Genomic DNA, 274732 nt, shown 5'->3' with positions numbered 1-274732 from the left:
GCATAATGGGGAGACCACATATGCAGTGGTAGCGAAATGTCTTTATATGTTCCTGCATGTCCGTAGGATTCATAGTAGACTTCCATGCAAAATTACATCAATGTTTGCCTCCTCTGTTGATTGCAAATGTAAGCAGATTCAAGATAAAGACAGTGCAAATGCAAAGCCAGTGCAAAAGTTAGTGTCCTGAAATGATTATGAGGTTTCCACACTTAAAAGTTCCCATGCAGTTTGTCTTCTCCATGGCAACCTCAGGCAAAATAATCTGTAAAGCAAATCTACTACAAATCTTCGGGGATAGGGCGGTATACTAAATTTTATTATTATTATTATTATTATTATTATTATTATTATTATTATTATTAATAATAATAATAATAATACCACTAGCCATTGTTTGTATTCTTTCTTTCAGTACTTTACAAAAGAAAAAGATGCTGGAGTTAATTAATGTACATTGATACCTAGCAATCAGTAAGCTAAACCAAAGATTTGCTATACGGGAGTGTTTGGGTTACGTATTGGGAGGCACTCAGATGCACATCCAGGATTTAGTATTTAAAACTGGCAGCCACAGATGCAGAGACTGTATGTGAAAATGGCCTCTGGCACTGCATTAGAGTGTATATTAAGTTGTAAAGACAGTGGAGCAGAGCAGTGGTGTTTCCTCTTTACACACTTGAATGAGCCTGAGTCTGAGGCAGTGTGGTTTCCTCTTCACACACTAGAACCAGTCTGATTTTGGGGGAGGGTGACATCTTAGTGCTGGGAACAAATGTAAGTCTGAAAATGGGAGAAATCACATGCAGTTAGCAATCCTTGGCAGCTGCAAACAACACAGTTGCAGAATGCTAGCTGAATTTACAGTATTTGATCATGATTGTGTGTGTTGTATGTATGTAGCACATATATGCATTAAGAGTTAGACATTTTGGAATTCAAAAATCAATTTTAACGCCACATAGCTTATTATAACAGGAAAGGTACAACTGTAATCACCATTCTCTTAATACTATAAGCATTAATTACTTTTGTATGTCTGTTATGTTTTTCTTTAAACTGTAAGTTTAAGAAGTTTTAATTCAAGAAAATAAATATACATATATCATTTAAGAATATAACCTACAAGAAATATATAACCTTGATTGATAACCTTGTCCAAGAACTAGACAGAGAGAATGGGACCTTGCTAGTTCTGTGGGATCTCTCAGAGGTCTTTGATAATATTGATCATAATATCCCACCTCTTAGCACTGCAATGGCGGGGGAGGGGGAGGGGGGAGAGAGCTAGGACTGTGCTACAGTGGTTTGAACCCTGTCCAGGAATTTTGGTCTCAGAAGATGGTGCTGGGATATTCCTGTCTGCCTTATAGCTGTATCCCAGTAGGTTCTCACAGGGTTCAATCTTATACCCATGCTATCTATATATATAAAAAGCTAACAGTGACTTTGTTAGTCATGCCCTAACACCGAAACGGCTGGACGGATCACCCCCAAATTTTCACATGACATCCCTCCCTGTTGTGGGCAGGTAATCCAGTTATTCAAATCGCTGAAAGTCAGCACCTGAGCCAGGTAAAATGTATCTTTCACAAGCACCACGCCATCTGAGAAGCATTAGCTATGTTCTTTACTGCAACCCATGAGAGATGTGCTTGAGAGGATGGCCAGGAATGTAGCCAGGCAGAAACAGTTGATGTCGCAGGTAATGCACAATTGCGATGTCAGGAGTGGAGAGTGGTGACGTCAGGTAGAGGGACACTCATACACAGGTAAATGCTTGCTCTCTGTGCCTCACCCACTGCTGCCACACAGCACACATGCTCTCATACGCATCCAGCTCATCCTCACACACCCTCACTCACCACCCTCCCTCACATCCACTAGCCACTGCTTACCCCTTGCTTCCCTCCCACCCATATTAGCCCACGGCTCTCTTTGCCTAAAAGCGAGCTGGAGGTTGCCTTCTCCTTCTAAGAGGAATCCGCAGGGTGGGGAAGAACCAACACTGCTGGATCCTCTGCTTCTTTTGCACATGGCCCTTTAAGAACCCAGGGGAAGCTAGCTACGATCTGAAGGCCTCAGCCTCCTGCACTTATACCTGCTGCCTGACTAGGGATGGCCTCCTTGCCACAATTCTGCCTTACCCCAAACCAGGACTGTGTGTTGTCAGCCAGCCTCATGGACAATGGGATTTGCACTCTGGACAGTTCCGGTGTAGGATGGCAAAGATTTACCTTATACCTAAAAGAGCAAGGCTTTTCATCATATAACAGTAGCAGATTTAGAAAGGGAAGGAGGGATTCCATTTGAAAGGCACCCCAAAAGGATATATAGGGATCATTGGGTCTGCATGGACATCTGTGTATGGAGTTGTGGACTATGATGATAGGAAGGACAGATTTACCACAGCAATGCTTAGCAAGACCCAGCTAGTTTAATATACTTATGAAAGAGCTGCTGGGAGGCAATAATCAGGAAGTCCTGGGCTGTAATTGTCACCAACATGCAGATGATACCCAACTGGATCTTTCTTTTCCAACCAATTTCAAGGATGCTGTTGTTGTTCTGAACTTGTTCCTGGAGTCATTAATGGGCTGGATGAGGATGAACAAGCTGGAAACTTGAATTGTATCAGGAGGCAGAGGAGTTCTCCTGGAGTTATGGGCCAAAGGGCAAGAGATTAATTCTGTTTTGGATGCGGTTATACACCCCTTGAAAAGCCAGATTTGCAGTTTGGGAGCGCTACTCAGAACAGTGGCCATCTCAGGCAACCAGCGGCTGCAGTATTTTGGAATACTTTTATTGGGTTGCCAGGTCCACTTGGCTACTGGTGGGGAATTGAGTGGGGGGAAGGTAGGTTTGCCAGATCTAGGTTGGAAACTCCTGGGGATTTGGAGGTGGAGCTTGGGGAGGACAAGGACCTCAGTAAGGTACAATGCCAGGGTCCACTTTCCATTTTCTCCAGGGGAGAAAATGTATCCATTTTCTCCAGGGGAACTGATCTGAGTAGTCTGTAGATGAGCTGTAATTCTGGAAGATTCCCAGGTTGCAAAAATATATATAATGAGCCAGAGACAGTATCTAATTTACAGAAGGGAAAAGAACCTCTCTGTGACAACTTCAAAGTGCAGAACTTTAAAACTCTAATACTAATGAAAATGTGTTTAGTGTTTATATAACAATTTTACAAGCCTTCATCAACCACAAAGCATACATATCATAAGAAATAGCAGCAAAAAATTGGAATAATAAATACACAGAGGATCCGATACAATAATATCAAGTCCTCTCTGCTAATACAAAATTATCACTTTCAAAGAGATCTGCTAGTAGTTATAGATCTTAGAAAGGATACCCAATGTCTGATGCCTGTAAATACTCAACTTCCGTGGATGAGCTTCATGTACTTATAGATGAATGTACAAAACATCAGGATGTTGATGGAGAATTCCTTGGCTGGTGGTCAATAGAAGGTAGGAGTATTGACCCGGGGGAAAAAACAATGTCCATTAAGCTGCTTGAGCTGTATCTATTCCTGATTCCTAGTGCATGAGCTGCATCTATTCCTGATTCAGTCAGATTGTGCCACAGTGATCTGTGCCTTTTTTAACATCTAGACTCGATTATTGCAATGCATTCAACTTGGAGCTACACTTGAAGAGTGTTTAAAATCTGCAACTAGTACTGAATGCTGCAGCTAGACTGATGGTTGGGGGCAGCTATCACATGACCCCAATATTTCAGCAATTACACTGGCTACTGATTTGCTTGCAAGCCCAGTTTAAGGTGTTAGTTTCGACAGCACACGCTCCTGCACATGGCTTGTTGCCAGAGAATCACAGAAGGACTGGTTTAAGCTATCATATTGATTTCTACTTGGGAATTAAGATTACAAGGAGAAGTTTTCATGATTGTCCCATCTGTCAAAGAAGGTTATTTGGTGGGTCCATGAAAAGGAGACTTTTCAGTGGCACCTTCACAGTTTTGGAACAAGTTTCCCAGAGAGATGTACCAGCCCCCTAACTTATCTTTAAGAGGCAGTTGAATATGGTTTTATTTAGGACAGCATTTGAAATCCAAATTAACTGGAAGCAGTTTTCCAAAGGCTTGCAACTGCCTTTCCATCACAAGCTTAGAGTTCTCCCATCTGTTTTTGAAAAACCTTTTTAAGTTATCCTTTCTTCCTCCTTGTACTAGATGTTGATCTTGCAGAAGAGTTCCAGAAAATATGGAAGCGTGTTCACAATTATGTGAAATTATGGTTGGTTCTGAAAAATGGTATTATACTACTTTTGGATTTTTTGTAATGGGCCAACACAAATTCCTGCAGTGTTTTTCTTGTCACTATTTGCTACATTTGTGGGCACTGTTGCATAATAAATTAGCACAAAGCTATATGCCATTAAAGGTTAAAATGAAATGAAATGAAATTAGCACAAAGAATATGTAGCATTTATGGCTTGAACGGAAGTAATCAGAAACTGACAGCAACATTTCTGTTGCAAAATCATTTTTGAGAAGTTAGGTGTCCAGCTCATGTCTCCAGTTTTGGAGATAAATTCACTCTACATATCTGCAACTGAATACTTTGCATCATTCTTGAAGTTAAAAAATTATGAATTATTATCACTCTCAGGCACATTTTTAACTACTGGTTCATTTATTCATACGTGGAAATGTCAAGTGGGGTAAATCTTGAGATTGTGTTTCAAAAATACAACTAGTAGAAACATATTTTTTTAACAGAATCCTGGCCAAGCTTGTTTAAAATTTTAAATTAATAAAGCCTGAATGCATTACAAATAATAAATAATAATGAATTCCATTAAAACTAAATACTTAGGGCAAAAATAACTTTTTTGACCAAAGCTTTGAAATACACATATATTTTGCTGCTTTAGATACACACTGCAGAGCTGTAATTCATTCTGTCCTTATTTACAGAGATATTTGGACCATAAATAACAATAATTTGAAAAAAAGATTTCTGATGGTCCTAATTTATTTCATTATTGAAGTAGGACATCCATTTTATGAACTGGCCCTACTTCTTGTGTGTGTTTTAAAGTTTTTAGAAACATTGTATTTTGAAATTTCACTTCATAGTGTGTATTTTAATCATTTGTACCACTGAGAAAGGCCTTGTGGTCAAAACGCATTTGGTTTAATGGAATGTATTATTTATTATTTGTAATGCATTAAAGTTTTGTTAATCTGACACTTTGTAACACATTACTGTGCATCCTGTGTTAGGCATTTTGTCAACCTTCTTGGTTACCATGGTTATTCTGAGTTGAAGTCCCCCCCTTTTTTTTCAAACTTGTTTAGAACCAGTCCCGTAGTGACTTTAAAATCATTCTCTGTAAGCAGAGATTTGTATTTTTAACATGAGTGTTTTGATAGGAAATATACTGAAGTTACGCAGAATGGGATAATGGAGTCAGAATACTGATGCTGCTGAAGAGCCAGAAAATTAGAATTCCTGTCTCAAGCGGAGGGCAGGTATTAAAAGGAAGGATGTAAATAGAGTTGCCAACCACCAGTGGGACCTGGGGTGGGACCTGGAGATCTAGATTTCCAACTAATTTCCAGATGACAGAGATTAGTTTCCCTGGAGAAAATGGCTGCTTTGGAGGGTGGACTCTATGGCATTACACCCTCCTCTTGAGATGCTCCCCTCTCCAGGTCCCACCCCAAAATCTCCAGGAATTTCCCAACCTGGAGCTGACAACCCTAAATGCGAGTGATTCTAAACACTATAAGAAATTCCTAAAATCAAGTGCCATCTCCTGATTGAAATAGGTGCATGTCAGAACTGTAGCATTTTGCTCACTACGACAGCGAATCACATTCCCTCTTGCGCCCTGACATTTTCAGCTCTAGGTTCATTCACACAAGGCATTCTGTTTCATTTGGGAACTGCAAAATGATCTTCAGCAACCTGAAACCAGGGCTTGCGGAAACATTTGTAATGCTGTGTACTGTGCTCTTTTCTTCCATCTTCGTTGACGTGCTGCAGTCCTCTTTTCCATTTGCTATGGTTGCTATTTTTAATTTTATGAAACCTAAAAGTAGCTGTGAAACATTTTATTTGGCACTTGGGCATGTGGTCATGGATTAAAGAAAAGCACACTACAGTCGGCTTTTTTTTTAAGTGCTAAAAAGATAAAGTTTATCTTTCTCATGCCCTAGGCATATTTATTTGGAAGTAGGCATCATGCGTTTCAATTAAGCTTGCTATCAAATAAAAGTCATGTGTCTTGGACAAATGGTATATTTGTTGCATGATTTTGCATGCTGGGGATCAGTGCTTTTATAGCACAGAGCTAAATTAGTGTATTTGGTAGCAATTGCTCCCCCTTTCTATATCTTTCTTTGGTAAACATTGGAACAGGTAAAATGCCTTTGAAACTATATAGGAGGCCTAAACTCTCTCCTACAGACAGACTACAGATGTACTAATGTTGTGTTACCTACGAGTTTTCCACAATAGGTCAAATGAGTCAAGTAATTGCATCCTCCCAGGATGATTTCCATGCTCAGAAGTTATTTCTTAGGTGCAAAGAGGCCAGTTCAGATCAGACCCATGGCCCAGGAACATATTATTATTTTTATTTTATAAGATGAGAATGACTAATCATAATCGACTCTAGACTGACCAGCTAAAGGCTAATGTGGTTAAATTGAAATTTACCATAACATAACTTACCACTGTAACTCTGAAGCTTAAGAACACAAGCCTTCAACAATACACTTAAGAACACATGTTTTAAGAAGAACTCAGGATTTAAAAGATTATGATCATCTCATAGGAAAGACCACTTTTTATGCCTTTGGATTTTCATTTGTGTTCTTTAAGAAATAATGTTCTTTAATATTACCAGCAATAAAGAGAACTTTTCTAGTTCTGGAGTCTTCAAATAGATCTTCTGCTGAAACCATCATATATAATGTGACCTCTTGAAGGAACCAAGAGACCACATGTCATGAGCCAATCCATGGGTGATTATAACTCAGAAGTACAGCTTGAAGACACCATGAGGCCAGAACTGGTGCCTCATGAGAAGATGCAAGCAGCAGACTAACTCTAAGGCAGAGCTTGGTCGATTCCGTACTTGAAAATTGACTTAGGTTTGACCTGGGTCCCTGAAAAGTACTGACCTAGGTTGAGTCTGTTATTACTCCCCACAGCAGCCAAGGTCGTTCCGCCAGAGCTGAGCTCAGAGGGCGGGATCACCTTGCCGCCTCTTCGCTGCTCGTTTCTGATTGGCTGCTGTTCTACAGCGGGAAACGTGAACGTGTGTCCCTTTTTTGTTTTTGTTTTTTTACATAACGGCAACATAGCCACAAAGCAGTGCTCTACGTAGCTAAAAGCAGCATGTAAACGTGCGTTGTTTATTTGTATGGTTGCTGCCCTCTCCGTGATCCCCAAGGAGTGGAAAAATGTTTTTTTTTAAAAGGTGTGGCTTTTCTCGTGCTGCTTTGAGTTCTCCCATTTCCCAAGCGCATGCCCAAAACACTGAACTGAGATTGGCTGAATGGGAGAGTCGCGGCGAGGAAGATTCCCCACTTTACCAGCTTCGACCTGAGTTCGACCTAGGTTGGCAGAAAAAGTTGTACCTCCCTGGTAGAGTCGGAAATTTGACAGTTAGGAGGGGCAAAGATGGGATAGACCCACGTCAGAACCCTCACAGTGGCTGGGCTGTGGGGAGCCACCAAGGTCGCAACCTAGGTCTGTAAACCCCAGGTTGTGGTCCAATTCAGCAAGTGGGGGAATTGGACCCTTGAAGTAGGGATCTGCCCTGCTGTCTTAATAGGGCCAGGCTCCATATGTGGGAGACTCCTTAGTGCCTCTTCAGAGGGGCCCCTGATGAGTCTATAGCTTGAAGAGCCTTTTTGCCATGCACTGGGAGGCAAACCCAATGCCCAGTTAAGCCCTTCTCCTTTTAGACTGAAGCTGCAACCTCTGCCTTTGTCTGTTTCATATAGCTGGCTCCTTCTTGGCTCTCTAAAGTTCCCAGTGACTCTTCCAGCTGTACAGTATTAGACTCTGTTTCAGGTGTCAAGGAAGAGCTTGGACCTGGCTCTGTTGCCTGAATCTCCTCACGAGGAGCCAGTTCTGGCCTCATGAGGTCTTCAGGCTCTACTTCTGAGTTCCGGTCACCTGGGGACTGGCTCATGACACCACACTGTTTTACCTAATAGATCTCATCTGCACCATCTAAACACCAAATAAGACAACTGAGATTCTGATTGCTTTACAGCAACTAATAGAATGCAACACAGATTTCAGAATTTGGGACTGGGTTTTGCATTGTGGAAATAAATCCTCCTGAAGCCCTTTGATCGAAGGGTTATGTTCCCTTGTGATCACTCTGGGGTGCCCATAGTGAGACATGGAGATGGGGGGTGGGGGTGGGTTGTTACCTTATTTATCAGTCAGCCTCCTGTTCCCAGACTCTAGGAAAAGCAGGAGCAAAGTGGGGGTGGAATCAGCATAACATACACCTTGTGAGGTAGGTGGAGCTGAGAGAGTTCTGAGAGAACCATGACTAGCCCAAGGTCACCCAACAGGCTCCTTGTGGAGGAAGGGGGAAAACAAACCTGATAAGAGTCCACCTGATAAAAATTCACTGCTCAGGTGGAGGAGTGGGGAATCAAGCCCAGTTCTCTGAATTAGAGTTCACCTCCTCTTAACCACTATATCACGCTGGCTCCCTGAGCTCATGTCTCCATTCTCCTTTCACAAGAAACTGCCATTGAATGAATAGTGACACTTCTTTCCACTTGTAGAAATGTGATGTGCAAAAAAAATGTAAATAGTATCTACTAAAAGTTTCTATTGTGTTATGAACCAATATCAGGCAGGTCTAGATTCTCTATTTCAAATATGAGCATTGTAGTCCCCTTCCTAGGGCACTATCTATGTCTATTCCTCCTCTGGAATTTAACCAGATACCCTTTTCAAATCTCATTCTGCTACAGATTATTGAAATTTTTCATTTTGAATAATTACATATTACTGCAATTTCTGTGGAATGAAACCTCAAATCAAGCAACACAAGCTAAATCACAGTAGACTCTGGGAACCAGAGAGATTGATAAGGACCAGCTTTGAGCATTTTCTCTGTATCTTCCTGAAAGCTCAGCTGTCCCTTTCTTTCAGAAATGCTTGTTGATTGCTTTGTGCTTTGACGTTTTCTTACAAGCCTTAACCCTTTCCTAAAATTATTTTGGTCACAGTAAACAGACACAGCTCTAGTGAAAGCCCAACAGCTGACTTTCATCACTGACTACAGTGTGTGTTTCTAAGGAACAGCAGAAACAATGATTAAAGCACAAGGACTCCAATTCAGCAGTCCAATTTTTCTCCTTGGCCTCTGCTCTTTCTCCATTCTCTGCATATTATGTTTGATCCACATCTTTCCATACAATTAACTGCAAGTTATGAAAAAAGGGACAATAGAAAGCAGCTGTGAAATAGGCCAGAGATTTCCTTTGGGGTACCATTATTGTAATAGCACCTACTTTCATTACTGCACTTCAGGATGTGAGTAGCTCTGAGTGCATCATGAATCCATTTGCGGCAGTTTACAACTCAACTGCGACTCCAGACCAAAATGTCTAGCGCAACACATTTCATCCCCAGCATATATTATTCATGTACGATGCATCATGATGCAGGGCATCATCTAGAAATCTACACATCGATAAAGGAAGTAGCCTGTCTTCTCACCACCTGGTCCCTTTAGTCTTTAACACAAGAATCTCTTGTGTATGTGTGGAATCATTGTGGAGAAGTCTCTGCTGAAATGTTTTAGTTGTAGGAAAAAAAACGTAACAGGGTAGGGCACTGTGGGATGTTGAAGTTTTCTACTGTTCGCTGCTCCCAAATTTGATTTTTGTGGTGTTTTACGTTTATAAACCTGACTTGAAAAATAATTCACATTTGAAGCATTTTATGTGCATAAGCAAAATTCTGTAGAGGATGGGCAGGAGACTGAAGTGGGTATGGATGGAAGATGCACAGCCAGTTCGTCTGCTTAGCATAGTCTGAAAGGGCAGGATTGTGCACTATTTGTTTTTGAAGGCTGGCCAAGAAAAACCACCTTCTGGTCAACTGACCAAACAGTTTTTTCTTACAACAATGATGTGGTGGTTGATTTGAGCTCTTATTGTTATTGTGAGAGCTACTGCTTAATTGCAGTGTTCTATGGTTTTGTTGTACAGAAGAAGTCATCAATGTAAATGTGATTATTTAACCTTTTTGATTAAAGAGTTTAGCAGCCCAATCCACATGGCATGGCAGCCAGGAATGGCTCCACTTCTGTACCACCCCGCTGGCTGCAAAAAGATTTTAGGCAGCATGGGAAGGCATAAAAAAAAAGGTCGCCTGAAAAGCTCCCACAGGGCAAAATGGTTTTACACTACACTTTTATGTGGTATAAGTGTTGGAATAAGCGACTTCTGCATGCCTGGACACTGGGGGGTGCTGTGTATCTCACTCTAACTGTGATGTTGCCTCTCTTGTTTGCCCTCCTTGTCTGGGCCAGGAGACCGCCCACTAACTTCCTTTCTTCCCCATGCTAGTCTCACTTCTGCTCTAGCCTTTGAACCGAGCGCATGGTCAATGGCAGCCTGCTCAGTGGGGCCTTTCCCACTGCAGCATCCTCTCACTTCCACACACGTGATGGCGCGTTAGTTGTGCCCACTTGTCATAGGGAAAGTAGTCTCTTTAGACTAGGGTTCTTTCTATCTACCTTTTCTTGGAACAAAGTTGTGAACTGAAGATGATTGAATAAATGTAAGTTTTACCTTTTACATTTATGTCTCTGGAGAAGTTTCTATAAACTGCAGTCACACACACTACTGGGCATATCCATGACTCTAAACGAAATCTAACAATAAGTCTGTGGCCAGGGAGGGGGGACTGAAAGGCTAGTGGAAGCCAAAGTCAACTGCACCAGGAACAACCAGGAACAGCCTTCCAGGTTTGCTGCCTCAGAGCTGTGCTGCACCCACTGGCTGCCCTGTTCAATGTAGGTGTCACTTATGCTAGTGGGGTGGAAAAGTGGGTCAGCATGGGTCTGCATCACTTCCAAGATGAGCTTCACCAAGCTGTAACTTTCACATAATTTCAATAATTTGAATCCAAGAGACATGAACATGACCGGAAGAGATCCGAAGTGAAAAATGAGTAAGCACAGCATGTGATTGTGATGGCTGGCTCACCCTGCCCACAATCTCCACGAGGAGATTGGCTGTGGAGATGGCCCCGTACCCGAATTCCATGTGGAGATGGGAGCAGCAAGGGCCAATTGAGCAGATCTTAAGCCTGGCCCCAGCTGGGCTCAGACTAAAGCCAGCTGTTCTCGTCTCTCTAGCATTATACTGTTGGCTCTGCCCCAAAGCTCTATTGTGGTTTTTGTTTTACACAGGGATTCTCCCCTTCCGAAGTGTCCCCAGTCAAGTTGATCTGCCATTTTGTCCACCTGCTATTTCCTTGTTGTTTCCATGCAACCTCCATTTGGGGAGGTTGCCTGCCATTTTTTTTGTTTTGTTTGTGCCATCTTTAGCCTAGCATTACTTTGCTAGACCATGTAAGTTTCATGTCAATTTCAATGGTTTATCACTCCAACAATAGACCTTCGCTGTTAATTTTTTAAAAAGAAAGCCTTTTTGATTGTTTTGAAAGGGTGGCTCAAAGAGTGGGAAAAACAGCTGTTGTGAGGGTGGGTGAAGACAGGGAGGAGTGAGCAAAGCTGGAGAAAGCTTAACACACAGTGATCTCCTTTGCTTCCCCTGAGAAGGAAGAGAAAAACACGCACTTTAATCGATTTCAGAAACTGTGGGGATTTTCTGATCTGAGAGTGTGGTGTGTTCCGAAGAAGGAAAATGTGTGAGTAACCAAGAATCAAATGCAAAGGGAATGTACGCTTTATGCGAAGGAGACCACAACTGTGTAAATGGCTAGTGATTTGGGGGCTATGCCTTTAAATGCATCCTTGTGATCCAAAAAAAGCACAATATTTTTCAAATAAATTTTGGACCAGGATAAAAGAGGCTATCAATGGCCTACAGTTATCAAGAAAATGTAAGTTCCAGACTATGAATCAACATGCACATTTTGAGCACATTTTTCCCATTCACTCAAAGACTACGTAATACAAAATACAAAACACGCTTTGAACTGGATGGTTTCAGTTTTCATATCATCTGCTGGGATGGCACAAGTCTTCACGCTCACAATATTGCTATTGTGTGTGTGACATTTATCGCTGAAAATAAATGCAATTGGCAGCTACTGGGACTGTTGTGCATAAGACATTACAAACCACACAGAGATTTTGTAAGACTTTCATTTAAAGCAGGGGTCTTCAAACTATGGCCCTCCAGATGTTCAGGAACTACAGTTCCCATCAGCCCTGCCACTTGGCCATGCAGGTAGAGGCTGATGGGAATTGTAGTCCATGAACATCTGGAGGGCCACAGTTTGAAGACCTTTGATTTAAGTTTAACATATAGAAATACAGACTGGCAAAATCATGCTTGGTGAATTTCATAGAATAAAGTTGGAAGAGACCACAAGGGCCATCAAGTCCAACCCCCTGTCTTGCAGGAACACACAATCAAAGCACTCCTGACATATGATCATCCAGCCTCTGTTAAAAATTCTGTGTCGAATTCCGCTGTTGAACAGCCCCGACAGTCAGAAAGTTCTTCCTAATGTTTAGGTGGAATCTCTTTTCTGGACCTTGAATCTATTACTCCATGTCCTAGTCTCTGAGGCAGCAGAAAACAAGCTTACTCCCTCTTCGACATGACATCCCTTCACATATTTAAACATAGCTATCATGTCACCCCTTAACCTTTGCTTCTCCAGACTAAACATCCCCAGTTCCCGAAGTCTCTCTTCATAGGGCATGGATTCCAGACATTTTACCATTTTGACTGCCCTCCTCTGGACACATTCCAGCTTGTCAATATCTTTCTTAAATTGTGGTGCCCAGAACTGAACACAGTACTCTAGGTGAGGTCTGACCAACGCAGAGTAGAGTGGTACAATGGCTTCCCTCAATCTATACACTATAATCTTATTGATGCATCCTGGAATTGCATTGGCTTTCTTGGCTGCCATATCACACGGCTGACTCAAGTTCAGTTTCTATTCTTCTAAGACTCCCTTTCGCATGTAGTGTTGTCAAGCCACATGTCACCCATCCTATATGTGTACATTTCATTTTTTTCTGCCTAAGTGTAGAATCTTACATTTATCTCTGTTGAAATTCATTTTGTTAGTTTTGGCCCAGATCTCTAATCTTCCAGGTCATTTTGAATCCAGCCCCTGTCCTCCAGGGTATTGGCTACCCCTCCTAATTTGGCATTATCTACACATTTGATTAACATGCCCTCTATTTTATTCTCCAAGTCATTGATAAAAATATTGAATAGCACTGGGTCCAGGACAGAACCCTGTGGCACTCCACTGCTCACTTCGCTCCAGGATGAAAATGAGCCATTGATAAGCACTCTTTGTGTTCGGCCAGTCAACCAATTACAAATCCATCTGACACTTGCATTGCCTAGTCCAGATCTTTTCAGCTTACTTGCAAGAATACAATGGATCACCTTGTCAAAGGCCTTACTAAAATCAAGGTATGCTACCTCTACAGCATTTCCTTCATCTGTCAAGTTTGTCACTATCCAAAAAAGAGAGATAAGATTAGTCTGGCACTACTTGTTTTTGAAAAACCCATGCTGATTTTCAGTGATCACATTATTCCCTTCCAAGTGCTTACAGACTGTCTCCTTAATGATCTGCTCTAGAATCCTTCCTGGTATTGATGTCAGGTTAACTGGGCTGTAGTTGTTTTGTCCCCCTTTCTGAAGATTGGGACAACATTAGCTCTCCTCTAGTCTGCTGGGACTTCTCCTTTTCTCCAGGAGTTCTCAAAGATTGTATCAAGCAGTTCTGAGATTACTACTGCCAGTTCTTTTAATATCCTGGGATGTGGTCCGTCAGGCCCTGGAAATTTGAATTCATTTAAAGTATTCAGGTATTCCTGTACTAGCTCTTTATTTATTCTGTGCTGAATTTCCCCTACTGTATCTTCTGATCCCTTTCCCCCCAATTGAGCACTGTTTTTCTTTTGGGAAAAAATCGAGGCAAAGAAGGTGTTGAGTAATTTTGCCTTTTCTCTGTCCCCTGTTAGAATGTCACCATCATCTCTACTCAGTGACACTATCATATCCTTTTTCTTCCTTTTGCTATGGACACAACCAAAAAAGCCCTTTTTATTGTTTTTAACATCTCTCGCAAGTCTGAGCTCATAGTGAGCTTTAGTTTTTCTTTCTACCTACATGTCTTGGTTATTTGTTTGAATTCCTCTTTAGTAATTTCCCCCCTTTTCCATTTCTTGTACATGTGCCTTTTATATCTTAGTTCACTTGAGAGTTCTTTAGACATGCATCCTGGTTTCTTTAGACACCTCCCATTTTTTCTTCTCACTGGAATTGTTTGAAATTGTGCCTTCAAGATCTCACTTTTAAGAAACTCCTATCCATCTTGTACTTCCTTCTCTTTTAGTATTCTTAATTATGGGATCACACTCAGTAGTTTCTTAAGTTTACTGAAATCAGCTTTCTTCAAGTCTAGAACGCATGTCCAACTAGACTTGGCATCCCTTTCCCAGGAGAACATGGTTTCTCACACCTAAGGACCCTACCACTTCCACACCATTAATCAGGTTATCATTGTAGGTTATCATTGTAGGTTAGGAGAAGATCTAAAATAGCCAATCCCCTTGTTGCCATGTTCACCTTCTGGACCATGAAATTGTCTGCAAGGCAAGTGAGGAAATTGTTGGGCCTGGTAGTCTTGGCAGAGTTTGACTCCCAGCAAATATCTGGATAATTGAAATCTCCCATTACTTCTATTTCTCTTTGTGAAAGTTTGGTCATCTGCTCCAGGAAGGCATCATCCAACTCTTCAGTCTGGCTTGGAGGTCTGTAATAGATCCCCACAATGAGATCACTGTTGTTTTTCTCTCCCTAAACTTTTACCCAGATACTCTCAACCTCAGGATTTAAGTCATGGACCTGCTCACAGGTGTATTCTTCCCTGACATATAGTGCTATTCCTACACCTTTCCGAGTTGATCTATTTCTCTGGAATAGGTTGTAGCCCTCAATTATTACATTCCAGTCATGAGATTCATCCCTCCGGGTTTCAGTGATGCCTATTTTATCATATTTATTATACCATGTTAAGAGTTCCAGTTCATCCTGTTTATTACCCATGCTTTTTGCATTAGTGTGGAGACATCTATGGCTTTGGTTCATGCTCTGTGTGTGCTTATTTAAGGTTTTATCCCCCTCACTGCTGGGTTTTTGAACTATTCGTTCAATTCTCTCTGTAACCTTCAGCCTATTGTCTCTAGTACTAGATAAACTCCTTTCACTTGAATATTGTCTCCCTCCCACATTTCACTCAGTTTAAAGCCCTCCCGATAAGGTTTGTCAAACTCCAAGCAAAAATGCTCTTCCCTACAGCTGTGAGGTGTAACCAGTGGTGAGATTCCAATGATTTAACAACTGGTTCTGGTGGTGGGATTCAAATAATTTAACAACTGGTTGTTTACAAGCACCATTTTAACAACCAGTTCTCCCGAAGTAGTGTGAACCTGCTGAATCCCACCACTGGGTGTAACCCATCCCTGGCCAGTAGTCCCTCTTCATGAAACCACACACCATGGTCCAAGAAGCCACAATGTACCTGGCGGCACCACCTGTGAAGCCAGTTATTCACCTCCACTACTCTTCTTTCCCACCTGGGCCCTTGTCCTTCAACTGGAAATAGAGATGAAGTGACAACCTGTGCATCCAGTTCCTTCAGTTTCCTTCTGACAGCCTCAAAATCTTTCTGATGTCCTGAAAGCTATGTCTAGCTGTCTCATTTGTTCCAATGTGGATTGAAAGGAAGGGATAATGGTCAGTGGGCTTGACAAGTCTCCTCAGCCTCTCAGTGACATCATGGATTTTTGCCCCAGGGAGACAGCACACCTCTCGATACATCTTGTTAGGCCTGCAAATTGCTGCTTCTGTCCCACTTAGAAGGGAGTAATTTAAATTACCCCACCTCTGGAATGACCAACAACAAGAACCACAATATACTCAAGCACTAGCCTTAGACAAAAATAGGATCCCCTGCCTAAGGAAGGCTGAATGAAACCTTCTGTACATTAAGTTAAACCATATTCTGCTTCAATTTCTTTGTTTGGTAGAGAAGGGGGGTAGGGAAAGGAAGAGGACCATGCAATATATCAGAGAGCAGTTCACTCTTGGATTCTTGCTCATTTGTTCTGATTCACAGAATCTTTGCCAGCTTGAAAACCTGCAGAATACCCCGTACCTATAATTGGAAAATATTAACACAAGCATAATTAATATCATGGCTGTCAACAGACCTAAAGAAAAATGCCCCCTTCATTTAATAGAGGCTGAATGTGTGGAAATGGAAAGTTGAAGCTTTCATGGCATGGACATGTATCACATTACCTTGTAAATAGCATTCCATTATGGGACAATTCTTCCTGAAGCCTGTTGGCAGACTTACATACATACCTCCTCATCCTATGCACGATCAGTTGGATTGGCTCACAGACTGTAATCTTGTGTACACTTGGAGTGAACTCCCAAGAAACGTATTTGGATAGAATGGTGTGGATTTTAATTATTTATTATGCCACTTCTAATCAAAGATACCAGGCATATGGTAACCCCTCTCCCTGGGCACTTTCTGACAGCAGTGTTCTCTTCTAATACTGAAGGTCAACTGGGGGAAGGAAGGAGGAAGAGTCCAGCCCATGATCACTGGGGAGATTCAGCGTCCTACCCTTTTGATCTTTAACTTGTCCCCACCACACTCAATTTCTTTCTTTCTTTCTTTCTTTCTTTCTTTCTTTCTTTCTTTCTTTCTTTCTTTCTTTCTTTCTTTCTTTCTTTCTTTCTTTCTTTCTTTCTTTCTTTCTTTCTTTCTTGTTTTGCCATCATGTGACTCCATAGGGTTTTCCAAGGGTGACTCCATAGGGCACAGGTGTCAAACTCGCGGCCCTCCAGGTGTTATGGACTACAGTTCCCATCATCCCAGCAGGGCAAAAGTAACCATTCTCAGTTCTTTATTGTACTGGCAGTCATAGTCGAACACAGGCGATGCATGTTCTGAGAGCCTCAGAACTTTGATAATAGTTTCCACACAGTAGCAACCCTCTTTCCCGCCACAAAAGATTCAACAGCAAATAGTTTCACACAGTCAAGCCAAGATAACATGAAAGCGAAAATCCCCCATCTAGGCAGAGAGCCAGGCTGACAGGCGGGAAAGACTCAAGGACAGAGCACACACCAACATCATCCTGACGGTCAGGGCATAGTAATCTTAAATAGGGTTATAAGTCATTGGGGGAGATCCAGATTTAAATTGAGGGATCTGCTTCTATCATGAGCAGTTTGAGGTCCAGTATTTATGAACTTTTTTTATCTGTCTTGCTATGCTAGTCAAGAACGGAAACTATCCTGTATCCTGTAAAAGGTGGGAGTGGGGGGAGAAAGCAAACATCAGCAAATGTACTGTATACCACAGAGAATGGCTGTCAGATTTTTTAAAGCACTTTTCTTTTTTTCAAGTTATGAGAGGAAGGCTCTGTAGTGCTAAACCTTTTAGTCAAAAATAATGAATAAACTGTCCAAATATACGTAGCAGGGCTACACCCCTTCCCCAATCCCCATCCCACTGGTGGTGAGGCTGACTTATGGTGACCCCACATGAGATTTTCATTGCCTGCCTCTTTATAGTCACACTAGAGTTCTTTTGTGGTCTCCCATCCAAGTATTAACCAGAGCCTAACCTGCTTAGCTTCCAAGACCCAGGTCAGGGTACACTTATATTACTTGTGGGTAACTACTATGTACTTGCTGCTGGTCATGACTACTAAGAGGAAAATCACCCCCCACACCACCCCTCTAAATTGTTTAGATAAGGCAAGTGTTAAAATGTGAGACCTGGTTAAAGCCTCTTTCTGCAGCCTGCACTGAAATGAAGTGTGGAGGAGTCTCACTTTACTTACATCCCAAGATGGATCAGCTACATGAAAATAAGACATTCGGGAGGGGGGAGGGTGTCTGTCTTTGCCCTCTTTCTCTTTTCATGAAGGGAAGCTCAAGTTGCACTCTGTGAAAGGTTGTTGTCACATGTAGCACATTCCACAACATGTGCTCTATATGAGGTGGTGCTCCACATGTTCTCCAATGTCCAAGAAACACAAGGAGGGCCAAGAGATAGTAAACAGCTTTCTAATTATAGTGTATCATTCCTGACAGAAAGAGGTAGTAGTGACTTTCAGAGATGCAGAATCTCCATTAGCTAAGCTGTGTCTCATGTGCCTCATTTGTAACATTATACACAAAACTGAGGAGAATAAATTTATAGTGCAGCCTAGAAACTACCACTCCTTATATGCGAAAAGTGAAGTGTGATGTTTGGAAATCCTAGAGGCCTATATGTGGGTTAGGAGAAGGTCTATATCTTTAGGAAAAAGCAGGATATTAGAAAGATCCCATACATTACCCCCAAACCTGGCCCACATGACAGCTATGTATGGAATATGAAACATCACCCTTAACTGCAAAAAGGCATTTCTGGACACAGTCACAGAGTATTAAGAAACAAGGCTGGGTCTGAAAGAGACTGAGGAGCAAGAAAACCCAAGGAAATGGTAACGCATTGAGATCTCCTTCGCTTTCCTTGCAACAGAAGAAAAAAGAGCTTTTGGAAACCATGGAGATTCTCCCATATGAGAGCAGAGTATCAAAGAAGGGAAAACACATACTTAACTGAGAATAAAAGGAAATAAATGAATAAAACTCAACGCAAAGGAGACCACATTAATGGCCTTTGGCCATTCTGGCAAGAGAACAATAGTTACCCTATATAGTCCCTTAATACCAGGGGAGCTCTCTGAAAGGCTGTTTGTTTTCTGTGTGTCTCTAATGGCCTTTTGGGGAACAGTCACATAATAATGCTAAGATTGTGCTTCTGTTACACTACAGAAATGATATTGCAGCAGTTTATATCTGATCCTATGAGTGTGTCTATGCAATAGACCAGGGGTAGGGAACCTGCGGCTCTCCAGATGTTCAGGAACTACAATTCCCATCAGCCCCTACCAGCATGGCCAATTGGCCATGCTGACAGAGGCTGATGGGAATTGTAGTTCCTGAACATCTGGAGAGCCGCAGGTTCCCTACCCCTGCAATAGACTATAGGATTGAGTTTTACATTTGATTGGAAAAAATACAGCAGCATCAATGCATCATTGAAGGATGCACTATCGCTACACTAACACAATCACCCACAATCTTAGCCACAATCACCCACAGCATTTGGTATGGATAAGATAATATAGATGTTCACATGTTACAGTGAACTCATATACAGACTACATATGTGTCTATATGTGTCTGTTTGTAAGAAAGAGTCAATGTGTGTTCACTTTGCAATTGAAATCAAGGATAAGTACCAGAATAAATGTAGAGTTTTTATCAGATCCCCATCTTTATATGCACTGAATGTAACATCAGGATTACTCAAAACACACATTAAAACTAATCAATTATACACTGTACACAGATTGCACATGAATTCACTGTAAGTTGGGCTTGTAAACAGGGCTTGTAAATATATTTCAGCTGGAGGGTAAGTAGGATGGTATTGGGGTGTTGTGTGGTTTCCAGGCTGTATGGTCATGTTCTAGTAGCATTTTCTCCTGACATTTCGTCTGCATCTGTGGCTGGCATCTTCAGGGGATCATAGGATGGTATTCATTGGCTCTGGCCCATTTACACTGGGCAAACTTCTACAAAAGTCTATGTCTAGAAACTGTGCTTGCACAGGACTTTCATCAAGAACCATGCAGAAATCAGAGCCTCCCTTCCCTTTCCACCCCACCCCCACCCCCTCCACAATTACATGTGCTGAAAATAATGGACAGGCAGAGTGTCTTGCAGAAGCTTTGTATGCAGAGGTGGTGGCAGTGGATATGAATGGGTGTAACTCTTCATCCTCCCTTATGCACAGCCAATGTATACACGTGTTAAGTGCATAGAGTCCTATGTTTACTGTTATTAAAAACACTCTTTTGAGACATCAGTGCAGTTTGGGAAGTTGATTCTGTACAGTTAATTTTCTTGCATTCTTGATTAGAGTTGCATTTTCAGTTCTGTGAAATGCTCAGTATTTCCTCTTGCAATAGATTTAACAACATCCATGTATTATCTAGGGGCTATGTTTTCACTCTTAGCGTTATCTCAGAAATGGAAATGAGTTCTAATTAAGGAAGCATTGGGCTCAAGATTTGGCATATTCAAGTTACTTCAAATTAAGATCAGAGACCTCTTTCAGAGTCTCTGTACTATATCACTACAGAGCCGAGGGTGATATAAGCTAGCATCTTTGGTTTCAGAAGGTCTGGCATTCCTGTATTTTTTCAAAGCTTCTTTATGTTTAATTTGACATAGACCCACTGCCATTTGTGAGGAATGGAAGAGCCATAATATATTCTCAAAATAAGATAAATGTGTAGCTATAGTAACGTCTATCCCTGCAAGAAATTAACCAAGCAGTTGGATTGGTCCCCCCCCCCCCCAATATTAAATAGAAATCTGGCAATAAAACAACATAAACCAAAAAGCAGAATGTCCCCACAAAATATTAGAGATCGTAGTCTGCGTGAAGTAACGTTTAAAAGGCACAATAGATAATTCCCACACATAACAGCCTTTTAACATATGATGGTATCAAGGAATTTTCATGCTCTGACTCCAAATGAGTATTGCGGGAAAAGGGAATCTACCAGTGAGAAACTACAAGCACCAGTTTGTTAATTGGGTTGTCTTATACCTAGCTAGTGTACGCTCCAATAACTGCTTTCTAAAGAAGGAACTGCAATTTATAAGGTGTGCAGACATTGGAAGTTTAGGAGTGCCAAGGAAACTATTAGAGCCCTGTGTTGCTACAAAATCCAGTGAAAACACCCGTCTTCATATTTGGCTCCCCTCCCACGTTGCCAGCGAAACAGCTACACAGCAACCCAAATTTTCTCACAACATTTCCTCACACAGGGTGGTGGGGGGGGGGGGAGGTGTTTTCTTTTTGTTCAGGCTTTTCTGTTGACCAGCTTTTTGTTTTTTAAAATGTAGCTGTAATCTAAGTGCATTGTAAAAAATCGAACAGCAGTGGCTGGAAGATCCGCCTCTAATGGGTTTGTATTGATAGCAGCTCCCCTGAAGGGCACTATAATTCAACGCTTCTGGAACAGGTTATCTGAGCAGGTCAGGCAGTGGCAGGTCTGCTAGCTTTTCCCCTCCACCCCATTTCCTGTTTCAAAGTCAGGAAACCATTCCGATTAAGCCAAAGGTACAAATAATATTCTTCATGATAAATTAGCTGTGTTATGGCTATTATTAGGAAAGGTCTGTGCATTGTACTCCACTAGCAAATAATGGCATAAATAATTCTTGTCACTTTGAAAATATGCTTTTGCCCAACAGGTTTCTTCTTATAAAAACAATAAGGCTCAGGCTACATATGTAATAAAATGAAGAAGACTGCAAGTGAAGGTGCTTTTTTAAATGTTCCTCAAATAAATGACTCCCTGAATGTAAAAAGCTAGCCCATGAGAGAGAATTATACTAGCCCAATGTGTTCCCTATTTAGTGTTCTCTTTCTTTACTTTATTTAAACCTAGTTACTCTCCACAATGAGCCTACATAATTCTCTTCTCCATTTTATCCTCATGACTACCATGTGAGGTAGATCCTAAATAAATCCCAGATCCAAGTACAACTCCCTAATGACTATACCACACTGGCTCTTGAAGGTATTTTTTAAATGCAAAAATATTATTCCCACCTACATTCTTACGGCAATGACATGCCTCAGGACTCTTCTGCCAAGTTCCTATTGCAATCTTTGGCATATGTACGCTAACCCTTAGTCTTGTATACTAAGGGGCTCCATTTGTTTGTCTAATAACTTCTGAACATAATGTTTCATAGCCAATCTTTTAAAAGCTACATTTACAGTTTCAGAATCACTACATTTAAGCATTTCCCTGAACCACATACAACTGCACATTAGGAGCCCCCTCAGAATTGCACTTTAAGTCAGCTTCCTATTCTGCCATAAAACTCCCTGCGGACCTCTCTCTCTCTTTCAAACTAGTAACCTATTTTTTGCACAGAATTGTTGAGAGGATAAAATGCAGGTTGGAGAGGAAGGTCCAGTTTCAAACCAAGATAATATAACCCTCTGATTCAAAGTTTACCCAGTTCTACTGAATTTTAAGAAGCACTTTGACAAAATCACTAGCAGTACAAAGGGGAAGAAAACCTCCATAAAATATGTCAAATCAAGGCAGCACTTTACATGTCTTTCTGTCCTCACAAACATTTTCAGTTGAAAAGCTACTGACAAGAAATTATAGTATTCATGTGTGAGAGATGACCACACGTATCAAAGAGAGCATGCCACTTACAATATGGATCTGTACTCTCTGCTCTGCTTGAACTTTATATGCAAGTCTTAAACGGGCATACTAAAAAGGTACTACTGCAACAGTCTGCCTGTAGCCTGCAGAGATCTCAGTGTTAACTGTTCTGAAGTCTTAGTCACTTTAATTAAGCTCAAGAAGGTTAGTCTATGAAAATCATAATACACAAAGAAGTACTACATTTTAAATGAAATATTGTTTCCCACTTACTCAGTTTTTTAAAAGCCAGATTAGTCACTATGCTTTAATAGGACTGGGTCAACTACAGCCTTTGGAACTTAAGACTTAAATCCACCCATGCTAAGTAGCAAATCGGGCAACAAGTGCTCTTCAGCAGTTCTGATCTTGGGTGAGTGTTTCAACCTTTTCCCATGCCTCTCCAAGTTCTGCCCCTGGCTTCAGTGCTTATAAAAGCAGCTCTCCAAGACTCTCCAAAAGCAGCTCTGCCCCTTACCTACATCCTTGATGGTATGGAGTTTGCACATTCCGCTCCTTCAGAGCACCTCTTCGTTAGTGATGTGGTCATAATATCAGATCTTCAAGATTCAGCATAGGCACTTATGTTGGAAGACGTCGAGCCTGTTGTTGATACTTGTTGATGCCTTCCAGGTCTCTGTAGCACAAATGGTTGTCGGGATCACAATGGAGGTAAATAGGCAAAGCTTGGTCTTTAGGGCAATGGTTGGTGAACACCAGATCATGTCCACTCTCTGAAAAATGGCTGCAGACTTCCTAATGTGGCACTTGACATCTGTCTCTGCATCTCCATTCTGGGAGATCACACTGCCCAAGTAGGTGAACCTCTTCACTTTCTCTAGCTGCTGTGATCCAATGATGATTCCCTGTGTTTGGGCTGTGGAATCTTTGATTTATCAGTGTTTATCCTGAGGCCAATTTTGCCCGCTTCTCTATGCAAGTCAGTCGTTCCATGCTGAAGCTTTGGTTCATCTTCCTCAAGCAGAGTGATGTCATTAGCAAAATCCAAGTCGCCAAGGCGGTCTTGGTCAGGCCAGTGTATGCCATTGCGATAGCATATTCCAGTTCTCTGCAAGATGTAGTCAAGGGCAACAAGGAAGAAAAGTGGAGACAGAATGCAACCTTGTCTGACCCTCGTGGTGATTTAAAGGAAGCCTGTGCAGCCATTACCTGTCTTGATGCAACAGCTGGATTGTAGGTATTTGAAGATGGTGATGAAGGCTGCTGGTACTCTGTAGAAACGCAGGATCTGCCAGACCGACTCTCGGTGAATGTTGTCAAAAGCTTTCTTGAAGTCGATGAAGTTGATGGCCAGTGGGTGTCAATATTCAATGGATTGCTCCATGATGTTTTGGAGGGTGAAGATTTGTTCACTGCAGGACCTTCTACTGCGAAATCCAGCTTGTTTCCCCCTCAGGTGCTGGTCAAGGGCACTCAGCAACCACAAGAATAGGATAATGCAGAATGCTTTTCCATTGACTGAGAGGAGTGTGATGCCCCGTCAATTGGTGCATTCAGAGATATTGCCCTTCTTGGGAAACTTGACTATGGCACCTCTTTGCCAATCTTCTGGGGCTGCACCCCTTTGCCAACAGTTGTTTTTTTATTTTTATTTTTTTAAAATAATTTTTATTGTATAGAATATTCATACATTTGTTACAATCAATATCTTCATTTCATCTATACATTTTTCCATTTTCTCCCCCTCCCCCCTTTTCTATTGATTATTTTACGCAAGCAGCAGGAGATTCATTCTTCTTATTCTCTTATTCCATAGTTCTTTGTTAAATCCGGCTTCTTCCATCCATTTTTCGTACACTGTCCATAGTTTCATAATATCCTCCATTTTTTTCTTTCCATAATTTATTTTTATCAGTCTCTCAAAGATCTCTAACTGTATTTGTTCCCATATGTATTCCATCCATTTTGAAACTGTCCATTTTTTGTTATCTTTCCAGATAACGCCAACACTGCGTGTGCTGCTCTAATCATTATTTTATACATTGGTTCCAAACTTCTATTCACTCTTATATCATCTATTATCCCCACAATTAATAAATCATTGTTTATATCAATTTTACTTTTACTAACTGTTCTACATATTTCAAAATATTTTCTCCCAAAACTTTTTCTCATCATTTTACATTCTATCCCACATATGAGTATAATATGCTCCTTTTTCTCCACAATGCCAACATTTTGGGCTTAATCCTTTAATCATATAGGCTAGTTGTATTGGGGTTCTCTACCATTTAAGTAAAATCTTTCTTTCTAGTTCCACATATTTTTCAATCTTTAACTTCTTCATACTATCCATAATTCTTTCTATTTTTTCTTCATCTAAAATATTATCTTTCTCCCATTTTTGGTTTAAAGTTCTTATCATAAATTCTTTATCCTCTACCATATACTTATATACTGATCCTATAATTTTCCCTTTTAATATTTCATGGAGTTTTAGCCATTGAGTTATTATGCAATCACCTTTTATTCCAAATTTCCTTAATTTTTCCCATAAAGCCTCTTATCAGCAAATAATTCTCTCTCCCAATTCTATTAGATTTTGTAATGGTATAATTTCTCCTTCAATGAACTAAATCAGACACTTTATGTATTCCTTTTTCTTTCAAATTCTTTATAATTTTCCAGCCTTCTATTCCGGTCACGCTTGCCACACTGGGGCTCTCTCCAGAATGCCCGGCATCCATTTACTTCTCCATTTTTCCCATATATCCATATTCACTTTTCTTGGGCCTATTACTCTATGTTTTATGTTTTTATAATCATTTGTATGAATTCCATAGTTACCTATTCCTTCATTTGCTTCGTTTTCAAATTTCAACCATTTTGAGGTATTATCTTCATTAATATCCAATAAACTTTTTATCTGGAATGCCTCAAAATATTCCTGGGTTTTCGGTATTCCCCATCCTAGAAGACCATTTGGCATATATACTATTTTATTCATCACTCTAGCATTTTTTTAATTAAATATCCATGCTTTGCCAACAGTTGTTGAACAGTGACATCAGCAAATATGATGACAAAAATGAGCACAGTCCAAGTCTAAAGAAAATTTCTAGAAAAGATCACTGACTAGAAAGAGAGGGGCAAAACATTGTGAATTCAATAACAAAAAAATTGAAAGAAAGAAAGAAAGAAAGAAAGAAAGAAAGAAAGAAAGAAAGAAAGAAAGAAAGAAAGAAAGAAAGAAAGAAAGAAAGAAAGAAAGAAAGAAAGAAAGAAAGAAAGAAAGAAAGAAAGAAAGAAAGAAAGAAAGAAAGGCTAATACAGGCTGTTTCAGCCAACATTTCCAGTGTGCTTGTTTTTGTCTACAGTATATGCCCTTTTAAATGGTTCCTCTGCCTTGTGTAATTATGGCGTTCCCCCTCCTCACCCAGGCCCTTTGGGTGGCGTATCCTTCCCTCTTACCCTAACCTGGGAGTTGGTCTCCCCAAACGGTGACTCTCCCAATTGGCTCGAGGGACCAAGAAACAGCCGTGCCCACAAGGCGCCTGGTGTTCGTGGCAGCCCTTGCCCACGCCACCCTCCTCCTAGCAGGTCTCTCTGCCTTCAGCCCTTTCCCCACTTACCCTTGTCGGAGGGTTGCTGCGTGCAATTCACAGCGCGCACAATTCCTGGCGCACGCCCTGGCTTCCCCTCGCTGACGTGCACATTTGAAAAGGCGCTTAGGAATTCCCATGCCAGCGCTGAGGGGGGGGGCTTAAGAGAGAAGGCATGGCTCGCGTTCAGCGCCCTGAAAGGGAGTGCAGCTGGACCCCGCGCTACTTTAGGAGAGTAGCGCGGGGCTTAAGGTAAGGGGAAAGGGCCTTCCTTCCCCTGGCTGACTTGAGAGTTCGCACCCTCCCCCTCTCTCTCCCTTGTTGCTTCACAGGGAGAGGAGTTTCCAGGGGTTTGTCTCTCCCCTGTGGCCTCACAGGGAGAGGTGTTTCCAGCCTGTGTGAAAGACTCCCACCCTGTTACTGCACAGGGTTGGGACCAGCCTAAACCGTGCCCTAGGTTCTGGAAGGGGGTCTGGGCTCCAGGGTCCTCTTCCCTCCTTCCCACTTCCCACCATTGAGCTGTCCCTTCCCCTTGTCTGTTCACACCACCACCCACATGTCCTGCTGCTGCGGCAGCTCCTGACTCTCCCTTTCCCACTTCCTTATATCCCTTCTGCCCTCTCATTTCTCTCCCTCATCCTAGCTCAGGGGTAGGGAACCTGCGGCTCTCCAGATGTTCAGGAACTACAATTCCCATCAGCCCCTACCAGCATGGCCAATTGGCCATGCTGACAGAGGCTGATGGGAATTGTAGTTCCTGAACATCTGGAGAGCCGCAGGTTCCCTACCCCTGTCCTAGCTGCTTCCCCAGCCCATCTCCCACATCCGCCTCAGCTGTGGGCAGGTGGGCCCTGCCTGGTCTAAGCTGCTTCTTCAGCCCATCTCCCACATCCGCCTCAACTGTGGGCGGGCGGGTCCTGCTGGGCCTAAAACTCCTCTCTTCCTTGCTTTCCTCTTTGAACAAGGCCTCTAAGGCCTCCACCGTCCCTGCAAGAGGCTCCTCTGCAGCCTTCCCATCTCCCGCGGTTCCAGCTTGTGCATGACCCAGGGTAAGTCCGGGCGCTACGGCCGAGCCCGGACAGTAATAATCACTTCTTTCCTTCATGAGCTATCATTTTATGTCAGCCTTAGCTCTCTTTCCTTACATTCCAATTGTTCCAAATTCAAGGACACCTCCAAATTCACAGAACATAAACACTGTTTAACAAATGCAAAATGCCCAACATTTATATAATTTAGGCAATTCTCCAAGTGCAGAAATTAGGATTCCTTGCTGCAAAAGTACATTACACAAATGGACTTCTGTAAAATCTTGCATACAATATACAAGCACACCGACATCCAATGTTAAGTAGGTGAATAGGTTCTAAGAGGCAGAATCATATAATAACAATATGCCATTGCCAGAGATTACTCAGAATAGTATTCACCAATCTTTTTCATCTCCTCTATGAATATCTGGTCCTGAAAAGTACTTAACTTCACTGTCATTAGTGACAAAGCTCTCTCTATCCAATCATGCCTTTTTAGTAGTATCACTAGTGCACAGGGAGAGAGAATAGAGTAGAGAGACATGAATCTGTCTGCAGATTAGATTTTTTGCTGGTTTATTTTTTTTTCAATTGCAGCCTATTGATCAAGGAGGAAGGAATGCCAATAAACGGCTGGTAAGCAATTGTTTAAAGTGGAATGCCTAATTTTCTCTTTATGACGAGTATTCAAGCTGCCCATCAAAAATAAAAATCAATCTCTGAGCAGTGAAGCATGTGGGCAGGAGAAAAGTGACTTAAAGTGGAGTGGGGGTGTTAAGCAGACGGAACAATGTTTAAAAGATATGAGAGATGTTGCTGAGTGGGTCTTTCTTACAAATAACAGCTTAGTCCTGAGCCCCCCTGACTCGATGCTATTATAGCCAATCTATGTGCTATGCTTTCCGAGAGAAAAAAATGCTGACAATGATCCAGCTCCAGGGACATGAAAGCACCCCAATTGCACTAAAGTTCAAAGTGACACCAGTCAGCCCTACTAGGCGTGGAACATCTCTGAGGGGTCTTAGGATTCTGATGAATCTTGCTTCTTCCTCAAGGGTGATACTTCCTCAAGGATGGAAATAGGAAAATCCTATTTCCAGCCAATGCTTACATTGATCTAGACACAGTGGCATATTTGGAGATATTTTGGCATCTCCCTATACACAGTGGCGTATTGACACAAAATGGAACCCAAGGCAAGAAATTCTGCCCCCCCGTGCCCCCCCTGCCCAGTGGAAAACTCATTTCTTGCCCTGGGCTCCATTTTACGTTGATACGCCACTGCCATTGCCATTAGGTGACTGAAACTTGAAGGCATTTTGCACTTGAAGACACACACACAGAGGCGCAGAGTCAGGAATTGGAAGCTTACATAAAACATCATCTGCATAATGGAAGGCCAGTGGGGTGTATGACTAGCATCTAAGAGACCCAGGTTCAAAACCCCACCTATGCTAACAGGTGGGTCAGGTTGCACTCCATAGCTATTTGTATAAAATAATGATCAAAGCAGCACATGCAACAATAGCTTTAGGCTGGAAAGGAAAGAAAAAATGGACAATCCAGAAATGGTTGGAGTATATCTGGGAACAAGTGACACTGGACATTTTCGATATAATAACAAAAAATAAACTGTAGCAAGATAAACATAGTGAAATTTTGAAGATATGGACAATATATGTGGACTAGATGAAAGAAGTTGGAGTCAATGAAGAGATATGGGAGAAGAGATTACAAAGTATGAATTTACTGCTGTTTGATAAAATTATGAAGAAATACAGGAAGGGAGGGGGGAAAGGGGAAAATGTATTGTTTGAAAACGAATGAAGAAGAGTATTAATATAAAATGGAATATTCAAATGATACAATAATTTTTTTTAAAAAAAAGGTTGCACTCCAGAGTTGTGCTGTGAATCCCCACTTTTCATTTTCTTAAAAACTAAATCTCTAGCCTTTTCATTGAAGAGATATGCCTTTCCCTTTATATCTTCATGGCAACAGGTGCTAGACGCTTACTTTAATAAACAAAAGTGGGGATTCAGAGAATCTGTAACACTATTGTTGTAATATTATATGACAATATAACAATATTCAGTTGATGATTAAAAAACAAAAAGCCCCCTGGTGGCAGGAGGCGGAAAATGGCTGTCATATGCTCAGGACCAGGAAAATCTGACTTTTCCTGGCCATACGACAGCCATCAGACTTTCTTATCATTTCTCCAAGGATGCCAGCCCCCAGGTGGGATCTAAGGTTCCCCCCAGAATTACAGCTGGTCCCCAAACTGCAGAGATCAGTTCCCCTGGAAAAACTGGCAGCTTTGGAGGGTGGATTCTCTGGCTCTGTATCCCACTGATGTACCTATTCTCCCCAGGCTTTGTCCCCAAATCTCTAGGAATTTCCCAACCTGGATGTAGCACCCTTACTCCTCCATCCCTTGTTGGTGGCTAGGGGGACCCTGGAAACCACACATCTCTCCCAAAAGTTCAACGCAAAGCAGCTTTGGAAAAGACTGGGGGGAAACCAGGTAAATCCCAGGTAGTTAACATATTAACCACAAACAGTATGGAGAAGCAGGAAAAAAGACTTCCCGACTGCATTAAAAAATAGATAACCTGTGTGGAAAGGGCCTATGGTTGCTGCCCTGGATTAAAAAAAACCCTAGTTTCTTACCTTTTCATTAATTTATTTGGTATTGTCGAAAGCTTTCACGGCTGGAATCACTGGGGTGTTGTGTGCTTTCAAGGCTGTATGGCCGTGTTCTAGTAGAATTTTCTCCTCATGTTTTGCCTGTATCTGTGGCTGGCATCTTCAGAGGATCTGATGGTAGTAAAGCAAGTGGAGTATATATACCTGTGGAATGTCCAGGGGGGAGAAAGAACCATTTACCTGCTATTAAGTGTAAAGGGGTGCAATTAGCAATCTTGATTTGCATGCGTATGTTGGGTGGGATCCACCCATTTAGCATGTGAGTAACCATGAAGATAGCATAATCAATTAGTGAGGGTATCTGCATTGTAGTAGCCTGGCCTTTTGATCCCTTTGATTGCTTACTGCCTAGAGTGGTGGGTGGTGTTCTGGGTAGTGTTCACTAGCTGTTTGACTGCTTACTGCTTGCTAATTGCACCCTTTACACCCCGAAAACCACACAACACCCCATTAGTTTATTCTATTTTTCATTGCAAATATAGTTGTTGCATTATCCTGCTGTTAATGAAGTTTCTTGTTTTTGTATTTTATCTTACCGCCAGAGGCGTACTGGGGGTAAATGGCGCCTAGAGACAAATTGTCTCTGGGATGCCCCCCAGGCTCCATCCCCCACTGCTGGTGCCCTCAACCCCACCCATGTCACCAGTTGGGGGAGAAGGAAGGGAGGGAGGGGGTAGTCCAGGGTGGGGTTGAGGGCGTTTGGAGGCAGCAGGAAGTCCTGCTGCCTCGTCTTTTTTGCATGCCTCAACTGACACGAACGGGTTGAGGCACGTGAAAACGACAAGGCAGCAGGACTTCCTGGTCATGTGGGGGGCCGATTTTGTGCCCCCCCATGTGACCAGAAGAGTGGTGCCTGGGGACAAGGGGTACCCCCTATCCCTAGGTAGATACACCACTGCTTACCGCAGAACTATTTTTATATTGCATGAAACTTTTTGATACAATTCTCAAATTATATATATCAAATGATAATAAGTTTGATGATGGGGACAAATCTAATAATGAAAGATAGCTCCTACTGTTGTGAATTTAGCAGTGACCCTGTTCAAAATCTGAATTTTGATGTACTTACCAGCAATGTGGACAGTAGTTCATCCATCAGTCTTGTATCCTTCTCAACATGCTTCATGTAGGCTTCTCTCCTTTTAAAATATCAAGGCATATTTATCAGGCAACTCTTTTTTAGAAGTTTGAAACTGGCATTGGAAAGGGGCATTTTGGGAACATCACAGCTGCCAGCCAAAACCATACGGTGCATAATAAACTTCTTGTACAACATACAGTTGCAAAAGTAGATTTTTCAGAGCTGGTGAGTGCAGTAATTCTGAACTGAATGCAATGATTCCTTCCATTTCAGCCCCTGCATGTTAGAACAGTTTTTCCTCAGAATAACCCCTTATCATGTTTTATACATCCTTGTGGCATAGATGCAGCAGCACAGGGAGAAGTTGGAGCACATAAGTTAATTTAGTTGATGAGAAGAAAGGTCTCCCCAACTTTCTTAAGAAACTGGAAGATCACTGGGAAGGCTTGTGCATTTATTCTACACATTTTAACAAAAATATTTTCAAAGCAAAATATGGTATATTTGAAATAACAGAATGCAAACCAATAGGCAAATCTTAAAACCAAATCACTTCAGAAAAAAATTCTTACACTTCTTCACATCTGGAATGCTGATATAAACCCTTTAATTGCTTAGAAAATATATTCACTTTTAAAATGGCACGTCTCCAGGTTCTATTCTGCATTAACCACATTCACATGTGTACAATATTGCATAAGAGACTTAAAGTTGCATTTGAGTATCATGTGTAAAATGTTCAGGGGGCAGCTATGGCCTAATAACTTTGAAGTGCAACTCTGTGTGGGGTTGCATCCTTGTAAACAGACTTCAATGGCTATAGAAGGGTGCAAACCTGTTTAGGATTGCACTATTAGACTGCTAGTTGTGTGGAAGCCCAGTATTACAGGAAGTATTCAATTCCCTCTGAAGCTCCAGTTATAGAAGCGGGGGAAATGGATCAGTGGGTTTATAGGCTAATCCAGTTTGACAATTCGTGCGAAATTTTACATCCTAGAGAAAAAGTGAGATGTAGCTTTTAAAATCCATACATTCTACTGAACACTGAGGAGATAATTACCGATTTAATAGAGATGTTCATGCAGTTAAAATGCACAGACTTCAGAACGCTTTGCAAAACCATTTAACCAAACTCTTATCACAAAAGAATAAGTAACAAGGCCAAAAATGGAAATGGAACTGCTATATCTGAAGGTGATTGGGGTGGAGGGAATCTTCAATAAGACACCACCACAACAAACAATAAATCCTTAAAGATGCATACTATCTAGAAATGTATAATACTTTCCATTCCAAAGACTGTCCTTGAGCCCTGTTCCCCTTGGGAGACATGCATGCTTTTGAAGATGAATAAAAATGAATGGGAAAGAGGTTTCATTTGAATATCTATAAAACTATTTTGAAGTAAGTGTATTGACATTCACATAAAAACTATCTGTCATGTGGCAACTCAATCTGGGTAAGAAATCTGTTCAATTAAAAAGGAAAGATTACTCCAGATGGAATTGGCTAGAGTGAAGGATAAACAGCTATTCAGATATATGATTTCTCTCTTAAAATGGATAAGAACTGAGGCAAAAAAATAATAAAAGACATTGTGAATGCCAGTGCCAACATTTTCTGGCTTATTTTGTTTGGGGCTTGCATGAAGTCATGACAGGTTTCTGAGCCACCTGAGCCCCATTTCCCTCAGGGGAAGGAATAGCCCTTGACACGCCAGCGTCTACAAAAATAAGGCTGGCTGGCTAATTTGATTTTTCTCATCCATTAATATTAATCTTTTCCCTCAAGTGACAGCAAATGCGACCTGTCAGATTTGCCTCCCCTGCTGCTTTTTGATTTGGTTTGAGAAGGCAGCCTTGAAATGGCAGCTTCTGCAGCCGCTGCTCCCGAATCCTCGTTATTCTGCCATGAAGGGCCTTTGAGTAACCTTAACTAATGAGATTGTTAACCCAGAGTATTTTGCCTCACTGTCTGCCCAGTGTTGACTTCTTTAAAAACATGTGTACATTGGCATCGGCCTTGCAAAAGCCCCCCTTACCAGTCAACTTCAGGTGCACAAAAAACGAGCAAAGTATGTTGCAAATGTTTCTTTCCCAGGAAGTCAGCATGTACTCTGATGTCATTTTTAGTAGGTATTTTTAATCAAACCTGAATTCATCAGATAGATCTCTGGAAAACTGCAGAGAAGCCAAGAACAATTAGAAACCTTATGCAGCATATAGTCAAGATCACCTCCATTTAATGGGGCTGTTATTTTTGTGATGTTTTCTGTCAGTCTATCTGGTCCAACTATCACTGTGACTCTTCCTCAGATACTCTGTTAGTAATCAACAAACTTGGGGTGGGGGGGGGAGGGAAAAGAGCTTTTCTATTGGCCTACCTAGCCTTATTCCTTCCTGGGCAGGAAAGAGCGCCCCAAGGACACTAAAACCAGCGTCCCTGGGGAGGAGTTCGCACGGCAGCAGCACCGGCCTTGCAACCCCCGACCAGCGTGAAGATGCTGCTTCCGAACCTCACTCCCTGAGTGAGGTTTTTCGGGAGCAGCGTCTTCCAACCGCTGTCGTGCAAACTGGAAGGCGCCGTATGCATAAAGCTTACCTCTTCAGGGTTGTTTTGGATACAGGACGCTGCAGGTATCTCAAAGACATTTTATAACTTATTTATGTATTGGATTTATATCACACTCTTTCTGCCAGAGCAGGCTCATGGCAGCTTCCAGCAATTATATCAATAAAAACCATATATAATTAACAGGAGTATCAGAGAATGTCTCCATTTTACTGAGTAAAGCTATAATTGTACAAATACTTAATTGGAACAAAGAGGGGCTGACTTCCAGCAAACATCTATAGAAATAGTAGTACAACCATTTCTGCCACTGCACAAAATACATGCCCACTGATGCCAGAAGGGTCTCGGGAGAAATGACCACCCTCATCTTGTTAATAGCCCTGCTGAGGATTGATACAGTGAAGAGCTGAAAGTGTTACTTTCTTTGGAACTTACTGAGACCACCTGCAAGAGTGGGGGAGATGTGTGGAAGAGATAGATGTAGATAGTCTGCACAGCTCTTACAATTTTTAATGAACATTTAATAAACCATTGTTCAGTTTTAAAAATTACCTGAACTATATGGAGAGAAAGTGCATATGAATGTGAAAAGAAACTTTCTAGGACAGCGAAAGAATAAAACTGAAATGCAATTAAATGGAACAAGAGGGCTGGGCTGGAAGCAGGAATAGAAGAGCAGGACTAGGAAAAGATTGTGTGTTTACAGCAGCAAATGAAAATCAGTCCTTTTTTCTATGGTAAAACTAAATTCTGCAGCACATCTTTTTGAAGGCTGAGTCAGTCAGCTTTTGAAGTGGTTGAGTCATAGGTAAGTACACTCAATAGGTTTGAGTGGGTTGGAAATGGGGCATTAACTTTTGCTTTGTATGTTCTGTGAAGAGCTAGCCGAGCACCAGTTCCAGTCGAGCAATTTGCAATGGAGTAGCAAGTTCAGCATTGTGGCTGAGACTTTCAGGTCAGCTACTTTGGAAAAGATGAAAGCAAGGCTTTTTTTGCTCTATTTAAAAACCATAATAACGTTTGGGAGGATTTTTTAAAAAAATCTAAGCATAAAAAGAATCTACAATGGTCTTATGATAAAATATAAAAGACTTGTCAAGATAAAAGCATAGATGTTTATTCATTTACACTTAATAAACTGCCAGGAGAGTAAAGGCATGCAACAACATTGTAAATAAAATATCCCAGCAACATGGTACTATAAAACACTGAAATATTGTGTTATTCTGGCCCTTGACCGCTTGACTTATTACAAAACTACAGACTACTGGTATGTTTTGTTCCATGTTCTTCTAAAATACACTTCCCCTCTCTTCCAAATTAAGCTACCAGGGCTTGTTGGGGGAGGGGAATCACATGAGAGGGGTCATTTAACTCTGGTCCTTTCTGCACAGCACAAATAAAACATATTGAGGATATGAAAAGAAGCAGAGCTCCCCCCCCCAGCCCCAACCATGTCCTCAAGCGTTTTTGAAAAACCCAAAGCTTTTCGAAAACGCCAAACCAGCTGAAAGTCATCTCCTGCTTGCTGTGTGGGGCTCAGGAGACAATTTATTTCTCCTACCCAGTCACTCAGCTCCCACTTTTGTTTTCTCTTTTCCTCACGCCAGCCGTTTTCTGCCGGTTAAATCCTCTGTGCTGCTGGCCATTTGCTAAGCCCCAGAACACTTGATCTGCAGTCATCACTGCTGCCCCCCCTTTAACTTATAAAGTACATGATTCAAGAAAGCGTTTTTTGCCAATTCTGGAAATATATCGTTTTTCAGGGGCTTAAACTTTTTTTTGATGAGGCATCTTCGAAAACATGAACACTCGATATGAGAATCATATCCAATTCTCATATCATGTGTTTTTGTCTTTGAAGACACCTCATCGAAATTTTGTTTTTTAAAAAGTGGAAAATTATATATTGCCAGAATCGGTAGGAAATGCTGAGATGAATCATGTACTAAGCTAAAAAGGTGGCCAGCAGAGATGCCTGCAGAACAAATGTCTTGGGGCAAATTTAGTGAATGACGAGAAGAATGGAGGAGTCAAGAGGCAGAAAATGGTGGGCATGAGGAAGAGAGAAACTGAAAGTTAATGGTGGGAAAAAAACCCACTGTCTCCTCTGAAACTTTTTTTTTTTGGTCTGTGCTGTCTGGATAAAAAATGAGATGAGTTTTTTTAAAAGACATATCCAGGATGTCTTATTTGGTTGTGCAGAAAATACCTCTTTCCCCGGATGCTTTTCCATTTAAAAATTCCACATCCTCTGGGGAAAACTTATTTTCCCCTCCAGGAAGTGTAAAAGTGACTCCTGGCAGATTTTTAAATGGAAAAATAAGAGGCAAGCAAAGGTTAAAGAGATCATCTTCCTCTGCACCATTCCTTTGCTCAGCAAAACAGTCCTAGTGGCTACATTTGTTAGAGAAATAGTGTCTTTCAAAATGAAACCTGGAACTAAATTTGACATCTAGTTCTGTCATTAACTATTCAATCAGGAATCAGAATAACCAAATTGTTATCTATGTGTTGGGTTATATTATTGGAATGTTTGGGTCCCTGGCCCTGACTTCTTTCTGAGTCAAAGCTTGATGCTTAATGCTGTAGCCTGCTGTGATTCAAAAAGCAGAGAACCAATGTTTGCTCCTAGTCTAGAGAGGTGAGATCCTAGCTTTTGACTCTGGTCTTCTTTTGCTGTAAGCAAATGAAATACAAGTGAATTCTGGCAAATATTAGATCTAGCAGAACAGTTTAACAAATGTTAGTCGCTGCACAGGTTTGTTAAACAACAACAACCACACATTTTATTAGTCATTGACCAGCAATATACATTTTGTTACACAAAGTGGGGATACTCCCAATACATCAATAGAAAAATACAAAAAAGTTGGTTTGAAACATATATATAATTTTAAAATGGTAAAACTGCCTACTGCCAACTTTTGGGGTACTATGAAATTACTCGTATTTAAATATATGTTGTTCCTTCAAGTGATTTATTTCTAATTTAAAAAACTTTCCAGGTGAACCAAGCTACCTTTACAGTAATATCATAATTCTTGACTGAAAGTAAAGTAGATATTGGAGTCTTACTGTCTCTGCCTGGATATCTATCTATAATGGGCTCAATTAATGTATTCCTAATGCAATCATATTTTTCACATTCATATAGGATATGATCCTGTGTCTCTAAGGCTCCTTTCTTGTATGGACAAATGCAAGTTGTTATTGAAGAGCCATTATATTTACTCTGAAGAGTTTTTGTAGGCAAGGCATTGTATCTTAGAAGAGTAAACCATCTCCAGTATTCAGGATTATCTATTTGCCAAATATATGATGCAGGACCTGTTTTGGATAATGACTCTAAATTGAACATGCCCCGTTTGTGCCATTCTGTCTTTCAATATTGTGTATTCATTGGATAATTATTTGTTTAGCCTGACAGTCTCGAATTAACAGGGTCTGGGAGGACAGGCCATACTGGCTGATTTTAATTTCTACTTTTTCCCCCACTGAGATTCAAATGAATCATTTGCCAATAAGTGAATCAAGGCATTGCTTGAGTTGAACATTCTTCTCCAATAAAGAATGCTCTCCGTCCAAATTTTTGCCTCTATGACAAGCATTCCTGTCTCTAATAGAGGCATTTGAAACTATTGATGGCACTCTCATAATTGATTTTAAGAATTTGGATTGAACCCTTTCAACCTTCTATAAGTTAGTGTCGATACAAAGCATAGCTCCATATAAAATTTGTGCTAGGAGTTTGGCTAAGAACATATTAAGAGCAGCTTCAATATTTTGGCCACCCTTAGACCAGAAGAACTTTTGAATGGCACCAGCGCTTTTAAGGGCCTTAGCTGGAAATGTGACACATGATCTTTCTTATGACCTTTAGCACTGAACATTACTTTAAATATTTATACATTTTAACTTGCTCTACCTGCTTAGAATTGATAAACCAAGAGTGGATCTTGTTGTTTTTAGAGCATGCCATTATTTTTCATAATTAATTGATAGATGATTTGCTTGGCAGTAGCTTTTAATAGCGGTGAGCGCTCTTCTCAGTCCAACCGGGGTTCTAGATAGGATTGCTGTATCCTGCATATAACAGAAGTGATAGATTTTAGTCAGCAAGTTTAGGTGGATGGTGTGTCAACTTGTTCATGGCTTCTACTAAATCATTGAGGTAATAGTTGAATAGTAAGGGGGTAATTTGTTAAAGATATTCATACTCTCATATTCTTTTACATGAATAAAGACTATGTATCTTCAGTATATTTTTCAGTCTTTCTTCTTTTTCTGCTTGCTGGTTAAAAATGCCAGTGACAAGAACCGTTTCAGGAAAATCCTATCGGGAAAAAATGCCAAGAAAGTGACAAATGTGGAAATAGAAAGTTGGAACTGTGCTGACTTCTTCTAAAACCCATCTGTGAGATATTGGCAAGAAGAGATCCTCCAGAGAAAGGATTCTCCTCAGAGTCCTTGTTTCAGAATGAATGACTAGTGCCTTGATCAGAAAGCCAAGCATGTTTTTACTTTAGTGGAACTTACTTGCAAGTAAATAAACTTAGCATGGCAATCACAAAATGCCAAAGCAGCTCTGTAGCAGAGAGTAAAGATATAATGAAAACCTAGCATGGTACAGGGATGTGATAAATGAGGTTGCTTGCATGGAATTAGAACATAAGAACATAAGAACTAGCCAGCTGGATCAGACCAGAGTCCATCTAGTCCAGCATTCTGCTACTCACAGTGGCCCACCAGGTGCCTTTGGGAGCTCACATGCAGGATGTGAGAGCAATGGCCTTCTGCTGCTGCTCCTGCAGGCACCCTGAAGGTCTGTTAAGGAGGCATTTGCAAATCTGAGATCAAAGGAGGGATCAAGATTGGTAGCCATGTAGATTGACTTCTCCTCCATAAAATCCTATCCAGCAGCCCTTTTTAAAGCTATCCCAGGTTAGTGGGCCATCACCACCTCCTGTGGCATGCATATTCCAAACACAAAATCCTGCGTTAGCGTGAAGAAGTAGTTTCCTTTTATTAGTCCTAATTCTTCCCCAGCATTTCTACAATGGAATGCCCCTGGTTCTAGTATTGTGAGAAAGAGAGAAAAATTTCTCTCTGTCAACATTTTCTACCCCATGCATAATTTTATAGACTTCTCAAATCACTTATCCCCCCTCAGTCCGCCTCCTCATCCCAAACTAAAGAGTCCCAAACGCTGCAGCCTCTCCCCTCTCATAAGGAAGGTGCTCCAATTCCCTTCAATCATCCTTGTTGCCCTTCTCTGCACTTTTTTCTATCTCTTCGAGTATCCCTTTTTTGAGATGTGGCAACCAGAACTGAACACAAGTACTCCAAGTCGCGGAATGTCGCACTACTGCTTTATATAAGGGCATGACCAATCCTTGCAGTTTTATTATCAACTCCTTTTCCTAAATTATCCCCAGCATAGAGTTTGCCCCTTTTTTCACAGCTTTGCCCCATGCATTGGAGTTGACATTCCCATGGCACTATCAACTAAGACGGCCAAATTCCTTTCCTGGTCTGTGACTGATAGCACTGAACCCTGTAGCGATGTATATGTGAAGTTTGGATTTTTTGCCCCTATGTGCATCACTTTACATTTTGCTACATTGGAACTGTGCATTTGCCGATTTCTTAGCCCACTCACCTAATTTATCAAAGGTCCGGGCTTGGAGGCTCTTCGCATATCCTTTGTGGTTCTTGCCACCCTACATAATTCTGGTATCATCTGCAAACTTGTCCACCACACCTACCCACCCTCTTTCACTTCCAAGGTCATTTTATGAATAAGTTAAAGAGCACTGGTCCCAAAACGGATCCTTGGGGGACACCACTCCCTACATCTCTCCATTGTGAGAACTTCCCATTTATACCCACCCTTTGTTTCCTGTTCCTCAACCAGTTTTTAATCCATAGGAGGACTTCCCCTCTTATTCCTTCATTGCTGAGTTTTCTCAACAGTCTCTGGTGAGGAACTTTGTCAAAAGAAGTCTTTGGAAATCCAAGTAGACAACAATGTCCACTGGTTCCCCCTTATCCACATGTCTGTTTACACCCTCAAAGAACTCTAGTAAGTTTGTAAGACAGGACTTGCCTCTACAAAAGCCATGCTGACTCTTCCTCAGCAGGTCTTGCTTTTCTACATGTTTAATAATTTTATCTTTAATGATAGAGTCTACTAATTTACCAGGAACAGATGTCAAACTAACTGGCCTGTAATTTCCTGGGTCCCCCCTAGACCCTTTCTTAAAGATTGGTGTGACATTGGCCATCTTCCAGTCTTCAGGGAAGGAGCCTGATTTCAGGGATAATTAGAGTTTTACATATGAGATTGGCTATGTTATATTCTAAAGATTTAAGTAAATAATATACAATATGTTTTATACAACATTTAGGTAAATGTGCAATCTGTCCTGCAACATGTTTAAATTAACTGACCAACTACAGCTGCACACATTAACAAGTTTAGTTATTAATATACTATAACTACTTGAATTAACTTAATTGTAAACATGCAGTTCAGTCTAAACAGAGCTATACCCTTCTAAGTCAATTGAAATCAAAAGGTTTAGAAGGCAACAATTGTGTTGGAACTGTATTGCAATACCCCCAATAAATTGCTTGGTAGAACAAAGAAAACTCATAACGTCTGAAGGTTTTGCACCCTTTTCTAGTGTTTTGACACTGTCCCAGATTTGATTAATTGCTCCCCTTTCTTATTTCTTAGGGGGACTCATAATGAGAGTTTTCTTTGTAATTATAAGGAGACAGGCAATAGACACAGACAAGACTCATTTTTGGCTAAATTTGAAACACTCTGTGAACCCCCATTTTCTACACTGTGAATGAACTTTGAACAAATGTGTGTATGTATTTAAGGGATATTAGCCTGTACTCCAAAAGTAGACAAAATATTAGATGTGGTATAAAATGGATGGCAAACTTGAATTTAGTAAACTGTAAACTGATGTTTAGGATTGATTCACAAAGATACATCAATTGATTTCTGATTGGTAGATGACACCCATTCCATATGTCCACTGATAAGCTGAATGTTTATTCTGTAGCATTTCATCTTGTCTGTGTTGTCTCATTTATGTATGGAAGCCACTACTTACTGCATTTAGTCATCATGAATGAATGAACCAGCTCTCACACATGGGAGAAACTGTCCACTTCTGTCAGAAAAAAGTCATATTTCATTAATTTGAATTGAACTGTCTAATCTAATCATGTGTAGGGAACCTTAAAGTTCCCAGGAGGTTTACTAGATTTTCCTCAATGAGAAGATCAATCAGTCAGACGAGCTGCCTGAAAAATAGCTTGCTTTCACTTGCGCTCTCATGTAGAGAACTGCAGATATAGGAGACCGCTTAGAAGATCAGGGGGCATATTCTGCACTCATGTAACACCATGGTAATGTCCCACAGGCCCTAGGACGAGCCACTCCTCTGTAACATGAAGACATCTGTGGCAAAGTCTATGGGATTCCTTGGCCACTGAGTCAATGTGAAGAGTGTCCTCCAAATGTGGACAGTTTGAAAACAACTGCATTAAAACCAGATTAATAAAAAAATTAGAATGTCTGATTTGCTGGCCACTTATCAGCTTCAATGCAAGTCTTGGGCATCCATGTTTCCTTGGACACTGTTGTCGGACTTTGCCCAAAAAACAGCAAAAGTAATTCAAATATGTGGAATAAAATTAGTCTGGCACACTCTGGTCTGGATGTTGCTAGCTGTCACATGAATCAATCCTTTACAAGTAGACAGCTAGGGAATAAACAAAACAAACTTAAATATGCATCAGTAGAATGTTGCTTGCTTTGATTGAGGTTGCATTAAGGGCATGATTTAAGACTACTTCTCACATCATTGCTGTAATGTTTACCATCCTAGAATCTGTCAGGTAACCCTCTCTCCTGGCTTTTGCAACCAGCAAGAAAGCAGGCAAATGAGGCACAATCCTGCCCAGAGGATGGGGGGGGGGGTCTTTTTGTTTTCAGGAAAGCCACCTTTCTTGTGGAGATCCCTCACTTCTCCCTAAGTGCAGGGTTGCCAGCTCTGGATCAAGAAATACCTGGAATTTTTCAGATGGAGCCTAAGGAGGGCAGGATTTAGGGAGGGAAGGGACCTCAGCAGGGTACAATTCCATAGAGTTCAGTCTCCAAAGAAGCTGTTTTCTCCAGGGGAGTTGATCTCTGTAGTGTGAAAATCAATTGTAAAAGCAGATATCCAGGCCCCACCTGGAGGTTGGCAACCCTATCCCCAATGCTCAAAGAAGCTTTGAGGGGAAATAAAGAAGCTTTATTTTCAGTAGCCACCCCCCCCCCTCTCAGAATCCACCCCTTTACGAGTGTGATTCCAGGAGGACCTTCAGTCAGAGGTGCGGGTAATGTGGGACATGGCAACACTCACAAGCAGGAATCACCCAGTCTGTTTTTCTCTTACGTACAAAGCTTTATTCCACTATTAACATGTCTAGGGAGTAAATATGCTACAGCTAGTAAATAATGAGGGTGCAAGTAAGAAAAGGAAAAGATTTCTAACCTAATGTAATTTTTGGTTACCTAGCACTTGTTTCCCCTACCTTTCTGGCAGGAGAAAATGGCTGAATGAGAAATGATGGTCTCCAGCTAACACACACGCACGCTCTGAAACAAAGGGTGAACAGTTCCTTCTCACACATACCCAAGTGTGTAGAAGATCCTGACCAATCTTGGTTCAGGAATTCCCGATGGCAGGAACACAACAGAATGCTGTAGCAAATGTTCAGGTGCTGCTCACTTCAGAGGGATGAAATATTTTCCCCACAGGATGCAAAAATGTACACCTGGGAATAATGAGGTTTTCCCAACCTGGCTGTCTTATCAGCTGTATAAATGCCAAAACTTCCTACAATGAAAAAGTTTATTCTGCTGTTATCTGTGGCAAAGGCCACAGTGTGTAGGCAACTGTAAAAACTTTCCAAGCAGTGGTAGCTGCGTGCAGGAGCCCAATAGATCATAGATGGACCTGATTCTATGAAGCTGCTGGAACCTCACATCCATGGCCATCCCTAATGTTAGAGTTGAAAAGTCTAAAGTGCGGATGGTAGGAAGGGATTGTGCCCCCCCCCATCCCCCCGGCTATGAAAAGTTTGATGTATTGATTACTACAGACCAAGTTGTTACTAGAGCCTTAGTTGTTTTTTCTTGATTAGTTGGTTACCCTATAGAGCATCTTTCAAACACTGTCCATCAATTAATCACATTTTATCCTGCCATTCCTTCAAAGAGCTTAGAGCAGCTTACATGATGCTTCAGCCTTCCCCCCTTTATTCTCACAACAACCCTGAAAACTAGATGAGGCCGAGAAAGAGTGACTGGCCCAAGGTCATCTGGTTTGATTCACGGCAGAGTAGTGATCTGCACCCCCAGCCTCCTCTCCTAATTTCACACGCTAACTCCATTATGGCTTTCATGTAAAGCATCTAGTTGTCCACTAGAAGTGCTCCTCCGTGTTGCTGCTGAATAAAGCAGCATTATGTAAAGCAGCGTTTAAGGACAATGCCAAAATTTAAGGACAATCTTTCTTTTAATTTCACTGATTTCTAGATCAGCCTCTAATAAGATGAACATTTCATCTTGAAAAACCTGTAGACAACGAGGAAGCTGGGCAGCTGCAGACATGGGCCGTCATCAGCACTGAAGCATATTAAGAAACACAATATAATGAATGCCAGATTATACAGATTGCACTTATTACGTCTGCTCAGATCTGATTCTGTCTGTCAGTTGGTATTGAGGAAACAAGATCCAGCTAGAAGTGGGTAATTCTAGTCCCCTGCCAGAGGCACTAAGAAGATATTCCTTTGTGAAAAGGCTCTATGTTGCATTTGCTCCAGTGAACATTAGCCCAATGGATCGTGGGCGGTTAATAGCTTTTAAATTAAAAAGACCTACAGTACTGAGACGTTTTATGTACAGTGCGTTACAGTGCAGTGCGTTTTATGAGCAAATGACTGGCCAGGAAAGAGTGTGTTTTGACACAAAAGCCTTTCTCCACCCACTCCTTCTCACATATGTACAGGTGGATGATAATATACTAAAACTGTTTCTAACTTCCATCACAAGAATGGTGTGGGTGCCAGAGTGTCCATGTCTAGTTTTGTGAGGGGCAACATTTTCTCAGACATAACTCAAGAAAAATCTGGCATTGATGGGGAACAGTGTTTCTGCCACATGAAGGCCAATAATGTTGCCTGTGTTGTCAGTTTGCCCCTTGCACTCTAGGCAAGTAGAGGATGTCTTTCCTAGGAACTGCTTTTTGTTGCCTTTCTGTCAGTTTAGCAGTTTCTGTTTCATTCCCTCCCCACCAATCTCAGGCAGTGGGGGGTTTGTCAGGTTTCTGATGAGACAACTACAAGGAGAGCTGAAAGTGATCTCAAGCAGGACTGGGGCGGGGGAAGCTCTTGTGTCAGCAGTTTCTGCTCTATCACAAGGCAAATCTTTTTATACCAGCACAGGCTGGTATATAAGTCATCAACACTTTCTCCTTGGACAAAGGAATGACACTTTCTCCTTGGACAAAGTGGGGAGAAGGGAGGGGGCAATTCTCTGTATGGTTTTGCTTTGGCAGATCCAAGTTGAGCTCTAGATAGGAGAGGACAAGCATCTATTCTAGAGTTGTCTAAAACCATTTTTTTGTCTTCTTCACAACTTAACTGCCATTCTTGATCTTTGACTTTGTAGCAGTTATTAAATAAACATTCATAAGACAATAACAGTATCATGTTATTTTTTCAGGACCATCTACAAGTCACAGAGCTTACAGAATTCTCAGTTGAGAAGTTAAACAAGTATATCTGCAATGGGAAAGGCAACTACAGACACCCCATCCTCAATATATGGGAACTTCAAGATCGTGTATCATGCAGCACTTTGTGGATTCAAGTTAACTTGTTCTTGATGTGAAATACTTCCAGCTGCAAAAGGCTACTGGGACAAAGATGCCATGACCACTCTCCCTTTGAAAATGCAGTTGTTTAGAGTTGTCTCCAGCATTAATTGGAACAATCAGTTTGCTTTTTAGACAGAAAACAGAAGTAGACATGGCAGGTTTTATATTAGCCAAACTGGGGATTAATTTAGTTGGTGCACAGAGTACAGAACTAATAGTAACTCTCACTTATGCACTAAGTGTAGAGTCATTACCAGTCAATTGGATAGCTGGTTGGTATCTCTCTCTCCTGAGACAAATTCCCATGATTAGACAGAAGATATCTTCTGCCACTGCCAGGATTCCCTTTCTGGAAAACCAAAGAAGATATTTTCTGAGGCAGACAAAAATCCGGGTAGATGTGATGTATCAATTAGAAGAGAAGAAGAAGAGTTTAGATTTATATCCCCCCGTTCTCTCTTGCAGGAGATTCAAAGGGGCTTACAATCTCCTTGCCCTTCCCCCCCTCACAACAAACACCCTGTGAGGTAGGTGGGGCTGAGACAGCTCCGAGAAGCTGTGACTAGCCCAAGGTCACCCAGCTGGCGTGTGTGGGAGTGCGCAGGCTAATCTGAATTCCCCAGATAAGCCTCCACAGCTCAGGCAGCAGAGCTGGGAATCAAACCCGGTTCCTTCAGATTAGGTACGCGAGCTCTTAACCTCCTACGCCACTGCTGCTCCTTCTGCGGCTGTTGCTCCCAAGCACCTGGACTGTTAAGGCATTTGCAATCTCAGATCAAAGAGGATCAAGATTGGTAGCCATAAATTGGCTTCTCCTCCATAAATCTGTCCAAGCCACTTTTAAAGCAGGGGTGCAATTATTAAGATAGCAGCACCAAAATTTCAGAGTATCTTCGTGAGTCCCTACTGATAATATCACCTAGGTTTGGTGACGTTTGGTTCAGGGGGTCCAAAGTTATGGACCCTCAAAGGTGTAGCCCCATCTCTTATTAGCTCCCATTGGAAATAATGGGGGATGGGGCACTCCCTTTGGGAGTCCATAACTTTGGACTCCCTAAACCAAACCTCACCAAACTTGGGTGAAATCATCAGGAGAGTCTCCTGAAAAATCCCTGAAATTTTGGTGCTTCTAGCCCACAATCTGTGCCCCCTGCAGGCCAAAAACAAAAAACCACTGAAAATACCAAAAAACCACAAACGAACCTGCATTTTTGGCGCCCACCACAAGGGGGTGCCCTGGCCCACCGTGCCCATATGCAGGAACACCACTGTGAATGGAGGGTGAGAGGAGAAGCAGCCAAGGAAAATCTTGTCTTGACTGTCACTATTAAAAGGTTCCAGATTGCTATGCCGTGATGTAGTAGACGCATGTGGCATTTATAGTGCAGTCCTATGCAGAGTAATTCTGCATAAGATTACATGTTACACACTTATTCATGTTCTCACATGCACTGAAATCAAGGAGTACAATTACTTTGCTTTCCATAACATTGGGATAAAGCTCTGAACCAGTGTAGATCTGAATTACCAGAAGAATTTCATCTGTATAAAATCAGCCGGGGGAGGGGGGCGGAGTTGTTCACAAACAAATATTTGAACAGGAAATGTTGGAAACAAAGCAATACTCTTAAAGGTTGCAGACCCAGATAATCTTAAAATAGAATCAATTACACATAATTAAAAGATTGATTCACAATCAATCTTTTTGAAAAAATACTTTGAACCGTTTGAGGAAAGGAATGAAATGGAAAAGAGAAACAAACTTTAGATCTCAGTCTTAACATACAAACAACCTTTCAGTGGCGTAGGAGGTTAAGGTTAAGGTTAAGGTTAAGAGCTCATGTATCTAATCTGGAGGAACCGGGTTTGATTCCCAGCTCTGTCGCCTGAGCTGTGGAGGCTTATCTGGGGAATTCAGATTAGCCTGTACACTCCCACACACGCCAGCTGGGTGACCTTGGGCTAGTCACAGCTTCTCGGAGCTGTCTCAGCCCCACCTACCTCACAGGGTGTTTGTTGTGAGGGGGGAAGGGCAAGGAGATTGTGAGCCCCTTTGAGTCTCCTGCAGGAGAGAAAGGGGGGATATAAATCCAAACTCTTCTTCTTCTTCTCTTCTTCACTTCAGGCAAGAGATGAACAAAAGAAATAGGTTGAGGCATTAGTCTATAACAAGATACCAAGTTCTCCAGAATTCTTCATCAGCATGCAGATTAAAAAATGAAAACAGAAGTAACTTTCAAACCATAACCTTCAGTCATTGTCAACATCCTGCATAAAATACTTTATTGACTTCAGCAGGCACCCTTGGCTGCTGAAACAAGCAGCCGAAAACTGGAAACCTCCCTATTAAAAACATAACCAACACTTTAATCAAACATCTCTCTAATGCCATACTGATCCCTTAGAAGATCAAAAGCAGAACGGAATATAGCATTCATTATATTAATAGTGAACCTAAGAGCACTTTCCTGGGTGTCAGCTGTCTAGACCTAAGTGGAATTCTGAGGAAACCTGACCTCTTTTCCCCTTTTACAGAGCTGCCCACCTACATAATACAGATAGGACTACAAACGTTAGAGTGTCCTCTAGTGGCCAGAAAACAACTCTAGTCATTTATATAGCTTTGTTAATTTCCAAAACTGATTATTACTCCTAATAATAGGGCTGCAATACACCCATACCTACCTATTTTTCTACAAAACATTTATATAGCTTTTTCTGAAGACACAAAATAATGAAACCAACACAATGATTCCATTAGCAGCTACAGCTGATCTAGACAGCCTAAAAATACACAGCAGTCCTTTAAAGTCACCTACTGCTTCATTTGTCTCTTCTCCCGCTCCAAAGACTCTCTGAAATAAGATACCTTTACATGCACAATAGAAGAGAGAAAGTGATGGTGCCCTCCACACCACCACAGGTAAACCAATGGTCCTCCTAAAACTGAAAATGCATTTGACAAAACAGAGGAGAGAACCAATCAAAGACAGGGACAACAAGGAGGAAATCATTTAAGGAATGCTATTGACATGCAGGGGTATATTGGAAGATGTAGTCCATTGGGTATGGAGCATCCTGGAGCAGGGAGGGCTTTAAAAGTAAGAACCAATTTTTAAAACTGGGTCTGTAAGCAAAAAAGGAACCATTGCAGAAGTTATATGTTCCAGATTTCTTCTTCTTAAGTAGCTGCTACATTTGTATCTATTGAAGCTTCCAGATCATCTTCAAGGGCAGCCCCAAATACAGTATGTTACAGTAATCCAATCTGGACATTGCATGGATCAACATAGCTAAGTTAATAGAATATAGACTGGAATACAACTTACAAGCAAGTTATAATGGAAGGAATTCCTAACACCAGCACCAGCCAGTTTTCCCCTCAACAAGATATTCCCAGTACACTTAACCATATGATGACCGATGAAAAACAGTATGAAACCAGTCCACACATTGTTATGGCAGTGATTGTATGTACCAAGTAAATGAGAATGTCTAGAGGTTCTGGGGGAAAACATAATCTTAGGAGACTGAAACTATTTATTTGATATTTTAAAATCCTAACCTTTGCCCAAACAGCTCAGTTATCTACATGGAAAGCCTCTCCCTCATTTTATCTTTGAAGAACCTCTTGCTCCTTTATTAGCTGTGTGGAAGTCAGCTGATGTAGTTCAATTTTTTAAAAGAGATGGGGTGTAGGGAAAGCAGCACAGACTGCCCTGAATTTTTTGTTGTTGCCTACACTTACACATGCTTACTCAGAATAATGGCATTTACATCAAAGTTGGATTGTACCATTAAATGGGCAGATGCAAATACAAAACCATGTTTATTGATTTATTTTCTTTATTCCCTGCCTTTCTCTCTGAACCTGATTGTTAAAGCATTCTCCACTCTTCTGTTTTCTTCTCACTACAAACTGATGAGGAAAGTCAGGCTGATTATGCAGTAGTAGCTCAAGGGTGCCCAGTAGGATTCTATGATGATATGGAAATTCCAGTTTGCTTGTCCATGATCCTAGTCCAATATTCTGATACGCCACAATGGTGCTCTGTGTCATAGTGAGGACATGCAAGAAAAGCTAATGGAGCACACCAACATTTCAAGCACAGGGATTTACTTGCACTTGCACTAAGATCAGTTCTTAGAGGACTAGAATTTCTGGCACAGGGAAACAATATCAGATCTAAGGAGAATAGCTTCAGTTCTCATGAACTGTAGAAAAATATCTGTTTTGAAAGTGATTGTGGTACAGGTAACATTAGCATACCCAGGTGCTTTTTTTTTTTAAAGCAATCAGTATATATTATTAATAACATTAATGAATTTATTGCAACCAATGCTGAGCACTTAATGCTCCTTTTCCCATCAATAAACACCCCCCCTATGATACGCAATACTGCTCAGCAGCACTTGAGAGACCAGATTAATATTTTATTAATTGGCTAAGAATTTTAGCTTTTTCTTGAAGCTTGTGATACAATCAGCAATGACCTCCACAAAGTGATCCACGTATCAAGCTGGCACACCTGTAAGAGTTTCATTGATTTCTAAATTAACAGAAAAGACCAGTTTTTGACACAGAATGTCATAAAACAATGAGGAAATTCAGAAGGAAGCCAGGACAATAAGAAGAGGACAAGGCAAATACCACCTAGTCCTATCATAGAATCATAGAGTTGAAAGAGACACAAGGGTCATCAAGTCAAACCCTATGCATGCAGGAATACAGTCAAAAGCACTCCTGAAAGATGGCCATCCAGCCTCTGTTTAAAAACCTTCAAAGAGGAGACTCTCCCCCGCTGCCCAAGGCAGCATCTTTCACTATGGCGTCAAAATGCCTAAAATGTATTTGACTTTTTAAAAGTTATCAGGCCATTTATTTAAAAATGTTGAAGCAGCACTGCATGGCACTGAGTGACCTCCTCAAATCCTAACCTAGGGTGCCTGAGAGGCTGCCTACTGGAAATTTCTAAAAAGCATCCTGAAAATGCTTTTTAATTTTAATCCCAAACTAGGATTCCTGATCCTAACAGCAAAAGTCTTTTGCAGAAAGCAAAGCAATTATAGCATGAAATGGGTTCATTCTGGATTCTGTGTCCAAAAGTAGATCTTGGTACATAGCATGCTTGTGCATACATGAGTTGGAACAGGGGAAGTAGGAGAACCCCTCCCCAAAAGATGTTCAACATGTGACTAGCGCTCACCTTCAAATAGATGTGGAGGGAGTGGAGAAAGATGGGCTCCTGAGAACATGCACAGAGGCACAAGAGGCTTTGTCATTCCCTGCATGCCACTCAGTGTGCTTTTGCAGACAGAAAAGGGCCATTGGGGGAGGCTGTTTATCTTACTGCTGTTTCCACTTGTCTGTCCAGGAGACACATGGAACTGTCAGTAAGAGAAAAAGACTGCCCCCCATGGCCCTTTTCTACCTGCAAAAGCATGCTTCGTGGGAGGGAATGATGAAGCCACTGTGCACGTGCTTGGAAAACCATTCCCTCACACACTGTTTTGGAAGTTAGTGCCTGTCACACATTAAACATAAGTTGGGTTGAGGTTTTCTGAACCTGCTCAACTACTACATTTATCTTCAGAGGCCCTGCTTTGGGTGCAACTTGAGAAAGGGTCTTCTCCAACATGACACCAAAGCTCTGTAACTCTTCTCTCCAGGGATATTTGCCTGTTCCTTTCTGTTGCCATCTTCCACCAGTGGGTGAAGACTGTTTTGTTTGGCATTCCCTCAATGATCCTGCCTTCCTAATGAATGTTTTTAGGTCTTGTATGTATTATAATTCTGTTTTTATTGTTTTACTGATATCCATTTGGGAGAAGGGTTGATGTTAAATGTTTTTAAAATGTCATTTTATTGTGTATGTTTGAAATTATTAGCAAACTTGATGGCTCTTGTAAGGATGGAAAAGTGGGATACAAATTCTGTGCATTAATAATCACAATAAATCAAATCTAATTCAGGAAGTTTATTGCGGGCGAATTTAAAAAATACACACACAACTGCCAACTGGTAAAATTTTCTCCTGGTTTAATGTATCTGCATTGGATTGAAGTCCTTAGCAGTGGCACTACTGGGAACCAAAGAAAACAATCACAGGGCAGGAGGCAAGGACATAGGTAAGTGGGGGGTTCCCAGGTTCAACCCCCTCATTACATGTCCGAAGCTCCGCCCACCATTTGTGTTTTTTTGTATTTTTAGGTTTTTTTTAGTTTTTGGCCTGTAGGGAACACAGCTTTTAGGTGAGCAGCACCAAAATTTCAGGGATTTTTTGGGAGACTCTTCTGATGATACCACCCAGGTTTGGTGAAGTTTGGTTCAGGGGGCAAAGTCTTTTCAGGCGTGGACTGCAGCCTTGTAGTTTCCATCACAGTCCATGCTCGATTGCCACTCTTCCTCCCATACTGGTTATAAACAGGTGACCCTGACCAACGGTTGGGAACTGTATTTATGCAGTAAGTACAACTACCATTGTTGCAATACATACTGTGTGGAAATGGCTTGCTGTCATGAGGCCTAAAAAAGTATACAGAAAGATTCGGGATTAGCTTAATTTTTTGGGGAAAAAATTAGGTTTTATCTGTAGGCGAGGGAAGTGCCATACTTCTATCTCAGAATGTAGTTACAAAAAACTAGTGAGCTTTTAGGTTAGAAAGTCGGATGCAGTTCCAAGATGCCTATCTCTGTCTGGCATACAATCTCTGCTTGTACCTCTCTGGTGCTAGGAAGGGTGAGAGGGCCACCAGGCCAGCTATTATCTAGCTTTGCTCTATGCTGAGGCACTGGACTAGGCAAACATCCATGTCAACATCTCTGCTGCTATCAAGAAACAGATTCTTCAGATGATGTTCAGGAGGAGCCAGGGACCACTCTAAGGGAAGACAAGGAAGCTAAGGAGGCACCTGATACCACTGGACCCCTCCAGACACCAACAGCTTCCAGACACAGAAGGCCTCAGTTGAAGGACCTACTCCTCCAGTTAATGCTACCAACATGCCAGAAGTCAGGGCAGCCATTCCTTGCCTTGTAGGGCCAGGTACTGGACAATTAGTCCCCCAGGATCTATCCCTACCTGGTGAGAGCAACAGAGACTTCAGGCCCGTTAGGAGGCGATTCAGCAATGGAGAAGTGCCAGGCAGGCAGCTGATGTTCCAGCTACTGAGCAAGATCACAGCCTAAGTGCACACAGTGTTTCATATCCCTACTTACATATTATTTGGGCAATGATCATCTATGTATTAACAGACAAGAATAACTTTCTTTCCTTCAAGACATCTGTGGAATACTTAGTTCCCCCCCCTCTCATACACAGAAATATGAAACTATATTAACATTAAATACTTGGATCAAAACCATGAAGGAACATGCTAGTTTTACCAGAGGAAAGAAATGGAGAGTGCTTTTTAAAACTGAAGTACAATAGTAAGACATACTTGCAATAGTTATAAAGCCCAAACAGGAATAAGCCCTCTAATTCCACTGGAAACTGCAAGTACCTTCTTGAATGAATATGTATGAAAACCATCCATTCTCTTTACCTAGTGCAACAGTGAAAGGATTTTATGGGGAGGGGAATATATAACAAAAAGAAATAAAGTTCTGTGGAACTAAGAAGCTTTAGTTTATTCTGCTTTACTAGATTTTACTCTCATATTCTCTGCATGGAAAGCTGCAAAATCAGAAATGAGAAAATGTTTATTAATACAATTTGAACCCCCCCCCCCCCCAGATTTAAAGCAACTTTTTGCAAGGTAATCATATCTGCAACTGGTAATCTGAGGATGACATTTGTAAAAGACAGAGAAACAGCTCAGAGAAGCATTTTTTCAAGCGTGATTTTGTTTAATTTATTTCACAGAAGGACTTAAGTAAGTGGACCTAACCCTTCCAGGTAATGCTACCAACATGAAATCACGCATGTGAACTGCTAGAAGAACAAAATTAGAAAAACTCTGCTGCATCATCACATTATTCTTCAAATGATAGCTGAAGATGGAATTAGGCTTAAAACGGAGTTATTACATAATTCAAATAGTTATGCTCAACTAGACAAAAACTGCAAAAGAGTAGGAATGCTGTGGAGGTTTAAGCTGTGGAGTGTTGTTTTCTGCAAGTCAGCTGCTGTTGTACTGGACTCAATGACTCCATGCTAGGTCTGCTAGATTTAGATGTACACTTTTTAACTCTAGCAGTTAAATTTTTGTGTAGTGAGTTAGATTTTTGTATAGTGCTTAGTCTTTATCCTATTATTTTATGTGAGGTTAGATTTTATCGTATTTATGGCCTCCTGCCAAACACAAAAATTAAATTGATAACAAAATTACTTAAAAAATTAAAGAGGTAGCTGATGTTTTTAAGGTTTGGGAGTTTTCTTAATTTTTTCATCCCAATCAAACTCTAGAGCTGTGTCATCAAAATCTAGTAGTGAAAACAAAGATTTCCCTGTAACTTTGCTGACTTCTCCCACCTCAAAGCATTTCCTCGAGTGACCTGCACTTTCAGTGTGGTTCTTCAATGGAAGCCTCTCCATTTCCATGTCACTGCTGGTGATAGTTAAGGAAGGTGCATTCTCTGGTTTGGATTCATCAGCTGGTTTGAAGGAAAACAGGGCTAATTTTGCCAGTGTACTGGAGCACACTTTCTTTGTGTTGAGTCCTTCCACTGTTTCTTCTCCCAATCCTTTTGCTTTCGTAGAAGGGGGAGATAACGCTTTCCTTTGCTGCTGCTTTTCTCTGTTTTTATTACAGGGGCTTTTCTTCATGCTCATATTGCCATTGAGAATACTGCATTCTTTCTGGTATGTGTTAGAACCTTCCTCCCTGGCCTGTTCTCTCTCTGATACATTTCTAACAATACTTTGAGGGCTGCAAACTGTGCCCAGCAATCTGGCCTCATTCTCATTTTCAGAACAGCTAACAAGCTTTGACTTTGGTCTAAATAAAAACTTGGCTAGTTTAGCAACTTTTTGCCCAGATTTCTCTTGGATTTCAGGCTCACCAAAACCTCCTGTCATGCCTCCTTCATTTAGGTGATCCCTACTTCGTTTCTTGATTGAAGTCACCAAGCTCTGATTTGTCGACATATTGTACAATGGAAAAACACTCATATCCTTCGTAGGTAATTGTGAAACAACTGTTGAATGGGGAGAAAATGGAGCAAGACCACTTCCAGTCTTAGGATCTGGTGTACTTGCACAAAATCCACGAGCCTTTTCAACGTTCAACTGCTGCCACTTCTTAGATGCTGTTTGAGTAATCACCGGATCAGGTAGTGTTGGAAATGCTGCACCAGGGCTTTTGTCGTTTGTTTCTGCAGAGAAACTTAAAGGCTTTTCTTCATTTCCCCCCACCTGGCCAGAAACAATTACCTGTCTGCACGTATCCCCTGGAGCTTTGGTTGTCAGTGATTCTCCTATCTCAGGGTGCTTAGTTTCTATTAAATAATTTTTATCTTTAGAATGGGGTTCAGTCTTCGCTGCTTTCAAAGTCAAACTATCTTGAGAAGTTCTGGCAAATGGAGGCTCACAAATGCTCTTCTCAGTTTCAGCACTGCCACCCACTATACTGTCAAACCAGCGTAAGCCACCATCCCTGGCATTCTCACTAATTTTTTTCTGTTGTGATGATACATAGGATGTTTGGTTACTTAAGAATCCTCCTGGGTGCTCAGCATCTTTAGGGTCTCTTTTGGCTGAGTGAGGGTGGACTTCAGTATCGTCCATTCCATCTGAATATTGCTGCTGAGACGTTTCTTCTGGTTTTTCAAGTGTGTTATTGTTAAAAGATGCCTCAGGACCATTGTTCTTTGCCTCCTGGGACTGATGAAAATGGCATGAATTTTCATGCTGCAATCTACAGAATAAAAACACATTTTATAAATATAATTTTACAAAAAACAAATTACTTAATGTTGTTTTTGTTTTGTGTATTCAAACTTAAGTTCTCTGAATGTCTAGGAATTGAGTTCTAGCCCCAAACTTCCTGAATTTCAGACTCATAACATGGCCATTTTACAATTTAACATATTTGAGAAAGTTAAAATTGAATTTTTATTTTACAGCAAATGAGCAGCATATCTCATGTGCCAATTTAAAATATTCTATGCAAATAATCTTTTAGTTAAATGCAGAGTTTGATTCTGGTGGATATATGTTATTTTTAAACAGTAATTTCAATATTATGGACAATTACATTTTTAATATATAATATTTAGATAGTTAATTTGATACTATTGTAATACAGGCAAAGTATGACATTTTTTAAAAAGTAAAGTAAATCCATAATCACACATTGGTTCAATAGCAAAACCATACATTAATAGCTCAACAGTAACTCAGTTGCTCCTAAAGGGTTTTGAAGTGTATCCTGCCAAATCATATTAGGAATATTAATTTTAAAAATTTGATTCCACTTCAATGGTTGAATTGTCCAGATTATTTCTTTGGATTCTTCATTTTAAATGTCAAGATATGTATCCAGTTTCAATGTACAAAATGATACAGAATCAGAGCCACACACACATGGAATGAATCAGTCAGCTGAGTCTTCTTGCTTACAAATACCCAGCTAGTAATTCTAGGCCGTTTCCGCACGGCCAAAAGCAGCGACGCGATGACGTCGCAAATTGCGACGCATCCCAAAAAAAGCGTTCACACAGACAGGCGGAGCTGCGGGCGTCCGCAGCCCCGCAGAAATGTGACGGTTCGCACGGAAGCGCTGCGGAAGCGGCGTCTCGCGACGTTGCGCCTGCGCACTTGCGAAGCCGTGCAGGCCCGACGCCATTTGTGACGACAGCTCCGTGGCGGCTGTTCGCACGAGTGCGGCGTCGATGCGTCACATGGGGAAAAAGAGTGGTTTTAAGCGTTTTCTGAATACACCGTCTTCGCGCCGGTTTAGCGTTTTCGCGACGGCGCGACTGCGCACCTCCGCCGCTGCGCGTGCGAACGCTCTCGCTCTGACGCTTCTTTTTCCGTTGCGACGACGTCATATTTTGCCCGTGCGGAAACGGCCCTAGTCACCATGTGTGTCCTCCATCACTTTTGAAGCATCTGTTATTTTAGAAGATGTAGAAGAAGAAGAAGAGTTTGGATTTATAGCCCCACTTTCTCTCCTGTAAAGGAGACTCAAAGGGGCTTGCAATCTCCTTTCCCTCCCCAACCAACAAACACCCTGTGAGGTGGGTGGGACCGAGAAAGCTCTGAAGAGCTGTAACTCGCCCAAGGTCAGCCAGCTGGTGTGTGTTGGAGTGCACAGGTTAATCTGAATTCCCCAGATAAGCCTCCACAGTTCAGGCAGCAGAGCGAGGAATCAAACCCGGTTCCCCAGATTAGTGTACCTGCTCTTAACCACTACGGTACTGCAGCTCCCTGTAGCTGCTGGTTTAGATTTGTGAAGCCAGCATGAGAGGAAGTTGAATGTGGTTAGATATTACTTTCATTCCAAAGACAGTGTATGTGTTTCGGTTGTCCAATAATGCACACGAGCATTATTCTTCCTTCTTTTTATAACAGAGTCATAAAAGCACTTTGGGTGGATTCAGATGCTGCACAATTGCTCAGCAGCGAAGCTCCCAGGAGACCCTGGGAAATGTAGTTCCCTCCAAAACAGGAAGGCCTGTTCTCCAGCCTGCTTGATTTTCTAAAGTGAGTGGGAGTGGGGGGGGGGCGCCACCATGAGGGGGGCGCCGCGCGGGGGGGGGGGCTGGCGTGATTTCCCCCCACAGCGGACCCCCTGCGGTGCCCCCCCACACTTACTTAAGGAAACCAAGCAGGCTGCAGAACAGGTCTTCCTGTTCTGGTGGGATCTACATTTCCCAGGAGACCCTGGGAAGTGTAGTTCCCACCAGAACAGGAAGGCCTGTTCTCCAGCCTGCTCGGTTTTCTAAAGTAAGTGGGAGTGGGGGGCGCCACTGCGGGGAGGTGGGGGTGTGGGGGTGAAAAAGCCAGAGTGTGCACCGGGCGCACTCTGGCCCAGCTACGCCTCTGCAATTGCTACTTCTAAATTCTATATGTAAAATATACCTCTAGTTTGGAAGCTGGTCATTTGCAGAGACTGGGCATATAAGGAAGATGGTTTAATATTCCCTTGTTATCCCCACATTTTCACACAGTATCAGGGATAGGACTTCATTATGTATTCTTTAGATTTCCTTGCCATGCAGATACAGACAGTATATAGTAAGATGATGGTCATCATGTAAAACTGTGTAGCCTGTATTAGCACCAGTTTAAACATTTTTCTCTTTCCCTTCCACGTAAATATTTCTCACCTGTCAAGTCTTTGGAGTTCATCGTGCAGAATGTCTTGCAGTTCCAGCTTCTCCAAGATCAGTGCACACTGCATTCGATATTGTTCTACCGGGTTTCCAGGAAATGAAGTGTGCAGTGCATTCACGCCTCCAAGAAGTGCACCCCCCTAAAGGGAGTGAAAAGCCTTGTAATTGGGCACACCAATTTGAATTCAATGAAGTCATCTAAACAGCTGCACAACTTGTATATTTTTTTTAGTAATGAATAAAATTATTCACCCACATAACCCTTTGAGAGATCACATCCTTAGCTATTGAAAAGAAGCATTAATAGTGAAAGGTCTCTGAAGGCTCTGAAGAAATTCTAGCTTCTTTATGAACACATTTGATAATGCTAAAAGGGGTGAAAGGAAGCTTGGCTTACAGTGAGCCAAGTACAATGGAACGGAGGATCTATTCAGGAATGGAACGGAGGATCTATTCAGGTTTTATTCCACTTTTGGTCAATTACTGTGATTCTGCTTTTCTGTCATTAATTTTCTATGCTTGTAAAACAGGGATAACAACATCTGTCTGGTTGTTAAAGGATTAATTAACTTTTGACATCACGGTGTCTGAAAATGGGGATCAACCTGTTAAACACAAGGTGCTGCAAATGAATATATTGTGTCTATAGTACATCTTACTGTCCATATAATTATGATATGTTTTATAATACTGTTTGGATAAGTGTTGTGCATTCCAAATGAAGATTCAAAGGTTAATTAATCTCTTAATAGCCAGGGAGATGCTTTTATACCAGTTTTACCAACAGAGAAAAATGTGAAAACATTCCATTTTGAAGGGATATTATAAAGCAACCGCACCATTTTACAAATACAGTCCCTGTATTCCAGACAACATTATCCCTATAAAATGGACAAGAGACCCTGATTCCAGGGGTGTAAAGAAAGTGTGCTTTTATGAAATTGTAATGTTAACTTAGCATGAGAGTAGCCATTTTGTTATGATTTTAGAAAATAAATGTGGTGTCTGTATGCTCTGTTTCAGTAACTGCAGCTTTGAAGATTATTTTACAGTTCTCCAAGGTCACAGAAGACTGTTGAACGAGATAATTGAAAAGTGCATTCCTGGTAGAGTTTGTAACTGTCTCCACTTGCAAGTACTTGAGATAACATTTGTACTTTAATTAATTAGTAGAAATGATTTCATTGGATACAGAGTGTCACCTGACATATAGCTTTTTTTTACAATACCTTAGAATATTCCAAGGGAGACATCTTTACCTATCGGCTTATGCTATTACGTGTATTTTCCCCCCTTGCTTTTTTTGGCTTTGATCAGTGTTCCTGACTAAGGCTGTTTCTGCATGGGCCATTTAGACCGTGTGGGGCCAGTACAAATGCTGTTGTGGGAGAGAAGATTGTTTCCCCCCACAACAGTGTTTTTGGCTCAATGAGCAAGTCTTATGGAAAACGCTGACTTCCATGTGGCACCGAGTGAATGGCACGGGGTGGAAGGCACTGTTTTTTGGCCCTCTACATTTGCTATTAAAACTTGCCCCCTCTTCCTGAGTCGCTCCATGAGGGTGAAGGGACATGCCTCCTGTCCTCCGCCCCCCAGGGTGTTGCCAGGACCACAGAGCGTGTCCCCTCATCCTGACAAAGTGATGCAGGAGGGCAGGGTAAGTTTTAAAAACAAAAGTGGTACACCTCATGCAGAGGTGCCGCCATGGGGGCGAGGGAGCACCGGGGCTGCAAGCGTACAACTGTGTGAATGGCCCCAGGTTGGTGCTGGTGTCATGTATACTGGTGCTCCGGCGCTCCCGGGGCCCATGCAGAAACTGCCTAAGAATGCTATTTTGCTTGTTTTGGGGAACTAAGGTTGAGCAATCATGAATATTGCTGATTGGACTATTTTGGGATTTTCCCTTCTTATGCTGGCTATTGCTCTATTTCAATTAAGTTTTTGTTCCATCTGTGAATGTCACTGATTGGTCCCGAGTGAACACAGGGACTTTGACATGGCGGTAGCACCGTAATTCTGAACCACACTCACTTGGCACTGAGGCAAGCATATTTTTTTTGCATTTTGGAATATCTTTTCAGGAGCAAGTATGGAGAAGAATTTCTCTAAACTGAGGTTTCAAGACCCTGAGCCAGTGGTGAGACCTCACCAATTGCAGGCACAATTGGTACATACGGGAGAGCTCCAGGTTACCTTAGAGGATTCAAGGAGGAGCATTACTTCCATGCCGACCTTGCAGGGTGTGGAGGCCAGTCTGGGAGCCCAAGGTTTTGGAACCCAGAGGGATTGCCATGAGCAAAAGGTTGACGTTCATTAATGATGATGAAGAGAAGCAGAATGAGAGCCCCAGAAAATCACCTGTACCCAGAGGCCACAGATGTGATACTCCAGTTTTGGATAATTCCATGGTGCAGGGGGACATGAGCAAGTAGATGAAGCTGTTGCAGGCCTTTATGCACAATCAACAGTCCACAATGATTCTCCTGACGAAAGAAAAGGTAAAAGAGCAATCTTCTGCTTTGCAGAAGAAACATTTTCCCTATATATCAATCCAGGGATTCAGTCAACAGTGTTATTGCCATGTTTGAGGCAGCTTTGCAAAGTAATAATGTTCCATGGCAAGACCAGATCCAAGCTCTCTGACCTAATGTATCCAGTAATTTAGCCCAGCTGTTGGGCAAGTTAACTCTAACTAGATAAGATACTTTTGAGAATTTCAGAGCACAGGCTTTAGCCCGCTTTGGAAAGACTGAGATCCAGTTGAAGGATGAACTGAGAAGAGCTTACCCTAAGCCAGGGGTCCCCAAACTTTTTAAACAGGGGCCCAGTTCACTGTCCCTCAGACTGTTGGAGGGCCGGACTAAAAAAAACTATGAACAAATTCCTATGCACAAATGATTGTAAAATGTTTGATTTCACCTTTCAGCCTTTCTGTCATGGTCTATTTTTAGAACAGTGACCAAAGTATGTCAAGTACAGGGTGGGCTCCAAATATTGTTGGGGAGGCTGTGGAATACCTTCCCCTGTAAAAAAAAAAAGCAGAACTTTCCCAATGAAACATTCCATCTAACCCAGGATCAGGTATCTTCCTGGGTTCTTTCCTCCCTAGCAGCCAGCGAGCCATTCGCCAGCCTGGCTGATGCCAATGGGAGTGAGGCGGAACAGAAAGCCTGAGAGCAACACATGGAGTAGCCGAGAGGGAAGGGCGGAGAAGGTGTTGCCACATGTAAGGTTTCCAACTCTGGTTCAGAAAATTCATGGAGATTTGGGGGTGCCATCATGTAACTGCAATCAACAGCCGTTGGGGCCGGTTCCTCCTCTCCCTCGAGCCCCCACTGCACATGAATGGAGCCATCGCTGCCATGCCTGGCGGGCCAGATAAATGCCTTCAGGGGGCCACATTTGGCCCCCGGGCCGTAGTTTGGGGACCCCTGCCCTAAGCCCAAAGAAGCGTTTTCCGCTTTTATGGCCAGGCTGAAGTGGGTTGCTCAGCAGTGGTTTCGTGCTGCTGCCATAGAGCCTGTGGAAGATGCATGTAACCTTATTGTACGTGAACAATTCTATCATGGCTTGCCAGAAGACATCTCTATGGTTCAAGCAAAATAAACTGTTGATCTCTAAGAATTGGCTGCATTTGCTGACCATATGGCAGTCACAAAGATGAAAGAAAGAAAGTCCTTCCGTTTGACTCCTGGAAAGCACAGCAATTTTAAACCACCATCCAGAGAGGCTGAAAAAAATCAGTAAAGAAGTGGTTTAGTCTGCACAGCCAAAGAAAGAGACGCTGTTTAAAGCAGTAAAGCCAGTGGGAGCCTTTACTCCCAAGAAAGTAACGTGCTTTAATTGCAACCAAGTGGGACATTTTAAGAATCAATGCCCCACTCTCCGCAAAGAAACTAAAGTTCAATTGTATGGAGAAGATCAGGTCTTATTCCAAACGGAAGACTGGGAGAAAACAGAAACTTTGCCTGAGGGACCAGCCGTAATGAAGAAAATATTCTGGTGATTGTGAAATCAGTCCAGTGTTCATAGCTTGATTCGGCAATCATGGCACAAAGTGTCCAGTCCAGCAAGGAACCAGCCCAACCTGCCTCTGAAATTGCTTCAGCAGAAGTAACAAGACAGCAGGTGGTAGATATTGCAAAAATTATACCAAAAGAACAAAGACAATAGGTTGATCAACTTAGAAGTAAACCCATAATTTTTTTTGGGGGGGGTGTCATCTTTCTGTGTTAGTAACTATAGATACTGGTGCAGATCTTAGTTCCATTAATAGAAAAATATTAAGTTCTGTTAAACCTAAATTGATGGGGAAAATAAGAATTTCTTCTTTTGAATCCCCGCCTATGTATATGGAACTGGTTGCTGTAAATGTAGAAATGGATTAAAATAATTGTTCATGATAATTCGAATGTTAATGTGCTGCAGGCAGGCAGGGATTGGTCTGGTCCAGTCTTGCAGGACAGAACAAGCAGCAGACAAAAGAGGAATCACAAGACAGTCCAATGGGTCAAGGAAGGCAACAGATGAAGGCGTAGTCATGGGTCAGTTCAACAGATCACAGCACAGGAGATCAGATAAACAGGCTGGGATTCAGCAGTAGACCAGGCATACGGAGGCAATAGGAAACACAGTTGTTGCACCCAGGCAGAAGCAAGTTCACAACAAGGCTTATATAGAGAGCTTTGTCCAAGGGGTTGAGATTCTGCAACGAGTTAATCTTCATCAGATGCCGACACTTCTATTTTCCTATATTGTGCTGCAATACAAGAACTCTTCCTTTGCTTCTGCAGCAGCTGCCTCTGCTTCCGCCTCCTGTGCAAAGCTGACTCATTCCCTAGGAGGATCTGCAGGCTCCTCCACCTGAAGGTCATCAGGCAGGAAAGGGCTGGGAGTTGGCTCTGCTGATTGGTCTTCCTCAGGAACAGCCAACTCTGGCTGCACTGTGTTGTCAGATTCTGCCTCAGAGTCTGTATCCTGATAGGTACCCAGGGGTTGGCTCATGACAGTTAAGTTTATTGTAGGGACTGACCTTATTTACATGACTGAGAAGATTAATTCTATAGTCATCAGGTCTCAGTCTAAGAAAGGAAAGAAAAATCTGTGTGGGAATGACAGAAAGGGTGAGATGCCTAGAGAAAAAAGTAAAAAGTTAGAGGTTTCTCCCTCAGACTCTTAAGAGGTTTCTAGTCATGTAGCCTCCGAACAGTTTAAAATTGCACAGAGATCATGCTTGTCTCTTACTGAAGTGTGGGAAAAAGTTGGGTCATCTCCCTCTGTAGTTTCAAAAGACAATCCTGTCCTATTCTTTTGGGAAAATGGTATATTATATAGGGAATATGTTTATGCTGGTTATACAAAGAAGGGAGAGATTGAGAGACAGCTTGTTGTACCACAAACCCACAGGGAAGGGATTTTAAATCTTGCCTATTGCATTCCTCTATCAGGTCACCTTGGGTTTAAGTTTAGCTAGGATTCAAAGACAATTTTATTGGCTGAATGTAAATAAATTTGTAAAAGATTTCTGCAAGAGCTGCAATTTGTGTCAGAGGATCAGGTATCCCAAAGAAAAGACCAAAAGTGAGCTTAAACCTTTCCCAGTAACTACTGAACCTTTCCAAAGGGTTAGTTTGGATTTGTTGGGACCCCTACCTATGAGTAGTACTGGGCAGAAATACATTTTGGTCATAGTGGATCATGTAACCTGCTAATCTTCAAGGTGCTGATGTTGACCTTTAAGGCCTTACGCGGCCTGGGACCATCGTATCTTCGCGACTGCATCACCCCATATGTCCCTGTGCAGCCTCTTCGATCAGTCGAGGCCAATCTACTGGTGGTCCCCGGCCACTCAGCGATGCGGCTGGCCTCCACACAGGCCAGGGCCTTCATGGCTCTGGCCCCAGCCTGGTGGAACGCTCTCCCTCCAGCTGTCCGGGCCCTGCGGGACCTTGATGAGTTCTGCAGGGCCTGCAAGACGGAGCTGTTCTGCCGGGCCTTTGGAGGAACCAGCCGCTGATGGTGCCCCCCTTATCTGGCCCTTGACATCTGGGCCTACTGTCATCCGATGAGACTCGCCATTCCTCCCTTTTGGAAGGGGAGGGAATTTTAAAGCTAGAATACTGGATGCCACTCCTCCCTTTTGGGGGAGGGGAGGGAAACTTATAAACAGACTGTTGAACGCCATTAGTTTACTGAGATTTATCATATATTTGTTAGAAATAGTTTTTTATGGTTATCACTGTTTTTAAATGTTTTATTCTACACTGTTCTTTTTATGTTGTACGCCGCCCAGAGCCCTTCGGGGATTGGGCGGTATAAAAGCTTAAGAAAATAAATAAATAATGTGTGCATACCCATTATGTAATATAACATATTTAAGCATTGCAAAAGTTCTAATTGAATTCATTGCTACATATGGGTTTATAAAGATTCTGGTCACTGACCAGGGGCCAAATTTAATGTTACAGGTAATGGAGAAATTTTGTGAACTGGCTGAAAGACAAAATACTCCCGTTGTTGCATATAATCCGGCTAATGGTTTGGTGGAAAGGTTTGTGCAGACTATAGGAAAAATGTTGAAGACATATGTTCAAGACCATACAAAGACCTGGGATCAGGCGGTGCCTTTTTTAATTTTTGCTCTGAGAGACATTCCTCAGGACAGTTTAGGGTTTCACCAAATCAGTTATTATTTGGTTGTGATGTGAGGGGCCTTTGAATTTGGCCAGAGTGAATTGGGAAGGGCTGAGTGGTGGCACTTGTCCAAAGAATGTATGCGCTTATTTTCAAAAGCTTCAGAAAACTTTGCAAAGTGTGACGGAGACGGCTGGTGAGAATCTATAACAAGCACAACAGAAGCAGAAAGCTTATTGTGACTCTAAGGCAAGTTTGTTGTTGCAGATAATGTGTTACTGCTGAGTATGAAACCTGTGGTTAAACTTGCTGTGGCTTGGCAGGGGCCTTATGAGGTAGTGAAAGTTCTTTCTCAGGATAATTATGTGATTCAGGAAGTGCAAGGTACAGATGGGGATAAAATGGTCCTTATTTTGAAAGAGCTGCTATAACATTCCCTGTCCAGGCTTGGCTGGAAGGAGAGGAATTGGAAGAATGGTGTTTTGATCCCACAGCTGATGTTAGTAAGATTCAGGTCTCTGATGAATTGACTAGTAAGCAGAAAGGACAATTGATGGATGTTTTGGAATGTTTCAAACCTTTATTTACTGAGAGGCCAGGAAAGACGCATTTGATTTCACATCATATTGACACTGATAGTGTTGCCCCAATTAAGACCACTCCCTACCCGTTGAATGATCATATGAAGCAGGTAGTGGAGAAGGAGATTCAGCAGATGTTGAAGTGGGGAGTGATTGAACGTAGGCATAGTAAATGGGGTGCTCCTATTGTCTTGGTGCAGAAAAAGAAATTGGCTGAGAATGACCCTCCTGAATACAGGTTGTGTGTTGATTTTAGAAAGGTGAATGCAGTGACAGAATTGGATCCCTATCCAACTCCATGATTGGATCAGCTTATTGAGAAGCTGGCTAGTGCTCAATTCATCAGCATGCTAGATTGTTCAAAAGGATATTGGCAAATCCCTTTAACCCTAGAGTCATCAGAAAAAACAGACTAGTCTAGGTCATTTTCATGGTGGGGATTAAATGTTTTGGTGGAGGTGAGTGCAGACAAACATCATGGTAAAGTGCGGGATTGAAAATGTTCTGGAAATGTTCTATGTGACTTGTGCAGAAAGGGTCATAATCAAGAGATTGGAAAAATCACAATGCACCTTCAGCCCCATTGCCACATGTGTTCAAACAAAATTACATTTTTCAAAAGACATTGTTCCTGAAAAGAACAACTTTCTAAAAACATATTTGGCAACAATTAATTTCCAACAACACAAGCCTTCATTGGCATATAAAACGGGACAAAGTTTTAAAACAAAACAAGGTTAAGAAATACAGTTAAAATTGCTAAAATTACTAATTTCCAGTATAAAATTTGCAACAGTTTCACAAAAGAGCACATCAGAGCTGTTCAGGAGATTGGGTATCTTATAACACTCATGCCACTGAGAACATTTCAAGAAAATGGAATTCATGTATTTCATGAGTATCTTATTGTATTTAGGGCATAGAAACAATGAATGGTCAAGTGTTTCAACTGTAGTCCTATCACATGAACAAACTCTTTTAGAACGTTCCATATTCTTAAATCTTCCCTCCAGCAGAGCTGATGGCAGCACATTACATCTTGCAGTAGCCAAGGCTCTCCTCTGGGTGGGATTTATCAGCAGATGAAGACATGCTGCCATAATTCCACGCTCGCATGGGATTAATAATGTAGTCGGAGAACAGGTTGTCTTGGCAGCACGAGTCAAATTATGAAAATCAAGATCCAAGAGCCTATTCTTAACTAGTCTGAAGGCTTCCACCTTTGTGAGCATAAGGAGTGATTCCAAGGGGAAACCAATAGCTTCAACCTTTCTAAAGATCAAAGTATACCATTCTGAAATAAAGTGATCTGATAACAGAGAGGGAATATAGCTATTGGATCCCACTAGAAAATGTATATGCAGCCAATATTTTATGGCCCTTATCCATGCCAAGGTTTCTAGAGTTGTTTGGCCCATCTCAATGCACAACGCAGCATAAGGCACACATCTAGGAGCCCCATTAGTTTCCTAAGGAATTTGAAATGTAATAAATTAAATGATTTATTTATTGCCGAAATCCAAATGGGGAACCGTGCAGTAGCAAGGAGCCAATCCTAGCCTCAAAACCTTCAAAGTCAAGAGAGGAATGTATTGATTGCCTTTACTGTAAGCAATATATTGCTGTCATGTTGGTATGTGCCGAGGTAGTTACTGCTAGTCGCTGTGAGGACCATGACAAATTATACCTATAGTAAATGCCAAGGTATCGGAAATATTTGACCTGCTCAATTTTGTGGCCCTTAATTCGCCAGGACATGGGCTTCCAACTCTTAGCAAAAATGAGAACTTTAGTTTTAGCATAGTTAATTTCCAGTCTGTTCTCTTCGCAATAATTAGCAAAACTGTACATTAGGTGTTTAAGGCCAATACTGGACAAGGACAATAACACTGCATCATCTGCATACAACATTAAAGGAACATGGGTAGGATGTAATTTAGGACTATGCCCATTCACAGACACCAAAGCATGAGGTAAATCATTGAGGAATAAATTGAATAAAGTAGGAGCCAGTATGCAACCTTGTTTAACCCCACGAGGAGTACTTATTCTGCTGGTTAACTGACCTTCCCCAGAGCATCTAACTTGACAAACAGTGTTGGTATACAACTGTTTGATCAGGAATAGAAGTCTGGGGTCAACATTCAATGACTTCATCTTGTCACACAGGAGATTTCTTGTCACAGTATCAAAGGCTCCTTTTAGGTCAATAAAAGCAGCAAATAATTTAGAAGCCTTTGTAGTAGCATACTTATTTACCAGATGGGAGAGTACTAAACAGTGATCCAAGGTTGACTTATTTCTACAAAATCCTGCTTGCTCAGGTCCAATGATTTTAGTTTGATCCAGCCAAGTTTGCAATCTAATCAATAATAATTTTGAATAGAGCTTTCCAATTACAGATAGTAGACTAATTGGCCGGTAATTGGAAGGATCAGTAGGGTCTCCCTTTTTGTAGATTGGTACTAATACCGCTAATCGCCAGCTGTTTGAGATAACACCTGTGTTATTAATGATGGTAAACACTGCCGCCAGGAGAGGGGTCCACCACTCCAGATCTGATTTCAAAATCTCCGGGATAATTGAATCTGGACCAGCCACTTTCCCATTCTTTAGATCGCTTATCAGATCAGCAATTTCCTGTACTGAGACAGGGGGCCAGTCAGGCAATTAATTTCTAGAGTTATCCTAACTTTACCTTGCTCCTCTATGATTATCCCGGCTACTTGGAATCAATCCCTGATCTCTGTCCAAATGCTGAATTCCAATTATTCTATCCAGTGTATCAGGGGCATTTCTTTACAAAACAGCACCCCCAAGCTCAGCTCCCAGCCCAACCCCCCCTGCTGCACCCTCTGCAAATCAATAACAAAACATTAACTTAAATGGCGTACACACTGAGACGGACTTGGAGAGCTCACTCAGCTGCTGCTTCAGAGTTCTACCTGGCTGATATGGAGGCCAGCAAGGACCAGGGCACCGTGGCCTGGGCCGGGCGAGCAGGGTGGGCAAGTGGTGTGGGCTGGGTGAGTGGCGTGAGGTAGGCAAGTGGCATAGGCCAAGTGACCAGGGAGGGTGAGTGGTGGGCAAACAATATGGCAAGAGGTGTGGACTGGGCAAGGATGGCGGGTGAGCGTGGTGAGTTTGGCTGGTGGCTAGGTGCAGGGAGGAGAGGGAATGGGCAGGTGGCCAATATACATCCCTCCCATGTGACCCAGGCAAATGGCGCCTGGGTTGTCTGCCCCGTCTTACCCCCCTAAATATGCCATTGCGGTGTATGGACTGTATTCCCCACTACATTCTGGTATAGATCATGTCATTTTTGGTACAGATCATGTCATTTCTAGGACACTGCTAGCATTGTATAAATCTACTTAATAATGACTCACAAAGTCACTTAAGGAAAACAGACCACTGCTGCATATGAAGAAAAGTCTCCCATGAATGGTCATTAGTGTGACCAGAGCAGGATATAGAGACCTCTTATACATAGGCACAAATATACAAGAGCTGAGCATGTCACTCGAGTTCTCAAATTTGTGGGCATGGCCCTTGTGCTTATGATCTCATGCTCTACATGGATTGTTACAATACTTACTTGCATAGACGACTCCATCACTGAAACCACAGTTACTGCATCTTCCACAGTCACAATATCCCTAAACATCAATCGGGCATGTGCTAATAAAGTGTTCAAAAAGTAAACAACAGATCAGTAAATCTGAAGAGCAAAACCGAATAACGGTGTTACCTACTCAGAAATCTCAAGGTGGCATTATTCCGACAACAATTATTTTAACTTGCAAAAATAAGGTAACTTTCTCCCAAATTTTTAACACAAATTTAGAGTATTAGAATGCAGGTAAAACAGAAAAACAGCAGAGAAACTGGCAATTGTTTCCCATGGATGGAAAGTTGATATGCTGATATTTTCTGTATTCTAATATGTTTTCTCTTATTCCTGATGAAATGGATGCTCCATGCAGACTCCTTTTTTTACTGGATAACTCTGATCTCACAACTTGTGAAATGGTAGCAAATATTTTATTGGGAGTGATGTATAACCAGTAGCCTACATTTACCGCATATACTCATGTATAAGTCGAATTTTTCAGCACATTTTTAATGCCGAAAAAGCTCCCCTCGACTTATATGCGGGTCATTAAATTTTTTTGTGTTTTTACTTTGCCGGCCAACAGGGGCCGCAGTTTTTATGCTAGCGGCACCAAAATTTCAGGGTACCCTCAGAAGACACTCCTGATGATACCAGCCAAGTTTGGTAAAGTTTGGTTCAGGGGGTCCAAAGTTATGGACCCCCAAAGGAGGTGCCCCCATTCCCCATTATTTTCAATGTGAGCTATTAGTAGATGGGGCTACCCTTTTGAGGGTCCATAACTTTGGACCCTCTGAACCAAACTTCTCCAAACCTGGCTGGTCTCATCAGGAAAGTCTCTTTATGATACCAGCCAGGTTTGGGTCAGGGGATCCAAAGTTATTGACCCCCAAAGGGGATGCCCCATCCCCCATTGTTTACAATGGAAGCTAATAGTAGATTTTCCATTTCTGATATCCCTCTTAAAATCTAAGTTGGGTTATATTTGGACATACAGATGATGATGAGGAATCCAGTTTTGGAGGATTTTAACTCTTGTGTTTTAGCTTGGTTGCTGGTTGAGCTAAGGTTTTTGTACTTTTAAAGTTATTGTTGATACCATATTGTTCTTGTTGACCCTTTTTTCCACTTACAGAGCCAGTTTACTGTTTTTCTTTGAAATAAATATTCAAAAACATTTAACCTACTGATGCCTCAATTGATGTAATTTTATTGGCATCTATTTTTATTTTTGAAATTTACCAGCAGCTGCTGCATTTCCCACCCTCGACTTATACGCGAGTCAATCAGTTTTCCCAGTTTTTTGTGGTAAAATTAGGTGTCTTGACTTATATGCGTGTCGACTTATACGCGAGTATATACGGTATGCTATATATTTTGCATTTGAATACTGCTTTTATTATAAATTCTGTATTTTGTAGGATTTTATTCTATTTGTTTTATGCCAAATAAAGGCTAAAGAAAAATAAAAAAATAAAATATTTTCTGTACTGATTCAGTGCACAATTTTGCTGTTCAGAGAACATGGCACAGAATCCCTCATTTGATAAATCATTTAACAACCAGTTCCGATGGTGGGATTCAAATAATTTAACAACTGGTTGTTTACAAGCACCATTTTAACAACCGGTTCTGCCGAAGTGGTGTGAACCTGCTAAATCCCACCACTGAACTTGAGGCTTTCCATTAACCTTCATGGAAGATCTTGGACCTACTTAAAAGCAAAAGTGGCTTGGGTCCCACAGAGTTTTTCCGCTAATGAATTTTACAGGATGTACTAACACAGACATTTTACTTTTAGTAACTTCCTTGCTTTTTCCTTCTTCTTCAACACAAATTGTGCCCCCCCCCCGCCGCTGTTTTTGGGGATAGTGTCCCCCAGAACAGCATTTGGAGGGACATTTGGGGTTGTAATGGGAAAAGAGATCCCAGAAAGTCACACTTCACTGGCTGAAATTGTTCTGTCAGCTCAAATACCACCCAAGATGTGGTGGGGAATAGAACTCTCAAGGACTGTGTTTAGAATGTCTCACTTCTGGGTGTAATTCATTTCCACAGAAAACTACTTGCCCAAATTGGTATTTCATGAGGCAGACATTAAAGATATCTTAGTCTTTGCACCAGCTCATACATATGCAAGACAGTTTAGTCATTGCCTGGAATGTAGAATAATGCTGGCATGGACATATTGTACAAATACACATCAAGAACTTTCTAGATGTTATGCCTAGAATATGGAGTATTATCACACATAAGCATTTTTCTGTAGTCTTCATACAATATTCAAAGAGGGTTTCAGTTGTATCAAACTTGTATTTAAGAGATGGTCTACTCTAAAAAGATGTATGAAGTGTTGGCTCTTCCATAAATCTTCATAATGTATTTTGCATAATACAACTGTTGGAAAGGGAGAAAAAAATCCCAAGGTCTCACCTTCAGCTAATCGTATCAAACTTTCCAATAAGCGGATGGTAGTTCGGGCAGCATTTCTACAATCACTTTGCCGCTGCATTTGGTAATAGCGGACAAGAATTAGGTTGCTTTTGTCAGTCAACACTGGCTGTAAGTTCTTTATAAGACAGAAATACGTTTTCATTTTTTCCATTGTCCACAGCTTTTCAGAAACCCTTGGGCAACCTGTAAAAATAGTTTTAAAAAGACACTATGTTAGGAAATACATACTTAATATGTATTAGTATGCACTTCATATCATACTTAAAATAACTGTCTGAACGCAGGCCACTCCACTAACTATGTTCAGTTGGGATTCATCAAGTCAGAGTAGGAAACCAAAATCACCATGGAACAAACCAAGATTAAGTCAAGATGCCAGATTTTTTACACCTTGAAAAATCACAGTTAAGGATAACTTTGTTTCATAAGCCATTAACTCTTAACTATAAAGTTTCATATGTAGTAATGAAGACATCTTGACTTAATTCTAGCTTGTTTCCCCATAATGCCCTTCCAGGCTACAGGGAAAAGATAACGAAAACACTCGTTGAGGCTAACACATTTGTGTAACAAATGAATCATGGTTTCGCAAACTATCCAAAGATAAAATCGACCTTGGCCTCATGTCATGTTAGAACTGAGTTTAAAAGTATCAATGTATGCTGAGTTAATCCAGTCTAAGAGCCAAACTGCATGTCGTACAGCTCCAAAATGGGCCCAATATCTCCATGGGGACTACTTTGGCTGAACTGAACCAGATCAGACACCTGAAGACTTTTAAAATCCCATTCTCTGCAGCTGCTGGGCAACTGTGGAAAAAGAGTTGGGTCTGGGGAAAATCCACATAATGAACACATTAAATTGTCCTATACCAAATAGACCATTTGTCTATGAAGGTCAGTATTGTCTACCCAGACCAGCCTTTTGGCTCAGGAAAACACCGTGTGTGTAGGGGTGGGTGGAGGGAATTGGCAGTCCTTGCCCTCAGGCCCCATGGTTCCAATTTGAACCAGGCCATGCAGCACTCAGAGAAGTTCTCCACAGCTGCACTAGCTCAGAAAAATCATGATGCAACTCACCAATAAACATATTAGTTTGTATAGATTGGCCCTTTCTGGCATCACTAAGCATATTATGTTTTTTTCATTTCAATAATGAAAAGATTTATGAAAGCAAAAGCTTACACAAACATATATTATTTGACTCCATAATTTATTCCAATTTTATCTGACACCAGACACACTTGCGAAAAACTCTGTAAGGAAACAGACAGGGAAAGCAGATCAAGTCAGGGTCCTAACTCATTAACATACTTATATCCTGTAGTTTAAACCCGAGCCTATACAATCTTGTGCATTCCACCTCCAATGAACATAAGGCTATTAATAATTTTTAACTGAACACCTGTTCAAAGTAGTAATGGCACACATAATATTTAGGAATATGAAAAGGTACATCTCCTTGGTTGGCAATTTCAAAATATATTATTTGTACACTTTGTTATTCAGTTCTTATTTCTGGGGAGGAGGGGGTGTCTATATTTTGGGGACCACAAGAAACAGTCTTTTCAGTGTGCCGACAGTGTACATCAAATTAATGCCCACCTTTACCTTTATTTTCCAGTATGAAAGAAGAAATTATGCGATCCCATTCTTCATTTCTTGTATCCAGCAATACCAAAACGAGGTCAAACCTACTAAGCAGAGGACTGCCAAGCGCGATGTTCACAGAAACAGATTCGTTAGGGTCATACTGGCCTTTTGGATTGGTTGCTGCCAGTATAGTGGTCCTTGTGTTCAATTTGCACACTATGCTGAAGAGAAATGATCTACAATTAATCCCATTTGACCCAACAGCTAAATTTTAGGCATACAAAACTGAACATGTCAGTTTCAAGGCAGAATGTCTTTTACACTGATGATTCTTGAAGTGCTTCACAAATTGCAAGTAGCTGATACATGACATGATGGGTGTTAATTGATTAAAAAGTCATGCAGAAGACCACTAATATATGCAGGGATAGGGAACTATGTTTGTACTTGAGTTTCACGTTAGTGACAACTGAAGAATGGTACACTCCTATCTGGGATAGTCATTCTCTTCCACCAAGCACACAGCTTCGCTAAGGACACACATGGAGCAGAGAGGGAGGTAGGGGACACCTTTCTAACCAGCCAGATCAGTCAAATCAACCCTGGCAATCAATGGGGTGACAGATGTTGTAGCAAGATCACCCTTATATATGAAGATATGTGACTGACATCCATCTGAAATATCTAGACTATAAAAGTACCTCAACAAGGTCTGGAAAAGTGTGTTCAACCTTTACAGTTGGCATTCTGCCACCATGTTGTATTTCTGTGACTTAACATATCCCAAATAAAGGCACACCTTTATGCTGGCATGCCTAAATCTTTTACCATCAGAAGTTTTCTCAGGCAGATATGCTGGAATCTCATACTGAGAGAGAATATGTAATCGTGTTCTTCACTGTATTGAATCCATATATCATGTATATCTAAGTTGTCTTGAATGTTTAAAAGACAGAAGGTGATTCATCCACCTTCCCCTTTAACTGCTGAGACCATTACACTACCGAGAAGTGAAGGCAGGTTACATACAGAGTTGCTTTAGATTTTGGGCTGCTGTTGTAGAAATACGGGAACATTCAAAGGCAAATGCTCAATTTTTTTTTTTGCAATGTAGGCAGCCTTCCATCAATCACTCATGCATAATTTTTTAGTGGCTGTTTGTTACCACTTGGTTGAATGAACAGTAAGAAAAGAAAGGAAGTTAGTGACAATCAGCTACCATTTTACTGACCTGACCAATAAAATTGTTTGTGAAGTGACACAAATTTCCTTTTCATTCCAGCCCACCAGATTCTTTTCCAGAGGTTCAGTAGGGTTTTTTATTTTTTAAATCAAAAGTTGGTAAATTCAACTAGCACAATAATAATATGTATATGGTGGTCCCAGAAAGGGATGGCAGGCTCTCTTTTACCCTGATCACTGACACTTAAAGGTAAAAAGGTAAAGTTTCCTCTTCAGTCGTATCTGACCCTGGGGTACCACTGCGAGCACTGGTTTTATAGGCAAGCCATTTGTGGGGTAGTTTGCCATTGCTTTCTCCGGCTGTTCTTTACCCCCTAGCTAGGTGCTAGGCACTCATTTACCGACCAAGAAATGGTAGATGGTTGAGTTGACCATGAGCCAGCTGCCAAGATATCTGATCCGCAGGTAGATCGAACTCCTGGCCGTGTGAGTGGCAGTGTACGCACTTAACCACTACGCCACGTGGCTCCTGACACTTACGCACATATATATGCCAGCTAACTGCTTATTTGATGAATGGGAATATTATACACTTCCTCTCATGCACTAATTCACAAATATACAGATATGTTCACACATGTAAATACACAACACCCAGCTCTGCTCATAGAAGGTGTGTCTGTGAGACTCAGTACAGCACATTTTTATCTTCGTTAATTCATTTGCCCTTGAATTGAGGTTTGTTTTCAGAGTGCCAAGAAGACAACCCCCAACTTTTTCCATGTAGCTATCTAGACACCTATTCTAAATCTGCCTCATAAATGATCTATTTCCAGATAACTTGGCGCCATCTTAGCTCTTACCTCATGTATTGAGAGGCAACAAGCTCAGCATCAAAAATCTTTCCTGTTGCAGTATGTAATACACGAAAAAGTATTTTGACTCTTAGCCAGTAACAACAGAAATTGAAAAAAAATACATCAACACTAGCTCCCACTCTGTAATGCCTTAAGGATTTCTAAATATGGGAATGAAAGGATGCAGTCTCAGACACACATACTTGGAATGGAAGAAGGGTCTCACATTCCCTCAACAGCACAAAACAACTGTTTCTAGGCTCTCCTGGCTAAAAGCAGTTGGCCATTTCCACTGAGAATAGTTCCAAATTAAGACCAGTTTCAGGCTGTGCTCATGTCTAATCTTATTTCAGTACAAGGAAGATGTAAACATCAAGTCAAGTAATATTATTAGTTCCCATCTATGCAGTGTTCAGTTGCTGGAAATTTTTTAAAAATCTTATTCTTTCACTGTTGATAGGAGTTTCATCAGTATGCTGCTACATGCTGTAAATATGATGAAGCAGAAAGAAGCAAACAGCCAATCAAAAGAAACCACCCCATCTCCTGGTGCAGATCTAAAAATGGATAGTATTTACAACCAAAACATAGTAATACCACTGGTTTTCAAACTTTTTGAAATGGAATCCACTTCTAAATTTGTTTTGCTTTTTAGGACCCACTTACAAAGTCACTGCTCATGCTAATTTCACCTTCCCCAACATGAAACGCATAAACTATAGCCAATTATTCACTGGTGCACTTTTTGCAGAGATGGACTGCTAGCATTCCCTTAAAAACAAAAATAATGATAGCAGCCTGCATAATATCAATATAAGGAATATCGATATTACATTCAAAGGGCTAAAAAAAAAAAGCTGGCAATCTTAAATCTTTCATTGGGTGGGGGAGTGATCCGGAAGTTGGGAAATGCAAGGTGCGTAAACCATGCAGCAGCCAGTGGAATACTTCCTCCCATGTTGTCAAAGAAATGCTAGGAGACCCCACTGGGAAGGCACTATGGGGAATGCATTATGGGCCTACCTCTGTGATATCACTTGTCTAGAAAGTGCTTTGCTGGGTTTGCCGTAAGTTGCATTTTGACAGCATTTTGTGGCTGCATTTTGACAGCACTTTATACACACAACATAAAATGAAAGAATACCACACTGAACAGGTTAATGTTTTTCTTTTCTATTTTAGTATTTATTTATAGACAGTATTTCATGGATATTTCTTACATAGGTACATAGGCAAACCCAAAATTGTAAACAAGCCTCCAAGAGCCTCCTCTCACAGCTCTCTGTTTCACCTTCTCCCTCCTGACAGAGACCCACCTGCAAGGAAGTCATAACAAACTTTTGGGTCCCAATCAACAGCTTCAGAGCCACTGGTTTATGCAATGGCCAAGGTGAGCTCCAGGTTTTGGGGCGCCTTAGCCTGATGGTGTCTGGGTAGTAGGCACTCCCACTCACCTGACTTCCTACCTTTCCCCATTTCCACAGAGGAGGGATGTCAGAAGCACTTGTGGCCACCAAGTACTCGGGACTGGTTGGAATGATGGCAGCTGCTTTTGCTCTACTTGGAGTAAAAGTGTGATGGGCATATGGAGGCAAGCAGCTACTGTTGGTACCTGCACTTTGCTTTGAAACAAATGAAAAAGACATCTGCCATCATCCAGCAAATGAGGGAAGAGGGTCCAGTTCCTTCCTGGATAGAGTTTCTTCTGCTATCACTGGGGCCTGGAAATATAGTCAGTGATCGCTACTTTTCGAAAAATGAAGAGAGCAGCTGCGTGCTAAAGAGAAGCCATGGCTCAGATGCTCACCTGTCCATCTCTGTTTGAGAGCTGGCAGCTGCTCTTGCATCCAAGCTGGTAGAAACACTGTAGGTACACTGATACTTGCCTGTTCATTTGCCTAGCGAGAAAGAGATGCAGTGGCAAGGAAGAGGAGGAGCTGCAGATTCTGCTGTAGCCCAGAGAAGGGGCAGGCACAGCACCATCAGGACTGAGCCTTTTCCCTTCCTCTAATGAACTGCAAGGGGTGGAAGAGGAAAAGCCTCACACAATGAGTGCATCAAGGGAGTCAGGAGGCCCAATCCCTTTGGAGGTCCCAATGGCACAGCTGTTGCTGCTTCCCAGAGATAGAAGGTGGGCAATCATATCTGCCACTGCATGACTAGGTTAGGAATTGCAGCAGGCCTTCCTGCAGCTCTGCAAACTGTGTGGTGATGCCATCCTGATTTCAGCCCTTAAAACATTCAAACAAGTGGTGAGGTTCTTGAATGTGAACAGAACAGGATTTAGCATGGCCCTTTCACTTCCTGGTCTCATGTGCAGGGGAATTTTCCCCCATTGAAGGCAGTCTGAAGGAAGGATCACTCTTTATTTATTGATTGATTGATTAGATGTATAGGCCGCCTCATCCCCGAAGGGTGGTATGCACACACATCATATTTTTCCTCCACTGAACTCTGTCAGGTTTTGTATAATGTTGAACCACTGTTGAACCTGTTTTGACAGAGGCAGCAATGGAACAAAAGAGAGATATTTGAGGGGTTTTTTTTGGTTTTAATTTGTAATTTTAAGATTATCATTTATAAGACACCTTGAGGTAGTAGCTACGAGCAGCAGACTCCAATCTGAAAAGCCAGTATTAATTCCCCACTCCTCCACATTAAGTCTGCTGGGTGACCTTGGGGCGGAATTCTTTCAGCCCACGTGGGAAGCAGAGCCCCCAGGGGATGGGGCGGTTTATAAATCGAAACAATAAATAAATAAATAAATAAATAAATAAATAAATAAATAAATAAATAAATAAATTGCAAATCACCTCCAAACATTTCTTGCCTACAAAACCCTACAGGATTGCCATAACTGAGCTGTGACTTAGTAGAAGTTTATATATAGACACACAAGCCACCTTGAGACAGGAGAAAGGTGCAGTGTAAATATTTTAATAGAATTAAAAAAAGATACACCATAGTAAACATAGTCAAAGAATGTGTAAGTCTCCAGTGTTACAGACACATGCAATTATGTGTTTTAATAAAAAACTTAGCAGGGAGGGGGGCAGCTGTATTACAGCTCTTGCTCTTTTTAATTTTGTAATTTAAGGGCAATGTCCCCATTTTTTTTACTTTATCTGTAGATTTAAAAACAATTAAGTAGAATGTTTATTCCTCCTATCTGTACCTTTCTAAGCAAGTGTGGAACATAGATATTGCTTGTGGGTACAGTCTGACGTGGGTGGGGGTGGTTGTATCATCTATGGCAACAGACCACGTCTGCAAAATTATAGGCCTTCTCTCTTTACTTAGAGATTTCATCAAGTTATCTGACTTGAGCAATCAAGAAAAAAAAGCCCCTGTACAAGGGAATTAAGAGATCAACAATAGACTACTGATATTAATTCATCACTCATACTGAAAACTACTTACCCTGCCTTGGCGACACTGATAGTTTGTTGTTCCATTGCCTCATGAATGCTGGTTCTGTCTTGTTCCTTGATGCTGTTAAATTCATCAATACAACAAAGGCCTCCATCAGCCAGCACCAGTGCCCCTGCTTCCAAATTCCATTCTCCAGAGTCCTTCACAGCAGTTACTGTCAAACCTTCCAAATAAAATGTTACTTTAAAAAGCCAGAATGTAATGAAAGAATTTGTGTAAGAACACACAAGCAAAAAGACGAAACAGGCTGGCTCAGAGTTTCATTTGAGCAAGGGTTACCAAGACTCAGCTTCAGAACACATGAAGATTACAATGCTTGTAAGTGTGAGTGAAGTCCAATACAACATGTTGAACATAGTAGGGATTACTTAAAAGAGCCCTCACTGAGTGCAGTCCTTCCCTTTGTAAGGTTGAACACAAAGCAGAAAAAGTTCTGCAAGTTTGCAGGGAATGTTGCCTGTAGATATTGATAATTGGCTGGTAAAGCTATTAATAAAGTGACCATTCAACTGATATTTAAGCAAATCTTTAAAATGTAACTGGCTTTAGGTGGCTATAGGGTGGATAAAATCAATGATTTTTTTTAAAATAAAAAACTAGAAGTTAAAACATTTAAATTGTATTTTTTTTTTCAATGAAACTTTTTTGAGGAAAAAAAATCTATCTAAAGATTGTTTTAATAGCTTTGTTTTTAGGATATAATCCAAATGTTATTCATAATGAAATAAGGATAATTTTAAAATTATTAGAATGAGACTATATTTATGAGAATGAGATTACCGGTATATTTATTTATTAGAATGAGACTAAATTTAAACACAATGTTTAAATTTTCTTGGTAAATGAATTCAGTTAATCTGTTCACAATGTCATGTTTTTCCAGAGATTTCTGAAATATTATCTGGGGCAGTTTTTCCTTCTAGTTGACAATATCACACACGATTGGTTTTGCAGTTCTCAAAATTGTGAATTTGTGTCTGCAGAAATAATTTGCCTCTTCTTCACAGTAAATATATTATAAAATAAACATGCAGAGTTGCAAAAAAGAGCTTAATCCCATTGTACCTTTGCAAATCTATATACACAGAATCAACTCCTTACCCCTTACTGGCTTCAAGAAGTTCAATTAATGGAAGATTGTTTGGAATGGAATAGAGCTGCATAAGGAGTTAAATGTGAGGAAGGAGGGGCAAGCAGTAACAGTGAAACTCAAACCTTTTGAGCATAATATTCCACAAGTCTTGGGATGTTTGTGTGTATAGCCTGAAGTTTATTACTGGTATATTATTCTTTCCCTGAAGGAGAAAATCTATAACGGCAGCAGACCATAAAAGAGACCAAGTTTGGGAATATTTTAATGAGGTTCCTCTACCTATGGGTAAGACAGGCATTATTCTAAAAATGAAACTTTCATCTAGATATAAATATTAAGATTATACCAGCAAGAATGAGTCTTTATGTAGAAAACCATGATTATAGTTGTCTTGCTGACTAGTGATTTAAATCGTGATGTAAATCAAATCTATCCTGCTGGAAAATAATGGCTTTGCAGTGCCTCCTGCGTATTTCTAGAGAAGTTGCCCCCCACCTCCCCAGGAAACCCATACATAAAGTGAAGGGAACAGTTCTGACTGGTGCCAAGAGGGTTTTCAGGAGGGAAACAGCCAGTAGGTGGTCATCTCAAAAATACTGTTAGCACATAGGGAACCATTGGGAGAGACTATTCTTTAATTACACTTTTCCTAAAATCTCTTTCAATTGAGAATCTGGGAATTAAAACCTAATTTGAGTTGGGAATGGGTGACTATGTGTGCCCCAATCCCCCACACCTGTACGCTGCAGGAAGGCAGGGATAAAAATGCCTCCTGAGAAGGTGGGGCTCTGTGGTTAGAGCATCTTCAGATCTCAGACTCAGTCCCAAGTCCCTCCCCTTAAATGGACAAGCTGGTAAGTAATGTAAAAGACCTCCACAGGTACCTGAAGAGCCACATGCAAGTCTGTGGATACAATACTGATCTTGATGGACCAATAATGTGAGTCAGAATAAAGTAGCATATTGTGTGTGCTCCTTATACTGTTCAAGTTTGGGTTAGATGAGCAGCCTCCTGCAAGGTACTGCCACAGCTTGTTGACAGGTGCTTATAAACTTTCCAACTGAGGGACCCCCACCCCAAGCAGCCCAATGATGGCCAACCATGCTCATTGTCTTCCACAAGACATGGTATGTTGCAAGCAATTGAGAGAGTGAGAGAGGGAAACAAATTTCTCAATCAACTATCCCCCTCAGTTATTTTAATCCAGCGATGGTGAACCTTTTCGAGACCAAGTGCCCAAATTGCAACCCAAAACCCACTAATTTATAACCAAGTGCCAACATGGCAATTTAACCTGAATACTGAGGTGTTAGTTTAGAAAAACCGGTTGGCTCCAAGGTGTGTGTTACTCAGGAGTAAGCTTGGTGGTAATCGGTGGCTTTGCTTTGAAGCAACCGTGCAACTCTTCTAGGAGGGTTTACTCAGAAGCAAGCCCCATTGCCAGCAACCAAGCTTACTCCTAGGTAAAGAATCATGTTTTAGTTCTTTGCATGAAAATCAGTGGGGTTTAACAGCGCTTAACAGAGTTACCTACACTGCTTCCCCAAAACTAGGTTTAATGCTAATAATCGAGCCCAGCGGCCCAGGCCAGCCTAGATGTGAGGGGGGCACTCTGTTTGTGCGTGCCCACAGAGAGGGCTCTGAGTGCCATCTCTGGCACCTGTGCCATAGGTTCACCACCACTGTTTTAATCCATTGTTTGAATTATGGAAGAAATTACAGAGGAATTTAATGAAATCTACAAGCCCTGTAGATTTTTTTAAAATGGCTGCCAAAGGGATCATCTCAAAAATTCAAGGAGGACTCTCTTCCCTCTAGTGCAAAAATTGGTACAATTTTCTCCAAGGGTTACTGTAATAGCTTGAGAGCAACCAAACTGGAGATATGCAATGGCAAACCAGCTTCAAACACCTTTTGCCTTGAAAACCCTACAAGGTTGCTATTTGTCAGCCATGACTTTAAAAATAGCCATTAGGGGCTTGGGGCAGTTGATCACCCCTCTAAGGCCACCCCAAGTCACCCCACACAAGGAAGGCAGGAAGGTTGCACCATGGGGTTGCATGAGCTCTCTTTTCCTCTGGGGATCTGCTGTGGGTAGTAGATCTGCTGCCCAGCCTCTTTGCTTCCCATCTGTGCTTGTATATCTATAAATAAAGCAACTATTATTTAAAAAACACTGCCAGTCTCCAGTGATCTTTCTTACAAAGGTAATCCGACTGGGTAAATCCCTTGGGACGTCTCACTGCTCAGAGAAGTGGGATGTGTTTAACAATAAGTCTTTAAAAAGCACATGCCTTACACAGAAAACTTACACGGGCTGTAATGCTATTTGCACACTTTACCAGATTCCAGACCATGTTCTCATATGCCACAAAAGCACATTTAAACCATCAGAAACCAGAACAAACTTTTCCAAGAATGTCACATGATCAACACTAAGTGTAACCCCCATGCCCAGAATGGGTTGGCCCAGAATGGGTTGACCCAGTAAGGGGTGGAGACTCGGAGCAGCAGAGAGGCTGAAAGAGCTCTTTTGCAGAAGAACAAGGCTACCAGACTCGGACCTTGATTTCTATAAGCCCTTAACACCTTGTTGGCGGTTTAACACTTTTGTGGTTGTAATGGGTGAGAGTTCTCCTGGAGACCTTCATCATGTTGCAACCTGTTCATCAAGCCCTTGGAGTCTTCAGGAGCCAGCCAACTTGCAAAGAAGATTTGGACTTGGCAATATCAGTAGACTGTAAATAGAAGGACTTGAAATGCAACCTGAACAGGACCTTGAATTGTTACGTTAAATGTTGATGTTTTAAAAGTGTTAATTGTAAAGAAAAGTAAACCATTTTGTTTAAATTTGGTTCTTTGCAACTCATTCCAGGTTCTGCCCCACAGAACCCACAGAAGCTGAGGTTACATAAGCACAGCAACTATTTAGGTGACTTATGATACTTTATCCGTAGCATCCCGTGGAGCCTGGTGTGTAGGATTACGCTTAACGATTCAACTTCGGTCAGTACATATGAGATTCTGGCAGCTTCAGCCAACAGGCAACTTTATTGCTTCATACACACAGGAAATTGTACACACAGCACTAGAACCAAGTGAGAACCCTCCTATACAGGCCTTGCTGGGAGAAGCAGAAACTAATTTGTGCGGGTTTACTGGAAGCCGTGCACATGTATTCATCCCATTATTACAAAATTTGATGAAGTGGGCTCAAGTCTTCCCATGGTGGAATAGCATCTCATCTATCTTTAAGGTGCCACAAGACTCCTGTTTATTTTTTTCTGCAACAGACTACTATGTTAACTCTTCTGGTTTGATATTATTGGCAAGGTGGAAAAAAATTAAAATAAAGCTGCTAAATGTTTTTCCCCCCCAAAGTAGGAAATATTAACTAGAAGGAAGCCACCTTTTGAAGTAAGAATCATTATTCTTCCCCACCGCCCCCGCAATCAATAATGTTGAATTAAGGGCAGTTTCCTTGGAGCTGCGCCGAGTTTGCTCCCAACCTTGGCTTTCCTCTGGTCCAGCAGGTGGAGCACCAGCCAATATTTCCCAGTCCAGCCTAGCCGCGGAAGCCCATCTTGCTCTGACAGGGAAGCTTCTGCTCCAGGAGGCGGGTCATAGCTCAGCATGTAGCCAATGAGCGCCGGCGCTGCCAGTTAACAGAGCAGAATGGGCTGTAGTTTAGTGTAGTAGGAAAGCTGCAAAACAGTGTGGTCTTGTAAAAAATTTTTCCGAAAGAGGAGAGCAAAAAATAAGGAAAGAGAAAAAGTTCTTCAACTCACCCCACTGCAAGCTTGCTGTTTTACTGGCACTGGCGCGTGATCTCTGCAGAGAGAGAATCCTTTGGACTTTGTAGGGCTGCGGTAACGCGCCGCTACTATTGTTGGAGATCCTCCCCAAAATATGGCAAAGGTTCAGGTGAACAATGTAGTAGTGCTGGATAATCCTTCTCCCTTCTACAACCCTTTCCAGTTCGAAATCACCTTCGAGTGCATAGAGGACCTGTCGGAAGGTGAGTACGGCTTCACCCGCCGTGGTTTTTAGGCGGCTGGATGAGCCCTTTCCGGGCTTAAACTTTGCAAAGGCCTGCTGCTAGTGCTGCGGCTGTTTGAGCAGTTCTCGCCTTCGCCGAATGAAAGGGACGGGGGCTTGCCACTTGCTTCAAAAGCTTGGGGTCCTGTCCCTGGCAAGAGCGGAGGTGCCCCGGGGTTGCACCGCCGGGGGTGGGGCGGTGGGGTCCTTTGCTGCGTGAGCGAAGGGCAGCCGCCGAGTCCCGGGAAGGAGAAGCCTTAAGTTGCAAGGAACTTGTTTGAGTGGTGAGAGCAGCAGCAGCCATGTTGCCAGCATTGTGATGTTGTTCGTGGGTTATCGGGCGCGTACGCGAGAGGAGAAGGAGGGCTCAGCGAGAACAACTCGCCTGCCCTCGGGAGCGCAAACGAAGCCAGGAAGCCGCCACAAGTTCAGCGGCTCCCCCTTGCCTTGTTAGCCTGTTAGAGCAGAGGGCTGAATGGTGGGATTAGTTTTTTTAAAGCATCCCCGGATGGATGGTAAATTGCTGCACGTGGTGCTGAAAGCGAGCCATCCATCAGCAAGGATGCTGCAGCTGGTTACTTTACAAATAGTAAAATATCCTATTGGTGCTGTTATAGCTCTTGTAAACATACCCATTCTAGAGAAGGTGTTTTTAGAAACTTAAAAAGACTCAGAGTAGTGTATTATCGTCTGCTGTTAGAGTGGTTTCTCCAGAAAAGTGAGATGTGCAGGAACTCACAGAGTGGTCAACCACATTCCCTCTGGAACCAGGGTGAGCTCCCATCTGGCCTCCCAAGGTAGTCCTACCCAGTAAGAATATATCACTAGATACTAAAGTATTACACAAAAACTGACTTGAAGGCTGACTTGCTTGCAGTGATGTTAAAGTGTTGAACTGTGGTGCAAGGGGTTTCTACGTGCAGGTTTATCAAAGTGGAGCATTGTATTTTGGGGGAGCATCCACACACCACCCCTTCATGTTTCCCTCTCTGTCTTGCTGTGATCTTTCCCAACCCAGGTTTTGAATGATCTCTTTAGAAAGAGTGGAACCAAGGCACTTTTGGATGCTGTCTAGATGGCAAAATTAATGGTTTTGCCATTTCTCCTAAACCATCAGAGGGCTTTTTCAGGCTTTTTGTAAAATCAGCAATTGATGTCCCTACAGCACTGTAGTAAATATCTGATAATTTCTCTGAATTCCCATTTTCATTCAAAATAAACAAAAACTGCTAACCTTTTGTTGAGGAGACATGCCTTCCCCTTTTATTGCTACAACAAAAGCTGCTCCAGTCATAACTATTAAAAAAAGAAAGCTGAGAATTTAGAAAAACCAACAGATAAATCATCTTGTACTGATAATCTACTGCTAATGTTCTTAAACCCTGTGATACTACAGGGTAGTGGCAGTGGAGTATTGAGGCAAAGAAAGCACAAAGAAAACTACCTTGTGGGTGCTTTGTTGGCACTACAAATGCCTCTGTATTCAGTGACAATGAAAGCCACATGAAAAAAGATTGCCCTGCAGTGGAATCAAAACCTGTGTGTGTGTACGCATGCGCATAGACACACACACAGAGTTAGAAGCAGAACTGTACAAATAACATGGTAATTGGGAGCCAGACTCCCTCTTCAGTCATCTGGAGTGGAGAAGGTTAGGAAAGAAATGAGTATTACCCTTTTCCCTGAAATTAAATTCTATAAAATCAGGTACGGTTGCAGGTTTTGGGTGGAGAGGCCCTGGGCTAAGAGTGCCTGAGATCTTGCCTGTGGCCATGCACTGTGCTTGTACCCTCTTCCTGCCCACCCACCTGTGCATCCTTCAGCTTGCTTCCATCACTTCTCCTGACAGCACATGCAGCTGGGAGAGTGAGTGGTAAGCAGGCAGATGTGGGGCAGGCACGTGGCACCGGCCATGTGCCTTGCAGTAAACCCTGGGTCTTGGATGTCACCTCAACCTATGCTGACCCTGTTCAAAATGACACTATGCTGTGAATGAGTACCCCAAGACATTGTCTTGTAACTTAATTTAGGATCTGTGGGTTTACTGGATTTGTGGTGTGTTTTCATGCTCATTTACTGACAACAGTGAGACACTGAAAGGAATGTGAAAGGGACATCTGTATTAATTCCAAAACTAGGAAAGGTGGTAAAAGGATTAATTGTTCTATTTTCCTCCACTTCCTTTTCATTGGTTCAGAAGCTAGTCCACAGTCCAGGTGGGCCAAATACTTCATCACTTTAGAGGGATGAAACTGGTCCAGTCATCTTCGCAATTGCAAAACATTTTGGATAGAGTTTGTAACTGGCTATGAAGCTTAGTGGATGATCTTGATTAAGGCACCATCCCTCAGCCTATCTTGCTTCACATGCTGGTGTGAAAATAAAATGAGGATGTCTTGCAGGTCATCCTGTATTCTGCATTACAACATAAAAAAACTCATGCTGGATGAGACCAAGGACTATCAAGCCCAGCAGTCTGTTCCACAGTGGCCAACCAGGTGCCACTAGAAAACCCACAAAGACAACTGCAGCAGCATTATCCTGTCTTGTGTTCCCCAGAACCTAATATAGCAGGCATGGTCCTCTGATACTAGAAAGACATTCTTGAGCCAGGACCTTTCAGTTGTTAGCAGCTATATCACTGTGGCTTGAGAAACAATCAGCACTTCAGTGGTAAAACATTTTCTTGGCAATAAATTCTATTGATTTGCACAATACTTGAGCCTGTGTATGATTATAATATCTGATTTTGAGACCTAAAAACAAGAAATGATTGCAAAGGGAAAGGTGGAAAGTACCACATGCTTTGGAGGTGGTGTGGGGGTTTGAGTAAAACGAAAATACTGACCTCGTGCATATTTACTCTAAACTTTTCTTTTTGTAATGTAGATTTGGAATGGAAAATTATTTATGTGGGCTCAGCAGAAAGTGAGGAGTATGACCAAGTTTTAGATTCTGTTTTGGTGGGCCCTGTTCCTGCAGGAAGACACATGTTTGTATTTCAGGTAAGTCTCTTTGTTTAAACACTGCAAATACTACCAGTGGTGCTTATGTTTGAATACTGCTCTTTAAAAAAAAATCATCCATTGTAAATAGTCACAAATCCTAACATTGTAAATGCCAGTGAAGATCAGTATCATCACTTGCTTAATTTGGCAAGTCAAAGCTTTAGCTCAAAGCTGGATATCCCTTGCCAATTTAGATACTAGTGTACAAATAGCCACTTCTAAGCAGCAGTATGGCATCCGTGTGGAGACAGCTGCCAAAGCAGATAGTAAAAGCAAAGTGAACTGATTACCTGTTTTACTGTGATATTTGTAGGGGTATATGTGGAGTGAAGGAACGTTTTCAGAAAAACAAGGCATACTCATGCCACCTCAGATATGCACTGGTGGTTATTATTATTATTGAGAGTTTGGAGTATGAATCTCTTTCCTCTGAAACAGAAATGACTGACTGTTATAGCCCTGTCCACAAGTTACATCAAATGACTGATTGTTATAGCCCTGTCCACAAGTTACATCAAATGTGCATACAATCTAGCCTTGTTCACCAATTGCAGTACGTCCATGTACATCCATGTGTACTGTACATTTAATTTTTCTTTTTATGTGGGTTGAGTAGTTCTTCTGCAACATTCAGTGCATGTACAGTTGAATGTGATTTAAACCACATGTTTATCCAGGTTCCATTTTTATTTGAAATGTTAATGCATGTGGCTTTTTCTTACAAACAGGTATATGCACATACATACAGGATGTACATTCATTCAATATAACATGTGAACAGAGCTTATTACAATACATCTGTATGGCCTTGTTCTTTCCAGGTATTCCTTATTTAAGTCTTAGTTAACTACTAACCTGTCTCTTTCCAGATATGCATTAGATTCTTCTATATATCAATCCATTCCCCAGAGTCATTCTGATAGTTCCTCTTCATATGACCCTACCTCTTTGGATTAGTCAGCTATGTTGCATGTACATATTGATGGGGAGAATGAATGGCTGTTTAAATGGGTAGAGTGCTTCCAATATGAATGTAGATATAACTGTAAGAGTTTCTGCTATTAAGGAACACAGATCTCTGACCCCCTGACAAAGCATGCAAACCCACTGGTCACAAGTGGGAGAGATTAGTGACATTCCGTCTAATTCAGAAGAAACAAGAGTCACTTTCCACCCCAGGTTGTTTTTTGTAAATACCCTGGATGAGTATGTGTAGAAGCTTCTATTCACACTGTTTGGAATGCTGTTTTTATTTACTTATTTAATCCATACCTCATCTTTCTCTCCAATCGGGGCCTAAAGAAACTTAAATTCATTCCCTTCTCCTCCGCTGTATCCTCACAACAACCCAGTGAGATAGCCTGGCTAACAGAATGTGACTGGCCCAAGTCACTCAGCAAGCTTTCATAGCATATATGGGGACGAACATGGGTCTTCCACATACTAGTCTGATACTCTTAACCATTACACAACACTGGCTCTCACTGGCTTTATTATATGCCACACATGTGAAGGAGCTAGGTGTTAATTGCTTGGTATATTAATCTGACAATAAATCACATGACAAATTCTTACATGTATTGGAATTAGGGTTGCCAGCTTCAGATTGTGGGGAGTGGAGCCTGAGAAAGGCAGGGTTTGGGGAAAGGAAGGACTTCAATGGGTTATAATGTCATACAGCCATTTTCTGCAGATGAACTGATCTCTGTTGCCTGTTGTAAAAGCAGGAGATCTCCAGTTACCACCTGGAGGCTGGCAACCCTAAGATGTGGGAGCAAGTACAGTAGTAGCGTTGCCTACACTGTATAAAGGTACACGTATGAGTTCTGAGGTTATTTTGTAAAAGTGCTGTGCGAGTGAAAACCTTTAGAGCTCATTCATTTAAGACAAACTCCAACTGTTAAATGAATTATTTGATCTGAACCTTATATAATAAAGTGTACAAGTTTTAAGGTTACATGACACTAATTGGCTTATCTTAATTTAACATGAAAAATGATAGATACTGTGTCTTTGAAACTTTGGAATAACTTTAGGTGCTGTATGACTGTCTACATCCAAGTCAGCTGGAAATGTGATTACTCTCCTTGTGTGTCTCTGGTTGTCGTCGGTAACGTGGAAATGAGTAGCAACTGGGAGGGATATGGCTGCGCAGGGGGGACAGTTACCCCCCCCCCCCACACACACAATTATCCATTACTCTGGGCTTGATCCAGATTATACATATGGGTGATTTTCAACATTGAGGATGTATAATTTAAGAACCTGACTAACTGGGTCTTATGTTTGACATTAGGTAGTTTTGTGGCTTGTGATTGAACCTATCCTACATTGAAGAATTAAGGCAGTGTGGTCTAAAAGAGAATGCATGCCAAATATAAACATGTGTGCTCCTGATCTTGTAGCCAAGATATTTTATGGAGGAGTAGGGGGGATGAATTGAAAAACAAATCTTCACAACATTTAAAACTGAACTCAGAGTAAATCTAGGTCCTCCTGCAACAATTTAAGGAAGATGTTAATTTAACCTTAATTGAAATGTTTAATGATTTATATACTATGTCAACAGTGCCACTTAAGCAGAGTTATGCTCTTCTTAGTCCACTGAAGTCAATGGGCTTTGAAAGGTGTAACTCTGCTTATGCTTGCACTGAAAATCTCCGTTGTCTATAATGATTTAATTTTTTTAAGTGGGAGATTCTTAACAAACACTGCTCTGCTTTTCTTTTCTTTTTGCTGCAGGCAGATGCTCCTAATCCAGGACTCATTCCTGATGCAGATGCCGTAGGAGTTACAGTTGTATTAATCACTTGCACCTACAGAGGTCAAGAATTTATTAGAGTTGGCTATTATGTAAACAATGAATATACAGAAACAGAACTGAGAGAAAATCCTCCTGTAAAACCAGACTTTTCTAAGGTAGGAGATGCTCTGTTTTTGTAAACAAGGAAACAGACTGAATATAATCAGCAAGTCATTTTAAAATCAGAAGTTAAATAAAAAGCATAAACAACTTGACCAATCATATATGCAAGAAAAGTAATGACCTGACTGAGAAATCAGAGAGGGACTGTGTCAATCTGAATTCATCTTGAGTTATTAATTAGTGGCACTGCTCAATTTTATATCTAGGATGCATTTATTCCTACATACTAGCTTTTGATGACTTTGCCTTTAAATCCATAGTCATCTTGTCTACCTATTTACTAATTTAGGCTGCAGTCCTAATGATTTTTTTTCCCAGTGGAACATTCCATTGAATAACATGGGCTTTATTTTTAAGTAGACCATCTTAGGAGTGCACCCTTAGCAACTAATCAGTATAATTCTGGTAGATAATCAAGGGCTGAATTTGACTCCATGCTCAGTCTCCATCACTGTATTAATGTTGCGTTCAATCCAGAAATCTGTGCAACTGAGCCTGTATAACAAATTGTACATACGCCTCTAAGAATAAACATGAATATGGAATTATGGGATGGGCAGGGGCTTCTATGCAGGTTAAGGACTGGGTGCTACTTTCTTTTGGCTTGACTTAGATTGCCCAGGCTAGCCTGATCTCATGAGATCTCAGGAGCTAAGCATATTATTTAAGTAGGAGAATACTGAGGAAGTCCAAGGTCACAGAGAAAGGCAACATATAAATTTCTTTTGACTTGAAAACCTTCTGCAATTGCCATAGGTCAGCTGTGAGTACACTATTTTCTTTAGAAGAAGAAGAAGAGTTTGGATTTATATCCCCCCTTTCTCTCCTATAGGAGACTCAAAGGGGTTTACAATCACCTTTCCCTTCCCCTCTCACAACAAACACCCTGTGAGGTGGGTGGGACTGAGAGAGCTCCGAAAAGCTGTGACTAGCCCACGGTCACCCAGCTGGCGTGTGTGGGAGGTCACAGGCTAATCTGAATTCCCCAGACAAGCCTCCACAACTCAAGCGGCAGAGCTGGGAATCAAACCTGGTTCCTCCAGATCAGAGTGCACCTGCTCTTAACCTCCTACACCACTGCTGCTCCCAGTGCTTTAGAAGCATTATCTGATTAATATTTTTTTTATTCTTCAAATGTTAATGTTTCAGCTTGCAAAAATAAAATGTCCAAGTGTGTTAATTCTCCAGTAACATAAAAATCTGACCTAACACTGGACATAATTCCAGTAACTTACAGCTGGATGCCTAACCCATTCTGCTTTTCCATTTGTTCCTAGTAAAAGTACTGCAGTCATATTGCTTGACTGCATTCAAAATTAAGTGGGCTTTTCTTTAAAATCACTACACTAATTGTGAAAATACAGCTGTTTAAGGGAAGTAGTGTGCTGAAAATGTGCAGTTTACATTCTAACAAGCAGACAACCCCTTAAAGAATTTTTAAAAGATAAGTCATTTGGGAAAAATTAAATAGTTGATAGCAGAGCCTGTACAGACAGTAAGCTCTTCCATAATTGGTTTAACAGCTGTGCATAACATGAGTTCACATAGTAGAACATTGCAGCCTGTCGGAGTGTGACAATCTGAGCTAAGGAAAAGAAGCAATCAGGAGAAGACCTAAATCAAAACAGCAAAAACCAGGGGAATAGGCTGACGGGGCTGTGTCTTGTGGAGCGGTGTGCTCTAAGATAGAATCCTTAAATTTTAAGGATTGCCTCAAATTATACATTTTGTAAATAAATAAGAGCAGATAGACTCATTTGCTTCCGGCTTCTGCTGAGTGAAGCAAGCCCTTGGATCTCATTTGCAGTGAGAAGCTCCAGACAGCATCCAGGGAGCAAAGATTTCATCGCAAGAGACACCCACAAATTCAGGTTCACACATGGTGTCATAGGAAGCCTCTTCTTTCTGTTCTAGGTAACCTGTGAACTCTGCAGGTAATTTAAAGTCTGGCTGGACCAGAGGCAAAAACTATGGGACTGTTAGTCCTGAGCTTGTGGTTGACTACCTATTTGAAGTTTGTGTTGGGGGAATGCCTGGTGGCATGTCTAAGCTTTTTTTGTCGGTTGCTTTGAGCCCTCAGTGTGGGAGAAAAGCTGGATACAAATATTCCAGACAACTAAACTAAATAAATATCGAGCATATTCTAAAGCATAGCTGTCAAACTCGTGGCCCTCCAGATGTTATGGACTACAGTTCCCATCATCCCCTGCCAGCATGAGCAATTAGCCATGCTGGCAGGGGATGATGGGAACGGTAGTCCATAACATCTGGAGGGCCACAAGTTTGACAGCTATGCTCTAAAGGTTGATACTCTTGTTATGAGTGCCTTGGATGAAGCTTTTCTGTGACAATAGGCGTAATGTGCAAGAACAGCTTGTCAGAGCATCCCTTTCATGAGGAATCCCACTGTGCTGCTGCTGCTGCCACCAGATGTAAGGGGCTTTGTTAGCTTGAAACTGCTGAGCATCTTGAGTGATGCTGTCACTTGGGGAAACTCTTACACAATTGTTTCCAGTAGTTTTCCATGTGATAGCTGGATTGAGATGATGTCAGATAACTATGTTTTGTGTGGTTAGAAGTGGCAATATTTATTCCATGTTCAAGTCATTTCTATTTTCTACTTTATGTATCACAGAACAAAAAAGGGAAGAATTGTTTTTTCTGTTTGTGCTCCCAGCATTTTCTGTAAAACTGTTCATAAGACTAATTCCTTCAGAGCTCACGCTTAAATGCAGTACTATTTTAAACCTGCAAGAGATTAATTTTCCGTTGCTTGTCTAGAAATTTCTAGGACTGCTTTAAAATTGTGAATGCATGATGTAATTCTGAAATATCAGTTAACCTTGTCTTCCAGCTACAGAGGAACATTTTGGCATCCAACCCCAGGGTCACAAGATTCCACATTAACTGGGAGGACAACACTGAAAAGCTGACAGATGCAGAGAGCAGCAATCCAAACCTCCAGTCACTCCTTTCTACAGATGCATTGCCCTCTGCTTCAAAAGGGTGGTCAACGTCAGAAAATTCGCTAAATGTTATGCTAGAATCTCATATGGACTGCATGTGACCAGCTACCTTTCCTTTCCTTGCTATGTATGTGTTAAATTGTGTTTTGAAAAAGCCCACACCATACACTGTCTGTCTCCAACAGCAGCAGAACTTCTTTCCTGGAGTTACATTTAAGTTACATATTCAAAAAATGTGAAGATTTTGTTTAACCCCCCGCTCCCCCCGCAATATCCTGTAGAAAGTTTATAAGGGAAAAATATTTGATTGGATGTATAAATAAAACTATTTTTAAGTAATTTCCTGATGTTTTGTTGAGTCTATACTAAACTTATGAAAATATGTATGCTCTTCATGTATATATAAATGGCAAGATGAAGTATGTACATTATTAATTTCTGATAGAGTTTTCCCATTTCACATATTCACACAAGATTAGATAAATTGGCATCTATTCTGAAAACAGTAAATACCTACATGTGTCTGCGGTTAAAGCACCCATTTGTATGTTAGGAACCAGATGGCTATCTGCTATCTTCCATATGTGTGCTGGGATAGCAGCATCCCTACCCCATTAATGGTGGTCAGTAAAATATATGGGGCTCAGAGAGGGAACAAAGAGAAGGCTGAGAAACAAGCTCCAAAACATCCTGGGCACACAGATCCAGGTATGTGGCTCTTTAGATCCTAGCCACAGGAAAGACACTGAGCAAAGTTTGAAGCTTTCTTCCAATTTCAGTAGCTTTTCCCCCAACACAAAAGCTACTTAAGCTGGATGAAGGCTTCAAACTTGGATGGAAGATTGGTTGGATTAGCCACATTCATTCTATCAACCCAACTATTGTTCTTACCCAGAAGACTCTTGCATGGTTTTCAGTTTGATCAGGGCAGCACACTTATCAAGCTGAATACAGCCTACAAGCCACATGCTGTGGTCTACCAAGGGAGTGACCACCTCTTTTTTCCAGCCTCCAAACTATTAAGCCGCTGGCAGGCCACTAGGCATTCCTGACCAAGCAAGCATAGTGCTGTGAGTGGCAGTTCTCTAATTTTTTTAAATTGAAAAGGCTACTGGGGGTGAAAACAGACACCTTGTACTTGCGAAGCATTTGTTCTATTGAGCAATGATTTCTCTACATACAAACACATCTATATAGCTTTGAAGCAGTCTCTTCAGCTTCTGCTACCAGCAGTACTTGAACCCATGTTCTGTTTCCCTCTGAGTGACTTGGCAAGTGCTATACTGCTTGGTTAACTAAAACTTGGTTAACTGCCTGGTTAACTAAAACTCAACTAGTTTAAATGGCACATTTAATATAAAAAACTGTGGAACCTCAAATACTCTCTACCTCACTAATTACTGGACCATCTTCAGGACTAGGGAACTCTGCCCCTAGTGCAAACAGGCTGACCAACCAGTGTCTGCTACTACCTTCCTTCAACAGCAACTCCTCCCCAACCCCATTTTATTTAAGATGGAAGCACAGGTGCCAAGAAACCCAGGCAGGATGTAGAGTCCGAAAACTTTCAGCTACAGAGAGGGTGAGAATGAGAAAAGGCAAATATGCACACTAGAAAAATGTGGGGCAGCTGTGTTTCAGTAGCAATTGAGTTCTCAAACTGGGGAAAGAGTTTGAATTGGGGAAAGGGGAAACTGGTACTTGTGCAGGATTTTAGCAGGCCATGAGAAAGTGTAGCACATTTGGGCTAGTTGATGGGAGAAATTTTTAAAATTAAAATACTGATTGCTTCCCTCCATCAGAATGGGTGTGGTTTTGTTGTGGAAAATTAAAGGTGTGTGCTGGGGGGGAGAGGGATTGTTCTTCCCACTCATTTTAGTATGCTCTCTCTGGATTATGACATAATCAGTATTTACCTGCACTTGTGGATCCAATTCCTGCTGTAAGTACAGATCGTGGGGTAATCTTTACTGCATATTTCAGAAACTGAGATTTTCCTGTCCCAGGGTCTCCAACCAATAAAAGATGAGATTCACCTTGTAGAGAAAAAATGTAGACATGTTTGCCAAACTGATTACTTTATAGGAAATCAACAAACAAGACACAATAAACCTGCAGAAATCTGAAGCAATGTTCATCAACATTCTGTTGTACAAAAAACCTCTTTCTATGTGTACTTGTACTTGTATATTTTGTGGCAGAAAAGATCACAGCCATCTGCTCTGTGTATTCCATTCACTGTTCCAGATTTGCCTACATGGCTTGTGTGTAAAGTGCAGTACGCTTTTAAAGTGCATATACACATACACATGCATAGAATTAAATAAGTGTAGGCCTCATAACCTGCAATAGTTAAACTGCAGTTTTGTAAGGTAAGGATTGCTAGTATCAGTTATGTTGCACATGCCTTGATGCTCATTGCTACAGGAATCAAAGTTTGTGTTGACTGTATTTTATAACAAGCTTTACATTGATCTCATATGATATGAAAAAGAAGTAAAAGGAAAACCATTACTTCTACATGCACAAGAGAGGAGGAGGGACATCTATACTGACCTCTAACTCGAGTGCCTGCAGCATCTTTTCTCTGAACACCTCCTGCAAGCACCATGGCTACAGCCAACTTCACAAGATACAACCCAAAAACCTGAGGGCACAAGCTTGCTAAAATTTCATTTCTTCCTGGAAAGAGAAGAAAAACCAGTTAGTACCACTAATACATTTTTAGAGGCTGGGTTAATTTTCTAAATTATAGTATTTAAAAGTTAGTTCCAACTGATGTGTGAGAAAAGATCACAGCTATGGATAGTGGATCTCTGACATATATATTCTACCACCAAGAACTCTATATGATGGATCTCTGACACATATATAGAGTTCTTCCCCCAAGAACTCTTTTTCCTCCATTCATTTAAATAGAAGAAAGTCTGCAGAGATAACATCCCTCCTCTGAAGAAAAAGAGAACTCTTGTATGTTCAAGAGAACCATATGCATATCTGATGACCTATGGAAGTCTAGGCTGCTGCAACAGCATATCATATGCATTATCACATGCAGATATAAGCAAGCAGCCACTGATGGACCTATCCTCCATGAATCAGATATCTCCATAACCTAACTGGTACCTTAAGACATGGCTCACAGACAGCATCCAACAAACAGGAATCATACATGCACATTAGAGTCAACAACTCATAATGGAGAAAAGCCCTAAGAGAATAAATGACCTTTCCTGAGCTTCCTCGTCCAAGTGCCAAATTGGGACAAGTTCTGAGATACTAAGCAGAATCCAATGGATGATGTAAGAAATGAATCCTGACAAATTCATGCTTCCCAGAAATCAGATCTAAAATCACCAGGGAATATGGCTCAAAAGGGAGAGGACAAACACTACTCTATTATTATCCTCTACAAACCTGCTAAGGGATCACTTCTATGTTTCCCCCAAAAGTCTTCAAATTCTTTGCGAATCTCCTCATCAATAATAAGTCCTGTCAGTTGCTCATTGTTCACTTGAATATAATTGGCCTTCAAGACAATTTCTACATCACATCGTGCATCTTGGTGAAAAGGTTTCCACCTCTGCATTACTATTCCATAAACTGTTATGTCATCACCTGAAAATAAAAGCAAGACTGATCACAATAGCATTGGAGGGATCACATAATCAGAACATATACAGATACTTTGTGCTGAGTCAGACCATTGGTCCATCTGACAGGCAAGAGCTCTGCAGAATCCACAACACTACATCTGTCCTATGATTAACTCTGGTTGATGACTGCTAACATCAATTTATCAGCTAAAGGTCTCCGTGGGCGGGCATAAATTAGCCCATCACCTAAGCAGGACTGTGTAGCAACATCTAGTTGGGCCTTCAGGTCAAAGTGGTCTGACCATGGCACTTGTTCAGAAAAAATCAAAGCCACATTTATCCCCATGTCAAAGATCAAATCCAGTATATGTGGGATCTGTCTTAATCTCAGTGCTACCATGAAAGAGACCAGGTCCGCTGCTTGTACAGATGAGGTCGTATATATATGAATGTTGAAATCCCACAAAAGAACAAGCTTGAGGAACCTGACATGACCTCTAGCAGTTTCGGCAGAGTATCTGCTGGTATACTAGGTGGCTGGTACACCAGCAGAATGGTATCCCACATCAAGCCCATGCAATCAATGCCAGATATTGTTGGGACAAGGATTGACCTAAAGGAGAAAGCCTCTGAATGAACATTGCCACTCCACTCCACTCCACCCCGCCCTTTTTCCAGGACTAATGGAGGACTGAGAAACCTGACAAGACAAGTTCTTTCAGGGCAACAGTTTCGCCCTCCCTAGTCCACATCTCGGTCACACACACCAGGTCCAACTTCCATGCTACAAAATAACTTTGTAGTGTCACAGTCTTATTACTAATGGACCTGGCATTATACAACACCAGTGTTGGAGAAGAGTATTTCCTAGACCCCCTACCATTGTGTTTTGGAATGGGACAAAAGTCAGAAGGTGGGTGAGCCTTACTATATCTCAACTGCCTTCTCCCACAGCTATATCTCTCTTGCCCAACAATCACTGGGATCCCCATCCTGGCCCCCTTTGGATGGATTAGTAGCTTCACCCCATCCTATAATGTCTTAACAATTAACCATTCCTAAAAGTAGAATATACACTTAGCAAAACTATACTAATCCCTATTGTCTACTGATTCGTTAATATACTTAGCCCATTAAAATAATAACCCTAAAAGCCCACCGTCAACGTTCCTGAGTGTTCTGGCAATCACTCCATTTCATCCTATATGAGAAACCAAGATTTCTACCATAACACCAGAATGATGATATTTTTCTTAACATGGATCTAATACTTAGGGAACACTTCAGAGTAAATTGTGCAAGATTCCAGAATAGATTATAGGTGCTTGGAAACTTCAGAAAACAAAAGTTGTATTATTTGATGCAATTACATTTTCATGTTGTATGAATACAATTATTTTAACACCAGCAAAGTAACATGATATAAATATTTATGTGGTCAAGACAAGTTCTCAATAGCAACAACAGTATTTAGAAAAAGCAATAGTCTGCTTTCTCCAAATGGGCACAGTCCTAGAAAAAGAAGTCATTTCACATTGGAAATCAAAGAGCTCACCAGATTTACAACTGTCAACTAAGTCATCTTCAAGAACGACCATCATAGAACGAGGGATACTGCCTACTGCTAGCCTTTGAACCTAGATGACAAAAATAATGTTTTAAAAAATGAAATCCTGTTTGCCAGCCATGCAAATAAATCTACAGCAGCTGTCACTCTGCTCATAAATGTATGGGTTAATCATTTGTGGTCATATTATAAAACTGTAATTCCTTGTCATTGGGAACTGATTCTTCTTGCTCACAGAGGTGACCAGGTAAGGGGCTATTTATAAGCCTGCCTACATTTTTTGTTATGGATTTCCTACATCAAAATATCTGCCTGAGAATTCTATATTTTTAATGGAAAGCTATTTGAATATGACCATTTTACTTTCCTGCACAGAGAGAAAAGTTGCATCTTTTTCTAAAAGTATGCAAATGATCCATAACATTTTGGCCACAGTGACAATGAAACTTGCCTTTAATCATAAGCATTTTAGGTGTATTAAATTGAATAATGAAATACACATTCCTCAACATTAGTTGTTATCTAGAAAAAGGCTAATTAAATTGCAACATTGCCCAGTGCTGTTATTCTCAGCTGACTTAAAGCACTCCTAAACATTTGAAGTAGCAGATTATTCCAGGTACTACTGCCTACTTAAAGATTAAAATGCTGCTCTTAAAAGGATGCAAAAATGAGATTTTGCTGAACCATAAGGATTTAATCCAAATGTCACATGAAAAGGAATAAAATGCACACAGCTAGAGAAAATATTTATTGACAAATACAGTGATGATTGTTGTATTGCTCATGCCCTTTAGGATAAATTCAATGACATTTCAGCATAGTATATTTGAGGCCAACCATGCTTTTGAAGGCAGAAAAACAAACAGCATTTGGAATAATTTCTGTGCTTGCTTCTAATTTAGTACATTGGTCAAAGCAGCCATCAATGCATCAGAATTTGTTTAGGCACTTTGCCAGTCTGAGCAAGCCTGATTGTCAGTTCCCAATTCCCATAATCTGCAATTATCTGTTTTTACAATCCAAGAATCATAACTTGACTTCTCAAGGTGGGTAGATGGGCAGCCATATCCCACCTCGGTTGAAAAGGAAGGGTCTGCAACTATGGTTTATCTGTCAAACATGCTCAGATTTTACTGTGTGGAACAACTTGTGGCATAGCTAATGTCAAAAAGGGGAAAGTTGAGTTTCTCCACTAATTCCTGAAGCAAATTAGTACCCAGAAAAAAAAGAGTTAATTTAAATATTTCAGAAACCTGCTCCTGAATCTTGATTTCTTGATAGTCTCTGCAACTGTTGGCAGCGCATGATATTCCTGAGAGAGAAGTGAATTTGGATGAATTGCAGCCTTCTTCACTAGGGCAGGTTGATGGACGGCAGAAAGTATAGTACTGTTCAAAGTCAGCCTTGACTACAAACACATGTTTGCATTTGTTGCACATGTAGTCTCGTTCAAACTCCAGGACCTTCACGAGGCTGGTACGAATAACAGTCCCAGTGATCGATAGGAAGTGTCCCACATCTTTGGTCTTTGGGATGTTTTCTCTTGTTAGCTCTGGGCAAACCGGCAAACCTAGTACAACATACAGGAAATATTTATCTTCTAAATTACAAGAGATTATAGCTTCAATTATCCTTGTTTATTTGGAAGTAAGTCCACTGGGCATGGTTGGAGGTATATGATATAGCAGCTTTGCTGAAGGTAAGATAGTCTAAGGCTGGCCAATATCTGTACAGGACACCTTCTGGGAACAACCCACCTAAATCTCCATGGGGGAAGAAAAGCAGGATATCACTGCAATTGAACAATTGCTGTATTCTGTGGATTTATTCCCAAATGAGTGTAAATAGGACCACAGCCTAAAGTTTTTTTCCCCAAACTATATTTGAAACTGTTGTTACTATTGTTTTCATAACTATGTATCTCTTAACTGAAAAACAGAAACTGGCCATACTAATGACACACATCTGGATCCTACACAGTGCAAGTGGAGATGAGTGGCTTAAGCGATGACTTTCATTATCTCTGAAATTGTGCCCTCGTGGGACAATGGTCCTGCACAGGATCCCATAGGATTGAAGCAAGACGGGGAGAACTGGCAAAAATTGCACTTCCCTTTTTTCTTAAATGTACACTTAGGGTCAAACCCCATATTATCTTTGTATCAAAAGCACGACCATTAAAGCTAGGTCTTAATGAACCAACTAAGTATATTAATGTATTGTTGAAGACTTTCATGCCCGGATTCAACTGGTTTTTGTGGGTTTTCCAGGCTGTGTGGTCATGGTCTGGTAGATCTTGTTCCTAATGTTTTGCCTGCATCTGTGGCTGGCATCTTCAGAGATGTATCACAGAGAGAAGTCTGTTACACACTGTGTCCAGTGAGAAGGGAATGTTTAGTGGGGTATATATTGTCCATGTCCCAGGTTGGGGAACCAATCAGCAAGTATTTGGGTGGAATTTGCTATGCAAAGGTGTGGTTAACATTAGGAACAAGATCTGCCAGACTACGGCCACACAGCCCACAACAAAAAGTATATTAATATTTGAACATTCATTTGCACATGCAATCTTTAACAGTTATTTCATATTGGTATAGAATTCAGTAAGCCAGTAAATTCCTGTGCAAAAAGGAAAACTGTCCCAAAGCCCCAAGAATAATCATGGACAGTTATTTCTGGAATATGCCCAGAATAACTTCCTTACTCAGGTTGATTTCTTCAGTTCTGGGAGAGTTGTGAAGTTATTATTGGGCCAAGAAATTTGCTAAAAAACCCTTAATCTTTATCCATCTATCCATTACTCTGTCATGTTCAAACGTGCATGTTGGAGGTAATATTTTACCTGACTGTCTTGGCAGAAAAATTCAGAACCAATAGAGTATGGCATGAGAAATATCCATGAACTTCTATAATCCTCAGTATCCTTGAGGTACACATCAGGATACATGAGGAAACATTTTACTGAAATGAAAATACTAAACCAAAAACACTTTGTACATTTTTTTGGACAAAAGTTTCAGAGCTCAGAATATCTGTTAAACTAAACATATATCAAACAATTAGGCCAACAGCGTGGGTCATCTTCATATTTCAGAGAGCAGTCAGAGGCTCGAGAGAGCCTGCTCTTAAAGCCTGTGTATACATCCTAATTCAGACAAACCTTCAGCACTTCAGTTAGCTATTGCACATCTTTCTGGCATCACTGTCAGACAAAACATCAGATCAACTTAAGGGACTGGCTCGATTTATTCTTTGTTGAACTGTTTTTCCAGACATGCCCTCATGCCCAGGATAGCATCAAAGATGAAGATAGTCTCCTGAGCAAGCATCAGGTCATTAATGACCCTTGGAGTGACATTACATCATGACATTTACTAGGGGGCAGTTCAGTAAATTACAGTATTATTGCATCTCTCCTAATTACTTTTCACTAAAATGAAAAGAGAAATAAGAAAATAATGGACAATTGCAACATTGCTTTTCGAAATTGAAAGGCCAGGAAAATCTCCTACACAAAATGCGCATGCAACTGCATCTTACCTGAGATTCTGGCATGAAGATTCTGCTTAATGCTGACATCCTGACCTTGAGGAAAAGACTGAAAAACTGACAAAGCTGTCCTCCGCAATGCATTATCAAAGATGGGGAGTACTTCATTAGGAAACGCATTGAAATATTCACCAATTTCCATGTTGGTCTCAAAAAGTGTCAGAGCATCAATAATAATTGAGTAATGAGCATCATCGTCTTTTTCTCTTAAAATCTGCAAGAGGCCATTTTTGTGGTGTTCCAAAATATATGACTCAAAGACTTGTCCAGTTAGATTTACTTGTTCAGTATTCAGAAGCATTATGAGTCTACAATTAGAAGACAGACAAAATTCTACTAGCCAGTTAAAACATACTTCATCATTTAATTTAATTGTTTAAAACATTATACTGTCTGTGATTCACAAACCATACAAACAGTTCCAATTTGAACTGTCGAAGGCTTTCACGGCCGGATTCAACTGGTTCTGGTGGGTTTTCTGGGCAGTGTGGCCGTGGTCTGGTGGATCCTGCTCCCAACGTTTCACCTGAATCTGTGGCCGGCATCTCCAGAGGTGTATCACAGAGGGAAGTCTATAGTGTGTAACAGACTTCCCTCTGTGACACACCTCTGGAGATGCCAGCCACAGCTGCAGGGAAACGTTGGGAGCAGGATCCACCAGACCACGGCCACACCGCCCGGAAAACCCACCAGAACCAATTCCAATTTGACTGCTTTAGTTGAACTTGTTATGTCTTCCTCATAGCACAGTTTTATTAGGTAGTTTACTTCATTTATATGCTACCTTTATCCTCAGTAGCGACCCAAGCAGCTCACTTTCCCCTCTCCTGCATTTTATACTCACAACAACCTGGCAAGGTTGGTTAGACTGAGAGTGTGTGACTATGCCAAAGCCATCCAGCGTGCTTCTACGGCAGAGTGGGGATTCAAACCTGGCTTTCCCTTTTCTGAGTCTAGCATTCTAACAACTATACCACTATGTGGGATCTTGTTCACATTGCCTCCTGTCCTGCACATTCAAATCCTAACATGCTAACAGATCTCTTCTCTGCTCTGTGAATCTACACAACCTTATTTTAACCAGAACAAACAGATCCATAGGCATCTATTAAGAACAACTAAATGTGAACTCCATGTTCAAGGGGAGGACCCTACAATCCTTAGATGTTTGAGGGCTAAAATGACTATGACAGTCTCCTTGCCTGAGAGAGGACATTACTGACCCAAAGTCAAGTCACAGATAAATGTAACAAAGATTATAGATATGCACCGACAAAGTATATACAGAGCCACAATGTGGATCAGAGACAGGCTGGATGGAGAGATGGGGTTTAACTGTTCAACCTGTTATTGATTTTGATAACTGACACTTGGCTGCTAAAGGAAAAAACAGCCCTTTCCAGTGGTTGAGGGAGGGTTCAAATGAGGCTCAGGCTCCAGTTCTAGCCCAACACCTTAGACACAACACCCAGACACAACACTAACTTCAGCCCTGCTTCTAGACGTTTCACCCACTTATCAACAGGGGTCAGAGTGGTTCTTTCTAAAGCAGGGGTAGGGAACCTGCGGCTCGAGAGCCACATGTGGCTCTTCTGCCCTTGCACTGTGCCTCCACAAGCCGAGCCGCCAGCCCCATCCTTGCCCGGGCGCACCAACTGCCCACGGTCAGCTGGGCCGCGCCACGGGCTTCCCCTCTTGCCCGCCCCATTGGAGTGGGGCAGGCGCTTTCCCGGTGGCCGGCAAGGCTGAGCCGCTGGCTTTATCCTTGCCCGCCCTGCAGGCAGCAGGGTGGGCACATCCATGTGCTTCTCAGAATGAGCGGAGTAAAAGGTAAAAAAACCCCTATATATATATAGTGTTATCTTTATTTTAAATGTCAAAAATTATTTGCGGCTCCAAGTGTTTTCTTTTCCCGTAGAAAACGGGTCCAAATGGCTCTTTGAGTGTTAAAGGTTCCCTACCCCTGTTCTAAAGAGAGGCACAAGAGTTCGCCTTCTAACCCGCTAGCAGTGATTTCTGACTCCCAGGTGTGTCCATAGCCTTGCTTCATGGAGCAAGTCACTTGGGCAGGAGCAGCTTGTCCTGTAGGAGCCAGAAAAGCGGAACCTCCTCAAACTCCCTGGTCGGCGCTACTGTTAAGGGCACCAGATAGCTTTTGTGCTATACCTTCCAGGGCAAGGATAATGCACTGTACACCATGCCCAGTGCAAATCTTGTCAGGGAAACGCATTAGTTCCCGGGTGCGTTGGGATAACTAAGACTTATAGTCATTCAAACTGCCGAGAACGGAAACGGTAAAGAGGAAGAGGCGGGCGCTCCAACGCAGGTCTGCAACGCTCGCAGCCGCGGGAAGATCGAGCCCAGCAATCAAATATCCCGGGGAGTTTGGCGCCTGGCGCGCGGAAGGCGGGCCTGTCACGCGCAAGGCGCCAAGCCGTCCAGGATTCCCCTGCAGGGCTCTTCACTGCAGCCGCCAAAGGCGGACCGACCCGACCCGCGCCGCGCCAGCGAGGCCGCCAGCCACCCTTTGCAGTCACAGAAGCCAGCCTCGGAGAGGGCTGCTCTGCCAGGTGACGCGCGAACGAGCTACATACCTGGAGCGGCACCAAACTAAGAGCCAGTCGGGTGGCACAGAGAAGACGGCGGGAGGGACGGATCCTGGAGGAGGAGCCAGCCGCGGCGGACTCCTCCCCTCCTCCCCTCCCCTCCCCTTCTCGACTGGAAGGAGGAAAGCTGGGGGGCTTTGCTTGGCTAGGAGCCGCCTTCTACCTGCAGGAGTTCTGCCCGAGTAACCCGAGGAGGTCTCCGTCTCTGCTTACTTTTTCTCTCTGGCTGGCCCGGCAGAAGGCAGGAAAGGAAGGACGGATCTGTAAAAATAAACCAAGGGAGTCGAGGACGTGGCAGTGTGCTGTCGTCCACGTGTGGCAGAGGTTTTTTTGTGTGGTCACCAGGCTTGAATTTAGTCTAAATGTCGGACACTTGTAGTCTAACTGTCGGACATTTGCAGATGATTATGGAAATGAAATTGTGTTGGACTTGCTGGCTGTGGGAAGTGGAAATAATCCGGCATTGCGGCAGGCTGCTTTTGAAGACCAAGAGTGATTCCACACAGCATATTTAGAACGAGTTGCAATCGTTATGAATGAACTGCAACGAGTGAAATGCACTGATTGTGTTTATAACGATTGCAGCTCGTTATAAATATGTTGTGTGGAATCTGTACTACAGTAGCTTATTGATTTCTCACTATGGATGGGGACGAATCGGATGAGGGATGGCTTTACATGCAGAACACCCACTAGAATTTAAACTGATACAAACATCTTTACCATGCAACTTTTACGTTTTGATTAATTTTTTCGTCCATTTAGTCCATTTTTTAAATGTGCTTGCTACCCCCCAAGAAGCTCAGGAGTGCATATGTGGTTCTCCTGTACACCTCACAGCAACCTCCTCTTGAGGTAGGTTAACTGAGAATGACAAGCTCAAAGTCACCCAGTAAGTTTCATAGGTGGCACTCTTACCTGGGTGAGTAAAATGCCATCAAGTCACAGCTGATTTATGACAACCTTGTAGGGTTTTCAAGGCAAGGGACGTCGAGGTGATTTGCATTGCCTGCCTCTGCATAGTTTCTCTAGAATTCCTTGATGACCTCCCATCCAGATATTAACCAGGGCTGACCCTGCTTAACTTCCAAGATTTGGAAAGATTGGGCTAGCCTGGGCCACTCAGGTCAACACTCTTAACTACTACACCCTAAATGGGTCAACTGGTGAAGTGCATTTTAGCCTATGAAAGTCTGCACTGTGATGGATCAGGTAGTCTTTAAGGTGCCACAAGACTTCCTTTAGTTTTTGCTGCTACAGACTAGCAGAAGGTAAATGCTGGCAGTAATAATTTACATTTAGGGAGGTTTTAAAAATCATATTTTACTGCTAGCCTGCAGTAATGCACTGCTAGCCAGTGCATTAGATAATAAAACCTGTTTGCAGTTCTAAATTATAATCAAGAATGCAGGAGAAAATCTCTTACCTAATAATTCAAGGTTGTTGAGTATTTTTTATGGCAGCCCTGTGAATTAATGATCTATCATTAACAGCCTTGCTCAGTTGTTGCACATTGAGGGCCATTGCTTCCTTGATTGAGGCAATCCATCTCATATTGGGTCTTCTTCTTTTCCTGCCGGCTTTCAGTTTTCGATTAATACTGTCTTCTCATAATGTGACCAAAGTACTATAGCTTCAGTTTAGTTATTTTAACTTCTAGGGAGAATTTGGGCTTGATTTGATTGAGAATCTACTGATGTGTCTTTTTGGCAGTCCACAGCATCTGTAAAACTCTTCTCCAACACCACATTTCAAATGAAACCACTTTCTTCTTGTCAGCTGTTGTCATTGTCCAATTTTTGCACCCATGCAATGCAATGAGAATTACTGTGGTATGAGTTCTCTTGATCTTGGTTGCCAGTGGCAAATCCTTACACTTAAGAATCTTTTCTAGCTCCTGGGCTGCCCTTCTGTTCCTCAATCTCCTTTGGATTTCTTGGTTGCAGTCTCCCTTTTGGTTGATGATGGAGCCAAGAAATAGAAACTCTTCAACACAGATCTAATTTATCACCTTGACAGTGCAATTTAAGTAAAGTTACTTCTAGGTCCACTGATGTCAATTAAAAATATGCATTTTTAAACAAGATATATATTTTAGATAGATATTTATTATTACGGCCTTTTGGCCAGCCAAAAGATATATATTTTGATTTTCCTGAGCATATGAACTCAGTGTTCAAAGGATGAAGCCTGAAATTATTGACAGATTAGGGATCAAGTACATTTTAAAGGTAATCTTTTTTATTATTACGTTGACAGAAATGGGCTCTGATCCATTTTGGATCCAGTTGTTTTTAGATGACATATGGATAGAAAGCTGCATATTCCTGGACTCTTAAAGTAGCAGAATGGCATTAAACTATCATTCTTTATACCTGCAGATAGCACATTATAAAATCATAGGAAGCATTATCTTTCATTTGGTTAGAAGAGAACTGCCACCTCTATGAAAATAATTATGTATCATCTGTTGTCCTAAGGCTATTTTTTTTTAATTTGCATATTTAAAATGTTGCTTCAGGTCTTTGGACATATAGGCCCCTTCCGCACACACAGAATAATGCACTTTCAATCCACTTTCACAATTGTTTGCAAGTGGATTTTGCTATTTTGCACAGTAAAATCCAGCTGCAAAGTGCATTGAAAGTGGATTGAAAGTGCATTATTCTGCTTGTGCGGAAGGGGCCATAGTCTCAAGTCTATGGTGTATTGCAGTGATATACTCTTTTCTCCTTCGTCAATATCAACTTTTATTTTTGACTTTATGTTAAAAATCAACACAAGGCAAGGTGCCATATCATTTATCCTGTTGCTCCCAATTCCAAATCAGAAAGAGGCTTCCAAAAATGGGCTTGGATCCAACCCAAAATGTTCACAAAGGGTAGCATATCTGTCCTTAGAGTCTGACTTTCTCCTTCTGCACCCAAAATATCATACAAACTGCTGCTCCTTGGGGACAGGAGAATCCTGGAAACCAGATGGGGCATTTTGGGCTGTAGCAGGAACAAAAGTCCTGCTGATGACCCTCCTTCCACCCTCTGAAATGGGCCCAAACCATTGTCTCCGGCTTGATGGTGAATCACTCAGCCTGATCCAACCTCAGAGCATGTATGTGAAAAAGGAGGAGGGGGGTTGGTTGGTTCAAATGCTGCAGTTTAAAGATGGAAAAAAGTAGGGCTGTACCAAGCACAGTTTAAAGATAAAGAGTTGAGGGATTTTAGAGAAATGGAAAGGGTTTCAAAAATCGTTTCATGTTGGCTGGAAGAGGTATGGAACTTGCAGGGAGTTGTTATTACCTGGCTTGCCTATGATAGGCTGGGTTGGTGAACTATAAGAATGAAGTTACAAAATTCTGTGACCATTTGGGCAGTTAGGGAAAGTTGCTTTTATTGCATTTAGCAGATAGACCTGGAAAACACACGCACACATAAACCCACACCTAGATCAGCCAAGGAACAAGTTTCTCATTTAGATACAAATGTATCAAATCCAAAGTAATTGAAATAACTCTTCTATACTTCTCAAGGCAGGATATAGTAATCTTGGGGACAGTGGCACAAGAGGGTTGTGTTTTTCTTATATTTTATTTTCCTTGCTAAGTTTCTTTATAATTTTAAATTTGAAAAATTACTTTAAATAACTATCAAAATGTTTCTCAGTTTTCATGCTAAGTGCTAGTAAATTAATATGAAATGAAAAGATTCCAAAATATTCTTATGGGTACTTTGAGTAAAGCCTCATGTATGCCTCATGTTATACACATTTTAAGTGTGAAAAATAGTATATGCTAACTTGAATCTTAACTGATTGTTTGATGCACTTGTGTGCATACAATGTGGTTAAACTCTGTTCCTTGTGTGCATACAATGTGGTTAAACTCTGTTCCTTGTAAGTGGTAGCATCAGATCCCTACTGTCATACCTTGCCGTGTAGATTGTGAGTGGCCAGTTCACAATCATTGCAACTTTCAATTGGACCTGATAAAGGTATTGTGCTTATAGATTTTTTCCTAATTTTCCTATCTGAAAATTTTGCCTGCTTTGGATTCTGCTACTGTTATGGAAATATTGGAAGATGACCTTTACCATGCGGGCGATGGAGGCACGCCTCTGGATAAAAACATGACCTCCGCTACTAGGGACAATGTTACACCTAATATGGGCCATTTCCTCAAGACGTAACGCCATGTTTCCCCACGCCGCACAAGAGCGGGCTGGCGCAGTGCGAGCCCGCTCGCGATGCAAGTACGCGACCCGGCAAAGCCGGAGGACGGCAGATCGCAGGCGGTTCAAGCAACGAGCTTCCCTGCGCCTCGCCAGCCTCATTTGCTGGCCGAGACCTTCGCTGGCCTGCGGAAACTGATGCAATTCGCCCACGCTGCTTCCCTCCTCACCCCTGGAAGGTCGGAGGACAGTGTGGGCGGGCTGCGACGCCCGCAGGCTACGGCAGCAGGGCACCGGTGAGTGGGGCGGATTGATCGGATGACAGCCGTCTTCCCGGTGGCATGCTGGTTCACGTGCGACCGGCCGCCAAGCAGGGAAGACGCTCTCTCCCCAACAACAACCCTTTAAAGGGTTGTTGTTTAGGGCGGCTTGACGCCGCCCTGGGGGGAGGGAAGAAGAGTCAACGCAGCAGCGGCGCCTGTGCGAACGGCAGCCTGGGGGCGCCTTTTTTGGCGCCCCCAGGCCGTCATAAATGGGCCGTGCGGAAACGGCCATGGTTACCTGGAGTCTGTGCAACAAAATGATGAAGATTGGAGCCGTGAATAAAGGAAATAGTTGGGCACCATTTCTAGTGACCACACTTTCAATGCCTATAGCTAGTGGGATTATATTGTCACTTTCACTTTTATTGTATCCTACTCTTCCTTGGCAGCCAGCCCATGACATTTTTCCTGGTCTTCCTTCAAGAAGCTCAGGATACTGTATATGGCTCTCCTTTCCCCAACAGCCCTCTAAAGTGTTAGGATGAGACAGCAAGTGACTAGCCTGTGTCACCCAGTGACATGACCATGGTATTCCTAGGAGGCCTCCCATCCAAATACATGCAGGGCTGAGGCTGAGTGACTGGCCTAAGATGACTCAGCAAATTTCCATGGTGGAGTGGGAATAAACTACTAGTTACTAGTTACCTTAACTACTACACCACACTGCCTCTCAGATGTCCCACATAGAGAGGATTAAATGATGTGTTACTATTAACTATTAAGCTACTGAGGTTACTTACATTAAATATGGCCACTCCTATTCCAACATTTTTCAACGTTTACGACACTATTTGCTCATACGGCAAGCATAGGAGAGCTGAATGGCAGAATTCAAAAACAACACCTAGTATATAGAAAGTATATAGAACACCTAGTATATAGAAAGTGAGTTTTCACAATGCATGCTTCCATTGCAAATTTGGCACAAGGGCTTAATGATTTCAAGGTATCCTTGAATGACATTTTACTAATGACAGTTGCTGGATGTTGTGGGAGCCAGCATGGTGTAGTGGTTAAGAGCAGGTAGACTCTAATTTGAGAACTGGGTTTGATTCTCCACTCCTCCACTCAAGCAGCAGAGTCTTATTTGGTGAACCAAATTTGTTTCCCTGCTCCTGTACCTGAAACTTGCTGGGTGACCTTGGGCTAGTCACAGTTCTTCGGAACTATCTGTCTATTGAGGGGAGAAGAAGGGAAAAGAGTTTGTAAACCTTTTTGAGTCTCCTTGCAGAAGAGAAAGGAGGTAATCCAAACGCTTCTTTTTCTGGGCTATGTGGGTGTGGTCTAGTAGCTTTAGTTCCTAACATTTCACTTCTGTGGCTGGCATCTTCAAAGGCATGCCATGATACGATGTGTTTCTCTTTGTGGCACAGTGTGCCACAGTACCCAATTGATTGCAGCCGTGAAAGCCTTTTAATGATACTTTGCATAGCAGCATTGTGCCTGGATTTAGCTTCTGTCATGCATCACAATAGCAAAGGGTGTGCAGGAAGCAGCCAGGAACCCTACCATCATGGCTAGATCCAACTCTGCTGGGACTCCTCCACCCAAGAAACATTTGTATTGAGTTTTAATATCATTTGTGTTTGATTTTTATTCATGTTGTTCCTTTGGGAGCCAATCTTGGCTGAAAAAAAATGATAAAAACATAATTATTGTTAGTTCTATCAAGATACCTATAATGTTTTACAGAGCTTCATAAATGGCTCTGAATTTACAATATAAATTTTGACAATGACATAAAAACACAAATAATGTTTGCATACATGCTATCACTGTGAATATAAGGCAGCTTCTGTGTCCTCTTGGTATAGTGGTTCAAATGTTGGGCTAGGATCTAGGGGGACCCAGGTCTGAATCTTGACTCTGCTGTGAAGCCTTTGCTGGGTGAACTTATGTCAGTAATGCTCTCAGCCTCACCAGAGTTGTTGTGAGGGTAAGATCAAGAAAGGGAGACTAATGTATGTCACTCTGAAATCTTTAAAGGAAAAGCAGGATAAAAAAAGAACCAAAATAAATATGCCAAACAAGCCAGGCCATGAAAATGAATAATATAGCCCAGAATCCTACTCAATTCTCAGGGATCCTTGGCAGATGTGCAAGAGTTCCTCACCAAACAGAAGTATGTGGAAAAGAGTTTCCTGTGGTCAGAAATCTGAATAATACTGCAATTGAATCTTTACAAAAAGGCAAAATGAGGAAGACTTTAGTTCTTGCAAGTTTGCACATGAAAACACTATAGGAATAGTAATAGTAATAGGCAAATAGGAATAAACAGCCCGGTGTAGCTGGTAGATTTCTGAGAACACACTATTGTGGTAGATGTAAGTCTGGGAACAACAATGATGATTCCTTCTCTCTATGGAAAATGGCCGTTTAATGGCAGATTCCCCTGATGCATCATCTACTAGAATGATTTTTAATTTTTCCTCACCCAGAATGTTGAAATGGACAATATGTTTAAATACTAGAATACAGTTATCAATTCTAGGTACAAAAAACGCTCAATTCTTTTAAAATTAAATGATACAACAAGAGAACAAACAAAACACAAGAAATACTTAATCATATCAAAATTATCCAGTGTGTTTATTTCAGATAACAGCCAAGAAATCTGACTTTGACTCAATATGGCTTTCTTCTAATGTAAAGGCTGCACATACCTACAGTTAAATCCATCAACCATAGAGTATCTGCCAAATGCTGCTTCAGATCAGCAGCAGAATGTTGGAACATTTTCAGGCTGAGTATACAGGAGAGACATTTTTAAAATTTTGATTTAGAATATATTTTATATGAAAACATACAAATTATTATTTTATACATATGCTACATATAAAACTTACTATTGTAACTAGTGATGGTATCTTTGATTAATTATGCTTTTGCATAATGGGAAGACGCAGTCATGGCATCAGCAGAAATAATTAAGAGCGAGCTTTTTCTCTAAGGATAAAAATCTGACTTAAAATAACCAAGCAATTGTCCCCTCCCCACCACTTAAAGATATAAAGATCAGGTTTTAAAGTACATTCATAAAATAAACAAAAAAATTCTCCCTGAGATTACCAGTGTTGGTTACCTTGTGGTAATCTTGGAACTAATAACATCAACAAACGTATGTAAACCTGATTTGCCGGTATATTACAACTTTTCTGCCAGAGGACTCATGCAACTGTAAAATAGGTGTAATAGAATGGAAAATCAGGCTCACTCTCCCTGTGAAAAAGGTCATGTGGTCCCTGGGTTAATTTCATCGTGGAAAAAGAAACGTTCTTAGTAAATTAAGTATGCTGGAGCTTTAATGAAAGATTAACATGCTTTATTATGCATAATTAGTTTAGCACTATTTTTTAAGCCTGAGTTTTGCCCAAAGGATGATTATGTCCTCAAAATGCAGATTTCCATAAATGATTTTTCATTTAATCAGCAATACATAGTTTAGTACCCCAAATGTTCTAAACAGCATTGTCTTTATAGGTATTTATAAAACATTTATGACAAAGTTGTGATGAAATTCAACATTAAAGTATAGTAATCATAATTGCTAGAGGGCAGATCAGTTGTTGACAATAAATAAGGATGCCATCTTTGTAACTATGGTTTTAACAAAAATCACTCAGCTCTAAAGGCCACCAGCTATACTACTGTAGACTTATTGATTTTGCATTCTTCACCACTTTTAAAATAAACACAATTTCCAAAGTTAAGTTCTACAAGATAACTAAAAAGAAAACAGAAGGGTTTAAACATATCTTGCAACAGTCTAGTTTTTTTAAAAAAACTTGACTGTTTCTTTTGATATACAATAACCATGCAATTGATTGCATTTCAGAAGGGAGATAGGAGGGGAAAGCCTTTCCTGAACCCAAAGAAAATACATATTTATAGGAAAGGAGGGAAGCATTAAGTTTCTTCTATGAAAATTTATTATGCAGTAATTACAAAGTTTAGAGACTCTTCCATTTTAAATATAAATAAGTGTCATTAAGCACATTTGTTTACCATGTCAAGTGATTCCAACAAATATCACATAAAATACAGTGCATTTTCAAATCAGAGACAAATACTTTCTCATTCACAGTGTTTGACATATTACAGGAAAGCTTGTTCACATAAGGGTTTAGTTTAAGGTCATGCTCTTATGAACATTCCACACCACGCTGTGCCACACACAAAAATAATCTCTCAGAATGTGAAGTAACGGGCAAACCATTCTTGGCGCTGGGGATCTGGTGAAGCCACTGGAGAAGCTTCAGTCTGAAGAGGGCTAAATTCACAAAAAGAAAAGAGAAATTTAACCTGCAACCAAAAGTGAAAATGCAAAAGGGCTGGAAAAAGCAGAGAAAAGCCAAAACATTGTCAATGAATGAAGAATTGCACCTAACTAGTATATAGTGTAGCTTAATGTCCCTTTTTTCTACCTCCAATCATCCACTCCATTAGAGAGCATCAGCAGTACAGACAAAGTCACAAAGCCATATGACAAGAAAAATAGTATTTTGAAGAAAAAAATGAATGGGATTGCTGATTTAGAAAAAAAAATAGTATTGGATTTTTGGAAGGGCCTCTTTTAGCATCCTTTTCTTCTGGTCAAATTAGTTGCCAGAATTATGATTGCAAGCATCACATTAAAAGACATGCTGTGCAGACTGGTAAATAATGGAACAATGACATTTTAAATGTTATGTAACTCAAACTGAATTATAGTTTCATGCACATGGGATGGATACGTTACATCAAGGAACTCAATGCAAAGCAAGCACACTTTTTAACAGACAAATGTAACTCCCAAGCAAACATGGATGAATTATTTTCTACATGAACTTTAATTCATTCATAAAATTATATTCTTTGGTTACAAAAATTAAGAAAATAATCCCTACCAGATATTTTGGCAAAAGGCACGAATTAATTTGCAATGGAAACTCCAGCGTCACAATCCACAAATTCATGCACATGCATGCTAATGATGTCTGAGCATATACATGTGTATTACATGCATAGGGAAAAATAAGGAACATTAAACATTTAAAGGAACTGTATTTTGCCTTTAGAAATAAAACCTAATTACTTTATAACCTTATTACACTTCCCCTCTCCCCAACTGTATTTACAAATTGCGTCAAAGTAGAATTATATAGTAAGATGGATAGAACGTTTTATTCTCTCCAAAACAGAAAAGATTAAGTTGTTTTTGTTTATTTATTCTTTAAATTAAAATATATATATAAATTTGAGTGTTTCAATGCTAAAGCATTAAACATCTAATGCATGCACATAGCCCCTGAATTCTAAGTTTACTTTCATAAATAATTTATCTCAGGTAAGGAAAGGGAGTAAATGAATGTACATTCATCACACATAGAAGAGTTTGGTTGGGTAAGAAACACCATCACACAATAAGTTTTAATAAGGGATTACAACATTTGCTTAAAGGAGAGCTAGTAATAAGCACAAACATTTAACACAATTGTTCATAAATGTAAACAATTGAAAGCACATGAACCAAACTGATAGTAAAGCTCCTTACAATTTAACTGAAGGATTCAAGGCTTAGTAGGCAGAAAAAGTCACATTTTAACAACTTTTGCAACAGAAAGGAATACTGTAAAGAGGTTTAAAATATAGTATGAAAATTAAAATTGTACACTCATGAGTTGTTTTTAAGATATGTGGTTCAGCTAAAAAGAAACTGAAAACTGTCCCACGTTGGGGGTGGGAAACTGGTGAGACAGTGCTCACCTCAAAAACGTCTTGGGCTCTTTGGGTGGTATTGGCTGTGGAAGTGGTCTGCTGCTGTTGAACTCAATATCGTGGATGGGTGAATTAGGAATAGGGTCCAGACGGTTAGGATGTCCATTGCGCACTCCACTAGATTCCAGAGCACTTAGATTGGGGACACTCACAAACCTGTTTGCTGATTTATCATTCTTCTTCTTTTGCTGCATTAAAAATAACAAATGTAAGGAAGGGCCCATACATTAACACAGATGAGGAAACAAGGTTTTGTGTGTGGTTTTTTCCCCCTTACACCTGGTATTAAGGCTCAAGGCTTTTATAAAATTTACTTCTGCTGAAGGTACAGCATTTTCTAGAAACAGCTAGAAGGCTACCACCTGTTTGCCTGCTTAGTTTTACATTGTATTATCAGTTTTAAGCTGTTTACAGATTATTACTTCTGAAAAACCAAGGAGCTACTTCCGCATGGTACTAGTCTTGGCAAAATGATACCAGCCTTGGTAGCATGACAACTGTACAAACATAATGGGTCTCAGGTGGGAAGCCAGTCAATTCCAAGAAGCTTCTGGTGCACAAAATTTCACTTCTAAGAGATTTAAAAGAACAAGGAGGGACACTTCCCCCCAAATATTTATATTTGATTACAACCTTCATTTTAATTTAAATAATTTCTCTGATTTAATCAATTCTGCTGTAAAACAGTTTTAGATTGCCACACTGGTTCCTAAGTCAGTGCCTGACATCATACATTATTTCAGGGTTGCACTGAATTCTTGTGCTGGAGAAGTGGTGTGAACCTCTTCCCTCCAGTCTGATATGAAGCAATGTCCATGCCAATCCATGCAGTGTCCAGTCCTTGTGATTCTTCTAGCTCAGGGGTAGGGAACCTTTAACACCCAAAGAGCCATTTGGACCCGTTTTCCACAGGAAAAGAACACACTTGGAGCCGCAAATAATTTTTGACATTTAAAATAAAGATAACACTGTATATATTGGGGTTTTTTTTTACCTTTTACTCCGTTCATTCTGAGAAGTGCATGGATGCGCCCGCCCTGCTGCCTGCATAATAACCCTCTCGAGCCGCAGGTTCCCTACCCCTGTTCTAGCTCAAAAGGGATTTGGAATTTGCATGAACTTCCACACAATCCAAGGTTCACACTGGAGGTTAACTGCATGGAGCAGGAAAGAGGCTTGTATCACTTCAGCATTGCCGCAGAATGTATGACTCTGGGTCAACAGCATCAAGTTGGGCAGAGAGCAAGACAAACTGTGTTAGTGAGGGAAGCATCTTTTATATTTTCATTGAACATTTCTGCTTCCTGTTTTTAAAAAAGCACTTTGCTACTTTTCTCAGTGCAGGTGGCAGAAATCTAATCTAAACAAAACCTTGGCAATCTATTAGCAATGAATTTTGAGACCATATTGTGGAATTGCATCCTCAGGCTGATTATAAAATCAGGTGGTTTTTCAAGCAATGAATGGGTCACAATTTAACTAAAGGACTATAAGGTTCAGGGGCTGTTCAGTTGGATCGTTCTAATTTGGTGTTTTATTGACGCCCCTTTTAAGTGCAGGATTATTTTAAACATTTCTTTTTTCCCTTTGGATTGAAAAGCACAAGCTACTTACATATTCTGTGTGGAAAAAGCTCTCACACTACAAGTTCTGCGAGTTCTGTTACCTTCTCATAGCATTTGTTTTAGGGTACAATTATTTCAGCTCCTTGATGGGAAGTATAAAAATGATAGATCTTCCCACTAGATGGCATATGTGAATCAGTGCTTCAAACGGTAGTATCCTTACTTATAGTGAGATAGAGAAAGGTGAGCTGGTGGTATTATTGATAATATGTTAAAGTGACTGATTTGTCACTTTTGTAAAAATAAACAATTGTCTTTATATATCAGCCTAAAAATACATTCCTTGTATAATTCTGAGCTCATCTAGACGTGCTCTAAATCAGACAAAGGTGCAGAAAAGACTAGCAAACGGAGAGATTAGAAAGGAGCTCCTCCAAGGCTTGCAATAAAGGGATAGCTTTATTTTATCAGAACTAAATCTGAACAAGTTCTGGAAAAGTTCAGAGCTTATTAATTAATTTGAATAATGTGGGTTATGGTTGAGTTGGACCTCGAGCAAATTTTTATAGAGAATATTATCAACATGTTCACAAGTGTAATATTAAATTTGTGATACATACCTTCACCAGAGGATTAATAACACCAACATTAGGACTTGCATTAAATACTTTGTTGAAGTTAGTCTCCCTATTGACTAGTTCCAGTTGATAGAATTTCTTGTCATCCTGATAAAGAATAAATAATAAAACTATTTATTTATTTAATTCATTTATACCCCACCTTTCTCCCCAGCAGGGACCCAAGGTGGCTTACATCATTCTCCTTTTCTCTCCTTTTCTCTTCACAACAGTCCTGTGAGGAAGATTAGGCTAAGAAAGTGTGACTGATCCAAAGTCACCCAGAGAGTTTCCACAGCACAAGTGGGGTTTTGAACCCAGAGCTCTTTCCTCACGGGTGGAAAACAGCGCCCCAGGGATGGTAAAAACACCGTCCCTGGGGCACTGTCCGATCTTCGTGCTCGCCCCCCCCCGGCGCGAAGATGCTGCTTTAAACTTTTCTCAGGGGGTGAGGGTTTTTGAAAACGCCGGCTTCCATTCAGTGCCGAGTGAACGGCACCAGGTGGAACATGGCATTTTTCTTGCGGGCCTTCCAAATGGCTCTTACCTCCTGTCACCTTCCATTGCATTGTGGAGGCCAGGGGACACACCTTCTGGCCTCTGACCCCAGAGCCATCGCTCTGGCCATGGGGGTGTGTCACCAGCCTCCACAACACAAGGCGATAGGAGGTAAGAGCCGTTTGGGAGCGGCACAGCCTGTCCGAAGGCTGCACCATCGGCTGCGCACCCAGCGGGACCATCCATGCGAACAGTCGGGGGGAAGGTGCATTGGCATAAACTATGCCGATGCACCCCCGCTGAGCTGGCCGTGCGGAAACAGCCTAGGTCTCCCAGCTACTAGTCCAGTACTCTTAATAGCTTACACCACATTGAATTTTAACTAATTAGCCACATTTTAAAAATCTGTTGTTGTTCTTGCTTTTATTAATTTAGTGGTATTATTGCTACTGGTTTTATTAGTTTTTACTGATTTTGATTAATTATTTTCCATGGTTGTGCCTTTTGTCCTTGTTCACCATGTTAGGGATCTTATGACTATTTCTGCAATATGGTAACCTAGTGTAAGGCTGCTTCCACACCAAGGATTTCGCCTCCATCAGCCACCTGACTGGTACATTTTTTCATGTTTCTGCATGATGCCAGTCTCTATATGTGTACAGACCAACAGCACATTCCTTCCATGAAACATCTGTTTTATTTTAAACGTGCAAATACCATGTTTTTGAGGCAATATGTTGTTGTCAAAGATCCTTACAGCCAAGGTTCTATTTAAGGGGCAGGTGGGGCAAGACAAAACCAAAAAAAAAAAAAATGAAGTGCGAGTCCTTACACCTCAGGGTTTTGCCATCACCAGTCCTCCTACTGCATAGTCAGCCAGAGACCAAGCCTCTAGCCCTTATGGAATTATGAACAAGAAAGCCAATCCTGTAAGGTAGAATACTTACAAGGTCAGTTTCAGAAAACAATTGCTTTGGTAGCTAAAGCCAATGCAGGCTAAAAGTAGTGGATTCAGATTGTAGGCTGGAAACCCAAGAATGCCACAAAATGTAAGTAATGTGTTTCATTGTAAAATTGAACAGAAATATATAAAAAGGAGCAATGAATAGTGAGGATGAAAATAACAAAACTGTAAATCTATGCTAAGCACATTTACAAGTGATGCTTCAAGATCCAGAGGTTACTCAGCAACACTCAATCCAATAGTGTTTCAAAATCCAAGAAAAGAAGCTCCATAATCAAGAAGCATCCCAAAGGTCATTACTTAGTGCAAGGGTGATTTTACATAGAAATGCATCAACAATTAGTACTGAAACAAAATCTATTTGGAATATCAGATTTTTCCACCAGAAGCATTTTTCTCAACCCATATCATCCATCCTGAATCACCCATTGGAGGCAATAAGACACCCTGGCCAGATAACATGAAAATAATTACTCAAGTTTCAAATATCAGGACACTGAACTGAATACAAACAGGTAAAGTACAAAAGGCGGCTACTACCCAACATGGTGTATCTGACTTTCAGATGGCAATCAACGCTGAGAGATATAACTTTTCCCTTTTACCTGTTTCCATTTTATGAAAAGTCATATATAAGGTTACATTGCCTGTCCTGAGTCTCATCTCTTTTTGTCTTCTAGAAACCTACTTATTGGTACCCTATATCCCAATCCACCCTTCTATACTGTACCTTACTTTACTACTGCAGAAGGGGAAAACTGTAGCTTCTGTAGTGGACTAGGATAGAGTCCTGATTCTAGGTCTCCATGTGTGATTCTTCTGTTAGTGTCAGAAGTTTAGAACATAAGCGTAGAAATGACTATTGCTGATGTAGTGGCTCACAGAAATGGGTGAGGAAATCATGCGTCACAGCAAAAAGCCTACAACCTCATAATATTTTCATTTTTATCTTTCACAGGGCATCCAGATATACAGAGGCACTGTAATAAAATGTTAGTTAGTGCATACCACCTCATTCATGTTAAGAGGGCTCCTGTAGAGTGCTTACCAAGGCCCGCCGAATCTTGAACTCACCAGCAGGGGGCATTACATTATTACAAGTGTTTCTTGCTCCAGCTTAGCCACACTTATTTATATATGATCCAGATGATTATCTAATAAAATGATAGGTTTTTCAATGAACCAAAAATTAAATCTAATGGATGCCTTCAATTTATGTAGGTGAAATTTAAAATATTTTGAAGTAACAGTAATTTAGATTTGTCTTTCAGATGTGTGCAGTCTCTAGAAAGTCTGTGTTCTATGGAAATTTCCACTTCAAGTTCACAGATCTTTATTTTCAGGTGATTAGTCAAATGTTATTAGCCTTTGGCATGCTCATATGAGAAAAGACCATCAAAATGTCTTACAATCAATTTCTTTATTAGTTGATCCCTCTCAGCAATCAGGTCTTTCAATTCTGCAATAAGCTGCAAGTCTTCTGGCCTGGATTCTCTGTTCTGATATTTTTCTTCCATTTCTTCTAAACTTTATAGGAGACAAAAACATCAACTATAGGTTTATAATAAACCAAAGCTGAACTATAATTCTGTAATATATGATCAAATACATTCAAGGCAGGGACAAACAATAATGGCTGTGATGCAGAAGTGGCTGTTGGCTATAACAAACAAAATAGTCTCTGAGCTTCATCTAGATAGAATAACCAGCAATAATAGTTATGAAAATGCCTGGGCCTCAGAGCTGCAGGCAATATCCATGTCTTTAATAGAACTGGGAAGACAGTACCAGATCACTCTATGTTTTGACTTGAGAAACAGTTTAGCACCGACAGTACAACACTAAAACAGAACTGTAATTAAGAAAACTGAAAAGGAATGAAACACAGTGAAGAAGCATTAAAGGAGAGAAAGAAATAAGCACAGAAACTTACAGAAAAGCAATATCGAGGACCCCAAGAAAATAAAGCCTTGTGTTTGCAGAAAGGTACTTTTGAATATGACTCCAGTTTACTATTTGGTATTGAATCACATTACTGATTGGAACATAAGGGGCCAATTACAGATCATCATAAATCTAAAGGCTAGTTCACATATGACCTGGACATAAAGTTATTTGGGGGTTGGGGACAACAAGAATGAGGTGGGGTTTAAATGCCATGAACCTTGCCCAAACTATCCTAATAAAATCTATGCCAAATATTTAGGCTATTTTGATTACTATTGATTTTCAAAAAAGTCTATAAAGTAGGAGAAATGCCTTGGAAAAGTCCTACCATTCAGGCAGGCCAAGGTTAATTCTGAAAGAGTCTTGATGTAATTTACATATTAAAAGAAGCAGGTTTCAGAACCAGATATTTGATTTGGTCATATATTACTTCCTAGGCTTCAAGCTCAGCTGAATGATAGTTGATGAATAGCAGTTTATTCAGTACATCTCACAATCTAGCACTAAGATGTTATCTTGATTACTGGTGCTGGTCTATCTGTGAAAAGTTAAAAAGGGCCACTGTGTAGGTTTTCTAACAGTTCTTTTCATATCAAAGAAAACATTTAATATAGTTGCACTGAGTCAATAATTTTTACATTCCAATATTCAATAAACAAAACCCAATTATTTACAAATCTAATTAACTTATTTCTCTTTTCTAATAAGTTATTCAAATTTGCTACTGTCTATATAATTTTATATCAGTTAATTATTAAAGGAAGGTTCTTTGATTTCCACGGTGGCCATCCCTACAGTTGTTATCCAAGGTGTGAGTGTTGAGGTTCTTTTTAATTACAGTGTTTTAATCCCCTCTTATTTATAATGACTCACAGGTAAAAGGCTCCTAAAGGTTAGACTTGTTTGAATTTACAGAATGCAGTGGAACACAAGAGAAGAAATTGGTACCATTGAATGAGTGGAAGTATACTGTGTAAACTAATTCTGTAGAGAGGTGTCCCCAATATGGTGTCCACAGGCACTACAGTACCTTCCTTTTTTGGTACCTGTCAAGTATTTCTAAAAAGTATGCTGAACCAGGTAAGGCTTCTGCCCTGGAAGGCTTCTAATTGGCCACTGGAGATCTGACTGGCAGATTAAATTAATGTTGTTTTGCTGGCAGCTGTTACTACACTGTTGGTTTTCTACTCTCACTTTCACATCGTATTGTTAAAAATTACTGCTCTTCTCCCCTGCACTTTGGCTTCTGTGTATGTGTGGCTATACCTCCTTGGGTGGCCATTTTGTGGTTGCACCTACCACTCTGTCAGAATTCCAAAGATTCCTACAAACTCAATAATCCAAAGTTATGTCTAATGTAGAGCCAGATTTGCCTTGTGCCAGGTGGCCAGATGATGGATTTTGAATAGGCCAATGTTCCAAATCCATTCTGCAAAAGTAGGGTGAAACTAAACGAAACCCAGTGTAGGCATAATAGTCCTGAACTATTCAGTGCAGAACAGGTGTGCCAGAAGCAAACATTTTAAAATCCCTTTGAAGGACAATTATTTGATCACTGTGTATAATGTGATGTTTGATATCAACGCAGAGTAGAAATCATATTATAGATTACTTGCTTCCAACTGATGCTGGCGTGCAAATACTGATCTGTAAACATAATATTCAAATGATGATTTTTTTTTCATTTTTTTAAAAAAGTTTGTTCTTAGATCTCAACACTAAGCACGCAAAAGCACAACACTGCAGTCCACAAGATGAGCACCGGGGGAAAAAAAGTCCCACTGATTCCTGTAACACTGACTCCCAATAACTGCATAAAACTGACTAGTTCTGTACTACCCAAAATAAAATAGTTCTTGAAGAATTCCAACAAAGGTATCGTGGGATTCATAACTTGTGTTATATTTAATTACTATCCATGTTTCCTCCCAAAGGGTATAATTAATTGACATCTCCAAGTGATCATAAGCCATGAAATAAGGATTGTATGCCGTTGTATGATAAAAAGCTCTTGAAATAACATTTAGAGAGGATGTTTGGTAATGATCATATTCAGACATCGGAGGCCTAGACCAATGTTGTTGGAACCTAGGTGTAGTGCAGTGTACTCATCTCATGTCTTCACTGCCTTATATCTGTATAATGGATGTCCTGTTCAAATGGCCCATATACCTATGCCCCAAGGGATACAGTCCTGATCTATGTGTCTGACTTTTCTACCATGGAGTAGAGCTACTCTGCACAAATGGCAGATAACGACATAGAATTATTGCTGGGCTCACTTCATGCTACAGATAGTGGAGGGAAATCACATTTTTAATGTTCCATGAAAAAAAACCTCCTCCACTAAAATCTGGCATATCTGAAAGGGTTCTAGACTACCATTCTCATAGCCTTAATAGGTTTTTTAATGTACAGGGACAATATGCATAATAAATACATAATATTAATTTATTTTATGTATATAATTGTATTCTTGCAAAATAAATGGAGATGGAACATGAAAAATAATATATACCTTTTTGCTGAACTAGTAATCAAAATGTTTTCAATTTGGAGTGACAATTTGGAGATATTTTTATGTGAAAAACAACTGTTTTAAAGAAAGGAAACAGTGTACTGCGAAGTTCAGCCTTCTACAGTCTTTCTATGTATAAAAGTAAAGCTATCAGAACATCCCATTTCCCTTTCCACCCTTTACTGCACTAGGAGGACAAAGACAACAATACAGAGGCAAGGACAGAGGTGAAAAAGAAACTGAAATGAAAGGGAAAAAAAGGACTGTACAGCTAAAGAGATACATTTCCCAGATAGCTTTCAGTGAAATCATCCTTATCAAGGTGATTTTGCTGCCATGGTAATACTTTGGAAATGAGTACTAGTACACTGCTTTTGATCAATTCACAATTATAGAATGGGAAAACAGATACAATTTCCCAGAGGCGTACCAAGGGTAAATGGAGCCTGGTGCAAAATCTGAGTTTTGGACCCCGCCCCCCCCGCCAATGAGCGGCTGCTGTGATGCTGGAATCCATACCCAAACAGCATCACTTTCAATGGTGTTTAAATTAGGGAGCCCAGATTCTCCTTTTAAATCCAGAAAGGGAGAATCTGGGGTCCTCAGTTAAAACAACATTGAAAGTGATGAAGTTTTGGGGTGGATTATCCCCCACTCTGAAACAGCATCACTTTCAATGTTTAAACTGGGGACCTCAGATTCTCCCTTTAAATCCATGCCAAAGGGGGTGAATTTAAAAGGAGAATCTGGGGAAATTTGGGGGGGGGGTGCCTGCTGTCAGGGGTGCAATTATTAAGATAGAAGCACCAAAATTTCAGCATATCTTCAGGAGACCCTCCTGATGATACCACCCAGGTTTGGTGAAGTTTGGTTCAGGGGGTCCAAAGTTATGGACCCTCAAAAGTGTAGCCCCCATCTCCTATTAGCTCCCATTGAAAACAATGTGGGATGCGGCACCCACTTTGGGAGTCCATAACTTTGGACTCCCTAAACCAAACCTCACCAAACCTGGGTGATATCATCAGGAGAGTCTCCCAAAAAATCCCTGAAATTTTGGTGCTGCTAGTCTTAAAACTTCGTCACCTGCAGGCCAAATTGGAAAAAAACACTAAAAATACAAAAAACCCCACAAACAGACCTGCATTTCTTGCGTCCCCCCACAAGGGGACGCCCAGGGACATTTGACTCCCTATGTATCCATTGCAGGTGCGCCACTGCAATTTCCCATATTAAGGTATTAAAGAGGAGCCTTCTATTCAATTCAGTACTTAGTTAATAAAGCTAAAATGGCTCACCAATAATTCAGGTGGTTCCTAGTTTTTGTGGTGCTTATCAACTGACTTCTGTAATTTTAAACAATTTTTAAATGAACAGAAGAGTATTTTAAATACAAAATTAGGGCTCCTCTTAATTAGGGCAGCATCAAACTAGGGCTCCTCTTCATTAGGGCAGCATCCCAATCCCGACTGCAGGGGCTAGTGAGGGTGGTCTGCTTACAAGACTGAGCTTACAGGTCAGCTGTTGCTCACATCTCAGTCTGTGGGTCCAATTCATGCACATTTTAGACCCAAATGTCTCCACTGAAGTTGGTGGCTATACTGGGGTTCTAGCGGGTTTTTATTGTAGAGGCTAAAACTTCTCTTGCTTAGTGCATCTACTAACTTCTGTAGAAACATTCAATAAAATATTTCTACATATGTAGGCCTCTCAAATATCAGTCATTATTTATTAATGTATAGACTAATTCCACTCCAACGCAGCCCACATATGCAATTGGTTAATGTAATAAAACTTACGAAACTTGCAAAGCTGAATTAATTTCCTTCAGCAGCTCTTGGGTCTTATTAAAATCTGCCAGCAAGCTTTGTTTCTCTCTGATGTGGTCTGCTGTCATGACATCCATCTCTCTCTCATGTTTCTTGTTTAAATCTTGTTCATACAGCCTGTTTAATTTATTTTATGTTAAAAAAAGTTATTTTTACATCAGCTTTGTTCATCTTGACTTCCTGCCTTGTTTGCAAAGGATTTGTTCTGTAGTAGCATTGATTACAAAATCCAATTCTGCTATTTACATTTCTTTAGCTTCTTAGCTTATTTCAGCAAAATATCATCTCCTTTAATGCTTTACAAATGTGTTGAAACAAAAATATTCTTAAGGGTATTTTAGGATTGTGCTTCAGCAGTAACCTTTGAACTATGAGTTCTGTGGGGTTCCATTTTATTACCCAAGCTCCTTAACATCCACATGAAATTACTGGGTGAGATCATCTGGAGATTTGGGCTTGGTTGTTACCAATATCTGGATGACATACTTCTTCTGATCCCAGGGGGATGTAGAAATCCTCAGTCAGTGCCTGGAGGCAGTTTTGTGGTGGGTGAGGACTAAGAAACTAAAGCTAAATCCCAACAAGATGAAAGTGCTACTTGTAAGTGGAAGGACTGCTGTCCTGGATAGGGTTATTCTCTCCTTGAAGGCACAGGCTTGGGGATGCTGCTGGACTTGGGGCAACTGGTGGTTATGCAGCTGGTGGTGGTAACTAGTAGTGCCTTTAGCCAGCTTCCACTGTTAGCCAACTGCAACCTTCCCTGAGCAGGAATGGTTTGGCCACTGCGGTACATATGTCAATAACTTCTAAGTTACATTATTTATGTGGGATGGTAACTTGAAAAGTGTTCAGAAATATGAAATGGTACAGAATGCTGCAGCCAGGATGATGACTGCAGTGGTTGATAGGGACCAAATCATCAGTCTAGTCTTGATCAATCTACAATAGCTCCCAGTTCGCTTCCAGACACAGTTCTATGTGATGGTGCCTTTAAAACCATATATGGTTTGAGACCAGCGAATCTTAAGAATTGCCAAATGAACATACTCCACCACTCCAGTCAGCTTCTGAGACCCTGCTTCTGATGACCCCACTGTCTAAGGTCAGACAGGTGTTAACCCAAGAGAGGGCTTTCTTTGTCATGGTGCCAAAGTTACGATATTTCTTCACCAAGGATATTTATCTGGCTGCCTCTATCACATCTTCTGTCAGCAGCTTTCCCGCAATAACCCCCCTTTCTTGCCATATGTTATATATATATTGTTCTGTGATGTCTTTTTGTTCACCTTGCTTTGTTAGCTACCTTGGTAGCCTTGACTAGGCAAAAAAGTGAGATATAAATGTAAACAGAATAAACAGTTAGTGCAAGTTGCAATATCATGTGAGTGGTAAATCCAAACTTCAGGCTGTATTGCTTAGGTCAGCAGACGTCAAATGACTCATGTAGATGCAACAGTTTTGAGTCTGTCTGCTAAAATACAATCATAGAATTGGATGAGACCACAAAGGCAATCCAGTCCAACCCCCTGCCATGCAGGAACACACAATCAAAGAACTCCTGACAAATGACCATCCAGCCTCTGTTTAAAAAAGGCTTTTAAACCCTATTTAACATCTCAAAAATCAAGTGCCATTCTGTCCCTGATTGATTATTCAAGGAATTCGAGCTTGTTACCTGATGCCGCAAATATTCATACCTAATTTGTTGGTTGGATTCACTACGTATTCTGAGAACTTCCTTCCCTTTAAACTCCAGTTCCTTGGTTAGTGCACTTATGTTTTCATGTAGTGCAAGTATCTCCTTATCCAGTTCAGATATGTGGTGGTCTCGATGTCTCAATTCATCCTGCAGATCTGATATCCGGCACACAAATTCATTTTCCTAGTTAGAAAGTGCAGAGAAATAAAGAACGTTTTACAATATTTCTATGTGTTGTGTTTGTTCCTGTCTGAATATAATAAAACTCATCTTTATATTTCTAGTTACACATTCAAAACAAATTTAGAAAGGATATCAGTGCAAGGGATTTGGGGATGGTCAAGAATTATTTTTTCCTCCTCCCCTCCTTCCTTTTCCTTGCAATGAATTAATCATGAGAAATCAGTTTCCTCACTACCTGCAATCACTTGGAAATGGAAGCAAGGCTGAGCAATGATTATGGGAGAAGAACCTGAGCGCTGATACTCTCCTCAACAACTTCCACACGCACGCCAACAGAACCTTGTGTGCCCAGGCCTAGCATCTGTACACTTTGTCTTCTCAACATCCAGCCTCTACTGCCAGGAACATTCCGTATAAGTGCACACACACAGGCCTGTATTCAGCCAGATTCAAAAAATCTCAAGGCACTTTCTTAAGAGAGATCAGAAATTTCTGCTAAGTCTTCCCTCTTGCTATTGCCTTCCACTATGATGTTTCTGAGGGTCCAGCTACCCCAAAGAACAAAATTTCCACACACCTCTATTATTAAGGACACATTTCTTATGTGTTTAATTGGATACAAGCCATAATTTTCACTCCAACATCAGTGAAAATTATGACCTGCATCCAATTTAAAACATAAACCAATGGCCTGTACCCAATCAAATACAGAGAAGGTGGGGAGACATTCTGCTCCCTTGCTATTTCTCTGAAATGGTAGACTCATTCCCATCCTTGAGACACTCAGGATGTCTCAATATACAAAACAGTGTGTGTGTGGGGAGGGGGGTCAACTCAAGTAGCTTTTGAGTGTAAAGAAACAGTTGATAACTAGGAACCTTTGAAATACTATATTCTTTACCAACAGGTCTACTAAAGAAGTTATAATAATCAAATAATAAATAGCCAGTGCTCTGTAGTGCTTAGACTATCACTTGGGAGGCCAAGATTCAAATTCCTATTCTGCCATAAAAAATAGTCATGAATTCCTAGACTTGCCATGAATGAAGAAAGGGGAGAATACTGTAAACCCTTTGGGGTGAAATTGAAGTAAATAAATATATGGGTGACCTTGAGCCAGTCACATAATCTAACCTACCTCACTGGGTTATTGTGAAGATAAAATGAGGAAGGAAAACCCATGTAGACTTTTCTGAGCTTCTTGCAGAAAGGGTAGGATAAAAATACACTTGATTACATAAGGCAGATAGAGAACAAATCCCATATACCTGTAGATAAAAACATGCTTATATTCTTTTGTATCTATGGAAGAAATGTACCTGCTGCCTGCTGAGCTCTATGCTTCTTTCAAGTTCCATTTTAGCCGCTGCCAGTTCTTGCTGATGATTATGCCTTAGTTGATCAATTGCTGCTGCATGCTGATGATTTAGTTCTGAGCGCAAAGATGCTGGGAAATAGAAATAAGCAGAACTTTTTAAGCAGAATAACTGCAAATAATTACAAAAAACTAAATGCATTTACATTAAAGCAATATAGTACTCCACAGAAATATTTAGTAAAAGTTGGAAGATTTATATTATCTGAAGGGAAACCAGAGTATAATAATATCATTGTTTTTGAAAAGATAACTCAATTTTTCATGCACACATACAGACATATTTTCCCTTCCCTAGTTGAAAAAAGTTGTCACTTCATCAAGAAAAGGATAAGGTTTTATAACATAATGATAGTATATATTTAATGAAATGGTGCTGAATATCAAATTAAATATAAAATGTCTTTTAGGAGTCATGCTTTCCAGGGCCTTTTGGGGTCCAGCTTCCTTTTTACCAAGTAGAATGTATGCTAGAGCTGATCCTGTTTTCCTGGCAAACAATTAGCAATATTTGCAGTTGGAAAAACAATCTTAATTTCTTCCCAGATAGCACTTATGGGTGTTTTTGAGTTAAATGTAGTTGCATAAGTATCATTAGTCTTGTTGACTGTGCCTTTAACATTACTGGCAAGGAATACAGTTCACTTACAAGTTTTATACCATTTTGTGATATTTTAAGAAGTCTTTTTTAGTAACATTATTCAGAGGGTCTCCTGATTGTTTTCTTTATTGCTCATGCAAGAAAGCATCCATATAATCCTCTGAAAACATGACAAGCAATTATGAAGTAATCCTTCTCCAATGTTAATGGTACATACATACTTCCAAAGGGGAATTGAGTGAAGACAGGTACAGCAAAAAAAGGGGGAAATGTGGGTGAACCAACTGTAAACTGATATATACCTGTATGGAAACAGGTAAGTTTTTCACTAGTCTTTCATTTCTCACTATCAGGCTCATCTTTCCCAGTATTCTTTCCAGTTTGTCTTGGCATTGTTTTCCCACAGAAAAAATATGCTTTCCTGCTCTTGAATTGTGAGCATAGACTTTGGACTATCCCCAGTCACTAAACTTGTGCAACTGAACTCAATACAAGAACAGAATATATTTGATATGATGTGTCAATCGCCCCTTACCCCCCCCCCCCCAAATATTGAGAATGAACTTTCAGGTAAGATCATTATATAGCCTGGTTTCTCAGTGAAACAGACTTCCTCTAGAGATAGAGGGCTTTCCTTCTTTGGAAGTTTTTAAGCAGAGGCTAGATGATCATCTGACAGCAAGGCTTATACTATGAACTTAGGTAGCTCATAAGAGGGAGGCAGGAAGAGTGTATCAGTGTTCAGCTCCTTTGGCCCTTTCTTGCATGCCCAAAGTAATGCTGATCATGACCTCAGGGTCAGGAAGCAATTTTTCTCCAGGTCAGATTGTCAGGGATCCTGGCGGTTTTTGGTCTTCTCTGGGAACAGAATGGGGGAGCATGGGGAAGAGATAATTGTGAATTTCCTGAGTTATGCAGGGGGTTGGACTAGATGACCCTTGAGATCTCTTCCAGCTCTGTGTTTCTATATTTCTATATTTAGCTTTTGCTAAAGGATAAAAAAATATTATTGTAAATAGGTGATAGCAGCACAAACATAAACAGCTTATATTGAAAGAAGACTCTGTAAGTGGAGGCGCGTTGGGAGGCTGTAATTACATTGCTCAGCAACTAGCCAGGGTTTTGGTGGGTTTGAAGGTAAGGCACAGCCATGCCCCAATGCATGGAAAACAATCCACACTTGTCTTTCTGTATATTGAACAGAAATTACTACCTATCTGCACTAGAAGCAAACTTCTAAGCAACAAGGAAGTACTGTACCCAGCATGGCTTTCCCTTCATCTTCCAGTTCAAAACGAAGCGTCTGCAGTTCCTGTTCCATTTCTAGTTTGAAAGCTTCCATAGCTTGTTTGTGGGCTTCTTTTAGAGTCTGAAGTTCCTCTGAATGCTTTTGCTGCAAACGTTCTTCAAGTTCCTAAGAAATTTGAAAGAAGAATTGTTCTCTACATAGGTAGGAAATATTTTAATAGTAAGCTAGGTGGGTTTTCATCTGATTATTCCATTACTGTTAAGTCAACTCTATTCATTATTTACTGAAGCCTGAAGTTTAAATTTTTTTTAAAAGAGAATATTAATTACCTCTATTCAGATATATCCTACGAAACCTGAATAAGGGAAGTTGTTTGCCTGTATCTGTGTGCATGATGGGGATAAACATAATGATTGGTACTGGAATGTAGGTAAACGACAGTGCCTTTTCTATACATTGCCTAAATCAAGTAGTAATGCTTTGTACCCACGGTGCCTATTACATGAATATGGATCAAGGGACAGTATTCCAATTCTTTCCCAATGTGTCTTAGGACAGAAAGGAATAGAATATGAATGAAAAGGCTTGAGAGGCTGTACACTATTTCTCTTCAACCAGCTTATCTGTACACCAACATGTCCCATATCACTGAAGTGATATTCTCATTAATTAAAATAGTATCTGGTCATGCCAATGGTCAGAAGAATGAAATTTCAGCAGACAAAAGCTAACTAATCAAGTCAAATGTATAAAAAAGAAGAGTCAGGTTTTTACACATCATTTGTTTCTACTGTAAGGAGTCTCAAAGTTGTCTTCCCTCCTTCTCCCCACAACAGGCAGCTTGGTAGGTGGGGCTACAGAGTCTTAAAAGAACTGAGACTAGCCCAAGATCACCTGGAGCAGGGAATCAAACCCAGTTCTCCAGATTAGAGTCCACTGCTCGTAATCATTACACCACACAGGCTTTCAAAAATAATACCCATTAATGCACATACTGGTTTGGACTTTCCTGGCAATTTAATACACAAACAGTAGCCAGCATTTTAATACCACAGTGTAGTGCAATCTCATTTGGAACACTGTGTACAGTTCTGGTTACTACCATTATCAATGAGAAAGCAATTGGAATAAAATCTCCATTTTTATCAATTAGAAAATATCTGGAATAAAATCGCCACCATTCATCAATGAGAAAATATGTGGAATAAAATCACTACCATCCTTATCAATGAGAAAATATCTGGAATAAAATCCTTTTTTCAGAAAAAGACAGACTAAGTTGACTGATGGCTCCCTTCTGGTGCTCTGGGAAGTGATGTCCGAAGACTTTGCAGTAAAAGCTTTTTGTCTGCTCTGCTCATCCGAGATACTATCGCCTTCAGGACGTCCCCTGTCCCGGTGATTGATGGCATGGAGTGTTTAGGCCTTCATTGGGACTACCAAGAGAAGCTGGCTAGCCTGCTAGTGTACCCGGTCAACCCTAAGAAGGCATCGGCCGGATAGCCTGTCCACGCTTCTGGAGTGTCGCTCTCTGAGTGGGCGCTGAGCACCCTCGCTTAATTGTGCTGGAGTGACTTCAACGTCCATGTTGATTCGGCCTCCTCGTCAGTGGCCGCTGATCTAGTGGTCATCCATGGCGACGCCAGGCTCCTCTCTCTTATAAATACTGGTGTCCCTACTCATCAAGGAGGCCACACTTCCTGGACCCTAGTCTTCGGCGGCAGGTGTGCATGTGGTCTTATCCTCTGTAGAAAGAGTGCCGCATGGTCTGACTACACTATGTCCTGAAGGCTCGGATAGGTGGCTATGCTTCTATGCCCCCGCCTAGGTGACGGGCATATTTTAGCCCGCGCCATGTGAGACTAATGGAACCAGAACGGTTCCAAAAGATGCCTCTACGGAACTCCCTACCACTGGCGCTACTCTAGATGAGCTGGTAGAGAGCTGGGACACCAGGCTCTCTGAAGCCACGTCCCGACGGTGAGTCAGCTTCCAAAGCGCCCTTCTCCGCACCTTCGCATTCAACCCGGCTCGAATTGGTACACCGAGGGCTTGGAGGAAGATGAAAAAAGGGAACTGAGGCCCGGTGCTTGAGCGTAGGGTGGCGGGCGGTACTTGACGCAGGGGTCAAGACACTCCCATATCGTATCGGCTTATGAAGTCCTATGAAGGAGTGCTGTGAAGGCAAGACGAAGCGGGCATACCTTTGCTTCCGCTATTGAATCTGCTAGTTCGCACCCAGCACAATTGTTTACGTGGTAATTCGGACGTTGATGACCTCTTCGATAGGTCCAAAAGAGACTGATTTGGCATTAGGTTGTGAGGCTTTTGCGAAACTACTTCACACACAAAGTCCTGACCCTCCGCCAATCCCTCCCTGCCACTATTGATACAGGTATGTGAACTAGAGGCCCTACTGGGCCGCCTTTGGAGTCCTTTCTTGGACCACTTCCAATACTTGACCCAACGAATCGTTGACAGGATCCTGGATGCTGTAATGATCCTACCACTTGTCCCTTTTCCTTGACCCCAAGGGTGCCCTTCCCTGGTTGGTGAAAGCCGGGCAGGAGGAGCTTCGGAGCCACCTGTTGGATATGAGTCAACTGCTCCCCTTGAGCAAGATGAGTTTTCTCCTCTGAGAATTCGGCTTAAAGAGGCAGTGGTCCGCCCGGCCTCCTAAAAAAAAGACCCGGCATGCCGATCCTGGAGATCCGTGCCACTACCAGTTTCTTAATTTCTGTGGCCATTCTTGGGCAAGGTAATTGAAGCGGTGGCGGCTCAGTTCCAGCTGCATTCCTGGATGACACAAATGTACTGGATCCCTTCCAGTCTGGCTTCCGCGACTGGTCAAGTGGGACCCGAGACGGTGCTGGTCACTGTTGTACAGACGACCTCCGACTACACTTGGACAGAGGCGGTTCGGCTGTTGGTGTTGTTAGATCCTCACCGCGAATGGCGTTCGATATGGTAGACCCACGACCTTTTGGTCCACACCGCCCTCGCTGGTATCCGGGGTTCGAGATTCAGCCTTAAATTGGCTAATCTCGTTCCTCCGAGCATCGAGGACAGCAGGTGGCATCGGGGATCTCCGGGTGTGATCTCCCAAGCGATAAACCCCATTATGTGTGGGGTGCCGCAAGGAAGCGACATACTCTCCCCGATGCTTTTAATATCTACATGCACCCCTGGCGAAGTCTAGTTCGGAGTTTGGGCTGCGTGTCACCAATACGCTGATGACACCCAGCTCTCTTGTTCCTACAATGGAGGGCAGCCCGACCTCGCCCCTGATGCTCTCCCAGCGCTTGTCTTTGATGCTGTGGCTGGTTGGTTGAGTGCAAAGTCGGCTGAAGTTGGAATCCCACTAAGACGGAGGTCCTGTGGCTGGGCCGGGAGTGTCCGGTGGCCTTTGGCTCACTGCCTACCCTTCTTGGTGAGAGCGTTAAAATTAACTTTGTCCGCCAAGGGAGCCTGGGGGGGTGACTCTGGATCCATCTCTATCATTGGTGGTCCAGGTCACCCAGACAATGCTCCAGGCAGCTTACCATCTCGGCAGGCACGCAACTGGCCCCGTGATCTCCTCCCGTTCTGATCTGGGCCACTGCTTGATCCATTGCCACGGTCACCTCTAGATTAGACTACTGTAACTCTCGCTCTACAGCTGGCTTTACCTTTTGGCCATGATCCGAAACTGAAACTGCACAGAATGCGGCAGCCAGACTCCTTTCCGGAGCAACAGCAAGGGACCGGATTACTCCGGTCCTATACCAACTGCACTGGCTGCCGCATCGAGTACCGGGTCATGTTTAAAGTTCTTGGTTTTGATAGCTTTAAAGCCATTCGTGGCCTTGGCCCTGCATATCTATGCGGGACCGTCTCTCCCTATATCGCCTCTTCTAGGCCCCTCCGTTCATCGGAGGCGGACCTACTGGTGATCCCTGGCCCCAAAGGCGATCCGGGCTGGCCTCTACAAGGGCCAGGGCTTTTCACGTGTACTCTGGCCCCTACCTGGTGCAACAGGCTTCCAGGTGAGATCAGGGCCCTGCGGGATTTACAAAGTTTCCGCAGGGCCTGTAAAACGGACCTGTTCCACCAGGCGTTTGGCCAGCCGGGATGATATCAACCACAATAATAAGTAAACATCTGGCCTCCCGTGGGTTCATAAAAGGGGGAATAGAATAGCTGAAGCCATCTCTAGTTTAATATTTTATGTATTTTAATTAACTTATATTCATGATGTTTTAAATTTTTATGTTGTTGGAAACCGCCCTGAGCCTTCGGGGAGGGCGGTATACAAATATAATAAATAAATAAATAAATAAATAAATAAATAAATAAATAAATAAATACAGAGTTGTGCTTACCTGTAACTGTAGTTCATTGAGTGGGTTTCTGTGCAGACACACATTGGGACTGCACTTGCACAGGCCTGGCACAGAAAATTTTTCAAGCTTTTTGTCTGCTCTGCAGCTCTGAAGAGCACTCACTCCCCCTTCTGCTCCCCTTGGGAGGGAAGATTCCCATCCAAATGGCCATGTGATTGAAGGGGGAGGAGTGCTACTCCTTAGTTCTCCTACCACCACCATGACTAGGAAGACCTGGAAAGCCAGTTTGAGCATGGTAAAAAATATCTGCTGTATCTGTGTATCTGCTAAAGCGTTTGGGACTCTTTAGTTTGAAGAGGAGACATCTGATGGGGGCCATGATAAGATCAGAGCTTTGGCCATCCAGACCAGGTACTTCGAAAAGCGACACGAATTCACCCAAGGATGAAGAATAGGGTTGTACTCTTATTGAGTCCTTGGGACAGGTCTAAAAGGTGGAAAGACCATCAGAGCCTTTGTGCTAGTCAGAGGCTGACCCAACAGACTGTTGCCTTGGCACCAAGCAATTGGTTCCGGTGAACTTTGTCACCAAGCAAATAATTCTGATGAAGTGGTGCCAAGAGGATTGGTTCCAACCAATCCTTGGCATTGAGGGCTGGGTTCTGCCTGATCCTTGGAATCAAGCGGTTCTGCTCTGATGAGTGCTCAGAAAACAAGACCTTGTCCAAAGTCTTTCTGTCCCCTGGTAAGAAATCAATACATTGTGCCATGCAGTCCCAAAGGGAAAAAAGATAACATCCCATCACAGCAGTGAAACTGGATACTCTAAGACTACAAGAAGAATATACTTTTCTTCCTAAAGTGTCTAATTTCCTCCTCTCCTTGTCCATAGAGGAAGACTGATATCCAGTCCTGTGACATAAGGGAAGTATCTCAGTGAATTGGGCATGAGGTAGTGGAAGCTTAGTTTGAAGATGGCCTAACTTTAAAGATTGGCAAGAAGGGATATGGCATGGCAGAGACATGTCCCAATAGGTGCATGGGGGCGTATACATCCTCAAACAACAACAACATGAAGACTGGCAAGTATGAGAATGGAAACCTGAAGGCTGAAAAGATGATCCAAGGGAGGTAAAGGAACTTCAAAAGCATCACCTTCTGAGGAAGAAGGAGATGATTTTCTGCCAAATAATTGGAAGGGTGTCCTTGGACAATGGAGGACTGTGTCAAGGCCTTTGTCCAAGCAGGGAGATCAATGGTTGACATCAAAGAGACTGTTGACTCTGAACAGGAAAATCTTAGTTTTGAGGAGATAATAGTGATCAATGCTGAGAGGAAACATCCAGTTGATGGAGTAGGGAAATAGTCTGTGGAAGCACCTGCAATGAGTTTCAGAATCAAAGAGACAGCAGCTTGGATTGAAAACTATTCTCAACCTTCTTTTTGGCCTTTTTAACAGGGGTTTTAGAAGTTGACCGTTTGGCCACCAAACTGGATCAGGATCACCAAACTCAGATCAGAGGTGTAGCTGGGCCAAACTGCGCCCAGTGTGCAGTCTGTATTTTCTGCCCCCATGACCCCCTGCGGCACCCTGCCCCCCAGGCGCCCCCCCTTCCCACCTTCCCACACATACCTTAGTTCCTTTCCTTTTCTTAGAACTTGTTCAGGCTGAAAAAAAGGCCTATTTGCAGTTCAAGCTTAAAAACGGCCTGATGGGAAGTATACTTCCCAGGAGACCTTGTGAGCCCCAAGATCTCCTGGGAACTGTAGTTCCTCAGGCCATTTTTAGCCTGTACTGTGAACAGGACTTTTTTCAGCCTGAAAGGAAAGGAACTAAAACAGATAATGGAAAAGAGTACCTACAAGAGGCTGTGAGGGAGAGGGAAGAGGGGAGGGCCTAGAAATGGGGGCAATTTTCTGCGCCCCCAGGTGTGCGCCCGGTGCATGGCGCACCACCTGTCACCTTGTAGCTCCGCCACTGGATCAGATACAGCCATCAGGTCCAAGGAGACTGATGGCATGCAAGCCTTATTTAAAGATCTGTCCATGAAGTATCCACCAAAGTGAAAGACCTTTCCCACAGCATAGCCTTAAGTCTTGAGGCCCATTCACATCTGGCCCTTGGAGTAAAAAGGTGGCAAGATGGGCCTGAATTTGAGACATGAGTCTTATGAAAGCAGAAAAGGCATTCATTATGCTCATAATTTTGAGCCATCTTCATTACACACTTAGAACATTAGTTGAATAACACCATCTCAACAAAGAAGATAAAACAAAAGCAAAAATTCTGAGGTAAATGAGGCACTTAGCTGAAGCCAGTCATCCCTCTTCAGTGCCAAAGAAAGAACTGAGGAAGCAGGGCTTTCCCTGCCTCTGTCATGTGACCATTTGTGTGGGAAACTGACTCATTCTCGGCACTGGATACGGGGTGGGGTGAGCACTCCAAGTGCTCTGAAGCTTCTGTAAGCATGCCTGTCAGTCTTCTGTGAACTGCACTGAAGACCCAACATTGAGCAAAGGTAATGCATGGGATGGAGAAAGTGGATAGATAATTTTTTCTCCTGTCCCATAGTACTAGATTTCAGGGGTATCAAATAAATGGGCAGTAATTAGGGAAGCGAGCGAGGATCCCTCCAAAGCAATGGTTGGCTGCTGCATGAAACAGGATGCTGGACTAGATGAATCATTATTTTGATTCTGCAGGTTCTTATTAGGAAGTTGGTATTCTGCTAGTGGAAAATAACTTTCTTGTCCTCCCCCTCTTACTGCAGTCCACTGCAGGCCTCAAATTGTTATCCACTGAGTTCAAGGGACCCCAGGAGCAGCACTAGATATCATATAGTAATCTCCAGTCGGAAGAGGAACATAAGCAAAAATTGCCTTCCCTTTCCTGTGTTGGCAGACATGTCCTTTTGACCCCCCAAAATGCTTTCCAGATGCAACCCACTGATCATAACCTTAGGAGAGGATGGAAAATATGCAGTCAGCAAAGCACTTATTCCTTCCTCCATGTCTGTCTACTATTTTGCTAGCACAATATTTAGGGATCATTGCTTTCTAAGACCACTGTAAGATACAGGAGGTAAATAATTACTTTTTCTATTGAGGGCCCAAAGGCGGCAATATTTTTCTTTGACAAATATTTAAAAATAAGAATAAACCTTTTTTCGATTACTGTGTTCAGTCATTCAATTAAGTCAGAAGTATCAAAACATTAAAGCAACATACTTTCTGCCCATGTTCGTTTGTTTCTTCCAAAGCTTGAAATGCAAGCATGTGTGCCTCTTTCAGGGACTTGTTCCTCTGCTCATGCTCTTCTTCGAGTTCTTCAATTTCTTGGGCAAGCCTCTGTCGTTCCTGACTGAACTGTGCCTGCAGTTGTTGCATTGAGGTCTGAGACTGAGACAGTTGCATTTCTAGATTCTGCTTCAGCAGGGAGATCTAATTCAGAGAAAGGCAAAGATCAGTACAAATATCAAATTAGAAAATGACTGCACTTATTTTCTGTTATTCTCTATAATTATCACCCTGCATGGCCGAAAAGTAGCACTTTCCTACTATGTTCTACAATTTCTGATATGACTGAAGGATGTGCTTGGCTGGGGAGAGTAAGGAGAAGGTTTCACCTCAGGAAAATAAAAACTCTATACTTCTTTATATGCTATCAGGGAATTGTGGGTTATTTTTTCCATGGCATTTTAATAGAAATTTAAAGGAGAATACCTACAGCCCCGACCGTTGCTAAGCGTTTGTAATTTTAGCATTATAATTAAATTCAACAGAAAGGTTGACAGAGCAGTTTACTTAATTACATTCCTCGCTATGTCCGCGCATCCAATCTCTAATGAGGAAGCCACGGTTCTGAGAGACCAGGGTTTAACATACTTCTTGTTACTGTTTTTCCCCCAGTGGACCAAAATTATTTTTGATTTTTAAAAGGGTAGCATTCCATCATTGGGTTCAAAGGATTAATCATCAGACTGCTGTACAGTTTTAAAATTATCAAAATCTTTAAAAAGTATCTACAGAACCAATAATTAACTATTTTCTTTTTTACATTTAAAGAAAATCCATGGTCTTTTAGCTGTAACTCCTTCACCCAGATTATTGACCTTGTCCAGTATTTCCTAGATCACTGATTTCCTAGAACTACTACACAACCATCAAACCTAACTGACAAGCAGGATAAAAGGTAACATAGGGGTTGGTCAGGTCAAAAGCAAGTCACACACACTAACTGTGATCTGGCCAGTGCTGCTCCTAGAACAAGTTGTATTGACAAAGTTGTATCATCCAGATCAGAAGTCTGCAACCTGCGGCTCTCCAGATGTTCATGCCATTGGCCATGTTGGCAGGGGCTGATGGGAATTGTAGTCCATGAACATCTGGAGAGCCGCAGGTTGCAGATACCTGATCCAGATCATCTCCCCACACAATCCCCAGGTATTGTCACTCTATGGCCAGAAACTCTTTGGGTATGTTTCCCTGTAAGTGACACCCCCCCCCCCCATGTATGGGCCTTCAAAAACTTGACAGTAGGGATTATAGTCCTCTATATTGAACAAGCTGGCTGAAAACATTCTTGTGAGCCTTAATATCTTTAAACTTATCTGTTATATTTCACAGCCAAAATGCAGTACAGATCAGCATACCAACAATGTACGTGTAGCACTATTTACAATCATGGCTGATTCCTCAAAAGGACAAGCGAAAGAATCTATATTTAAAACAGATTTTATACCCATGACACATGACACAAGTAATAATTAAGCAGATTTAGAAAACAATGCATACACATAATAGAAAATCCAGCAAGTTTAAAGGCTACTACAACTTATTTAATATTAAACTAAAATCTCAGATGAATTTTTAATCTCAGCTTCAAAAAATCACACTGATTTTCTGCAAGTTTCTGCAGAATCTCTCAATCATAATCCCAGGGTTTATGGCAGGAATCCAAACAACCAAAGACTTGCAAACAGCTTAATCTTAACATTGCCACTAATAAAAAGAATTGTTCTAGGAGCTGCATCATGTCCCCAGGATCATAAATGGTTGAGATGTCCAGCATTTTATAGCATAAAGAATTTGTTAAAATGCAAAGACTGTCCAGCTGATACTGTGTTAAAGTCTGAGCCCTTGTGATTTCAGCCAGAAGCCCTAATACTTGTTTCACTCCTGGGCTGGAGTTTTTGCTTGTTTGCTGTTCAGTTGCTCAGCACTGACCCTGGAGTTGACTTATACATTAGCAACCCATTTAGCCCAGTTTGGACTGTCAGGACTTAAGAGCTAAGCAGGCATGGATGTAGTCAGTACCTGGATGGGAAACCAAGAAAGTAAAGCAATGACAAACCACCTCTGCTCATCTCATGCCTGGAATGAACTGCAGATGGTTTATCCATGGGTTAGTTGTGATTTACCAGGATGTTCTTCTTCTCGACTTATACATTGCCTGAATAGAGCAATGCACAAACTGAGACTACTTTTGGCTTGTAGGCTCCTGCACTGTTATCAAATTCTTTCTTCTTGGTATCAATTCAACTTCTGACTGCTTAGCACTGAACAGGCTGAGAGATGGTATAGTCACAAACAAACCCTATATATATCCTGTGTTGATTAATTCAATTAATTTATTACATTTTTAGTATATCAGGAAACATACCTGGTATGTAAAATATTTTTTTCGCGTGCACAAAGCTACAAAAGAGATACTTCAAAAGTAGTAGAAATAAGATGTTTCATGTACAATGCAAACATGCATGAAATTAGTTGTTTCATACAATTAGTTGTATAAACCAGTTTTAGAAACTTACTTGCTAACTTCTTTTGAAAAGGATGAAACTTAATTGCCTTAGTATACCAAGTTATAAAACTTACCTAGCCCCTTCGTATGATAAGCATGCATACAAGGAATCTACTTCCACAATTAAAAACCTTATTATAGTTTCAGTTTTATTAATTAGTAATAATAGCTATCATGTGTCTAACTACGTCAACTAATTTACCAGAATCTGATAAGTGCCCCTGAATTTAAAAAAATCTATAACTGTGTAACATTTTAATAATTAATATTTATATTTTATAAAGTTTTTTTTAACTTCACTCACCCAATGGGGGGCTGCTTGGTTATCTTCTTCCCTCCCTCCCTCCCTCCTGGGTCCAGTGGCAGAGGCTTCCCATGGTTCTCACCCACCTGCAGGACGGCTGCCTCAGTGCCAGTTTCAACCAAGGTGGGACATTTGTTCACTTCATGTGCTGCTGCCTTGTGGATGGTTTTAGTGGGGTGCTGGGGTTGTGGCACCTATTCCTTCTCCCCTCCCACCAGCTGGTTTGCAGAGGAGAGCTGGAGAGGGTTTTTATCAGGGCATGTGGGATCACCTGGTTTCTCCTCATCTTTCCATGACTTCTAAGTTGATTTATTTTTTTAGTTTGTTGATTTCTATCCCTTCCTTCAAATGCATCCCGGAGTGGGTTACAACAATCTAAAAATGCTTTCTGCTTTACAATAAACACAGCATCATGTCCATTTTAAAAGTTCTAAAATCCAGATAAAAATTCCTAAAAACACACCTAAAAACAATTAACCAATAAAAACACAGTTGTATTCACTTGTGCAGATGTGTTCCTGTTTAGGGGAGGATTCTACATCTCCCTCCTTTTAAAAAAAAGTTTCAGATTTTTCTGCAAACCTGGTGGATCCCTTTTGCCTCCAGGATCCTGATCCATAGCATTAAATATTCACATATGGGACCATGTTGAGAATTAGATATACTGATTTAGAGAAGAGATACTTCTTTCAAATAGCATATAATGAAAGAAACATTTTAATGGTGTTAATTGTCATAATTATCTTCAGAATTTATTTCTCTTTTCTCCTTTATAGTCGCATTTAGGTGACCAATAAAATGATGGTAGAATAACAACTCATTTGAAAAACTATATTCATAAGTCATATTAAAAATATTTTCATAATTCACGTTGTCAACAATCCTATATAGCCATATCTAAGAGTGGTAGCAAATCATAAGAAGCTGCCTTGCACTAGGTTAGAACATTGGTCCAACCAGCCTTAGAATTTTCTGTTCTTATTAGCAGTTCCTCTCCAAGGTTTTAGGCAGAGAAGTCTTACAAAAGAAGATGCTACAGAGACTGAACCTCCAATGAAACATGTTATAACTACATATTGTGCTTTACTACTCAGCTACAACTTAACATACCACTGGGGACCTTATGCATTAGTTAGAGATTATCCCCCAGATGAATTGGAAAACTTATTTTAAACAAAAAAAAACTATGCCTACCTAGTTCAGTCCCCAAGACACTAGGACCCAAGCGGAGTATTCTAGAACAAAGATGGTCCAGGAAATGGCAGATGAATTCACAAATCTGACATCTTTATCTTGAACAGGGTATAATAGGTGACCAGCTGCAGTAAAATAACTCTAGCTGCAGTTGAGCTTTTTTCTTTTTAAGGCTGTCTAGAACTGCAGGCCATGCTTACAAACCTACCCATGGTTTTACCCGCTAAGACACTAAGGGACCATTACAGTTCTTATCTGAATTGGCTATAACTGTATCCACAAACCCTGACATAGCTTTAGAGCTTCACCCTCACTCTCTTTACTATCACAATTCACTGCCATAAGAATTCAAACTGTTTTTGGAACTGATGACAACAGGTTCTAATATAATTACATTTGTACTGAACATTGTCTTAAAATATTTGCTAGGTTCCAAACTGCCCCCTCTCGGAATCAAGGCACCTCCACATGGATACCAAGGAGTCAATAATTTACCCTCCTCTCAGTGGCACTACCTGTGCAGCTGTGACCTTCAAAGCCTAGCTTATTTGGGTGTGAGGGGAATTTCATGAAAAGGGCAAAAAAGGACTGGTGAATCTGTAGTGTACTGTGCATTGTCATTTGGATCTCGGTGTGTAGAAACAATGAGAAGAAATATAGTACCTCAACTATAGCTTGGTTGCATTACTACTTATTGCCAACTATAACACAGAACCACATATTTCATGCTTTGTAAAAAGCTTTATAATGTGCACATGTACTATCTGCAAGCTTGCTTTTACATCACATAAAATGACTATGAGATGTTTGATGCTGAATGATATGAACATAGACACACATGAATGAATATAGCACAGAGCTTCACGTGAAATTAATGTGTAATCACTTCCCTTGAACATCATTTTTTTTAAAATTGCCGAGGCTAATGCTCTGAAGCAGCACTAGCCAGAACGCAAGCTGAGAAGTGCAAGCATGCCCTTATGTACAAATTGTAAGTGCAATTCACTTACATTGCTGATAGATTTATGCAAAGCTTCACCCAGACAGTGCCGCTATGAAGGAAAGATCACAGGAATAAAGGGAAACATTCAGAAATAACTAAGAAGATGGGATAAAGAAGGGACAGTAAAACACAAAACATTAATATTAATCTCACAAGGGAAAATATACTAAAATTGTTTGGGAAAAAACGGACAATTTTTTGGCTATTGTTTATTTACAATCAATGAAACACATAAGGAAATAACAGGTATTAAATATGTATTGTCCCTTTTAAAAGTTAAAAATGGAAAAGTAAAAAACCTTTTGATGTATACCTCAGAAACGTATTATGTTTCTGTTTACAAATTATTTTTGTTTTGGTCCGAATTGATGCATATAATCCATTTTAAATGAAATGTTCAGGTATACTACTGAAATAGCTAACATATCCATTTTGCTGTAGTTTTTAAACAGCTTTACAACATGATTGATGTTAGCCTCTTTCATTGTCATCAGACCCATTCCGAAGTGTTAGTTCTACTGAAATATTCTGTGTTGCATTTTTACCTTTAGATATCATTCCTTCTCTAGAGCAGTGATGGTGAACCTTTTCAAGACTGAGTGCCCAAATTGCAACCCAAAACCCATTTATTTATCGCAAAGTGCCAACATGGCAATTTAACTTGAGGTTTTAGTTTAGAAAAAATGGTTGGCTCCGAGGCGTGCGTTACTCGGGAGTAAGCTTGGTAGTAGTCGGTGGCTTTGCTTTGAAGCAACCATGCAACTGTTCCAACGGGTGAATCATGACCCTAGGAGGGTTTACTCAGAAGCAAGCCCCATTGCCAGCAACCAAGCTTACTCCCAGCTAAAGGATCACACTTTAGTTCTTCGCATGAAAATCAGTGGGGTTTAACAGCACTTACCTACACTGCTTCCCCAAAACTAGGTTTAATGCTAATAATCGAGCCCAGCGACCCAGGCCTAGATGTGTGTGTGTGTGGGCGGGGGCAACTCTGTCCATGCCCACAGAGAGGACTCTGAGTGCCACCTCTGGCACCCGTGCCATAGGTTCGCCACCACTGCTCTAGAGATTTGCTTTGGAAACCCCAATTGGGTAGAAAGGAGCATAAAAATATTTTAAATAAATAAATAAACTTTATGGCTTCATAGCAAAACTATATTTTATGTAATAAGGCACCATTGACTAACAAGATGAAGATGTACCACCAGAATGTTTAAGAGGTATATCATCGTATACATCAGGCATAACGTATGATAATTGTAAACAGTGAAAGGTGAGTAATTTCATTCCTTATATATGATTTATGGTTCCGAAGAACATTTGCAATCGTTTTAAAGATCCTATCAGTGTTTAAAATACCGTTCCGAAACCCGGAAACAAATCAGCCATGAGCTGCTCCAATGTTTCTACAAACCTTATTCCATCCATATATTTCCTAAAGCATGAGTAGTATTTTTTTCAAAAAAGAAAGATTTAACATTTAAATGCAGCACACAAATCAAATCACGTTTTTCCAGCAGTTGTGACATGCACTACAGTTGAATGTTGAATGAGTTCCAGAAATCCTAGACTATGAAACATGCCCATGTTTACACAAAACATGTAGTGGAAACTGCAACAGCCTTCCAGTGCACTTATGTCAAAGCCAACTAGTATACTAGAATCCAAACAGGAAATATTCTAAATAATTCTGTCCGGGAGCGGCAAGCCCCCCCCTCCCGGACTTACCGCCGCCGCTGGCCACGGACTCGATGGCCGCCTCGCCGCCACGCCCGACGCCTCCCCAGCGGCTGGATTGGAAGGCCCGAGGAGCTTCGAGGCGGCGGCAGGCAGTCAGGGGCCCGAGGAGAGCCCTCCGGTGGCAGCTGGGCGCTCCGGGCTCCGGTAGCCAGTGCACTAAGCCTCCATGCGGCCAGTCACAGCTCGGAGGAGGCAGCGACCCGAGGGCGGCGGGCCGGGCTCGCCCCGGCGGCGAGGCGGCGCCCCGCGGCGGCTTCGGCGCTACGCCCGAGGAACTTGCTGGCCCGGCTGCTCCCCGGGAGAGGAGCCTGGCGGGACTGGCTCGGCCCACCCGGCGAAGCGCCCGGCCCGATCGCGGCCCTCCCGGGCTGGCCCGGCATGACAGAAATGAGGCGGAGGTCCTGGAAAGGAAGAGCAGAGCCGGCAAGAGGGCCAGCACTAAGGAGTGTGGGAGGCGGCGAGGGGATAAAAGGAGAAGAACAGCAGCAGCTGGGAGGGTTGTGGGACAGGAGGCAGAAGGAAGGGTGTGCAGAGAGGGGCTGGAGAGGCGGAAGGAGAAGGAGAGGTTGGGAAGGGGCCAGCCGAGGGGACGGGAGGGGAGTGGGGGAGGCCTGGCCAGGAGAGAGCAGGCCCCCCGGTTCTGTGACAGGGAGACTTGTGGAGCAAACAAGCTCCCTCGGGGAAACAAAGGGGAGTCCTGTGGGAGGAACAGGCTCTCCAAGGGGAACTGTGTGGAGAGGCCAGGCGGGCCCTGAGGGGGTTTAGGCCCCACTGTTTGACCACCCCTCCCTAGAACAGGGGTGAGGCCGGGAACAAGAACCCCGGGTAGGGTTTGGAGGGAAGGCATCAGGGCTCCCCCACGGTACTCTGGAGGGGGACCCTGACAAATTCCATCACAAAATCAGTCTTGCATCTCTTGCTTTCTTAGATATGCTGTGTGTAACTTAATTTAAATTTGTATGGGGATCTTAAAATAGCTAATAGTTCTCAGTTTTATTGTAGTAGCAACAGTACACTAGCAACACTATAAATTTTTTAAAAGTTGCCTTGGGTGTGCAACAAGGCAGATAATATTTTCTAGTAAATTAATACATAAAATGGCCACAAGATTTGTAGCAAGAAAAATGTGAGATTTTATTTGTTGAGATTTGGGTTTTCTTTCCTTCCTCTGTACTTTCACTTTTAATTTCTTTTTCCTGTTATCTATGTATATGGTTTTTTTTTCATTCTATTTTTAATTTTATATGTACATATACATTTATTATTTTTAAAGTATGCACTATATGTACTAACAAAAGCAAACAAGTGAAACAGTTAAGACCAGCTCTGATGAGTATGCTAAATCCAAGTTTTCTAATATTCTAAGGAAATGTTTCTCTCATATTACTTTTCCTTTGATCTGCAGGGCACTGATGGACCCCCCTCCCCCCTTATTCAATTGTTGTTCAGATGAGTTGTCTGTTGAACATGTTAAAATGTGTTTTTCTGTATTTGCTTCTAGAGAGCCTATCACAATTTGATATTTTTGTACTATTTATAGTTATGGAGAAGCCCCTCTAAAAAAATCAAGTAGTCTCTGATGTAAACAGACTTTCTGTATGTGTTGTCCTTAATATCAGACAATCGTCAGTTTAGCACGTGTCTATATCTTTGTTAAATTTTTGAAATTCTGTGTATTCTACATGGCTTTTGGAAGTTCACAGTTAAAGTCATAATGTGAATTTTGTTTCTCAAACTTATTTGTACAAATTTTGTGAATGTGTTAGATGCCATCAAGTAGTTCCCGACTCACGGCAACCCTACGAATCAATGTCCTCCAGACATCCTACTGTTAACAGCTTTGCTCAGGACTGGCAAACTGAGGGGTGTGGCTTCCTTTATAGATACAATATAGACAATTCTTAGGCTGTGTACATTTTGTTTTGTAGGCTATATTGACCACGATAGTTTAATAACAAGATGGTTTTAAATTTGGGATAAAACTGCTATTCTTTGTGTGCTGTGCAATCTGAGCTTTTGTTTTTTCATGGGGGGGGGGGATTAATGGATTTGTGTTTAATCTTCTTCCAATATTTTGAACCAGGATTCCCATGAACGTGGATCAAGACATGATGGTCCCACTGGTTTCTACTTCAAAACTATACACGGAGAGGGCAGGTGTCAGAATTTAGCCTTCACAGGCATTTTTCCAGTTAACCACTGATGAATGGGACAAAAATATTAATATATGCACAGTATCAGTCAGTATGATTTTTATAACACAAATTCTAAACTAATTAGTTCTGAATCAGTATATCCTTCTTAAATTTTATCAAAGTAACATTTGTAAATACTTCCAATTACCTGATCCAGCAGATCTTCTACTTTCTTTTGCCAGCTATCTCTGGCAGCATTTTTTTCCCTCTCTTTCAGTTGCAAAAGTTGAGTCATTGCTGACTTTTTATCTTCTTCATGCTGAAGCCTCAGCTCTTCCCGAAGTTTACTACATTCCTGACTAAGAAGAACAAACAGAACTAAAACACACACCATGCCTTCATAAAACGAGGAGGAATATTTTTGAAATGAAGGGAAGTGACTTAAGTCGATAATGTTGTGAAACTGGGTGACTACTCTCAACTACTCTCTCATGGGTACACATGTGTTCAAATCATGCTGTAGAAATGAGATTCGTAGAAATTAGCTTAGGCGGAAACTGTAAAAGTGAACCACTCAGTCCTTTGACCAGAAGCCACCCAGAGGGATTCAGTGATCCTTAGGACTTGCAGTTCCTGAGTGGAGTCCTCCAAGAGACCTAGGGAATAGAGAGATGCAGATGTTGCTATATCAACTGAGAGCAGTTGACAATAATGTTATTAAGTTTAGTATACTTGTTAATGAAAAGTTATCCCTAAAGTTCAAAAGAATCACATTTGATTTCAAAAGAGAGAACTTTTACAAAATGAGAGTACTAGTTAGAAGGAAGCTGAAAGGCAAACACAAGAGGGTCAAATCTGTAGAGGATGCTTGTAAGTTATAGAGAAATCAGCCTGCTGTAATGATATGAACAATTCTTCTTCGTCTCTTAAGGAGACTGACTATTCCAATCCTATGGAGAAATCAGCTTGCTCCAATGATATGAACAATTCTTCTTCACCTCTTAGTGAGATGGCAGATTCCAATCCTTTGGAGAAATCAACCTGTTCCAATGATATGAATGATGCTTCTTTATCTCTTATGTGGATTCGGATGAGAAACATCATTAACAGGAGGGATGAATTTGAAGACAAGTTGGAGAAAAGGTTGTGTGAGAAGTCTGCTATAAGAGGAAGAAGAGATGAAATGCCACAGAGCAGAGAGGAGCAAAACCAGACACTCTCCTAAGAAACAAGGATGGTCGAGGGACTGAAGCACCTTCCTTATGAGGAGAGGCTGCAGCCTTTGGGACTCTTTAGTTTGGAGTGGAGATGTCTGAGGGGGGATATGATTGAAGTCTATAAAATTATGCACGGGGTAGAAAATGTCGACAGAGAGAAATTTCTCTCTCTTTCTCACAATACTAGCTGCTTGGGAGAGTTCCCTCTGCCGGGTGACCCCTTATCTACATGGCACCAATATGGCTTACAGGGAATGTTGCCCATGAGGATGCTTCTTAAGACCATATATTAAGTACACTTTTATTTAAATTTTAGCAGATAGTTTGCCCCATGCTGTTAGTCTTTCTGCAAGTGATTGTTTGTGATAAGGATGCATGAAGAAATATCTGAATGCCCTCTGCTCCATAAGTGTAGTATCTCAGAGAGGAGCATCTCAGAATGCCCTCTGCTCCATAAGTGTAGCATCTCAGAGACGAGTTGGTTTTGGAGAATGAGGCTCCCAATTGGGCATCACTGAAGCTGCCTGTATTCTAAGGGGGACTAAGTTCAAAGGGGGCAGGCTATTTTAAGTCATTCTTATGGAGGTAATCTGGCTTTTGGTGACTTTAAGTCTTCCAGTTTATGCCAAGATATGTCATAGAATGTCCAGAAATGCCTTGTTGCAAGATTAGATGCTTAATTAAGGCTTCAAATATTCAAAAGGAAGTCTGAAGTAATGTTTCCGTCCAGTGGTAGGATTCAAATAACTTAACAACTGATTGTTTACAAGCACCATTTTAACAACCGGTTCTGCCAAAGTGGTGCGAACCTGCTGAATCCCACCACTGGCTCCGTCTCTAAAGGGAATCCATTCCTGCAAGCAGCTACCTTTTATGTTCAAAACATAGATGGTGGGAAGGGGAATGAATGAATGGAGGGTGTCTTTTTTTCTGAAGGGGTGTTTTATTACAATGTCTTCTTTTTATGGGTATAGTAAGAACTTTCCAGTGTACTGATGTTGACGAGGGCAAAGGACACTTGATAATATCTGTCCCTGAATTAACTATTTTGTGTTTGTTTTTATAATTATTCTTCCTTGTTGCCCTTGACTACATCTTGTGAAGAACTGGAACACGCTCTGGCAATGGCATACACTGGCCTGACAAAGACCACCTTGGTGACTTGGATTTTGCTGATGACATCGCTCTGCTTGAGGAAGATGAGCCAAAACGGCAGCACACAATGACTGACCTGGATAGAGAAGTGGGCAAAATTGGCCTCAGGATAAACACTGATAAATCAAAGATCATGTATGTTAGCTCCATAGCCTGAACACAGGGAATCATGATTGGATCACAGCAGCTTGAGAAAGTGGAGAGGTTCACCTACTTGGGCAGTGTGATATCCCAGAATGGATATGCAGAGGCAGATTTCAGGTGTCGCACTGGGAAGGCTGTAGCCGTTCATTCAGAGAATGAACAAGATTTGGTGCTCACCAACCATTGCCCTAAAGACCAAGCACCGCCTATTCACTTTCATTGTGATCCCAACAACCATTTATGCTAGAGAGACCTGGAAGGAATCAACAAGTATCAACAACAGGCTCAACGTCTTCCAACAGAAGTGCCTATGCCGAATTCTGAAGATCCGATATTATGACCACATCACGAACAAAGAGGTGCTCTGAAGGAGCAGCATGTGCAAACTCCATACCATTGTTGCACACAGAAGACTGGCTGGCTACGTCTTTCAAATGGAGAATGGTCGGATCACAAAGACGGCAATGAGGTGGATACTTCCTGATGCCAAATGACAGCGAGGATGCCCCTGAAATACCTGGAGGAGAACATTCGAGCAAGACCTGAAGGCATTGAATATTGCATGGGAAGAGACTGAAACACTTGCCCAAGACCTGAAATCATGGAGAGCACTTGTTGCCCAATATGCTACTTAGCATGATGGATTGGATGATGATGATGATGAATAAAGAATTTAAAAATATATAAATGTGACTAATAGTTTTGATGCTGTTTTTTGTGTTACTCAGCTGTTCATAACTTTAAAAAATTAATAAATAAAGATTATTTTTAAAAAGAATAAAAAAGTAAGAAAGATATTTAAAATCACACTAACTCTAGCCCAAATAGACTGCATTCCTCAGGTTAGGAAAGATACTGCCATCTAAAAGAATGTCTGAATACTTAAGACCCGTCAAGGAAGCTATAAAAGGCAAAAAAGCTTCCATAAAAAATGGAACAACGAAGTGAACAGAAGGGAGCACAGGGTCTGGCAAAAGAAGTATAAGTTAATAGTTCGGCATGCAAAAAGAGCATTGAGAGCCCGATTGCTAAAAGCAGCAATCAACAAACATTCTTTTCAATATATTCAGAGCTTTAAACCAGCTAGAAAAGCAGTGGAGATGACCTTTGGAAAATTAAAAGAATGGCTAAATGAAGATGGGGAGATGGCAAACTTGATAAATTCTTTCCATCTGTGTTCGCTATGGGAAATGTGGAAAATGTATGCAGGATAGAGCCACTAATTTTAGGAGTAAATATGAAGAACTGACACAAATTTGGTAAGGAGAGATGGAGTCTCTACCAGAGAAATTAAAGTGTCCAATCAAACATGATGTTGTTGATCTAACAACCAAAATAAGTGACTTATCACTAAATTCAGCCGCTGTAGAGTAGCAAATGTTACATCCATTTTTAAGAAGAGATCTAGAGGGAACCAAGAAATTACAGGCCAGTTAGCATAATGTCTGTCCCAGGCAAATTAGTAAAAAGTGTAATCAAAGATAAAATTATTAGGAACATAGAAGAACAAAGCCTGCCGAGGAAAAATCAGCATGGCTTCTGCAGAAGGAAGTCCTGCCTCACCAACCTTTCAGATTTTTTTGGAAAGTAGATAAACATGTGGATAACAGTGACCCAGTATACTTGAATTTTCAAAAGGCTTTTGACAAGGTGTCTCACCAAAGTGTCCTCAATAAGGCCCCTTCCGCACATGCAGAATAATGCACTTTCAATCCACTTTGCAGCTATGCAGTATAGCAAAATCCACTTGCAAACAATTGTGAAAGTGGATTGAATGTGCATTATCCTGCATGTGTGGAAGGGTCCTGAGCTTAGCAGTCATGGGGTAAGAGGACTGGTCCTGTTAAGGATTAAAATTTGGTTAAACCACAGGAAGTGGAGAGTTGGAATAGATGACAATTCTCGCAATGGAGGGAAGTAAACAGTGGGATCCCACAAGGATTGATATTGGGGCCAGTGATATTTAATTATTTTCATAAATGTTCTAGAACTTGAGGTGAAGACTGTAGTGGCTAAGTTTGCAGATAGCACAAATTTATTTAGAATGGTACAATGAAGGTTGACTGTGAAGAGCTCTAGGAGGATCTCCACAAATTGTGTGTGTGGGCATCAATGTGGCAAATGAAGTTCAGTGCAGGTAAATATAAAGTGATGCACATTGGAACACAAAAATCCTAATTTCAAGTACATGTTAATGGATTCGGAACTTGATGACAATGATAGGGAAAGAAACGTTGGGGTTGTAGTGGATAGCTCAATGAAAGTGTCAATAGAGTGTGCTGCAGTTGAGAAAAAGGCAAACTTTATGCTATAAAGGGATTGAAAATAAAATAGCCTGTTTTATATTGCCTCTGTATAAATTAATGATGCAGCCTCATTTGGAATATTGTGTGCAATTCTGGTTACTCAATCTCAAAAAGTACAGCTGGAAAAAGTAAGACAGCAACCAAGATAATTAAGGGGTTGGAGCATTTTTCCTATGAAGCGAAAATTCTAGGACTTTTCAGTTTAGAAAACAGACCTGATACAGATTTGTGGAATTATGCACAGGGTAAAGAAAGTGGACAGAAAGAACATTTTACCTCTCCCAAAATACTAGAATTTGAAGGCATTCTATAAACCTGAGGTCCAGTACATTCAGGATAGACAAAATTAAATATTAATTTACACAATGAGTGATTAAAATGGGGGATTTGCTGTCAGAGAATGTAGTGATGTACTGTAGTGCAGATGGCTTTAAAAGGGGATTAGACATTAGACAGATTCATGGAGGATAGGTCTACTAGTGGCTACTAGCCATAATGACTACAGGGAATCTCCACATTCACAGATAGTAAACCTAATAGCACTAAGGTGCCAGGAGACAACATCAAGAGAAGGTCCTGGCCTCTATGCCCTGCTGTTGGCCCTCTAGAGTAATTGGTTGGCCTTTGTGTGAAGCAGGATGCTGATGGACTACTGATCTGATCCACCAGAGCTCTACTTAATACCTTTTATACCCTTTTATATCCACATAAAGACCTAAGTAAAATTGTAACTTTATTTACCATTTCCTCCTGTTTCCAGCCCCCTTCACATTCTCCATGCCCCCCACTCATAGTTTAGTCTGGATCAGGCTTATAGCAATAGTACAATTATTACATTTAATTCATCCTTTTTGATGAAAAGGCAGGGGAGAGGAGAAAATACTTGCCGAAGGTTTTCTGTCCATTTTATTTCCAGATCATGAGCCATCCTGTCAACTTTGAATTTCTCCTCTTCTCTCATGGCTACAATCATAGCGTCATGTTGCTGTCTTTCCTGTTCTAATTCCCCCTAGAAACATAAAGTTCAAAATATAGATTTAAATTAAAAAATGCATTCCACGCCAATATATTGCTCTGAAGCAGAAATATTTTTTCAAAGTTCAGGAGTACTATTAATTTCAACTGGCTAGTCAGAGATTTTATTTAATTTATTGTATTTTTATTAATATAATGCCGACTGGCAAATAGATGGTTTTTTTCCTTGAAACTATTCATTACAAAGAACATGGGATTTCAAAACATTTCTTTAAAAGTCATGGACACTGTTTTCATTTATCTGAAGAGCTGTCATATAAATGGTAGCCCCATTGGAGGATAGAACAAGAACAAATGGATGGAAATTATAAGGAACCAGATTTTGGGTAAATATTATTCAGCAGTCAAGTAAAGTGCCTCAGGATGTGGTAGACTATCCTTCATGGGAGGTATTATGTAGAGGATAGTCGGCCATCTACTGGGGATACTGTAGTTATATATTCCAGAACTGAGCAGGGAGCTATGGCCTCCAAGATTCCAACAAACTCTATCATTATTATTTCAGCAAAGAATTGTTTCATGCTAATAGTCTGGATGGCTCAAGCTAGCTTGCCCAATCTTGGAAGATAAGCAGGGTTGTCCCTGATTAGTAGTTAGATGGGAGACTACCAAGGAATACCACAGTCACTACACAGAGGGAGACAATGGTAAACCGCTTCTCAACATCTCTTGTCTTGAAAACTCTAGTCACCATGAGTCAGTTGCAACTTGATGACAAAAAATAAAAATACTCTGCCTGTCAAAATAAAATTAAATGAAAGATGAATAAAGGTATAGATCCTGACTCAAAGCTTGTTAGAAAATCTGGCGTGCATACAATGGAAGCTCAATGTTAGCCATTGTGATCAGAGGCGTAGCTGAGCCAAACTGCGCTCGGTGTGCAGTGTGTTTTTCTGTCCTCCATGGCCCCCCGTGGCACCCCCGCCCCCCTGAGGCGCCCCCCTGCGGCACCCCCCCTTCCCACACATGCCTACGTTTCTTTTCTATTTCTAGTACTTTTTGAGGCTGAAAAAAGCGGCCTATTTACAGTTCAGGGAAAAAACTGCCTGACGAACTATACTTCCCAGGAGACCTTATGAGCCCCAAGGTCCCCTGGGAACTTTGTGAGTGATGCCAGCTCTCCTGGCGGGGGGGGGGGGGGGCAGAGGGAGCTACAGGGGAAAAGGGGAGGGAGCCGATCAGGCGATTTTCTGCACAGGTTATTAGCGCCTGGTGCACGCCGCACCTCCCCCACCCCCTTGGCACTCCGCCACTGATTGTGAAACACAAGTGTAGTTGTCCGTGACAGTGCAGTAAACTAGGAAGAAGTCCATGACTGCATGTAGATGGCACAATAAACCATGATTTGTGTAACAAAATCTAGTTAGTCTACCATACATATATTACACATACCATCTTGTGCATATATCCACTACTGTTCGCTTCTTGCCCCCTTCCCATCTACCAGGAGGATAAAGACACTGCAATCTCTACGGCCTGGCAATCATGAGGGGCAGCGCTACTCAATAAACTGTGACTTGTGAATTTAGATGTCAAAACAAACCACAATTCATACATACTACAATTAACAAACCAGATCCAGGGCCTGATCTGAAAACTTGATCGAGTGCTAACCAACAAACAGCAGTTTGCAGGACTTTTCATTTGAATGCCATAACTCATTGGAGTTAGCCATAGTTTATAAACTATAGGCTACCGTGATGTTTGAATTCAGAGTATATATGCACTCAAGCTCCTTTGAGCAAGGGGAACAAGGCAAAGGTATGCTAAAGAGGTATGCTTTTACCTCAACATTATACAGAGAATCTGTGGTTTCTCTCAATCTTGTCCTGGTTAATTCTAGTTCTTTTTGCAGTATTTCTTGGTTTTCCTGGAGGCTGGAGATGTGCCCTTCTGCAGTACCAAGGCCCTGTTCACTTTTTCTTACCATGTCTTGCAGACGACACACCTACAATAAGGAAAGAAAAACTGAGAGTATAACCCAAATTGATTTAAAATTATTGACTTGTTTCTGAACATTATTTGGCTACTTTAAAATGAAGATGCATACAATCATTTCTTTATATAGCTGTGATACATTTCATTTTTCATTTAATTTATATTCCACCCTCCCCCCGAAGGGCTCAGGTGCAAAACACACTGTTCATATCCTAGAAGTTATGCACTTAATAAAGGAAGTCATGCACTTAATATTTAAAATATTATGGTATAAAATATGTGGTTTGGATTGTGTTAAGGCACTATGAATGCTTTTGGTGTTTTTCTTCAGTTTCTTCCTAATTTTCATGTTCTATAGTCAGCTCCTGGTTCTATTTTAGCAGAAAAAACTGAAGAAAAACACCAAAAACATTCATAGTGCCTTAACACAATTCAAACCACATTCCTGATGAATTTAAAGACCTTGGAAAGATCTGATTTGCATTACTAAGTTCAAGTAAAAATGAAGCAGAAGAACTATGGGTTGAGACTACAAATATTATCAAGAAAGAATGCACAAAGACTATTCCTGTAGCCAAAAGAAATAAAAAGACTCAATGGATGACTAAAATTCATAAAATTGCTAAAGACAGAGAAGCAAAATTGCTGAACATAGATAAGAAGCAAAAAAAGTGAGAGAAATTGAATAATTCCAGTGACTTCTGTGATGAGACAAAGGGAACTATTATAATAACCAATAGGAGTGAATATAGAATCATAGAGTTGGAAGAGACCACAAGGGCCATCAAGTTCAACCCTCTGCCATACAGAAACACACAATCAAAGCACTCCTGACATTTGATCATCCTTCCTCTGTTTAAAAACCTCCAAAGAAGGAGACTTCGTCATAGGAGACTCTCTGTGGCAGCGAATTCCACTGTCAAAATACCCTGGCAGTCAGAAAGTTCTTCCTAATGTTTAGGTGGAATCTCTTTTCCTGCATCTTGAATCCATTACTCAGTGTCCTAGTCTCTGAGGCATCAAAAATAAGTTTGCTCTCTCTTCAACATGACATCCCTTCAAATATTTAAACGTAGCTATCATGTCCCCCCTTAACTTTTGCTTTTCCAGACTAGATATCCTCAGCTCCCTAAGTGTGCATCCTTTTGACAATATGCCCTCAAAAGGTAATTCTCTATTTTGGATCTAGTTTCAAGAGGCAGGACTGTGGAGCATAGCCATGGAAGTCTCCTCATGACAATAGGCAATGCCATGGTTCTTGCTGGGGCATCAGCAGAATGTCTGCCCGTGTTCACTTGCTGCTTTGAGAGTCTGGATAAGCTTAGTCAATGGTTTCTTTTTGTCAGGAAATAAGTTCAGTTATGAAGAGAGCTTCTCCCATAAAAAAGCAGGTAAGACCCCATAATCATCTGAAAATTAGTTGTTCATAGGTTAAAAGCTAAAGAGGAGTAGGTTTTATTGCTGATGGCATAAATCTTTTTGCCTTTCCTGTCGACAGTGTACAATAAGATCCCTGCCTTTGTTTTGCTATGAGAGAGGACGGAATGTGAAAAAGGACCGCTGCCCTGCTGAACGTTGTACTTGTTGTATTGTCGAAGGCCTTCATGGCCAGATCCAACTGGTTGTGGTGTGTTTTCTGGGCTGTGTGGATCTTGTTCCTAATGTTTCACCTGCATCTGTGGCTGGCATCTTCAGAGGTGTATCACAGAGGGAAGTTTGTTACCCACTGTGTCTGTTACACAATAAACCTTATCCTCAGGTTTCAGATCCATGGAATTAATTTGTATGTCCACAGACTGAGCCATCCAAACCATCTGCTCAGAGTTTAAGTAAATTTTCTCCCTCAGAAAAACTGGTTCATGCTCCTCCATAGCATCATTGGGAGAAGCATCCAGCAGGAAGCTGGAACTAGTACCTGAGTGGGCCTTCTCCTCTTTCCCAAACCCAGAGATTGAAGCTTGAGGGAGTGGTTGTGTGGACAAGTCGGAATGGTGGGCGATTGCATTATCTGCATGAATTATGTCTCACTCCTGGGGGTAGAGAAATGAAAAGAAGGAAGGGTAATGTTGTCATGGAACTGACGGCAAAGCAGGTGGCCACTGAGAATGGAATAGATGGGCCCTAGGGGCAAGTTAACCACCAAATCTATGTGCTTGGTACTGAGTCCACTCTTGGACAGAGGCAGCATGTGCTATTGGGAGATTGAAGATGTGCATGGTGGAGGCAAGTCTTCAAGTTCAAGTTATACAGGTGGATCTGAATATTTAGTTGGTGCCTTTGAAACCAAACAGTGATGTTCCCTGTTTTTAGTCTTGGTCTCTTGTTTCTTGGGAGGGGGCTCTGAAAAAGTCCTGATGGGAGTCAGTTCAGGAGATCTTAATCACCTACATGAGTCTGAAATTGTGTGCATCGAGGAATGCTGCTGTAAATTTCGTTGTGCGTGCACAATGACAATAAAATGCTTATGCTTATGCTTATGCTTATTGGAGCCAATACCATCAATGGCAGGTCTTTTTCAGAGCCCCCTCCCAAGAAACCATCAGGTCTTTTTCAGAGCCCTCTCCCAAGAAACAAGAGACCAAGACTAAAAACAGGGAACATCACTCTTTGGTTTCAGACTGCAGAGATGTTGTTGAAGCTGTTGCAGAGGCTTGTTTGCTGCCTGGATCTTAGAACCTGAAAGGGCTTTTACCCATAAAGTTGCCTTAAGGCAAGAAGAACAATCACTTCACACCTTCAAGGGGAACCTTTGGTACAACTTACAAGCAGCGACATTATGTCCCCCACAGAGACAGATGAGACCTAGGGAACGGCCATTGGTATGAGTGATGTTACTCCTGCAAGATTGACATTTCTTGAAAAGCGATTTCTGAGACATGACTAACAGCTGAGAAAAACAAATCCAGCAAAGAGACAACTCACAAAACAGACAAAATAAACTCACTAAGTGGTGACAAAGAATGAACTGAGGGAACCAGCAGGGCCTTTCTCTGGAGCATTTGACTGTTTAGGTGGGAAATGGTTGGCAGTATGTTCTGGTGGAGAGGGGTTCCCCTGCTCTATCTCTAGGCAAAAACTAAGCTAAAAAATCTTCCTAGTGGAAGGCCTGCCATATGCAGTTGAATATGGGACTGCACAGAAGATTGACAATAAAAAACAACAGATCTGTTTTACAAGATCAAGAAATCAAAGGGAAATTTAAAGCATGGTTAGTCATACTGCAAGATTAACATGGAACAACATTAACTGAACAGGATAAAATAAAGAAAAGATGGAAACAATGCACAGAAGAACTATATAAAAGAGATGAAAGAATGACAGATTCCTTCAAAGAAAAATCTTTTAAAGTAGAACCTTAAGTTTTAGAAAGGGAAGTGAAAGCTGCACTCAATGCAACTGGGAGTGACACATCACTGGAGGCCTGAGACTGATGATTTTATATTACTCTGTAACCTACGTTGCATTCTATTTTTTAATTAATCTCTTATTTTATACCTTACACTGTGAAGGACTATGGCTATACAATAAAAGTCTTTGATGATGGTGATGACGATGACACATCACCAGGGCAGATGGGATATCAGTAGACCTATTTCAAGCCACAGAAATGGAGCCAATCAACTTCTCAACAAGAATATGCCAACAAATATGGAAAATTTTTAAAATGGCCCACATCTCTGAAAAAGGAGACGTCAAAGATTGAATCATTTATTTATTTCTGTAATTTATACCTCGCCCTATACCGTAGTCTCAGGGTGGCTAACAAATTGGGCTGAAACCCTGTCAAAACATGCAAAGTTAACATCAAAATAAAAACATAGCTAAAACAATACATAAAGTCCATTAAAACCCCATTAAAAATCCCCACCCCACTCACGCCACCTCTGAAAATGTAGGTCATCAGCGTGTCCAATGCAGCAAACAATAAAACATGAAACAATTAAATATACCAGCTAACTCCCAAATTACAGTGCCCCCAACTACAAAAACTAAAATACAATGAACTAACACTCTGCTCCACCTATAGCATAACCTCCCCAAACAGTCCCCAAATGGGCCCACAATGGGCAGCATCCTTGTACCACTGCCCTTCGGCTGCTGCTCTTTGGCTGCTGCCCAAGATGGCTGCCTTGGGCTGGTGATGGAACTCCTGTTGTTGCTGCCAGACCCCACCCCCTGCAGGTGCTTCCAATGGGGTGGGTGGGGAAGGGCTATCGCTCCTTCCCATGGGCAGCAGAAGGCAGCTCACTAAGTCTTGGCTGGCAGGGAGGCTCTTCTGCTTGGCTGGCAGGGAGGCTCTGTCTCAGGCAGGGCTGAACAAGCTAGCTCAACTATTGGACCACTGCATTAATTTCTCATGCAAGCACAATAATGCTCAAAATCTTACTTCAAAGACTATTACCACATATGGAACAAAAATGCCAGATGTTCCAGCTGGATCCAGAAAAGAAAGAGGCAGGAGGATACCTGATATTCCCCTGTACCCACACAATTTTCTCTCTCCCAGGTTTGGTGAAGTTTGGTTCAGGGTGTCCAAAGTTATGGACCCTTAATGTATAGCCCCCATCTTCTATTCATTCCCATTGGAAACAATGGAGGATGGGGGCACCCCCTTGGGGAGTCCATAACTTTGGACCCCCTGAACCAAACCCCATCAAACCTGGGTAGTATCATCAGGAGAGTCCCCCAAACAAGCCCTGAAAGTTTGGTGCTGCTAGCCTAACCAATGCACCCCCTGCAGGCCAAAAACAAAAAAAACTAAAATGTTTTAAAAACCCACAAACAGGGGAGGGGGGGCGGAGCTTCGGACATGAATGTGGGGGTTTGAACCCGAGAAACCTCCCCTTACATACGTCCTTGTGCACAATTCTAACAATGTGTGGCTGACCAGTGAACACCATGGCAGAGTGTGGAGACATGAACCTGGATCGTCCATATTTTAGTTTGAAACTCTGACCACTACACTGGTTTCATGTGATGACTGATGTTGAACAATAGCAAGCAGTTGGGCTTATGTGTCATGCAAGTCAGGCAGCAGCAATTAGCCCAATGGCTGCTGCAATGCCTGGCTGCAACAAGTCCTTCTTCAAAAGCCAAAACAGCTGTGAAAGTACCCTGGCCCATTCCTCTGCTTTCTACTGACAGAAACCAAGGTTTGAAAACTGGCAGTACTGTTGTGGTTGCCTAGCAATGGCCATTTGTTTTTTAAAGCTAGTTCTTTTTGGGGGGAGGGGGTTAAGCACCAAATGTCTTTGTTCATATTTCAGATTTTTCTGCAACTTGAGTTTTTGTCATATTTGTGGGATGATCTGTCTTCTCTATTCATGTCCCCAGTCTCCAGATTTAAGCATCTACAGATGAGGCCATGTTGAGAACTAGATATAGTTATATATGAGCCCACTGAATGAGACTGTCTGAGGCTTAGGGGTTCAGCATCATCAATTTGCAGATGACATGCAGTTCTATATTTCATTACCCAAGTATTAATTTGCTTGATTCTGAGCAGTTGCTCATGGTCAGATGACTATGACCCTAAAGTTGAATCCAGACAAAGACAATGCTGTCTGGGAAAGCTGATGTTTTAGACTCTGGATCCACGCGTCCTGAATGGAGTACTTGTGCAGAGCAGGTTAAGAGCTTGAAAGTAGTCATGGACGCAGCCTTGCTGTCTGAAAAGCATGTTCAGGCCTATTATTTACTATTTTATGTTATGTAAGAAATCCTGTTATCACTGTAGATCATGAGCCCAATATAGTATGTATTTCACCAATGGCAGCGCATCAGCATACTGAAGCTTTTCTCTATCTTCATCTCATTCTGTAGGCAAGATAAGAAGCATTCTGGATCATGCCCAGTGAGTACACAGAAACTGTGTACTCACACATTCACCACAAAACTAAAGAGTCTTTTCAAGACCCATCCATATGGTATTGGAGCTATTCATCAGAAAGAAAAATTGAGTACCATCCCACAAGCATAGCTGCTGCTGCCTATTTCTTTCCAGAAGGGTACTAATGGCAATTTGGATGCTTGATTTTCTTCAGTCTATGAGGCTTAATGTGATTTGTCTGGTCCTTCCCTCTTCTCCCACTTATTATTTTCCGTCTTATGACTCCTCAGTTCTTTTAAATCTAAGGTGCAGTTTGTTTCCTGGGCTCCTTCAATACCAACAAACTAGGATGTCACCAAAATCACTCTGGATCGTTTAAAATTCCTGCTTGGTAACGAAGACATTTCTCACCAAGCCATTAATCTTAGCTGAAGAACTGTTGAGTACAAAACTTTTTTTAAAAAATGAACAAAAATACTTTAAAAAATTGTACAGAGTTCTTCTGTTCAATCACTTCTCTCAATGTCCAGACTGTTACTGGAAAAAATATAAATCAGTCAAAGGAAAATATCCAAAAGATGCACTAATAACATCAACCTTCCTAATACAATCAGTGATATCTTCCTTTCATAATTACCTCACTTTACTAATCCATACCAATCTAGCCTAACCCTTCCTATGATGTTCTTTTCCAAAACCCTGTCCTTTATAACTGTTCTATTTCTATCCTCTGCAGTGTATCCACTCTGAGTCATATTCTCTCATCAAATAATAACACTTCATTCTTGGCTCTCAAAGAATGCTGCATTAAGAAAGAAGGTGTGGCTTTTCAGAGCAGAATCTCACAACTTAGTTAAAAAAAAACCCTTGACTTTTCTATAACACGAATTCAGAGACCAAGTAAGCAGATTTTTCCCATAATCTATTTGAAACTATCTGTCTACTAAACATTTGTATAAAGTAATGAATAACCTAAAGAAATAGTTTTGACATGATGGCTTCTTTTACTTGGCTTTTCATAGTACTGAATATCATGACAAATTACAGCAATTAAATTATTCATAAAACTGCCCTTTTTGAGATTTTAGTTCACTACTTTTACAGTAAGGGTAAGAATAAATTTTTAAAAGATTCCTGAGTAGCTCCAAGAAAATCATGACAAACTATATTTCCTGTTTTTATGACCATTTTAAGACTGAAATAAAAGGCAGTGAAGAATTTCCCATTAGTAAGTAATGTCGTCATGATCAGGGATGTTTCTGAAACAGCATCTATACCTCCTTCCGAAAGCAACATTGTAGCACTATTGTCACAGAACTGCAGACTGTGATACTTCACAGGTGTGTGCAAAAGAATTTTGTACTGTATGTTGCATTTACACTCTGTGAATACTCAAGGGTTAAGTACAAATTGTCTGACAACTATTCTGATTAAAAGAAAAAGCCACCCCCACCCACCCATTCTTTATTCTTTCTGGTTGCCAAGCTTAGGAAAGAGGCTATAAAACCAGAAGTAGGAAAATGAATGCAACTTGAGAAGACAAAGGAGAGACAGAACTCTAGCCTTGTCTCCCAGGCAACTGAAGTCTTCTTTTTTTTTCCTGTGGAATATTTTGACAAAAGAGGTTATGGGAAGAAGAAGCTCTCCCTTTAAGAAAAGGCCAAGACATCCTTAGAGAACCATTCAGAAGGATCCATTTCTTGAGTAAACTGGGGAGAATAAGCCACTCAAGACAGACATTAGAGAGCAGGAACATGGTATGAAGAGAGATGACCATCTGGATGGAGAAGAAGGTAACTGAGATTATCAGAGTCTGAAGAATTGAGAAAAACAGTATGTTTGGAAAAAAGAGGACATGGATCTACATCTGTCACATTTCCTCCTTTGCCCAGATGTTTTCATGTTTTGATGTTCAACTGCATGTGTTTATTTCATGGGCAGCTACTGTATACTACATCCTTTAAGATAAAAATTTCCCCCTGAAATTGGAATCAATTGGTCACTATGCCCATGAACAAGCCTTATGCTGTAGCTCACACTTTCTCAAGTATGAAAGAGGAGTACCTGTCTGGCTGAGAATGCCTTCACACTGGTTGAATAAACAAGGGAATTCTATGATTTTCTTATAGTCTGAGTGTAGGCTGTCAGACTGTTGCTGTTCTCTTAAAGGACAGCTGGTGGTATCAGAAAGTAAATGGATGGGAGTGGAATGAATGGAAGGAAAAACTGGGAGAAGTCATTAACACCTTAGGGTCTAGGACCTTGAGACATGGACCAACTGAATAAATCCTTTATTCTCCATGGTAAAAAAATAGTCTTGTGAGTTCTTTTACTACTGTGGGCGAAGGCAAGCCCTAGTCAGCATATACTTTCCCCTTTGTGGCCACCTTTGCCTTTCCAGAGCAGTGGTCCACTGGAAATTTTTCTATTACATTAAATTGCTAACTTGCACCTGAATAACAGGATATAAACCCCTTAAATACCACGAAGAAATATTCAATAGATTACTTTCAAAAGGTATGTTTGGATTACACTGTTCTGGTCTTAGCTCTAGTCTACACATACTAAGATGAGGAGCTCCTGGCTTCTTCTCCACCCCCCAACAGATGACGCCAGATATGGTGGCCAAGCTGAAGGACTCTGCCGCCAGCAGTTCAAATGGTAAACAGCACTGTCTGCACATGGGCAGACAACACTGTTTTTTAAACCAAGATAATTTAAACCCCCTCAATATTTTTTTCCAGTTTTCAGGTTTTTCTGCAGACCTAGGGGGTCCCCCAAGTGTTCAGAAACATCTGTATGAGATCAGTCTGCCCCCATCTGTGAATTTAAGTATCCTCAGGCAGGGGGCAGGCTTGGGAATTAGATATATAGATTCTTGATTTCGTTTCTGAGGACAAACTTTTAATGATATACAAACAACAAAAAGTGTGCAGTTACCAATTACATATGCTAAATACAGATTATAAGTAACCAATGCATTGGATTCCTAGGCATATTGCTGAAATGGGCCTATAATAGCCTATGTAGCGGTCATTTGCACATCTTTTGTTAGGGAAGATAATATTGTATATGTAGAAAAGTTTGGACAATGCTCACTCTAAAAGCACTGACCAAAGCTTAATATACCAACCTAAACATCAACCAAGAATAACATCATTAGTGATTAAATATGGTCTAATGCACATAACAGTTAGCTGAAAAGACAAAGTTGATCCTTGCCTGCTGATTGGATGAAGTCAGCTTAGTTGTCAGTTCTTCCCTCAGGTTTTCCAACTGCTGTCGAAGCTGATTCTTTTCATCTTCTAAATGTAGCTTCTCTTTTTCGAAATGCTGCTCCAGCTCCTAAAGAAAATGAAATATAGAATAGAACATATCACGCTGATTCTAATATTTCTATTAAAAATAGAAGTTTAAAAGCCAGAGTGGTTTAGTTGTTATGATGCTGGACTTGAGCTGGGAAGACCTGCATTTAGATTCCCCTCAACGCAACATCTATATATATAAAAAGCTAACCATCCGTTTGTTGGTGACTCCCTAACGCCGAAATGGCTGGACGGATCACCCCCAAATTTTCACATGACATCCCTCCCTGTTGCAGGCAGGTAATTAGACCTTCAAATCGCCAAAAGTCCATACCTGAGCAAGGTAAAATGTCTTTTTCCTGGCGCACCAGGCCATGAAGCTGCCTCTGTTTAACTGTCACCCTTAGAATGTTCATGCAGCCTGTCTGTCTGTGGCCTGAGGGCTTGGTATGCCCTTAGAATGTTCGTGCAGATGGGCAGAGATGAGCAGTGAAAACAGTAAATAAGTAATACTGTTAGGTAATACGAGTGGAAGTGAAACACACACACACTTTGCCGTGTGAGATGTCAGGTGGGGTGTCCCCCCCACACACACATGCAGGTAACTTTCACTCTCTGTGCCTCACCCACTACTACCACACAACACACATTCTCTCATCCGCATCCAGCTCCTCCTCACACACCTCACTCTGCCCTCCCTCACATCCAACTACCACTTACCCACTTCCTCACCCATATTCGCCACAGCTCTCTTTTACTAAAAACAAGCTGGACTTTGCCTTTTTCTTCTAAGAAAATCCACGGGGTGGGGGCGAACCAACACTACTGCCTCTGCTTCTTTTGCATGTGGCCCTTTAAAAACCCAGGGAGCTGGCCTCAATCTGAGCGCCTCACCACCCTGCCTCTGCTGCCTGACTGGGATAGCCTGCTTGCCCCAGTTCTGCCTTACCCAAGCCAGGACTGTGCATGTTAACCAGCCTCATGGACAGCGGGATTCGCACTCTGGACAGTTCCGTTGTAGAATGGAAAGGGTTACCTTATACTAAAAACCAAGACAGCACCATATAATAATGTGAATTGAAAAGGGAAAGAGGGATTCCATTTGACCACCCCAAAAGAAGAAGAAGAAGAGGAGGAGGAGGAGGAGGAGTTTGGATTTATATCCCCCCTTTCTTTCCTGTAGGAGACTCAAAGGGGCTCACAACCTCCTTGCCCTTCACCCCTCTCAACAAACACCCTGTGAGGTGGGTGGGGCTGAGGGAGCTCCGAAAATCTGTGACTATCCCAAGGTCACACAGCTGGTGTGTGTGGGAGTGCACAGGCTAATCTGAATTCCCCCGATAAGCCTCCACAACTCAAGCTGCAGAGCTGGAAATCAAACCCAGTTCCTCCAGATCAGAGTGCACCTGCTCTTAGCCACTATGCCACTGCTGCTCCCAAAAGGCTATGCTGGGGATCATTGGACCTGCATGGACATCTGTGTGGATTGCAGACTGTGATGAGAAGGACAATTGCCACAGCAACGCATGACCGGTCCCTGCTAGTATGCTTATAAGAGACTGCACAACTCAACTGAGTGCAGGGCTTTACTGGTACTGGTACAATTTTAGCAAAAATAATGTTGATGTGTGGTCTGCAGGCCCTGACTGTTGTACTTGTGTGTGTTACTTATTCTTAAAATAAATGAAAAGGCTTCTTGTCAGATAATGCTAATGCTATAAATGTCAACTTCTCTCCCCATATCTAATACCTGAGCACAATATCACAAATGACAGAATACTAGCAAATTTTATGAATTTATTTTCTTTGCTGTTGCTGCAGTTAAAGACTTAAAAATAAGTTCAACAAATAAAATAGTAAAATTTTATTAAACACCCTGGGGAAATAGAATAGGAGGGAGTATTGGTAAGGAAAGAAGCCGTTTTATATACAGGTATGAAGATATCCTTGATGTTAAAACTCTGATGATGTTTTGCAATTTGACATGATTTCAGTTTGTCACAGAGTTTTTAATACTTTGAAATGAGGTAGACTTTCTAGAACTAGGGATAGGAATTCTCCCACACACAGTGGAAAAATCTCCTACTGACTTAAGAATGGTCCTTCTCTGACACAAACTCTCATTTAGTCAGTTTCTTGAGTTCTACCCATTCTGTCCAGAATATGAACTAGCTCAGTTATCAAAACCTAGGTTTGGAATTATTCTCCCCATAGAAGATAATTCCTCTCTATGGCTACAGGATGGTCGTTTTCCCCACAATACTCTTTCCCTCCAACATCACAGGTCTATATAGCTATTTACATACATCATACATGTCTGATCATTGTGGATCTCAGAGTTCAACTCATTATATTCTTGTCAGGAGCTCTGACTGCCTTCCAAACTCCACCTCAGCCTGTCTCTTATACACTCAGGCTTTGTGAGGGATTAGCACTTTACAATTAGGCTTTTCTGCCTCTGCATACTGCTTAAATCCAACACACCTTACTACCCAGGTCCAACCTTGCTTTGTTTCTGAGATCGGGCTAGCTAACCAGAGGACAGCAGCCAGAGGGAGTCAGTCCTTGATATAAGAAGAGATGTGGGAGAAACAGGCCCACATAGTATTGTGCTGTGCTCTCACCCCACCCCTTTAAAGGAACAGACCTCCATCAAGCGGAACAGAGACAGGAGCATAAAAACCACCCCACATGCAATCACTGAATATATGTCCACTCCTCACCATATGCTACCCCAGGCATATGGTGGTGATGAGTACCCATGAGTACCCAGTGAACTGCAGTGGGGGAACCTCCCAGCAAGATGGGCATAATGATGAGGTCAGCCCCAGGGCAACCTTTGGGCACACCAGCCTCTACTGTCAATGCAGAGGGAGGAGGGGGCTGCCACCAACATGCCCACATAGTTTCTCCAGTCTCCTGATGGTCCTGCTCCCTTATTCACATGTGGCAAATAGAGCCAGCACATTTTATTTTGTGGCACCTCACTTTTGGAACACTCTCATTTTTGGTCCCTACATCACATTCTTTTAGGTGTCAGGCTAAAATGTATCTTTTTACACAGACTTTAAATGAGGGATTTTATATGGTCAGCATTTTAACGGGTTGCTTCTGTTTTATGGATAGTTCTCAAGCTGTTTTCTACCAATGGCTTATATTTTAATGGCTTGAGTTTTAACAGTGTGGTTTTAAGCTACCTCAAGCAAGACTTTGAAGAGGCAGCATAGAAATATTCTAAATGAATAATAAGCATATGCTGTGATGGACAGCAGACTGTCCTGCCCCTGAATGGAAAATCAGCCACAGATGAGCCAATAAGAGTGCTGCTACAGCAGCTAATCACCTTCAAGAAGGGGGATGAGATGTTGGAGAGAACACAGGAGAAGAGAGAGTTGAGTTTTGCCTCAGGCAGAAAAAGTGACAGCTCAGGGCTGGCTCAGAAAAAGAGACAGAGTGAAGAGTAGCTTTGCCTGGTAGTGCGGCAGAACGGTTTAGCTCTGTCTCTGGGAGAGAGGAGAGTGCTTGATTGTTAGCTCTGCCTGTGGTGATGGGCAGGCCTTGTACAATTTAATCTGACTTTGGGAAAAGGGCAGGCTGATATGGCGGAACCCTGTGTTTGGGAGAGGATCCAACCTAGTGGCTAATCAGTAAAACTCTGTTTGTGCCTGAAAGCATTATAGAAAAGCCTAGCTACTCTCTGAAGTCATAAGCAGTTTAAATTTTTGTGCCTCAGTCAGATTTCTACTTTGTCCACCTGGATACCTGCGCTGGTAGTTTATTCCTTTAAAACCAACCTGAAAATAAATGCAACTTCTTAGTTGTTTATCTATTAATCTAGCCTCAGCAATCTCAATAAATCTCCATCTGCACCACAAAACCTACCTCACATCAGCAAACTGAAAGCCTATACATTCACTACCTGTAGAACGCTTGGAAACAGAGAGGAAAGTTTATAGTTCAAAAGGAACCTAGTTTGCAATAGTCTTAGGAGACTGTGAGTCCTTGAAATAGGGGGAAAAGACTTGTTATGCATATACAACTACAGGGTCATGTACTGGATGGACAAATTCACTTGTAAGAAGTTTAAGTATAACTCTTCTTTGAGAATGTAGTTCCAGATGCCCGAGAGGCTTACAGATGCTAAAGGCTACTTCCATGTACACCAGTTTGCCTAGTATTGTGAACACAATAATTTTAAACATTTAAATTGATTTGGTACTTTTCTCTCTCTCTCTCTCTCTCTCTCTCTCTCTCTCTCTCTCTCTCTCTGTTTCTCTCAAGTGTGGCCCCCCCAACTGTGGATATCTAAATCCGTGGATCGGGGCTACAGAGACACTAAATATTTTTTCCTGCAAACACACACACAAACAGAGATACAGAGGGGGGTTTAAATTCTCCCCAAAATAAAATAGCATCTGAGCACAACAATTGGGGTGGAAGATGAATGGAGTTGCTCTGAGTCTGGTCATGGCTCCCAGATTTTGCTGTCACTGTGGCCAGACCTGGAGCTGTACTGGGCTTGGAAATGGGGGCTGGGGCGGGGAGGAGATGGGCTTCCTGCCTGCAAGTCTCGTGGGCTTCCAACATGTAAAATAAATGGGTGAACCCACAATCTTATGTGCTAGTCTTCCAACTTCTCCTGGGAAAAATGTAAAACTTGAAAGTAGGATGTCCCAGACAGTATTCTGAAAAGATGAGAAAGAAAATTCCTTCTATCTGTTCATCACCAACAGAACAAGATCTGAGGGAAGAATATTGAAACAGAGAAGTATATTAACACAGAGAGTCTCTCGTTTGAAATAATTTGAGTAGGTAAAGATTCTGTCAATCCTATAAGTGAAAAAGTTTGGAACAATTACAGTGTGTTAAAATTTACTCAACATATCTTTACAAGGCAAACTATATGCCTCACGTTATGGATCACTTACCATTTGCAGTTTCTTTTTTTCCTTGTTAGAATTGCTGTGTGCTGCCTCAAGAGCATTATGATGTTTCCATGCCAACTCCTCCAAGGTCTTGGAATGAGCCTCATTTAGCTGTGCAGCTTCTCCTTCTAGTCTGGCTTGCAGTTTTATCAGCTCTTTCTCATAATAGTCTCTTTGTGTTTCCCTTGCTTCATTCACTTTCTGTTAATACAAAGTAACAGAAGTATTTCAAAATGAAGCACATTTCCAAAACTCAAATGTATTTGAACTCATCTGTTATTTGAGTAATTATTATAGTCTCATTCACACATTATGAAGTCCACATTTTCTTTATGTGGACTTTAACAGTCACACTCTGGGGATTCTGCTGGGAACTGATTTCTCAAGCAGGGCCAGATTTAGATCAGGGCTGCAACAAACAAGGAGAAAGGGCTTTAGGTTTCTCCTCCAAACGGTTCTCCTGACAGGAAGCAGTTGTGGAAGCTGCTATGTTTCTCCCGGAGAAACTTACATGTACAGATGGCTACACAAAAGTTTCTTCAATGGGATAAATAGCAGGCTCATCAGGTCTATCAAAAGGAAGAGGGAAAGAAGGCTTCTCTTTATGATCCCAAACCAAACTGGGTTTGTATGTGCCTGAAAATTGGGCTTGCATGTATCTGCCGGCACAAAATTCTAGCAGTTTACCCAACCAAAGTCCTTATGAAGATCACTTGTTCATCACATGGACATTGCACTTATTCTTGACCTATAATGCCTGCCCACAACTTTCCTGCTTTCCCTTATGCCTGGAACTCCTCCCCTGAACATGTAGGTGGTGTCTTCCTTTTTCTTCCTTGGTTCCTTTCTCAAACTCACTTAACCTTTAACCTGTATGCCTCAGCGTTATCTTGGCAGGACCTTTAACTGCCTCTACTAACATTAATGCTTTTCTTCTCCTTATTTCTGCTTCATAGTTCCTTGCTTCACTTACTTCTCTTTCTCACTGTCAAAAATGGCAAGCTCCTTGGAGAAAGTACCCTTTAAATTCTGAAACTGAGTAAATAGACTAATGCCACTGAAATACCAAGAATATTTTGCAGACAGAGCTAGTTCATAGAAAGGAATTTTGTTGCCCTTCACCAGCAACCCCAGACCATGCCAGCGGAGAGTCAGGGACTGCTCAGAAACAAGGTTAGTGGTGATCAGAAGGGTAGATTCCACACAGGATAATAATAATGAGTTGTATCCATTATTTTTTAATCTGGGTCCATTTTTTCCTTTGCATGGGAGCCCATTTTATGTGAAGGAATTGAGTTGAGTTTGGGGGACATAATCCATTTTCTTTTTGCCCCTTTATAAGAAACTGCTATTTTAAAAATACTTTTTACAATGCATACATAGATATGCAGGTGCAAATACCCCATTTTTCCTGCATTCTGATTGGCTGCTCCATCACCACAGCCCCCCTTCCGCCTGTTTCTGCCCTCTGCTAAGGAAATGCCTTCTATTGGTGGAGAATCTACAGCAACCCCAAGAGCCAAAGCAGAACCTCCCCCTCCCATTTCTCCAGCATGAAAAAAGAAGTTTAGGGCATTTAAACCACATCACATGTAAACATGAAGCATGCAACCCCTCCCCCCTTAACACTGTGATATACAAAATAATAAAATTTGTTCTAAAAAGGAGCGAAGCAATATGTTCCATTCACATTCAAAGGTGTGTGTGACGGATTAGGCTCTTATGGGGTTAATGTGCAAAGGTGAAGTTAGCGAGAGCAAAACACCACATTAACAGCCAGAGCCAACCTGATTGGCAGGGTTGTAATGCTTTAGCTGGTAGCCACAGATAGGGTGCGCTGTCGGCTATAAAAGCAGGAAGAAACCTCTCAGTGTTACTTGGTGGGAATTAAGTCTGAGTGGAGAGACATGCAGATTCAGGAATCAGACCCAGATCATGTCAGCTCACAGTTCCTTCAGTCTGGAGATTGTGTCTAGTGGCAGTGAGAGGAAGGCTAGGTGGCCAGATTCCTCTAATCTCAGACTTCAGAGAGGAACAGTGTTTCTTATAGGCTAGATAGCCTGGATCTCTGGAATAGGGAAACTTCACATGGGGGCCCTCCTAAAGTCAGTGACCATTCCCTTTTGGTGATAAAGGACGGGTGAACTAGGAGTGTGCTTGACTACAGGTGGAAAGTTTTCCCCCAAGAGGCACCCATGGGCGAATAAGTGTATTCTGAAAACTGTGCTGTATCATCTAAAGAAGCATCTACCTGTGAAACCTAAAATGCTTTTGAAACCTCTCTGTTCCACCTGAGAAGCTAAACCAGTCTGTAAATAACATTTTGTTTTGTTTTAAACTTTAACAAGTGCTGGTGTGTGACTGATTCACAGAAAGGGGTAGTGCCTGTACGATTGAAAATCCATTTCCCATAAACAGAGTTTCCCTCCGTTTTTCCTGAAGGCTCTGTTTTCTCCTCAGAGTGAGAAGGGGTATTGGTGCCATGTGGATCTCTGAAGTTATGTATTTTGAGCACCACACATTTTTTAAAAAAGAAAATGGTTATTGGTCACACAACGGTTTCTGATCAAATATGGATGAAATGCTCACAATTTCTGCCATGGGGAGAAAGCATGCTTGGGGGATGCTTGGGTGGGCTGTGAGTCATACTGGCTGGCAGCTTAAATGAAATGGAAATGAAATAAGGCAAGAAATGGGTGATGGGAAAAATAAAGTGTTTGGTGCCCATGCTGTTCACTTGGGAGCAGATTCAATTTGGGTTCAGGTAAAAGTTTAGCCATTTTTAAAAAACCTGGATTGAGGGAAATATAATGGGTCAATTGCACTTTGGGGGAGGGACGTGTGCAAAGCACTTCCCCAAACCGGGATATTTCCCTTCATCAACCCATTATATTTCTACAGTGCGGAATCCACCAAGGATACACAGCAAGGGAAAAATAACTCTTTCTCTTTTGAGCTTCAGCTCCTTTTGCACAACAGCAGAAAGGAGCAATTTCTGACATTTTCTATCATCTTGCTGCAGTCCCTGCACAGCATCCCAATCCATGGTATTCCTGAAAGTCTCCCTGCTTTCACGAGAGTTTTTTTGTGTGGGATACTTTTGAAGGAAAGAAAAAAAATCACTGAGATGGTGAAAGACTGGATATAACTTTAGCAGTTATTCACGAAGTCAAAAATAGAAATAATTCCTGTAACATTTTAACTTAGATGAAAATTACTATGTTCCAGCAGTTCAGTTATATTTTGGATGATTTGGTTTTTCCCTCAATCTCTTCATTCATAATACACTCTGTTGTAATCTGGATTTGTCACCAACTCAGTAGCTACTACTGAAAAAGTGTATAATTGCAATTTGTTACCTCTGTTCGTATGTCAGTAATTCAGACATCAACAAACTCTGCTTTGTCTGTGATGTGAACAAGTCTAGTTTAAGGTGAGGTTCCGCCTCTTCTTAATAGTGACCAATGGAAGTTGATGGACTGATGACTAGAAGGACATCTAAAAATAGCCTATAAGGCAGTTAAGAGTCAGACTGACTGAGTGACAAAAGAGCAGCTTAGTGTTGACTGGAACAAAATAAGTTGTAATGAAGAATCCCAGATGGAAATAGTTCAAAAATTCAACAGAAAAGGATCTTTATAATCTCTGATATGCTCCAATGTTATGTTTATGTCAGTAATAAAATTTAACTCTTTATTTGCTTAACCACATGGCACAAAACACCAACACACAAGCTAAGATCTCGGCCTAGATGTATAAATATATATCAGGATATGAATAAATTGTGACAGCATGTAAATGAAGCAGTATTTGAATCCTTAGTCCCAATAGCACTGAGCACTATCTGAGTGAGGGGTGACTACCTTGCCTGGTGGTGTCTCAGTGAGTGAAACTGGAGACCTGGTGTGTAAAACAGTCCTGGCTGTTCATATATTTTAAAAGAGGCAAGATGAGTAGTGAGCTATGACTGCCTGACCTACTTGTAACCCTGAACCTGTGAAACAAAGGTTGCAAATGGCAGTAGGTTGAGTGAGTTTAAAAAATCTTCAAAAATACAGCTGAGAATGGGTTTAAGAAGTATTTAAGCTAACAATAGTTTGTTGGGACATCCAAATTTAGGTGCTTCAACAAATTTAATATGGAGTACAAACTGAGATCCTAAACTGTGGTTTAATCCTTGTTTAAAATCCCTGTTTATAGTCAAGAAACAACCCCAATTTGATGAAGTACCTGAATTCAGACATCACAACAAATTGTGTTTTGATTGAAGAAAATCTGGAAGTCTTCAATCTTGACTCTGCATGAGAGGAGACCAAAGGAATAAACCAGGTTTGATCTTACCACCAATATCCCTTGTGACATCTGAATACAGCCATAGTAAGAGAAACTACAGTTGGCCTGTCAGGGGCAGGATTGGAGGGAAGGGGGGAAGGGGGAGACACAGCAAGATGTAGCTTTTGGGACATCAGAAGGGATTTTGAGGATTTAGGAAGGAAGCTGAAGGATCTGGATGAACAAGTTGTCATTTCATCTCTACTCCCAGTTGAAGGCCATGGCCCACGGAGAGAAAGAATAATAGTGGAGGTGAACAACTGGCTTCGCAAGTGGTGCCACCAGAAAAGATTTGGGTTCTTGGACTGTGGTCTGTAATTTCATGAAGAGGGACTGCTGGCAAGGGATGGGTTGCACCTCATGCCTGTAGGAAGAAACATCTTTGCCAGGAGGCTCACAAATCTGATCAGAGGGGCTTTAAATTGAGTTATGAATGGGAGTGAGACAGTATTCAAACAAACAGGAGCTCAACAAATGATAGTGATGGTAGTCCAAATGTTATAGAGAGAACTGAGCGAATAGGTCAAGAAGGCAATAGTGGGAGGGAAAAAACCTTAAAAAACCAGCCAGAGGAAATACACCTTCAGTGTCTCTACACCTTTGCATAGAGTACGGGAAATAAACAAGATGAACTCAAAACTCTTAACACAGCAAAACAAATATGATATTATAGGCATCACTGAAACTTGGTGGAATGAATCTCATGACTGGAACATAAGAACTGAAGGGTATAACCTAAGAAACAGATCAAAGAAACAGATTAAATAGGAAAGGAGGAGGAGTAGCATTATGTGTAAAGGATTATTACAGCTGGGAGAAGGTCCACAACTTAAATCCTGCAAGCCAGGTTGAATACATTAGGGTAAAAATTAAGGGGAAGAGAAACAATACTGATCTCATTGTGGGGGTCTATTATAGACCCCTGTGCCAGTCTGAAGAGATGGATAATGCATTCTTGGAACAGATGACCAAACTTGCACAAAGAAAAGAAATAGTAGTAATGGGAGATTTCAATTATCTGGATATTTGCTGGGATTCAAACTCTTCTGTGACCATCAGGTCCAACAAATTTCTCACTTGCCTTGCAGACAATTTCATAGTCCAGAAGGTGGAAGAAGCAACAAGGGGAATGGCTATTTTAGATCTGCTCCTAACCAATAATGATGACCTGATTAGTGGAGTGGAAGAGGTAGGATCCTTAGGAGGGAGTGATCATATTCTCCTGGAGTTTGTTATACAGTGCAAAGGGGATGCTAAGCATAGACATAAACGCATTCTAGATTTTAAGAAAGATTTCAGTAAGCTTAGGAATCTACTGGATATGATCCAAAAATACTAAAAGAGAAAGGAGTGCATGATGGCTGGAAATGACTTAAAAGTGAGATAGGGCACAATTTCAAACAGTTCCAATAAGGAGGAAAAATGGGAGGTGTCTAAGGAAACCAGGTTTGCTGTCTAAAGAACTTTCAACTGAGCTAAGATTTAAAAAGGACATGTACAAGAAATGGAAAAGGGGGGAAATCGCCAAAGAGGAATTCAAACAAATAACCAGGATGTGTAGAGAGAAAGTCAGAAAAGATAAAGCTCACAATGAGCTGAGGCTTGCCAAAGAGGTTAAAAACAACAAAAAGACTTTTTTGATTATGTCCGTAGCAAAAGGAAGAAAAATGAGGATAGAGTCACTGCATGGAGGAGATGGCAAAATACTAACAGCAGATGGAGAAAGGGCAGAACTACTCAACACCTTCTTTGCCTCAGTCTTTTCCTAAAAGGGAAACGGTGCACATCCAGGAGAAAATGAAACAGAAGATACAGTAGGAGAAATTCAGCACAGAATACATAAAGAGTTAGTGCAGGAATACCTGGCTACTTTAAACGAAATCAAATCTCCAGGGCCTGATGAACTACATCCCAGGATATTGAAAGAACTGGCAGAAGTAATCTCAGAACCACTTGCTATAATCTTTAAGAACTCCTGGAGAACAGAAGAAGTCCCAGTGAACTGCAGGAAGGCTAATGTTATCCCTATCTTCAAAAAAGGGGTAAGGAAGACCCTAATAATTACCATCCAGTCAGCTTGACATCAATATCAGGGAAGATTCTGGAGCAGATCATTAGACAGATGATCTGCCAGCACTTAGAAGAAAATACTGTGATCACAAAAAGTCAGTATGCGTTTCTGAAAAACAAGTCATGCCAGACCAATCTTATCTCTCTCTTTTTTTTTTTTGACAGGGTGACAGGCTTGGTAGATGAAGGGAATGCTGCAGATGTAGCATACCTTGATTTTAGTAAAGCTTTTGACGAGGTTCCCCATAATATTATCGCAAGTAAGCTAGTGAAATGTGGATTAGACAATGCTACTATTAGATGGATTTCTAATTGGTTGTCTGATCGAGCTCAAAGGTACTCATGAATGGCTCATCTTCATCCTGGAAAGAAGTGACTAGTGGGGTGCCACAGGATTGTGTCCTGGGCCCAGTGCTATTCAATATTTTTATCAACAACTTGGATAATGAAATAGAGGGCATGCTAATCAGATTTGCAGATGACACCAAATTAGGAGGGGTAATTAATACCCCAGAATTCAAAATGACCTGGACAAATTGGAGAGCTGGGCCAAAACAAACAAAATGAATTTCAACAGAGATAAATGTAAGATACGACACTTAGGCAGAAAAAATGAAATACATAGATATAGGATGGGTGACACCTGGCTTGACAACACTACACGTGAAAGGAATCTATTAGTCTTAGTAGACCATAAACTAACCAAGAGTCAGAAGCGTGATGCGGCAGCCAAGAAAGCCAAAGCGATTTTGGGCTGTATCAATAGGAGTATAGTGTCCAGAGGGATGTAATTATACCTCTCTATTCTGCATTGGTTAGACCTCACCTAGAATATTGTGTACAGTTCTGAGCACCGCAGTTCAATAAGGATATTGACAAGCTGGAATGGATCCAGAGGAGGGTAACAAAAATGGTAAAAGGACTGGAGTCCATGCCCTATGATGAGAGGCTTAGGGAGCTGGGGATGTTTAGTCTGGAGAAGCAAAGGTTAAGGGGGGACATGATAGCCATATTTAAATATTTGAAGGGATGCCATATCAAAGAGGGAGCAAGATTGTTTTCTGCTGCCTCAGAGACTAGGACATGGAGTAATGGATTCAAGGTGCAGGAAAAGAGATTCCACCTAAACTTTAGGAAGAACTTCCTGACCGTCAGGGCTGTTTGACAGTGGAATTCACTGCCTCAGTGAGTGGTGGAGTCTCCTTCTTTGGAGGGTTTCAAACAGAGGCTGGATGAACATATGTCGGGAGTGTTTAGATTGTGATTTCCGGCATTGCAGGCGTTGTACTTGATGGCCCTTGGGGTCTCTTCCAACTCTATGATTCACCTTCTCCAGTGCAAGAATTTGCTGCCTTTGCCTTTCATCTAGACTTTGTGTTTTGCTATGCAATAGATTTCGTTCTTCTTCCAGCTGAGACAGCTTCTCCTTCCACCTGGACTTTTCAGATTCTAAATCCCTTATTGTAACTTCCTGGGTCATTTGAGTAGCTTGCAGCATTCCAATGTGACCTGCAAAAACAAAGCACCAATTTAGAATCTTGGGATTCTTGAACTTTCTCAGTTAGAATGAATGAACTTCATAAGGTCCAATAATTATTTAAACACACTGATCCTGTAAAATCATAATCCAATGCATACAAGATTGTGCCACATTATGTTTATTGTTCTAAAGCATATTTTCTGACATTACAGAAATCTAAAGTCACATTAGAGAATAATTAACTTCATTCATAATAGTTTTACAAATGGAAGTCTGCAAGAAACTTATGGGGAGAATTTCATCCCCCCCACTTTTGCTTCCTCCCCTCTATCATCCCCCTCTCTTCCTATTCCTTCTCTGTCAATTTCTTCCTCTCTCTTTCTTCCCTGTCAATCTTTCCCTTTCCTCCTCTTCCCTTTTATGACAACCCCACCTCTGTCCCCTTCTTTGTCAATATTCCCATCTCTATATCTCCCCCTGCTTATGTTGACCTCTTCTTTGATTGCTAGGGCTATCCTTCTCAAGGCTGCACTTATTCCCAGAGAGTGATCAGCAAGATCTTTGGGAGTTGCTGCATCAATAGCAAGGCCCCTGCTGTGTTGGTATCAAGGCCTGTGGGGCCCAGTAGAGAGCCACTGCAAAGCCCAGAGTAGCTCCTGGACTCTACCAGGTCTTTTCAGAACCAAGGTAAGTATGTTGTGTGCTATTATATTTGAGGGTGGATTTAAATGCTCCAAATAATTTGTTTTTTAAGTTTTCAATTTTTATGCGAAATCAGGCAGAAGGACAAGTTTGCAGAACTATCTGCTCACAATGAATTTGGCTTCAATATGTACATATCCACAGATAGGGCAATATTTGACGATTACAATATAATTTATTTAATATATTTAGTAGCCAGCTCTCTCCATTGCTAACAGCTCAATAGCCAACTTTTAAAAAGTATCTGAATAGGATACCATCTTTAAACAACCCAGAAATCATGAATATATTTTCTTCTTTCAGAACAGTAGATACATTAGTCTATTGTGGCAAAAATAAATAGGAGTGTTTGGGCATCTTTACAACTAAAGAAGTTTTATTCTAGCATAATTTTTCATCATACTAAGTAGTAGTACAATTAGACACAGATATAAGTACTTACATGCTTAAGAAAAAAGCTGTAAACAGAAAGGTCAAAGAGTGATGAAATGCAGGAAATAAATGGTGAAATGTAATTATATAAAATTTAAATATAATCAGAGATCATTCATATGACAGAAAGGTGGCTGTTCTGCCCGAAGGGAAAATGAACCACTCAGATGAGTTCATAGGAGTGCTGCTCCAGTATCCAAATATCCTTGAGAAGAAGGATGAGATGTTGGAGGGAACACAGTAGACCAGGGGTCTGCAACCTGCAGCTCTCCAATTGGCCATGCTGGCAGGGGCTGATGGGATTTGTAGTCCATGAACATCTGGAGAGCCACTGGTTGCAGACCCCTGCAGTTGACAGTGGCGTACCAGGTCTAAAATGGAGCCCGGTGGCATGACTGGTTCACCATGCCCCACTTATGGGAGCCAGCAGGGAGGCCAGGGGAGGATGAGGCTCAGGGGTTGAGGCTGAGGGCAACTCAGACGGGCACCATGGGGGCAGGCCGGCTCCTGGGCTAGCAGTGCACGTGCTGCCAAGGGCTTAGGGAGGGCAAGAGCCGACCTGCTCAGAGGCCTGGGGCAGGGCTCGGCAGCAGGCAACTCGGGCAGGCGCAGCAATGGTAGGCCGGCTCCTGCCCTCTGTGGCCTCCAAAAAGGGGGGAGCTGGCCTGCGGTGATCAACTCAGCCGGCCAGCAGTGCTCCAGCACGATGGGGGAGCCGCAGGGCTCCAGCTGGGTCACCACGCTGCAGGTGGCACCTGGACCCGGCGGCGCCTGAAGCCACTCCCCATGTGACAAAACAACATGTGCCAGGGGACATGGGATACCCCATGTCCCCATTAGCAGTACGCCACTGATAGGAGAAGAGGGAATTGAGTTCTGCCTCAGGGAGAGTGATAGCTCAGGTCTGGCTCAGGAAAAGAACAGAGTAGAGGGTGGCGTTGACTGGTTGTGTGGCAGAATTGTTTAGCTCTGTCCCCAGGAGAGAACAGAGTACCCGATTGTTAGGTCTGTCTCTGGTGATGAGCGGATCTTGTACCGATTAGGCTGAGTCTGAGAAAAGGGTGGGCTGGTGGAATCTCGTGTGTGAGAGAGAATCCAACCTAGTGGCTAGTCAATAAAAGTCTGTTTGTGCCTGAAAACACTGCAAAAAAGCCTAACTACCCTCCAAAGTCACAAGCAGTTTAATTTTGTGGGTCTCAGCCAAGCTTCAACTTTGTCTACCTGAAGAACTGTGCTGCTAGTTTGTTTCTTTGAACCAACCTGTAAAATAAATATATCTTATTTGTTTATATATTAATCCAGTTCAATAATCTTAATAAACTCCTTGTGCACCACATAATTTACCTCACAGCAGTGAACACAAAGCCTATACACACGCTACCTGTAAAACACATGGAAACTGAGAGGAAGGTTTATAGTTTACAAAAACCCCAGATTTAAAAAAATCAAAGGAAGTTGTGAGTGCCACATAGGTAGACAGAAAAGGTCTATCACAACTCACAATAACAGCAATAATACACATTTCCCAGTTTTGTCAAGCTGTGTAATATATATAATTGCTGAGGAATCCTAGGACCTTGTTAGTTTCTGCAGGGCTTGCAAGGAAGACTTCTTCCGATTGACTTTTAATTACAATTGAATAAGTCTTGCAACTGTTGGATTGTTTCCCCCAGATCATTTTATTCTTGGTTGTTGGATGCTGCCATGTTTAAAAGAAGTTCTAAAACAAATGCAACAAGGCCTCTAAACTGTGGCAGGTCTATGGGAGTCAATGAAGCATAGTTATTACTGCTGGAGTGTTTTACTCTTTTAGCGTACATTCTTGCCTCTTCACTAGACATTAGACCTTTTGCTCTGTATTTCATGCAAACAGTGGAACATTTTCAAGTCAACAGAGAAAGGAATATATTACACTATGAGCTTTTAGTTTAAATGCAGGGAGGCAGAGCTCCTGCTACGGTGGAAGACCTCCTGTCCTTGGCGCTCTGTTCCCTGCCACCACTTAAAAGACCTGTGAAGGGAAAATGTGACAATCTTCTCCATACTTCCAGCATAAAACTGAAAGTGATGTCATTGAGTCACTGTAGGATTCATCCAAAACTAGTTGCAGGAGAATCCTATACCATCACATTTGCATTGGAAAAGATGTCATACAATGGCACAAGGTTGAGATTGTCTCCACCCCCCAACTTCTCAAAAGTTTTATATTTTTGGTCATAAAATTTCATTAAAACAATGCAGAGACTGAGAAACAAAATTGATTTCAAAAAGGCAGTTGTGTCACAATTTACTTTCATTAAAAATAAAAAATTCAGATTAAAAAATAGAAAATGTATAAAGCTAACCATGCATTTTACATATTGAACAAAAACTGCAATTCTTAATAAATACTTCATACAGATTACATTTTAGGATATGAAAATCATACATACTGGCTTTTAATACAAGGTCTGTGGCCTGTTGCTGTAAACGTTCCCTAGCAGCAGCTAGCTCACTTTCAACCTCCTTGTGTTTACTTAGCAAAGACGTTTCCTCTTCTTTGACATCATCTAGCTGTTTTTGAAGGGCCTATAAAACACATTACATGAGTAAAATGACAAGATAGAACAAAAGAAAAATAAGGTATCAATTTAAAGAGCAACTCACAACAAACAAGAAAAAAGGGAATGACTAAGCTATCTCCTTGTGTGACTAAGCCATCTTTCAATGTCATGTATTATGCATATGCAATATATAATTTGTACACTTTTTCCAAGTGATAAACTGTTAGATGACAATCATAGAAAATTGACAAGTACTTGAAATGTGTCGAGACCGAAGACTGAAAATGCCATGGTGCTAATATTAAAATAATAAGTTTTTATTGGCATAAATTTTAACATTATAGTGCAATGATATTATAAACAATATATGAATAAAGTAAAATTAAGTTTTCATAATTTCAAGCAGGAAAGTTGCAACTGTCTCACAAAATGTCAAATCAGTACTATTTAGCAAGTAAGGTATCCTGTAATAATCTGGCAACTGAAAGCAATGTGCCAAAACTGAGTTATATTTGGCCCTGATCTTTTCATGCCTAGGGCATTCAGACAAAGAGTGCATAAGAATTTCCACATTACCATTATTACAAGGGCAAAATCTTTTGGTTCGATCAATGTTCCTGTATCTTCCAGTCAGAAGAGTCGAAGGTAATACATTAAACCTTGCAATTGCCAGGGCTCTTCTTTATTTAGGATTTGACAAGACACAGAGATACATTGCCATACTTCCTTGCTGGACTAGGATCAACATGCTAATGGGAGAACATGTTCTTTTAGCTGCTAGCATTAAGTTTTGAAACTCTACGTCCAACAATTTTTGTTAAACCATTTTAAAGTCTTCATAGCAGGTAAACATATTTAATTCATCAACTGAAAGTCCAATGTTTTCCAGCTTCTTCTGTATAAGGTATACCATTTAGAGATGAAGCTACCCGCTAGCATAAGCCGAGAGTAACCAGATGAATCTGACTGAAAGTATTTACTTAACCAGAACCAGAACAACCAGTGGTGGGATTAAAATAATTTAACAATCGGTTCTGGTGGTAGAATACAAATAATTTAACAACTGGTTGTTTACAAGCACCATTTTAACAACTGGTTCTGCCGAAGTGGTGAGAAACTGTTGAATCCCACCACTGGTTCTCACCCATGCTTGGGTTTCAGGAGTACTCATTTCTATACAGACGGCCACATACAGAACACATACAGAATACCATAATTTTCTGAAGGAATTTTGAGTGGAAAGAATTCAAAATTTTGTTTACTGTGTTAATCTATATTGTGATCCCTGGTGCCAATATTAATGACTACACTATTTAGTCAACAGTTTATGGCAAGGATGTAGGTAAGGGTTCAAACCCTCCATTACATGTCTGGCTTGCCTGAGCATCCCCCCAGGGTGGGGCCCTGCCCTGCCGGGTCCCATCTGGAGACAGGGCTCTTCCCCTGGGGCTCCACCCTCCTGCCCCCACCCCCCCACCAGCTGAGCTGGCAGCTGGCAGTCCCTTCTGCTCTCCCCTCTGGGGAGACCACAAGAGACTGCTGTCCCCGGCCTCAGAGAGCTGCTTTTATAAGCACTGAGCCTGGGGGGCGGGGCTCAGGGGCTATGCCCCACTCACCCCTGAGGGCATGGCCATGCCTCCCCAAGCCTCATACCCTGGCATAAGTGCTTATAAAAGCAGCTCTCTGAGGCCAGGACAGCTGCCAGCTGGGGGGAGGGGGGCAGGGCAGGGCAGAAGAGACTGCAGTCCCCAGCCTCGGAGAGCTGCTTTTATAAGCACTGAGGTTGTGGGCGGGGCTTGGGGAGGCATGGCCACACCCCCAAACCCACCCCATAAAAAATCTATACCTATGTCACTTATAGACAACAGGATTCAACCAGATCTAAAAATCCAGTCTTGAACAAAACCATGCTTAAATTGTTGGGGATTTTCTTTTCCACACTTGACAGTAACCATACTAATATTAGCAAACTATGAAGAAACAATAATTCCTTCTCTTTAGAAAATGAATCTGTACTGTTGGCATGCTTCTTTATCTGAAGTGGAATAGGTGGGAACTTTGGCTTATGTGAAAGATATGGTAGCACTTAGGTATGTGTGGCGGCAAGCCTATTGAGCCCCCCTGAGCCCTCCGGGGGAGGGCGGTATATAAACCTAAGCAAAAAATAAATAAATAAAATAAATATTTCCTCATCAGTTTCTCAGAGCTATCACTTACACGTGCATCAGCTATCACTTACATCTTGCATCAGTCACAAACTCTTAGCCTAACTTATCTCACAGGGTTGCTGTGAGGATAAAGTGGAGGTGAGGAGAATGATGTCAGAGGCTGGGGTCCCCAATGAGGAGAAAGGTGGCAAATAAATGAAGCAAATACATTTCAATTGAATAACTAATGAGCACAGTGATTTAATTGATTAAGGTCAACCTTTGCACAACAAAAGAGATGATGTTCTGTAATGATTTTCTCTCTCTCACACACAAAAGCAACCAAAGTTTGAAGCATTTCAATGTTCATAAGGCAGGAATTAGATCAAGGTCAAGAAGATGGCAGCACCAAGGTGATAGCCTGCTGTAGCTCCTGATAGTCTCTTGTTTTTATCTACGATCTGTATACTTGGGATATTTTTGGTTTTGAGTTTTTGGAAATTATCTGGGCCAGATATCATTGGTGTTCAAAATTTGGACTTTCCTATGTGGAAAGCCATCTTTGCACAGATGGCTGCAAAGATGTTGCCGGTCCCTAGACAAGACAACGTGCCCAATGAACAAGACTCCACTGAACATCCTTGGCGCCTGGAAGATTAAGGACTGCAACTGACTAAGTGTACCCACTTGGGACATAAAAGTGATATACTATGGAATACAGCCTTTATCAGGCTGTGTTTAAGATATAATCTTATAAACAGGTAAGAGAGATAGAGGATGCCTCCCTTCCAGCCCACAAACAATCTAAGATAGATGATTATTTCTCAGAAAAAACACACTGGCTTTCCAAATTCCCACCTCTAATATACTTGCAGTCCTGGTAGACAACCATGATAATGCTCTTGGAGCTTCAACCTTAGATGGGAATGGAACTAGTTTAGGGAATTTGGAGCCTTCTATGCATGTTAAAGTGGCCAGTGAAATATCAACCAACCTATTTTTGCTAATAGCCAAAACGATGGACTACATCTGTAAGTGCTGGAAATGCTACACTCTAGAATGGATAAACTAGCTCAAGGATGTAGGTAAGGGAGGGGTTCCCAGGTTCAACCCCCTATTACATGTCTGAAGCTCCGGACCCCGTTTGTGGGTTTTTGTACTTTTTTAGTGGTTTTTGTTTTTTTTTAAGCTGCAAGGGGCACAGTTTTTAGGCTAGTAGCACCAAAATTTCAGGGATCTTTCAGGAGACCCTCCTGATGATACCTCCCAGGTTTGGTTCAGGGGGTCCAAAGTTATGGACTCCCAAAGGGCTTGCCTGAGTAGTGTAGCCCCCATCCCCCATTGTTTCCATTGGAGGCTAATAGAAGATGGGGGCTACACCTTTGAAGGTAGATTTAAAAGAAGAATCTGGGCTCCCTAGTTTAAACACCATTGAAAGTGATGCTGTTTGGGGGTGGATTCCAGCATCACAGCGGCCGCCCATGGGGGGAGGGCGCAAAACTCAGATTTTGCATCAGGCTCCATTTTCCCTACCTACGCTTCTGCCTGGAGGGGAGAGCAGAAGGGACTGCCAGCTGCCACCTGGGAACCCAGCCAGGTGGGGCGGGGCAGGGGACTCTGCCGTCCCTGGCCTCAGAGAGCTGCTTTTATAAGCACTGAGGCCTGGGGCAGGCTTGGGGAGGCATGGCCGCACCCCCGGGGCGGGTGGGGGTGTGGCCCCACCCCGAACCCATCCCATAAAAAATCTATGCCTACGGCACTGACTCACAATGGCCACTTTCCTCTGACCCTGATTATTAAATCTAACCCTTTCTCTAGGTTGCTCTTGTTGAATTCAAATCTAAGGGCTGATTCCATCATCTTATGTAGGATACAAAAAATTCTTCAAGGCCATTCAATCCCATGACAAACTAGTGGCCCACCTTATCGGCCCACTTAGCTGTCAGTCAGAAGTAGAAGAAGAAGAACAACAAGAACAACAACAAGAACAACAACAAGAAGAAGAAGAAGAAGAACAACAACAACAACAACTAATCCAGGCCATGCTTACAAAAATTGCTAGACAATTTTGGACATCAATCTTGGGAGCATTGCATGATAATGTCATAAAATCAGCATATCATTATCAGACTTGGATAATACACTGGTCCTTTCTTCACAAGCCTGTGAAAAAACTTCCTGGCTGCCATTTTGTGGTTGTTCCATTTTCAAAACATTTTCAAAAAAGAATCACTAGGGAACAGCATGCAAATTAAAAGTTTTCATTCTGACTTTCCTCCCCACTGGAGACTCAAAGCAGCTCACACTGTTCTCCTCTCCTCCATTTTATCTTCATAACAGCCCTGGAAGGTAGGCTGAAAATGTGTGACTCGCTCAAGTTCATCTAGCAACCATCCATGCCAGAGTGGGGATTTAAATCTGGGTCTCCCAGATCTTAGTCTGACACTCATATCATTACACCTCACAGAGACAGCAAAAATCAGCTCTAACACCTGTCCAAATTGGCAGAGCTTCCCCATGGAGGTTCCTGCCCACAGCCTTTAAATTGGAACAAAGGTTTTTACCTTGCTCATCATAAAGGGGAAAGTCCCAGGAGCCCTATCCTAAAAATAAGCATGACTTCATGTGGAGGATCTGAAAAAAAAAAAGTGTGTATTTCCTTCTGGCCACATGGAATATAATCCCTATAGGGGATAGAGTGTGGTGGCGGGTGGTGGGGGGCAGGGGGGGCTGTCAGCTAAATGATAGCAATAAAGACTTAAGACTTCATAAGCAATTCATACACTGACTGGCTGAACACTACTGTTCATTTTTGTTTACTTTGAAGCAGATTAATTATTTAGCAATGGTAATCTCACCTGTACATTGTTTTCTGCTGTATTTAATGCTACCTGAAGCTTCTGGCACTTTTCTCGTATACTGCCTGCTTCATCTTGTACCATCTGCAATTCAGTCTTTAGTTTCCCCAGGTTTTTCCGTAAAACAGACTCTTGGCTTTGAAATTCTTTTCTTAGATCCACTTCTTTCTCTTTGCAAGCTTTCAAACTTTCAGCTGTAAATATCTGGGACCTTTTCATAGTATCAAGTTCATGTTCATAGAACGACTGAGCTTTGGTGAGTTTACTTTCATAGTCCTCTATGAGTTTTTTTCTTTCCAGTCTCAGATCTTCAACTTTAACATTCAAGTCTTCCACATCCCGTCTGTGCAGCTCTTCCAGCTTTTCCTGCCCCTTACTTAAAGTGGCATTCTGACTCTGATGCGTCTTCATAAGTTCTTGAACCTCAAGCCTATGTGCAGCTCTCAACTCCTCAAGAGTTGAACGCTTTTCCTTCTCAAACTGTACTTGTAACTGTATAAAGCTTCGTAACCGCTCCTCAAACTTTTTCCTAATCTCTTCTACTTCCCGCGACATTGTCACTACACGCTGGACATGCTGGGCTTCTGCACAAAGCTGCATATCCTCGACTCTGTCCTTATAAGCTTCAAATTCTGTTAGGGCTTGATGCTTCATCTTTTTATGGTCCTCCAATGACTCCTCTAAAACTTGGATCTTTCTCTTCAAATCCAATTCCTCAGAAACTTTACTCTTGTACTGTAGAATCTTTTCTCTGGTTTCTGCAAGAATTTGTTGGATTTCTTCTTCATGGGCATCCTTGAGGGCTTGGATCGCAGCTTCATGTTCATCATTCTTAGTGTTCAAGGCATATATTACCTGCAAGTACAAGCACATAAGATTTGTTTGTTAAACACAGCCCAGTTTCTGCACTTATGACAAAGACTTTCATAGTAATCTGGCTGGGGAGGGGCCATAGCTTAGTGAAAGAGTGTCTACTTTGCATGCTGAAATTCCCAAATGCAGTCCTTGTCATCTCCACTTAAAAAGATCAGGTAGTAGGTGATGTGAAAGACATCTGGCTGAGACTCTGGAAAGTCATTGCCAGGCAAAGTTGACAGTACTGACATTGGTAGATCAATGGTCTGACTTGGCTTAAGGCAACTTCATGTGATATAGCTGTTAGGAAACAGATTTTTATTTTATTTATTTACTTATTTAGTAAAATAGTTATATCCCACTTTTCTATAATCTATACCCAAGGCAATTTACAAAAATCACAAGATAATTACAAGAAACATATATAACAAAACAAAATTTAAAACATATTAATAAGCAGCTTTTAAGAACAAAACAATATTTTAACAATAAAATCATCATTAGCAGCAAATACTAATAATCCATATACACTATTAAAAACCTAAATTAACTGATGTGTTAATATTCTAATTTGTTAAAATACTCAGATGCTAGAAGCTGCCTAGAATTTAAAAAAATCTTGGCCAAGCAACAAAAGGTGATCAGGGAGGGAGCAAACCAAATTTATCGGGGGAAGAAATTCCAGAGCCTAGGCGCAGCCACCGGAAAGACTCTCTGTTAAGTTGCCATGAAACATACAGGTGGGATAGAGAGGTAACCCTCCCCTTACTAAAGGGGCAGAATTATATGAGAGTAGACAGCATTCAGATTATCTGTTCCAAAGCTGTGAAGAGCTTTATAGGTCATAACCAGCACGTTGAATTGGGTTTAGAAGCACACTGGAAGCCAGTGCAGTTGTTGACACAGGAGGGGGGGGGGGTAAGGCACATGGTCCAGATAACTATCTCCTACCAGCAGTCAAGCTGATGCATTTTGTACCAGTTGGTTTCCGAACATTCTTCAAAGGCAGCCCCACTCAGAGTGCATTACAACAGTCCAAGCAAGATATGACCAGGCATGTGTTACAGTAGCCAGATCCGACAACTCAGGTGAGTTCCTTATCCCTTGATTTGTCCTACGATCAACTAGTAATAACTGTCTTGTCTCTGGATTAAGTTTCAGCTTGTTGGCCCTCATCCAGTCCATTCCTGATCCCAGGCACTGGTTCAGGATCTTCACAACTTCACTAGCTTGTGAAGGAACTGAGAGTTAGAGTTAGATATCTTCATCATAATGATTACACTGTACCCCACATCTCTAGATAACTTTTCCCAGCAGCTTCATATAGATGTTAAATAGCATGAGGGATAGAATAGGACTCTGAGGGACACTGTAGGCCAGTGGTGGCGAACCTTTGTCACTCCAGATGTTATGGACTACAATTCCCATCAGCCCCTGCCAGCATGGCCAATTGGCTGGAAGGGCTGATGGGAATTGTAGTCCATAACATCTGGAATGCCAAAGGTTTGCCACCATGGCCGTAGGCTAATGGTCAAAATGTCAAACTCGAATCCCCCAACACCACCCTCTGGAAATGGTCTGCCAGAAAAGATTGGAACCATGGTAATTCAATACCCCCATATAGTGCCAGGCAGTCCAGGAAGAAAACTATGGTCAACAGTGTCAAATGCTGCTGAAAGGTCCAGCAAAACCAGCATGGACACATTCCTCCTGTCTAGTTTCTGGCATAGGTAATCCACTAGGGTGACCAAGACTGTTTGTGTTTTGGCTGAAACCAGACTGAAATGGATTCAGAATATCTGCATCATCCTGGAGTTGGGTCCTGTTTTCCTCTTGAAAAAATTGGCATTCAGCAGCAGGATTTTTAGGCACAGAGGACTGCCACAATCTCAGTTCTGGCTACCCTGGTTGAGAGACAGTCCAGAGGAAGAATGAATCAAACACAGTTCATTTACTTTCACCTGCAATGGTCTGGCTACTTCCCACTGCCATATCTCACACTGCCTGTAATTACTGGGATAGCCATACTCATTCCTCATTTTTCCCCAACGCATACTCCCACTCACTCAACTGCACAACTGAAAGTAAAGTACAGTGTCAAAAACACTTTTAAATCACCTTGACACTATATAATGCTCCCTCCTTGTCCTAATTCTTGCTTCAGCAATTCACAGAGTCAGGAGTCAAAATAACTGGTGCCTCAGCCTTCACGCCTCAGGCTGAAAACCATGGGTCAAGAGTCCTGAGAGATGGATGTTCATGCAGAAATTAATATGTGATTCATTGTCTCCACAGATATAGCCTCCAAGTAGCTGAATGTTTTTCAGAGATTTCATTGCTCCATATTTTTTCATTTTCAAGTCTCAGTTTGTTTCACTTAACACTTGGTTCATTTTTCACCAGAATGAGCTCATTCATTTTGCTTTCTCCCATTCTCATTCCTCACTGATTTCAGTGGGAAACTCGACCCCACACCTGTAATGGTATTTGACAACCAAATAGTATGGCTTTTAATCTATTATACAACTTTCTCAGACAATAATACCAGCCTAATCACAAAAGATAAAATAAAAGGTGCCCACTTAAGAAGCAATTTTAAAAGATGTATATCATTAGATTCTCACTGATTTCAGTGAGAGACCAAACCAATCTTCTCCAGCCCATAGGATTTCATTTATTGCCTCATACAGGCAGAGGTCTAACCTGTCAGTTACACAGCTCTCAGTCTTCCTTCCTATAACCCTTTTGTAAACACTGGCCATAAGAGGAATAAGAGGAAACAGTATGCAATGTAAATGCCTCCACTACCTTCCTTTGTATTGCCAATGGTATATATCTTACAGGATTCTCACTGAGTTTTTTTTCCATTCACAATAAATCAAATGACATTTTCTCATTCGCTTTGATTTCTCCATTCATTTCCATTATGTTGATTAGTTCAAAAATATCTACGATTAAAAAAACCCAGAGTGGGCTAAACAATAAATTTAGACAAGAATGGGAATGGTTTACATTGAGTGTTCCAGGCTTAACATGGACAAAGATCTTCTTATGGCACAAAGAAATAAAAATATAACTTACTTATACACACCCACCCCAAGAGAAAGATTAAGAACAGTTTAAGTCCTGATGGGAGCCTTTTTTTCCACCTCACTTCAGAATCAGCTCTACGTATTGGCCTGCAGAAAAAGAACGCACTCTCCGCTTACTTACTTACTTACTTCCAGCACATCTAAAAATGAGCGATAAAAGCATGCTGTGTATAATTTAACAACCTTGAGTAACCTGACCATTAAAAAATGTGAATAATAAAACAGAAAGTGCTTCTGATCCTAGGTGCCCTCTGTCTGGATAAGTTTAGTTTGCTTCAAAAGCATCAACACAGCAGTTCCAAAATTAGACTGTTAATTTTTATAAAGTGTAAATGTTTTTAACTGCACATAATAAAATGTAAGAAGTGTGTGTGTATATATATATAAGCGAATTCCACTCACTGACTCACTCGCCAAAGGAACTCAGAAACCGCCGAACCTACGCACTTGAAATTTGGCACGCCGGCTCCTCATGTGCCTGAGGCGCTCAATAAGAAAGGATTTCCAAAAATATTGAATTCAACTCGAGATATTAGCTATTTACTGTTTTTCCTATTCATCTCTGCCTATCTGCCTGAACATTCCGTGGATGACAGTTGAGCACCAAGGCACTTCAGCTGGCTTCCCAGTTCCTCTGATGAGTCACTCACTCTAACAGTGATTGGTACTCCGCATTTACATCTACAGCTTCCTGTCACAGGACTTTTCAGTGACAGCCACGTTGCTGCTCTAACTCCACTATCCCCATTGACCAGCTGTGGTACTGCCCACCAAACAACAGGCACGCTTGATCCACTGGTGCGATGCCTTAAATACACACAGCAACTTACACATTGCATTACACACAGACAGCGCCAGAAAGCTGCTGCAAAATATGCAAAACCCACCCCGCCACTCCACAGGCACGCTGTGAGGAAACAAGCTACATGTCACCCCTCAGTTCACAAACACACTGTACAGAACTATGCTGACTATCACCCTGAAATTCACAGAGACACCGCTCTCACCAACATGTAGCGAACCACGGGTGCCCTGCTATCCAACAGCAACCTGTTCCTTCTGCTGCAACCGCTACAGGGGGACTCAACAAATTCATGCAGACATTGTAATAACCAACACGTAGCGATTCACAGGGGCCCTGTCTAACACCGCGCTACTCAGCACCTACGAACCTGTTCCTTCTGCTGAAACCACTAAAGGGAGAACATGCTCTACTGCTGCACCTCATGCCTTCTAACAAATCACTACTCAACACATAAGCTGTGCTGAAGCATGCGCACTGTCACCCCGAAATTCACACACAGGCCATTAGTAGTAGCTAGCAAACTCAACAGCATGATGTTTTCATCCTGATTAAATCCTGCATGTTAGTCTGCATAGCTATGATAATGGAGTGTCAAACGCAGGACAAGATGCAGTCCTTCTATGTAGTATACAGCTTGTACATCATAGCGTTATCATGTTAATTAAAAAAACTACAGCTTTTTAAAAACTACAGCTATAATACAAATAAAACACTATCTACACTGTCTACATTTCTTCACTAGATTGTTATTCTTGATAATAAATATGACATTCCTACATGCAATTGCTGCATTTCAATACGATTCTAATACATGGATTGGCAGACAATCACCAAGTTCATGCTTTTTCACCTTTGATACAAATAGTAATATGAGCACATAAAGAACTGCCTGCCTGCTGGACAGTATACATGACATGAGATCTTAGTTCTAAAGAATGCTATATATGACAACTTTTCCCAAAGTTACTGATGACTTCTATGATGCCCTATAGCTCTTTTAGCTATTACAAACATCAATTATTAACTCTATTTTATATGACTAAAGGAATGTTTTAAAGATAGAATATTAAATATTGTGACAATTCTATTCCAACTGCTTTCAAGCACATCTAAAATATTTTTTGCAATATACCAGAGATTTTATTATTTTTATGAGCATGCTTCCTATGCTATGGATGGTTCAGGTCAATTCAGAAATACTACTGGAAACAGAATTGTCCTAGCTGTATGGATGACTTTCAGTTAGTGAGTCTTGATGATGTGAACAAGTTGAATAGATGTGTGCAGGCCATGAAATTCAACCCTTGCCCTTCATTGCTGATAGTGGTGTAGCCGGGTTCGGTGAATAGATCTGGAAGGTAATAAATGCCTACCTGACAAAGTCACTAGAGGGTTAAGGAGTTAGCCTGACCTGACTACATTCCCCTGAAGGAATAGGTCAATAGCTCCAAGGTGCTGATGGATTCTTAGCCCATAGTTGGAAGCTTAGATTTCTTCCACAGCCCACAGCACCTTCTACTATCTTTGGGCAATACCGCAAGCTATTCCTTGAAAATCAGGCTCTGGCCAGAGTTATCCATGGTCTGATCACATCCTGATAAAGTAACTGCAATGTATTGTCGAAGGCTTTCATGGCCGGAATCACTGGGATGCTGTGTGGTTTCCGGGCTGTATGGCCGTGTTCTAGCAGCATTCTCTCCTGATGTTTCGCCTGCATCTGTAATACATGTTTTTGTGATTCATTTTTAACCTGTGGCAGGTTTTATAGATATTTTAGGCTGCTCAGTGCTTTATGGCTTGTTTTAATATTGATCATTTTATGGTTAATAATACTGATAATTTTACGGCCACTGGTTTTATGATTGTATTTTTTATTACTTCATGAGCCATCTTGAGGAACTTTCTGGGGAGGAAATGTATACATTTCTCAATAAATAATATATAACAATGCAGATTAAATTCATATCTTACCCATATAATCTGGTATCAATCAAAAGCAACTCAGAAGATTCAAATATGGAAATTTATATGCATTAATTGCAATTAAATAAACCATACCAAAAACATTTAGGAAGTTAAACAAGTATGATTTGTTTCCCTGTTAAATGTAATGGAATGTCCTGTGTTACTACAGAACAAGGTAAAGGGAAAAATAATACTTTAACATTCCATTATGTTAGCGTTTGTTACTCCAGTCAGCAAACGAGACTCAAGAAGGTTTCAAGAGCTTTACTGGAACCATGCCAGCTCAAGGCTCAGATAGCCAAAACTGAAGTTTGGCTCTCTGACCTATGGTATATATCTGTAAGTTACAGATTGGTTCAACTCATAATCTCCCACCCTCGCATTCCCATAATATCAGCATTATAAAGCATGGTGGGAACAGAAGCATTGTGTAAGGACAGGTGGTTCACTCCTTCGGAGGAAGGCAGATAAGAATTGATGTTTAAGCTCTATTGACTAGTTACATGAGAGCAGTGGGAGACCTCCTTTGCCTCAGGTGGTGATAATGGTAGGGCCAGCTGTGGCCTTGATGCAGACGTGCAAACTGCCAGGCTGAGGATGGTGCAGGCCTGACACATTACACATAGAAAAGTTTAATTTATATAAAAAAACATTTCATGTGTCTCCTTTTGTACGACAGCCTCGCGTGGCCTACCAGCTATTCTTGAAGAACAAAGAAGGCCTAGAAAGGGGGGAAATGAAATGGGGGTGAGTGGGCTACAGGCACAGAACGAATGAAAGTACCTTTGTGCAGTATGTGTGTGGGGGTGTGTGTAGATGAACCCACTGTAAATATTCAAACAAAACTCTGCTATGTATAATCTAGGATGGATACAGTTAATTCACACACTATGATGTAATGCCAATCTATCAACCAATTTATAATCTCTAAAAGACTACATATCTGTAAACATACATAGAGTTAGTACTTGATGAAAATCACAAAAGGTGGATTCAACTACATTGAAAATTTACACAGTCCCTTATTTTTCATATGCACCTTTCCCTATATATAAAGTAAGATTCTGAAAGTTCCCCACATGCTTTACAAGAAAGGGTGGATGTCTCCCACAACTTCAGTTCTTTTGGAAATTAACCAAGAGGATGCACATCACTTCTTCTGCTCAGGTGAACAAGTTTCTTTACTACCATCTTTCTAGAACAGGGTCACCAACCTTCTGACATCAAACATTTCCTTAGTGTTTCCCATGTTACCTTCTCACCATATTGTGTCTATATAGCCTTGAAAAGAAACATACAGATGTGAACCAGGAGCCAGAATCTCTACATTAAAAAGTCAGTAGCAATTTGTCAGGTTCCATCAAATGTGAACAACATTCTGGGTCAACAACGCAAATTACTTTATCAATGTAAAGGGACAATAAAATATGGTGGTGGTTTTCCAGGAAGACTCAAAATTCACATAAGGAAGTTTGCGGGTCCCCACTGGGTAGAAAAGTGAAGCATTAATGAAATAAATAGATAAATTATTTTCAACAAAGATGGGTCTTTTGAGAAATTATAGTTTTAAACAGGTATATAAAAAACATGGTTTACTGTTTTGTTCCATTTACGATACTCCTGCCCCTTTTAGCAAGTGACTTAGTATGCATCTAGGCGTGGTCTACCTGTATATGCAAGGAAAGCTTTGTTCCAAGTAAATAAGACTCCCTGAGCTGTCACTTTTTGCAACATTTGCTCAAATATCTTTAAAGTATTCTGAAAATTGCTTTTGATATCACAGTCTGTTCTGCTTCTATCATACTTTGTTCCAAACCAATTTTGTCCACAGGCTCAGCTTTAAGTTTGAAGGCTATAAGAAGAGACAAGATGTAATGGTCCACTGGAAAACTTTAGTAGCTTACAGGTTTCTATCATGCAAGATATATACAAATACTGCATTTCAACAAATGCTACATCCTTTCACATCTGTTATTCTCAGAAGAAGCACTGGATATTTATTTGCTTTTAAAAAAAACTTTAATTAGTACTACAATGTGAACTATGGAATTACACTGACCCATTCAGAACTAACTAATCTATGCATGAAGGGGAAAGTTATGTTTCTTGGATTTTTAAAAAAGAAATGTGAAAATCTGCATTCATAAATTTAGCTTTGTTTATGACAAAAATAGCATTTACATCTTTAGAAATGAACAAAAGACTATTGAAAAGCAATAAGAGTTTGATCTATTTATTTATTTATTTTATGTATTTATCAGTCTTATATACCTCCCAATCCCCGAAGGGCTCTGAGCGGTGGACAACATAAAATTACAGATACATAGTAAACTTTAAATAATTTAGATTAAAATGCAGCAAATAATAAACAGCAATGCCCGCAACAATTCCTATTAGACCCTCCCAGAAGGGGAGAGAAAGAATGGGTCCCATAGATGGTAATGGGCCCAAAGCATATGAGAGTGGGGGGCCACACAATCAGCAGGTGGGCACTCCAAAGGCCCGGCGGAACAACTCTGTCTTGCAGGCCCTGTGGAACTCCCCAAGGTCCCGCAGGGCCCGGACAGTTGGAGGAAGAGTGTTCCACCAGGCAGGGGCCAGGGCTGTAAAAGTCCTGGCCCGAGTGGAGGCCAGCCGCATCATTAAGGGGCCAGGGACTACCAGCAAATTGGCCTCCGCTGAATGCAGAGGCCTAGTAGGGACATATGGGGTAATGCGGTCCCGAAGGTATGAGGGTCCCAGGCCGCGTAAGTCCTTAAAGGTAAGCACCCATACCTTGAAGATGATCCGGAACTCAACCGGGAGCCAGTGCAGACGACACAGTATTGGTCGAATATGGTCACGGAAGGCGCCTCCCGTTAGTAAACGGGCCGCTGCATTCTGGACCAGTTGTAACTTCCAGATCAACAGCAAGGGTAGGCCCGCGTAGAGCAAGTTACAATAGTCCAACCTGGAGGTTACCGTTGCATGGATCACCGTGACCAGGTCTATGCGTGGGAGAGGAAGGGAGCCAGTCGCCGGAGCCTGCTTCGAAAGATGCGGAAAAACGCACCTATAGCCTGGGTTATATAAGGCCACCTGGGTCTCCATTGAAAGAGACAAATCCAGGTGGACTCCCAGGCTGGCAGCGGACCGAGGGGGCCGGCGCCAATAAGGCCCCCTCCCACACCAGCGGCTGGAAACTCCCCCCTCCCCCCCACGACCAAGCCAGAGGATCTCCGTCTTCGATGGATTGAGTTTTAACCTGCTCTGTTTCAACCAACCAGCAACTGCCTCCAAACAGTGCTGGAGAGCTTCAGGGGTGATGACCGCTCCCTCCTCCATCAACAGAATGAGCTGAGTGTCATCAGCATACTGATGACAGGTCAGCCCAAAGCTCCGTACCAGCTGAGCAAGGGGTCGCATGTAGATATTAAATAACAGTGGGGACAATAGCGCTCCCTGAGGCACCCCACAATAAAGTGGGCACCGCCGGGAGGCCTGGTCCCCACACCACACTTGCTGACTCCAATCCCGGAGGAATGAGGCAATCCATTGAAGGACAGTGCCCCGTACCCCGGAAGCGGCCAGGCGGTGGGTCAAAAGATCGTGGTCGACCATATCAAACGCCGCGGTCAGGTCTAACAGTACCAACAGCGCCGATCCGCCTCGGTCAAGCTGCATATGGAGCGTATCCGTGACGGCGACGAGGACAGTCTCCGTCCCATGCCCAGCACGGAAGCCGGACTGGAAGGGATCGAATGCTGATGCGTCATCCATGAAACCCCGAAGCTGCTCCAACACCACTCTCTCAATTACCTTCCCCAGAAACGAAAGATTCGAGACGGGGTGGTAATTGGCCAGATCGCCAGGATCTAAAGATGGTCTTTTCAAGAGTGGGTGGACCACTGCCTCCTTCAACCCACCCGGAAAGACTCCTTCTAAATGACTTGTCACAGATTTTTTTGCCTTCCCTTTCCTTTCCTACTGCAGGAGGAGACTGAGGAGACTGAGGGACCACCAGGTCCCCTGAGGAGACTGAGGGACCACCAGGAATAGTATGGGGGTGAAGTACTTAAGTCTGTAAAAAATGCAGGGGAAACTGGCAAAAACTAGAAACCTCTTGTGTTTCCAACAGTGGAGAACTGAAAGGAAAATCTTAATGTGAAGGTGGCTCACATCAGGAAAGTGGCAGCGCCTTCTCTTCTGTTAAGTGTCATTTTTTCTTGGTCTCCAGGTGGTTGCTCTTAGGGCAATATCTTCTTTCTTTGCAGAAGTTCCACAGCCAGTCTCTCCCTTGCTCTCAGCTAGTTATGTAGTTAGGAGATTATCTCTGTCTCTACCCTCTACTGTCATGTATGTTAATTTCTTATTAAATCTTTATCTGTATTTAAATCAGATTGGGTATCTTTGCTGCGTTAATTATTCTGCCAGCAGATAACACTATCTAGGGGCATTTTTAAAAAACCAAGGTTTTCATCTATTTTAATGTTTCCAAATTAGGGAACAGTTTGGCCTATTTATGTATGCTAAGTAAGTTATCTATGGAACAACTGCCTCTGGTTACTAGCATATTTGAAGGTCGCTGGGTATTTCCTGGATACTTCAGTCTAAAATTTGTTTAACCAGTAGGCAAATGACATTGTTAGGCTTCATGATAACATAAACTTCCTCGCTCTGGACAGTATTAGGCAAATTGCCAGACAAAACACAACTATGATACCAACAAGCAAGCAAGCAAAATTTAGAAATATGAAGAAAATGGTGTGAAAAAGCACCCTTAGCAACGATACTCAATTACAAATTAAGAGTAATTTATACTCTTTTATTCCAAAGACATTTTCCAAGAAATTTTGTGACCGAATTTTGAGAAGGCTCAACATGTGCTGAAATTACAATCACTGACCCTAGCCATATGAACAAAAATTAGTTCAAAGTATTGTCGAAGGCTTTGACAGCCGGCATCACTGGGATGTTGTGCAAGAGAAAGAGAGAGAGGGAGAGGGTTGCCATGCAAGAGAAAGAGAGAGAGGGAGGGGAGCGAGGGGCCCCTTGCCCCTCCCTTGCAATCATTGTGCAATGACACATGTTCGAACTGTCGCTTCCCCTTTTCTTTCTTTTCCACTTCACCAGACTCAGCCACAGCAACGCATGGCCGGGCCCGCTAGTTACTAATATTTTTGGTCAGACTTTTAATGTTATCATTTATGACTTGTTTTATATGACAGATTGTAAAGGCCTCTGTCTGCAAACAACAAACTTTATTGTATCATTTAATACTGACACATATCCTCTTGCATGCATATTTGGTAGTGTAAAGCACAGGCACATATAGTAGTCATTTGGCTCCTTCGATGGAAATTGTGAATATGGTTCTCTGCAAGCTGTGAAATGAGTAAAATAAAAAAGGAATCTTGAGACTTGTACGGTATACGAGCACAAGAGATAAAACGGGCAGTATTTCAGCGTATATAATTGCTTGTATACATGGCTTATCTGCTTAAACCATTACAAAAGAGAAGGTGTAGAAAGAGTATGTTACTAGGAACCCACTTCCCAGATGTGTTCTGCCTGCTCTGACTCCATCATGGCTACATTCATGTTGGCAGCCATTTCAAGAGCTAGCAATGACATGGTTTGGAGAGGGTGAGATCAAAGTGTTCCTCAAGCTACTCTAAAACTTTAGATTGGATACGATTAACTGATCGGATATTTGCAAGCCTACTCATTTCCACTGAGGGGAAGGCAGCTTGCAAAGCCAGGCATCCACCTAGATCTATCAATGTAATTTCATCAGCAAAGGCAAGTCTTCCTCAGTACGAAATCTAATTATTCTCAAGAAACCAGGTGGGCTTGATTGCTTTTAATGATTTGGCTGAGTGTCTTCTCCCAAACTTACTCAGGCATGGGTAAAGTTTGTACCTGCCAGTACCTTCGTCTACTGTGCCTGGATACAATCTCCTTTTGTTACTTTTCTGAGAAGCCCCCCCCCCCCCCCGCCCAACTGACAGTAATCAAAGTCAGGAAACTCACACATTTTCCTCTTTGACTCACTTAATTCCTTAACTTTACGGTTATTTCTTTGATATTCTATTGTGCTGGTCCCTATAAGTATCTCTATTCTGCCAACCAAAGGAGTGTAGGCTTAGAGGCTACCTACACTACTCTTCTGAAAGTAGCAAACTTATTATTTCTATGGGACTTTTGGAAGCTCTCTCTAAAGTCCCCTTCCCTGAATCTTTGGATAATCTAAACAGTGTTCTCTATCCAGCTCAGTTGACTGAGGATAGGTGAACTTCTTCTTTGTTCACTTATTTTCTCTTTAAACTTTTCTCTTAAAAACTCTCTTTTCCCCCTTCCTTAAATCCCTCTCTTTTACAGACTTTTTGCTTGTGACCGTTCCTGAATGCAGAATTCCCACTCACCATTCTCATAACTTTTCATATGCATGTCTCTCAGAACATAATTGCTGTGTTATGTTTGAGTATCTTTTAAATTCCTGTACGCCTATATTTTCCTCAATAAGTTCGAAACCTTGCTTTGAACCTGATCAGGTAGTTTCATGGTTATTGGTAGCCTATTGGAGGCATTTTGAACTTGCTTGAGTACTATCCAGACAAAGATTCCTAAATCACAAGTGTGCCAGCTTTCCAAGCTAGCCAGGCTGTGGAAGCAGGAAGAAGTTTTCCCCTGACACTGAGCTGAATTCCCTCAAGCTGGTTCTGGGCAAGTGTCCCAAATGCAAGTTAGAGAGTCCATACATGTCAATACACATGAAACATAGCACATGTGGTAACAAGTAGCCATAACTACATATGCATTGCAGCCTTGAAAACTTGGAAATCCAAACAACATAATTCACAAATATCTAATGTATAGTGACACTTCAACCCAAAGTAGATAACCTGGAACGTCAAAAATCACACTGGTGGAGGGGGAAGAAGAGAGAATGTGAACGAAAGGGAAGTTGGAAGCAGCCCTAAATCTGACTTTCCCAGTGGGCAATTGAGCTGTAACAAATCAGGAAAAAATGAACTAAGATATCTGAATATGGTTTGAGAAGCCATCAAATATTTTTATTTATATCCCATCCAAAGCAGATTACATTTATTTATTTATTTATTTATTTATTCGATTTGGTAAACCGCCCTACCCCCAAAGGGCTCAGGGCGGTGCACAACAACAACAATACAATAAAACAAATCGAATAACCCCAGTCAAAATACAAAGCCATAAAACTATAAAACTATAAACTACAGCAGCAGTAATACTTGCAATAAATAATTGAATTAATAATAGAAGACGTCTGGCACCCAACCCCAGTGGTCAAACCCTGGGATGGGAGGGGATTGGCAGATGGTCCAACAGATAGCCAGTGTGCAGGACAGTTGTCCTTTTCTGTTTTATCCTCACAACAATCCTTGGAGATAGGTTAGAATGAGTTTGTGTGATTGGCCTGAGGTCACCCAACAAGTTTCAATAGCAGCATGGGAATTTGAATCTAGGTTTCTAGGCCAACATTTTAACCACTACACCACGCTTGCTCTCATGCACATGACTTAAGGCAATTGCTCTGTTTTGTTAGATGGTAACATTGACCATAGTCCCATTTTTAACTTGAACTAGTTTTTAGTATGTTATTGCCTATCCCAATTATATTTTGTGAGCCTACACTATTTTACAGTTATGCATAATTGTATACAAATTATTTCTACAAGACTTCTGTACACCAAATTTATTTATAATAGAAAAAGCCATCTGTAGAAGGGTAAAGCTAATATCTTAGGGGAGCGTTGGAATCCAAATCCTGTCATTGTGTGAGAAAATAAGTATCTTAATCACTTCAACAGAGTACAGAAGGATATAAAGGCTTCCTCAAGTTTTTTTTAAATATACTGCTTAGTGTTTATCTCATTTCCATAGGGGTTTATTCTTTCAGAGTATTTAGCTACTAAGAGATCTCATCAAAATTCTGAGCTCAGACAATTTTACTTCTCTTCTACTATAAGATACAAAAAGGAACCTTGTTCAATAACTTGAAATATAAATACAGTAGGCTCAAATCAGAGATACCTGCATGTGAGCAGTATCAAGAGGGGTTCTTTGATCACTCATGCATTAATTGGTGATAACAGGTTTGGGGAAACATAGCAGTCAACATGACATTACAGATGTGATTAACCCTGATTTGTTAGTCACGGGTCTGCAGACCACTCTTGAGATTACAGACAATTACTCGTATATAGCAGGAACTTGTATGAAAATAACAGTCCAATCCAGGGATGGTGTGTGTTTGTGTGAATCAGCTCCTGGAGCCGCCATGCAAGGATGCACCAGTGTATTTGTTCTCCCCACTAGCATACGTGGCATTTACACTGGCGGGGAAGGCCATGTAGGAAGTGGGTGGGCACCACAGAATTACACAGCTCCAGACCCAGAAAAACCTGCACCCCTAAGAGCTGTGCCAACCTAAAGCTTCAAGCAAGGGCAGCTGAGGGGGAAGGGCTCTTGGGGCATTCCCAGGAATGGAACTGACTTTAGTTGGCTTCAACCAGGCTTTTTCCCCCAGCGTGGCCCTCAGACTTACACCAGCAATACAGTGGCATAACTCTGTTTCCTCTATGGGACTCTTCAGGCAGCACAAGGGATTTTGAATTTCCCTTCCAACCAGTGGTAGGATTCAAATAATTTAACAACTGGTTATCTACAAGCACCATTTTGTAGCAAACCCAAGTGGTGCTTAACCTGCTGAATCCCACCACTGTTTCTACCCAGGCCACCTGGAACCAGTGCAGCATTGCTCCTCACCACACAGTCCATGGACACAGCATACAGTTCCCCTCCCATCTGATTGTGCTGTGTAACATTAGTGGATCAGTTAGTTTCCTATATGTCAACGTGTGTGAAGTAATGCTTTTACTGTCAAAAATCCAGGAACATTTGTGACAATAGAGAGTTCAGTTCTTTTGCAGATTGCTCAGCTCTCCAACATCCACAAATTATACTTTAATGGTGTGAATTTCTGACTTAGTAATCACTACAAATAAAATCATATCCGTCATCAGCAAGGGGATAAGGGGCAGTGACAGTAAAGGACCCGGGTTAGATTCTATCATGCTATCTTAACAGAGAAGTTTTATTTAACATTGTCTCTTTGTGCAAGATATAGGACAAGAGCTACTGTAAGAGATCAAAAGATTCTTTATTTCCAATCAGCTATGTGGCAGAGGCCACTTGACACTACCCTTTCCACTTAGCAAGATAATATATGATTTGATTAACAGAAGCCATTATGGAGTAATAATTGGAACATATGTTGCACTATGCCATATACAAAATGGGAAATAAGCAAGACAGGGATATAATCAAACTACTAAAGGCAAGTGGGCTACTTGCAACTACTTCCCTCTACAAGTGCTCTCTGTGGCAAGAGGATAAATTTGCAGGGAGGTCTAGGATAAAGATGAGCTTGATAGTAGATCAATCCACCTCTTCTTCCTGGCTTCTTTCTGGCACTTCTTACCTGAATGCTCTGCTATGGTCCTAGTGCCTATTTTGTTCAGGCCGCTTCCTCGCGATCTAATCGTGGCTGGTCGCTCAAGGACTTGACGTCAACGTTCAACGACACTAGGGACTGTCTGCACTCAGAGCAGTTCTGTCTCCAAAACGTCTGCCGAGGTCTCGGGGACAGCTCCTCTACTCTGCATCGCCTGCTCCAGCGGGCGCGAGGGTAGGGCGTATCCCTAGGCTCCTCGGGTGACGTACCGGAGTCTCGGGACAAGGTAAGGCCGTCGGAGGGAGTGGGAGGCGTTGCGGAAGTCACACTGCTCACTGGCAGCAGCCATGCTTTCAACAAAGTGAGCGCCTAAGCTTTGGAAACGCCGTTTCGGCTAAGGAGGGACAGCTGCAATGCAGCTGCGCCCCCTGTGCGAAATGGCAGCCTGGAGATATGTTTTGCCGCCTCCAGGCTGCCATTAAATGCCCGTATAAACGGCCTCAGTTTCTGCCCCCCTCCCCAACCTTAGAGCCTCTATAATCAGCATTTTTTAGTGCTCTGCCATTTTCTACACATAAGCTCTAGGAGGCTTTTGTGCTTCCCACAAGGCCATTTTCCCTAAGTTTGCAGGGAGCTCTCTCTTCTTCAGCTTCTCCCACTGCTATTGTAATGTAAAAAAAATAGATAAATAAAGTTTCTTGTTCCTTGAGATCCTGTGCTCATCTCTCTCTTTTAAAGGAGGCAACCAAGAAATTTCAGAAATGATATAAGAGAATCTCAGGTGCTCAGAGTACTGCTCTGCTGCCCATTACAGGTCTGCCTAATGCTTCTCAATTGGAAGTAAATCCACCCTCTGAGGCCCTGCAATGGGTACCCCTTAAAGCATGATGTTGTCCAGAGTAGGTGAATGTAGAAAGGTTTGTGTGAATGCATTTGACAGTATGTTTGGTAAATATTTAGGCTAGGGTGACCCTTAGCCAGTTTCACTCTCATCCTGGCCTATCTTGCAGGGTTGTTGTGAGGCTACACTAGAGCAGAGGAGAATGTGAGCCACTTTGGTTCCTCACAGGAAGAAGGTGGTGTATAAATAAATTTTAGAAATAATGTTTTCCCATTTAAAACAACAAGTTTACTCCTGCTTCTGCCTCATTGGCCATTTTCACTGCTATTTCTTCTGCTGCTGCTCCATCAGCCATTTTCTATATGGAGGGGAGTATCTCCAAGTGAACAGAAGCAAGTTTTCACCAGTGTTGTTTATGGTGATAAAAATGCTCTTAAAAAAGCTCCAGACCCAGAAAAACCTGCACCCCTAAGAGCTGTGCCAACCTAAAGCTTCAAGCAAGGGCAGCTGAGGGGGAAGGGCTCTTGGGGCATTCCCAGGAATGGAACTGACTTTAGTTGGCTTCAACCAGGCTTTTTCCCCCAGCGTGGCCCTCAGACTTACACCAGCAATACAGTGGCATAACTCTGTTTCCTCTATGGGACTCTTCAGGCAGCACAAGGGATTTTGAATTTCCCTTCCAACCAGTGGTAGGATTCAAATAATTTAACAACTGGTTATCTACAAGCACCATTTTAACAACCGAAGTGGTGCGAACCTGCTGAATCCCACCACTGCTTCTACCTGTGCCACCTGGAACCAGTGCAGCATTGCCTTCACCACACAGTCCATGGACACAGCACAGTTCCCCCTCCCATCTGGATTGTGCTGTAACATTAGCGGATCAGTTAGTTTCCTATATGTCAACGTGAAGTAATGCTTTACTGTCAAAATCCAGGAACATTTCAGACAATAGAGAGTTCAGTTCTTTTGCAGATTGCTTAGCTCTCCAACATCCACAAATTATACTTTAATGGTGTGAATTTCTGACTTAGTAATCACTACAAATAAAATCATATCCGTCATCAGCAAGGGGATAAGGGGCAGTGACAGTAAAGGACACGGGTTAGATTCTATCATGCTATCTTAAAAGAGAAGTTTTATTTAACATTGTTCCTTTTGTGCAAGATATAGGACAAGAGCTACTGTAAGATCAAAAGATGCTCTTATTTCCAATCAGCTATGTATAAGAGGCCACTTGACACAATCTTCCACTTTGAAGATAATATATGATTTGATTAACAGAAGTCATTATGGAGTAATACTGAATATATGTTGCATTATGCCATATACAAATGGAAATACAAGACAGGATATAATCAAACTACTAAAGGCAAGGGCTACTTGCAATTACTTCCCTCTACAAGTGCTCTCAGGCAAGAGGATAAATTCTGCAGGATAGTTCAGGATAAAGATGAGAGCTTGATAGTAGATCAATCCACCTCTTCTTCCTGGCTTCTTTCTGGCACTTCTTACCTGAATGCTCTGCTATGGTCCTAGTGCCTATTTTGTTCAGGGCGCTTCCTCGCGATCATCGTGGAATGGTCGGTCAAGGACTTGACGTAAACGTTCTACGACACTACAGGACTGTCTGCACCGGAGCCAGTTCTGGGCCTCCAGAACGTCGTCGCCCGAGGCCTCGGGGACATTTCCCCTGGTTCTGCATCGCCTGCTCCAGCGGCGCGCCAGGGCAGGAAATAGGGCGTATCCCCAGGCCTCCGGGGTGCACTGTACCGAGAGGCCCGGGACAAGGTCGCGAGGGAGGGAGTGGGGAGGCGTTGCGGAAGTCGAAGCTTGCCGTTAAACTCGCCGCAGCCACCGGCGCTTTCAACCTAACAGGCTTCCAGCGCTCTAAGCTTGACTGGAAACGCCGTAAGCCAACGCGGCAGAGCTGCAATGCAGCTGCGCCCCCTGTGCGAATGGCAGCCTGGAGACAGTGTTTTTGCCGTCTCCAGGCTGCCATTAAATGCCCGTGCGGAAACGGCCTCAGTTTCTGCCCCTCCCCCAACCTTAGAGCTCTATAACGTATTTTATAGTGCCTGCCATTTTCTACAAGCTTCAGGAGGCTTTGTGCTTCCGCTGCTGCCATTTTCCTTAAGTTTGCAGGAGTTTCCTCTTCTTTCAGTTCTCCCAATTGCTATTGTAATGTAAAAAATAGATAAATAAAGTTTCTTGTTCCTTGAGATCCTGTGCTCATCTCTCTTTTTTAAAGGAGGCAACCATGAAATTTCGCAGTTGATATAAGAGAATCTCAGGTGCTCAGAGCATTGCTCTGCTGCCCATTAAGAAAGGTCTGCCCAATGCTTCTCAATTGGAAGTAAACCAGCCCTCTGAGCACCTGCAATTCTTACATGATGTTGTCCAGAGCAGGTGAATGTAGAAAGGCTTGTGTGAATGCATTGGACAGTATGCTTGCAAATATTTAGGCTAGGTGACCTTGGGCCAGTTTCACTCTCATCCTGGCCTATCTTGCAGGGTTGTTGTGAGGCTACACTAGAGCAGAGGAGAATGTGAGCCACTTTGGTTCCTCACAGGAAGAAGGTGGTGTATAAATAAATTTTAGAAATAATGTTTTCCCATTTAAAACAACAAGTTTACTCCTGCTTCTGCCTCATTGGCCATTTTCACTGCTATTTCTTCTGCTGCTGCTCCATCAGCCATTTTCTATATGGAGGGGAGTATCTCCAAGTGAACAGAAGCAAGTTTTCACCAGTGTTGTTTATGGTGATAAAAATGCTCTTAAAAAGAAATTCCATTTTAATAATGTCAAAGGATATTTTTAAGGAAAGCTGCACATAAATGCCTCTTTAATGCTTATTTAGATTCAGCACTATTTTCTCGGGCAGAAGCAGCCTTCTGTCACTTCCTGGTCACGATGCAGGACCATACTCTCATCTTTATCCTGAACAGGCTATAACAACCAGCTAGCCAGTAGCTACTGTTGTTGTAGAGAACATACATTCTGACTTGAACATACATTCTGACTTGAACAGTCCAGGCTAGTCCAATTTCAGGAGCTAAAAAGAATCACCTCTGGTTAGTATTTGGATGGGAGACTACCAAAGAATTCCAACTGCTATGTAGAAGAAAGTAATGGCAAACTATCTCCTTTAGTCTCTTGCTTTGAAAATTTTACAGGGCTATCAGAAGTTGGCTGTGACTTGAAAGTATTTTACACAGAGAGAAAGAACATAAATATAACAGCACTTTCAGCTATATATTACATATTGTGCCAGTAGGAAAATTATTTTAAACTTATATTTTTGATTCTCTAAAAGCACCATTGGATCTTATACAGATTGTTTCCAAACACACTGAAGACATATTTATTTCCTCCAAATTCTCAGCAAAGTGCTATAAATATAACAGTTGACAAACACAGCTGAAAAAACTTATGCTTGTTTCAAAACTATAATTTGTGTACATTAGTGCTAATTTTTAAAGGACCCAATCACTTTTTAAAAATTGCTTTAATGTATAATTCTAGGAAGATTAAGACTTCTGACAAGGGAAAGGAAAGGGTAAGGGGATAACTAACTGCTGCGTTGCTGGCCATAGTCTAGTAATCCCTTTCATCCAATCCTGGGACAATCCTTGCCAAATCTAGCCTTGAAGCAAGTTGCCCCCTCCCAGCTAGAAGCTCTCAATTGCAACAAATAATCTAATTAGCATGAGTCTGGGAACTTGAAGATAAGCAGTAACTAAAAGAAAAAAATGTAGTTTGCACCTGGCAAAGGTTACATCTAATTAAAACTGGAAGATTCTTTCAAGATGGTCACTGTCTTGACAAGTACCAACATGTGCCAAGCACGTGGTACTTACTTCTAAATGCTATAAAATTCCTCAAAATGATGAGGATCTATATTAAAAACAATTAGTTTGCATAAAAGAAAGCATGCAGACAGTTTACAGGATTACACAAGGGAAAAAAATCTTGGAGCCAACAGAATACAAATTCCCATTCCAATATCAATACCATCCTAGTAGCATAACCTAAACATTATTTTATCAAGCTAAAAAGATCCGTCCAATTAGAATGGGATTGGGAGAAGTTCTTTCTTCACAGGTTCTCCTTTCACACTCAAGATAATTACACAAAATAATTCAGATGAAATATTGTAGAGCAACAAATGCTGTCGGCTGGTTTGCTGGAGTAACTAGAGTTGCCAAGCCCTAGGTATGGCCTTGAGATCTCCAGACTGAGATCAGTTCCCTCAGAGAAAACTGCTGCTTTTGAGGTGGACTCTACAACATTATTTTTATTTATTTATTATTGGGTTTTGTATACTGCCCTACCTCCGAAGGGCTCTGGTTGTCCCTGGATTATACCTCACTGAAGTCTCTCCCTCCCCAGGTTCCACCCCACAAATCTCCCTGAATTTCCCAGCTCAACTTCATAGACACATGTGTGCTTGGGTTGCCACCTGAGGAGGGGAAGAAGTGGTCTGAGGATGCAGAAGGAGACACAGAAAACCCCACTGTGCGGGTAAAATTTGGCCACAGCCATTTTATTGGTGTGCTGGCAAAAGTAAGCAGAAGCACAGCATAGGGAACAGATCCAGCACTGGCCAGCACATCTGCTGTCCCTCAGTTACCCTTGGGCAGCACGTCTACTGTCCCCAAGTAATAACTTTGCACCAGCCTGATGCATAGGGGAAAACACCAACGCCCAGAGCAGCAAGATAGTGGGAGCCATCTGGGCACTGGCCTCTGGACGAACTCCCCTTGCTGCCAGGGGGCGCGAGCCGATAGCAGCTGCTGCCTGGGCATGTGGTTCACAGGCTCGCTCCTCCCCCCAGGTCTCTTATGGAGGCTCCCACAAAATGGGGAGGGCTGGCACGCAGGCTCCTCCTCCCCTGAAAGGATCCGTCCCCATTTGCAACCTGCCAGGCTGTGACAGATGAAATGCAAATAACAACAGTCACTGTAAACAAAATGCCAACAACAAATAACTCAGACCCACAAGGGAGGGTGGGTGGGAGAAGCCATCGGCGCTCAGGCGAGAAGAGGTGCGGGATGGTCTGGTCTGCCCATATAAGGCCGTGTCTTCGCCTCCTCCAGGCATGTCACTCACTCGCACCAGAAGTTGGGCAGCCCAGCCCCATCCTTGGCTGGATGCTGGCCCTGAGCCTGCCCCTCTCCCTGCCCCACCCCCAGGCAGCAACAGTGGCCAAGGTAAATCTCAGCCACTCTTTCCTGTGGCCTATGAAAAAATGTATACAGCCATAACATTCCATCTTTACAATTCAATAAATACATGCATCTGATGAGTGGGCCTGGTGTAAAACTCCAAATGCTACAAAAATGTGTGTTGTACTTGAACTCTGCAGCAATAATTCCTCAATTTTGTTTCAGAGAAGTGTCCAACTGCTTAAAACAAAAGAATTCTGTCCTAAGCATTTTCATATAGACAAGCTCTTCAATGTGAAATGTTTGTTGCATTCTAGGCAAGCTGCCAACATTTCCACCTCAGTGAATTCCTTAGTAGAATGAGCAAAGATTCTATTCTATGACAACAGTAGTACTCACATATTCCCTCCTTCCTCAAGATAGGAAGACAAACAGCAAGCAAAGCTGAGGAGACTTCTGGCTCGCATTTAAAGTGAACGTATTACAGAACATATCCTGAACATATTCAAAAGCAATGGCTGAGTGAGTTTATTCAAGCCTGTATACCTAAGACATCTGTGGCACAGAGATTTAACAACTGAGGTACATATATTATGAGGGAACTGCATCACTGTTCAAATGTACTGTTTTCTGGTTGCTTTGACAAGGTTTGGAGCAACAGGACAGAGCTAATATAGTTCAAACTGGAGTTAGGTACCATGTACAGGAAAAAGCAATGCAAAGCACACATATATTTTCCCCTGACAATTTACTCATCTAGAACTGAATAGAATTTGTTTCAGAACTTGTTGGATCTCAAATAATTTTATAAATGTATTTACTTTGAAGCAGAGCCAAAGGAGCTCATCTACAAATTAAAACACGTAAATTTTATGAAATTTCTATGCCCTGTTTTTGCTCAACAATGCATTCAAGGCAGGTTGTATAAATATATACATACAACAAAACTATTAAAAGCTACAGTGAAGTATCAGGGGAAAATGAAGTGTACAGATTCCTTTGGGTAATCATGTGTTTGCGTAATAAACCACCAATCATGGCAAATGTATACATTTGTATACTACATATACACCACTATTCTGACCAGGTGGGGGGGGGGGAGCTAGTTTTGATGTCAGTGTGATATAATGAATCATCTGTTTCACTCCGAAATGAAAACATTCTTAGATCTACTGAACTCTGGAACTCAGTGGGGTTTTTTGGGGATCACACTAAAGCAATCACATGCACATTATGTAATAGCCCACTCAGGGCCACTCAGCCCATACCACTGACAGGACGGTCTAACCAAATCTGGAATCTAATGTATGCCTTCTTGACCCATGTGTTTGTTGACATAATTGCCTCATTCAGAATCACAGGTGTACAACTGAAACCAGTCAGAAGCTAAGCAGAACACGGCCTATGCCCACATGGTTAGTTAAGAACACAAGGTATACTGTAGCCAAGTCTGTGTCCTTTGAATAGGACAGGAAAATGCAGCTGATGTTACTTCAGCATCAATAATTTGGAATCAGGTTCTCTCATGACTTGTACTTCAAACATTCAAAACTAGGGAATTTTATTCTTTAAAAGAAGTTATAAGCAGTGTAATGCACCATTTAAATTAGAACTCAAGTGATTCATTCTGTAAACTGATAATGCAAAGAAATAACAGATTTTTTTTTAAAAAAAACACTATTAGAATAAATGAAAAATCTAAATACACTTACAACCAACAATGGGCTGAACACAAAATTACAATTACAACATGCAATACAAATGCACAAAAATAGTCATAAGACAACTTAGTTCCATCCACTGGTTTTGAAACTAGTATCTTAAAGCATAAAATGGGTCAGCTATGTGTGCCAAAAATGATAAAAAGTGAATTTAAGGAAAGGACCAGCACAATGCTAAAGAGAGGTCCTCTATACCAAAAGTGACCAAGAAGCCCTTGTGAAACAAATAGTTTTCCATTAAACAAACCCTGCCAGAATTAAGTGGGCAAAACGGAGATCGTGTTTTCACCATTTAATACTCTGAAAACAATGACCTACGCGCAAATAAATGAGCACACTGTTAGGGAGGGAGTATGCATGAGGGAGACTGGGAGGATGGAGGGCACCCTCCTACCTTGGTGAGCTGAGCTATTTTCTTGCTCATTTTAAGATGAAGGTCCTGGTTATATTCCATGCTGAGCTGGGAAGAGGTGGCCGAGGAAGAAGAGGTGGTGGTGAATTTTCCAGCGCCCGTGGAGGAGTTGCTGCTGTAATAATGCTGCTGCCAGCTCATCCCTGGTGTCGCCATCTTCCACAGCTAAGAGACCCTGTCAACAGCTCTGCCAGGAGAAGGGTGACAGGAAAACACAGGGCGACCGGGTGGGGGAGGGGGGGCAGGATGGGAAGCCTTGCTCGGGCAAGGAGAAGGGGAGGCCCCCCTCCAGCACCCTTTTCACAGACACGCTCAGCACCTGTCACTCACAGGCCCATCCCCCCCCCCCCCCGCCCCACCGGCCTTATTTGTCTCCCTCACTCCGGCTTCTGCACCATTGTCCCAATAAGGGAGCAGCTCTGCCTTCGGCCCAGGTGCGGAGAAGTGGGGGCGGGGGAGGAAAGAAGGAAAGGCAGACGACTCTGATGTTAAGGAGGCAATATGGAGTGGCCAACTCCTCCGAGGATTTCCAGCGAGGTTGCCTTCCTCGCCAAGGAGGCGTGAGCGGGTCCGGCCACGTCTCTCCTCCCGGTTCCGCTCTCCCCTCGGAGCAGCGCTGCCCTCGGGGTCCTTTCCAGGTCCCGGGAGGGAGGGGGAGCCCGAGCGGAGCGCCCCCCGCCGCCTTCCTGCCCTCACGGGGCTCCCCCTCCTCCTCCTCCTGGCGCCAGTCTGGCCTAGCCTCGGCCACGCGAAGTTGAGCCCACGGGCGTCGGCGGCAGGGTTCGTGTCTGTTGCTCCCGCAGCCGCTCCTCTCGCCCCTCCCTGCCACAGAAACGAACGCTCGGTTACCAGGCGCTCAGCAAACTGTTTAACGCCGTGCTGATGGCGTCATTTCCGGCTACAGGCCGTAGTCCTCGCCCCTTTTCAGCACCACGGACAGAAGCTTAAGCATCATAGTTAAAAACCCGCCGGCAGTGAACGCATGCGCATTTGCGAATTTTGGGGATGGTTGAGGGCCATACGCAGTTGGCATAAGAAACGGTTCTATAGACTGGATTCTGCTGAGGCCCCTAAATGAGGGTATGCGCGCGAGCTGTTGTCTCTTTCTTATCTGCAGCAATGGTTCTGGCGTCCCTAGGAGAGGATAGAAGTTGCTTTCGCTTGTGCATGCAATTGCTTGCTGCCAGTCTTCAATCAGAACAACACAAAGAATAAGCTGATGTATAATTTATTTTGGAAAAAAAAAGTATAGTATTAATATATATATATTTATACAATGAACCTTGAAAGGAATGTGGCTGATAGGAAATGTATCCAAGTTGAGAAACAGTACTAATAAGGGAAGAGAAGATGTTAAGGAGAAAGGCCAAGGCATGGAGAAGTGCAGTGATCAAAGGAAGACAAACAGATGAAGAAGAGTTGACTTTTATACCCCACTTTTTTTCTCCCCTGAGAGTAGGAACTAAGGATTCTTCCAGGATGTTAGATTGCAGTTCCCATCATCCCCTGCCAGCACCATGCTGGCAGGGGGTGATGGGAACTGTAGTCCATAACATCTGGAGGGCTGCGAGTTTGACATCTATGCAAAGGAATCTCAAAGCGACTTACAATTACCATCCTTTCTTGCTTCACAAAACAGGCACTTTGTGAGGCAGATGAGGCTGAGAGAGTTCTGAGAGAACTGAGACTGGCCCAAGGTCACTGTCAAGAAGTTCCCTCAAGTCAAAGGAAACTCCTGGTTATCAAAACTCCAGCCTGACCTCAGTGTTGGGAACAAAGCACCCAACCAGCCCTGTAAGTAGGCTTAGTTGCTCAATGGTAGTGTGGAACCTTAGGGGTTTGTTGAATTTGTATTGAAGCCACAAGAGGCCAACAAAATACTGATGAAAAGTGTATTAAGCAGAGGTCAAGAATTTAGACAGAATGCGCTTAGACAGTGAGAAAACAAACAAAACCTTATTAGTCTCAACAGAAGACCTTGTCTAATCTACCACAAAGACAAACAGATGGCAAAGCTTCTTGATAGTTGCCAGTCCAGCTCATCTGAGCTTCACAGTTGGCTTCACACAGCTCACAGCCCCCCAGCTCTCCAGTCCAGGGGAAGTCCTGGTAACCCTGGAATCTTGTTGTAAGGTTTCACAGAGCACACCGCTTGCAGGTAGAACCCTGCTTTATTTGAAAATATGGGTGAGACACCATGGACAATCATTTCAATTACCCCATCTAGGTTGACTTGCTGATAACACTGTCTCAAGATGCCCCCTCTTCCATGTCTAAGCAGAATCAGGCCCAAATGGCCCATTTCTCCCATACCAGAATGAACAAGTGATTAATATTATATGAATGAGAAGAAAGGCAACAGGGGGAATAGGAGATATACCTAGACTTGCTCCTCGCATATCCAACTGTTAAGTATATCGTTATACAAAGCTGCTAGCCTTTTGTTATTCCACAGAAGATAGTAACAGTTTCCAACTTACACTCAAAAGTAACTTCACAGAGTTTTCTCAACCTCCACCAATATAATGAAAATAACATACAGCATAGTCATAATCAAAGTGGAAGTGAAAACCAAACACAAAGTCTCTTAGAAAAAAGAGGCTTCATGACAGTCACCTAGCAGGTTTCATGTGGAGGAGAGGGGAATCTATTCTGATTCTCCAGATTAAGAGTTCACCACTCATATGGAGGAGGGGGGAATCCAGTCTGGTTCTCCAGATCAGAGAGTCTCAGGTAGAGGAGCAGAGGGTCAAACCCTGTACTCCAGATTAGAGTCTGCTGCTCTTAAACACTACACTATGATCAATCAGCTAGTTTTTTGGGTGCCACAAGTCTTCTTGTTGCTTTTGCAAAAAGAAGAATCCATGAGATTAAGAAGACTGCAGGAGCTGCATCAAGGTTTATGCTAAAGATATGACCTGCCCAAAACAAGTAAAAAGAAAGTGCCTGATGATTACAGAAAGATGGTTGCCTCAGCAGCTGTCAAGATTTCAACTCACTTCTCTGTGTGTGTGGAGGTTGGAGAGAGGGAGAGAAACACAGGCTATAAAGCTTGTTATCCTGGGTGGTGAACATTCTGTTTCATAAATTGATTTTTGTAATTAGTGAATAACATTTTGTGTCAATATTGTAACATATAATTAAATGTTTCGATTTTAATGTTTGTGTGTGACTTTAAACTGAGAGCTGAGTTGGAAAGAGAAAAGGGGGTGAGAGGGAGATATGATTGGTTGATTCTAGTGTGAGCATGTGGGGTGGCTGTGCTGGACTGACAGAAGGTGACAGGATTTCAGAGTGAAAGAGCTGGAAGTGTTGTAATTCTAGTCAGAAAGAGTAAATGCTCAGTGTGAGCAAGTCAAAGTGTGCCTGAGCTCTGTGTGAGCAACAGTCAGAGTGTGTTAGAGTTTCTGTGTAAAGGATTCAATGGTGTTGATGGTAAAGTAACCTTGAGTGCATTCCACAGCCCGGGCGATGGGCCAGCTTCATCGGCGGAGACTTTATCTTTGCGCGGGAGATGAGGATTCCGTTCCCATGGGAAGCAGGAAGGGGGATGGGGTGAATAGAGTTATAACCTGTGCTTCTGGCGGGAAGTGTCATTCCTGCCACTGCGTGTACTTGAGCTTTCTAAGATGTCTGAATAAAACGGTCTTTTATCACCAAAGAGCCTTTTATTTCTGCTTCTATGGAATTCCTTACATTGTGGCAGGAATCGGTATCCATCTTATTCTTAATTATTAGTGCAGTGGACCCTCTAGTGTTCTGGCGGTTACGGAGAGGTTGAATGTTCACTGGCGAATAGGTGCGCGGTGAAGCCCCCAAAGAGGGGTTCTCCTGACCTTTCCCTTCTGGATCTGGAGGAACCGGCAGGAGAACGGGCCTCGCTAGGAGGCTCCTCTTTCCGGCCCCTCAGATCAGCACGAAGTCTTCCTTTAGCCCGCTGAACGAAGGGGACGGACGACGCACCATGGGGACTTTCAGCATGAGTCGCTTGGGGCGCCCATGTTCGGGTTCTATGGATCGAAATGCCTGTGGATCGGATCTCTACCCGCTGCTGCAGGTGGATTTACAAACCCTCAGATGCAACCTGTCATGGAGGAGACGGGTTATCTGACCACCTTTCATAGCAGCAACCCAGGGGAATCCATATTGAACGGTTCCTGGACTCAGATTTCGGGTGATGCTCCCAAAGAACCACCGTGGGTGCACAGCATCGACTGGGGCTCCATCCAAAGGACACACCGGGACTAAAACTCCAGATTGGGAGGGGTGTCCGTGACTGTTTGCCAATCGGACCCCCCCCTGACCCCTGGTCAGCTGTCAGCGACCTGAGGTGCTTTCGGGGAGCCACCGGGGCTGCACCGGTGTCTCCGATGTCTCGCTTGGTGACGCACGTAAGAGTCCGGAGGGAAAGCCTGCACTCCCAGCCGGATCTGTTCCTCTCCCCATCGAAGGAGACTCTGGGCATGAGGAAGTGGGACGACCAAGTAGTATGCCCAAGAAGCTATGGACCCGCGGAACGAAGCCATGGGAGGGGAGGAACGGGCACAGCGTGCAGCAAGAATGCCGCGAAAACCTGCAGAGGGACGACCGGAACAGCAACGCAAAGAAGTCCAGCCTCGAAGCTTTCGGACCGCGGCTTCAAAGATGCGCGCCTCCAATCGACAATAATATGCCCAGAATCTGTCAGTCCATGACAAAGTCCTGGAACACTCCAGACTGGATTTACAACGGGTAACGCCAAAAGCTGCTTCAGGCTCTGCGCGCACGCAAAGTGAGCTTCACTGGAAGCTTAAACGGGACGCACTGGCTAAATTGGAACGGTAGAAAAGCTGCTCTGCATGCGCACCAGGATGCATTGACCTCGGGCAAGGAGAGGGAGCTGGCTGCGTTGGAGAGGGAGCTTCAAGGAGGCAGCAGACCAGGAAGCCCCAAGTTGGAGTCTATCCATGTTACTGATCATGCCGGGCGCCGGTTTAGGGGCCATTACGTACCTGCGCTGCTGCTTTCACCCAAACGCTTCGTTGTAGCTGCACCGCCATTGCTCGCTCGATTTCGCCCCCCCCCCCTGCATAACAGCTGCCTGCCCAAACCCTGTCGAATTCTGCAGGCAACCGCCCCAGCAGGGCGCCATAAGAGCCGCGGAACGGGCTACTATAGGCCCCCCTCGATACTACAGCCCTGCTTTTGATGGGACCGCTTCCAAACTTCCCTAATTTCCATTTTGCAAACCTTCAATGCCCACTTGGAAGATCCATATGATGATTTATACCGGGTTCTGAGCCGCCGAAAAAATACGTGGACATCGGCTCAGTCAACTGGATGTAAAGGTGCAGCCGACTGGTTCGGGTGGACTCTTTTCGGATTTGCAAGATGAAGACTCTCGCATCGGGTGCCCTGCGATTCCTCCAAGCCTTTAAGAGCGCTGGCTTTCCAAGATCCAGGCGCCGAGAACATGAAGCTATCCCGCGACTCCATCAAAATCCATCCAGCAAGGGCAAACCGCTCGCTTGCAGAATTTGCCCGCGGAATTTCGTGCGGCGCTTTCGCCAGTCACCTCCTGAGTGGCCTGAACGCATGAAATGCTAATACTTCTCGGATGCTGTGGACGGCAAGCTGTTGAAACGGTAGCTTTAATTCGGGTTCCTGCATCTATTGCAGATTGGATCCAGTTGGGGTCCCAGGTGGCGCCTCGCTTAAACACGCTCGTGCCGGGAGGCCTACCTACGCCCAAAACCCACCACTGCGCCCACCAAGCCAAGCCCAGCCGCCTCTACCGAAACCACTCCTGGAACGCCGCCAGCCGACTGGGATTGTGTCTTTATTCGGGCGGGAGGGCCAGGTCATCTAGCCAGCCAACTGTCCTAAGAAACAAAAACCAACCGGCCCAGCTACGCTGCACTCACCCCTGCTGCTGTACCATCGTAGATCGGGGTCGCCTCCGACGGGCTCGGCCGAAGCGGTCATCGAAGGCGTTTTACCCAGAGGAGGGGGGAAGCGTGCTGTTTGCCTTTCTTCAGCCCCCATGCGCTATAACCGACTCCTGACACGGTGAGTGAAGGCAGCGCTCCCATTACTGTCCAAGCCGCTTCTGGCCAACCCCAGCTAAACACACTCGCATTATAGCCTCGGGCCCTTGTGGGATTCTACGTTCTCCCACTGCTTAATGCCGCCCCAGGTGGCAGAGGAGCTAGGTCTGGACCAAATTTCCCTGGCTAAGCCCATACCATTCCACCCAAATGGACGGTAGCCCCCTCGGGAACGTAAGGACCGGGCCTAACGAAAACACAGTCGGTTCTCCTCCGCTGCGCCATACTAATCATATAAAAATTAGTTTTATTTTACGCCAGTGGCCAAACACTCCATAGTTTTGGGCATGCCATGGTTATTGTTACATGAACCAAAGTTCATTTGGAAAGAACGGATCTTAGAATTCACTGACCCTCCCTGCAAGGTGAACACATGAATTGGGGGGAAGTCCCAACTTCTCCTGACACACCCCCCTCCCTGGCTTCTTCAGTGATTGCTCCCCGACTTCTATTGGCATCCCACCCATGCGTACCATGATCTAGCCAGAGTTTTTTCAGGGAGCAAGAATGCCATCAGTTGCCACCCCACAGAGACACTGACTGCAAAAATCGCTATAACAACCAGGGGCGCAACTGCCTGGAAGGTGCAGAATTCCACCGCATGAGTCCCAATGAGGAGAAGGAACTTCGCGTTTCTTGGACAAGAACCTCGCTCGCTGGTTCATAATGCATGGCCACTAAACACACACACGCTGCTCCCCGCTTTGTTTGTAAAAAAAGAAAGATGGGCTCCTACGGGTTGTACAGATTATCGAGGTTCCCAATGCGGTCTCCCTGTCCAATAAATATCCTTTGCCTTTTGATCAAGGGACCCTTTAGATGCACTCGCAAAAGGGCTTATTTTTACCGTAAATTGGGTTCTGAGAGAAGCTTACTACAGGGTCAGGAATCTCGTTGAAGGCTATGAACACTTGACTGCGTTTAATACAAAGTTTGGACAGTTTGAATACTTGATAATGCCATTCGCTGGTTAAGTGGGGCCCCTCGGGCGTTTTATGGCCCTTATCAACGAAGTTCTCCATGATTTATTGTACAAGGGAGTTGTGGTATACTCTAGATGACGCTTTTAATTTACTCACAAACCATAGAAGAGCATGAAACATTGGTTCGGGAGGTATTAAAACGCTTGCTCGACAACTCCCTCTTTGCCAAACTCTCCAAATGCTGTTTTCACCCAAACTCCATTGACTCATTTTAAATACCTGATCTCACCGAGGGCTTGAAAATGGGATCCTGCTAAAGTTGACGCAGTCCTCCAATGACCTTGCCCCCCCACCAACCGGCAGTTAGAACTCCAATCTTTTCTTGGTTTTGCTAATTTCTACCGTGACTTTATACCCCACCGCTGAACTGACTCTCCCTCTCACAGACCTCTTACGCACTAAAGGTAAAGATCCACTGTCCCGCCAAGCCCGGGGCCCCCCCTTCCTGGTCTGGAAGAGTGTCAAACAGCCTTTCAACTCTTAAAGTCTGCTTTTACCACCTAACCTGTCCTAAAGCACCCTGACCCAGATCTCCCGCTTGTGGTCTACCGGATGCCTCGGACAAAGCACTTGGGGCAGCCCTGTTGCAGAGAAATAAAGATGGTAGGCTGGTTCCGTGTGCTTATTTGTCTAAGAAATTCTCTGGTGCTAAACTCAACTGGACTGTAGGGGATAAAGAGATCTGCAGCCATCAAAGTAGCACTTTCCACTTGGCGCCACTGGCTGGAGGGGGCTAAACACCCCTTTCAGGCTTGGTCGGCTCACAAAAACCTGGCAGCTCTTTCCACCCCCCTCAAGATGTCCGCAAAACAACAACTCATGGCCGGCTTTTCTCGTTTCTCTTTCACAGTTCATTTTTCCCTCGGGAAAACCACAACTGGTTGACGCGCTCTCGGGCCTCCCCGGGCAGGGGGCTGGAGCTGACTTACGAGACATCCCGCGCACTGTTCCCTCCCCCTCCTAGTTTGGGCCGGCTGTCACCCGACCTCAAACGCCCACTCCTCCTCCACCCCCCATTCCTAGTCTCGTCGCCTCCTTCCCCGCGCGGAACCTCGAGGGAGGTGTGGGCTGCACGAGCCTCCAACGGAAGAAAAGTGACTCCTGCACCAGCGCTTGGAGAATGGAGTTTGGCTGAGGGGAGAATGTTGGCACGTGCCTCCCCCCCTCCGCAAGCTTGTTCTTGAAGTTTCGCCACGATGCCCGCCGGGTTGGACATTTTGGCTTTCTGGAAAACTCTTACTTGGTCTGGCCGTTCTGGTGGCTGCAATGCCAGCAAGGACATTGAGGCATATATTATGGGCTGCCTCGGTTTGTGCAGAAGCTAAAACCATCCCGGGAAAGCCCCATAATAAGTTGAAGCCTCTCCCGGTGGCCTCCTCACCTTTGGGAAGTCATCTCCATGGATTTTGTATTACAGATTTGTTCCTCAAAAGTCATGGCAACACGGTTTTGTATGGTGGCGGGACTTATTTTCTAAACAAGCCCATTTTATTCCATGTGCTTCCATCCCTCCTCGCCGCTCCTAAGTTAAGTAATGGTTGTTCATTCAACATGTTTACCGCTCTTACATTCCGGCCCCAATTGGTGGTCTCCCACCGCCGCCCCCAATTCATTTCAAAGTTTTGGAAGGCTGCTTTTGGGGTTGTTGGGGGTCACCCCGGCAGTCGCCGCCCCCTACCACGTGCTCGCGGACGGTGAGACGGAGAGATTCAACAGAACCCTAGTATAGTATTTACGTTGTTACACCAACTACCACCAAGACAATTGGTGCGAGCTTATTCCGTTTGCGGAGTACGCTTATAACAATGCGGTTCATAGCAGTACAAAGAAAACCCCCTTTGAAATTGTGTCTGGTCAGCTCCTTCCCGCCGCTGTTATAAATCCGCCCGGCGACAGCTTTGGACCCTCCAGAATTTCAACAATGGATTTCGCCCCCTAGCCGAGGGGTGGAAATCGGTCCAGACCGCCTTACAACAGGCTAAGGACTCCCAAAAGCCGTAAGCGGATAAACACCGCTCGGATTTCCCTCTGCGTGTGGGCGCTTGGGTGTATTTGTCTACCAAAAATCTCAGAGACGTGCGTAAACTTTCCAAACTGGGCAAAAGATTCGTGGGACCTTTTCAGATCACTAAAGTGATTAATGATGTCACTGCCCGGATTGGATTTGGCTCTAACTCTCTTAGTAACATTCATCCTGTCTTCCATTCCAGCTTGCTCGGCGAGGCTCCCGCTTCCGACAGCCTGGCAATCTTAATTCGGGCTGAGAGGTTCCCACCGACCATTATTGATGGCCACAAGAATTCACTTTAAATTGACGCTTATCCTGGACTCTCGCTTTAATCGCAAAACGCTTGCAATATTTAGTCTCTTGGGTGGGATATTCCTCTGGGTATAATCAATGGGTTTATTCCGAAAATATTGACGCCCCCACCCTTATTTCTGCTTTCCACCGCGCCTTTCCGCATAAATCTGGGGGGGAGGGGTCTTCTTTAAGGGAGGTAGAGGTGGAAAGGGACCACGTGCGATGGTAAAAGTAACCTTGAGTGCATTCCACAGCCCGGGCGATGGGCCAGCTTCATCGGCGGAGACTTTATCTTTGCGCGGGAGATGAGGACTCCGTTCCCATGGGAAGCAGGAAGGGGGATGGGGTGAATAGAGTTATAACCTGTGCTTCTGGCGGGAAGTGTCATTCCTGCCACTGCGTGTACTTGAGCTTTCTAAGATGTCTGAATAAAACGGTCTTTTATCACCAAAGAGCCTTTTATTTCTGCTTCTATGGAATTCCTTACATTCTGAGTGAGAATTCAGAGAATGTCAAAGAGTCAGAAAGTCAGAGCCTCAATAAACTGCTAATCAATAAACTGCTAATCAAAATGAAGGCAGAGAATCTGAGAGAACTATGAGAGAGAGAGAGAGAGAGAGAGAGAGAGACAGACAGACAGACAGACAGACAGAGTGAATTTATGTTGAATGAAGTCCTCAAAGTATTGGTTGTCTCAATTTGATTTTATTTGTAAATATTTACTTGGAACCTTGAAGTTACCTATCAATTATAAATAAAATTTTACTTTGTTTGAGGAAACATCGGCATCCCACCCTATTTTCCTTAGGACTGTGTAGGCCACACACTTTGCCCTATAAGCTAATATGCACAACCAAAAGAAGATAAAGGTTTTATTTATTTATTTATTTATTTATTTTCCTGGTGGCAGCTGCCATATGGGGAAGAATTAAGGGAACAAATATTAGTTGGGACTTATATATTTATTCAGAAAGAAAAAAGAATGGACGTTGCATTTGGTGACAGTGGGTGGGAGGGTCTCCACAGGGACCATTCAGCCTTCTGTGTCAGCTTTTGAGTTTAGCCATTCAAAGCCTGATGGCGTGGATTGTACTGGAAAATAACACATTTATTTCTTTTATAAAAGACTTGTGTTGGGGAAATAAACAGGGGTATCATATAGAAATTATGTTATTTTCTGTTGCAATCCACGCTGTGAAAGTTTGAACAGCGATGTGTGCATTTGGCGGGCAGGGGGAATAAAAACTGGACCACAACAAAAAATTACACTATCTCAGTTCATAGATTATGCCACTCTTCATATGTACACTGTTGCACTTAACCAGTTCTTCCTCTCCCTTTTGTGATTTGGTGTAGTATTCTCTCCTCCTGAGCCAGGAAGCAAGCAGCTGCACAGCACAGGAGAAATGAGCTGAAACACAAGGCTCAATTTGATCTAGAACCCGCTTATTTGGTGTTTTTTGGTGGTCCAGGGTATCTGTAAAAAAATACTTGCATATAAAGAAGATATAAACCTTGTAATGTTTTCAGAATTGTATAGTCCTTTCTAAGCCTTTTCCATGCACAGTCTACCACAGATTTTCCAAATGTCTTGGAAACTTTTTTTGTTAAATGATTCTACGCACCTACATCCTCTTTGTTTTTCTCCTTGTCTTTTCAACTTCAACTGACCTTTATTTGGCATATCAGTAAAAATACAGGACTCCTTGTCTTTTCAACAGTGTTTATTTCAATAGTGTTTATTTCATATGGTACTGCTGAAAACATATCATTCCTGGTGGTGATGGGATGTCACCTATGACACAGAAGAACAACTTTTCCCTATGGTAATTTTCTCTTCCCTCTCATCCTTCATTTTCAAAAGGAATTTAATTTTTTTCCTCTATCACATTAGCAATGTAACGTAAGGACACAGACGCAAGACTGATCGATTGTGTCAGCTTTGTCAATTTCTTCCCAAATGAGTTATAGCACATTAAGGAGAAGACATAGTGCCTCTGCAGTTATAAGTGAGTGAAATTGACAAGGAAATTGACAAGGAAATTTACTTTTGCAGGAGGAAATTGACAAGGGACTTCTGCAGTAACAATGCTTTACTGCATCAGTCCCTTGTCAGTTTCCTCCTCCAAAAGCAACTTTCCTTGTCTCACTCATTCCTAACTGGCGACATATTGTATGTTTGCCCTAGTATGACATCACTCAATGGGGATGAAATTGTCAAAGCTGATACAATTGACCTGGCTTGTCCTTAAGTTACATTGGTAATGCAATAAAGAAAAAAATATTTAAAATCCTTTCAAAAATGGAGCATGAGGGGGAGGAGAAAATGACTGAAGGGGAGGCTGGGCCAGGCTGGGTGCATGGGTAAGGGCCAGGTATTTGGTGGGATGGTGAGATACTGTTTCAACATGATCGCATGCTCAAGGAAAGCCGGCTTAGAAACAGATAGCATTGCAGTAAAAAGTGCTCAGAAAAATGACAAAGGGAAAATGTTCCTGGAACCAGAGTAAAAACCGTGTGGGATTCAAAGGGGGGGGGGAGTAGCATTTGGTTACAAGATACATTGTAAATAACTTGTGTGGAACAGGCCTAAGCTGTGAAAGATGAAGAGGAGTTTCCTCTGTTTTTATGACAGTGCATGATTTCCTTATAGATTCTAAGCCTTTACTTATGCATCTTAATAGCTGGGAAATATTGCCCTCAAAGGACTGGAGAAAACTTTAATAGGATGTATACAAATTCACATTATATTGCAACCTCGGCTTTGGCAAGAAAGTGGTGATTAAATATAGATAAAGGCAGTAGGCACTTCAGAAACATTTATGAATTAGAAAATAGTAGTACTGGTAATAAACCCAAAACGTAAATAGAAAATATAAGAAGTACTTAAAAGAGATAAAGACACTTTGTTTATTAACAGATAGGAAGTGAGAGATTTTCACGTATTTTCTAAGGAAACAGTTCACTCATAAACATTCTACATACTACTGAACTGAAAGAAAATACAACATTGCTGTCAAAATATTTGTACTATCTTTACATATTCTCATAGGAAGCTTTAATTAGAGACTTTCACAATTCTAGATATGAAACTGGGTGATTTCCAGGGCCCAAGCATTAGTGTTAGGAAGTCAACACAAACTTGCAACATAGCCTCTTCTCCAATGTACATTGTTAAAATACCGACAAGTACATAGACTTGGATCCCTCTGAGAATTTCCCAAGGCATAAGGGCAGTGGATTTTTGCAATTTCTTCCTTCCCAGAGCATCCCTCCTCAATGCTGCTCTTGGGGGATAGGATGTGCTCAGGAATAGTCTACGGGTGTCATGGGGGGCGAATCGACCAAATGTGCTTGGAGGATACAAGCCTTTCAAGTTGGAGTGCATGTCTTCTGCTTCTGCTTAGATTCTGAACTATCACTATGACCTCAATAAACCCCCCTCCTGTAAACCCCCAGATCAACTAACATCTCTGGGGGGTTTGTTTGATTGCTTGTTTTGATATGCAACTTTGCATGTATGTGAGAATCATTTGGAGATACCTTTTTTCCTCTAACCAATGAGACAACTGCCAAAGTAAAAGCAGCATTAAGAAACAGCACACAGTCCCTTGTTGAAATTCTTAACAGCACTGTCAGTTGATTAAGCAATTTTAATCAATTACTACCAATTAAACCACTTATGGCTTGCAGCACATTTTTATTCTGTACCATATGGGAACATTTTTTTCATTGTTTCAAGATAATAATGACTTCAGCATATTTTGTTCTGTGGTTATTGCCCAGTATGGTCTGTATGGTATCTCTTGATGTGAGGCAGGGAGAGAGGGTTTGAGGAAACTGTCCTACTTTTTGGCAGAGAACTGAATTTCGTGCACCTTTATTCTCTTTCTTCTGCAAAAGGTTTTTCTGCAAACTGTATTCTGCTTGCAAGAGTGAGAGGATAAGAAATTATGGCTGCATTCAGATGTTACCACAAACTGTGATTAAGAAATGTTAGATCCTCTGAAGATGCCAGCCACAGATGCAGGCAAAACGTCAGGAGAAAATGCTTCTGGAACACAACCATGCAGCCCGGAAACACACAACACCCCAAGAAATGTTTTGTTTGCATGTGGGTGCCCTTGCTTATTTGTCCTTGCTTCTCCCAATTTCCCCCTCTCTCAGGTGAAGTTTGATTGAAAAGTTGCTAGTTTGATCTAACTGCAGTTCATTGTGATGGCTGAATGCAGATGCTTGGGTAGACTGGTGTTTCCCCTCACAAACTGGGATACTAAATGTTGCTTTAATCTCATTTTAAAATCCTGATTTGTGGAGAGTAGTCACAGCATGTCATGTTGCCTGGATGCAGCCAATAAAGGAAATGCATAGAATCAATTTTCTGTTCATTAAACAAGCATTATATTGATTTTGGACCATTTAATTTTATTTAGTTTTAATAATTTCAAGAAAGAGATAATCCCTCGCCCCTCCCCTCCCCAGCACAAGTACCATTCTTGTGTTTCAGATGCTCTTTGGTCTTAATCATTCTTATTTCAGCTAGGATGGTTATGTCACCATTGAGTTTTATGCTGCAGTTGTCTTGTTTGTGTCACCTGGTTGGCTACTGTGTGAACAGACTGCTAGAATTGATCTCAGTTTGATCCAGCATGACTTTTCTTATGCTCTTACAGTCTGTTCTGTGATGTATCCTATGCCCACATTCACACTTTTGCAATAGTTGTATAAAGGAAGTTTAAAAATGTTTCTAAAATGTCCTCCATTACCCACTTCCAGTTCCATGTTGATCATGTAGAAGGAAGGAAATCTGCCTTTCACTAGTCTTTCATAGTAGTCTCATCTGCTGTTTAGGAGTCACAAAGTTTCTGGATCTTGTTCATTAATTTTTGAAAGACATGCTAAGCCATGATTGAATGCCTGTCATTTATAATGCTATGGGAAGTGCATTTGGAGACTGCATGATCCAGCAATGTCAACTCACATCTGAGTTTAATGCTGAAAGCTGATGCTCTTACTGAATTGATCTGGTCAGCCAGATGAAAGGACCTTTGCAGACGAGAGGACCTTCAGTTCCCCAAACCTAATACTGTATCCTCTGTGACCCAGAAAATTTATCTCCCCATCCTATGCCTTATTCTCACAGGTAAGGTTTCTTCAAAAGTATACCAGCCTCACCAAGAATTTAGATTTACCTCATCACTGAACTATAACACATCTATTAAAATAAAATACTCTGCTGGTACAAGTCTTTATCCTTGGTTTGCATTCTTTGATTTAGTTTGATGACTTGTGTATACTATAATATTAACTAAAAGTTTGTGACATTGAAAATGGATTTTCTGTGACAGATCTATCAGCTGTGGCTGTGACAGATCTATCAGCTGGCAGAGGCAGAAAGCCAAACATAAAGCCCTCACCGAGCCTGAGGGTGTGAGTGACAGACTGGGAATGGGCAGAGTTCTAGAAGGTCTTAGAGCTTCAGACAGGTTTTGAAAAGGTCAGCTCAGAGTTCCAGAGAGAGCAGATTTGTTTTAGTGTCTGGGAAAGACCGCGGTTTTGCTAGGAAGAGATTGTGTCCCTAACTCTAGCCAGGAGAGGAAGTTACTTCTAGGTAGAGAAGAATTTCTAGCCCAGGTTCTTGGAACAGAGCTAATCAGTCTTCTGGTCAGAGTGCGTAGAACTGAGGGAACTGACAGGGAAAGAGATTGTGTCAGAGGGGGACTAATCAGTGATGTATGCATAGATTTTTTATGGGGTGGATTTGGGGGCATGGCCATGCCCCTACCAGCCCCTGGAGGTGTGGCCATGCCTCACCAAGCCCCGCCCCTGGCCTCAGTGCTTATAAAAGCAGCTCTCCAAGACCAGGGATGGCAGACTCCCCTGCCCTGCCGCCCCACTGGCTGGGCTCCCAGCTGGCAGCTGGCAGTCCCTTCTGCCCTCTCCTCCGGGCAGAGGCTCAGCTAGGAAAAATGGAGCCCAGTGCAAAATCTTTTGTGTGCCCCCCCATATGGGTGGCTGCTGTGATGCTGGAATCCACTCCCAAACAGCATCACTTTCAATGGTGTTTAAACTAGGGAGCCCAGATTCTCCTTTTACATCCAGCTTAAAGGGAGAATCTGGCGTCCCCAGTTAAAACAACATTCAAAGTGATGCTGTTTTGGGGTGGATTCTCCCCCACCCTGAAACAGCATCACTTCCAATGTTTAAACTGGGGACCTCAGATTCTCCCTTTAAATCCATGCCGAAGGGGGTGGATTTAAAAGGAGAATCTGGGGAAATTGGGAGGGGGGGTGCCTGCTGTCAGGGGTGCAATTGTTAAGCTAGCAGCACCAAAATTTCAGGGTATCTTTAGGAGACTCTTCAGATGATACCACCCAGGTTTGGTGAAGTTTGGTTCAGGGGTTATACCTCATAGTAATTTCATTTTTAAGAAATCTTTGCAAAGACTGACCTTTACTGGATTGTGCCTTTGCAGTTTTATTGGATGCATTGGAAAAAATAGTTTGAAGCAGAGATTGATGGTGAATTTATTATAGTGTATTTTTTCTAGAAAAATCTAAATAATGAAAAATTATTATCATTCATTCTGTAAATTGGCTTCCTATGTTCTCTGTCTCACAAATCTTCACAAATCTCCAGAGCATCACATTATAAAATGTATAAAAATAAACATTTCTCCTGATCATTCATTAAAAAGATAGCACCCATTGTTTAGGTAGCACATGTGACTATGCTTAGCATTTTTATTTCAAGAAACAATCTAAAGCTCATAAAATTCTAGTACATTTAAACATATCTACTCAGCATGCTTTAATATGCTGATCCTTAAAAATCCCTGATGAAACATTATTATGGAATAAACTCACCGTGCCCTACATTTTTTTGAAAAACAAAAAACAAAACCTTGTTGCTGATGCTGTATTGCACTGTTTGGAAGTTAATCCCTCCCGTTGACTTATTCCTGTATAGGTCTTGAAATCACAAAATGATATGATGTATACTTTGCTGGTCATATCTATAGATTTATACTTAAAGTGTGCTAACTTTTTGCATCATTTTAGGAACAGTGTCTTCATTGAGATTAAATTCAGGAGTCTAGGCAAAGTGCTGGAGCCCAATACCACTATAGCGTAGTTGTTGTTCCAATAAAGGCTAAAGGTGAACTCCAACCTTAAACCCTTTTTCAAAGAGGGTGAGACACACAACCTCCTGCTTCAAGACAGGCTACCAGTACTTAAATATATCTCACCCTGTTATGGGGATGAGTACCATGGTGGGGCTGAGGTGGTTCAGGTTTTGAGAGGTCAGTGAATAAGAGATCTGACAGCAGGCTCTGAGTAGAAGGTGCAGGGTTCAAGTTTGAATCAGAAGACAGGGTTGTATCCAGTGGTGGGATTCAAATAGTTTAACAACTGGTTGTTTACAAGCACCATTTTAACAACTGGTTGTGCCGAAGTGGTGCAAACCTGGTGAATCCCACCACTGGTTGTATCCCAGGATGAGAAGGCTGATTCAGAGTCTCGGGAATCCTCCTGTATGTCAAAGGAGGTTCCTGGATTTGTTGCAACTACCTCCTCCTGTGGTAGGTGTTAGCTGCCCAGCTGCCTCTCCCTTTGAATCTTCAACTTTGCGACCTGATCTGGAGGTGCTTGCTCTCCAATATATTACATGGCTTATACAGTGAATTGTAATTAATCAGGGCCCATATGTACAATAGAAACAATTGAATTTTCTACCTAAAACTAGAAAAAAAATCCCCCTCAAGTGCTTAATATGCACTGATTGCTGTGAAACCTGAGTGTCTTTTATCCTGGCACCACCTAAAGGTCACAGCTATCAACTGGCATGGCAAAGCAATTAGTGTACAAATTATATAGCAGTTTGAAGATGGACTCAAACTATGAGCAAAACCTGCCTAAACTTCTGAGTCCCATTGATTACATTGAAGCAGTTAAACAGACTCTTGTTTAATTCAGTGGGATTTGAAAATGGTAGTCTTGGACTAAATTGCACTCAACTTATTTATCTTGTCAACCTCATGGTAGAGTTTGTAATCACATTGAAAGAGGGTTATCTAAAGACCTTACTAAAGCCCAATGCCAGTATAAAAAATACAGGTTATTGAAATGCTTTGACTCACTGGCATAATGCCCATTGGGCAAGGTGGGCAGCTGCCCAGGGCATCACCTTGTGGGGGGCATCAAAATGCTGGGTTCGTTTTTGAGTATTTTTAGTGGTTTTCCATTTTTGGCCTGCAGGGGGCGCAATTTTTAAGCTAGCGGCACCAAAATTTCAGCGTATCAACAGGGGACTGTCCTTATGCTACCACCCAAGTTCAGTGAGGTTTGGTTCAGGGAGTCCAAAGTTATGGACTCCCAAAAGGGGTGCCCCTATCCCCCATTGTTTCCAATGGGAGCTAATAGGAGATGGGGGCTACAGTGTTGAGGGTCCATAACTTTTGCCCCCCTGAACCAAACTGCACCAAACTTGGGGGGAATCATTAGGGAAGTCTTCTGATGAGATCCTGAAAGTTTTGAGACTGTGCCTTCAAAAATGTGCCCCCCAGCTTGCAACCCCCATTGACAGCAATGCAGAAAACTCAATGCAGAACAAAGATTCTTGGGCAAATTTCGGGATGTTCTTGCAGGGAGTCTTGGACTTATCAGCACCAAAATTTCAGGGTATCATCTGGAGACTGTCATGATGTCACCCCCAAGGTTTGGTGCAGTTTGGTTCAGGGGGTCCAAAGTTATGGACCCTCAAAAGGGTAGCCCCCATCTCCTTAGCAAAGAATGTGGGATGGAGTACCCCCTTTGAGGGTCCATAACTTTCGACCCCCTAAACCAAACTGCACCAAACCTTGGGGGTTCCATCAGGACAGTTTCCAGATGATACCCTGAAATTTTGGTGCCGATACATCCAAAAATGCGCCCCCTGCAGGAACATCCCAGAAATTTGCCCAAGAATCTTTGTTCTGCATTGAGTTTTCTGCATTGCTGTCAATGGGGGTTGCAGGCTGGGGTGGGGGGAGACATTTCTGAAGGCACAGTCCCAAAACTTTCAGGGTCTCATCAGGAGACTGCCCTGATGATACCCCCCCAGGTTTGGTGCAGTTTGGTTCAGGGGGGCCAAAGTTATGGACCCTCAAAACTGTAGCCCCCATCTCCTATTAGCTCCCATTGGAAACAATGGGGGATGGGGCACCCCCTTTGGGAGTCCATAACTTTGGACTCCTTGAACCAAACCTCACCAAACTTGGGGAGTAGCATAAGGACAGTCTCCTGGTGATATGCTGAAATTTTGGTGCTGATATGTCTAAAAACTTCACCCCCTGTAGGCACCAATGTCCTGGTGCAAAATAAAATTTGGTCGTGGTGGAGTGGCCGCCCATGGGTGGGGGGCATCCAACTCAGGTTTTGCCCAGGGCTACAGTTTGCCCAGGGCTGCCTCGTTACGCCCCTGCTTTGACTGTTGATAATCTGACTCATTGGCTTTCTTCAGGAAACTACAGCCATACTGCCTCTATATGGGGCCTGGGAGAGTACTGTTGAATATATCTTAAAGTATTTGATGTTTTCTGTCACTTGATTTATCAGCTAGAAGTAAGGTTTTTCTTGTACATGAATTGGAAACGTTTAAAATACAAAAAATAAATTTGGTAGGACATTCATTTTTACAGTAGAAATTCTTATGAAGAAATGAAGACTTTTTTGTTTAGACCATCTTTGTATACTCTGTTGTGTCTTCATCCATGGCACATCTGACAAGTTTTTGTGTACCACATCCATCATCTCCCTCCTGAGTGATGGCGAGCCCCCCTCGCCATATCACAGACCTTCCAGCACTACATAAACCTCAACCTGGACACCCCAGAATTCAGAAGGTAGGGTACATGACATGAGATTCTGTGTCAGAGCGGTCTGTGATATGATAGCCCCATGTGGCAGCAGCAGGAGCTGATGGAGCAGTTACAGTTGAAGAGCACTTCCTCACAGGATGAGAGAATGTCATTTGGATTAATACTACATGTACTTTGGGGAGAGTAAGTTCCTCTATGGGGTGGAGCTGCAGGCCCTGCCAGTTCTCCACAGGCATAGTGTGTGGCATCTCTATAGGTGCTGGTTCCATGGAGAGACCAACACTCTGCAATTTTCTCAGCTTGGCCCCATGCAGCTGGTGGTGACATCAGGACATCAGTGGAGTGCCTATAGGGTTGCCAGCCTCCAGGTGGTGGCTGGAGATCTGCTGCTATTACAGCTCATTCTCAGGTGAAAGAGATCAATTCACATAGAGAAAATGGCTGCTTTGGAAGGTGGACTTTATTGCATTATTGAAGTCCGTCTCATCTTCATCTCCCACCTTCCTCAGACTACACCCCAAAATCTCCAGGTATTTCCCAGCCCAGAGTGTTTAGTGCCTGATGGCATGCCTCCTTTACATCTGCCATCTTGGCTCATTGGTAGGAAAGCTGGCCTGAGTTTTGAGGGTTGTGGTTTCAATCTTAGCTTTGTGCTGGAAGGGGCACACAGCACAGTATCTGGTAGGGAACAGCCTCTACCGTAGTAACCCTCAGGATTGGTCTGCCCACGATTTTATTGGAGTTTTTGTGGAACACCCATTCTAGATGCATGGGAAATATCCCTGACTCTCTTTTCCTTGGATGGATTATTTGGATTATTTGTCACCAAAATGCCTGGATCCCTTTGACCGGAATTGCCTAGATAAATAAATATAGTCAGCTCTCTCTAGCTCTTAGCCTCTCACCTTTCATCTTATACTTTATACAGTATGCAAATACCTGGAGTATTTGGCTCATTTTAGTGAAGTTGCTACTATTGGATTCTATGTAATTTTTAATATTATTTTATTGCTTGAAGTCCAAATTCTCCAGCCTAAATTGGTATAATGTTCATTCCAACCTTGTAAAGGTGTCTTGAAACTCTGTCAAAAATCCAGGAGCAGAATGGGCGTTATAGTCATTAGGGAAATTCCAGGTAAGCTGATTTGCTGCCCACCCCAACTTGGGCCAGATGTTCCAGAGTGGAAGAACAGTCCAGTGAAGAACCCAGACAAGCCGTACATGGCCAGTATGAGTGGGGCCTGCCTTGGGGAAAGCAGCATCTCCTTGGCCAGGTAAACCATATCTGGATGCACCTGACTCAGCAGAGCCAGACACAGCATGCAGACAGATGTACTTGGATTTGGCAGAGCTGTGGGAAGTGTGAAGCCAAATCATGCTAAGTAAAGAGGTGGTTGGTTCTTTCTCCCTCCCTCTTTTTCCCTTCTCCTTTGTGGTGCAAGCTGGAGGACAGGGACCCTGTCCAGAGCCAATTTTTTCACAGGCTGTCCCTGCAAAGATCGTTTGTGTTGGATCATTGCCCAGAATTATGATATTCGTAGAAATTTAGCAGAGGAACTAATGTAATCCTTGGATTGGATCCAGCCAATTTATTAGCTCAATCTTATCCCTTTCTACTCCTTCTTACAACCCTCATCACACCTGGCTTTTGTTTGGGTGGAAATGTTAAAAGATGCTACAGAAGATAAGGGCTGTCAAGTTACTGGTTCATTGTGTAGCTTCTAAGTTATTGAAACTGTAATGAAGATATTGTATAAGGAAGCATAGGACTCTTCACCCCTTAGGCCCAAATTAGATGTTTTATCTAGTTGGGCTGAGAGGAATCTGTTCTTTTTACATAGGGTAACCAACCTCTAGGTGGGACCTAATGATGTCCCAGGATTACAACTGATCGCCTGACTGTGCAGATCAGTTTGCCTGAAGAAAATGGCTGCTAGGAAGAGTTGAACAGTATGGCATGATATCCCACATGATATCTTCTCAAGCCCCATCCCCTACGCTCCCTCTCAAATATCCAGGAATTCCCTACACTGGTGTTTGAATTCTTATTTTGCTTTGGGGAACTAACATTCCCAAGTGTGCCAAGAACCAATTCAGTTCAGAAGAGTGGCACTGGATAGGTTTTAGTGTTCCAATCCACACTGTTTTCCTGAGCTAAAGTGCTGTGTGTGTTGTTGGGGGGGGGGTCTATTTGCTCCACTGGGGGGTTGCACATACTCTGACTGCTAAGTCCATACCTTTGACAGATAATGTATCATATCTTGTTTTACTTTTACCATACCTCCATTTTCTTTTTTACAGAGGTCAAATGTTTAAAATGTATGTTTTACCACTAGAACATGTCTTTTGCATTAGCATCACAGACTCCCTTAGGTAATGTCCAGGGGGCAGGGCACTGGGTGAGCTCTGGAGCAGTGAGCATGTGTGCCCTGGGCCGGGCGGTCGGATGGCTGAGCCACACCTGGCCTGATCGCATGATGCGCACAAGTTGTAAGAGTGGAGCACGCTCCCTATGTATTAGGCAGCACGCAGTTGCTACGTCCTTCTTCAATGCCTGGAGAAAACTGACCTACCCACCCTCCCTATTTTCAAGGGTTGGGTGGCTGCTCTAATTGTTGCAGCCCTGGTGGTTTGGGCAGAGGAGCACATCCTGGTGGGGAGGTCAAGCTTGCGTGGTGGACCTCCCCGCGGTTGGGGGCCTCCTTAAGAGGCTTGGGGTGGGGCAGGCTCATGGCACATGCCGCAGAGGCCTCTGCAATTCGAGCCTGACACCCCAGCAGTTAGGAAGCCACAAAGTGCGGGGGCTCCGGTAGCCCAGTACCTCTCTGTCCTCCCCAATAGGGATTGGGGTTGTTTCCATGGTCAGCCAGGGGTTCTGACCGGCTGCTGAACGATGTACTCCTCTTGCTTGCCCAGCTTCTGCTATGATAATAATAAAAAGGGCTGCGGCCCATTTTAATTCCAAGACGTGTCCTGTGGTTATTCACCAAATTGAAGCTCTGCACATCTGGGCGCAAGTCCAAGTACAATGTTTGTCATGCTAGTTTGGGCTAGAACGTGCTAGTGTGATATAGATGGAGATACTGCGAGCTTGTGTGGGCTGCTGCCCTGATGGGGAGGAGTTGTGAATTTGAAATACAAGGGGATGACAGTTGAAGGGGAAAAACTTGTCACGTGTTAGAGGGTTTGAGGAAAGCAGGGGAAAGGTGAAGCTGTCCAGTGTCAGTTGTCAGTTATTTTAAAAAGAAATTTATTTACTGTATTAATGCTAATTATTCTAAAAAATGTTTACATAAACTTAAAATGCTCAGTCACATCTGCAGTAAAACCTGAGTGTCAATGCAAAAAGAAAATGTATTTAAACACATCTCCATTTTATTCCCTAAATACCTATTTGTACTTTAAGAATGGGACAGTCTACTCCCTTATGAACCTGCCAGGCCATTTGGGTTGCCTTCTGAGGCCCTGCTTTGGCACCTCTGCCTTTGGGGATTAAGTGGGTGGCAACCCAGGAGGTGGACTTCCTGTTAGTGGCACTGAAAACTCTGGAACTCTCTCCCTAGAGAGTCTAATCTGTCCCCCTCTGTTACCATTTTCTGCAAGCAGGTGAACATTTCTGTGCCAACAAATCTATCAAACTTTCAACCCATTTTCTGCATATAAACAGCAGGCTGTAGGTGAAATACATGTCCCAGTATACATATTAATTCTTTATTGTGCCCAAAAGTAATTAGTTGTATTTGAAAATTTCTCACATATTAGTTTTCCTTTCTCAGTAGAAATGCTACTGTTGGCTCTCAAATAAACCTGCAAAGGTTAATGTTATTGCTAATTGATTCACAGTAAATTTCCCATCTTTGGCCTTTCTTATGATTGTCATTTAAATTGATGCTGTGCCATAGCCATCTCTCTCCTATAAATTTGATCCATAGATCTTTACAGCTGCATTGTCAGCGGTGAACATTTCGCAGTACATCTGCTGGCAGGTGCATTATGCTTTTTGATTTCATTTTGTGCACTGTTCTGAGCATCTTCCAAGAAAGATGAAATTCCTACTACCACAGCATTAATTGTTATGTAGTGTTCCCTAGAATATTGGAATAGTAGGAGTTAGGAATAGTAGGATTTTTTCCTCCTGCAGAGGAGATCCCCTAAAACTGATCAGTTTCTAATTGCTGAAATCTTTTTATCGGTACTAATGAAGAAATTACAAACCCATACATGTTATAAATACTTCATTCAGTATGCTAATTCAAGGCAGCGTCCATAGAATTAAAATACATAGGTGGTGAATTGTCATATTGTCATTTAAGTACATTTGATTTTTAAAAACTACGAAGGATGGTAGCCTTGGTAAGAACGCATAGTTCTTTTGTAATACATCAACAGCAGGGCCAAACATCAGCATATTCTAAGGCAGCTGCTGAGGCCCAGGGTAACTGGCAGGATCTGCTGCTCCATGTGCCACCCCTGTCCCTTGCCTGTCCACCCTTCCCTCACCCCCTTGCTTGCTTAAAAACCCTAATTCCTCCCACACTTCTGGTAACATTTGCTGGCCAGTGCCAGAATGTGTGGATGATTGGAGGGTTCGCAAAGGAACAGGGAAAGGGGCACATGAGGGCTGGGGAAGGGATATATGATTGTGTATATATGGGAAGTCACAGAAAAGCAAGGAGAGCCCTTGACACTCTCTTCCCATCTCTCACCCCCCAGAGCAGGAACTGGCCCTGTTCAATAGTCACTAGAACACAAACTTTGTGTGGGAAAGGGGCATTGCAACAGATACTGAATTCCAAGAAACGCTGTTTCTCTTTCCCTTTTCTATTTATTTCTTCTGATCCTTATTAAAAGTTTTACAGTTTTCTTCTTAGTAAATGCCTTCTCACAAAAAACAAAAAAAGATTGCTGTGGGCTAGTGGTGAGATTACTTGACATTAATAAGTACTGGAAGCGACTGACTGGAAGCACTAGCACAATAGGCTACATTCACAGAGGGCAGCCCAGGAAAAAGGCAGAATTGCAAAGGAATAGAGATGTTGTTAAGAGTTAACCCATTGAGAGGAACAAAGATTTATAGTTGATAAACCCTGCTATGGCCCTTTAATGATCCCAAGGGGCCATTAAAAATATCACTGAATGCGCAATGATTTCACTGATCGAGGAGATCCAGACACTCCTGCTTGAGGAATACTGTTTTTGTGATCAAATTTCCTTCTCTCTCCCAGTTTGAGACTTGGAATGCATTATTGCTGGGGAAATTGTCAGGATCTTTCTAGTTCTGGTTTGATCCTACCATGTCTGCCGCCTGGGATGTGGGATCTGCTTTCTTTCCTCCCTCCCTCCTGTCCATTTCTGCTTTAGTTTCCCAGGCAAAGACTAATCTGCTAATTAAACACCAGCTTGTTGTTGCTCTCCACAGCACTGAGAAATGTGAGTTGTTTTGACCTAAGTAAAGGCTGCACTGTCTCTGGGCCATGGGACTGGGGGGTGGGTCTATTCCCTTTGGAAACTGGTGTCCAGGGGTGATGTTATTTGGTGCTGAGGGCATGACATGGGTGTTTTGGCGTATACACTTTAGTTCTGGCAATGGAAGTCTAAATCTTTTTTCTTGATGCTGTTTCATAATAAAGAAATCATCTGCATGCAGAGTCTTGTTATTGAACAGTCCAGGGACATAACAGAAATGTGATTCTCCCATTTTCAGCTAGCTCTCCTGTTGTAACTGCAAATGCTGTGTGGGCTGTAGTAGTCTAAGGTCGATTCCCCACAGTCAATTAATTGCGCGATACTCACGCGAAACATCAAGGTTTCAGCAAGAACTCCCCACTGCTTGAGCGATGAACAGGGATTCATCCCATTTCTGGCACTCATTCTCCCCCTATCCCATTTCCCGGCAGAACCTGCTTGCAAGTACAACTTTTTCCCTTAGCACGCTTTCGATCCAGTTTCAAGGGGAGGAATGGGGGTCCAATCTGTGTTTAAAATTCCTGCTGTGGAGCGTGACGCAAGTCTAGCAACGAATCAGCTCTCGGCAGGCACTAAGCAATGCACACACAGCCTCTTCCGGGTTTCGATTTCGCTGTTGGTCTCGGCGAGAGACATTAGCATAACGAAAAACCGCTTAAATGATTAACCGTTTATCCTTCCAAACGAGCTAAAACCCCCTTAAGTGCCTAAACGCTTAAACTTTCATCCTTGCAAACGAGCAAACCTCAGGTTGCAAGTAGCAGGGAAACATTTCCCGCCCCAAATGGTTCCGCCCCAACATGGCACACCAGCCAATCAGGAGAGACCTGCAAAGGAGATTGCATGGTAGTGGGGATTGCTACATTTCTGGAATCCAAGATAGGCCTACATGTCTTCACTGAATACATGCTGCGGTGGGGAGGTTGAAAAGGTGCAGTTTCTTTACAAACTTAGTTTCATCTAGATTGAATTTCCCCATGGGGAATCGACCTGAGCATCACAGTCAGCTACTGGATGTATCACAGTATCTCCTGGAGTATCATAGTCAGTTACTCAGAACTCTCACAGCCCGTGCAAAGGGAGGCAATGGCAAACCACCCCTGAATGCATCTTGCCTTGAAAACCCTATGGGGTTGCTATAAGTTAGCTGCAACGTGACGGCACACACACAATCATGACAGACAAAATAAACACTTTACAGGACTGCACATCATTTATTAGTGGGATTCACTGTGACCAGATGACAACTGGGTTTAAATGGTTGTTGAAACTACAAAGGATGGTAGTCTTGGTAAGGCTATAACAAATTTATAGGTGAGAGGTCTATCAATGCCTGTTAGTTGTGTAGGAAGACGCAGCATACTTCTGAATGCCAGTTTTGAGGAACAAACAGCTGGAGAAACCTGTTGACTGCATGTATTGTTTGTGGAATTTCTAGAGGCAAGTTCCTGGCAACTGTTTGAGCAGATGGACCCCGTCTGACTCTTCCTTTGTACATTCTGATGGTACCATAAGATGTGATGTTGAACAGGTGAAACTATTGTTGGACCTCAAAGTAAACATGTAAACGGTGTTCTAGTCTTAAAATTAGACTATTATAACTATAAAATATATAGCCATCACAAAGGAGAGGAAATGGAATCATTCCATAATCATAAGCAATACTGAACTATTTCATTCTTTTACATAATTTAAACCAGTTCTTAAAGGGATATCCATTTCCTGTTTTATGTTGAACCTGACATTTAAAATATTCAATCTGAAATTATACTCATTGCCTAATTACTGTGGGGCCATAGCACTAGGAAAAGAAGAACTGGTGTTACCCATATGCAAAATCATTTGAAAATTCAACTGGGAGCCAGTTGAAAACACTGGAGGCGAACAGCTGCGTAGCCCAGCACAGCTCTACTGGGTTCATGCACCCATGAGTGTAGCTCTAACAACCGTAAGAGCATGGTGGGATTGCCTCTCAGAAATATTTGCAGCAAGTGCATTCACTTTCAAAATACAGCCAAGGTAGGGTTACCAGGCCCCTTTGGCCACTAGTAGGGGTTGGGAGGTAGGGTTGACAGATCCAGGGTGGGAAACTCCTGGAGATTTGGGGTGGAACCTGGGGAGGGCAGGGACCTCAAGTTGGTACAGTGCCACAGAGTCCACCCTCTGAAGCATCCATTGTCTCTGGGGAAGCTGATCTATGGAGTCTGGAGATGAGAAGTAATTCCAGGGGATCCTCAGGTCCCACTTGAACGCTGATGTTTCTAAGCTAGCGGTTTCTCAGGCCTAAAGGAGCAAAGCACCCCATGGCTCCTTACATTCATTAACCTCCTCTGGCTCCATCTATTCCTCTGTTGAAGATATAGTGCAGAAAGAAACTCCTTTTGCATGCAATCATAAGTACCAGTGCTCAGCAATCTCTTCCCAGGGAATGAACCTGTCCCATTGTGTCTGTCATGCACAAAGGACATTTTCCTTTTGCTCTGACTTATAAGGTGACTTTCTCTCTCTACCCCAATCCCTTCTGCTCCAATAAATCCCTGTGCTGGAGCCACTATGCTGCATGAGAAAATTGCTGAGTTTCTTACTGTACTATCCTTCATAATTAAACTTTTGTGACTTTGATTAAAGTTACTGAAGAAATATACTTTCCAGCAAATGTAAACACAGTCTCAGTTCTCCTGTGGTGTAGCTGTTGAGGCTCTGAATAGCCTGCATTGTGGAATGATCTTTTCTACACCAACTATATTGGTGAAGAGAATTTCTCCCTTCCTTTGTTGCAAGAAAGAAAACAAGCTTTGCTACCCCTCTGCATTTCTTTTTGGCAATGCCTGCTCTTTTTAAAGCTGAGATGTATGGAATACATAAGATGTTTGAAGAACCCACTATCATATTACCCATAAGTAGGTTCTCAGATGAGCACTTGTGTACATAGCCAGAATCTCTATAAGAAAGGGATCTTCCAGAAAGGCTATGCATCCTTTTTATTTTATTTAGTAATTTGGCTTCTCCCAGAATTTGGAATATCAGAAAAGGAATATATTTCTTTAATCTGGAGGCAGAAGTGAGTTTTGGTGCAGCAAAGTACATCACCTACTTCAAGGAGAGGAAGAAAGGTAATTAGCAATGTTTTGGGAGAAGGTTGAATGCCAGTGAACCCACTCACCTCCTCCTTCCCTCAAAGATAATATTGAATTCAATTGAATTTGGCATTATAAAGGCACCAGCAGGATCTATATGTGATTTAGGAATGACATGTCAACCTATCTATCTTTGAGGGTGACTCATTTTGTTTTGCGAAAATTTCTCCAAATTTCAATCTAACCAAATGGTGACCATATCAATTTAGTTTGTTTTTCCATTTAGGTCATATACGTTACCAAATACATTATATTCCCAGTGTGTTCCTGCTTAAGAGATATTTTCTCCAGGCAATACACTGATCCACCAATAAGTTTCTAAACTTTTGGCTCCAATCCAGTCTGTTTGGAGATGTATCTTATTTCCTTCACTATCGACATGTTTAGGATATAAAGTTAGTCCCAAGAACCCCAGCCTTTTGTTCCAGCCACTGGGTCTCATCTTGATCCAACTCCCTGGATGGGAATGTATATTGGGGTGATGCGTGTGTGACTCTGCATTGTCCATGCTATCATAATACAAGGGACTGTGAAAAATCATTCTTCATTCCTTTCCCTCACCTTCACCAACACCACTTTCTTCTTGGTCCAATGAACCTTACTGGACCGTGCTCACCAGGACAGACTTGGATGTCTTATTCCCAATGCCCCCATACACGCTTAGTAGAAGTTAAGATTTGTAGAACATTCATTTACTGCATGTGTGTTTCTAACTCTGTGTTTAATTTGTTTCCCTTTGCTGTTATTCTTTTCATAATAAATGTTTATCTTCAAACCATGTATGCTTATTTCTAAGAATCTGCATACCTCTGTGAAGCATTAAATCAAATCTTGGGACCCAGGCATACATCAGGTGAAATGGTCCCAATGTAATTGCCCTAAGCATACACATGTATATGCTTCTGGCACATTACGTAGAGATACTCCTATAGCCGAGGTGTGTACATGTACAGGCCATTTGAGTAACAATCTCTGTTGGGACAAGGTGCCTGTTGTGAGTCTCGGATCAGTTGGGGGAGAGATACTCATTATCTCACAACATCTGGATTCCTCCTCTAAGGATGAAAACTTGGCAGAACAGAACTCTGCACCTGAGCAGCTGGAACTGGACTCTGATACAGTGCAAGTGACATCTGGAGATGAAGTCTGTTCTTTCTGGCAAGGGTTGAAACAGCAGAGGCAGAAGCCAGAGAACCTATCCCCTCCAGGATCTCCCGGCTGGTGGAGTGACGAAGATCAAAGCTGTGCTTCATAGCACAGGGAATGTTGCCAAAGCACTCATCTATTGGCTCAACACAGGGATACGTGTGTGCAGGAATCAGTACAGCCAGTTGATACAGAACAGCTGGGTGAAGAGAATGACTCAGCTAATTAAGGAAATAATAGCTGGGCTTGATGCCAGGTTTGGTGTGGGAACAACTAGTTGCATTCTTCAGTCTCTGCTGGTCACGTCGGAAATTTCTCTGGTACTCTGCGCTTTGTTCTGGCTAACCTTTCTGTTTAGCTATTTCTTTAGGTGCTGGAGACCAGTACCTGCAATTTGGGCCTGATAGTTACCCATGACTCCCAGCTGAGACTTTGGGCATGTGGAACTCATGTCACTTAGTGGTCTTGTTCCTTTGTTTTGAAGAGCAATGAGCCCCAGGTTCTGCCAATGCAGTATCTCCATTGGTGGAGCCAGACACTGTGTGCTGCAGCACTGATGCCTGCCTGGACTTGACAGTGCCTCTCTTTGCCTAAGTCAGGTGTTCTCTGACTCCACATTCTCTCCCAGTCCCTTTGAGTTCCTTTCTTTGCCTCCTGGTCACAAGAGCAAAAATGCTCACTATGTGAATGACACATAAGAAAAATGACACAGTTGTGCATCATATATAAAGCTTAACATTATTCCTATTTTAATTACAAAGTCTGTTATTCCAAATAACAATTGAACCAAAAGATTTAACAATTCTAACTAGCAATTATCCACTACGTAAGAAAATTGCTCAGCGCACTATAAAACTTTTAAAAAGTCATGCTGCATTATATATTTTCTAATATATTTTCCTATTGCATGTTTTCTGTGCATGATGCTATGTTTTTCCTAAATGTGCAGCCTTGCTGTAGTAACTAATAAATATTCCCAACAGGAGATACCACCATTAGCAGGAAGGATCCACAGGATACAAAGCACAATGTTTAAACTGCCGTATACCACATTGGTCAGGCCACACTTGGACCATCATGTGCAGTTCTGGAGGCCTCACTTCAGAAGGGGTGTGAACAGACTGGAGCAGGTGCAGAGAAGAGCGACTAGGATGATCATTGGCCTGAAGACCAAGGCCTGTGAGGAGAAGAGGGGGAACATGATTGCTCTCTTTAAGTATTAGAAGGGCTGTCATTTAGAGGTGGGGCAGAGAGCTGCTTCTGTTGGCAGCAGAGGATAGGACACACAATAATGGGTTTAAATTACAGGCAGAAAGGTACTGGTTGAGTATTATGAAAAAATATTTTACAGGAAGACTAGTTCAGCAGTGGAATCAGTTGCTTAGGGAGGTGGTGACCTCCCCCTCATTGGCAGTTTTCAAGCAGCTGCTGGACAAACACTTGTCAGTGATGCTTTAGGCTGATCCTGCATTGAGTAGGGGGCTGGACTAGATGGCCCATAGGGTCCCTTCCAACTGTATGATTCTGTGGCTCCCAAACTTTTTGGTATGCTGACCCACTTACAAAAAAGAGCATTTACAAATTAATAAAAGTGCAAAACCCCAGGACCCACTTTTGTGTCAGGACTAGGATTGCCAGCAGGTGGGTAACTCACCTGTATAGCAGTGCTCTTGCCAGTGATGTAATGATGTTACCTGAAATAGTCCAGCATTTGGCTCAAACTCTGGGAACCTTCATCATAGACATATGGTCTGACTCAGCATAAGGCAGTTTCCTGTATATGTTGCTTGGCTCAGACTTGCACAACCAAGCCAGATGGTCATCAGCTACGTGACAAAAGCCCAGATTTTGTTGATGGCCAGTGACAATAAAAACTGGAGGATTTTCAAGTTAGGGCCCACAGTGGATGGATCTCATGCTAGCAGCCTTGTCTCAGTTGTTAGCAGTTATGCCCTTTATTTATATTTGGGATTAGATGTTGAAAAGCACTCACCGCGCAAAAGTATATTTTTGTAAGCTTCCTATTAGGCCATGGCATCACTTTTATTACCCTGTCCTTCAGGATGTGGGATTGGTTATATGCAAGGATATCTTCTTGTATGAGATTGGTTTGGTTTTCATTTCTTTTTGACCATGATGATACTATGCAAGGCACAAATGGTCTGCTTGCTTTATACAATGTCTGGAATTAAATTATTGCATTAGGCAAAGACATGTCAACAATCAGGATTTTCAAGCTGTCATTTGTTGTCTCCCAGTTGTGTATGACTTCGGATTTCTGTGGAAGAGAGACAGAAAACTTTAGAATACAGTTGTCATACTGACTGGGAGTTTTTCTTGCAATTCCTCATCTTATTTGTTCGTTTGTTTATGAGTACAGATATGTCCAGTTGTTATTTTACAAAAGGAAAAAGTATACTCTTTATCAGAGCTACATTATCATCCAATTCTTGGAACCATGTATAGTTTGTGAATTTCTGTTTATTGATGACATTTCATGAATAAGACTTTGGCTTCATTATTCCAGTTTATTTAATTCCTTGTTAATTCTTGGGGATTTGCTGCCCTCTGCAGCTGAAGCTGATTATTAACTTGCTGACCATTTGAATTCTCTTAATTTAAAAACACTGTGGGCAAAATGCATAGGAAATTTTAATCTGAGTAATAAAATATATTTTTACCTATCTATCTATATAAATAAAAAGCAAACCGTGAGTTTGTCCTTATGGTCTAGCACAGGAACTGCTAAGCCAATTCCTCTGAAAATTTCCAGCCACTGTAGTCTGTCAGGCGAGAGTGTTTTTAGATGTTCACATACCTGAAATTTCACACCTGGCCCAGGTAAAACACCTTTTTCCTGGCACTCCATGGTGAAGGACATGAGGCTGCCTGTGTGTAACTGTCACCCTTAGAATGTTTGCTCAGATGGCCAGATATGAGCAGTGAAAACAGTACATAGGTAATAACTCGAGTGGAAGTGAAACACATACACACATTGCCGTGTGAGACGTCAGGTGGGGTTCCTCCCCTCACACGCAGGTACCTTTCACTCTCTGTGCCTCACCCACTACTACCACACAACACACATACTCATACACATTCAGCTTATCCTCACACTCCTCACTCTGCCCTCCCTCATATCCAACCACCAATTAACTACTTCCTCACCCATATTCCACACCCATATTGAACAAGCTTGAATGTAAAAGACAGCTGGAGGGAGGGAGAGGGAAGGGACGAAGGGGGAGGCATGCAAGGGAAGAGAAGTGAGGGAGGGAAGAGAGTGAGGGGTGGCATGCAAGGGACGGGAGGGAGGGGCCAGGCACCCTAGATTCCCTGAATACTGCGGTTACAGTTCAGAAAACCAAGCACACGTTACTCAGGAGTAAGCACAGTAAAACAACCGTGACATACTTTGAATGGCTGCGTCCCGCCCCTCAGAGTGTTTACTCAGAAGCGACACCCATTGCCACCAACCAAACTTACTCCCAGGTAAAGGATTGTGACCAGCCAGCCTAGATGTGTGCCTTTCCATTCCCCCCAAGGAATGTGGTCACACACATCAATGACATCACACAGTATCAGGCTGCGCGTTTCCATGAGCATGTACTGCTGGCCTCTGCAATTGATTTCCTGCTACTGTTCCTTTCCCATTTCACCACAATAACCCACAGCAACGTGTGACCAGGGACCGCTAGTTTTCCATATCGGTCTTGACCTGATTTTTAAAATCTCCTGTGACTGGTGGAGCCCATTTATTTCTCCTTAAATACAAATATCAACAGGACAAGATACACAGTGCCATTTTAATTTTTAAAAACTATAATCAAAAAGTCAGTGTCATGAAAGCCTTACCTATTCAATGATCCATTTCATTTACAGCTAAAGTAACTAACAAATGGCCAAGTTTAATAGAATCTTAAAAACATAGAATTGGAAGAGACCACAAGGGCCATCAAGTCCATCCCCCTGCCTTGCAGGAATACACAATCAAAACACCTTTGACAGATGACCATCCAGTCTCTGTTTAAAAACCTCTGAAGAAGAAGTCTCCATCATACTCCAAGGCAGTGTATTCCACTGTCAAACAGCCCTTACCATTAGAAAGTTCTTCCTAATGTTTGGTTAATACAGATTAATTATTTGACATATCATTTTGTATCTTGTATTGAGAGCTAAAAGAGTAAAACAATTATTTCATTCATATTATTTCCATGCCACAATGTACAAAATGGGAATTACAATCACTATTTGTGACTCTGAATGAAGCGATTGTAATATTTTCTGAAATAGCTGGTCATGTACACAAAGAAGGGATTTGGTGAGTGTTTTCTGAAGTTACTGCTACCTCTTCCAGGTGCCAGACTCTTCAGAAATGACACACAAATGTACTGGGATATGATACAAAGGTATTAGAAGGTTCCAAGTTGTTAGCTTTCTACATCAGTACAGTTGGCACAACCTCCTGAAATAACAGGTCACATAGGAAATGAGTGAAAAGTACATGAATGAAAGGTATGCTATTTTTCCTAAGGAAAAATGTCCATCTGGGTTAATCTTCAATGGAAAAATGATCCTGATTTTTAGTTTTGGCATCTCATAGAAGAAAGAAGCAGAAAATCTTTTTTCATAGCCCTGTTACTTTGCCTGGTACAGACTTCTGTAAGAGTCATGCAGTACAATTCAAAGCAAAGTACTATCATTCTAAGCTTATTTATGTAGAATTCTTGTTCATATGGATTTATATCTTGCATGTATGTGCAATCATCTGTTTGTAAGAGAGTCAGCGCATGTTCACTTTATGAATAAAACTGGAACTGGCTCTTGGATTAATATGGGGTTTGTATTATACATTTAACTGTACATGCTTTAATTGTAACGTGGCCATTATGTATATTTATTGGATTTATATCCTACCCTTTCTTGTCCAAGGACGACTTAGGGCGGCTCACAAAACAAACACAATACAGATACAAAAATGTGTCTCTTCCATATAAACAATATAAACAATAAAATCCCCAACAATTAAAATATTCCCTGCATTATAGTCTAATAAAACATTCCTGGTTGGATGACCCATGTGGAGGGACATGCACAATAATATAAATCAACCCAACTTAGAAGGATTGGAGCACCTTCCTCATGTTTGGAATATGTTGCCACAGGAGGTGACAACTAACCTGGATAGCTTTAAAAGGGGCTTGGAAAGATTTATGGAGGAGAAGTCAGTCTTTGACTACCAATCTTGATCCTCCTTGATCTGAGATTGCAAATGCCTTAGCAGACCAGGTGCTCAGGAGCAGCAGCAGCAGCAGCAGAAGGCCATTGCTTTCACATCCTGCACGTGAGCTCCCAAAGGCACCTGGTGGGCCACTGCGAGTAGCAGAGTGCTGGACTGGATGCCTCTGGTCTGATCCAGCAGGCTTGTTCTTAGCAAGTCTCATAATAACTTTTAGAGACAAATAATAGGGAGAGGTAGGAAGGCCAGCAACCCATTTGCCACAATCATAGAACTAGCAGAACTGCTCTGTTTTACAGGCTCTGAGGAACTGAGCTAAATCCCACAGGAACTGATCTCACTTGATAGGGTGTTCTACCAGGCCGGGGGCAGAGCTGAGAAGGCTCTGGCTCTGGTTGAGGATAGCAGGAAGCTTTTTTACTTTGGATTTTGACTGTTTAGCTAGACCTCTGTACTGTATAACTTTTATTGTTTTGCTTCCTCACTGCTAATTTTTCTATTATTCTATTCTTGCACAATTTTAATAATGTTATAATTATATTTAAGGTATTAATGTCTCCAGCTGGCTTTCAGCCTAGATTTCAAAATAAATTTAATTTGTTGTGTTCAAGTTACCCTTGTGCCAGCCTGTGTTTGTGTGTGAGAGGTTGAAGAGTGCCCAAGGATGTAGGTAAGGGGGGGGGGGTTTCTCGGGTTCAAACCCCGCCATTACATGTCCGAAGCTCCACCCCCCGTTTCTGGTTTTTTTGCATTTTAAAGTGTTTTTTTAGATTCTCGGCCTGCAGGGAGCGCAGTTTTTAAGCTAGCAGCACCAAAATTTCAGGGTATCATCAGGAGACACTCTTGATGATACCACCAAGGTTTAGTGAAGTTTGGTTTAGGGGGTCCAAAGTTATGGACCCCCAAAGGGGGTGCCCCATCCCTCATTGTTTCCAATGGAAGCTAATAGGAGATGGGGGCTACACATTTGAGGCTCCATAACTTTGGCCCCCATGAACCTAACTTCTCCAAGCCTGGGTGGTATCATCAGGAGAGTCTCCTAATGATACCACCCAGGTTTTGTAAAGTTTGGTCTAGGGGGTCCAAAGCTATGGACTCCCAAAGAGTGTGCCCCCATCCCCATTGTTTCCAATGGGAGCTAATAGGAGATGGGGCTACACATTTGAGGGTCCATAAGTTTGGCCCCCCTGAACCAAACTCCACCAAACCTGGGTGGTATCATCAGGAGGGCCTCCTAAAGATACCCTAAGAGTTTGGTGCTGCTAGCTTAACAATTGCACCCCTGACAGCAGGCACCCCCAAATTTCCCCAGATTCTCTCTTTAAATCTACCCTCTTCAGCATGGATTTAAATCTGAGAATCTGAGGTCCCTGTTTAAACATTGAAAGTGATGCTGTTTAAGGGTGGGGATAATCCACTCCCAAATAACATCACTTTCAATGTTGCTTTAACTAAGGACCCCAGATTCTCCCTTTAAGGTGGATTTAAAAGGAGAATCTGGGATTCCTAGTTTAAACACCATTGAAAGTGATGCTGTTTGGAGGTGGATTCCAGTATCAAAGAGGGGCACAAAACTCAAATTTTGCTTCGGGCTCCATTTTCCCTAGCTACACCTCTGCCCGGAGGAGAGGGCAGAAGGGACTGCTGGCTGGGAGCCCAGCCGGTGGTGGTGGGTGGGAGGGCAGGGAAGTCTGCTGTCCCTGGCCTCAGAGAGCTGCTCCGATGGGCCTCCCTGGAGCCTCTTGGCCCATCTCTGACTGGGCAGCGGGGTGTGGTGGGTAGAGTGTCGTTCTGAGATTTGGGAGCCTCGAGTTCGAATCCCCAGTCTGCTGCAGAACCTAGCTGGATGACCTCGGCCTAGTAATGGGTTCTCATACTCTGCTACCTCAGAGGGCTGTTGTAAGGATGACAGTGGAGAGCTCTGGGAAGAAGAATGGGGTTCCCAAATGTGTTAGAGCGCTCCCTTCTCTTTCTTCTCTACTAAGCTCCTCCAAATGTTTATATTTCTGTTAATATATGTTTATATCCTTTACATTTTTGTAATGTTTTAATGTTTTCACTTTGTAATGTTTTATATTATTGTATTTTTATAAGTATGTAAGCTGCCTTGAGTCCCTTGGGAAATTGGTAGAAATGTAAAATTTAAATTAAAAAATAAGTACTGAGGCCGGGGTGGGGCTTGGGGAGACATGGCCATGACCCCCAGGGGCGGGTGGGGGCGTGGTCCCACCCCAACCCCCCCATAAAAAATCTATACCTACGTCCCTGAGAGTGCCTGTCTGAGAGACTAGAATCCCAGCCAATTTGAGTTCCCTCCATTTTTGTATATGGGACTCTGAAGGACATTCCCCTCAGACCAAGAGTGAATGTGAGGTGGGATCCTTTATATATTTGGCAGCCAGCAACAGTTTTGGGATTCCTAGTTCCTTCTCTTTAATAGTGGCAGCAGAGTAAAAAGAAGATCCCTGAACATTAGCCTGGGATATTTGGGTGACAAAGGAAACCCCACTGGTCAGTTTAGTGGGAATTTTGATTGTAGGCCACATGTTTCTGTTACAATTGGTGGCTAGTGGTGGGATAATATCTCTCCCTTGAATATAAGTGTCCCCGTTACACCATGCATCCAGGGCAGCATTGCCAAGTGGGCTGGGGAGCTTGTGCACTGTAGAGAGACTCTCATCCTGCATCTCAAGCGAGTGCAAGCCCAAAGGGGAACTTGGGTGCTGGAAACAGCTCTGCTACCATTCCTTCCCTCCTCCAGGTGGCATTCCCTCAGGGCAACAGTCATGATAGTTCTGGAGCTGGAGCTCATCAAGTGGGCAGTCAGCCCCTCTGGAGGGATGAGGCACACAAGAGAGGAGACAGCTGCTGCAATGGTGAGGGGAACATTTCAGAGCCCTATCACTTACAGTCAATGAATCCGCTGAACTATTGGGCCTTGAAGGAGTTGTTCTGGTTGGACCCCTCTGCCGTGGCCCTGGAGCTCTTCTCGTGCTCTCCAATGAGTATCCAAAGTTAGCACGTCTTTTCCCAAATGGGCAACATCATGGACCCATTGGTTCAGGGAGGGCAATTCCAAAGAGAGTGGCCCCATCTCCCACTGTTTTCTAATTTTTTTGTAATGGGAGATGGAAGCATCCCCATAGCATTAGACCCTTTGAACCAAACTTCACTAAACTCGGATGCTTTTCTCGGACCTCTACCTTGAAAAATATCCCCCTATGGATAATAGGTCAACTGTTGTGTGAAAATTGAGAAATTCTGACGGACAGAGAGATAGCAGGAAGCCCCAATGCCTATTTTGTCTCTGTTTTTTCCCCTGAAGAAGAGAATGGGCTCATCTAGAGTTGGTGGAACCCATGGTGTCCAGGCTTCTGGCTTACATGAACAGAGAGGTTGTTGTGAGGCATATGGCTACACTGGATGTATACAAATCCCCCAGACCAGATGCTTTGCACCTGAGACTGCTAAAAAAACTTTCTAGAGAGCCCTTGTCCATCATCTTTAAAGCCTCTTGGAGGATGGGTGAGGTGCCACAAGACTAGAAGAAGGCAAATGTTATCCCAATTTTCAACAATACCCCTAAGGCAGTGGTGGGATTCAAATAATTTAACAACCAGTTCTGGTGGTGGGATTCAAATAATTTAACAACCGGTTCTGCCAAAGTGGTGCGAACCTGCTGAATCCCACCACTGCCCTAAGGGTTCTGGTAGTTATTTCCCCCTGTGAGCTAAATAGAATGTTGGATTATGTTTCTGTTGGGATGTGAGTATGTCACATTTGCTTCAGGGTAACCCACACATGTTTAACCTTTTTCCTCCTTAAAAGTGTGGTTAGTATGCAGATGGCTAATCAGTTCTCATTATGGATGGCTACATGAATCTAAATTGATGCAAGATGGGATCATTAATGGCCACTAACCATGAAGACTAAATGGATGAGACTGTGACTCAGTGGTAGAGCATTTGCTTCGTATGCAAAAAGTCCCATGTTCAATCCCCCACATCACCAATTTAAAGATCTAGCAGTAGGTGATCTGAAAGATTTCTGCCTGACTCCCTGGAGAGCTACTGCTTTGATGGACCAATGGTCTGATTTACTCTAAGGCAGCTTCCTGTGACATGGCACTTCCATGTTCAAAGGCAGTGAGTTTCTGAATCCCAGTACTGGGAATCAATGCGAAGGGAGACTTTGGGTTCCGAGTCATGCTAATAGGCCTATTGGGACATCAGGCTGACCATTGTGTGATACAGGATTCTGTGCTATATGGACAGTTGGTATGATGGGCAGCCCCCATCCAAAGGGGGGGGGGGCTGAAAGGGACCATGGAATCAGTGCACGGCCACACTGGAGCATTTGCCCTCCCCTGGGCACTTGCCCTGGTGGAGGGGGCAGATGAGCTGGTGACTGCGCATCCTGCAGCCCTGCCTTGGCAAAACCTGGAAATCTCAGCTGCAATGGGGCTGCACTGGCATCTTACTTGGATGCCAGCATGTGGGGGGTGTTGGAATAAGCGACTTCTGCATGCCTGGACACTGGGGGGTGCTGTGTATCTCACTCTGTGATGTTGCCTCTCTTGTTTCCCCTCCTTGTCTGGGCCAGGAGACCGCCCACTAACTTCCTTTCTTCCCCATGCTAGCTTCACTTCTGCTCTAGCCTTTGACCCGAGCGCATGGTCAATGGCAGCCTGCTCAGTGGGGCCTTTCCCACTGCAGCATCCTCTCCCACATCCACACACCGCGTGATGGCATGTGTTAGTTGTGTGCCCACCACTTGTCGTAGGGAAAGTAATCTCTCTTTAGACTAGGGTTCTTTCTATCTACCTTTTTCTTGGAACAAAGCTGTGAACTGAAGATGATTGAATAAAATGTAAAGTTTTACCTTTTACATTTTATGTCTCTGGAGAAGTTTCTAGAAACTGCATTCACACACACACTACTATGGGCAAATCCATGACTCTAAACAGAAATCTAACATGGTAGCAGAGGATGGTTATTTTCTTGAAGCCCAGATATTTTAAGAAGGATTGGAGCAAATTTTTTTTTCCTTGCATGGCTTAGCAGCCATTGGCTTGAAGTTCTTGTGTTTTCTTGCTCACCTGGCTCCCTAACAACAGGCCCAGCCCAGTAACAAAAGGTTGCATAGCCTGGAAAGCTTGCTTCCCCTTTCTTGTGTGTGTGACTCATTGAGATTGCAGAGAAAAGACTTTTTTTTTGCATTAAATGAAATGTAAACTCCAGCGTAAGGCAATTCTTGAGAAGCCTTACAAGTCCGGTTTTAACTCATTGCTCTACAGAATTCAATCCCAAAATAAAGGGAAGAGGGCATAGGTTTTGTTTTAACTACACCAAAAAAAACCAAACAGTGGGAAATGAAGAGAGACTAGATGGCAAAGAGCAGATGAAAAGGCCATGAATTTTAATTGTTAGATACCCTCACAAACTCACAACTGGTGTATGTTAAAGGACAAGATTCTGCCAAAGACATGCTAGAGAAGCTATTCAAAAGGGTCTTTGGAGAGCAAGACAGAAATAGCAAAAGTGAGAGTTTATTCAAACAACTATTTTCAATCAAATTACAAGAAAAATGGAGATGCTGGATTGCCATTATAGAGAAATTGCTGAATCTGATTGATAAGTTAGCAACCACTGGCACAGTTCTGGAGGAAGAGGACTGAAAATTGGACTGCTTTTAAGCTCATTGCCCTGAGAAATATTCAGCTTTTGTCTCTACTGCTTAAATGGCAAAGACTGCACATTTTGAGGAAATTCTACAGGACTAACTAGGTCTGAATTTGCATAGCAAGCAGCAAGAGTATCTCTCTGAGAGCAAAGGGAAGAATGGCTCAAGTTACACATTGCCCAAAGAAGCCAGAGGCAAGGGCGGGAACTAAATCATCTGAATACAGAAAATCCAATCCCACAGGGGGGAAAGGAGAAAGCCCACCCATCTGTTTTCAAGTGTAATAAACCTGGTCACCTCCAGAGGGGAGTGTCGCAACGCCCTTAATAAGAATGCTGAGACTGTGCAGCAAGCCATCTCACACTGCTTATTCACACAGACAAAGGGATTTTACTCCTAAAAATTTGTTCAACTTTTGCACAACCCACATGATACAAACTAATGAAAAAATATAAGCCCAACTTGGATTATTGATAAGCGGTGCTTCTAGGCACATGGCTTCAGATGTTACTTTGTTCAATGAATTAGACAGAGATGCTGGATGCAATGTGTATTTAGCCAATGGAAGAAAAACAGATTCCAGTGAATGGAAAGGGCAAAGGATTACTTCTTTACATTGCCAACTGGATAAGTGTAATGGAACTGAGAGAGTTGTTGCAGAAAAATGTCACCTGTACATTTAGCAGACCTTCGCGGCTAATCTGATTAAAGCGTCCCCACACCCTATCAGAAAAAAAGGATTTGCTGTTCACTTTGAGGAATAATGTGTGTGCACTATCTACGTGCCAGAATGGTGAGCCATATATATCCACAGGTACCCTAAGAAATGGAGTCTTTGAACTGGACTGTGAGGAACCACAAGCCTGCACAGCCAAAGATAACTTCTACCCAGCAGTCTTTGGAGCTCTGGCATAGGAGGTTTGCCCACATCGCGTGATAAAGGAAGGCCATCCTGGAAGCTCGAAAAGCAAGGACTTGGTAACAGGTATTTCCATAAAAGACTGTCCCAATGATAACCAATTGTGTGGATTATTGTTGTTTAAGAGGGAAGGGAACTAGGCCTTCATTCCCCAAAGCAAAGCCAAAAGATGCTCTAAGCAGCCTCTTGACTTAATTCACTCTTTCTGATCTATGTGGGATCCAATCAAACCAGCATCAACTGGTAATAACACCTATCTGTTGTCTTTCATTGATGACTACTTTCGAGATACACTGTGGTAAGTTATTTGCTAAAAGAAAAGTCTCAGACTGAACAGAAATTAAGAGACTATGTTGCTATGGTATCCTAATAAGTTTAATTAGGAAACCCAAGTGTATCCAAAGCGGACAGAGGAGGTGAATACATTTCCATATCTATAAACAATTTCTTGAGGGAACATGGGATCCAACACAGACTTACTGTGGCCCATTAGCCAGAAACAAAATTGGAATTGCAGAAAGAAGAAATCGTTATATAATGGACATGATTCGGTGCATGCTCATTGATTCCAGGAGCCTTCCCACTTTTAAGCACTGGGGAGAAGCAGCAATGACTGCAGTTTACTTCTACAAAATAGATTGCCAACCAAAGCCATAGAAGCAACTCCATATGAGTTATGGCATGGCAGGAAACCAAATGTAGAACACATCAGAGTCTTTGGATGTAAAGCTTATGCTCACATACCAAAAGAAAAGAGATCCAAGCTAGACCCTACTACGCAAGCAGGTATATTTATGGGCTATTCTCCAGAAAGTAAAGGATACAGGATTTTTGATCCAGAAACTAACCAAATTACTATATGCAGAGTTGTGCAGTTTGACGAGCAACCCAGAGATGGTGAGCCTGCTGTGATGGATGACTATTCAAAGGGAGATGGCGATAGCGACCAGCTGATCCTACATCGCCCAGAGTCCCAGGATGACATCACCGTGCAGATGCCAGCAAATGCTCAACCTGAAGAGGGAGCAGCGGTGGAAATCCCAGACCTGACAGGTGAGGCAGAGGGAGTCACAGACTACTCTTGCGAGGAGGCAGACAGACCTTCGGCCCTCAGGCGCCATCATCAGCTGACCCTAACAAAGGGAGTTCCAGCCGAGAAACTTTACACACCTATCTTTGCAAGAGCCAATCACTGCATGAACCAGCTTCATGGGCTGGAGATTACAGCGAATGCACCTGAACCAGAAGCAAAGAAGTGGAAAGAGGCAGCACAAGAAGAAATTGCTGCGCACTACATAAAAACCAAAACATGGGACTCTCACAGAACTACCTAAGGGGTAAGAACGTTATCGGGTTGTAAAATGGGTTTTTAAAAGCTAAACAAGATCGCGGAAGGTCAGATTGAGAGATATATAGGCCAGACTTGTTGCTAAAGGATTCTCTCAGATCTATGGAGACAGATTATGATCAGACTTTTGCACCTTGTTGTAAAATATTCTACAAATTAGAATGCTCTTAAGCATTGCTGCATCTAGAAACATGAGAACTGAGCATTTGGAGGGCGTTAAAACCGCTGTTTTTTGCATGGAGAAATTGAACAGGAGCTTTTATATGAAAGCTTAACCACCAGGGTTCATAGATGAAAAGGAATAAAACATTTAGTCTGTAAACTTCAGAAAAGGACTTTATGGATTGAAACAAGCAGCTAAGAAAGCTTGGTCAGATAAGCTAGCCAAGATGCACTACTTCAAGTCAGGACTTTAAACAAGGCAATGCAGACCCCTGTCTTTATAGCAGGCACAGAAATGGGAGATGGACATTTATCCTGACATATGTTGATGACCTGATTATTTGCCATGAAAATGAAACTGACTGGTGCTGAGATTATATCCCAACTCAACAAGGAAGTAAGAAGTCAAGCACCTGGGAGATGCCAGCTTCTACTTGGGGATCCAAATCGGGCAACGTGAACCAGATGGGAAAGCCTATCTTCTTAGCCAGAAGCAGAAAATATTGGAACTGCTACAGAGTCTGAACCTGGAAGGTGTCAATCCAATGCCTACCCCAATGAGTTCTGATTTCTACAGACAAGTACTACCTGATGACTTGCTTCCTGACAACAATGATTACAGGACTGCAATAGGCAAGCTTTTGTACTTAGCAATGACAACCAGACCTGACATTGCTACAGCCGTGAGTATATTGTCCAGAAGGGTTAGCGCACCCACCACAAGAGACTGGACTGCTGTTAAACGAGTGGTGAGGTACTTAAGAGGTACTTTAGACTTTAAACTGAAACTGCCAGCAACTAAAGATCCCACACTATTGGGATATGCTGATGCAGATTGGGCTGGAGAAAGAACAGATCTAAGATCTACCAGTGGCTATGTGTTTTTCTATGGGGAAGTGCTGTAAGTTGGGCGAGCCGTAAACAAAGTGTTGTTGCTCACTCATCTACTGAATCAGAATTAGTATCAGTTTCTGAGGCATGTAGAGAATTACAATGGCTTTTAATGTTGTTAGAAGATTTTGGTATTGATGAACCTTTACCTGTACAAATGCTAGAAGATAACCAGAGTTGTATAGCTCTTTCTCTTTCAGAAAAGAATAGTACACGTACTAAACACATTGGAATTAAGGATCAATATGTAAGACTCTTACAGGCAGAAGGAACTGTGAAACTTCGCTACTGTCCTACTGATATGATGACAGCAGACATCTTGACCAAACCACTGCCAAGAGACAAGTTCCAAAGCCTGCGTGACAAACTGAACATTGTATACCTGGAAAGCATGCAGTGTCGAGAGGGAGTGTTGGAATAAGCGACTTCTGCATGCCTGGACACTGGGGGGTGCTGTGTATCTCACTCTGTGATGTTGCCTCTCTTGTTTCCCCTCCTTGTCTGGGCCAGGAGACCGCCTGCTAACTTCCCTTTCTTCCCCATGCTAGCTTCACTTCTGCTCTAGCCTTTGACCCGACCGCATGTTCAATGGCAGCCTGCTCAGTGGGGCCTTTCCCACTGCAGCATCCTCTCACATCCACACACGTGATGGCGTGTTAGTTGTGCCCACTTGTCGTAGGGAAAGTAATCTCTTTAGACTAGGGTTCTTTCTATCTACCTTTTTCTTGGAACAAAGCTGTGAACTGAAGATGATTGAATAAATGTAAGTTTTACCTTTTACATTTATGTCTCTGGAGAAGTTTCTAGAAACTGCATTCACACACACTACTGGGCAAATCCATGACTCTAAACGAAATCTAACAGGGGGTGGGTTGGGGCATTCCCAGGGGTGGAGCCAACATTAGTCAGCTCCTTCCTGGGGTTGAGGGCTGGTTGCCACTCTTTTGCTGCTTATGTCCTTTCAATCTATGGGGCTTTTCAGCAGTGGTGGATTTCAGGGCTTTTCTCTGCTCCTTATGCTGCCAGAAAGTTCTTTTGGAGCTGGGGAGGTGGTGCTGCATTAGCGCTGTGTCCTGCTACCGGGGAGTTTGGATGGGGCTTTCAACAATGCTGTCTTTATGTTCTTGTCTACACATTGCTTTTTTTTTAAAAAATGTAAGTTTTCACTTATATTCTAGAAGTTTTGTGGTTACCGTGGAAGCTATCACTATAGAACACTACTTTTCTTTTTACAGTGCTTTCAAATTTACTTGCAATTTTTGGTTTTATAAAGCGAGAGAAGCATAAAAACAGACTGTGAGTGCTAACATAATGCTGAATGTACTGTAGCAGTACATGTTTTTCAGGTGGAAAAGTGGTAACTTTTTGAGATGGAACTGAATGATATTTGGGTGCTGTGTGGTTTCCGGGCTGTATGGCCGTGTTCTAGCAGCATTCTCTCCTGACGTTTCGCCTGCATCTGTGGCTGGCATCTTCAGAGGATCCTCTGAAGATGCCAGCCTGCGTCAGCACTACTAGAGTGAACATGGCTCAAACTCCTTTAAATATTCGGCGATGAAAGCCCAGCCGACAACAATACATTGAATGATATTTATTTTCCTCTGCAAATTATACATGTCAAATGGTTCATCCCATCTGAAAAAGGCAGAATTAATTAGTCTGCTACCTGAGAGAGTTATTGTCTTCTCTGCAGGGGAATGGAGTGTTTTTAAGGAGCACTAGAAACTTCCCTTGTGGTACTTGACCTTTCCAGAGATGTGGAAGACAGATCAATGGTAAGTGCCTGCAACAAGCTGAAAAGATGCAGCTCAGATTTACTAAATGAGGAAAGGAATACCCTAAGAGCAACCCCCCCCCCCATCATTTTCATATACTTTGAAAAATATAATTTCATTTGTATGGGGTGTCCTCAGTGCTGCTTTGCCTGACATAATCATGGATATTTTGTGGTAATTATAAATATAAAATAAATATAAAAACTGAAATCCCTTGCTTCCATTTCTTTCCTAAGTTGTGACCAAACTGTGTAGTTCAGTCAAGTTGTTCAAAATACATTTATAAAGGCCAACTTATATTTATGGGTGGAAACAACCAAAAAGGGTGGATAAAAACTACAGTATCTCTCCAGTGGTCCAGAATGGCCAAGGCTTTCTTGTCTGACAGGATTAACAAGATCAAACAGTCATCTGAAAATACTATGTACCGCTATTATTCTCCTTGTAATCTCTGTTGAAATTGTGTTAATTCAGTTGCCAAGGGAATCCAGAACTGATTTAGGAAGCTGCTTATTACTTATTTAATGACACACTGCAATATGCAAAATACAATTTAGCTGCCTTAGTCATCATTTCCTTCTGCTTCTGTCATTCATTTTTCCTCTGGTCTTTAAATGTGTAATAACATTGACATGTAGGCTATTAATAACTGAAATCTTGCTTCAATGGCCACCTTCTTACAAGGGGCAGGAGACAGACAAATTATAGGGGTTGGAACCTTTCTCTGACAAGATATTTAGATTATAGTTTCTAAAAACAGAGGCTTTCCCATAAAACTGCCAGGCATATGATGTCCCATTTGCTGTATATTCTCATGTAACCTGCAGAGTGCTCTAGTGAGCAACTGAAGAAGCTTGAAGACTTTCTTCCTTCTTATTACCCTGCCTTTCAGTATAAGTAACCCTACAGTGGCTTCTAGGGTTGGTCAATACTAAAAAAATTTGGTAAAATTCGGATTTGGGTATTTTGGGGCATAAAATGATTTGTAAGCCCGAATCCGAATTATATCCGATTTGGATATGCCCGAATATTCGGGTAAATCCGAAAAATTTGGGTCCGTTTTATTATTTTTTGATTTTTTGGTGTTTTTACACGTTTTGGCCTGCAGGGGGCGCAATTTTAAAGCTAGCGGCACCAAACATTCAGGATTACATCTGGAGACTGTCCTGATGATTCTCCCCAAGTTTGGTGAAGTTTGGTTCAGGGGGGACAAAGTTATTGACCCTCAAAGGGGTGCCCCATCCCCCATTGTTTCCAATGGAAGCTAACAGGAGATGGGGGCTACACTTTTGGAGGTCCATAAATTTGGACCCCCTGAACCAAACTTCACCAAACTTGGGGAGTATCATAAGGACAATACTTGTATGATACCCTGAAATTTTGGTGACATTAGCTCTAAAACCTCACCCCTCACAATCACCCAAAGAAATTTCCCCAGATTCTGTGCTCTGTAGTGGCTGGCTGGCTCCATTGCAGCCAATGGGAAATTTCTGTGGGAGGGCTGTGGAGTGCACATTTCTCATGGTAAACCCACAAAACTTTCAGGGTGTCTTCAGGAGAGTCTCTTCATGACACCATCCAGGTTTGGTGACCGTTGCTTCAAGGGGTTCAATGTTATGGGTAGGGTCCATCTCCCACTGCCCCCATAAGCAAAGTTCCTCAAACCTGGATGGTGTCATCCAGCCACTCTCCTGAAGATACCCTGAACGTTTTGTGACTGTACCTTGATAAATGTGCACCCCACAGCCCTCCACCAGAAATTCCACATTGACAGCAGTGCAGAAGTCACTGCAGAAAAAAGAATCTTGGGCAAATTTTTGGGGGTGCCTGCAGGGGCGCATTTTTAGACATATCAGCACCAAAATATCAGGGTATCATCAGGAGACTGTCCTGATGACACCCCCAAGTTTGGTGCAGTTTGGTTTAGGGGGGCCAAGTTATGGACCCTCAAAATGGTAGCCACCATCTCCTTAGCTCCCATTGGAAACAATGGCAGATAGGGGGCCCCCTTTGAGGGTCCATAACTTTGGCCCCCCTGAACCAAACTGCACCAAACTTGGGGGGTGTCATCAGAACAGTCTCCTGATGATACCCTGAAATTTGGTGCTACTAGCTTTAAAAATTCCAGTTTGCATTTTTCACCGCTCCTGCACATGAAGCCTGCTGCAGTGAGTGAGCGGTGAAACACGCAAACCAGCATTTTTAAAGCTAGTGACACCAACATTTCAGGGTATCATCAGGAGACTGCCCTGATGATACCCCCAAAGTTTGGTGCAGTTTGGTTCAGGGGAGCCAAAGTTATGGGCTCTCAAAGGTGTAGTCCCCATCCCCTATCAGCTCCCATTGGAAACAATGGGGGATAATTACACCCCTTTTGAGGATCCATACCTGAACCAAACTGCACCAAACTTGGTAGGCATCATCAGGACAGTCACCTGATGATACCCTGATAATTTGGTGCCGATACATCTACAAATGTGCCCCCTGCAGGCACCCCCAGAAATTTGCTCAAGATTCTTTGTTCTGCAGTGACTTAGCTGTATTGCTGCCAATGGGGAATTTCTGGTAGAGGGCTGTGAGGTGCACATTTCTGAAGGTATGGTCACAAAACTTTCAGGGTATCTTCAGGAGAGTCTCTGGATGACACCAGCCAGGTTTGGGGAACTTTGCTTCAGGGGGTTTAATTCTATGGGACCCAAAAAGGGTAGGGCCCATCTCCCACTGCCCCCTGAAGCAAAGTTCCCCAAACCTGGATGGTGTCATCTAGAGACACTCCTGAAGATACCCTGAAAGTTTTGTGGGTTTACCATGAGAAATATGCACTCCACAGCCCTCTATCAGAAATTCCCCATTGACAGCAATGCAGCTAAGTCACTGCAGAACAAAGAATCCTGTGCAAATTTCTGGGGGTGCCTGCAGGGGGCACATTTGTAGATGTATCGGTATCAAAATTACAGGGTATCATCAGGAGACTGTCCTGATGATACCCTCCAAGTTTGGTGCAGTTTGGTTCAGGGAGGCCAAAGTTATGGACCCTCAAAAGGGCAGCCCTCATCTCCTTCGTTCCCATTGGAAAGAATGGGGGATAGGGACACCGCTTTTGGGGGTTCCTAACTTTGGCCCCCCTAAACCAAACTGCACCAAACTTGGGGGTATCATCAGGACAGTCTCTTGATGATACCCTGAAATTTTGGTGCTGATATGTTTAAAAATGCGCCCCCTGCAGGCCAAAACGTGAAAAAAAACCCACCAAAAAATAAAAACGCAATTCGGCTGGTGATCCGAATCCCATGGAATCCCATGGATTCGGATCTGATAGGATTCAGACAGCTCAGATTCAGACCCTGCTCATCCGAATCCGTCCGAATCAGTGCAGATTCGGTAAAAATCCAGATTCGGACTGTCCGATTCTCCAACCCTAGTGGCTTCTAGTATAAAAGCAATAAGACAATGAAGTACTCTACTGGAAACATTAGGCATCATAAAATAGTGAATTGATATGGGGGGTAGAACACTGAGAATTTTCTATAAAAACTGGCAATAAAAAAACCTGCTAATGACTCTTTATAACATGTATAATTTGCAGAGGAAAATAAGGAAGGGAGAACAAAAAATAATCAACAAAGGTTTGAAGTATATGTTTGACATAGTGCCAAAAGGAGTATAAGCTCAAACCTGGCATACATCTCTGTAGTTTCAGAGTCAAGAGTGCCATCTTGGAGAAGACCCTGCATCTGATAGCCAGCCAACTTTCCTCAGAAGGTATTGGTCTACACACTACAACAACATTTTTCCACTTGGAACTTCTGTTTACCATGAATTTTGCCATTTGTGTACATTGCTGTATTTATGGAATTGTTATCCAAATAGGCACCCATGCTGGGGCTGTAACATGCAAAGTGTCCTTTACATGTGTGAGACCAGCACACATCACCTGGGCAAATTAACTGTCTATGAATAACAGATCCCAACTTGTGACAGCACTGTAAAAAGAATGAGGGAGAAAATAGCTCTTCAATAAAAAATATCATTATTCCCCCAATAAGATACAAAATAGAAAAATGGAAAGACCAGAATAGCAGAATGAGGCAGTACAATAAACAAATGCAAGGCCATTATGTAAGGCTACTTGCCTATGAGCTCTTGTTTATTGGGGGGAAACCTGGCTGACTAATAGTTAGGCAAGCCATCTGGAAGCACCCTGGAGTGTTTCTGCTGTTTCCAGGAACCTCCAGTTTGATGTTGAGCAGAATATTTTATTCAAGTTTCTGATAGCAAGACCAGAGACACTTTATGGCGGGTTTGCAGGATTGTGGGAGGGGGGGGTAGGCATCATAATCCCATAGCATTGTAGAGCAGTGGCTCCCAACCTGGGGTACATGTATCCCTAGGGGTACGCACCAGAGCATTTGCAGGTACTTGAAAACATTATCTCATGGGCTTGCTGACATGGGAGTACAGTTTTAGGGAAATGGGCTGCCAAGGGGTACATGAGTGAAAAAAGGCTGAAAATGACTGTTGAGGAGAATAGGAAAGCTCTGTGTGGTTCCACTGGACCTGCCATGGAAGTCAGTAGCCTCCATCACATGAGGACACATGAAGCTGCCTTATGCTAAATCCTCCAAAGTCAACATTGTCTACTCAGACTGGCAACTGCTTTGCAGAGCTTTAGGCCAAAGTCGTTCACATCACCTACTGCTTGGTCACTTTGACCAGAGGTCCTGGGGACTGAACCTGGGACCTTCTGCAGAGGTCTTCTGTTGAGCCCAGTCCCTCCTAACCATGCTTTCTTGCTAGCTTTCAAAGAGTTTGCTGGTCAATCTCCCAGTGTTTCATTTGGCTCACTGTGGCTTAACTGCTTGAAACTGTTTTCTGCGCTCAACCTTAGATGAAAAATAGTAGCAAAATGTCTTCTGCGCAGGTATGGAATATTTGTCCTCCTTCATCCAGCAGCAGAAGCCTGATCCCAAAGACCTGGATTAGGAAGAAGGATTTCCAGAATAGAGGAAGAGAAGTGGCTTCACTGTATTCATGTAAAGAACATGGTTTCAGTGTGGGCTGGCCATATCTGTCAGAACAAGTGCCCTTCAGACATCTAAAAGATGACTCCCAGCTCCAACCCATTAAAAAACATAGCATAAATTTATGTGGCAATTTTAGCTAAGAAGCTTAGAGACTGGAAGCCCCCCTACCCCCGTCCCCTGTGATCAAGAGCAATGGCATTGGCCTGAGGGGATTTTGCATTAGCATTCTGTGTGATGTCCAGCCCACTTATTGACACTGCCAGTGTACTGTGAAAGAAGGGCCAGCAGATGTCCTGCTATTTTCCTTTGAACTAAGCACTTCTGCTATGTTTTCTTCTGTCATACTAGATGCTTTGGCAGTATTAATCACTTTATACTTAAAGAATTTTCTACTGAAAGCTTAATAAATATGAAAGGACAAGATAAGTAAAATGTGGAAGCCAAGCAAATAAAAAAGTGAGGGAAGAATAACAGACAAATCACAAGGAGAGAAAGGGGTAGGAAACTGCAGAATGTCACCAACATGGGAAAACAGATTCTGAATGGCCTGCAGGGACCTCTTGCCTCCATTTCCAATGGCAAAGTAATTTTTAAATGGTACTTTATTAATATGCTTTTTAAGTTTTTGAAACTTGATGAAGCACTTTACACTTTGGCTTACACAGAGTGAAATCATTTCACAATACATTTTCTGTAGCTCAGGGGAAAATTTTCAAAAATTTGTAAACTCTTAAAAAGTTCTCAGTTTGGTATTCAGATTAAGATTCACCTTAATCTGAGAGCTGGAATGGTAAAATGGTTAAGAGTGGTGGACTCCAATCTGGAGAAGTGGGTTCAATTCACCACTCCTCCACATGAACAGTAGACTCTAATTGGGAGAACCAGGCTTGTTTTTTCTGCTCCTACACATGAAGCCTCCTGGGTGACCTTGGGCTAATCACAGTTTTCTCAGAACTCTCTCAGCCCCACCTACTTCACAAGGTGCCTGTTGAAGGGAGAGGAAGGGAAAGCTGTTTTGAGACTCCTTTTGGTAGAGAAAAGTGGGGTATAAAACAGCTCTTCTTCCTCTTATCATAAAATAAAATAGATGGCAGGGAAAGACGCAAAAAACCACTTATCTCTTTTTTCTAAACCTAATTTGCACAGGAAGGACTGTTTAGTGAGAGAAAGAGAATAATGGCAACTCTGTGAAACTCCCCCCCACACACAATTATGCAGACAGATATTGCCCACCTGTCTCTTTTCATTTCCCTCAGGCCTTCTACATCAGTCGCCAGGAGGGGATGTTTACGTCTGTCCATATATGACAGCCCTGAATCCAAAGTAGGAACTGCATGTGTGAACACAATAGTAATTGGAAGTTAGGAAAAGATATTTTATATTTTAAGTCAAATTATGCAAGTCATTCATCATTTTTATTAAATAGATTCCAGTCAATAGATGCTTAAAATGGGGGGGGGGGGGTGTTCATATGAGCCAATTCATCATCAGTGTAGCACTGAAGCCTTCAGAAAGCCAGGAGGTGGCAGCATAGAGCTGTCAATTTTCCTAGTTCAGTGAACATTGTATACTGTGATAACACAGTAAACTCCAAACATTTTACATGTACATTGTTATATTTAGCTTATGTATATTTAGCCTTTTTTATAATGTGGAGAAATGTGGTTGGTATTTTATTTAATCATTTTGTCTTACTGATTTTAGAAGTATCATCCTGTGATTAATTTTTGTTTTCTTGAATCAACTGTACCATCTTACTTATATTTAGATATTTCTACAATTACAACCTCTGGAAAGAGATAAAAGAAAGACAACAGACAGGATCATTGTCCTATCTAATGGTAAATTTGGTAGTTGATTGGGGGGGCAGACTTTTGCAAATTAACTAAAAGAAAAAGGAAGAACCTAAATATGTGAAGTATCAATCTGCTTCAGGAGAATTTCAGTTTGTCCCTCCCTCTTACCTTTCCTAGCAATCTCCCAACTAGTCCCTCTTAATATCACAATTTATAGTCACAGGGCCACCTTCATCCTATTCCCCATTTTTTATTTTTCTTTATAACGTTTTCAGTAATTCTCATGCTCCATTCAAAGTATGTATAGCTGAATGTGTGACTTAAACCTCACATTTATACTGGTAGCTTTTCCTATATATTTGCACATACAAATCATATGTTGTAATGCTAAAATATGCCTGTGGCTTGGCTTTGATAACAATTTTTATTTTATTTTATCACATAAAAAGACAACACAAAACACAAAAACATACAACCCCCCCTCTCAAAACCAAACATAAACCCATTACACGTCCTAAAGTGCCTTCCAGCTATTTCATCTTTGACTCTAACTCTATACTTTAACTCTATAACTCTACCTTTAATTCATACAATTAACATGTTGTTTCAGTAATTCTTTCTTCTGGTAATTGCAATCTGTTTTCTTTAGATTCTGAACCTTGACACTACTTCTCTGTTTGAATAGATTTGCTAAGGGTATTCAGTAAAGGGTTTCCAGTTTTGTGAAAAATTATCCAAACTGTTATCTCTTAACAATGCTTTCAGTTTTGCCATTTCTGCATATTCTGTAACTTTCAGAATTCAGTCCTCTTTTGTTAGTATCTGATTGTCTCTCCATTTTTGTGCAAATAAAGTCCTTGCTTCAGTTGTCATCTACATAAACTGAGTTCTATATTCCTTAGAAAAGTCTTCACCCATTATTCCCAACAGAAAGGCTTCAGGTTTTTTCACAATTGTTATTTCAATTTTTTTTGTGCAGTACCTTAAATATCATATCGCCAAAAGTCATAGTATCTTTACATGTCCACCACATATAAAAAAGACCTCTCTCTTGTTGTTGCACTTCCAGCATCTATTTGATATACCTTTATACAGCTTTGCCAAATTTTTGGCATTAAATACCATCTATACATCATTTCGTAATGATTTTCTTTCAAACTGAAATATGCTGTAAATTTTAAACTTTCTTCCAAATTCTCTCCAACTGTTCCATCAAAATATCATGGCCAGCATTTCTAGACCACTCATTACAGATTTAACCACCTCATTCTGTTTCCCATTGCAATAGCATCTTATACATTTGGGTAATCAATTTGTCATCACTTATATATAGGTTACATTCAAAATATGTCATTTGCTGATTTAAACTCAATTTCGTATTATGTCTGTAGCTTGGCTTTGAATGAGGCTTCATACCTTTGAAAAGGCATCCTCTTTGTCTTTCAACTTCTTAATTTCTACTGAAGACTTCCTAACATTTCCCAGGTTTGTAATCTCCTGTGTTTACAATAATAACAATAATGATATCTGCCTTGCTAGCCATTTGCTATCAACCATACTATCAGGTTGTTTGAGAGCCCAACATTATCTTTCCAGAATTTAACAACAAATCAACATTAAAGATTCTTCCTTTGTTCCTTTTAGTGCTTTGAGTACACTATAACATATGCTAGACATCACAAAGAACATGTGCAAATAAGAGTCAGTGTAATGTAGTGGTTTTTGTAGTGTTGCTCACAAATTGCAGTAGAATCTGGGAGATGCAGGTTTGAATCCCTACATTGCCATGGATGCTTGCAGGATGACTTTGGGCCAGTCACGCACTGTCAGCCTAATCTACCTCACAGAGTTGTTGTGATGATAAAATGGAGGAAGATGATGTAAGCTGCTTGGGTCCCCATTGGAGAGCCCAAATAATATCATAAATGAAATAAATGAATATTTTATAGTGAATGCATGTACACCCTGTATACAGTGTACAGTAAATTCAGCAATTCTCATGTTCCATTCAGTGCATGTACCGCTGAATGTATAGTTTCAACTCTACATTTATGCAGGTTCTGGTCCCCAATTTTATTTGTGACGTGAATACACCACTTTACACACACATGTACACACATACACAGTTTCTTAAAACAAAGGGACATATGGTTGTATATGTGCATTCACTCTAATAAGAACATAAAAACATAATAAAGAGCCAGCTGGATCAGAACAGAGTCCATCTAGTCCAGCACTCTGCTACTTGCAGTGGCCCACCAGGTGCCTTTGGGAGCTCACATGCAGGATGTGAAAGCAATGGCCTTCTGCTGCTGCTGCTGCTCCCAAGCACCTGGTCTGCTAAGGCATTTGCAATCTCAGATCAAAGAGGATCAAGATTGGTAGCCATAGATTGACTTCTCCTCCATAAATCTTTCCAAGCCCCTTTTAAAGCTATCCAGGTTAGTGGCCATCACCACCTCCTGTGGCAGCATATTCCAAATACCAATCACACATAGCGTGAAGAAGTATTTCCTTTTATTAGTCCTAATTCTTCCCCCCAGCATTTTCAATGTATGCCCCCTGGTTCTAGTATTGTGAGAAAGAGAGAAAAATTTCTCTCTGTCAACATTTTCTACCCCATGCATAATTTTATAGACTTCAATCATATCCCCCCCTCAGATGTCTCTCTCCAAACTAAAAAGTCCCAAACGCTGCAGCCTCTCCTCATAAGGAAGGTGCTCCAGTCCCTCAATCATTCTTGTTGCCCTTCTCTGCACTTTTTCTATCTCTTCGATATCCTTTTTGAGATGTGGCAGCCAGAACTGAACACAGTACTCCAAGTGCGGGTTGGGAAATTCCTCTTGAATTGGGGTAGAGATCATACTTGCTTCTTACCTTTCTTTTTGGGGGTGGGAGTTGGGGCTCAATTGTCAGTTACCAGACTGCAACATGATATGCTACAAATATTTAATTACAGAGGGAAGAGAATGCCACAGGAGTACAGAGAAAAAATATATCCTGAACTGAGAACAAACAGATGTATGATTGATTACTAGGCAGGAAAAGCAGAATTTTCACTGAAGCAGACTTTCTAACAGTTGCAGGGAAACAAAGTGAAATAATAATTACATTTTGTTTTCAAACACCAATACTGAAACAGATTAAGCTAATATTATTAGAATGTTTTCTTAGTAGAAGGAATGTGTTAGCAGGCAATTTCTCTTCTAGGAATAAGACAACATAGCTCACCTTCCAATCTGATTTGTGTAATTTGATTACCTGCAATACTGTTTTGGCCTCTGAGTCAAGTTGCCTCATAAAATACCTAATATCTATGGAACACAACCTACCAGCCACCCAGAGATTCTACAACACAGTATTTCAGTAGGTTTAGATCTGATGGTGTGACACAGTAACCTTTCTGAAGCTAAGCAGATCTGTGGTCAGTATCTGAATGGGAGACTTCCTGTGACCCTTACGATATGTTGCCACTTGCTCTGTGAGAAAAGAAAGGTAAGAAGCAAGTATGGTTTAGAACTGTATCACACTGAAGTTTACAGGTGGGGGCTGCTCCCACAAACAAATTTAGTGCAAGCACTCGCTATAAAACATATTTTTATTCACCTCCCTTTTGACAGTCTCACACAAATTCACTCTGGCATTTTATCCTCACAACTCACTGAGAGATAGTGAGTGGTCCAAGGTCACAGAGACAGCTTCAAGACTGAGCAGGAATCTGAAATTTTCTAGTTAACATACAATACACAAGTCACAACACATGTGTATGTACATCAGATAGTGGCAAGACCACTCAAGAATAGAGGTTTTGAAGGTCACAACATCAGTATTGGTTCATTATTTACTTATACTTAGATTTATATCCTGCCCCTCCCCACTACATTGGGGCTCCAGAGCAGATCAAACATACATTTAAAATCAGGAACAATTGGAACAGATTTACATATACATACATAAGCCTTTATTGTCATCTAAAGTACAATCCAGTATAATAATTAAAGGAGTCATAGTTGTTTAACATTAAAAAGCAATACAAAACATAGAAGAAACAACATTATAAAAATCCATACATTATAATTTTATGGTACCTAGAATTGACACTTGTTCCTAAAAAGGTGAAGGTTTATGGCACCCTGTAGGAAATTGGCTACCCTCTCACACAGATCTGCAGAAGGGTTATTTAATAAGAAAGATGTCAAAGCTGCAACAGAAGAGTTGATTCTCAGTGCTAGAATAGGGGTTAAGAACTTGGCCTGAATCTCAGCATAGAATGAGCAGAAAAATAAAATATGTTGCATTGTTTCAATAGTTGCTGAATCACAAGAGCAGACTCATTCTGCATATGGTACTCTTTGGAATTTTCCAAAGAGTAGGGCAGATGGCATAGCGTGAAAGCGAGCGAGAGCGCAAGCTCTGTGTTGCCTTGGATTTTGTAAGAGATTGAAACAGATCAAAGTTCATAATTATATAATAATAAGAGTGGTGCCTTATGCTCCATCAGAGTTGACTCCTGAGACTAACATACTATTTTCAAGTAAGTGGGGAGAGGACTGAGTGGAGCATGAAGAAGCAGGGGGGTGGTTGTTGTGGCGGAAGTCATAGAGCAGCCAAATTCTGTCAACCATATGCCTGGTGGAATATCTCCATCGTGATGGCCCTGCAAAACTGGCCCAGATCCCACAGGACACTGAAGAGTAGGAGAGAGGAGAGACTTTTCAAGACTTGGAGGAGAATAATAGGCTGGAGATGATGATGGGGTGACAGCCAGTTACTGAATGGGAATTGGGATGCATTGGTGGGAGCCTGGAGAGGTTTTGATTCAAGTACACCTTTATTAGGCTTACCTGGTTGGGTTGCCAACCACCAGGTGGAGGCTGGAGAGCTCTCACTATTACAACTGATCCAGCAACACACAACTGAGCCACAGTTTTCCTAGGAAGAGGCTGCTGGGGGTGGGGAGCTGAAAGAGGGGAAGATAAAAGTAAGTTGGGTGTTGTGTGGGAAAGAGATAGGGTTGCCCACTCCAGGTTAAGAAATATCTGGAGTTTTGGAGGGTAGAGTAGGGTTTGAGGAGAGGAAGGATCTCAGAGGAGTAGAACTGTATAGATTGCACTCTCCAAAGTTGCCATTACCTGCAGGAAAACTAGGGTTGCCAGCCTATAGGTGGAAGTTGGAGATTACCTGGAATTACAAACTCCAGATAACCAAGGTCAGTTTCCCTGGATAAAATATATGATTTGGAGGGTAGACTATATAGCATTATACCCTGCAGAGGTTGCTTTCCTATCCAAACTTCACCCCCCCCCCCGTCTCTACCCTCAGATCTTCATAAATTGTAACCTGGAGCTGCCAACTCTAACTCTAAAGGGAACTGATCCCTGTAGTTAGGAGATCCATTGTGATTCCAGGAGACTTTTAGGCCCCACCTGGTGGTTGTTAACCAAAGAGGGAGAGTAGATGGCAGGAAAATGGGAGAGATTATGGGAACTTTTAGGAAGGGGCAACAAGAAATACTGGGGGAGGGGGAAAATGAGATGCCTCCTGCAAGTGCTTGTGGATTCTTACTTGTATAGTTCTTTTCAACAGAAACTTGAGATATTGTTCCTGTAGATTATACAGTACTCCCAAGGTAGCTTAAAGTGGTGTCACTCATACTAACACAGACACATCCGCTGTGCAAATAACTGTTAAGAATAGAATGCATGTAGCATTTCATTGCCCATTTAATAACATTTTCGTCATAGAAATATAGTGGCATTTCAAACTAAATGAGAATACAGAAAAGTCAGAGGTTACAACCCAAAGAGGAACTCTAAGTCCCTTCACATCTGTTCCTCTATTTGTTTAATTTACATTTTTAAATTAATTCCATTATTCTTATGAAGCCACATCCTTTCCTACTGTCCTTTCAGCATCTGTCCTCCCGGCACCTTTGTTAATTCCTCATGCAGCAAAATAAAAGCAACTTCACGAACCAGCTGGTGGAGGAGAATTCTGAAACTTTCCTTCTATTCCCTTGTGAACCTCATGAACGATTTTCTTTTGAAAAACAAGCAACATCCTCTGGTTGCTCCAGATTCTTGATTAAACACAGCCTTTGTAGCTGACAGCTGAAAGGGACAAAATTCTTAAATCATTTTGGTTTTAAAAAGTGTTTAAGTCTACCAAGATTTCATCCCCATCAAAAAGATAAAGACAGCCTTCAGTGAAAGGAAAAGAGTATTAAACTAATCTGCTGGACATATTTTCAGCTTTGTAGAAGATTAAACTTTATAGGAATCATAATAGAAGTGAGCTGCAGCCTAGAGAATCAAATATAATGCTACCACTTAGGATTCATATAGAAGTTGAGACTATTTGAAGTATTGCCTATTCATAATCTCTACAGTGCTTACAACAGGCCTATTAAGTTAGCTTACTATTCCCAGACAGCTCTGGTAATGGCACAGACACAGGCTCATTATGCGTGGAATGCTTACCTTGGGGCTCTTTACCGTGCAGTGGGGTTGTAGTAGGGTCTTCTCAAATCTCTCTGTTTACACACAAGGAGGCATTCCTCGCCTGCTGCACAGCTTGCTTGTTAAACTCTCCAGGGTCTCTGCTTTTCTGGTTCTCTTAACTCTACCCATCAACTCACTCTCAAAGGCTCAGATTTCATCTCAAGATCACTGGCATATCTGTGAGGGGGCAGACCCCGGCACCACGCCTCACCTGTTCACGTCCAGCAGACACTGGGAATGAATCCCCCCCACTTGTCTGGCCAGCTCTGCACTAAATGTTGACAATTGGAGACTTCTATTGGATGGGCATAGCAGGTGTGGGTTGAAGAAAGCTATTGACTCGGTCTGGCTGCAGCTCAAGTCTTTACCCAGCTTTAGTTCCCACAGCTTCTGTGGCAAGAACTCAGGATTCCTGTCTGCCATGGAAGCTGAAAGGCTTCCCAATGGACCAGTCAGTGGAGAGAATGGATTCTGGATCAGTTAACTGGCAGGTGTTTGTAATTTAAAGCCGGGCTTCAGTGCTGACCATTAAATGACAGGAAAAGCCTTATGTCACCCTGCAGCTGGACCAGGCATGGGATGGGATGGGATGGGAAGGGAAAACTCCAAGTTCACTCTATGAACTTGGAGCCTCCACTAACCAGCCAGCCTTGGAGCCTTGCCCATCCACTCCTGAGTCCAGGCTGCAGCAAGTCTACCTAGCAGTGGTGGCTTTTGCTGGCGCAACAGTGGGGTGGGGTGGGCAGTTCAGCAGGGGCTGGGCAAGCCTCGGGCACTGTTTTGTGGTGGTATCCCACTACTCAAGACTGCTGGCTTTGTTAAATCTCTTTAAATTACTGTTACATCAACATTGCTGTTATTGTAGTTATATCAATATTGTAGTCCCTTTCCAAAAACAATCCCCACCCCCCAATGAGAGAGGCAAAGAAATTCCCTGGACCACACACTGCTGAAGAAGGAAAATATCCTAGAACTGACATTTCCCCCATCTACACACACACACACAAACACACTTTCCACCCCTTCCCCTTCTGCTGCTACAGAGGGAGAGAGAGGCTTGTTATTTTGATATTCCTGTATTAGATCTATCATTATTTCGATGGATCTAACATGGTACAAATGCTTAAAGTTGAAATAAAAGCCCTCCCGATCATCAAGGAGGATGGAAGTAGAGCAGAGGAGGTGGAATGGAGCAAAAAACCGAGAGCAAATAATAATGCCAGGCCATTTCTTTTGTCTTCCCTGCAAAACAGGGTAAAAGGTCGCTCTTTGCCTGCTCTCACAAACAGCAGAGATGGTGGGATCTGCCATGTAATGAGTCTGAGGGTGGAGGGAAAGGCATCCATATCGGAAGCTCTGTCCCAAAGACAATCTATTTTCAGTGCGGGGCAGATCATCAACCACAGGCTGTTAGATTTGGTTACACATTCACCACTCCCCCCTTCAGGTCCATTTGGACAGTTTTTTCTTGAAAATATGTTTTCATACACCCCATACAACCCCCCAACACATATGAGTCAAGTTAATAATACTTGTATGATTTTCCCAGTAGATATAAAAGTAGTTTGGCTTGAATAACAGTGAATTCTGGCTGGAGAACAGTGTGTGTGTGTGTGTGTGGGGGGGCAACCATGAAAGTTAATTAGCCCCTCTCCCTCTACATTGTGTTTCTTCCTTCAAGTAGACAGTTCTTTTGCTCTACAGACTTGGGGGGTGTCTTCCCCATCAATGTAAATGCATATGCTAAATCATGTGAGGCACAAGTAATCAGTAATTTGAAGGACCATTCACCTTCACATATTCCTGTGTGCCAACTATGGTAATCAGGCAGTGTCTGTTGACTATCCCCCACTTGTGGGGGGATCATTGGCCTGGGCCTTTTCTATTGTGGTTCTGGCTTCGTGGGTTTAGTTCCCCTTGCCAATAAAAATAAAAATATTCCAATAAAAATATTCCAAAAATGCAGATATGAACAAAATAACAATTTTGAACATATTCTTACCACATACAGCTTTTCCCAGCTTGTACCTGTATGTTCACCACAGAAAATATCATTTGCCACAAAATTAATGGATAGGTATGCATTCAGTTGTTGCAACACAAGATGCTCCGGACACAAAGGTTAACTATGGCAGTTTTTCATTAGTTTTTTTTCTGTACCTGCTCCTTCTGCTAATTGGATTTTTAGTAACCACATGACTGCTGTGTTTGCTATTAATAAAACTTGTATAAAGAGCCTTTCATAAGAGATTGTTTACAGTCTTCATTAATTTTTGAGCACAGTAAGAACTTTCCTTTATTGCTGCTCATTATTTTATTTATTTACTTCGCGTATAGTTCACCTTTCTCATAGAGACTCAAGGCAGATTTCAGAATTCAAATATAGTACAGCATAATACAAACTAGTGCAATAAAAAGTGGGCTATAAAATTAGAAATTAAAGCAGTAAACAGTATGATATACACAAGGAACAATACAGTGTGTATGTGTGCACACATGAGTGCAGAGGGATCTGTTTAAAACTGCAACCCTACACCTTTTATAAAAAGAACAATGTAAAATGTGAACACAAGGTCCTCATTTCATGTATCAATTCTGCTCTATGCAGATGATGCTGTCCTTTTCTTTGATCCAGAGTTGGCCTCAGATGCTTAATGAAGTGCTGTGTGGATTACTGTGAATCTAACAGACTGACAATCAATTATGAAAAAAACAAGGTATTGGTCTTCTCTAGGCATTTTAAGAAGCTCACATGGGCAATGAATAGCACCCAAATTGAACAGGATAAGTGCTATAAGTATTTTGGCCTTTCATTCTCCTATAACCTTTAATGGGCAACCCATAGGAAGGCTGCTCTCCTAGCTACATCTAACAGTATGTCAGCATTACTACGTTTATTTTACAGCTGTGGCCATTCTTTTATCCCTCCTGCCCTCAAATTTTTCAATGCCAAAGTCGCCTCGAGATTGCTTTATGGAGTCCCAATTTGGATTCAAGCTATTAACCACTCCTTAAATTCCCTTCAATCCAATTTTTTTCATAAGATAACTGGACTCCCAAATTGCGTGCCCTATGCCGCCCTTTGGAGTTAGGTCAAAACTCCTTGAAATCAGCCGCTTGGCTGAGGGCTTTTAGATTCTGGCTGCGAATTCATTTTCTCTCGGACTGTAATTCCCTGGTCCACTGTCTGCTCTCTGACACCCATTCCAACCCCTGGTTTTCCATAATCGAAGAAAAAATGGCTTCTATTGGACTGTCAGTGGATTCACTTTGCCCTTTGTCCTACTCAGAAGTTTATAGAAAATTAAAAGGTCAACTATTGGATAGAGAGTTCTCTATCCTAATCACCGCAGCCAAGAAAACATTCTCCCCCCTGTATTTTTCTCTCCCATTTGAACAGGGCCACTTGGCACACTACCTGCATTGCTTAATAAACCCTGCTCAAAGGAGAGCCATAATGCTCACCAGGTTTAATATGCCTTCTGCCTTATTACATGGCAGATTTAACAACCAAGAAAAGGCTAAAAGATTGTGCCTGTGTAATGATGGCTCAGTTGAATCTCTGGTCCACCAATTACTACACTGTTTCAGATTCAAGGAAATCAGATCCAAGTATGTGAATCTTACTCCTTTACATTTACCCCATCTCCCTGATTTATTTAGATTACACTACTTGCTGGACAATCCTGATCCTTCTATCTGTATGATAGTGGCAGACTTTCTTCTGGAAATTACTAAATGCCAGTAGATTTCCTTCCACTTAACATTTATTTCCTGTACCCTATATGTTTTTAGTTGTTTTTTTACTATTGTTGTACTGTTGTCTATGCCAATAAAGGCTTGCTGCTGCTGCTATTTTTGAAATAATAATTGAAATGAGGAGGATGTATCTCAGTGACATCACAGGGATTGGCTAATCATTAGTGTCTGCTCCTGGATTTGCAGGAGGCTCGCATAACCCCTTTGCTCTCAGAGCTCCTGTAGTTTTTTTTAGGAGGCATCGGTGTGAATATAATTAAAGGTAATCAGAATTGCTCCCCCAACCCAAAATATTATTTGAAGGGGGTAGTACAAGCAATAGAATTTTAGCACTGGTGCCAGCATAATTCTTAAACCATGGAAAGGTGGGGGGAATTAATGTTCAATGGCTGCAGGTCCATGCCTTTCAGAACAGTTTTGTAAGTTCTTCTTCATTAGTGTCATCCCAAGCAGAGTTACAGTCTTCTAAGTCTCTTGACTTCAGTGAACTTAGAAAGGTGCAATTCCACTTAGGACTGCACTGTGTGGGACCAGCATTTTATATATATTTCACAGAAAGACCTTGTTGTTGAAAGAGCTCAGACACTCATTGGAGGGTTGTTATGAAAACATCACATTACATTTGGACTGAAAAAGAAGTGACTAGACTCAGTTGTTGGCTTTGCCACTGGCTTGCTGTGTAGCATGAAGCAAACAAATGCTGCGGTAGATCATTTTTGACTGCTGGAGAAGGAAATTTAATACATAAACATAATTTATTGTGGATTGAATTCTTAAAGAGAACACCCTATCCATAGCATTTCAGAGATTGTGGAATTTTCATATCTGAGAAAGAAAAAAATAAGTGTTGACGAAAAGAAAGTAAACAGAGTTTAGATCTTTCACAAGAGGCATAAATTGTCTGTGGTTTCAACTGGTTTATAATGTGGATATGAAAGCTGCACATTCAGTTTCTCATCTGAATTCTATCCTACGCTAATCTATCCTCATAATACACAGGAGTATGTATGCAGCTCAGTGGCGCATTTAATATAGAAGGACAATGGAAGACTGACAATGAGGCTCTGCAGGATGGTGGTCTTGAATTCTGAAGCAGATCTCTCTCAGCATGAACAATTGTGAGCCTGATTATACAATACGCTGTTCCTGGGTCCCATCAAGCAAAAATACACTGAGAATTCCTGGCTAAAGCTTAGATTCACAGCCATCTGGGAGAAGGTACTGAGCTATCCCACCTGCCATTCTCTGATGCAAGCTAGATGCTGTCATTCTTTCTTCACATAGACAACTAGCCAGTGAGCAGATGTGATGGGGATAGGGACTACCCACCATCTTTAGTAGCAGCCATGGCCTCCAACTTCTTGTGAGAAGACTGAAGTCATCATGATATGTGTGCAGTTTGCTGCATACACTGTGAAAATGACTTAGACTGATTAGGCCTCCTGTGCAGTCAACTGCTCTCTGTACCTGTTCTGTGTCAAAAGTGCTATCCAGTGGGTTAGGAGGTCTTTGAGGGTCTCAAAACGTTTAAAACAAAGCAGGGGCTGAATTGTTGATAAAGTCTGAGAATTACTGCCTTAAAACCTATCACATATGGTTGTTGTGAAGATTTAAAAAATGGAGGAGGGTGTAAGCCACTTTGGGTCATGAACTGGGAAGAAGGGTATAAATGAAATAAATAATAATACTGATATAGATGCTCCACATGTGAATGCTCCCAATGGGGCAACTATCAGCTACCCAGGGTATATAAAGTTGTGAACAGTCCCAATCTGAAAACTGTGCTTGACAGTTTAAGCTTTACTGTAGAACTCCTAGACCATGTCTGTCTGAAAGGACTCAAGAACAAACCCAAAACCTATACCATGTAGTTTACATTAAATGATTGGTTGAGAGCACAAGTTTGGTTCATCTCAAGTGGTCCATAGGGAGAGATCTGAATTTGCAAAAAGGATGTGAAATATAATTGCATCTTTTGGTCTGCTTTGCTTCCCACAGAAAAATCAACTACCGGGTTTCCCCCCGAAAATAAGACAGTCTTATATTAAATTTTGTTCCCAAAGATGCGCTATGTCTTATTTTCAGGGGATGTCTTATTTTTCTGTGTTCTGTTGATTGGGCATGCTTCCAACCAAAAACTTTGCTACGTCTTAATTTTGGGGGATGCCTTATATTTTGCACTTCAGCAAAACCTCTACTATGTCTTATTTTCAGGGAATGTCTTATATTCGGGGAAACAGGTAAGCAAAGAAACGGAGACCACTAGTACTGTCATTTTTACTGCATTTCTCTGGCGATATATATGTATTCTTTTAAAACTGAGAAGAAACCCTTTAAACACAAGTATTTGACAAAGGGTGCTTTGGCTCTGAAAATCTTATACCCTCAAAAACTTGTTTGTCTCTAAAGTGCTACTGGACTTGAATCTAACCAGTAAGCATGTGTGGCTGACCTCTTCTAGGAGCACAGCACAATTTTTCAAACTTTCTTTTTTTGCTTACAGATAAGCTTGCACTGTGAGGATCCATAGATACTATATCAAGATTTGAATCTGGTCAGAGTTCTAATGAAATAAGACAGCAGGCTTATAGAAAGGACATATTTGAATATGAAAAAAATGTTTGCTTTTCATCCTTTTCACAAATACCCTACAAATAATGTAGCCTCTAGACTAGTGAAAGTATGTTTTGGTGTCTGCCTTTGCATTTCCAGTTAGTCTATTACATTTCTACATGCTATTGTGTGAAACAGAACTGCTTATTGTGATGGGGGGGGGGGGAATTGCTGACAAAAGGGCTATTTTTAATCCATTTGAAACAGTGAGTTATACAAAATCTAATCTGCTACCCTAAATGCCATAGATGCAAGCTGACAAAATCACTTAGCCAGTGGCTTTGTTTTGTAAACATATCCTGCTCAACAACTACTTTGGAGAAGGGAGATTGCAGAGGCATTATCAAACCTTTAATTCGGCCTAAAAATCCTGAAAGTGTTCTCACATACAGAAGAAAATTTGATGCTGCAGTGGAAAAAAAGATTTGTATTACAATGCATTTCTCCCTTAATTTGTTCAACAACATTTAGAAAGCAGCATTCCTAAGCCAGTGACGTGGGTATAGATTTTTTATGGGGTGGGTTCAGGGAATGGGGCCCTGCCCCACCCGCCGTGGGGGCATAGTCATTCCTCCTCAAGCCCCACCCCCGGCCTCAGTGCTTATAAAAGCAGCTATCTGAGGCCAGGGATGACAGACTTTCCTTCCCCCTCCACCTGCTGGGCACCCAGCCGGCAGCCCCTTCTGCCCTCTCCTCCAGGCAGAGGTGTAGCTAGGGAAAATGGAGCCTGATACAAAACCTGAGCGCCCCCCCCCCCGGCGGCCACTGTGATGCTGGAATCCACCCCGAATAGAATCACTTTCAATGGTGTTTAAACTAGGGAGCACAGATTCTCCTTTTAAATCCACCTTTAAAGGAGAATCTGGGGTCCCCAGTTAAAACAACATTGAAAGTGATGCTGTTTTAGGGTGGATTATTCTGCACCCTGAAACAGCATCACTTTCAATGTTTAAACTGGGGTCCTCAGATTCTCCCTTTAAATCCATGCCGAAGGGGGTAGATTTAAAAGGAGAATCTGGGGAAATTGGGGGGGGGGGCTGCTATCAGGGGTGCAATTCTTAAGCTAGCAGCACCAAATTTTCAGGGTATCTTTAGGAGACTCTCCTGATGTTACCACACAGGTTTGGTGAAGTTTGGTTTAGGGGTTCCCATTGGAAACAATGGGGAATGGGGGCACCCCCTGTGGGAGTCCATAACTTTGAACCCCCTGAAGCAAACCTCACCAGACGTGGGCGGTATCATCAGGAGAGTCTTCCAACAAATCCCTGAAATTATGGTGCTGCTAGCCTAAAGCTGCGCCACCTACAGGTCAAAAACTAAAAATTCCAAAACACAAATGGGGCAGAGCTTCAGACATGTAATGGGGAGTTGAACCCGGGAACCCCCTCCCTTACCTACGTCCTTGCCCTAAGCACTGAGAGCATATACATGGGGACTCACCTGGACTAAGCCCAGTACTATCATGGAACTTGCACGACTCATTAAGACCTGGCTGCTTGCCACTGTTCAACAGCAGACACACTACAAAGGCCAGCTCTAGCCAGTGTACTGGTTAGGTTCAGATTAGTAGTATTATAGCAGTAAGCAAGTGAGCAACCTGGAAGGACTTCCAGAGAGTCAGGTATCTATCCTCTTCCCCACAATATTTCCTTGCTTTCCTCTTACTTTTATCTGTCCATCTCCAGCTACGTCTGATTAAAACTCTTTCTCCACAACAGGGATCCACTTATATCATTCTCCTCTCTTCCTCTTTATCCTCGCAATGACCCTGTGAGGTAGATTTGGCTAAGAGAGAATGACTGCTCTAGGGTCACCTAGTGAGCTTCTGTGGCAAAATGGAGATTTGAACTTGGGTCTCCCAAATTCTAATCTTAAACTTTAAACACTATACCACATAGGCTTTTGTGCGGTGGCTGCTACTGAACAGTAGGTTAAATTGGGCCTGGGTAAGTCATGCTAGTTCTGTGGGAGCAATCTGACCAGTTGCTGATGGAAGGTCTGGTCACGATTCCTCCCAGTGATGAATAAACCATTAGAAGTACCGATCGCCTTGGCCTCACTTGGACTGGGTTGGGCCTATGGCAGAAGTGTTGCAATGTATTAGCCCCAGCTCCACATGGTGTGGGGGAAAGTGGAGCTCAAACCCCATGTTGGGGAAGGTGGGGAGGTGATGCCTGGCTATTGAAAAGCACTAGGCCTTGGATAGAGGGGAGGCAGACTGCATCTTCCACTCTTCCTCCCTTGAGGGGATGTTTTCTAGAGCCGTTTTTATCTTCCAGTCTGCTCTTGGTTCTTTCCTCAAAGGCCAAAACAGGCCCTGAAAGGGCTCTGCCCCCTTCCCTAACCTTTTGCTCAAAAGTGCCTCGTGGCACCCTGTCCTCCTTCCCCACCCTGTTTCGCCATCTTTTACAGTGATATGGGGGGTGGAGCACCATTTGCTTAGTTCTCTCTCTGCCTTTGAAGTTTCCTTTTGACATCCCATTACTGTCAACAATTATTTACCTCAAACTCTGCCTCCTTCGAGCCAAGTGCTCAGAAGAAGTGCTCTTCAGGTAGTGGTAAAAAAATTCCTATATTGACCACCATGACAAGTGCTTCCTGTGCCTTGGTGAAGATCACAATGTCTCATGCTGATCTGTTTGTTGCCAATTCACTCCGAAAGCTAGGCACGATAGAACTTTCTGCCTAAAAGCAGCTTAATGGGAAAAGGCTTTGCCCGGCACTGCTTATGAGAAAAACCTGAGTGACATGCCATCTTCAGTTGTTGGTAGACAGATCTGAGCTTCATTCGTTCCTATGGCTGAGACTGAACCTGACTGGCCCAGGTCAGACACAAAAGTCAGGAAGGACTACAGGCTCTACTCTCATGTCCCCTGAACACAGTTCCTAGAAATTGCCTCATAAGAAGGCTTCCCACAAACATATGAACTGCAAAAATACCAATTGTTGCGCATGTCCTCCCAGCACCGATTCAAGGACTCTGTTCCAAACAAACTACGTTTGGAATTGGTCAAGGAAGCAACCTC

At 42.0% G+C, this 274732-nt stretch overlaps 3 protein-coding genes across 7 annotated transcripts; 1 reads left to right on the top strand and 2 right to left on the bottom strand.

Moving 5' to 3' along the window:
- Nucleotides 1-50464: 50464 nt before the first annotated feature.
- Nucleotides 50465-102630, bottom strand: MCM9 (minichromosome maintenance 9 homologous recombination repair factor). Of its 2 annotated transcripts, XM_048492157.1 has the most exons (13): nucleotides 102468-102611; nucleotides 99865-100181; nucleotides 97578-97894; nucleotides 96310-96391; nucleotides 94576-94776; nucleotides 93715-93840; nucleotides 93075-93194; nucleotides 77115-77289; nucleotides 71674-71876; nucleotides 70043-70246; nucleotides 67595-67677; nucleotides 56777-56922; nucleotides 50465-54360 (listed from the first exon to the last, which is right to left on the bottom strand). In XM_048492157.1, the coding sequence occupies exons 2-13, from the start codon at nucleotides 100172-100174 to the stop codon at nucleotides 52863-52865; spliced, it is 3465 nt and encodes a 1154-aa protein (XP_048348114.1). In that variant the 5' UTR covers nucleotides 100175-100181; nucleotides 102468-102611; the 3' UTR covers nucleotides 50465-52862. The 2 variants fall into 2 exon arrangements, with proteins under 2 accessions (XP_048348114.1, XP_048348123.1); XM_048492166.1 differs by lacking the exon at nucleotides 67595-67677 and having other exon boundaries at nucleotides 54225-54360; nucleotides 102468-102630.
- ASF1A (anti-silencing function 1A histone chaperone) lies at nucleotides 81868-91497 on the top strand. Its single transcript, XM_048492179.1, has 4 exons — nucleotides 81868-82238; nucleotides 85148-85263; nucleotides 88009-88185; nucleotides 91047-91497. Exons 1-4 carry the CDS (start codon nucleotides 82130-82132, stop codon nucleotides 91257-91259), a joined length of 615 nt encoding a protein of 204 aa, XP_048348136.1. The 5' UTR covers nucleotides 81868-82129; the 3' UTR covers nucleotides 91260-91497.
- A 6900-nt stretch (nucleotides 102631-109530) lies between the features above and the next one.
- Nucleotides 109531-207882, bottom strand: FAM184A (family with sequence similarity 184 member A). Of its 4 annotated transcripts, XM_048492119.1 has the most exons (18): nucleotides 207002-207881; nucleotides 182685-183539; nucleotides 177569-177704; nucleotides 173850-174031; nucleotides 166124-166321; nucleotides 161113-161235; nucleotides 151909-152070; nucleotides 149975-150096; nucleotides 144474-144624; nucleotides 135315-135527; nucleotides 127776-127929; nucleotides 125859-125986; nucleotides 124355-124539; nucleotides 122628-122774; nucleotides 117776-117893; nucleotides 114908-115012; nucleotides 112711-112910; nucleotides 109531-111235 (listed from the first exon to the last, which is right to left on the bottom strand). In XM_048492119.1, the coding sequence occupies exons 1-18, from the start codon at nucleotides 207173-207175 to the stop codon at nucleotides 111154-111156; spliced, it is 3435 nt and encodes a 1144-aa protein (XP_048348076.1). In that variant the 5' UTR covers nucleotides 207176-207881; the 3' UTR covers nucleotides 109531-111153. The 4 variants fall into 4 exon arrangements, with proteins under 4 accessions (XP_048348076.1, XP_048348092.1, XP_048348085.1 ...); XM_048492135.1 differs by lacking the exon at nucleotides 112711-112910; XM_048492128.1 differs by lacking the exon at nucleotides 122628-122774 and having other exon boundaries at nucleotides 207002-207880.
- Nucleotides 207883-274732: the final 66850 nt, after the last annotated feature.

Source organism: Sphaerodactylus townsendi, linkage group LG01, assembly GCF_021028975.2.
Source record: "Sphaerodactylus townsendi isolate TG3544 linkage group LG01, MPM_Stown_v2.3, whole genome shotgun sequence".
NCBI lineage: Eukaryota > Metazoa > Chordata > Lepidosauria > Squamata > Sphaerodactylidae > Sphaerodactylus > Sphaerodactylus townsendi.
This window is presented reverse-complemented; position numbering and strand designations above follow the sequence as displayed.

Coding starts and splice junctions, on each gene's coding strand:
- ASF1A (XM_048492179.1), top strand. CDS start 82,130: ATGGCAAAGGTTCAGGTGAACAATGTAGTAGTGCTGGATAATCCTTCT. Junction 82,239..85,147: donor CATAGAGGACCTGTCGGAAG/GTGAGTACGGCT, acceptor TTTGTAATGTAG/ATTTGGAATGGAAAATTATT. Junction 88,186..91,046: donor TAAAACCAGACTTTTCTAAG/GTAGGAGATGCT, acceptor CTTGTCTTCCAG/CTACAGAGGAACATTTTGGC.
- MCM9 (XM_048492157.1), bottom strand. CDS start 100,174: ATGCTTCTGAATACTGAACAAGTAAATCTAACTGGACAAGTCTTTGAG. Junction 93,195..93,714: donor TGCAGGCACTCGAGTTAGAG/GTCAGTATAGAT, acceptor TTTCTCTACAAG/GTGAATCTCATCTTTTATTG. Junction 67,678..70,042: donor TTTGATACGATTAGCTGAAG/GTGAGACCTTGG, acceptor ACACTTTATTAG/CACATGCCCGATTGATGTTT.
- FAM184A (XM_048492119.1), bottom strand. CDS start 207,175: ATGGCGACACCAGGGATGAGCTGGCAGCAGCATTATTACAGCAGCAAC. Junction 117,894..122,627: donor AATTCAGCTTTGCAAGTTTC/GTAAGTTTTATT, acceptor TCTCCTATAAAG/TTTAGAAGAAATGGAAGAAA. Junction 115,013..117,775: donor AACTAATAAAGAAATTGATT/GTAAGACATTTT, acceptor ATTCTTTATCAG/GATGACAAGAAATTCTATCA.